The sequence below is a fragment of the Mytilus edulis genome, chromosome 4 (genome assembly GCF_963676685.1).
Source record: "Mytilus edulis chromosome 4, xbMytEdul2.2, whole genome shotgun sequence".
Classification (NCBI taxonomy): Eukaryota; Metazoa; Mollusca; class Bivalvia; order Mytilida; family Mytilidae; genus Mytilus; species Mytilus edulis.
The window spans coordinates 87264137-87536225 of record NC_092347.1 but is presented as its reverse complement, the minus strand read 5'-3'; the positions used below and the strand labels follow the sequence as shown (position 1 = coordinate 87536225).

The 272089-nt window shown below is 32.2% G+C and overlaps 3 protein-coding genes and 1 long non-coding RNA gene across 11 annotated transcripts; 3 read left to right on the top strand and 1 right to left on the bottom strand.

Moving 5' to 3' along the window:
* The first annotated feature begins 5405 nt into the window (after window positions 1-5405).
* LOC139520892 (uncharacterized) lies at window positions 5406-17914 on the top strand. 3 transcript variants are annotated; one of them, XR_011663972.1, is made up of 6 exons: window positions 5406-5739; window positions 7055-9483; window positions 10939-11915; window positions 13239-13315; window positions 14401-14475; window positions 16168-17914. It is a non-coding gene; the product is annotated as an uncharacterized lncRNA (long non-coding RNA). The 3 variants fall into 3 exon arrangements; XR_011663970.1 differs by lacking the exon at window positions 5406-5739 and having other exon boundaries at window positions 6104-9483; XR_011663971.1 differs by lacking the exons at window positions 5406-5739; window positions 14401-14475 and having other exon boundaries at window positions 6104-9483.
* Window positions 17915-90554: 72640 nt separating this feature from the next.
* Window positions 90555-131436, top strand: LOC139520891 (uncharacterized). Of its 6 annotated transcripts, none has more exons than XM_071313916.1 (10): window positions 90555-90686; window positions 117090-117339; window positions 119463-119554; window positions 120754-120897; window positions 121362-121524; window positions 123335-124276; window positions 125785-125952; window positions 126184-126272; window positions 128422-128562; window positions 129065-131436. In XM_071313916.1, exons 2-10 carry the CDS (start codon window positions 117196-117198, stop codon window positions 130758-130760), a joined length of 3579 nt encoding a protein of 1192 aa, XP_071170017.1. In that variant the 5' UTR covers window positions 90555-90686; window positions 117090-117195; the 3' UTR covers window positions 130761-131436. The 6 variants fall into 6 exon arrangements, with proteins under 6 accessions (XP_071170017.1, XP_071170016.1, XP_071170014.1 ...); XM_071313915.1 differs by lacking the exon at window positions 90555-90686 and adding an exon at window positions 101827-102248; XM_071313913.1 differs by lacking the exon at window positions 90555-90686 and adding an exon at window positions 103798-104297.
* A 7164-nt stretch (window positions 131437-138600) lies between these two features.
* On the bottom strand, window positions 138601-141768 carry LOC139520890 (uncharacterized). Its single transcript, XM_071313910.1, has 2 exons — window positions 141697-141768; window positions 138601-140744 (listed from the first exon to the last, which is right to left on the bottom strand). Exon 2 carries the CDS (start codon window positions 140742-140744, stop codon window positions 138657-138659), a length of 2088 nt encoding a protein of 695 aa, XP_071170011.1. The 5' UTR covers window positions 141697-141768; the 3' UTR covers window positions 138601-138656.
* A 5400-nt stretch (window positions 141769-147168) lies between these two features.
* Window positions 147169-220893, top strand: LOC139520889 (sodium-dependent proline transporter-like). Its single transcript, XM_071313909.1, has 14 exons — window positions 147169-147514; window positions 186879-187013; window positions 188539-188668; window positions 190531-190566; window positions 193010-193142; window positions 194293-194469; window positions 195551-195657; window positions 200306-200430; window positions 204681-204784; window positions 206261-206401; window positions 206772-206868; window positions 216392-216471; window positions 217743-217913; window positions 220226-220893. Exons 1-14 carry the CDS (start codon window positions 147382-147384, stop codon window positions 220445-220447), a joined length of 1791 nt encoding a protein of 596 aa, XP_071170010.1. The 5' UTR covers window positions 147169-147381; the 3' UTR covers window positions 220448-220893.
* Window positions 220894-272089: the final 51196 nt, after the last annotated feature.

Genomic DNA, 272089 nt, shown 5'->3' with positions numbered 1-272089 from the left:
ACTATTTCTCAAAAATAAGATAGAATTAGGATTGATTTAAGATTATATTTGTACTATATACTGATATTACATTTAATAACAATGAAAATTGCAATACTTATTAATATCAAACTGAGGAAGCAATTAAACAATTAACAAATTATATAACTATGTCCGGTTTATTTTGAATCAAACTGCAAACGTAAAACATCGTACAAATTACTTTGAACTAAATCAAATCTAATAAATGAAGACGGTGATAAATTTTCTTTACCGTAACACATGAATATAACAGAAAAAACGTCAAGACATTTGACAAAATCCGATGAAAATTACAAATATAACATCAAAACTAAATACATGAATTTGGGATAGAAAAGTACCGTAACACGTCTTATAGCAATGCGAATTCCCACTCAGCAAAACAGTCACAATCGGGAATAAGTCACGTTCGGTAATTAAAAGATTGGACGACGTAATGACAAACCACAATCTAACATGTGGTAAAAATGTCCTTAGCTAGTTTGGACAAAGACACATCGTATGGATCAACCAATTCGTGATGGTGTCAATTTTAATCTGTCCTCCTCATAACTTTGTTGGAGCAGTTTCTGCGTAAGGATCACACTCCTGTGTATGAAGTCCGTATAGTGTGAACAAGCACGAGAATATGTATCAATTGAGATATGTAAACACCAAACGAAGGGACAGAGGGTATGTTACTGCTGAGAAATGGGAAATTGATAATTGGGAAGTTGATATCGTCCGGTTTATCATAGATTTTCGTGTGAAGTCGTCCATCTGCGTCAATGTTGAGGAAAAGATCAAGGTATGAAGTAGTCCTTCTATTATCAGTAGTATCCTTAATTTCAAGTTCACTGGGATATATGAGATATAAGTATTGTCTGAAATATGGGTTATTCAATGATAGAACATCATCAATATATCGGAAAGTAAAATTAAAGAAATTCGCAAGGTGCTTTTTCTTTTTGTCTTTTAGAAGGTTCTGATCAATGAATTCTGCTTCATACGAGTACAAAAACAAATCGCCCAGTAGGGGTGCACAATTAGTACCGATTGCAATACCGACTGTCTGTTGAAATATAAATCCTCCAAACTCAACAAATATATTGTCATCAAAAAGCCCAGCATTTTGATAATATCATCTTCAGTATATTTTCTGGTAGATTCAGTGTGATTCTTCACAAAATATGAATTATTGTAACCCAAAACAAGAAATTTGTATCTACGATTCCCATTTTTATAGAAAAAGCTCTGTTTAATGAGATGGTGAAGTCGATCTTTCAACTGAGCATGGGTAATAGTAGTGTAAAGCGTAGAAAAATCAAAAGTCTTTATGTTACTGCAAAATTGAAAAGATTGTGGTCGAAGATTAAGCAGTAGATTTTTTCAAATTTTTGAGAATCCACATCTGGTTAACACCACTGGTAGAATATATCTCATCACAATATTTTTGAAGCCTATCTTTAACTGTAGAAATAATAGTAGTCAGTACTTTAGAAAGATGTTTAGTCGAACATTTTGAAGACCCAGCTATGTATCGTTCTTTATATGGAGTTTTGTGTAATTTAGGTATCCAGTATAATGATGGCAAATTTTCTTCGTTTTCTTTGATGTTGATACCGAAAATTGAATGGTTTCGGGTGAATAAAATGCAAGCAAATCGGGTGAATAAAATCCATCTATACATATTCAAAATTCGAACCTTACATGTGAAAAATCAGTAAAATTATTAGGCATTGAAATAAACTATCAGTTAAATTTTGATGTTCATATCAGCTCAATCTGTAGGAGGGCATCACAGCAATTAAATGTTTTAAAACGTTTCGGCTCATTTTTGGATAGACTTAGTAAACTTACTATTTTTCATACTTTTATTCTTAGTAATTTTAATTTTGCCCTTTGGCATAGCATTTTTGCACTTAGAGAAATTTAAAAAAAACTAGACAAGGTGCAGGAAAGAGCACTCCGTTTTGTATGAGGATTTTACAAGCTCCTACGACGACCTTTTACTTAAAGCTAAGGTGCCCTCCTTGCAGATCAGACGGATAAGAACAATTGCTCTAGAAACTTTTAAGAGTATTAACAATATAGCTCATGCGTGCTTACAAAATTGGTGAATGTAAAAAAATCTAAATATTCTTTCAGGTATGTAAATATTCTGGAAATTCCACAGGTAAAGTCAACCCGTTACAGTAAAACATCTTTCAAATTTGCTGCTGCTACTTTATGGAACAGCCTTCCAAACCAATTCAGGACTGAAAATAGTTTTTCACATTTTAAAAGTCTTGTTCAGTCCTGGAACGGTTTGGAATGTCGCTGTTCTGCTTGCAGATAATTCTTGAGCTGTTTATTATTTATGTTGCTCTTGGTTGCTCTGGACTAGCATCTTTTACTTCATTCTAAATTTATTGCTTATTTTTATTGTATGCTATGTATGTGAGATTCAACTTTATATTACAGGTTGTTTTAAATGTAAAATTAGAAGTTGTTTTTATGCTATTTATATGTTTTTATATTCGGTCAAAAGCTCCTTATAGTTTGTGTTGTATATTTGTACTAATGCCGAATCAAAATGAAGTTTTCTTATCTTTTATCTTAAGTCACAATTATAGAAAACTTACGAAAAGAGCTCTTCAAAATTCGCTCAAATGCTGCAGACCCAAATCTCAATTTCTATATCCAGCCTTTGTCAAAATGATACAATACCTATAAAACTTTCCATGTCTTCTATTAGTAAATAATTTATAAACTTATTACATTAAGAAACATTCAGTTACAGTTTGAAGATACTTTACCCAGTATTTGCAGAGGAGAAGATTCGTAAAATATATATGCAGTTTACGACGACGAAAGACACCAAGTGATGGCATAAGCTCACATGGGACCCTTTGGTCCCCGGTGAGATAAAAAAAAGTAGAAAATACGGAGCTCGTCGTTTTGCCTATAGTAAATTCAAATTTAATGACACGTATCATTCGGGGAAGTCACAAACGACGAAGGAGGCTATCGTTGAATTTGGTTTCGACAATGGGAACACATCCGTAGTCATTTGTGACACAGACGAGCAACCAAAATTCGTCCGGAAAACTTTCAAGAGGGATAACTTCAACCGACCAATTGGAACCCGTGAAGCTTCCTTTAAAGCAACATCCCTCAACCACGGAAATTTTGAAAGGAAACTGAAGCTCTGGAATATCATATCAACTTGGGATATATACACTCCATATGCAGACGATGTTGTTATATAATAAATCTGTCTCATATATAGGAGTAAAGCAACAAGTCGACTAGAAGAGCAGCACGATTAATTCCCATAGTAATGCCGATTGTTTGGTTATAAATCCTCGTCCTCTTAAGTCACAAAAAAGGTTGTCAATTAAAAAAAAAACCAACTCGAAGAAATCAGTTTCAGACACTTTTTTATTGAGTATTTTGTTTTAAATAAACAGTATGATTTATCCCTTCCGAAATAGATAATTGAACCTTAGTTGATAATTTCTTTTATTCAAACAAGTTGGACCAATTCTTTCAATCTATAAAGGTTCGATTAGAAGTAATAGTTCAATGGGTTGATAAGTCAAATGTTTAATGTTATTGCAAGAGGAAAGTTATTAGATGCACTCTATATATTTAGATATTTAGATTTTATTTTTATCTACAACTGATTCACGTCGCCACTAGGGTAGGCAGTTTCCAATGCAATCGTTGTTAAAAGAGGTTCGTGGATTACTTGAAAGACCTTATACAATATAGTGTTGTTTGCCAAGAAAACGAGTTTATATTGAACATATTTTTTAACATATTTTTCTCAAAAACCAAACCGTTTTGAAATATAAAAAAATGAAAAGTTAGAATTTCTTTGCAGCAGAATTTGAAAATTTACGTTATTAGAAAGAGTTAGTAGAAGACCAAGATCAACAGAAAAGTAAGCACATGTGTTGATAGATTGCAAGGAGCAACAAACAAAATTAATGTACAAAAGAAAAAACAATTAAAGGCATGATGGAGTAGATAACAGTTGAATCCAGTAGAAACAGTTATAAAGCATGGATTTTTTTTCGAGCAAAAAAAACCGTAACAGAACAAAACAAAAAAAACACATCTTTTTAAATATAAATAAGGCCGTTAGTTTTCTCGTTTGAATTGTTTTACATTGTCATATCGGAGCCTTTTATAGCTGACTATGCGGTATGGGCTTTGCTCATTGTTGAAGGCCGTATGCTGACCTATAGGTGTTAATGTCTGTCATTTTGGTCTCTTGTGGACAGTTGTCCTATTGGCAATCATACCACATCTTCTTTTTTTATATATATGTTGATAGTACATTCAATCTAAGATTCTTTCATCTTGAAATAGTACAATATTTGACTTTTCTACACTTAACATTAGTATTCCCAATTAAGTTCACTGTTGGCATTGTTTTGTTTCATAAAAGTAATGGACAACCTAGATACAAGTATCTGGTCTTAAGGAGGAATAAATCTATCTTTGTAAAAAATCTCTGAAACTGACATTATCATGCTTGATTTCTTGACTGACAACATATTTGTTACGTTTAGACGACATGTTTTTATACAAACAATCGGTATTCCCATGGGGAACCAACTATGCTCCTCTTCTTGTCGACTTGTTTATTTATTTCTATCTTAATTCAAAATTTTGTGACTTTGCTGAACGCATCTATCTCAACGAACTTCCGATAAAGGATACAACAGATAGAGTTAAATCTGCCGAACATCTTGAATTACATCTAGATATTGACAATGCGGGTCGCTTGAAAACAAAACTGTATGACATAAGAGATGATTTTAGCTCCTAATTGTTTACATTTCTATGTAGCATTATTCCAGAAGAGTCTGCATACGGAGTATATATACCTTTAATTGATACGATATTCCCGGGCTTGTATTTCCTATTATGATTTCCTTGATAGAGGTTACCTTCTCACAAGGAAGCTATTAAACTAAGAGTTTCAAATGGTGAAGTTTAAATCATCCCTTCGTAAATTTTACGGACGCCGATGATAGAAGATTTGATCTTAATGTCGTTAATACAATCACGCTCCTTTTCATGAATATAACCTACCGAATTAGACTTTTTACTGAGTTTGTACTATCATGACCAAAACGACGGATGCTACACGTGGAGGAGGATCTGCCTGCCTGTCAGGAACACCTAATATCACCCAAGTTTCTTGCTGAGGTTCGCGTTGCTTAGTCTCTAGCTTTATATCTTGTGTTTTTTGTACTAATGTTTTTCGGTTTGTCTTTATTGTTTATCCATGACGTTTTCAGTTTAGTTTTGACTAATGTGTTTAAATGTTTCTATGATATCTTTCGTCTCTCTTTTAAAATCTCAGATAGGAAAGTGACAGCAAAGCGCTTCGGACACTTACAATTCCACCCCATCCTTTACTTTTTATCTTTTAATATAAGAAATGTATTAGGTTTTTTAGCCTTCTTATATAACTAACAAAGTAAGACCGTGAGACCGTGCGGTCTAACAAATTTCTGATAATATCGTTAACAAAAACTGAACAGTGCGATCAACCAATCACTATAACGTTAACATATAATACCATAGTGCTTTGAATTCTAGCAAGTACGGTCTAACAAAATCTTTTAGTACTGATAACAATTTTTTTTTAAATAAACCAATCGCTGATATTGATCCTCCTGACATCATTGCTATCTTCGCCATTTTTGTTACAGAAGTTATTTTCAAAGATCTTATTTAGTAAGTTTATTTTTATAAGTCCATGAAACAAAACAGACATATCCAGATCATGATGACATTCAGATTGGTCATAGTAATCTACTGGTAATGATATTGAGGGTAATGAAATCCTTTTTATAAAATGTTAAACAACACAAGTTTTCCCGATGTACTCGGTTTTACATTAGTGTTGTTTGCAACGCCGTATCCTTCAATTTCATTAAAGACATCAAGTTGAACATAAATTTGAACGGTGTATGATGTGCTTGCAAACGTGATAAAACAACCGTACATTTACGCCAACGTGTATAGAGATTTTCACGGACTCCGGAAGGATTCCGATTTTGATTTGATTTTATATTTTTATTTGAGCTCTCCACGTTTGTATATATGAATACGAAAACAATCAAAAAGTTTCTTTTTTTCTCTCTTTTGAAATAGTGTTATTATATACGCTGTTAAAATAAACAGGCAGATATTTAGTACCTTTTGCAAGATTGTCATATTTTTAAGAATTCTTGCATAAAAGTGTAAGCAGATTCAGTTCTAGAATTAATAAATTAAAGTATGCTACCGGGACTGCGGTTTGTCAAACTAAAATCACCATGGACCTGCTAGAGCACTATATTTTTCATTACTGTACAGAAGACGTTTAAGAGCTGTATCTTTTCTCTATAGAGCTAAGTATTTAGTGGCAATCTATTTCCGTCTTTGATTATGTATCTGGTTCACAGGCACTTGTTTCTATCCATGGGAAGACCTGTCAACGTATATTTATTCCGCCTAACAGAAGTTCCTCTAGAAACTTTATTATAAACAATGTCATAATACCTATTCCTGTTGGAACAAATATTCTATACTATTTATTCCGTTAGGAACATATACTGTAATACTAATATATATTCCTGTGGAAATAATATTCCAGAATATTTATTCCTTTTGGAACTTATTTTATGATGAAGGAACTTACAATGTATATTCCGTGACATCTTCGCTAGCCAAGGGTTACGATCCACTCCCGCTCTCTTCTCTTCTAACCCTTGGCTATAGCGAAGATGATTCCTTTACAGACCCACTATCAACATAAATTTACGTAAATATACGTTGATTGTGCCATGGGTCTTCTCATGGATAGAAACAAGTGTCTGTGATCTGGTCTATAAAAAAATATTTTGCCACAGTTTTGTATTTAGTAACAATCTTTTCATGCATTAGATAATGTGTCTGTTTTTTTTAAATCACCAATCAAATAATATAAATAGATAGAGTTTGAAATAAATAACCAAAGAAAGAATGAATAGATAAATATAATTATAACTTTTTTTATGCACCACAGGAACATATGTATATTGGCGGGACTAGACACAACCTAATTGTAGCTGATTTTATTGTCGTGCTATACATGTAGGTAATAAAGATACAATACAGTACCAGACATACATGTGTTAAAAAAAGTACTAACTTTTATCCTAATAATTTCCGATAATATCAATCAAATGTCATTCAAACTATAGTGATGCCAGGGTATCAAACTTATATTCTGTCACTTTAAATTCGTTATAACCACATTCATTTTATCACAGAATGCAAACAGGGTAATTAAAAAACAGCGCCGATTGCAGTCCAAATTCAAAAACATTATAAAACACTTTTATAAATCACACTTATTTTTGACATCCCTTTTATATGACAAAATATATTTACTTTATGATAAAACTTTAGAATTATGTGGTCAATGCATAGCCTCAGCAGTTTCAACGTTTTTTTCTGTAAGACGCCACTAAAATCCATTAATCTCTCAAAGTCTCGCAGAGGTCAAAGATTTTGTTCAATTTTATACTGAAAAGCCTATCAGATTCATTTCCTGTTAACATGGTTAAAATATACTGTTTCAAGACCACTGCTTGTAGAAGTGGTCATTAACTTTTACTGTTGTCACATAACAAAATGCATAAACATGCAATTTTTTCACACAATTTTAAGTTTTTGAAGTTTTTTTACCATAAATTATTCTTCCATATATATTAAATGTACTTTAAATGTAAAGAAAAGTTACAAAAAGCATACCACATGAGTATAAAATGGTCTTAGGCCATGTAAGATTAAAGATTATTTAGAGTCGATTTAGGCCGTAGCACATATTTACATATAAAAATGCATACAGAAGCTATCTGAAATGGAAATTTGTTACTGTTTGTTTATTTCTATGCTAAGATGTTATGATACAAGAAGTCTAATTGCAAAAATACTCAGGATTGCATTCAACTTTTTTTGCAGACAGCATGATGCACAGTTTTTTCACTTTTCAAGGAAAACTTGCATGCAGTTTTAGTCTCAATTGGCATATATTTGAACCACTAACTATCCTAAAGAAGACATTGAAGGTGGCATATGAAATGAATAAGGTGTACTGATCATTGTAAAGTGCTTTTTTTTTTATAGATTTAGTAAAATATTTATGATTGACTACAGATGGACACATACATTTTGTACATGAAACAGGTTGTTTAACCAGGGCCATGAAATACAACATATTTTGCACATTTTTTCTGTGTTAAAATCTACTTTTTTTATAGATTCAAAGTTCACTAATGGGTTATATAATTTGAATTGTGTACAGAAACACAAATATCAAAGCATTAAAAGCTTTCAGATAGAAAGTCAGCATGCCTCTAATGCATAAACATGGAAACTGCTTTAAAATGCTTATTTAGCCGCAAAATGACAAAATTTCTATCAAACAAAGATTTAAATTCTTTACTTTTATTGAGTTTGACAAATTGAAACCAGCAACTATTCAGGGAAGTTGCCAAAGTACAGAATCTACATTTACTGATTTCATCTCTTAGGCCTGAGAACAGTTATTTCGTAGTGCATTTCTTTTAGACAATAGATTCAAATTAAAAAAATCTCACCAGTTCAATCTCAAAACGATTTTTACAGTGTAGTGTACTACTATTGGGACAAATAATAGCAAAATTTTAGAAACTTCTACCAGCTCTAACTCAAAATATTGACAATTCTGTGTTTAGGGGGTCTAAAATTCAGTTTGACAGCTTCAGACATACCAATTTTAGACCTTTTGTAACTGGACCAAATCACTACTTAACATAAAAACTCAACACCCAAATTTTTTTATCATGTAATTTCATCCCCTTTCTCGATATTACATGCATAAAAATTGATAAAATGTCAAAAAATGTCAAGAAATAAATTAGGAAAGGGTATGAAAAAAATTGGCAAGTAATACACTGTTCACACTAGGGAATATTTATGTGGACAACCAAAATGGAAGAACGATAACTGTGTCCTCAGACCAATTGCTAAACCTCTTTTCTAGTCTCTAACTTTAATTTGTCTCAACAAATGTTATAAAACTTATACACTGCTTATAACAACAAAACACAGATTATGTTCAAATTTGACTGTCACTGTTACTGTTCTTGAGTTACATGCATTTATGCGTCATTATTATAAAATGGAAAAATTTTCTAATCTACATGTATGGTGGATCGGACAAACTTTTTTATACGGATTATATTTATTTAGATATGATTTAAAAACTTCAGAAAAGGTTGAGAAGCATTTTAATTTTAGGAGATTCCAACCTGAAGCAAGTTGTACCAATGGAAATGTTGGAAGACCCAGTTAAAATACTGTGCATACCTGGGGCTACAATTAAAATCAAAGATGACCTATGCTGAAGTGGTGAGACTTCCTATGCATGTAACAGGAGACCAAACTTAGACCACCTTTGATATAAAGGTATGAAAATGATGTCTATTATTATAAGAATGAATGGAATATATTCCGGTTGAATGTCACTTTTTGTTTTTATATCCCCTAGTCCCTACAAACAAAGTTTTGGGATATACATAGAAATCCCTATATCATCCATCTGTATGTCCATAATTTTTGCAAGTGCAACCCCTCAGAACTGCTGAAATTGATGACATTACACAGCAAAAAACATTGGGTTTCTTATCAGCGAGGTGTATAGGCGAGTTAGCTATATATATATAGGATAGTCGAGTTATTAAGGGCAAGTTATGACAGACGAGTAGCAAGTAACAAAAATATTATGTTTCTCTAATTTCTTATTAGAATTATATATACAGCAAGTCTTAAAACAGTTGTGGCGTCTGATTTTTTAAACAGAATTTGTAGATTTACTTTACATTTAATAAACAAAGTATAGATCTACCCAAGCTTAGTTATACATTACACGAGGAAGGGTCCCGGTATTTTGATTGCAGGATTTGATTTGTGATAATTATTTATAAGAGGCTATATGTTAGAAAGTAATGCACCCATAAAATTCTTTAATGAGAGTGACATTGTTCATTTTCTAAAACAAAACGGTATAAACTGTAGATACAAGACAAAATGTATACTGTTCTGAACAAATCAAGCATAAGAAAATTAATCATGTAGACAAATAAAATATACTTGCAAATTGCCAGAACAAATATTGCCTCTACAGCTGCCCCAAAAAGCCCACTCTTAACGAAATTTGCAGCAGAAGAGATCTTTTACATATATATGTGCTATAGTTTTAGTTACTATCTCTCTTTACGTTTGAAATGACACTGACAGTGTTGTCTTATCCGGGCCTTTTATAGCTGACTATGCGGTATGGGCTTTGCTCATTGTTGAAGGCCGTACAGTGACCTATAGTTGTTAATGTCTGTGTCATTTTGGTCTTTTGTGGGTAGTTGTCTCATTGGCAATCATACCACATCGTCTTTTTTATATTGGCTCTGAATTTAATGATAATGATGATAATTAAACTACAAGCCATCCGCAGTATTTCAAAAGGCTATCTGTTTCTGCAGAAAATAAACATACTTTGTGTAGAGATTACATTTTTATTACACGAATCAACAATACTGTATACAATTCTATAAGCAATCATCATTCAAAAATGTTTAAGAGATACACAAAAAAAATATGAAAATAGTTTTCCCCATTTTCAAGCATTTTGACTTTCGTAACTTGAAATAAAGATTTTTAATAAATATAAAAATAATAGTGCTGGATGGGGGATTTGTGTGAGTTGACTTGCAGTTCTAGTTTATTCAGGTTACACACGTTTCTTATTTGTAAATGCAGTTTTTATGTGAAGTGTAGATATTACATGAATGAATACTAATATCGTAATATATATCATATTTTTGTTATTGATTAATAAAGTTCATTTTATTGGAATTTTGTTTCCAGTGTATAGAAATGAAGAAACCAATGGGAGCCCCTGCCAAAAAGAGGAGTGTGTCTTCAGTTGAGATTGGTAGAAAAAAAGAAAAAAAAAACAGTTTACCTACATAATTTTGCCATTAAACCTTAAAATGTGTATTTCTGAACCCCTTTATACTTTTTACTGGAAAATCCCTTACAACAATGCATGCTGTTATTGTTTTGTAAGTCTAGAAACATGGCCCTATTACAGAAGATGCATCTATTTTTCAAGAGGAATTATATGATATTGAAATTAGACAGATATGCAAGTTACATGTAAAAAGTAAAGTAACAAAAATATGGAACTCTGAGGAAAATTAAAAATGTAATAGCGAAATTAAAAGCTGAAATACATCAAGCAAAAAGAAAACAACTGTCATATTCCTGACTAAGTGCAGTCATTTCTTAGATTTAATCTGGTTTTATAGCTCGTTTTAGTAAACCAGTATTTAAAAATGATAAGATTGTAAGAAACAAAGCAATTGACCCAAATCATCATGCATGGTATCATTTTCAGATTTTTTACAAAGTTTATAATATTTATATGAGAAAAACAATAAACTGGTTAATTATATAGGATAAAATTGCATTATCTTTTGAAAGGAGATGTGTGTTAAATAACTGATAGCTTGTACAAAAACTCCTGTTCATAAATTACTTTTGGACACAACATATATATTTTACATCACATGATAATACATTGATATAATTTTGAAGTGGACTCACTTACACATGAGCCGGAAAAAAATAACTACCAACAAAATTACTTAATAATTGTACAACTACTGTAATCCCTTCCCTTTTAGTTCAAGACTGTTGAATGTTTTAGTACTTTCATCTCATATTTAATATATTGCATTTTTTTTTATAAATATAGGGTATAGACGAGTGATCTAGTGTTTGAGTTCACCGTGGATGTGACTGTCATCCTAACAAACAATGGTTTACATAGTATTTATCAGGTATTGTTGTATATATTTAATAACTTGTGCCGATGTATATAAATATATATATTGAACTGCATAAATATTAGATCTCTGCATTTCCATCCATTAATAGTGTTGCTTTCAAAATCATATAAAGAATATATTTAGACTCCATTACAATATATCTTGAATGCATTTATTTAAATATATATGCAGTGTAATGCAAGAAATATTTCTTAATGTGAGAAATAGACAACAGGCTACTAACATGAAAAAATAGATTTGATTTTCTAAGGCTTGTCACATTTATTGAATGACTGACTTACAATAAAGAATGGAAAGGGGTAATGTGTCAAAGAGACAACAACTCGACCAAAGAGAAGAAAACAGCCCAAGGCCACCAATGGCTCTTCAATGTGCACTATTTTTTATTCTTATAAGCAAAAAATAAATAAGAATTTATGTTCTTATGCCTTCATTTTTTTGTAAGCAACATTCAAACAGACAGAGATTCTACATTTGAGGTTAGTTATATACATTCAGAATTCATCGTGCACCATTTGAAAATATGGTAAATTACTTTAAGGATGTTTGCTACTCAGCTTTTCATAAAACTGGTAAATATTGATAGGTGATTAATAAAGGACAAAAGAGCAAAAAAAAAACAATTAAAGGACTGTCTTGTTTGTGTTTTTGTTTTGTTTGAGATATATCATGAGATATAGGCTATTGAAAATTTGTTGGAAAAACTCTCTCTTGAATTTCGATATCTTAATCTGATATTGACAAGTCTTACTTTGCAAACACTATTACAAAATGCTAGGAAGCTAAAATTTTTACAAATGACTTCTTTCCGAATGTAAGATTTTGAAAAGAAAAATGAATGTTACATTTTTGTCTTCAAATGGATAGAACTATAGAGGAATTAAGAAATCTGGCAAAATTTAAAAACTTGACTAGCAAACATCTTTCATTAATATGGATTTAATTCTGCTGTATGGTGTTATTTATATTTGAACTTAAGGAAAATTGATATACACTAGAATACAGAGGTTCAAATTAAGGTTGGTTCTAGGTCCATCATGACCTTCCATTTGTGGGTTAAAAAAAATCCCACCGGTAGTTTGTTATACCCAATGTACTTGCCTATATTTGCAGTTTAAGAAAAATACAAAAACGTTTTGAACAAAAGTACGAAAATTTGGACCTTTATTTGCCTGACGTGAATTTGAACCTGTGGAAAAAAGGACATACAGTTTTCAACAAGCATTTAATTCTTTTGTTTTCAATACATTATATAAAAGTATTATGTAGAGTGGGTGGTTAATTTCAATATGATTTGCTTTTTCATTTTATTAGATACCGATTTAAGAAAATCCTGTTGAGGAAGAGGGGAGTTTCTGTGATGAGAATGATACACATACATAGAGCATTTGGTAGTGTATAATAATAAGTTAAAAAAAAATTTAGTTGGATACAATAAATAACATGACTTCCAAAACGGTCATATATTCCTGACAAATGAAATTTGTCCAGACATTGTTCGTCTGGGATAAGTATGATACGGTCATCTACTTTTTAGCTTTCTTAAGAGACGGTCATTTTAAAATAATTCACCAAAAAATTTGGAAGTTCCTACATTTCAGCGGTTTATATCTAATTTCTTTTTTCAAAAAGATGAAAGTTATTCGAAATGTGTTAACAAATGTTTTATAAATATGATTTGAGGAAGATTTTTAAAAGGTCGTCAAAACCATGTTGTTTGATTTAGTGAGCATGTGCGCAGGTGGGAAATTTAATAATCTATCCATGCTCAGGCAGATATCAGTACACTGATGTTGCTCACTTCAAATGATGAACTGTCAGTTTAACACTTTACGTTAGAACATTGAATTTATTTCAAAGTAAAGTTTAATATCGGTTTTTTTTTTAAATTGTCAATCATTGGTTTTATGATGGCCAACTGATTACCATGGTTGTCTTTTGTTACTAAGTCTTAAAATCCGTATATATGGTTATAAGACTCAAAATTTCCTGCTGGCTCAAAGATTTTTTGGAAGCCCTGATAAATAACAATATTTTCTAATACAAAATGTCACCATTTTCAATCTGACAACAGACTTTTATTTTAAATTAAGTTTGATGCATTATTTACATTTGAACATAAAAATTATGTTGATAGTTTGTTTTCTTTCAAGAAAAATGCTATTTCTGCATATACTGCCTCTTTGAAAGTCTTAATTTTGAGTATAATTTATCTATAAATTTATAAAAAAAATCTCAAACATGGTGATTGATGTTTGTAAAAAGTTCTTGTTATTGCAGTTCATCATTCACTCTTTATGTACTTTTAACTTGTTAAAGCAAACTTTAGTTTTGAAAAAATGAATTTTACTGTTTTTTTCATTTATCTGAGTATGTCAATCAAGTTAAAGAGTGTGTATATATTGCAAATTAAAACTCTTTTTCTCTGTTCTGTATCTAATGATATAAAGATATATCTATGTGTATATTGTTTCAGAGTGTATTGAAGTTGTGAGTAGTATTTTACCAAAAGAACATCTACCCTAACAACAGTGAAGATTAAAGCGATCAGGTACTGCTGTATGGTGATGTTGAAAGAAATTTAGGATTATTTGATCTGAAAAAAACACCTTTTAATATGAGACATATACATATTACAACTTCATTAAAATCCATTTAATTAAGGCATAGTTTCAATTCATCTTTTTAACATTTTTTCATGGAGATTTTATGTTTTATTGGCCAATGGTAAATCTGCTTAGTACTCTAGTGAAGTAAGGCAGACTGGACATGCTGCTCCAAACAGTTGCCATGATATAATCGTATCCTTATCCAACTTATTGAGTTTTTGGGGTGAATATAGGACTCACCCTGTCAGTCTGTCTGTCCATTAGAACAAAACACAAATTGTCCTATCAAATCAATGTAATTATCTGCCCTTGATTATAAAAGTGTTTTATTTTCTAATTAAATTTAAATACGTTTGATTACACTTAATGTTTTGAAAGTTGGATCTAACTTGCAAGCTAGAGATTTTCCAGTCCAGAATGAATTATACTTGGTAGAATATTTTTAAGCCAAAAAAAGTTTTTTTTGGCGACATGTCCAAACCAGCGGCGTTTTGCATTTGCGCCGATCTGCATTTCATTTGCGCCGATTTTTTCTTTCATTTGCGCCGATTTTTTTTTTCATTTGCGCCGATTTCTTTACAGGTAAATAACAGGTAAATTACAGGTGAAATGATATAAGAAGATGTGGTATGAGTGCCAATGAGACAACTCTCCATCCCAGTAATGTTATTTTCATTTATCATTAAAGACCTCTTCCGTTAGCCAGTTGCACATATGTTTTGAAAATCATAACATTTATATAACTGTTGTCTCCTGCATAAAATCAAGAAGTAAAAACCTAAGATAAAAGCACTTTGTTTATACTAAAATGACGAATTAAAAATATATGTACAGCATTCAAATCCATAAAAACGGTATACATTCAAATCATAAATCTGTTCTTCCCGAGTATGTATAGGCAACACATCTAATATATTCCTTTCTTATGATTTCGTCTCTTCTATATTTGGCGTAATTGTCGATAACGAAGGCCATCTTTTCTTTGTCTGGCATACGTACTGGTGGGGGCATTTCTAGAGTTCGCATTTTCTCACAAGAAAGCTATTAAACCAAGAGTTCCAAATGGTGAAGTTGAAACCATCCCTTCGTTAATTTTATGGACGCCATCACGAATTGGTTGACCGTTATGGCATGTGTACTTGTACGTTGTCTAAGAATGTATGCCATTTGTCATCAGAAGGAGCGTCAGACAATGTCAAATGTGAAGCAGTCATCGATTTCATTTAGGGAAAGGAATGGTAACCCGAAACATTGGGATAGCCATTTACCAACTGCAATGTCACTTGAGTTGTCTTTATACTCTGCTGTCCTCAGTCAATGTAAAAGTATGAATTTACCTGTAACTTACCTGTAAATCCAATTAGCAAAAATATAAAATCGGCGCAAATGAAAAAATGAAATCGGCGCAAATGAAAGAATGAAAATTTTCAAAATCGGCGCAAATGTCATACGCCCCAAACCAGAAGATTAGGAAAAGACACCATACCAACTTGAGTTTAATATATCATTTGGAAAGCCAGTCATCTTGTGGAAATGTAATAATAATAGTTTAAACTTTTTTTTTCTTTCATAATGTTTATTTCAATAATTAAACCAGATTTTGTGAATTTTACATGAAGGTAATTTTATTTTAGGTTTATCAAGACTTCTTAGTGCTTGCCATACAAGTGTCAAAGAGTGAAGGGCAAGAACAATTTTAAAGAACAGAGAAGACTTGTTTTATTGCACTTAGTTTTGAGTTTTTGTTTTATATTTTTACCACTATGATAGAGTAATGTAAAATTCAGGAATTGTTTTTTTCTGATATATCTGTTTTGTAATTACTCCTTTTTAGATACATTTTAGACAGGTTTTTTTTTTATACCTTTTCCTACTGGAGTAGCATTGACAACTATTTGAAGTTTTTAGTAAGGTTACTTTCTTTGGGTTTTGTATTTCATAATATTTCATTATATTAAGGTGTCATACTTGAACCCCTTGTAGTTATGAACTTCTTGCTTCTTTGATATGTGTAGTATTATTCTCCCCCCCCCCCCCCAAAAAAAAAATATATTTAGTTTTGTAAAAAAAAAAAATCCATAAGGTCGGTCAACAATGAATGGCTCTCTAAATAAAGATTAAATACGAATTTCAAAAGAAAAAAATATGTATGAAAACTCCATTCAAAAATACTTTGGAAAGTATCACACCAGTGATTCTTCTGGTATAATTCAGGTAAACTCTAAATCTCAGTTTTCATTGGGGACTTTCTTCATTGCATAGAGGATGCTTTATCATCTGATGTATTATATTCACAATATAATTGTAAAGGGCATACGATACAGTTACAGGGGAGGTAATGACATTGCTAACGTTAAATGTTATTTTCGCGACGTCAAACTGTGACATATCGGGAAAAGATGCATTTTTTCGACTGATTTTTATCACTCAAACTGATTTAATTTGAAAACCAGTGCATGGACCCCTATTTTTTAAAACAACATACTGTTTCATTTTGCAGGGAGATTATGTGAACCAAATTTTATAAAACTGTAAATAGTGCAATTTTTTTAATGTTGATAAATATGCAGCAAAAAAATTACTTTTTTTCTCAATTCATGACCATTTGATAAATATGAGTTATTTCTGAATAAAAAATGCACAATTTTTTAGGATTCTTATAAAATACAGAAATTACAAATTATTTAACAAAAAACAATTTGTGTTTATCTTTTAAAACAAAAAAGTTATGGCTTTCTCTCGAAAGGGAAAATACGACCACAAATCCTAATTTTGGGCAAATATACAAAATTTCGACCTCATTTAACTCAAAAAATAGCACATGAAGGTATATTTTTTATTACATATTTGATTTAATTAGGCGAAAAATAGCCTACAGTATATTGAAATTTTCATCAAACTGTAAATACGGGATCAAAACTGTATTGTATGCCCTTAAATGTTGTGAATACAGAAAGCAAACATAATGATTATGATATGCTTAAACTTCATTATAACAAATAATTTAACTTTAAATATAATGAATATTTAAACTGGAATTGACTGTTCACATGTTATGCTCGTTGATTGTTGACATTATGTGTTGAAAAACAGTAATAAGTCAAAGGACTAAGAGTTACAAGACAGAAAGTCCAAAAGTCACAAGTAAATTTGATTGGTCTATAATAGAATAGAATGTTTATAAAAATGTCAATTGAATAAGTCTTTCTATTAAAAAAAATCTCTTGAAACCACATTGTGACCTCTTGTTATATATGTTTTAATTGGTTACATTTTTGTCTATTTTGTACCATAATGCTATGCATGAAAAATATATTAACAATATGCAAATTTGGAAAAATTAAAAGTTTTATGATAATAAAAAGAACAAAATTAGTTAAATTTGTTTTGATTGATTTGATTTTATCCAATATGTATATTAAAAGGAAAGCTAGTTTAAACATATTTTATTGTTCAAAAATTACAAATGGATTAGACACAAGTTTTTCAACTTAGTAATGTCTTCTCCAAAAAGGAAAGCTGTTCCAATAATAGATATGGCTTTTAAATATAACTTGCATCTTAACGAAAATAAAGGACGAAAATAAAGGAGGAAAAGAAAGAAAACAAGAGAGACAATTGCTTCAACAGGATTGTACTGTCATAATCAAAGTCACATTTCCTGTTTACACAAAGAATTGAGTGTAATATAACGCCTGAATTGGACTTGGTATTGTATCTTAGCATATGTGAAAGGATTTTTTTATTAAATGATAACTTTACTATTTTAACCAAGTAAAACTAGATCAGGATACTTTCTGTGTGAATTATATGGGTTTCTAAGAAATGGTCTACACGTATACATATATGTATTGTCTGTGATTCTTAGATATATTCAGTATGTTATGTCTGGTTCCAAGATCTAGTCTAAATGTTTTTTCCAATATTCAAACAAACGGTGTGTATGCTGTTTCTGTGGTTATTAGATACAGTCCATGCAATATGTAATGGTTTTAAATTATGATAAATGACCATAAGTTTATCATGTTGCAGGATATTTTTTTCTGAAATGTAAAGTTTATATTTCAAAGGTTAGACGACCTGGATGCTACGATTTTTTTCTTCTGTCAAATGTCCATGTCCTCAACCTCATTTTAATGGTTCAGCATCTGCTTAAAGAAAAAATAAATGTTTGTCATTTAAATTTATTATATACTATGAGTAATAGGATAACTATATTTGGTATATTGGTTCCTGGCAATGTATACATTTCAGTTAGACAGGGTTCTTCTGACCTTCACCTCATTTTATGTTAAAAGTTATGTGATTAGATCCACTTCTAAAATACTGGAAGTAGTAGGTCAACAATATGTTGTATATGTAATGATTGAAAGGGGTATATATCAGTCTGGCAGGTTTTATTCAACCTTGATCTGATTTCCATGATTCATGAGTGTCCGACAGAATTTATCTGAAATGTGAATTGTCTGTGATACTTGTAGTGAAACCTTAATCTATAAAACTCATAAAATCAATGGTCAGTAAAAGAGGGACGAAAGATACCAAAGGGACAGTCAAACTCATAAATCGAAAAATAATGCAGGTGAGACATTTCAGTGTGTTCACTCTTGTGTGTTTTTAGAAGTCAAATATGATTTTTCTGCCTATGAAATGTACTTTTACGTTATCTATACAAGCAGATAATAAAAGGTGTTAGTCTAATTTAGTTTAATATAGATTATGAAAGATGTAAGGCAAATGTACATGAGACCATTAGTAAAATATATATAATGAAATATATACGGCATGTATATGAGACAATGAGTTAACTATAGATGGTAAAATATATAAGGCAAATGAGGTTCCAAGAAACAGTCTATAAGTATTGTATATGGTTCCTAGATGCAGTCTGTAAGTATTGTCTGTGGTTCTTATATGTAGTCTGTGGTTCTTAGATATAGTCTTTAAGTATTGTCTGTGGTTCTTAGATGTAGTCTGTAAGTATTGTCTGGTTCTTAGATTTAGTCTCTAAGTATTGTCTGTGGTTCTTAGATACAGTCTGTAAGTATTGTCTGTGGTTCTTAGATATAGTCTGTAAGTATTATCTGGTTCTTAGATGTTGTCTGTAAGTATTGTCCGTGGTTTTTAGATACAGTTTGTAAGTATTGTCTGTGGTTCTTAGATATAGTCTGTAAATATTGTCTGTGGTTCTTATATGTAGTCTGTAAGTATTGTCTGTGGTTCTTAGATACAGAGGCTGTAAGTATTGTCTGTGGTTCTTAGATACAGTCTGTAAGTATTGTCTGGTTCTTAGATTTAGTCTCTAAGTATTGTCTGTGGTTCTTAGATACAGTCTGCCTTATATATTTTAACATCTATTGTCTGTGGTTCTTAGATACAGTCTGTAAGTATTGTCTGTGGTTCTTAGATGTAGTCTGTAAGTATTGTCTGTGGTTCTTAGATATAGTCTGTAAGTATTGTCTGTGATTCTTAGATACAGTCTGTAAGTATTGTCTGTGGTTCTTAGATGTAGTCTGTAAGTATTGTCTGTGGTTCTTATATGTAGTCTGTAGATATTGTCTGTGGTTCTTAGATACAGTCTGTAAGTATTGTCTGTGGTTCTTAGATACCGTCTGTATTTATTGTCTGTAGTTCTTAGATGTAGTTTGTAAGTATTGTCTGTGGTTCTTAGATACAGTATTTGGGTCTTAGATAGTCTATAAGTATTGTCTGTTGTTCTTAGATGTAATGTGTAAGTATTGTGTATGGTTCTTAGATACAGTCTGTAAGTATAGGCTGTGGGTCTGAAAGTATAGTCTGTTGTTCTTAGATAGTCTGTAAGTATTGTCTGTGGCTCTTATATACAGTCGAAATATTATCTGGTTCTTAGATGTTGTCTGTAAGTATTGTCCGTGGTTCTTAGATACAGTCTGTAAGTATTGTCTGTGGTTCTTAGATGTAGTCTGTAAATATTGTCTGTGGTTCTTATATGTAGTCTGTAAGTATTGTCTGTGGTTCTTAGATACAGAGGCTGTAAATATTGTCTGGTTCTTAGATACAGTCTGTAAGTATTGTCTGTGGTTCTTATATGAGGTCTGTAAGTGTTGTCTGTGGTTCTTTGGTTCTTAGATACAGTCTGTAAGTATTGCCTGTGGTTCTAAGATACAGAGGCTGTAAGTATTATCCGTGGTTCTTAGATACAGTCTGTATGTATTGTCTGTGGTTCTTAGATGTAGTCTGTAAGTATTGTCTGTGATTCTTAGATGTAGTCTGTAAGTATTGTCTGTGATTCTTAGAAATAGCCTGTATGTATTGTCTGTGGTTCTTAGATACAGAGGCTATAAGTATTGTCTGTGGTTCTAAGATACAGTCTGTAAGTATTGTCTGTGGTTCTTAGATGTAGTATGTAAGTTTTGTCTGTGGTTCTTAGATACAGTCTGTAAGTATTGTCTGTGGTTCTTAGATATAGTCTATAAATATTGTCTGTGGTTCTTAGATGTAGTCTGTAAGTATTGTCTGGTTCTTAGATTTAGTCTCTAAGTATTGTCTGTGGTTCTTAGATACAGTCTGTAAGTATTGTCTGTGGTTCTTAGATACAGTCTGTAAGTATTGTCTGTGGTTCTTAGATAGTCTATAAGTATTGTCTGTGGTTCTTAGATGTAGTCTGTAAGTATTGTGTATGGTTCTTAGATACAGTCTGTAAGTATAGGCTGTGGGTCTTAAAGTATAGTCTGTTGTTCTTAGATAGTCTGTAAATATTGTCTGTGGCTCTTATATACAGTCGAAGTATTATCTGGTTCTTAGATGTTGTCTGTAAGTATTGTCCGTGGTTCTTAGATACAGTCTGTAAGTATTGTCTGTGGTATTTAGATATAGTCTTGAAGTATAGCCTGTTGTTTTTACGTACAGTATGTAAGTATAGTTTGTTCTAACGTACAGTCTGTAAGTATTGTCTGGTTCTTATATATACAGCCTGTAAATTTTGTCTGCGGTTCATAGGTGTATACATAATGGTTGTTAAACACAATTTATATGCATGAATGAAATATTTGCCACTGGATTTAAATCGTTTATTGAACGGACAGAGACTAGAGGTAGAATAACCTGACTATTGTAATCATCGATAATATGATTCGTCCTGAACATGAATGAAATATTTGTCACTGGACGTAAAACAAACATCAATCAATCAATCTAGCCTTAACTAGAAGATGAATGCTCTATATAACGTTCATACACCTATGAGACAGAGTTATTAGATGGATATAGACCCTACAACGATAAGATACCAATGAGACACAGTTATACAAAATGCATAAACACTATAACAACGTACATACACGAATGCAACAGAGTTATTCGATGGATATAGACCCTATTCAACGAGACAGAGTTAATCGATGGACATGAACCCTATATAACATTTATACACTAATGAGACAGAGTTATTCGATGGGTATGGACCCTATATAACGTCCATAAACTAATGAGACAGCATTGTTCGATGGGTATGAACCCTATATAAAGTTCATACACTAATGAGACAAGTGTTTTTCGATGGGTATGGACCCTATATAACGTTCATACACTAATGAGACGGAGTTTTTCGATGAGTGTGGACCCTATATAACATGCATACACTAATGAGACAGAGTTGTTCGATGAGTGTAGACCCTAAATAACGTTCATACACTAATGAGACAGAGCTGTTCGATGGGTATGGACCCTATATAAAGTTCATACACTAATGAGACAGAGTTATTCGATGGGTATGAACCCTATATAAAGTTCATACACTAATGAGACAGAGTTATTCGATGGGTATGAACCCTATATAACGTTCATGCACTAATGAGATAGAGTTTTTCGATGGGTATGAACCCTATATAACGTTCATACACTGATGAGACAAAGTTATTCGATGGTATGAACCCTATATAACGTTCGTACACTAATGAGATAGAGTTTTTCGGTGGTATGGACCCTATATAACGTTCATACACTAACGAGACAGAGTTTTTCGATGGGTATGAACCCTATATAACGTTCATACACTAATGAGATAGAGTTTTTCGATGGGTATGGACCCTATATAACGTTCATACATTGATGAGACAAAGTTATTCGATGGGTGTGAACCCTATATAACGTTCATACACTAACGAGGCAGAGTTATTCGATGGGTATGAACCCTATATAACGTTCATACACTAACGAGGCAGAGCTATTCGATGGGTATGAACCCTATATAACGTTCATACACTAATGAGATAGAGTTTTTCGATGGGTATGGACCCTATATAACGTTCATACACTGATGAGACAAAGTTATTCGATGGTATGAACCCTATAAAACGTTCGTACACTAACGAGACAGAGTTATTCGGTGGGTATGAACCCTATATAACGTTCGTACACTAATGAGATAAAGTTTTTCGATGGGTATGGACCCTATATAACATTCATACACTAATGAGACAGAGTTATTCGATTGGTATGAACCCTATATAACGTTCATACACCATTGAGACAGAGTTTTTCGATGGGTATGGACCCTATATAACGTTCATACACTAATGAGATAGAGTTTTTCGATGGGTATGAACCCTATATAACGTTCATACATTGATGAGACAAAGTTATTCGATGGGTATGAACCCTATATAACGTTCATACACTAATGAGATAGAGTTTTTCGATGGGTATGGACCCTATATAACGTTCGTACACTAATGAGATAGAGTTTTTCGATGGGTATGGACCCTATATAACGTTCATACACTGATGAGACAAAGTTATTCGATGGTATGAACCCTATATAACGTTCGTACACTAACGAGACAGAGTTATTCGGTGGGTATGAACCCTATATAACGTTCGTATACTAATGAGATAGAGTTTTTCGATGGGTATGGACCCTATATAACGTTCATACACTAATGAGACAGAGTTATTCGATGGGTATGAACCCTATATAACGTTCATACACCATTGAGACAAAGTTATTCGATGGGTATGAACCCTATATAACGTTCATACACTAATAAGACAGAGTTTTTCGATGGGTGTGGATCCTATATAACGTGCATACACTAATGAGACAGAGTTGTTCGATGGGTGTGAACCCTATATAACGTTCATACACTAATGAAACAGAGTTGTTCGATGGGTATGAACCCTATATAACGTGCATGCACTAACAAGACAGAGTTTTTCGATGGGTATGGACCCTATATAACGTTCATACACTTATGAGACAGAGTTGTTCGATGGGTGTGGACCCTATATAACGTTCATACACTAATGAGATAGAGTTTTTCGATGGGTATGGACCCTAGCATTTTACAGCAACAGTTATGAAATATGGTCCACCTACAGGACAATTTTTTGTAGTAATTGTTATTTAATTGTGTCCTTCAAGGAAAATAATACTGAACAGCATCTGTCACTTTTTTATTTCAATTTAAATCATCACACATGTATATATATATTAAAAGTATAAATAGGAAGATAAGGAAGATATGAGTGTCAATGAGACAACTCTCTGTCACGGTAACACTGTATTAAAGTTAAAATATGTCCAGTAATAACAAGGCAATGGACATCATTTAATATTTTGATCATATCAAAAAAATGTCCTGATGGATATAATGTCCTGAAAAAAAGTGTCCACCTGTACAGAATTATAGTATTAAATAATGTTCATGTTCATAGACACTTTTTCATACCCAAGGACATATTTTCATAGGAAATTGTGTCCAGGACACATCTAAATAAGTAAATATTGTTCATGTATTTACTATGAAATAATGTCCTCTGGACATCATTTCATAGGGGACATTATTATATCCTACACAGTATGTGGTTTACCCTAAAACATCTTCTCATATGTGAACTGTTGGTGTCCTATTGTTATTCTTTGTCAAATTAATCATACAGTGTCATGAAGGTATCACTGCCGGATGGGATAGTATCTTGCTCTTTACTTCATCAAAAACTTTAAGGGCATCTGTACCTAAAAAATAAACATTCATTCATGTATGTGAATAGTTATCTAATTTTCAATAGATAAGAGGGATTTTTTTCCCAAACCATTACAATATTATCTTTGAAAAAAGCAGTACTAGTACACAATATACTACTGGAATTTATTCAAGAAATAAATAAGAAACATTCAGAAACAATCTGTCAACATCTTATTGTGTTTATACATATATCTCAACTTGTTCGATTTGCTCCTGTATGTATTGTAACAAAATATTTGATTTTAATGAAAAAAAAATTAATCTCTGAATTATTGAAAATTATTACAAAGTTCTTGATATCACAAACAAGTCAAAACATTTACAAAATGTTATCATAGTACAAGAACATCATTCGTAATTAAAGATCAACATGTAGACATCTTATACTTTCAGGTATTTCACATCCAATATTTTATGGCAATATTCTATACAAAGCACTGAACTTGAACAAGGAGGATCTGAATTTAGGTCATTTCCTGAAAATTTGGAAGCAAGCTAGAGTCCAGATGTAGGTTTTGTTTCCTGTTTGATTTTTTTTTATGACCTGAACACCTTTCTTTAATTTCCTTTTACCTCTTTCATATGTAACATGGGCATAAGGTCTGCCTCTTTTCCTAAACCAAGGCATTTTATCTAAAAAAAAAAAAAGGAAAGACATAAATTCATCATGCTTTATAGACAGTCCTCAGTAGGGAAAAAAGCTATTGAAAATGACATGTAGCAATATTTTTTTTGCAATTCTGGGTCTTGATAATTTATGCATAGCACACAGTGAATTAATTGGACCACAGTGACACAGTCACATCGAACGTTTATAAAGATAAAACATGGTCCATTGAATTGGAAATGTGCAAATTAAAAGCGGATGCTTATAAAACACTAATAAAATGACAGATTCTAATGAATATATAATACATACATTGTAATTAATGAACAAGAGGCTCTCAACTGTAATTTTTTGCTTAAATCTTCATCAATTATTATTTTTGCTTTTCAAATTAAAAATGCATTTTACCCCTTAGTTTCCTTTTAAATTTTAAATATTATTGTTATATATAATATACATATGCACATTCATGGATCTACAATCTGTTGATACCTTATCTTAGCATAGCACAAGGTCATCTTTTTCTCTGACTGTTTATGACGTCTTTACACTAAATCCATGTGATGTTGGATGTGTAATGATTGATAATTTAGTCTTAGATGCATGATTTTTTTTATTAATTGTTAATGGCTTTGAACTAGCTGTCAGTAACTGTGAGTACTCTCAGATCTGTACTTATGGTCTTTTTGTTGTTGGGATGTATAAGTGCCCAGCCACTTTCACTATGTTTTTGTTAGGTATATTTCTATTTGTATCCATCTGATGAGTTAAGCCTTTTTCAACTGATTTTTATTGTTCGTTTCAATGTTGTACTATTACACCACTGTCCTATGTTAGGGAGGGTTGGGATCTCGCTAACATGTTTAACCCTGTCACATCATGTATGTATGTGCCTGTCCCAAGTCAGGAGCCTGCAATTCAGTGGTTCTTGTTTGTTGCTGTGTTACATATTTGTTTTTCGTTCATTTACTTGTAAATTAATAAGGCCGTTAGTTTTCTCGTTTTAATTGTTTTACATTTGACATTTCTGGGCCTTTTAAAGCTGACTATGTAGTATGGGGTTTGCTCATTGTTGAAGGCTTTATGGTGACCTATAGTTGTTTATTTCTGTGTCATTTGATCTTTTGTGAAGAGTTGTCACATTGGAAATTACACCACATCTTTAATTTTATATGATGAACAAATTGTGCAAAATTGTCTTTAAAGGGCAATAACTCCTTAAGTGGTCAATTGACAATTTTGTTCTTTTAACTTTGCTAAACATTTTTGCTGTTTACAGTCTTTATCTATAATAATATTCAAGAAAATAACCAAAAACAGCAATTTTTCCAAAATTTACTATATACATGTAGTGGCAGCAACACAACAATTGGTTGTTCCATTCATCTGAAAATTTCAGGGTTGATAAATCTTGACCTAATGAACAATTGAATTTTGATAACATATTTGCTCCAAACGCTTCAGTTTTTGAAACATAAGACAAAAACTGCATTTTTATGCCCCACCTACGATAGTAGAGGGGCATTATGTTTTCTGGTCTGTGCGTCCGTTCGTTCGTCCGTCCGTCCGTTCGTTCGTCTGTCTGTCCCGCTTCAGGTTAAAGTTTTTGGTCGAGGTAGTTTTTGATGAAGTTGAAGTCCAATCGACTTCAAACTTGGTACACATGATCCTATGATATGATCTTTCTAATTTTAATGCCAAATTAGAGATTTTACCCCAATTTCACGGTCCACTGAACATAGAAAATGATAGTGCGAGTGGGGCATTCGTGTACTGAGGACACATTCTTGTTACCTATGTTCTACAGTGGTGGATCCAGCCATTTTAAAAAGGGGGGGTTCCAAACCCAGGATAAAAGGGGGGTTCCAGCTATATGTCCCCATTCAAATGCATTGATCAGACAAAAGAAAAGGGGGGTTTCAACCCCTGGAACCCCCCCCCCCCCCCCCTGGATCCGCTAATGTTCTATTTTATTTTTAGCCATGGTGGCCATGTTTTTTTTTACAAAACACAAAATTAAACACTTAGGATCATTTAGAATAAGTTTGCCTGCAACTTGTTCAGTAGTTTCAGAGAAGATTTTTGAAAGCTAACAAACATAATGAACAAACTGTGTAAAATGGCTTTTAGTTTTCTCGTTTGAATTGTTTTATATTGTCTTATCGGGGCCTTTTATAGCTGACTATGCGGTATGGGCTTTGCTCATTGTTGAAGGCCGTACGGTGACCTATAGTTGTTAATGTTTGTGTCATTTTGGTCTTTTGTGGATAGTTGTCTCATTGGCAATCATACCACATCTTCTTTTTTATATTTAAAGGCCAATAACTCCTTAAGGGATAAATTCACAATTTTGGTCATATTGACTTATTTGTAGATCTTACTTTGCTGAACATTTTTGCTGTGAACAGTTAATCGTTATCTATAATAATATTCAAGAAAATAACCCAAAACTGCAAATGTTCCCTAAAATTACTAATATAGTGGCAGCAACCCAACAATCAGTTGACAGGTTTGTCTGAAAATTTCAGGGCTGATTAGTGATAGATGTACAGCTAATAAACATTTTTACGCCATGTCAGATTTGCTCTAAATGCTTTAATTTTCAGATATAATCCCAAAACTACATTTTACCCCTATGTTCTATACATGTATTTAGCTTTGGCACCCATGTTTTTTTTAGGAAAGGTGAGCTTAAAACTGAGAGAGACTATTTAGTAACTGTCTGTTTTATGGTAATATTTTAAACCCATGATTCATAAGTAGCAAAACAAGATTTTGGAGGGCCACCTACATCATGTAAATTGTACAATGATTTCCACTGTGAATAGGCTGGGACAATGTGACCTAATTGCCTGCGGACTATATATAACACAGCTTGCAGACTCCTCTAGTAATGGAGTTCTGGTATTATATACTCAGTTGTGTAGCCTACATTTTGTAAATTACCCTTATTAACAATACAATTTTAAAAGATATCATGAATATACATATATAGACATTGAAGATGAACTTCACTTTCTTTTAAAATGTTCCTCCTATAAATATGTGAGAGATAACCTTATTAAAAAATTAAATAATGTTCTATTGAACAACAAATTTTCTTCCTTATCATATAACTTACTAATATCAATTCTAAATAGTAATTCCCAAACAATATTAAAAATTGTTGTCAACTATTTGAATGAATGCTTGTTGGTGAGAAACTCATTATTAAAAGGTACTTGATTTTTGTAATAATGTATATGCTTCTCATTTATTTTTTATATATTTCTCTCATAATTATCCACTGTCACTCCTTCATTGTATATATATGTTATTGTAGTTAGTCTTTAATTTGTTGCCATAACCATTTATTGTCAATGTGTTAGTGCTAATAAAGTTATCTTATCTTATCTTATCTTATATACCAGTGGCAGTGGTGGATCCAGAGGGAGGGTTCAGGAGGTTGGAACTCCCCCTTTTTTTGAAGATCAATGCATTTAAATTGGGGAAGTATATTTGTACAATGCTTAAAATTGGTTAATTAATAATCCTAAACTTCCTTCAACAACATGCATGACAGCTGACAGATCCAATGCCATACAATAAAACATAATCCAGTGGCGAATCCAGAACTTTTCCTAAGGGGGGGCCCGCTGACTGACCTAAGGGGGGCCCCGCTCCAGTCATGCTTCAATGATTCCCTATATAATCAACCAATTTTTCCCACGAAAGGGGGGGGGGGCCCGGGCCCCCCAGCCCCCCCCCCCCCCCTGGATCCGCCTATGTAATCATGTCTCTCTACAATCTTAAGTTTAAGAGTACACCATTTGTAAAGTCAGTAACGAGAATCATTACAAATTTCCGAAGGGCAGCGGGCTCTCTCTTATTAGACTATTGGTCCACAAAAAAATACACAGAACGGAATAAAAAAATTCTTGCACGTTGCTCTTTTTACCGATTTCACGAAACTATTTACCCACTATGCAGACTAAACAATCTCGATCATCAAGGTGTTATTTTCGACTGAATTCTAATTTATAGTATAATTTACAACTATATTCACTATTTATTTGTTTCTCCCTGTCAATATACTGCCATTTATATTATTGGTCTTCGTGATAATGGCGACAGCTTGCTCATATAAAACCATATAAAAGTTAAAACGGATGCGGTAACGTCTTACAGTTATGCTGGTGAAGTACGGATTATGATACTTATTACACAGGAGTTTGAAATCCTATCAATAACGGGGTAAAAATATACCAAAGTCGACTATCATAGTAGAGCTTAGAGAAGCTCTACTATGATAGTCGACTTTGGTATATTTTTACCCCGTTATTGATCAATAACGGGGTAAAAATATACCAAAGTCGACTATCATAGTAGAGCTTAGAGAAGCTCTACTATGATAGTCGACTTTGGTATATTTTTACCCCGTTATTGATAGGATTTCAAACTCCTGTGGATTGGGTGACAATTCATATAGTGTTAATTTATTTTCTTTTTAATGCAAAGTGTTGATACCGGCTCTGGCGTACTATTAATCCCCGAAAGTAGCACAGCTCAGTAGTCAGTGATTTATTACCGAAATGATATATACCCTACCCATCAAAAAATTCTATATTGTATAAAGAATATCACTATCCAACTGATATTTGAATGTTTCTTGCAAAAATGACGTAGTGAATATGGAAGAGACGTTACGCACGGTATTGGTGCCACTCAGCGTTACACGACGTTCCTAATAAAACGACGGTTTTGACGTTGTTCCACGGTAAGTTTCAAATGGTGACCTTATATTCTACTCATGTGAAAATGCCGCTTAAAGTAAAGAGATGTTCGAAGTTGCTTCTTTATATGGTTTTATTTTTTCAAGCCGGTGCAAATGCAAAATTCCATTGAATTAAAACAAAATTTTAGATACATGAACAATTTTAAATTTTTGCGAAGAATTGTTTGCAACAAATATTAATAGCACAAAATGACAATTTGATGTCTTGTAAAATGATTTAAATATATAAAAAGAAGATGTGGTATGATTGCCAATGAGACAACTCGCCACAAGAGATCAAAATGACACAGAAATTAACAACTATAGGTCACTGTACGGCCTTTAACAATCAGTTTCTTCTATTTCTTAAAATTAAGCAATGCTCTCTCTGCCAGAAGACGTCTCCTATCTTTGCTAGGGAAATTGTAAATATTTCGTTTCTTGTTTCTGTCTCTTTTCCCCAATTACACGTTTATATATGTTTGTTGTAATTTGGTAATTTCGCTCCCTCAATTAATATTCAAATGTTTCTTGATTTGTCTTTGATTATGTGAAAGATGTAGGTAGTATATCGCAAGCTATTTTTCTTTTCATAATCTTATTTTATCAACACTTTAATCTGGGACTATTATACTGTATACTAACGTTGATATAAAAGTCCAAGAATTTGGTTTTATTTAATTTTTCTTAAACAGTGACTTATAATTACATTATAATTCATATTATTTATTTTAACGTATAAGTAAGTCCACAATCTTAACATCAATCCCGATTTTATGGAAAATGTTAACTATATCATTATTTAAAAAATCTCTAACAAAAAACTTTATAAAGAGTGCATCATGTTTGAAAAAGAAATACGTGCTCTTATGCATGCTGCCGTTGCCAACTTTCAATAATTTAAAGTAGGTCGGGGTCTAAATTATTTTTTTTTTAAAAAGAAAATGTTTTCATTGATTAAATTTTTTTAAATCAGGATTGTTTTACCAGGCAAATAATTAAGAAAATTCATGTTATGTAGGAATTTACACATTTTGCACATAAATCAGGCCGTTAGTTTTCTCGTTTGAATTGTTTTACATTTGTCATTTCGGGGCTTTTCATAGCTGACTATAACGTAAGGGTTTTGCTCATTGTTGTTTGCATATAGAAATTATTAATTGGTCTTATACGGCCGCATCTTCTACTTTATTGTGAAAATGAGAACCGTGATTCTGTATTGTTTTGTTTTTGCTTTCGGAAACATATTTTGCAAGCTATCCTTTCATCTGATATTTTTTCACAAACTCAAGCTTCAAAAAAGGGTCGGCAATCAATACTTTTTTTTTTAAATATTTGAAATTATAGAATTTGGCAAAGTATGGAAAACTTTTACACAGACCAATACTTACATCACAGATTACCAGCAGGTCGAAATCCGATTTTGAATAATACAACTTTTTTTTTTACTAGATGTGATTTTTTTTAAGTAACTGCTATATGTTCATGTTTACATAGTTCAGTGTTTTCTCAAGCGAACAACTATGGACCGTCAGGAATGCATTTCATGCATTTTTTATACTATGCAATATTTTTGGTTCCGCGCTTCCATTTTCAACATATAACTGAGTATCGGTTTACACAAAATCTTCTTTGACATTCATCTGATTATTTTTATGTTTTCGGTTTCAATATTTTTGGTTTCGTTTTTACATTGTTTTAAAAGTATAATCAAAGTACTGAAGTACTGAACCTCGAATGACCGCATGTTCTTGTGGATGGTCACAAGCACTTGTCTCAGAAAAAAAATAAATCACATTTCTATACCGGAAAACTGAGGTTTATGTACAGAGATATATTTTTTCTGAGACAAGTTCGTGCGTGGATGATGAATAAATGACAAGAAATTCAACTTCACTGCTTTAATATCTATTATATTGTGGTGATACAAATACATACGTATACTCTGGTTTGTTGTTATATATTATATTTATAATTGTATATAGCAGTTACATGTATGTATAATTTTCATCCAATTGTATATCATTCTATTCTACGATTCTAATAACAGTGCAGTACAAGTGCATGGTGGACACTCTTCTATAACAATTCGATTTTTCCAATAGATTGGATTTGAGTAGACATTCATATTTTTCCAAAAAAAACTTTCTTGTGATATTCTTTCGCATGCGTTAACACAATTTTTCTGTACGTGTGCATTTTTTAATGCATATAAATATTTGTAACGACATAATATTTACGTATTATAAATTTCTGTTCTTATGAGTATTCATTGAAGAAGTGAATTTATAACAAGCGATAAGAAATGTTATTTTGCACTCGATGATATCCGCGTATTTAAACGATCGGTTACCAGTCAAAAACGAAAGTCAAATCTCTATGGCAACAATACATCGGAATGCCCTCACGGTCATCGCGATGTAAAAATTAAAATTCAAGCTATGTTTTGTGGCGTTCTGCGAAGATAAAAAAAAAGATCTACTTTACACCGCAGATTGATTGGTTGATTATTTTTCTAGAATGAGTTGGGAGTGTCTGTAAATTAATACCTTGGAGCTAGCTGCTATATGTTTTGTGTGCCATCCATCATATATGTCGGACAACTACTCTCTCACTCTCTCTCTTTCGTTCTTTCTCAAATTATGGTAAAAGAAAAGTTTCAATTTCAATATACTAGTTTCATCACATGCCTAGTATGTACCAGGCAATTTTGTTGGAGATTCGAGAAAATAATCTTCATTCTGCCACACTACTTCTAAATGTAATAATCTTATTTTTCAAACACATATTGCTAGGTAGATGACTAGGAATTGTTCTACTCATAGTAGATAAAAAATGATCGTTAGCTATACTGAAATGTTTATGACATACAAGTATTTCTCTGGTAAAACGTTTTGTTAAATGAGTCGATGCGACAAAAAAAATGATTGCACGTTTTACTGAAATGTTCACGAATAAGGTGTACTTTTTCTCATAAATTTTTTGTGAGAATTTTCATTCATGTGTATAGCTTCGAATCTTTTAATAGCAACGCTAGGAATTACAGATACTATCTGGCTTAGGAGGATAATTAAGAAGATCTCCATTTTGATCGCATTTTCTTTTTCAATGTATCTTGCTTTTATAAAGTGGGAGTGTGATTATTAGTAAGTTATCTCTTTGTTATACTTCCGGGGCCTTGTCTTTATGAAATATCCGAGTTCAATATTTCGACATCTTATATGCATGAATTAATGCAGATCTGTATTTTAATGCATATTAATGCAGATCTGTATTTTAATGCATATTAAACGAGAACTTTATTTCATATAGATCAGACCATATCATGAAATTATGTTATGCCAAATATGCAAGAAAATTCGTATACAGTTTAACGTTATTATAACGCGAACGTCAAATTACGGTTACGGGGACATTTCATTGGACATCTTAGATCGTTTCGGATTTTCTAACTGCAACTCAAACAAAAGTACATATCATATCATATTAAAGGAAATTAAATGTATTTTCCATTCATATCAGTTAACAGGTGTTAAAAAATTGAGATATAGTAGAATTTCGTTTGATAAAAAGCCTCTGAATTATTCTTTGTGTTATTTTGTCCATCGGGACATTTTATTGGACACGGGAAAAATGACGATGTTTTAAAAATAAGACCGCAGTTACTTAATGATGACTTCAGATAGCTTCTTCGGGACATGTATAATTTTTCTGATATTATTAAAATCCATTTTCGTCCGTTATATCTTATGAAAGTGAAGACAGAAAAAAAATGTACGGGTTGAGCAGCTAATTGGGACATTTTTTCTCTTTTTTATTTAAACTCTTTTGACGATCTTCCTTCTCTTAAAGTTAAAAACGTCTGTTACTTCATTTTAAGTTAAATGTATACAAAACAATTGCAAAATTTTTAACCATTCTACTTACTAATGAATCCGCACTGGGGTTTTAAAGACTTACATAAAACAAAATTGTAACAGCGGGACACCCTTGAAATGACGTTATAGGCATCGAAATGAGCAAAGTTTTTCATTAAAAATAAGACAAAGCACAAAATCATCTATTTTATTGATTTCTGTGGTTTATTTCCTTTCGAATGATATGCATAACATGGATATTTATTGTATAGGATAAGAGCTTGAATTTGAATAACCCGCCTTCTAACCCATATTTCCAAAGTGACACCAATATCGTGCGCAACGTCATTGTGTTTTGTTATATTGTTATTGTTGCACAGAACAAAAGGACCAAATGTATTTTGGTTCCAATCTAAAATATGCCAATCATGCAAGAAAACGTTGATTGGATCTATAAGAGTTTGTAATAAAAACTGGATAAAACTTGTATCATTATTTCAGTTATTTTAGCAATTCGCCGAAATACGATATAAGGATTCCTTAGAGATTGCAATCAATCCATGTTTGGAACCTAAATTGTCATTGAATCATATTAATCGGACCACATGAGAAAACATTTAATATTCTGTAATGATGCAATGGAACGAAAAAGCTTTTGATTATGTAGACGTGTCATTAGATCAGATATTTGTTGACCGGAACTTGTGCGTTAATGAATATTACGCTAATTTTGATTGGATTTGTTGACTTTGTAGTCTGGACGTTGACAGAGCATATAGAATTAATTGCATAACAGTGTGGTCGACAGTAAAACGTTTGTAGGTTGTAACTTGTTTGTCAACGGCTATGATTTTATGCTCACCCAGTCTGTCAGAGGCCTTCCAGTGGGGATCGAAATATTCACTTGTTACACATTCCGATACATAAAATGAAACTTTCTTTTTACAAAGCTTGAAAGGAATTTGTTTTAAATATTTATTATAATCATCACATACAACCGTGTCATTTATAAGAATTATAATGTTCAGAGATGATATTATTTAATAATAATAAAAAAAAATAGGTTTATCCATTGTAAAAAAAACTATTAAGTTGATGGGGTTAATTCACAAAATATCTCATTGATTAAGAGCACAATTACTTCTACGGTTTGATCATTTAAGAATGGCCTACTATTTATTCAATGCGTATACATGTGGGTTTTGTTTGTGAAGAGTTCTGGATAATTAAAAAATCATTTGATTTCTTTGTTTAATACCATAAAACGATTCATTCTTTCAGATATTTGTCACTTTGCCTTATCTTCAAGTCCAACACAATTTCTCACGTTTCTTACAAAACTTATATTCTTGTGATGTATTCTTTTGTTGAAAAAAAATAATGTATAGATATAGATAGATATAGGAAGATGTGGTATGAGTGCCAATGAGACAACTCTCCTCCCAAGTAATAATTCATAAAAGTAAACCATTATAGGTCAAGGTACGACCTGCAACACGGAGCCTTGGCTCACACCGAACAGCAAGTTATAGAGGGCCCCAAAACTACTAGTGTAAAACCATTCAAACGGGAAAACCAACGAGAAACGAAAAACACATATGAACTACATAAACAGACGACATCATGCATTGTAACTTTTAAAGCCAATTAAGTAAAAAAAATAATCTGAAAGAACGTGCGATATCATATTAGGAAAATTGATGGTCAAACCATAACAAAAAATCAAGTAAAGAATTTTAAGTATTAAACCTTTATAGCTTGCTGTTCGGTGTGAGCCAAGACTCTGTGTTAAAGGCCATTTTTATTTATTTTCAAATTACAAAGGTTATTCCTGATTAGTATTTTTAATTATTTTATTTAGGCGTTTAGAACCTTTGGTGACCTCACAGTTTAAATTTTTATGACAAGTACGTCGTGAGCAGTGGGCATTACAGACGAACGTTCACCTAATTTTCCCCAGTCAATGAATGGCCATAGCTACACTGTTATGAATTTCATTCTAAAACCATTTTGAACTTTCGCCTCTTTGCATAAGGGAATCGTTTTATCATGTTGTCTAATTTTCAGTACAAAATTTACTAGATTCATATATACTACCATTTTTCAGGTAGCTTGACTTATTGATAACATATTGTTATTAATTATAAACAGTTGTTTCAGAACTCATTAATAAGTCATTTGGTTACAATTATTTTGTTAAACATCTTCGAAAATGAAAGTTTATAAAACACAATGAAATGCTTACACTACTATAGTATACAATCAACAAACTGTGTGTTATGTACCGTAAGTGTTAACTCTATAAAAACTTGTCATTTTAGCGATATTTTTTAATATTGTCATATAAGCAGGAGGTTTGGCTAGTTTTAAAAACAAGTTCAACCCACCGGTTTTTTTTAATGTCCTTAACCAAGTCAGGAATATGACAGTTGTTATCAAATAGTCCGTTTCTATTTATGTTGGCGTTTGTTTTTGTTACACTTCAGTGTTTCTTTTGTTTTCCATTCATAGTAAGTGTGTTTCCCTCGGTTATAGTTTGTAACACTGAATTGTTTTCTCTCAATAGATTTATGACTTTTGATCATTGGTATTCTACTGTTAGTTTTATGCATGTTCAGTATTCACATGAAATTACGCTTTGTAGATTTTTTTATGTTTTTTCTCGTTTAACTATTTATATTAACGATTACCAAAATACTTACAGCTAAGGCTAAAAAGTAGCGGACTATACCATCATCTATAGAAACATCAAAACAAAGATGACATGTCCAAACTGCAATAGGCCTTTAAAGAAGCGACACAAAGTGCAAAATACTGGCTTATGTTGTTTCATTCAAACAAAAAATGAACTTTATATCGTTCATGGTAATATATTTTGAACAGAAACAGCTACAAAATATTTAGGCATAAGTATCCAATCAGACCTTAAATAGAATGAACATGTTGATAGTAAAACAGCAATTTTTGTTTCAATGCAAATCGACGATTTAAAAACAAATTCTAACACGCAACCTAAAAGTCTTTTTGCAGCAAATACAATATCTGTTATACATCTCATTATAGTAAGAACCAATCATGAGTACAGCTCTTGCACCTGTAACCCTTACAACAAAAGGGTTGTCAATCAAATTAATATAATTGAACATCTACAGTGGACTAACACTACAATTGATACTTAAAGGCGACAGTAGTATACCGCTGTTCGAAATACACAAATCGATAGAGAAAAATCAAATCAAATATAAGAGAACTACGACACAACAGAAACACAACATCAAAATGTAACACACACAAAAATGAACTTTAATATAACAATGGCCATTTTCCTGACTTGGTACAGGGCATTTTAAGAAAACATGGTTGGTTGAACCTGGTTTTGTGGCATGCCAGACCTCCTGCTTTAATGGCATTAATTATAACATTAAAATGACAACATTACATGACAAGACTACAATACAAATAAATGGGAGAAATTATAGGACAGAGAAACAAACGAATAATAGCCAACGAAAAGTACCAGGTTAACAATTTAATACGCCAGACGCGCGCCACGTCCACACAAGACTAACCAGCTACGCTCAGATGAAAAAAGTTTGAAAGCTAAAAACAAGTACAAAGTTGAAGATTACCGAGGACCAAAAGTTCCAAAAAGATGTGACCAATACGGCCAGGGTAATCCGCCTAGGACAAGAACATCTTTATTATTTGGAATAATTCATACTTTTGCAAACAGTTAACTTTATAAAATGGTTATTTAATAGATATAAATGATTAAAATGAAGGGGTGATTAGCTACAGAATAAAAACGGATACATTACAAATATACACAGCCGTGTTAGCCAAAGCCAGTGCAACGTACAAAGTACAAAGTGATGTCACATAAGAATTTCTAAACGAGTTCCCAAAATTAAGAAAGAATTCCTTACCAGACTAGTGTTATTTCTTAAAATCATATACCAGCATGTAGCGATCTACTCTAAAGATGTTCTTATTACATCAGACAACATAACAACACATAATCATACTGAACAAATTCAAACCAGTAAAGATTATATTTTCTCATTTCATCCGCACACAATAATACAATGAAACCTACAACCAACACCAGCAACCCTTTGTACAGCAGTTGTCAGCTGTAAAGAGTAGATTTCTATATCTGTTCTTTCTTAATTATTTTAAATAATACATACCATATGCATAGTTTTACCAAGAAATATACATAGAATAAAATTTCACGAATCTATAAATGACAACTTATTTGTAGAGTTTGTTGGATTGATAATTAAAGAGATCATTGTTATTCCAATTGGAACTAATGGTGCACTCCTCACACGTCGACTTATTTTCTTACTCATATGAGGTTAAATCTATACAACACTTTCTAAAACAAAAAACAAAAGTTACTTCCAGATATGAACTTGAAATTAATGATCCTACCAAAAAAACACAATGTTTGTCTCATATGTTGATCTTTTTCTCGATATCAGCACAGGTTAAAAGTGATGATTTTAAGTTTACAATCTCGGCAGTAACTGTAGGATACGCTTACCTTTGAACGCACTCGGACTCGCTTCTTTTTTGAGTTCATCAAATCCCCTTATATATAGGTTGTTTGGTCAGTTTGATTTGTCTTCTATACTGTTGCGTGTATATATTTAAATATTTTGATATGAGCGTCACTGATGAGTCTTTTGTAGACGAAACGCGCGTCTGGCGTACAAAATTATAATCCTGGTACCTTTGATAACTATTTCGACTACGACGAGCACAACCAATTTCGTGTATTAAGCAATGAAGGGTTTCAGATAACAAAACACTTAACATTACAATATAGAATACCAGGGCATGACATGTTTAGTTGTTCGTGTTGTTAATCCTATTCGATTGTTAAAATTATACAACGGAAATTTGTATTAACAACATATAGGTTTCTTCCTGAAAAGTTATATATTTCAAATTGGTAATAGGATGAGTTTAAGACAAGTAGTTATGATATTTGTCGCCGATTGGATGTGTTTTCCTTATTCAAATGTTCACCTTTTTTAAGGAATGTAATATTTTAAAGAAAAAAAATTGCTGCATTGATTTTTTTCCAATTTTAGAAGAGCTAAAATTGTATGCAAAACTTTACCAAATTATGTGATATAGCCCATTTGCTGTACCTTGACCTTGCATGGTACTACCTTCGTCTCTTGTTGATAATAATTTACCTTGGCCGCCAAAAGTTCATATGCGTAATTGATAAAAATGTGCAGTGAAATGAATCAGACGAAGGGCAATGATACATATGCTTGTTTATTGTGACTAACGAGTTCTAACCATCTAATTGATTTGGGATTTGGGAAATCTTATTATAAATCTAATTTGCACAATCAGGGAACGTAATGAATACTTTATCGATGTTTATATATGTTGTCTGTAAATTATAACGCTCTGAATTAGCATGATACAATTATAATATTTGCACGTTTAATGAATTACCAGTCAATGATAATATCAAATTATGTGACATAGACCGTTTTCTGTACCTTTACCTTAAACTGTAGTTAGTTTTATTAATTTACATTGGCCAACAATAGTTCATATGCATAATTGATAAAATCGTGCAGTGAAAGGAATCAGACAAAGGTCAATAATATATACATTTGGTCATTGTGCTTAACGAGTGCTTTAACCAACTAATTGGGTTGGGATTTGGGACATTTTGTTATAAATCTAATTTGCACAATCAGGGGATATAATGCATACTTCATTAACTTCTATCGATGTCATACATATTGTCGATAAACGACTTAGAAATAATAATAGGTCTCATGGTAAATGCAAAAACCGTAATCAGCGTATTAGACATAGTATAAATTATACACTTCCTCATTTGTTATCCATAATAAAAAATAATTGTAGATATCAAGTATTATGCAAACTCGGTTGTATACCAATAAGTAAAGTATATGTTACTTTTTAGCCCGTTATATGAATACATCTGTATTATTACAGTCTTTTGTCATCACAGGCTGTTTTGTAGTATCGATAAACCTGGATGGTTCAATTATTTTTGACTTGTTAAATTTCCTAGAGGATAAAATACATGCTTTTGATGGTTGACATTTATGATTTTTCTGCTCTCTACACTACACTTCAACAAAAACTTATGAAGAAAAATGTTTCATATTTAATTAATTTTTTTTATATACAATTTATGATGCTTTTTGGTTATTTAATGGGCACTTTATAGTCTCTCTCTATCTCTTTTTTTAATTATATACTAGCATTGAAAAGTGTTTGCATTTTTTATGACTATTTTTCACTTTTGTTCTCGTATTATGAACAACAAAGGAATAGGTCCGGTAAGGACCGATTTTGGCCTCAAATTTCAGGTTCATCTGACGAAATATTTTGACCACTTTTTAAAGACTTAAGTGTCTATTTCATTTGAATCAATTAGTTAAATGAACAATTTTAACTCATTTAATCTTTAAATAAAGGCAACAGTAGTATACCGCTGTTCAAACTCATAAATCCATGGACAAAAAACAAAATCGGGGTAACAAACTAAAACTGACGGAAACGCATAAATATAAGAGGAGAACAACGACACAACACTACAATGTAACTAACACACACAGAAACGGACCAAGCATCAGACAAAATCCCACGAAAATAACAAATATAACATTAAAACAAAATACATGAATTTGGGATAGACAAGTACCGTGACACGTCTTATCGCAATGTCAATTTACACTAAAAAATAAGAGAAAACAAACGACGCAACGTTAAACTGTAACACACACAGAAACGAACTATAATATAACAATGACCATATTCCTGACTTGGTACAGGACATTTTTAAAGGAAAAAATGGTGGGTTGAACCTGGTTTTGTAGCATGCCAAACCTCGCACTTTAATGGCAATTTAAAAACGATCCGATTCAAGCTCAAATATGAAAAATCTACCAAATATGCAGAAAAATGTAACTTTTCAGATGGTTTTTGTCAAAAATGAAAGTGGCCGCATCCGTGTTCATCCTCAACCTTTATATATGTTATGTATTATCATAAAATACAACTTACATTTCAATATTGAGGATGAACACGAATGCGGCCACTTTCGTTTTACACGAAAACCGTCTAAAATTTAGCTAAAATGCTAAAACTGTGAAGATTTCAGTAATTTAGCCTGACTTAATGGTGCTTGTACCCGATATATGTGCATTGTATTGTCAAAAACGGCCCATATTTATGTAGCAGAAGCATATTACTGTCCAATAAATAACCAAAAGTTTACATTTTAACGATTTTGTAAAACTGCTATATTTTTGGGCCAAAAAGGGGTCTTACTGGACCTTCTCCTTTCTGTATAATGTTAAAACATATTTCCGTTCTTCATTTATACTGAATACCTAACAACAAAATTATTTTTATTTACCTGTTTACAATATTCTATTTTCCGCCAGTTATGTGTTTAAAGTTTTAAAAATTTTAATAAACTTCCTAAATAATTCTTGATTTCTACCAAACATTTCAAATTTGTTTATGATCATAATATAGTACCCAGAATTAAATTTTGTAAAAAATCCTGTTAATCCGTATTTTACTCATAAATGAACTTACTTTTCCTGCCAGTCACATACCATTCAGTCTATGGTAAGGTTTAAAAGAATAAAGAACTTTCTTAAACTATCCTGGATGTGTACCAAACTTGGAAAAAAGTTTGTTTACGATCAAGTCTCTTCTATTAAACTCTAACAAACCTAATCTTGCAACGCCTCTCCGTAGACAAAAATAGGACTACTGGATTAGAAAATTTGGAACTGCGACACCATATAGTTGCAATGACACAATTGATGGTATAGGTATTCTATCTTGTCCTTTGTGTAGCTCGGTGAATGTGATGAATATTTTCAACTTTACTCCTCGACGTAAACGCAGTCATGGTTATCGTCATTATACATCACCTACTCTGCATGATGTCTCTATTAATGACCTGCTGCCCTTTATACAAGCCAGTCGGCATTGGAAAAGATGAATAAGAGAAACGATCTTTTCTTAATCTTTCCTTTGCTAACAAAGGTCCCGATGGCGTCAACAAAAATACCTCCTTGTTTTAAAGATCAGTCTGTACCAATCATTTCTTATACCTATACCAAGCCTAATGCAACTAAATTGTTTAATTACAAACAGGTTTTGCAGGATCTTCATATTGAGGACTTAAAGTCTAAACCTCCTGCTTGCACTTGTACTAGTTCCCAATTCACATATAATCCGGCTGGCCACGTTATCACCGGTAACCTCAACATTGTTAATAACACTTCTCTACGAAATGTGTTATCAAAAGGTCCGAAATATCGTGAGCCTGAATCCATCAATTGGAAATACCACTTTAGAATTTTGATGAATTCAGTCGAGGATTATGCCAGGCAATGGGCTAAGCACGAGAAGGTAGACGTAGACACTCTTTCTGAATGGATTAAGGCAGTGAGGTCGTTGATATAAATCAGAACTAAGAAACTGAATGGGTCTATCAATGCCCATGCTACGTCAATCATTAAAGCCTCAAATGTTGCAAAACACTTATCCTAACCTCCATGACTAATATGTTGTTGTCCCGCAGATAAATCTCAAAACAACATCGTTTTTTATTTGTAAAGCTCATTACATTAACTGCCTGATAAACGATTTAGGTATTGACAATTCACTTGGAAGCTTAACATAGACCCTCACGACACTTACCAAAGAGGAAATCCTGGATAATCATACGTCTGTTCTTTTAGAGTACATATAATCTAACTCTCTTTAATCTTGTAATAGTATTAAACATTTGACTTTTCTTCACTTTACACAAGTGTTCCACATTCCAAACTAAAAGACAAACTGGAAGAGTTGGTATTGCTTTGTTTCATAATCAAAGAGCTGAAAGCCCTGAGGAAAAATGACGCCACTGCCTCTAATATTGGGATATTTTTTATGCAAGTCTTGATTTTCACATACCGTAATAACGACTACTGGCTGGTTTTTTTTGTACAAATAAATAGGTCAAGACTACCTGAATGATCTACAGTATCCAATGACTACTGGCTGTTTTTTTGGTACAAATAAATAGGTGATCAAGAATACTGGAATGATCTACAATATCCAATGATTACTAGCTGTTCTTTTGTAGTAATAAAAAGTTCAAGACTATTTAAGTGATCTACAATATCCAATGGCTACTAGCTGTTCTTTTGTACATACTAAATAAAGACTACCTGAATGATCTAAAGTACTCTAAGTAATGTGTAATTTTTTTCTTGCAATTACGTTTTTTAAAATCAAGAATTCAGACTACTAAAAAAAAGAAGATGTGGTATGATTGCTAATGAAACAACTATCCACAAAAGACCAAAATGACACAGACATTAACAACTATAGGTCACCATACGGCCTCCAACAATGAGCAAAGCCCATACCGCATAGTCAGCTATAAAAGGCCCCGATAAGACAATGTAAAACAATTCAAACGAGAAAACTAACGGTCTCATTTATGTAAAAAAAATGAACGAAAAACAAATATGTAACATATAAACAAACGACAACCACTGAATTACAGGCTACTGATTTGGGACAGGGACATACATAAATAATGTGGCGGGGTTAAACATGTTAGCGGGATCCCAACCCTCCCCCTAACCTGGGACAGTGGTATAAAAGTACAACATAAGAATGAACTATAAACATCAGTTGAAAAAGTCTAACTCATCAGACGGACAAAAATACAAGTGGACTAGTATCCTTTTAAACCAAATGATTATGAAGAGCCTGTTGTAACAAGCTCTTATACCCTACTAGTCCTATAACATATGACTTCGCATTCTTATTCAATTTTTAACATTTTTATACTGATATTTTCATTATTTTTCTTAATTTTGAATGCGAAGTGTGACACATTGATAGTAATTTTTTTTTATCAGAACAGTAAATAGAAATAGTAAATAATGCTCCCGAGGTCATATGTTATAGGACTAATTACCCACATACTCATTAAATAAGTTACTAGTGACATAGTTATTTCTGTTACTTGAAGCAAATTCTATTTCTGTAGATTTATACAATAGCATAATATTGTTATACTTGTTTTATTCACCTTGAAGATTAGACAAATAGGAATACTCCTTTTATTTTTTATTTCATGTCAGTCAGGTCCCTTTATATGAAACTTGAAACCACTTCTCTGTCATATTGATATTTTATAACAACTCTGCTCAATTTGATATTCATTCGAACCATTTATCATAGTAAGCTAATTTTAATTTACACTAATCCACAATCTTTCATGTCAAATTTCTGTCTCCATCTAAGTTTATGCCTTTGAACCATGGTATTAAACACAATTCCAAGTAATTATGCTGTTATAGTGGGTCACCATATATTCAACTTGGGTGGCATTCCAGTTATTGAAATTTGTGTCAGATTGGATAATGAACTAGAACTTTAGGAATTGATCTCATTATTTAATATGGAACCATAGTATGGGACCCCTATCCGATAACAAAATAAAACATGTCAAGCGGCAAAATTTATCACCAGAGATTACAAGTCAAGAGAGGATGGATAAGTCTCCAAAATGCTTGCCAAACTGGAACTTCAACAAGATTTCCAGACAAAGACGAACAAGGAGTTGAAGCCAAAGTTCCAAAAATCTTTTAGAGTACATACAATCTAACTCTCTTTCATCTTGTAACAGTATTAAAACATTTGACTTTTCTACTCTTTATACAAGTATTCCACATTCCAAACTAAAAGACAAATTGAAAGAGTTGGTATTACTTTGCTTCATAAAAAAGAATGGCCAACGTAGATACAAGTATCTTGTCTTAGGGAGGGATAAATCATACTTTGTAAAGAATCACTCTGATTCAAACAAAAAATTCTCTGAAACCGATATTATCAAGATGCTTGATTTCTTGATTGACAACATATTTGTAACGTTCGGAGGACGTGTTTTTCAACAGACTGTCGGCATCCCAATGGGAACAAACTGTGCCCCTCTACTTGCCGACTTGTTTCTTTATTATTATGAGGCTGACTTCATGCAGGAACTTCTTAGGAAGAAAGATAAGAAGTTAGCAATATCCTTTAACTCTACTTTCCGCTATATAGATGACGTTCTTTCACTAAACAATTCAAAATTTGGTGACTATGTGGAACTTATCTATCCCATCGAATTGGAGATAAAGGATACTACAGATACAGTTAAGTCGGCTTCATATCTTGACTTACATCTAGAAATTGACAATGAGGGTCGGTTGAAAACAAAACTTTACGACAAAAGAGATGATTTCAGCTTTCCAATTGTGAACTTTCCATTTCTAAGTAGCAACATTCCAGCAGCACCTGCATACGGGGTATATATCTCCCAATTGATACGCTATTCCCGTGCTTGCGTTTCCTATCATGATTTTCTTGATAGAGGGTTACTGCTCACAAGGAAGCTATTAAACCAAGAGTTCCAAATGGTGAAGTTGAAATCATCCCTTCGTAAATTTTACGGACGCCATCACGAGTTGGTTGACCGTTATGGAATAACCGTTTCACAAATGATATCGGATATGTTCCTTACGTCGTAACTACAATCCCCTTCCCTTTCATGAATGTGACCTACCGAATTAAGACTATTTACCGACTTTGTAATCACATAAGCAACACGACGGGTGCCACATGTGGAGCAGGATCTGCTTACCCTTCCGGAGCACCTGAGATCACCCCTAGTTTTTGATGGGGTTCGTGTTGTTTATTCTTTAGTTTTCTATGTTGTGTCATGTGTACTATTGTTTTTCTGTTTGTCTTTTTCATTTTTAGCCATGGCGTTGTCAGTTTGTTTTAGATTTATGAGTTTGACTGTCCCTTTGGTATCTTTCGTCCCTCTTTTAGTATTTATGTAAAAAGTAGTTGAGGGGCTGATTTACGCTTTTGAACCAGACGAATTCCTCAAAAAAAGCATGTCCAAAGAGAACCATAACTGCAGAGAAATTCAAAGAATACCACGCAACAATTATTGTGGAAAACAATGGAAAAGCAAGTAAAGAATAACTCTTACTGTGAGTTTATTTACATTCCACTAAGTAAAACACCGTATATTATGCAAACTCATCCTTTGTAAGACAGTGATCGCGCCGAATCAGCTATGACGACACTGCTATGCACGCATCAAACGTAGGGAGCATCAAATCTGTTCTCCCGCCCGTCAATAAATCCGCGGCGCTCTCTCAAACCGTTGTATTAAAGCCAGTATCTATAATCTATATCGACAATTTATTCACATGTCATACAGATACAGTCTGTTACAGACTCTACAGGTGTAACTTTGTAAACAAAGATTGAGTCGGATTTCCGGTACTTTGATCTGTCTTATAACCAGTAGAAAGTGGACCAACACGGACATATTATATTTTTTTTTTATAAAAAAGGCAGTTGTTTGTAAAACGAAAAGACTATCAAGTATTCCCCGATTAATTATATATCTTTAATGTTTTAACAATGTTTTAGTTTTACTTCACATAATCAATAAAGTTATAAAAATAAATTTATGAGTATCTTAACTACATTGATTGGTACACTTCGATCTTGTTGGTAATGAGAAGGACCGGAGATATGTAAACTGGTTCCCGGTTGATTACTACACATGATAATACAAGCAGATTCCAGGTTGTATGTAAAATAGTAAATACGAAACCAAGCGCGGGAGGCGGAGAAATGTAATGGGGAAGAAAATATACGAAACCAAGCGCGGAAGGCAGAGAAATGTAATGGAAGTTCAGGTCAGCAGTATTGGAACAAGACGCTGAAAGCGTCATTTTCCAAAAACGAATGGCCAACGTAGATACAAGTATCTTGTCTTAGGGAGGGATAAATCCTACTTTGTAAAGGATCACTCTGATTCAAACAAAATATTCTCTGAAACTGACATTATCTAGATGCTTGATTTCTTGACTGACAATATATTTGTTACTTTCGGAGGACGTGTTTTTCAACAGACTGTCAGCATTCCAATGGGAACAAATTGTGCCCTCTTCTTCTCGACTTGTTTCTTTATTATTATAAGGCTGACTTCATACAGGAACTTCTTAGGAAGAAAGATAGGAAGTTAGCAATATCCTTTAACTCTATTTTCCGCTATACAGATGAAGTTCTTTCACTAAATAATTCAAACTTGGTGACTATGTTGAACGCCTCTATCCAATCGAACTAGAGATAAAGGATAATACAGATACAGTTAAGTCGGCCTCATATCTTGACTAACGTCTAGAAATTGACAACGAGGGTCGGTTGAAAACAAAACTTTACGACAAAAGAGATTTTATCAGCTTTCCAATTGTGAACTTTCCATTTCTAAGTAGCAACATTCCAGCAGCACCTGCATACGGGGTATATATCTCCTATATAACGCTCTGAATTAGCATGATACAAATATAATATTTGCGCGTTTAATGAATTACCAGTCAATGATAATAACAAATTATGTGACATAGACCGTTTTCTGTACCTTTACCTTAAACTGTAGATAGTTTTATTAATTTACATTGGCCAACAATAGTTCATATGCATAATTTATAAAATCGTGCAGTGAAAGGAATCAGACAAATGTCAATAATATATACATTTGGTCATTGTGCTTAACGAGTGCTTTAACCAACTAATTGGGTTGGGATTTGGGACATTTTGTTATAAATCTAATTTGAACAATCAGGGGATGTAATGCATACTTCATTAACTTCTATCGATGTCATACATATTGTCGATAAACGACCTAGAAATAATAATAGGTCTCATGGTAAATGCAAAAACCGTAATCAGCGTATTAAACATAGTATAAATTATACACTTCCTCATTTGTTATCCATAATAAAAAATAATTGTAGATATCAAGTATTATGCAAACTCGGTTGTATACCAATAAGTAAAGTATATGTTACTTTTTAGCCCGTTATATGAATACATCTGTATTATTACAGTCTTTTGTCATCACAGGCTGTTCTGTAGTATCGATAAACCTGGATGGTTCAATTATTTTTGACTTGTTAAATTTCCTAGAGGATAAAATACATGCTTTTGATTGTTGACATTTATGATTTTTCTGCTCTCTACACTACACTTCAACAAAAACTTATGAAGAAAAATGTTTCATATTTAATTATTTTTTTTATATACAATTTATGATGCTTTTTGGTTATTTAATGGGCACTTTTTAGTCTCTCTCTATCTCTTTTTTTAATTATATACTAGCATTGAAAAGTGTTTGCATTTGTTATGACTATTTTTCACTTTTGTTCTCGTATTATGAACAACAAAGGAATAGGTCCGGTAAGGACCGATTTTAGCCTCAAATTTCAGGTTCATCTGACGAAATATTTTGACCACTTTTTAAAGACTTAAGTGTCTATTTCATTTGAATCAATTAGTTAAATGAACAATTTTAACTCATTTAATCTTTAAAAACGATCCGATTCAAGCTCAAATATGAAAAATCTACCAAATATGCAGAAAAATGTAACTTTTCAGATGGTTTTTGTCAAAACTGAAAGTGGCCGCACCCGTGTTCATCCTCAACCTTTATGTTATGTATTATCATAAAATACAACTTACATTTCAATATTGAGGATGAACACGAATGCGGCCACTTTCGTTTTACACGAAAACCGTCTGAAAATTTAGCTAAAATGCTAAAATTGTGAAGATTTCAGTAATTTAGCATGACTTAATGGTGCTAGTACCCGAAATATGTGCATTGTATTGTCAAAAAACGGTCCATATTTATGTAGCAGAAGCATATTACTGTCCAATAAATAACTCAAAGTTTACATTTTAACGACTTTGTAAAACTGCTATATTTTAGAGCCAAAAAGGGGTCTTACTGGACCTTCTCCTTTCTTTATAATGTTAAAACATATTTCCGTTCTTCATTTATACTGAATACCTAACAACAAAATTATTTTTATTTACCTGTTTAAAATATTCTCTTTTCCGCCAGTTATGTGTTTAAAGTTTTAAATTTTTTAATAAACTTCCTAAAATATTCTGGATTTCTACCAAACATGGACAGAAATTTCAAATTTGTTTATGATCATAATATAGTACCCAGAATTAAATTTTGTAAAAAATCCTGTTAATCAGTATTTTACTTATAAATGAACTTATTTTTCCTGCCAGTCACATACCATTCAGTCTATGGTAAGGTTTAAAAGAATAAAGAACTTTCTTAAACTATCCTGGATTTGTACCAAACTTGGACAAAAGCTTGTTTACGATCAAGTCTCTTCTATTAAACTCTAACAATCCTAATCTTGCAACGCCTCTCCGTAGACAAAAATAGGACTACTGGATTAGACAATTTGGAACTGCGACACCATATAGTTGCAATGACACAATTGATGGTATAGGTATTCTATCTTGTCCTTTGTGTAGCTCAGTGAATGTGATGAATATTTTCAACTCTACTCCTCGACGTAAACGCAGTCATGGTTATCGTCATTATACATCACCTACTCTGCATGATGTCTCTATTAATGACCTGCTGCCCTTTATACAAAAGCCGTTAGGTATTCATCACATTCGCACGAAACTTTATTCATTACCCATTTCTAAACTTCATTCTCTGTTCAATTTATGTTTGGAAACCACTGTTACAAGCCCTCATTTAAGCCAATACAAACTTACAGTCATAATTTTGGTTATTGCAAGTCACAGACTTTTCAAGCCAGTCGGCATTGGAAAAGATGAATAAGAGAAACGATCTTTTCTTAGTCTTTCTTTTGCTAACAAAGGTCCCGATGGCGTCAACCTAGGCAATATCCTTCATCATAAATTAGTTCAATCAAAAATACCTCCTTGTTTTAAAGATCAGTCTGTACCAATCATTTCTTATACCTATACCAAGCCTATTGCAACTAAATTGTTAAATTACAAACAGGTTTTGCAGGATCTCCATATTGACGACTTAAAGTCTAAACCTCCTGCTTGCACTTGTACTAGTTCCCAATTCACATATAATCCGGCTGACCACGTTATCACCGGTAACCTCAACATTGTTAATAACACTTCTCTACGAAATGTGCTATCAAAAGGTCCGAAATATCGTGAGCCTGAATCCATCAATTGGAAATACAACTTTAGAATTTTGATGAATTCAGTCGAGGATTATGCCAGGCAATGGGCTAAGAGCGAGAAAGTAGACGTAGACACCCTTTCTGAATGGATTAAGGCAGTGAGGTCGTTGATATAAATCAGAACTAAGAAACTGAATGGGTCTATCAATGCCCATACTACGTCAATCATTAAAGCCCCAAATGTTGCAAAACACTTATCCTAACCTCCATGACAAATATGTTATTGTCCCGCAGATAAATCCCCAAACAACATCGGTTTTTTTGTAAAGCTCATTACATTAACTGCCTGATAAACGATTTAGGTATTGACAATTCACTTGGACACTTAACATATACCCTCACGACACTTACCAAAGAGGAAATCCTGGATAATCATAGGTCTGTTCTTTTAGAGTACATATAATCTAACTCTCTTTAATCTGGTAATAGTATTAAACATTTGACTTTTTTCCACTTTACACAAGTATTCCACATTCCAAACTAAAAGACAAACTGGAAGAGTTGGTATTGCTTTGTTTCATAAAAAAGAATGGCCAACGTAGATACAAGTATTTTGATTTAGGGAGGGATAAATCCTACTTTGTAAAGGATCTCTCTGATTAAAACAAAATATTCTCTGAAACTGACATTACCAAGATCCTTGATTTCTTGATTGACAACATATTTGTTACTTTCGGAGGACGTGTTTTTTAAAAGACTGTCAGCATTCCAATGGGAACAAATTGTGCCCCTCTTCTTTTCGACTTGTTTCTTTATTAGTATTAGGCTGACTTCATACATGAACTTCTTAGGAACAAAGATAGGAAGTTAGCAATATCCTTTAACTCTATTTTCCGCTATACAGATGATGTTCTTTCACTAAATAATTCAAACTTTGGTAACTATGTTGAACGCCTCTATCCAATCGAACTAGAGATAAAGGATACTACAGATACAGTTAAGTCGGCCTCATATCTTGACTAACGTCTAGAAATTGAAAACAAAACTTTACGACAAAAGAGATGATTTCAGCTTTCCAATTGTGAACTTTCCATTTCTAAGTAGCAACATTCAAGCAGCACCTGCATACGGGGTATATATCTCCCAATTGATACGATATTCCCGTGCTTGCATTTCTTATCATGATTTTCTGGATAGAGGGTTGCTACTCACAAGGAAGCTATCAAAGCAAGAGTTCCAAATGGTGAAGTTGAAATCATCCCTTCGTAAATTTTACGGACGCCATCACGAGTTGGTTGACCGTTGTGGAATAACCTTTTCACAAATAATATCGGATATATGTTCCTTACGTCGTAACTACAATCCCTTTCCCTTTCATGAATGTGACCTACCGAATTAGACTATTTACCGGATTTGTTATCACATATGTAATACGACAGGTACCACATGTGGAGAAGGATCTGCTTACCCTTCCGGAGCACCTGCGATCACCCCTAGTTTTGGGTGGGGTTCGTGTTGTTTATTCTTTAGTTTTCTATGTTGTGTCATTTACACTGTTGTTTGTCTGTTTGACGAAAGATAGCAAAGGGACAGTCAAACTCATCAATCTAAAATAATCCGACAACGCCATGGCTAAAAATGAAAAAGATGCTCAGGAAGGGTAAGCAAATCCTGCTCCACATGTGGTACCCGTCGTGTTGCTTATGTGATAACAAATCCGGTAAATAGTATAATTCGGTAGGTCACATTCATGAAAGGGAAGGGGATTGTAGTTGCGATGTAAGGTACATATCTGATTTCATTTTTGAAACGGTTATTCCATAATAATCAACCAACTCGTAATGGCGTCCGTAAAATTTACGAAGGGATGATTTCAACTTCACTATTTGGAACTCTTGGTTTAATAGCTTCCTTGTGAGCAGCAAACCTTTATCAAGAAAATCATGATAGGAAATGCAAGCACGTAAATATCGTATCTTATGAGTTTGAATGTCCCTTTGTTATCTTTCACCTCTCCTTTGTCTTGATAAATAAAAGCCTTAAATTCCATGTTTATTTGTAACTCTTTTATTCAGTTTATCGATACATAAATAAACACACATTATATTTGTGAATTGATTGACATTGAATTTGGTAACTATTACATTAAAGACAAATCAAGATATACTGGTTTAGACAAAGACAAGTAATGCTATCGAAAATATTGGCGAGGGAGTATTTTCGCTCATTTTCCGATAAAGACAAAATGCCCGAAAAATTTACCCCACCTGAATATTTTGAAAACAACAATATTAGCAAGAAGAGTGGTTTGCTGCGCGAAATCCTTTTGCATTGAAACTGTGAAATATGAACATTTATAGTAAGTTGTTTGTGTTTGTTCAGTTTTTAGTTTTCTATGTTGTGTTTTGTATACAGTTGATTGTCCTTTGGTCGTTTTTTTGTCATGACGTTGTCAGTTTATTTTCGATTGATGAATTTGAATATCCTTTTGGTATCTTTTGCCCCTTTTTTAAAAGTAAAGTGCGAAAAAATGACGAAAAAAACAACATAACCAACAGAAAACACTTGGTTCAGATAAAAGAAAAAATAGTTTAAATAGACGATATAATGACACTTCCAGTGATGATATATAATGATGACGTGTTCATTTTATCCCTTCATAATCATCATACGAAAACATAATTAATATTTCTGTATTAAGCTTGCTTTTCTATTTCATGAGAATTATCTCATTATTTAATGCATTTGTAGCATTTCTTTCTGTAATTGTTTTCTAAGGGTGACATGATAATTATGTCGACCCGATAAACATCTTTGATAATCGTTAATCTGTTGATTATTCAACCTCGGATTAATCGGTGGCATCACTTCTGATTACACGAGACAAGACATGTTAGACAAGATTGAGACTTTATTTAAGTCTCATAACTTGTTACACATAAAATATACAGCTTATTAATACAAACTTAACAACAATAGCCACTCTATAAAGAGTTATGAGAGACTATATAAAACAATTTTTCTTAAATTATAATACAAATACAATAAAATTGAGAATGGAAATGGGGGATGTGCCAAAGAGACAACAACCCGACCATAGAAAAAAAACAACAGCAGAAGGTCACCAACAGGTCTTCAATGTAGTGAGAAATTTCCGCAACCGGAGGCGTCCTTCAACTGGCCCCTAAACAAATATATACTAGTTCAGTGATAATGAACGCCATACTAATTTCCAAATTGTACACAAGAAACTAAAATTAAAATAGTACAAGACTAACAAAGGCCAGAGGCTCCTGACTTGGGACAGGCGCAAAAATGCGGCGGGGTTAAACATGTTTGTGAGATCCCAACCCTCCCCCTATACCTCTAGCCAATGTAGAAAAGTAAACGCATAACAATACGCACATTAAAATTCAGCTCAAGAGAAGTCTAAGTCTGATGTCAGAAGATGTAACCAAAGAAAATAAACAAAATGACAATAATACATAAATAACAACAGACTACTAGCAGTTAACTGACATGCCAGCTCCAGACTTCAATTAAACTGACTGAAAGATTATGATTTCATCATATGAACATCAGGCACAATCCTTCCCGTTAGGGGTTTAGTATCATACCATCATAACATATATGAGAGGAACATAACCCGTGTCATGCCAACAACTGGTTTTTGAATAAATGTGTTTAGTTCACTTCAAGGGATATAAAATATATTCCCTGGAAATATCTTTTATATTTGGACTCCGATAGGCTAGCATTCCCGTTATAGAACAAATTAATACAGAACAATCCCTAATCGAACACACCTCAATTAAAAAAAAAACAACATATATAGGTATTTCTTTATCAAAACATTTTTTTCATAACTGAAAAATACTATTGTTTATAAATTAAAAGGAAGCGATAGTTTTATCTTAATTTTTAACCTTTATTAAGAGACAGATTCTGATAAATTCTGCTTTCGATATTTCTGAAATTGTAAGAAACATAAATATTTTCCCCGCAACAAATATAATAAAAAGATAGATAAACTATAAAGAAAGACAGAAAAAAAAGTATAATCAAAGCCATGAAAGATAACTCGAATCGTACGTATGATAGGTATAGGATACGTGTGTTAATACGTAATCTTATGTCAGTTAAATAAAGGCGGGAATCTGGAAAAACCACGTGATTAATAAAAATGCATAATTTCTATTATTTTTCGTCGTAATAATTTTTTTTATAAGGTCGAACATTCAAGTGTGTGATTTTAAAAGTCTTGGAATACTTTGTTTAAACTTAAGCGACGTATTTAATCAAATTCGATGGTTGGCACTATACCGTCCCATTAGGTCCGTACGTCGAGTTACGTACGTATGTCATTGTATTGGAAATCTGTAGTAGAACATCACCATCGATGAACAGAAAACCTAATATCGATTCTTGTATTAGTATATTAATAGTCATGTACATATTACAGGTCTAGTACGTATAAACAAATCTTTGCCTGAGTAAACTTATTCGTTTTGTGTTCATCAATTATGTACATGTGTTTGTATACTTGTATTATAAAAGACATCGCTTTCTATATAGCAACCTCATTGAGATGCTAGAATTGTTATATCTATAAGAATTAACAACGTCGTTCTGACATTTATCGAAAACAACTACTGCTAATTTTATTTTCAAATGTGGGAAATTCATTTGAATAGTGAATGTTTTAGGAAATAGTTTTATATTTCAACATTTGTGGAATTTTGTTTAATAATATATATTTAAAGACCTATTGGTAAGTCTGAATTAGTTTTCAAAAAATGGATAATACTACAAATAAAACATTGAACGAATTATATAAGAATGCAACAGAATCTTACCTGCCATCTTTGCAGCCAGTAGTTGTTGTTGACTTCCGGCAATGGTTTCGATACGGATACGAAATAATTTTATTTGGATATTTTATGCCCCTGTGGACAGTGGTTAATTTATTGATATACTCATATATGATATATGTCTTCATTAAAACTGGAATGACATCAAAAACTCATATTTGTTTGATATCAATAGCAGTTTCTGACAGCTTAAGTCCTATATGTCCGAGTATAATGTGGCTTTATGTTTTTGCATTGAAGAAACACATGTATTACCTCCCTTTGCAATGGTGTAGATCATACCATTACATGACTGAAGTAATACCACAAATCATCACAACTATATCATATTCCTTAACTGTTATGATGGCAATTATAAGATATATTGTTGTAGCACATCCATTCAAGGCAAATGACTTATGTTCAAAGAGACGAATTATTGTGGGAATTATATCATGTGTTGTAATATCCATAATAGGCAGAGGTATTCCTTTTTTCCACTATAACTATTCTGGAATAACCGTACCGGCATTTAACAATCAAAACGAAACCATGCAAGCCTGTGTCGTACGAAACTCAAACTGGATAAAGATGGATTTTTTCGAATATTTAGCCATATATCAGGCCACGGATTTTGTTTGTTTGGTTATTATACCAAATTTGGTGATGTTGGTTACCGAAATTCTTTTAATTGTTTCCTTGGTTAAACATGAAAAAAAAAGAAAATATTTGACAAGTAATCTTACCCAAAGAAATCAAAGGGACACACGACTGACCCAGGTTACAGTAGTTATAGTCGGTTTACATCTTGTCTATGGAATGTATGGCATTTTTGTAAAAACTGTTGATATCTTATATTTATTTTTTGACATTATTGTTCTCCCAAATAACGATTTACGGTCGATTGTAGCCATATCCAATACAATATTTTGGGTATTTTTGTTACCTTCGAATTTTTTTATTACTGCCTGTTTAAGCAGTGATTTCAGAAAAGGATTTAAATCTGCTTTCTCAGCTCAATCAGTTTCACAGACTCAAAAGTAAAGAAGGAGGTATGAAAATGAGTATCTTGTCACTTAAATATTGTAAATAGTCAAACTTTTTAATCCTTTCAAAATCATGTTAATTTTACAGATTGATGAATGAGATAATACAATCTGGATACTTTTAAAGTTAATAAAAGTCAGTTGTATAAACATGTGGGAATTGTTGTACTGTGAAAGTACTTTTATTCGTTGTTTGTACAAAAATAACATGTTCGTGGGTTATTAGTTTTTCTTTAACTTCGAGTTTATAACTTGAAGCCATCAGAAACAAAGATTTTTTTAAAAATTATAATGATCTGTGGAACATTGCAAAATACGGTGTTAATTTTGACTAACTTGTTCGTCTTTCATTTCATTTCTGACAACATTCGTCTAAGTTTTAATAAACAATTGTTTCGAAAATAAGATGATTTATCTATGCTATCTCGATTAAAGGGAATTGCAAAGTTAGCATTTTAATTGTTGCGCATGATTAATTTGAATGGTAATAATTTTTCGAAGAAAAAATCTTAATATTTCTGAATTTTATGTGGATTTTTGTGATTTAAACCATTGACAGTTATACTAGTGAGTCATTGAAGGTCACATTAGAAATTGATGCTGTGAAATGCAAGGATTTGTTATAATAGAATTTGACCTGCTAAATTTAAAATCTGCAGGATCGTATGTCCAGTCAGTAATAGGCAACGTCAGTAGTAAACCAGTTAATAGCAACGGCGGATGTCCATGTCGATGTACTAAATGTGAAAACTGTGAATAATAACAATCGATAAAAAAGACCACAGGAATCTGATTATGATTCCGATATCTATTCGGAATATACCCAAAAAATGAAACCACAAACTGTACACAATAACCGTGTCAATTTGATTGACGGGTCACCTCATGACCAATGTACATAAAAATAAACACTGTTCAGACAAATTAGATAATATATTTGCGCTTAAGAATTTAGTGGTTTGACTAGCCAACAGTATGAATAAATTTTGTGACATCTTAACTAAACGGATGGGTGATATTGGAACTAAACTTCTAAAACAAGTGGAGAATATGATCAACCAAAAAGTGTTGGAAGAAATGAGAAAAGTTAAGGAAGAATTGAAAACAGAATTAAAAACAGTGTCTGAAAAAAAGTCATTTCCTTAGAACAATAATATACAGATGTGGTAAAACATCCAATCTCAAGTGATCAGTCAAGACATTTTTTCAATTGCGAAACAGAGAAGGAAAACATTTCTTGTAAAGTTGAAGGTTAAATCAATGATGGACTACACTTAAAAAGTATTCCAGTTGCCGCTGTAGAGCGGAAAAAAATAACCATCCAGGTAAACACGGAATTAGAGTGCTTAGAGTCTTTCAGTCGTTTATGTGTGGATTGAACATACATAAATGAAATTCAAAAAAAAGAAAGCAATGAATGAGGTTGTTAAGTTTGATATATGCCTTTCTGTGCTTTTTTAGATAAATATTTGTTTGTTTTTATCGTTATTAGGACACTTGTAGTACTTGTACGTCCTGTCATTATTGTTTGTTATATTCACATATTCTTGTCTTTCATTTTTACTAATATGCTTTGTCTATATGGCTTTTTGTGTTACTTCGAAAATGTGTTTGTTACTTGTCTTTCATTTTTGCTTTGTGCTTTGTCTATATGCCTTTTTTATGTTTCTTGTTACATAAATGAAGTGGTTCTGTACTTATACATTCCGTCATTGTGTTATTGTACTATTGTAAATTTGTGTATTATTGTCTTTAAATTTTGCAAATATGCTTGGTCTATATGCCATTCTGTGCTTCTATGATACATATTTGTATGTTGTTTTAGTAATTAAAATTATAACACAATGACAGCTGTATTTTTTAACATTATTACCTATTACAACTGTTTGTTTTGTTTATGCATCGTTGTCAATATAATGGAATTTGACGCGACTATCATACAAGTGAGAGGTTTATCTATCTTTAAAAAACTATGTTCACTCCACAAGAAAATGGTTTTACCAAATCAGGATTAAACAGTTGTTATTTCTTTTTACAAATGAAAATATGGTTTTTTATACTGACAAAATCTGCAAATCAATCTTAAGGAAAATGTATTTTATACTAAAGATTGATTAATTGATAGTCGGTTGCTTGACGTGCAGTGGCAAATATTTCATACACATTCAGGACGATGATACTAAAGATAGTTGACTTGTATGAAATCATAATCTTTCAGTCAGTTTAATTGAAGTCTGGAGCTGGCATGTCAGTTAACTGCTAGTAGTCTGTTGTTATTTATGTATTATTGTCATTTTGTTTACTTTCTTTGGTTACATCTTCTGACATCAGACTCGGACTTCTCTTGAACTGAATTTTAATGTGCGTATTGTTATGCGTTTACTTTTCTACATTGGCTAGAGGTATAGGGGGAGGGTTGAGATCTCACAAACATGTTTAACCCCGCCGCATTTTTGCGCCTGTCCCAAGTCAGGAGCCTCTGGCCTTTGTTAGTCTTATATTATTTTAATTTCAGTTTCTTGTGTACAATTTGGAAATTAGTATGGCGTTCATTATCACTAAACTAGTATATATTTGTTTAGGGGCCAGCTGAAGGACGCCTCCGGTTGCGGGAATTTCTAGCTACATTGCAGACCTGTTGGTGACCTTCTGCTGTTGTTTTTATCTATGGTCGGGTTGTTGTCTCTTTGGCACATTCCCCATTTCCATTCTCAATTTTATAACTTAGAGTAGTTTATCCATTTTATTGATAAACAACTAAAAGAGGGTCACCGAATTCAATTTAATGCGTAAATCATTAACGAAAATGTGTAAGGTATTAAGTAACACTGAACAACATAATATAATAAGATGCTGTTGCCAGATGCAGATCCAAGATGCAATTTAAAATGAACAAGATAGATACAAATATCTTTCTTAAGTAACAGACAAAGTATTACTCGCAAAAAACTGATCCAAACAAGAGGTCATACCCGTGAAACTGAAATGATGCTTGTTTTTTTTACAGCGAACTTGTTACTTTGGTGGGCAAAGTTTTCAACAGACACTTGGCATTCCTACATTTTATGTAGTACTCTTCTATCTTGTTTAATATAACTAAAACTTTATTCATTACCCCTTTCAAAACTTCATTCTCTGTTCAATTTATGTTTGGAATCCACTGTTACAAACCCTCATTCAAATCTATACAAAATTACAGCTATAATTTCGGATATTGCAAGTCACAGATTTTTCAAGCCAGTCGGCATTGGCAAAGATGAAAAAGAGAAAAGATCTTTCCTTAATCTTTCCTTTGCCAACAAAGGTATCGATGGCGTCAACTTAGGCAATATCCTTCATCATAAATTAGTTTAATCGAAAATACCTCCTTATTTCAAAGACCAGTCTGTACCAATCATTTCTTATACCTATACCAAACCTATTGCAACTAAAATTTTCAATTACAAACACGTTTTGCAGGATCTCGATATTGACGACTTCAAGTCTAAACCTCCCGATTGCACTTGTGCTAGTTCCCAATTCACATATAATCCCGCTGGCCACGTTATTACCGGTGACCTCAACATTGTTAATAACACTTCTCTACGAAATGTGTTATCGAAAGGTTCGAAATATCGTGAGCCTGAATCCATCAATTGGAAATTCAACTTTAAAATTTTGATGGATTCAGTTGAGGATTATGCCAGGCAATGGGCTAAACGCGAGAAGAAAGATGTAGACACTCCTTCCGAATGGATTAAGGCAGCGAGGTCGTTGATACAAATCAGAATTAATAAACTGAATGGGTCTATCAATGCCCATGCTACGTCAATCTTTAAAGGCCCAATTGATGCAAAACACCTATCCTACCTCCATGACAAATATGTTGTTGTCCCCGCAGATAAAGCCCCAAACAACATCGTTTTTGTATGTAAAACTCATTACATTAACTGCTTGATAAACGAATTAGGTATTGACAATTCACTTGGAAACTCAACATATACCCTCACGACACTTACCAAAGAGGAAATCCTGGATAATCATAGGTCTGTTCTGTGTTCCTTTGGAATTTCAACCAATTGAAGAACTGGATCTGCCATCACTGTATTGGATACCTAAACTACATAAGTGTCCTTACAAACAACGGTATATTGCTGGGACTTCCAAGTGCTCCACGAAACCTCTTTCTAAATTATTAACATCTATTTTATCAGCAATCAAAGACGGGCTTCAAAGTTATTGTGAAACTGCCTATTCTAGAGGGGGCGGGAATCAGATGTGGATACTTAAAAATTCCAAAGATCTTTTAGAGTACATACAATCTAACTCTCTTTCATCTTGTAACAGTATTAATACATTTGACTTTTCGACTCTGTACACTAGTATTCCACATTCCAAACTAAAAGACAAATTGAAAGAGTTGGTATTGCTTTGCTTCGTAAAAAAGAATGGCCAACGTAGAAACAAGTATCTTGTCTAAGGCAGGGATAAATCCTACTTTGTAAAGGATCACTCTGATTCCAACAAAAAATTCTCTGAAACTGATATTATCAAGATGCTTGATTTCTTGATTGACAACATATTTGTTACGTTCGGAGGAGGTGTTTTTCAACAGATTGTCGGCATTCCAATGGGAACAAACTGTGCCCCTCTACTTACCGACTTGTTTCTTTATTATTATGAGGCTGAATTCATGCAGGAACTTCTTAGGAAGAAAGATAAGAAGTTAGCAATATCCTTTAACTCTACTTTTCGCTATATAGATGATGTTCTTTCACTAAATAATTCAAAATTTGGTGACTATGTGGAACGCATCTATCCAATCGAGCTAGAGATAAAGGATACTACAGATACAGTTAAGTCGGCCTCATATCTTGACTGACATCTAGAAATTGACAATGAGGGTCGGTTGAAAACAATACTTTACGACAAAAGAGATGATTTCAGCTTTCCAATTGTGAACTTTCCATTTCTAAGTAGCAACATTCCAGCAGCACCTGCATACGGGGTATATATCTCTCAATTGATACGATATTCCCGTGCTTGCATTTCCTATCATGATTTTCTTGATAGAGGGTTGCTGCTCACAAGGAAGCTATTAAACCAAGAGTTCCAAATGGTGAAGTTGAAATCATCCCTTCGTAAATTTTACGGACGCCATCACGAGTTGGTTGACCGTTATGGAATAACCGTATCACAAATTATATCGGATATGTTCCTTACGTCGTAACTACAATCCCCTTCCCTTTCCTGAATGTGACCTACCGAATTAGACTATTTACCGGATTTGTTATCATATAAGCAACACGACGGGTGCCGCATGTGGAGCAGGATCTGCTTACCCGTCCGGAGCACCTGAGATCACCCCTAGTTTTTTGGTGGGGTTCATGTTGTTTATTCTTAAGTTTTCTATGTTGTGTCGTGTGTACTGTTGTTTGTTTTTTTCTTCATTTTTAGCCATGGCGTTGTCAGTTTGTTTTAGATTTATGAGTTTGACTGTCCCTTTGGTATCTTTCGTCCCTCTTTTTTAATAGTTCTCCCAGTTATTATCAACAATAATTATTGACAAAGCTAAACGTATAAGTTAAGAGACATAGTGGATTCGGTGATTCTAATACCTCACCGAATACTGAGAATTAAGCTTTTAACCAGAAGTTTCATTATAATATATTTGATTAAATGAGCACTAGAAATATTATTTCATGATAGAATTCCACAAATCTGGATTTTTCATAGACAGTATCTTTTTATCATTGTGTTATCTATCAAGAGTATAATCACCGACACCTATTTTGCGATTCACATATTTTCAATTAATCGTCCACTTCATACTGGCATTGACGTCTTTAACTGCCGAGATTCAAATCATTTGCCTCACCAGAAATAAAATTCAAGTTACGCTACTGTCGATTGATTGACAGTTGGTTGCTTAACGTCCAGTGGCAAATATTTCTTTATAATTAACATTTAGAGAGCGTGACATTGCATCTAAAAGAGGCACCCTGACGAACGGGACTGCGTACATGTACATCCCGCTCATCTAAACGGACTCTCCACTTTGGTAATGGTTTAACTGAACAAGACCGATAGTCACTATGTTTCTATTCCCTTGATGAACTTTGAGAGGTTACTGTCGAGACGCGCGCGCGACCAAAGAGACAGTTATGAGTCTGGAAGATATATATATACATGAACGTTTATTAATCAGAACATTTGCAACAACAATCTTTAATTCTACCAAACTTAACATATATAGCATCAAATACTGTAATACCAAAAGATTCGCTACAAAAATTTAAAACCCTCATATATAATTTTATATGGAATGGTAAAAGAGACAAAATTAAAAGATCAACTCTTTCAACAGAGTACAAAAAAGGGGGACTTAAAATGATAGACATCGATAATTTTATAAAATCCATACACATAGGCTGGATAACAAAATTATTTAATACTGAAACAGACAATTGGACAGTTATACCAAGATATTATTTAAATAAATTTGGTAATAACTTGATAATATTTCTAATGAATCTGAAAAATATAAATGATCTAGATAAATCAATTTTCAAGAGTGTTCCAGAATTTTACCAAGAATTAATTAAAACTTGGATTAGTGTTAAAGGAGGTGGGTCATCATACCCACATGACTTTCTACAAATAAGAAAACAATTTCTATGGGGAAATAACTTTCTCAGACTAAATGGAAAATGTTTATTCTTTGAAGAGTGGGTAAAAAGCAATTTGTATTTCATAAATGATATTATAGATGATAGAGGTCAAATTTCAGAAACATATATACTTTCTAAACTAAAAAACAAACAAGATTGGATCAGGCAGATATCTTGCATTAAAAAAGCTATACCAAATCAATGGCTTACAATATAAATCAAGATAATTCAATTAAAACTAAAGTTAATATTCATAATACTATAAATAGTCTAAAAATCATGCTTAATCAAGAAATCAATTCTAAAATGAGTACAAAACAAATTTATAACATTATTATAAATGAAAACAAACTGGACAAACCTATAGGAGTTATAATGTGGGAAAAAATGTTTGCCAAAAACCTGTACTTCAAACTAGAAAATTGTTTCAACTTCATTTTTTACTACTTACCTGACAATAAATTGAAAATGTTTAGATGGAAATTAATTCACTTTATACTTCCATGCAATGATTTATTAGTTAAATGGAAAATACTCACAAATAATAAATGTAATCATTGCAGTATAAAAGAAGATTATGAACATCTTTATTTTTCTTGCAGTTACAACAGCAATTTTTTATCAAAAATATCCAACCTTCTTAAATTTATAGGTTTCAATGAAAGTATTCTTAATATAGAAAATCTTGTAGTAGGATATAAAATAAATGATGAAGCTTACTATGAAATTAACTTTCTTTTGACTGTAATATTTTTTTCTATCTACAAATCATATTACATCTCTGACTCAAGAAGAACAAAAGTAGATATCTTTAAAATATTCAAGGCAGAAATAAAATCTATAGTTGAAATCAATAATATAATTAAAAGAAAAACCAGTAAATTGATTTTAAAAACCCTAAACTACATAAATGATCATAAATAATAACAAGGATTTGTACAAATATCCCTGAGATCACATGACCCAAGTATTAAGTCACATGACTTGAGCATGTCAGGTGACATTAATGTACTTTAATACCACGTGTTAAAAAAAAAGATAATAATGTATCATTCAATATTGTATAATACACACTTTTTTGTCTTCTTTTTTTACTTTATACCTTATGTGTTTATCTTTGACAACTATGTGTAGTGCACTCTGATGTCGTGTATAATCATGTTTACCCGAGTAGTTTAGATACATCAGTCTAAAATACAACAGGTTTCAAATAAGTTAACAGTTACACTTTTATTATGATTCAAAACATCACGAAAATTATGATCAACTTACCTTTTAAATTAGACAAACTATCTAAGTATTGTGAATTAAATTTATCCAAATCACAAAGATGATGATGGCAAAACGATGCACATTTATCTAATATTAAAAAACACTATCGGACGGAAGTGAAATATTCTCCGGTAAACATGAAATCATTTAAAATATTGTAACATTGTAATGTAACATCAATTTACTTTTATTAGATATTCTCCCTGGATACCTAATAACTAATATATCAGGGATACTTAGTGCAATGCTGTACACTAAGTAAATTGTTAACAGCAATAGAGTGCAATAAAGTATATTATCCACGTTAAAAAAAAAAAAAAAAAAAAGAATGTGTGGCCTGAAGACACCGTGTCCCTTCACATGATAGTATTTCCATGTTCTGTGATCCACTTAATCTTGGTCAAATTAATATTTGGTATATAATTAATTGTTTTATATTTTGAATAGAACGGAAGAACGGAAGGATGCACAGACCAGAAAATATAATATTCCCATGCTATCATAAGTTGGTCATAAAACTAAAAAAAGACCATTAACGAATATGCAATTAAATAGTCCGTATATGTCCGTTTTTCATACGTATTTTTATAATTAAACGCCAAATATTTTAGAAAAAAACCAGTATAAGAATCATTGACGTTAAATTACACCAACGTTTGTACGGGCCCTTCCTAGAATCCATGGATCACAATAATTAAAGACAAGATATAAACAAATTAACAGATTCAGTAAAGTGTAATCATATTTTTTCCTGCAGATGCGTCCTCGTAAATTCCATTTGATAAAATACTACGGAAAGGTGACCCAGTACTATCAGAAAGATGCATCAGTGATCTGAATTTTTACCTTCGACCAAAGTATCTTGAAATAAATTAGAGAAGTATGCTAAAAAAAAGAAGAAGAAGCAAGTCGTGTACACCTTTTACACTCCGGCGTGTTTGAAACTCTTGTTTTAATCTTATTACTTTAAAATGGGAATATGATCACGCTTCAGATTCCATCATTTTTATTTGTTCAAACTTAATTTTGATTTATGAGCTTTAAGAATTCATCGTTTGAGAGAAAAAAATATATGGGTCAAGTGAAATGACGAAGTAATGATCGATGTATTTGATTACCCGTAACTGAACTAATTATTCCCTTTAAGGTTGTTGTCAATGAAATCACCCCAAATTTAAAAACAAAATATGTAAAGAATTAATATAGTAGTTAGTGCTAATTTTAAAATAACATTTATTCCAACAAAGTATGTGTATTCAACGAGCCAACAATTCATGCTGTATATGCTCCCCTCCTTCGTCCTTCACTACAAAAGGCCGAGATACGGTGAGATAGGTCGGTTATGTCGAGTAATGTCATTTTATTGGAAATCTCTATTAGACCTTTCGTCGTTCTTATGATGTCAATCTTATTAAAATGTAGATCTCTGATTTCGTTTTCATCCTACAGTTACACCAAAACCATTGCACCTAAAATATTTAACTATAAACAAGCATTGCAGGACCTTGACTTAGAACAATACTTAAAAAACCCTCCGACATGTGACTGTTCCCACTCGCCTTATAATTACAGCCCCTCTGGTCATGTTATAACTGATGATCTAAACATAATTCAACATGAAAATCTCCGAAAGATGATTTCTCATGGTCCTAAGTTTAGAGAACCCTAACACATCAATTGGAACCATAACTTCAAAATAATTATGAATTCCATTGAGGACTACGCCAGAGCATGGGCTAAGCGAGAAGATGTTGAACTGGACACTTTGGCAGAATAGGTTAAAACTATCCGGTCTCTCATAAAACGTCGCATTCACAAGTTGAAAAACTGTGTGAACGATCGACAAAAGTCCGTTTTCAGAGACAAAGAGGTCATGAAATGTCTATCATCTCTTCATGATAAGTACGTTGTTGTTCCTGCGGACAAAGCTTCAAATAATATTGTCTTTGTATGTAAATCGTATTACTACGAATCACTTGTAAAAGAATTGGGTATAAAGAAGCACTCAGGTAATCCCACATACAAAGACATATCATTTGACAAGATGAGATTTTAGCAAATCATAAGTCCTTAAAGATTGCATATTATGGCGTTAATATTGAGTCACGGATAAGGTCTTTGCATCGGAACTAAACACATTATTTTTTTAAAAACAGTTGTTGGCATGACACGGGTTATGTTCTTCTCATATATGTTATGATGGTATGATACTAAACCCCTAACGGGAAGGATTGTGCCTGATGTTCATATTATGAAATCATAATCTTTCAGTCAGTTTAATTGAAGTCTAGAGCTGGCATGTCAGTTAACTGCTAGTAGTCTGTTGTTATTTATGTATTTTTGTCATTTTGTTTATTTTCTTTGGTTACATCTTCTGACATCAGACTTTGTTTTCTCTTGAACTAAATTCTAATGTGCGTATTGTTATGCGTTTACTTTACTACATTGGTTAGAGGTATAGGGGGAGGGTTGAGATCTCACAAACATGTTTAACCCCGCCGCATTTTTGCGCCTGTCCCAAGTCAGGAGCCTCTGGCCTTTGTTAGTCTTGTATTATTTTAATTTTAGTTTCTTGTGTACAATTTTGAAATTAGTATGGCGTTCATTATCACTGGACTAGTATATATTTGTTTAGGGGCCAGCTGAAGGACGCCTCCGGGTGCGGAAATTTCTCGCTACATTGAAGACCTGTTGGTGACCCTCTGCTGTTGTTTTTTATTTGGTCGGGTTGTTGTCTCTTTGACACATTCCCCATTTCCATTCTCAATTTTACTTCATGGCTTCAATAAACATTACATTGAACACCAAATCGGAGGACTTATCTTGTTTGTATTGGATACCAAAGCTTCATAAAATTCCGTACAAACAACGGTATATTGCTGGCTCATCTTCATGTTCCAATAAAGAATTGTCCATTAGATTGACTAAAATTCTATCCGCAGTGAAAGAAGTCTTCAGAAATACTGTGAAACTGTTTACTCGCGTAGTGGTATTAACCATATGTGGATTCGTAAAAACTCTAAAGAAGTTCTAGACAATTTTAAATCTCGTTCTTTTTCTGAAGTTAGTTCTATCAAAACTTTTGATTTTTCAACCCTGTATACCACCATTCCCCATGTGAAATTGAAAAATCGCCTAAAAGAAATAATCCACAATGCCTTTTAACATAAAAATGGTAGCATACGCTATAACTTTATTAATTTGGGATTTCATAAGGCATATTTCGTTAATAGTGACAAACAAAAAGGTAAAACATGCTACACAAAAGAACAAGTGGTCAGTATGCTGGAGTTTCTTATTGACAACATATTTGTTGAGTTTGGAGGTAGACTTTTTCAACAAATTGTCGGCATTCCTATGGGAACGAACTGCGCGCCTCTCCTTGCTGACCTCTTCTTATTTTCATATGAATCGGAGTTCCTTCAGACACTTGTCAAAAACAAGAAGATCAAAGAAGCCAGGTTATTTAATTTCACTTTCAGATATATTGATGATGTTCTTTCCATTAACAATCCGAACTTTTCTGATTGGGTTCCATTAATATATCCACCAGAACTAGAAATTAAAGAGACAACAGACACGGCTTCCTCCGCCTCATTTTTAGACTTATACTTTGAATTTGACATACACAGTCATCTTAGTACCAGAATCTATGACAAACGAGACGATTTTGATTTTGAAATTATCAATTTCCCCCACCTTAGTAGCAATATACCAACTTCACCTGCATATGGAGTATACATTTCCCAACTTATTCGGTATTCAAGAGCTTGCAGCATTCAGACTTTGTAAAACGTCACCAATGTCTGAGCAGAAAATTGATGAACCAGGGGTATGTAAAAGAACGTCTCGTCCTTTTTCGAAAAAAGTTCATCGGAAGGTACCCAGAACTTGTTGATAAATATTCCGTATCAACTTCACAAATAATACACGATGGTCTTGAAGTATAGATTTTGCGTACTGACGTTGTTTATCATCTTAATAACGTGTTATATTATTCTTTTATTTGTCTTTATTAACATTACTTTTTCTGTTAAGTCTGTTTTTTTTTGAGATATCCTTTTTGACGTAACTCTGTGCTTATGTATCCCATCATACTTTGAACCACACTACTATTTTATTTATTATTACTTTATAATGTTTAGTCAGTTTTTGTTATATCTATTTTGCGTGACTGTATTTATGCACCCCGTCATACTTTGAACGACAAAATTATTTCATGTCTACCTGTGCGAATTTCAAACGCGCAATTTTAAACCAGTACTTAAAACCCTCCTTCCTTGATGGGTGCATTTTACATAGACAGTTCTTGTCCATTCGTTTTTGATGCGTTTTCTTATTTGATTTTGCCATGTGATTATGGACTTTCCGAATTAATTTTCCTCTGAGTTCAGTATTTTTGTGATTTTAGTTTTTTCATATATATATATATATATATATATATATATATACGAGCACGCAGGTAAATATATGAAGTTTAATTAGATTGTTTTGGAGTGTACATATCTTATAAGGTTCGGTTTGTCTGCGGTGACATTCCAAATTTCATTAGACGTAATATTTTCAGTACTGATAAAAATCACATTTAAAAAAAGGGATGCAATGATCATTTCACTTAGCACTCATTAAATTTTGAAAGAAGAAAAAAGGAGTCGGAAGATACCAAAGGGAGGATGAAACTCATCAAAGAAACACCGACACAATCTTTTTTCTGTAACTCACATTAATAATTTTTCTGTAACTAAATAAATAAATAAATAAAGAAGAGATATATACCGGGGTACATGACCCTTACCCTAACTTTGATGATGCGGCGTTCAAAGCTCTTGATTTCTCCTCAGTTTAAAAGATGACACTTACACAATACTTCCAAAAAGTAAAAGCTCCATAACTCCTATAAAATGGACATATCAACATTCACTATGTAAAATTATAAAAAAAAATTTGTATAAGCATTGAACGACAAAATTTCTTCCTATGTGACGTTTACATTTTCTGACGTCAGACACGCGAAGCAATGAATGTGTTTTTTAATTTGATAGATGCTCTTGTGTTTTTTTGTAAATGATTGTTTGTTTTGAGATTGAAACACAGTAATGGCTGCTGTACCCATATTTTGAATATTTTATTTATTATGTCTGTTCAAGCATCGTTGTAAATATAACGGAATTTGATGCGACTGTTATACAAGTGAGAGGTTTAGCGCTATAAAACCAGGTTGAATCCACCATTTTCTACATTTGAAAATACCTGTACCAAGTCAGGAATATTCCATTCGTTTGATGTGTTTTGTCATTTGATTTTGCCTTTGATTAGGGACTTTCCGATTGAATTTTCTCGGAGTTCAGTATTTTTGTGATTTTACTTTTTTCTCATCATAGATACCAGGATAGAAATTTTGTATTTACGCCAGACGCGCGTTTCGTATACACAAAACTCACCAATGACGTTCGAATCAAAAAAAGTTAACAGTCCAAATAAAGCACGAAGTTGAAGAGCATTGAGGACCAAAATGTCCTAAAAGTTTTGCCAAATACAACTAAGGTAATCTATTCCTGGGGTAGAAAATCCTTAGTATTTCAAAAATTCAAAGTTTTGTAAACAGTTGATTTATAATAATGACCATATCAATGATAATTCATGTCAACACAGACGTGCTGACTACTGGGCTGGTGATACCCTCGGGGAATAAAAACTCCACCAGCAGTGGCATCGACCCAGTGGGTGTAAATAAACTCATCATAGATACCAGGATTGAAATTTTGTATTTATGAAAATTTTTCCTACAAAGCATGAAACTTTTATGTCAATCGATCTCTTGTTCCTGACGACCGGACGGATACCACTACCATTTCAACCGCGGTGGCGACGAGTGGGAGGTAACAACCTGATTTCAGTCAAGTTTACCGACAGGATGTAAGTATTTATTTACACAATAACTGTGGCCCTTTAATAGCAAACTTCTCTGTTGTGTTTTAAATTACCGTTTAAATGACAGAACTTAGTATATGTATGTCTAATTTCCCTTCGAAAAAAACTAACGATTGCCTTTGTAGGATATTTTGCTTTCGACAATCAAGATGTTCTCATTATACTGAATGAAATTCAACAAGTGAGCAGACGTTAAATGAAGAGAAAACAATCGAGATTTAAGGATATCCTAAAATATGTCAGGACTTCAATAATTCGATTTCAGGATATGACGAAACACTTTTTGAGTCCACAAATATTTCAGAACCTCTACAATTCGATTTCAGAATAACCTAAAATCGACTTAAGGATATCCAAAATCCCATTTGTATCTAAAGTCGACAAAGTTCTAGAAAAAAACATTTATGACCTTAAAAATGATGTTTGATATCGTAAAAGAGGGACGAAAGATACCAAAGGGACAGTCAAACTCATAAATCTAAAACAAACTGACAACGCCATGGCTAAAAATAAAAAAGACAAACAGAAAAACAATAGTAAACATGACACAACATAGAAAACTAAAGAATAAACAACACGAACCCCAACAAAAACTAGGGGTGATATCAGGTGCTCCGGAAGGGTAAGCAGATCCTGCTCCACATGTGGCACCCGTCGTGTTGCTTATGTGATTACAAAATTTTAATCCGGTAAATAGTCTGATTCGGTAGGTCACATTCATGAAAGGGAAGGGAATTGTAGTTACGACGTAACTTAGAAAGGTCAAGAATGCATGACTTAAAGGTGTAAATAACTGCGAGTACTCTCAGATCTGGTCTGTGTATATTTTTTGTTGTTACCCTGCCACGTCAGGTCTGTGTTTTTATGACCCATTTATGGGCATTGTTTTTTCTGGTCTGTGCGTCCGTTCGTTCGTTCGTTCGTCCGTCCGTCTGTCCCGCTTCAGATTAAAGTTTTTAGTTAAAGTTTTTTGTCAAGGTAGTTTTTGATGAAGTTGAAGTCTTATCAACTTGAAACTTAGTACACATGTTCCCTATGATATGATCTTTCTAATTGTAATGCCAAATTAGATTTTTTACCCCAATTTCACGGTCCCCTGAACATAGAATGTGATAGTGCGATTGGGACATCCGTGTACTATGAACACATTCTTGTTATCTGATGTTTTTCGCTTTGTATTGATCTGGTGAGTAAAGCCTGAAATATGATTTTTATAGTTTGTTCTTATGTTGTGCTGTTACATCAGTGTCCCAGGTTATTTGGAGGGTTTAGCGCTCACAAACATGATCAACCCCGCCATATTCTTTATGTGCCTATCTCAAGTCAGGAGCCTGTAGTTCAGTGGTTGTCGTTGGTTCATGTCTGTCATAATTATTTTTCGTAAATTGTTTTACATTAGGCCGTCAGTTTTCTCAATTGAATTGTTTCATATTTTTCATGTCGTTGCCTTTCATAGCCGACTATACGGTATGGGGTTATCTCATTGTTGAAGGCCGCAAAGTTGCCTATAATTTTTTTTTAAAATTTATTTTGAAGGAGTACAGCTACCTTATACTAGGACATAATTTAAAAGACAATCAAATACTGATATCAATCTAATGTGAGCTTTGGAAGTCATACCGGTTTTAACGAAAACAGATATCATCGTGGAGTATATGATTATAAAACCACTGTCCAAAATGACATGAAATATCCAAAGAAGATCACTTCATATCCATATAAAAACATTGTGCAATCGATGACAATTATATGTGGTATTTCATGAGATTGTAACATGATGCCATTTGTTGTATTGAGATATTTCAAAGTATTATTTGATGTACAATTTTTCATACTTATATAAATGTTCATATCAAAATTGTCAATGTGGTAAAATACGAAGACAGACAAACAAATAACGATATATTACCATAGTCAATATTATCATATTAACCTCAAAATATTACTATAGCACACAAGGTTGCTAGAAGTGTCGCAAGAGCATTATCTTCTTATATATACCTAAAACGATAAAGACATGTCTTTCGTTACCGCTAATTGCAAAATCAATGTCCAAGTAAATATTCATATGATTTATGACAGGTAAATGATTTTTTTCAGAAACAAGAACCCTTTATGACAACATATTTTCTCAATCGCAGTCTTGCGAGCTTCCAAGTTGATGATATCATGTAAAGGGAATGGCGCTTACATAGCAGCTATTAAATCCAAGGTTCTTATTGGTGTATTTGAAATCATCTTTTCAAAATTTTAACGGATGCGTTCACGATTTGGTTGACATTCTAAATTACAGATGAGTATGGATGCGTTCCACTTTTCGTAACCATAATCTCATTCTCTTTTTTTTCAATTGTATCATAGCAGAATGCTGAATTTTGTTTTGATATGAGCCATACGACGGATGCCACTAGTATAACAGGCTAACTCTTCAACCGGGGATCGTGTTGCTTCAGCTGAAGTTTTCCGTGGTAAAAAAATAACATAGAAAAAAATGCAGGTATCAATCTTAAAGTACTTTGAGTTACTGAAGGCTAGGTCAAAGTCAATTTGAACTAACAATTATACCATCAAGTAAACCATGAAATATTAATCAGTACAAATACAACGCGCACAGTCTGGGAAAAGTATCAACTTTGGTGATAAAGATGGCGCTTGTCCCGCCTTAGCCTAAGACAATGGTTTTACATCGAAGAAATGTTTGATACTGTTAATCATTCTTTTGTGTTAGTATTCGAGTATAAACAATAATATTTTTTATAATATTCTGTAAAAAATATTCATGTCTAAAGAATTGAGAAAAAAAATATAGAATAATTCTACCAAGCCAGTTTTTAAACTATGCACTGTGCAAAATTTTATATGATTCTCGTTATGATTATACAGGGGCAGCACTATATTATATCAGGTCATGTAACTGAATTTTGAAATAAAAAAAAACCCACAAAATTGCTCCTATCTAATACTTTTAAAAGAACAAGAAGAAAAATTTTATTTCTAATATGAACTTTTAACTTCTATATACATATTCTTCTACTTACTTGCCAAAATACGGATAGATAAGAAAATGTAATGAAATTTAGTGGCAAATCAGCAGTCGTTATAGAGATATCTGTAGGTAGGCTTTACAAATGAACATAATACACCGAAGATAATAACATTAAAATGCTGGATTTTTTTTATCGACAACTCATTTGTAAAGTTTGGGGGATTGATACTATAAAAGACAGTCTGTATTTCAATTGGCACTAATTTTGCACCCTACTGGTCGACTTGTTTTTGTACTCATATGAAGCAAACTATATGCATTACTTTTTTCAAAAACAAGGGAAAAAAACTCTTGTAAATTCTACTTTACGGACTTCATTTACAGCTCCAAATGAGGTATTAGAAAGAAAGAAACTACATACATTTAAAGGTCACTATCGCAAATTTGGTATTAGATACGATATTTCGGTATCTCAACTACTAACGAAATGTTTTCGCAGTCTTAGACACTTCGCCAAATGTCAAATTTTACCGATTGTATCGATAAAATGCCTGTACCAAGTCAGGAATATAGCAGTTGTTATCCATTCGTTTGTTGTGTTTGAGCTTTTTGATTTTGCCATTTTATTAGGGAATTTCCGTTTTGAATTTTCCTCTGATTCGATATTTTTGTGATTTTACTTTTGACCGAATGTGGATTCGAATTGCGGGTGAATCGTGCATAGCAGAAGACGCTTATTCTGTTGACGCGATCGATGTCGCTCTTTTTTGAGTTCATGGGTTTCCCTCAGCTTGTGTTTTTCAATTTGATTTGTCTTCTAAATCGATTAATGAGATTTGAACATCGGTAAACTACTGTTGCAGGAATATATTTCAACAACAAGTACAATCCATTTCGTGTAATAAGCCATGAAAGACTGCGGACAACAAAATATTAAACAATAGAATAGAAAAAATTAGGGGCCTGACATGTTTAGTTGTTGGTCCTGTTCGACTGTTACTATACATTAGTATTAAGTTATGGGCAACATACAGCTCTAATAACCTGAAGAGGAATTAATTATCATGCGAACCTATTCATGTTTACTGTTGTTGTTACACTACGTCTGTCGCTTCATGTGAAGTCGAGGATACCATGCCACCATCACTACATGTTACGTTACGAAACCATTCAATCCTTACATGTTTAGTTTACATGTGTATGGATACCTATTATATTTTTAGTTAAGCAAGGGTACACTACGATCCTCATTACAAGATTAGGTGTTGGTACCATGCAACCATTGGTCACCAAATAGTTAAGAACATTTTTCGACGATTTTATGTGCTTTCTATCCAAATGTTCACATATTTTCAAACAATTTAATCAATAATATTTCAGAAAATAAAAGAGATACTGTAAATTTAGAAGTTACTGCGTGCATTTATTTTTGCAATTTTTGAAGAGTTAACAAAAATGCGAGTCATTATTATTATTGTGATTTTAGGGAAAGCTACATACAGGTATATGTATTTGATATCAGAATGCGAGTTCTTAATATAGCGATACTGAAGTAGTCACATTATTTACATTAATAAAAACTTCAGTTTACATTTGAATTTACAGTAAATGCATTATCATTTTCATTTTCAGTAGAGCTGTAGTTGTATGCAAAAAATTAGCAAAAACTGTGACATACCCCTTTACTGTACCTTGACCTTAAACTATACTACTTCGATTTTTTTCTAGTTGATAATAATTTACTTCGGCCACCAAAAGTTCATATACATAATTGATATAATCGTGTAGTGTGAGGAATCAGACGAAGGGCAATAATACATACGTTTGTTTATTGTGGGTTTGGGACATCTTGGTATAAATCTAATTTGCATAATCTGGGGATGCAATGCATACTTCATGAATGTTTATACCTGCTGCCCGGAAATTATAACACCCTTAATTAGCCTGAGGCCAATATAATATATGTACGTTTAATTAATTACTTTATAGTAAATGATAATAACACTTTTTAAATTTTATACGTCTATAACGAGTTCTTGATTTACATTCATCAAGAAAACTTAAACCAACAAAATGTGAACGTAACTGTTTAATGTCGTTCTTATTTCCAATCTAAAAGAATGCAATCATATGTGGTTTGTGGTACTTTACTGACGATTCTGAATTTTGCGTTGGTCAACTTAAGTCTATAAGATTGATGACGTTTTCAAGTATTTTTATAAAGATATGAAGTACCAGTTGTTGTCATAAATAATGGTTCCACTTACATAACTTAGTTGGTAGGATTCCATAGTGAATTCTCCATGCGATAAATGTGCGAAAGGGGTTACATGTCTATGAGCCATAAACCAAACGACTCAAAAGACGTAAAGACACCTAGAAGTAACCTAACGTTTTTAAAAGTGTCTAAATAATATTACAACCTATAAATCACGCTAACACCACAGATTGTGATTTTTCCCCCGTCAATACAACTTTTCCCGACATTATTGGCTTGGCACAAAGACTTGCTAATATAGTAGGATTGGACTATTTTTATTCTATATCTCAAACTTCCCTCTGTATATTTAAATCAGACGAATAAGAGGTACATAGAAAAACACACAAAAGAGATTGGTACTGTTATATTACTACACGCACAACAGTAATAAACAATATCTTATCAAAGAATGCTGGTTGTTACTGAAAGCCTGTTCAAAGTACTCGCGCAGTCGATGCAAATTGATGTCGTCTCCAATTGTATTACCGGTAAAAAAGATAACAACATAAGTGCAAGCACAATGGTAATAATCAGTACCTTATTAACGATGCTCAAAGGATTCAAATAGTCGATACAAAAGCATGTCGCCTCCATAGTAGTTTCGATGACTACATCGGAAAAGACTTCATATTGAAAATCAACAGGATGACTTTACCATGATCTTGTGCGAAGTTAATGCTAAATATAATTAGAATTTCACATAGAGGCGCTTGCCACATGAACTTTGACTCTGGAGGCTAACAAATCAAATAGATTTGCTTTCATTATATTACATGTTTTTTTATTTGGTAGTATTTGCATGATGCTGCATGATTTGTTATGTGATAGTCGGTTAAAGAGCTGTTATTATGTATATATATGCCGACTCTAAATAAAATTTACTTACTTACTTACTTACTAGTAGAAAAAAGCATTATTTTGTTTCAAAATATATAAATCAGCGAATGAATGTTAACACCCTACAATTCTAGATATCATTTCCATTACGATAAAATCTGTATACAGAGGAACTTGAATAACCGACCGTCAAACAATTTTTGAGTCAAAGTAAATGAAACTAGACTTGCATATAAAAACCAATGGACCCAAAATAACTGCTAACATTGTTAAAAATAGGCTGCATATAAAACTAATGGACTCAAAAGAGCAGCCCAAAAATAGTTAAAAAATACCAAGACTAAGGGATTCGAAAATTTTCATTTAATACAATTTACTACCTGAAAATTACTTTCAAAATAGAATGTGCATTTAAATGAAGCAAATAGACATGTTTTGTTCAAAATAATGAATATTTCAAATATTTATTATCAAGATGAGCTATGATTTGAAAAAAACCCCGACCCCCCTCTAAAAAAACCATAATCATTCTTCTTGAACACAGACCTATTTTGACTTCATGCACATATACATAATCGATAAAAACGTAATAGTATAAAACGTTTGATGAAGTGTATTAAATACGTGTCTATCGACTAAATAAGTATTTTATGTAAGGTTGGTAAGGAATCTATTCAGTTCATACGCAGGTGTTACCCTTAAAGTTTATAAAATATAACATGCTACCTAAGCATGCAAAGATACAAAGCTACCTAAGCATGCAAATACACCAGGCTATCTAATCATGCAAATATTCAATCTGTAATCTAAAAGCTTATCCAAGATACCAGGCTACCTAAGCATGTACATGTTCAATCGAGAATCTAAAAGCATATCCAAAATATCAGGCTTCCCAAGAATGCGCATATTCAATCAGGAATATAAAAACTCATCAAAGATAACAGGTTACCTAAGCATGCACAGGAGCAATATAGAATCTTAAAAAATATCCAAGATATCAGGTTACCTAAGCCTGCATACATTCAATTAAGAATCTTAAAGCTTATCTATGATATCAGGTTACCTAAGCATGCACAGATTAAATCTAGAATCTAAAAGCTTATCCATAATACCAGGTTATCTAAGCATGCACAGATTCAACCTAGAATATAAAAGCTTGAAGCTTGATATCCAAGATATGAGGCGACCTAACCATGTACAAATTCAATCAAGAATATAAACGTTCATCCAAGATACCAAGCTTCCTAAACATACATAGATTCAACCTAGAATGAAAAAACTCAACAAAAATACCAGGTTAACTAAGCATACACATATACCATTCTTATCTAAGCATCTAAACATACCAGGATACCTCAGTATCTAAACATACCAGGATACCTAAGTATGTAAAAATACAAGGATACCTAAGCATGCAATGATTGTACACATATTTACCTTTGATGAGTTTATCTTTTTTTGTATTTTGTATTTGTGCCAGACTCGTGTTTCGTATACAAAAGACGCGTAACGCTCGAATTAAAAAAAGTTAAAAAGGCCGAATAAAGTACGAAGTTGAAAAGCATTGGTATTTCCTTTCTTTATGTTATCATTTTAGCATTAAAGAAAAAATAAATTTTGAATATTGTTTCAGTCGGTTCTAACATTGATTTTGATTTCAAGCTAAACATTGCATGTTATCCAGTAACGACTAGTAACACTTATTTCAAGTAAGTAACCTGTAATCCAGTGGTTGTAGTTTCGTTCTGATTGCCATATTTGTTTTATATTGTTATGGTTTTGTATTTTTGGAGTTTGTGTTGCCCAGATTGCCGTTTTCTGTGAAGTATTTTATAGACTGGTGCCTCTGTAGTTTATCGTTTTGTAACATAGCGCTCTCCGTTTCTCTTCGACTTATGAGTTTGTTGAAGCCATACGATGACCTGTAAAAGTTGACAGTTAATAGTTTTGTAAATAGTAAAATAACAAAAAACTCCAAGGAAAATATAAAACGGGAAGTCCTTTATCAAATGGCAAAATCAAAAGCTCAAACAAATCAAATGAATGGAAAACAACTGTCATATTTCTTACTTGGTACAGGCATTTCCTTATGTAGAAAATGGTGGATTAAACCTGGTTTTATAGCTAGCGAAACTTCTCACTTGTATGACAGTCGCGTAAAATTCAATAACATTGATAACAATGGGTGAGCAATTTTCGTGTTTAGGTCATGTCTATGTCTTGTAGACATTAGAAACTTAATTTACTTCATGTTCCTATATTATTCGTAAGGCATTCACATGAAAAAGATGATGCAATATTATTGATAAAAACCAATTAGTTGAACGTAGCATCGGTCACACCTTAACGGATAGCTCGAACGGATGCCTAACGGATAACTTTTTTTCAATCCGTTCATGTCCGTTAGACGTCCGTTCTTATCCGTTAAACGTCCGTCCATATCCGTTGCATGTCCGTTAAGCGTACGTTTTATCCGTCAACGTCCGTTCTGTCCGGTGGAAAATGTTGAGCATGTTCAAAACTTTGAACGGACGTCCAACGGATGAAATGTCCGTTGAACGTCCGGTAGGCGTCCGTTTTGTACGGTACTCGTCCGTTTCGTTTCCGTTTTGTATCCGTTACGTGTCCGTTATACATCCGTTGGAGGTCTGGCAGATAAATTCACCAACGGACTTCTAACGGACGTCTAACGGATAAAACGGATGTTGAACGAATGTGAAACTGACTTCTACCGGACGTATAACGGATAAAACGAATGATTAACGGATCTGAAACGGATATATATAAATGCCATTAGAAAATTTCGCGTCAGAAATACCAATAAGTTTATTTTTTTTTAAGGGTCCTGAATTCTTATTTTTCATTATCGATCTTAGAGAAAGTGCACGTCTTCACAATCAAGCAGCTCTTATTCAGGCCAGACACTGCCCTTTGGCGGCATTTTGAAGAACAAACCAAAACCAGTTACACAGAAACATTTTTAATATTTATGCGATTTACATGTATTATTATTGTCGCCTTTAATTTTTCCGTATATCTTGTTTATCCGTTTTATCAGGTACGCTTCCGTTAGGTGTCCGTTTTATGCGGTACTCGTCCGTTTGATGTACGTTTGACATCCGTTCTGTCCGGTACGTTTCCGTTTCTCGTTCGTTGCATATCCGGTGTGTGTCCGTTATGCATTCGTTACACGTCCGTTATATTCGGTCAGTACATCAACGGACTCCCAACGGATAACAATTTTGTCAACGGACAACTTTTATTTTCACCCGATAGGCGTCCGTTCGTCTTATCCGGTAAGGTGTGACCGAGGCTTTACAGTTTAAAGAGACATATCATAATAACAATTTTGTTACATAGTTTTGGCTCCCCCACTTTTTGCATCCCTGTTAATACATTTACGTAATACCTTATCTTTCTAGATCACCTGAGTACACCTCCGGTTTTGTGTTGCTTTTTACCTGCGTCGCCAACGGCAAATGTAGATCTAATAACCGCTGGACTCCGTCCGTCCGTCCGTCCGTCATCCTTCATTCCGTTCGTCCGTCCGTCCGCCCGAAAGACCTTGGTTAGAAAACTTTCGCCAAACTGGTCTTGGCTTCTATTAAAGGGAATAATTTTATATTTGATCGGCAGCTTGATAGTTGTAACATGTAAGCATTTTATAGATCTAATTTGCAGCTACTTACTGTATGTACTTGAATAGAGTTCTTTAATATCGGCATAAAGAACAGTAGTATACCGCTGTTCAAAAGTCATAAATCGATTGAGAGAAAACAAATCCGGGTTACAAATTAAAACCGAGGGAAACACATTCAAGAACTGTAGTCAAATACAATTGAGCATAATTTTGAAAATCGGCGGCCTGGAATAGTTCACATATTTGTCCTTTTGGCTATGCATTGTTGTCTCATAGGCAATTTTTATTAATTCTATACATCTTGCATTCTTTTTGTTTGTTCATTCTATACGTCTTTATTCTCTGTGTTTGTTCATTCTATACGTCTTTATTCTTGGTGTTTGTTCATTCTATACGTCTTTATTCATTTTGGTTGTTCATTCTATACGTCTTTATTCATTGGGGTTGTTCATTCTATACGTCTTGTATTCTCTGTGTTTGATTTTTCTAAACGTCTTGTATATTCTGTGTTTGATAATTCCATACGTCTATACTAAATCGTTTTTTATACACATATGCACTTTAACGGTACTACAACCTGTCGGTACCTTTATTTTGACATTGCACAAGGTCATGTTTTTCTCCGACTGTTAATGACGTGCTTATACTAAATCCATTGGATATTGGATGTGTACTGATTGATATTTTAGTCTTAGATACATTAATTTTTTTATTATATGTTATTGTCTTTGAACTAGCTGTCAGTAACTGCGAGTACTCTCAGATCCGTACTTAGTGTTTTTTGTTGTTGTTAGGGATGAGGGATGGATAAATATCCTGCCACGCCCGGTTTGTGTTTATGTTTAATTGCTTATATCAACTTTATTTGAATTTTGGTGGATAGTTGTCTCACTGGCAATCATACATCATCTCCTTATTTCTAAATTGATTCTTTGTTTTTTTTTCATTCTATACGTCTTTATTCTTTGGGTTTGTTAACCTAATACGTCTTACTAACTTAAAAGGTAATACCCTGATTGTAATAAGAAATTACAAGGAGAAAGACAATCATACATATCCTAAAAACCAAAGAAGACAAAAAATACTACCATATCAACAGCAACCAACAAAACATGATACAACATACACTTGTGATTGATGAACACGAATCCTATTAGTATTAAAACCAATCGGTCAAACACTATAAGTAACTGACAACAGACAGATTCAAAGAGAGTTTGTAAAATTCATAGGGTGAGGCCAACGGCCGACCCCTCTATGGATCTGTAGGGAGTCAGTAGTTAACCTTATTACCAATTTACCGCACACGGGACTTTATCTGTTAAGTTTTGTATAAAAATAAACAATGAAATACAATAACATGAATAGAAGAAGTCACCCATTATACTAGAAGTGACGTCATGAACCCCATAAAAATTTTTGCTGACCCCATACAGATCCACAAGGGGTCGTCACGCGACGGCATTAAACTAATCACAACATCACTATTTCCCCTAGGTGAGATAAAGTTACTTTGGGGTTTCCCATACAAAAAAAAGGAGCTTAATTATTTATGTCTTTACCAGTTTTTTTTTAAAAATCTACAACATACTGAAAATGGTGTGACTTAATTCTTCATTCCTTGCAACGATTTTTGTACAGACATAAAGCTGAGCACTTGATTCATTTTGTTTTTTAGTCTTTAGTCTGAGTGATTTGTGTTTGGTTTCTTGTACAGAAGAATGGTATTTGCTTAAGGGCATACGATACAGTATAATACCGTATTTACATTTTGATAAAAATTTCCATATAGACTTTGCATTACCTGATTAAATGAAATATGTATTAAAAAATATACATGCATGTGCTACTTTTTGAGTAAAATGAGGTTGAAATTTTGTATATTTGCTCAAAATTCGGATTTGTGGCCGTATTTTCCCCGTCGAAAGAAAGACACAACTTTTTTTGTTTTAAAAGACAAACACAAATTGTGTTTTGTTCAATGATCTGTTATGTCTATATTTCATAAGTATTCAAAAAATTTATACATTTTTTATTCAGAAATAACTCAAATTTATCAAATGCTCATTAATGTAGAAAAAAACATAATTTTTTGCTGTATATTTATCAAATTTAAAGAAATTGCACTATTTACGTTTTCATGAAAATTGGCACAATAATCTCCTCGCGTAATCAAACCAAATGGCATTTTAAAAAAGAGGTGTCCATGAACTCGTTTTCAAGTTAGATAATTTTGAATGATAAAGATCAGTCGAAAACTGAATCTTTCCCGATAAGTCATAGTTTGACGTCGCGAAAATAACAATTTACGTTAGCAACGTCATTACCTCCCCTGTAATTGTATCGTATGCCCTTTATCAGAAGGGCAACTAGTTGAAATAGGAAACCTCAATAGTTTGTGGTTAATTTTGGTTTAAGTATCGCCTTTATTGACGTTTTCCCAATATTTCTATTGGCTCATAACGGATATTACATTTCATTTATTATCGACATTATGAATAAATAGTTTATATATGTTATATGTCTAGATGATTTTGATTCTGATTTCTCATATATTCTTTGCATTTTTTTTTTTTTGAGTAGTTTACAATGAATTTCAATAACAAAAATCTCATTTAGTAAATCGGCACATCAATAAATAATACAATATCTCAAAGGAATGCAAAACAATCAAACATTGTGATTTGTGAATTTATTGACATGGAATTCAGGTACATTTAATTTACATTAAAGACAAATCAAGAGTTACTGGTTTACACAAACAGAATACATGCTAGCAGAATTAAAAAATATAACAAAGTTTTTATGTATCTAAGGGTTTTTAATTACTTGTAAAACGAGATTTTGCAGGGGTGATGTTCGCTCATCTTGCGACGGAGTAAAAATTCCCCCCACTTGAATATTTCGTTGAAAACAAAAATATTGGCATGAATAGAAACTTAATGGTTCGATGCAATGAAATCGCAAAATATCATCGATGACAATACTTCATAAGTTAATTGTAAGAAAAATAAACGAACAAAAAGACAAACAACAGAAAAAACAATTCTCCATGTAGCCTGTCAAGCTGTGGTGGTGCTGTATTGGTTTTGTTCATTGTTTAAGGTTGTACGGTGACCTATACAGTTGTCAAATTATATGTCATTTGGTCTCTGGTGAAGAGTTGTATCATTGGCAATCATATATACCACATCTCTTACTTTTATATTAAACAAGACTTATTTTCCTACAAACATTAATTTTGAATACTTTGACCATGCATATATCGTAAAAATGAAATAAAAAAACTAAAGTATGCAGTGTTCAGCTATGAACATAATTAGCTAACTTGAAAAAAAGAAATAAAAAGAAAACAAATAGTAAATCGCTCCTGTAAGGTTCTTTATCAAAATGAAAATAACACTTTTTAATTTAGTGTGTTCGAAGCGGTTTTTGCTGGATTTACCTTCACCGTGAACTCTCAACACACACAGAGTTTAAAGTCAATGGTGCTCATCTATACTATTAAAAAGATTACAAACAAGAAAACCAAACCATCCAATGCCAACGCCACATAACTTTAAAAGTTTATATAACCATCCTTTCTGTACTGAATAGTCCAGATTATGTTACCACTTCATTATCTGTAAACTTAGCATTATTTTGAAAGGAGTGAAGAGTTTACTTTTTACTATTTCAAGTACAAAACAATATCTAACATACTTCCTCATTTACTTGACATTCTGTGGAACTAGTTGAAACGAAAAGTGGATTTAAATCCTTTTCTGAAATCACTGCTTAAACAGGCAGTAACAAAGAAATTGGAAGGTAATAATAATACCCAAAATATTGTATTAGATATGGCTACAATTGACCTTAAATCGTTAAGTGGGAGGACACTAATGTCAAAAAATAAATATAAGAAGTCACATGTTTGTACAAAAGAGACATACAACCCATTGATCAGATGTAAACCAACTATTACTACTGTAGCCTGGGTCAGTCTTGTGTCCCTTTCTTTTCTTTGGGTAACATTACTTGTCAAATACTTTCGTTTTTTGGAATTTTTAACCATAGAAACCACTAAAAGAATTTCTGTAACCAACATCACCAAATTTGGTATAATAACCAAACAGAACAAACTCACAGCCTGAAATATGGCTAAATACTCGAAAAAGTCCATCCTTATCCAGTTTGGTTTTCGTATGACGCAGGCTTGCATGGTTTCGTTTGGTTTGTTAAATGCCGGTATGGTTATTCCAGAATAGTTATAGTGGAAAAAAGGAATACCTTTGCCTATTATGGATATTGCAACACATGATACAATTCCCACAGTCATTCGTCTCTTTGAACATAAGCGATTTGCTTTGAATGGATGTGCTACAACAATATATCGGATAATTGCCATCATAAGAGTTAAGGAATATGTTATAGTTGTGATGATTTGTGGTATAACTTCAGTCATGTAATGGTATGCCCTACACCATTCCAAAGGGAGGTAATACATGTGTTTCTTCAATGCAAAAACATAAAGCCACATTATACTTGGGCATATAGGACTTATGCTGTCAAAAACTGCTATCGATATCAAACAAATGTGAGTTTTTGATGTCATTCCAGTTTTAATGAAGACATATATCATATATGTGTATATCAATAAATTAACCACTGTCCACGGGGGCATAAAATATCCAAATAAAATTACTTCGTATCCGTATCGAAACCATTGCCCGAAGTCAACAACAATTACTGGCTGCAAAGATGGCAGGTTAGATTTGGTTGCATTCTGTAATAGTTTGTCCAATGTTATATTTGTTTTATTATCCATTTTTGTTTACTTCTTCAATCTTCCAATAGGTCAATATATATATACAATTAAGACTTGTCTATATGTATACATGTATATACATATACAAGTCTCCTAAACATCAGCCCAACAATGTTAGATCTGTAAATTCGCTTAAACAGAATTCCACAAATATTGAATAATAAAATATGTTGTGAAACTATTTCCTAAAACATGCATCATTTTAATGATCTCCTCCCATTTGTAAATAAAATTAGCACTAATTGTGCTTTTGTTCGATAAGTCTCTGAACAACGTTGTAAATTCTCATAAGTATAGCATCTCAATGAGTTTGTTATATAGAAGTCGATGTCTTTTAAAATACAAATATACAAACACATGTAAATAATTGATGAACACAAAACGAATAGATATACTCAGACAAAAGATTTGGTATACGTAATTACGTACGTGACTACTAATATACTAATACAAGAATCGATATTAGATTGACTGTTCATCGATGGTGATGTTTTATTAGGTCTTTCGTCGTTCTTATGGCGTGTACATATCTCAGAAGTTTCGGTATGTCAGTGGTGACATATTAGATTTCATTGAAAGTAACAATAATCATTACTGAACAAAAATCATTGTACAAAACTGAAAATAAATTTTATAATAATAAAAATGCGGAGGAAGATACCAAATGGAGAATGTAAACCCATAGGTCAAAGAGGCGGAAGATTCCAAAGGGAGAATGAAAACTTATAAGTGAAAGAGGAGGAATATACCAAACTGACAAACAAAACTCATAAGTCAAAGAGTCTGAAATACCAAAGGGAGAATGAAAAATCATAAGCCAAATAGGCGGAAGATACCAAAAATGAGAATAAAACTCGTAAGTCAAAGAATCGGAAGATACTAAAGGGAGGATGAAAACTCATAAGGGAATGAAGCAGACGATACCATTAAAGCCATGACTACAGATATTCCAACGATAAACAACACCAGCTTGGGCATAATGCTCACTGACAAAGCATACGTTATTAAAAAAATGGCAGTTCAGGAGATGGTTACAGTATTGATTTTGTTGTAATCAGACATTTTGAAGTATTATTTGATGTATAATTTTCAATATTCATAAAAATGTGTATATCTGAATTTCAAAAACTGCAAAATACGAAATAATAATAAGAAAATCTTTATCCATTAAATTTCTTTACATTTCGTAATCATTAAAAGTTGTTGTAGACTTTGGAAGACAGATAACGAAATATTACCTTATATAAAAATAAGAAGATGTGGTATAAGTGCCAATGAGACAACTCTCCATCTAAGTCACAATGTGTTATATTATTACCTTAACCTCAAATATTGGATTATTTATATCACATAAGGTTGCTAGAAGTGTCAAAAGAGTAGTAATATTTTATTGAAACCGAAATAGTTATCAAAGGTACCAGGCTTATAAATTGAAACGCCAGACGCGCGTTTCGTCTATATAAAACTCATCAGTGACGCTCAGGTCAAAATAGTTAAAAAGTTGAAGAGCATTGAGGGCCAAAAATTCCAAAAAGTTGTGCCAAATACGGCTAAGGTAATCTATGCCTTGGATAAGAAAATCATTAGTATTTGGTATATTTCATACTTTGGCAAACAGTTAATTTAAAAAAATGACCATACAATGATATTCATTTCAACACTGAAGTGCTGACTACCGGGCTGGTGGTACCATCGGAGACGAAACGTACACCAGCAGTGGCATCAACCCAGTAGTGTAAATAGTTATCAAATGTACAATGCTTATAACTTGATACGCTAGACGCTCGTTCCGTCTACACAAGACTCATCAGTGACGATCAGATAAAAAAAAGTCAAAAAGCCAAACTAGTTTAAAGTTGAAGAGCATTGCCAGGATAAATAATCATATGATTTATGACATGTAAATATTTTTGTTCTGAAAAAACCCCCCATTTATGACAACATTTTTCTCAATTGTAGTATTTCGAGCCTCCATTAACTGTTATACTTGATAGGGGTGAGTATTTAACAGTGGTTGAATCAATACGTCTGGTTCTTCATGCTAAAGTTGAAATCATTTTGTCATCACGATTCTGTTGACTGATTTCTTTATTACGGATGACAATGGATGCATTCCACTTTTTTTTTAACCACAATGTAAATATCTTTATTTCGATTTTTTTTAAAGCCAAATGCTGAATTTTGGCTATAATCCATATGGCGGATGCCACTTGTGGTCGACAACTGAACTAACCTTAAAGTGTAAATCTGAAGGGGTTTATGTTGCTTTAGCTGCAGATTTCAGTATTGAAAACACTCAACACCAAAACGAACAACACGAGCACACAAGTATCAATCTAAAAGTGGTTTGAGTTAGTGAAGGCCATGTCAAAGCCTCTTTGAACTAAAAAAAAATAAACCTTCAATCATCTATAAGTACACATCAAACGGAGTTATGTAAAAAAAAACTATATATGTAATCAAAATATAATCAACCAACATAAATTTTACTTAACTATACTGAAAAAAGGAAAGTGGATGAATAAAGAACTACACTTATTTGGATGATGATAATAATGGTAATGATGTGTGTTTTACCTATGTTTATATATTACCACGAGGAACTTCTTTTTTTTTTTATCTATCTATGAAAAGAAAAGGAAAATCACAAAAATACCAAACTCCGGGGAAAATTCATATTGGAAAGTTCCAAATCAAATGTTAAAATCGAAAACTCAAATTCATAAAAAAAATGCCTAGCAAATGTCATATTCGTGACTTCGTGCAGTCATTATCCTTTGGAGAAACATTAATACGTGTTGAGCAATTTGCATATTGTGGTTTCAGGAAAGAATATGTTTTCCAAAAGCCTGGATTTTAAGTCCAATTTGCAGACTTGAGGACTATTGTATGAGATCATGTAGCAGAATTCTGATATAAATAAAAAAATACAAAATTGCTCCTGCCTATTACTTTTAAAAGACAAAGAAAAAATAATTATGTTTTTACATGACCTTTTTAACTTTTATATACAAATTCTTGTAACTTGTCAATAGGCGGTTAGGTAGAAAGAGATGACGAAATGCAGTGACCAATCAATCAGAAGCTAACCCATCAGTAGCCAACCAATCAGAAGCTAACCAATCAGTAGCCAACCAATCATACGCTAACCCATCAGTAGCCAACCAATCAGAAGCTAACCAATCAGTAGCCAACCAATCATACGTTAACCCATCAGTAGCCAACCAATCATCAGCTGTTATACAGATATTTCTTTATAAATCAAGATAATCTTATTTCATCAGATAGCTCTGTGCTATTGGCAGTATATTGAGTGAGAGGAAATCAACAAATATGCTATTGATAGGTCTACATACACCAGTTTTGTTTCACAGAATAACTGAGAAGACCATGATATATATTGTAATAATAGGCGACAGTAGTTTACCGAGATCAAATCTCGTGAATCGATAAGGAAAAGACAAATCAAGGTATCAAACAGGAACTAAGGGATTCAAATGAACTCCAAAAAGAAGCTATAGCAATCGTGTGAAATACCAAACAACATTGATCAGGAAAAGTCTAAAACATGGTACTTGCATATATTTAATTAGTTTATGGTTTAATAGGTATAAGTTGTACTTAGATACTATGGTGTAACAATTCAAAGACACTAACATTTTCTTAAATACATAGATATAAAAGAAATTGTTCAAATGAATTTTAAAAATGTGCTTGCATTTGCAAAATTGCTGAAAAGTAAAAATTGAAGCATTTTGCTATTTCAAATTAATCGAAGAAAAATAACTGTTGCTTAAATATGGTGTAATGGCAGTCATACAAATTTACCAGAGTTTACCAATATTGTTCAATTAAGGGCCAACACCTGATAACATAAAAAGCTGTAATTTTTGCATAGACTTTAATAATGGTGTTGTGATTCAAATAAAGCAAAATTTGCTAAGATATAATATTATGGTTTAACGGAAGTATACAGTTCCAAAATATGGAATGATAGTTTAAAGAGTAATGTTTAATAATATTGATGGTTCAGTTTTGGTTTAAGGTAAAAATAAATCTGCTTAAAGATACAAATAAATAAATTATATGTTGCATTACAATAAAAGCAAGGCACACTCTTATTGTATATGAATAAAGGCAACAGTAGTATACCGCTATTCGAAATTCATAAATCGATATAGAAAAACAAATCTGGGTTACAAACTAAAATTGAGGGATAGAGAAAAAATTAAATTGCAAACTAAAACTGAGGGACATATTATATAAGCGTTTAACGATATAGTTTTTGCTTAGGTATGTTTTGATAATGTATTATATGTTATTTCTCTTTTGGGGACTGTAAAATGAAATTGTTGTGACAAAATTACAATATAGATGAACGACAACAAAAATTAAAATAATAAAATCCCAGTGACCACATGTCATAGGTCATCATGCAGAAAACCTAGTAAAAGTGATTTTTACAATAAAAAATATGTATTGTCTGATGCTAAACTGCATTAATCAGAAGGAATATATGACTTAGCGATAGTATAGAGTAGGTCATGCATCTATTGGAACAAGTTTCTGTCCATACATAAGTAGTATTATCCTTAACTGTCTAAGTCAGGCACATGTTTGGAAGACTTCAAGTCAGTCAGATCAGTCAGGTATAGTGAGGGTGTTTGGAAATCAGTCAGGTAAGGTGGGGATGTTTGGAAATCATTCAGGTACGTGTGTTTGGAAATCAGTCAGGTACGTGTGTTTGGAAATCAGTCAGGTACGTGTGTTTGGAAATCAATCCGGTAAATGTGTTTTGAAATCAGTCAGGTACGTGTGTTTTGGAAAACTGTCAGGTACGTGTGTTTGATTTTCAATCAGACTGATTTCAAAACACACATACCTGACTTATTCTCATAAACACATATACCTGACTGATTCTCAAGCAAAAATACCTAACTGAATCATAAATACATCTACCGGACTGGTTCCCAAACACAAATACCTGACTGATTCCCAAACACAAATACCTGACTGATTACAATCAGTCAAATATTTGTGTTTTGGAATCAGTCAGGTATTTTTGTTTAGGAATCAGCCAGGTAGATGTCATTGAAATCACAAAGGTATGTGTATTTGTAAGTCAGTCAGGGAAGATGAGATCACAAGAAGAGGTGTTATGATTACCAATGAGACAACTCTCCTTAAGAGACCAAATGACACAGAAATGATCTACTGTATGTGTGTTTAGAAGACAAGTAAGGTATGGGTGGTTGAATCAGTCATCTGTTTTCTTATAGGATAAATATTTGTCTCATTGGCACTCACACCACATCTTCATATTTATAATGAATATTTCTTGTTCAAACCAAATGTTATTGGACAGATAATCATCTTGTAATATGCAATAGTACTTGATCTTTTTGGCTGTCGTGTTTCTTGTTTCATTTAATTCTTTCCTGATAGGTTTTATCTGCTGAGTGTAAGGAAATATGTCAAACCGCCAACACTTTAAAAAACCCGATATTTATCAATTAAGACAGTACCAGTATAAAATTTGCTAACATTAACGAGGACAGCCTGTAATACAATGCGATGTACTTGCTGCTAAAAAAGTGAATGAATTTCTTCCTGCGAATGACAATATTCAAAAAAAATATAAGTTCTATATCTGGACAAAATTTTGTTATATTAACAGTAGTTTTTAAATAGAATATGTAAACCATGAAAAATGTAGACTATTAAGGGCAGATAACTCCGACGACTAGATTACTCACAATCGATTTAAATTTTATTTTCATATGAATCAAGAACCTAGATAAATGTGTTTTTCCTTTACTATTTGCTCGGTTTATCTTAAATCAGTGGTAAAAATTAAATTAACAAAACCCAAAAACTCTTTCAACTACAATTACAAAGGTCCGTTTATTCATCTATATATATGTAGTGGATAATTGAATATCATGCAAAAACAAAATAACCAAAAAAAAACTCACAGTAATATCAGGCTGCATTTTTAATTTACGTTCGTTGTCAAGTTCATTTTAGGACCAGATAAGTACCCCAAATTTTCACATTAAAGTATAAAAGCTGTAAACGCCATAAAAGCTTATTTATCGATCGCGGTTCGTACATGTAACTCGTTGTATTGTCTCGCTTGCTTTAAAAACTATTCCTTTTGATTGGGGTCATCCAAACTTTCATTATTGGAGATGCCCAGTGACGAGTATCCGAATGTATTGGTATATATTATACATTCAATTAAAGAGAGTGGTGGCGATAACTAGTTAATCAAACCTTCATTTAACTCAGTTCTATTGAGAGTACAGATAAAAACAACATTGTATAGGTCAAGTCAAAACCCCATTACCTATTTGTTTACTTACATATCAGCGATCAGTAGCTAAATTACATCAGTATAAAGATAAAGTTTCTTATCCCTATAACAATAAAGGTTAATACCAGCCTTCGTCATGAATGACTCGAACAAACTTATCACTAGCTTTCATCTGGACTGATTCAAGTAAGGATAGCTTTGTCAGGACGGATTCGATAGACATCAACAGGAATAACTTCTTTAGAATCGATTCCAGTAAGTAGAATTTTATAAAAGCATTTCATTTTATTTGTAGAAAATCATTTCTTTAAAGAGAAATGCATTAAACTGATAAAAAAAAATATAATATTTATGACACGTTTTGTGATGTTTTTTTTCAATTTTAGTACTGACAGGGCTGTTATTATAAATTAGGTAAATAAGACAACTGCCTCCTCTTACTTTTTAATTGCAAGGTTTTTCAATATGCTCCATTATTAAAGTTTTGGAATGCAGTCATTCTTATTTCAGTGCAGGAGTTTCCGAGAATATTTTCTAAGAGGCGAAAGGCTTTATCTTCAATTGATTTCTACCAAATATATTCATACGACCGAAAAACATATCAATAACAACCTTAAAATAATTAGTTGTTTGGTTCGTGATCTTATACACAGTTGTATAAACTTTTGACCTATCTGGTTCAATTTTCTCTTCTTTTGATTCAGAAACATTTTCTAGTAAGTATCTGAATAATAACTTTATCCTAAGTCGATCTGATACTACGCTAAAATGTAACAATCGTTCATTTGAAAACTTGAATAATCTGAAAAGTTAAAAGCTGTAGTAAACTGTGACAGAACATGATACATATGTAACTGACTTGAACTATATTGACTATGCAGGTTCGGTCTAATATGGTTAAACCTTGATTGGATATTTACGGGGCCTTACCTCTTGGGTTGATTTATAGTCAAGCATACATCAGTGGTCCTCAATCTTGCTTAGATAAGATATACAGGGCCACGCTTCCTGTATGCGGTACTCAAACTAGAGCAGCATCTATTCTAGAATCCTATATAAAGCCTTATTGAAAATTTACAGAGCCCAGCCTCTTGCATTGCCTTTAAATGAATCATAGATCGACGTTCCCCAAACACAAACCTCAACTACTTTATATTCCCATAAAAAGCCCTGATTTAATATTTTATACAAGGCCAATCCTCTCATATCAAATGGATGCTAGATCGGTGGTTCCTACATCGTAGTCCTGGGACATAGTCATTAATGATTATTTATAAGAGTTTTCAAATACCTTTTGTCTTGACATGTCTAAAAAATCTTATAGCATGTATCTTTATGTTTATCTTTGCATTGGAACCCTATGCGGTAGATGTTTCCTTCTTCGCTTACATGTATAACAAATAGGCGGACAAATAGTTTTGAATGTCAATTTACGTAGCACCTTCAAATATGCACTTAGATTATTTATTATTGGAACTACTTATATATGCATCACAGCTGTACTTATGATAGTCAAAGAAAATATTACTTCTTTGATACGATCGACATATGGCTGAGAGATGTGCACTTATTTCATCTACTCTTTAACAATTTAGATATTTAATAGATATACCATAATGTAAATGCAGTTTGATGATAACTTTCAATCTAAATTATTCATAGGGTGATGACAACATACAATATTGAGAGGGTACATATATTATGTAGATTGTATCAATGTCATCACTGGACGAGGAAGAATTTATTGTACAAATACATATAGTATATATGAAATAAGAAGATGTGGTATGATTGCCAATGAGACAACTCTTCACAAGAGACCAGACAGACAGACAGACAGACAATTTTATTCTTTAAAACCACTGTATACACATTGGTACAAAGAATGAAATAATAATACATAGTATACAAAATAAATTGTGCACATGACAAGATAGGAATGTTACAATTACTTTGCATATAATTAAATATATATATATATATACAAGAAGTTATCATAATAGAAAAACAAATAGACAAAGGCTAACCAGGAAGACCTGCTACTGAATTTATAACCTTAATAAATTTGCATATATTTTTTAACTTATTTCTATGTGTTGTTTGTAATAATTTACAAAATTTAATTATATTTACTCTGCTACAATAACAGTTATCTAAAAACAGTTTTCTTGAGTCGTCTAGGGATTTACAATTCAAAAGAAAGTGAAATTCATCACCTAATTCTTGACATTGACATAAATTACAATATCTCATTTCTCTATCTAAACCTATCCATCTTCCAGTTTCAATTGGTAATCTATGATTCCCAGTCCTAAATCTACAAAATGTAACTCTATCTCTATCTGGTAATATATCTAAATATTTTTCGAATTCAAACTTATCCTTATATAATCTATATGATAAACCTTTTGACGAATTACATATATTTGAACGCCAGTTCTGTTGAAATTGATCAAATAGCTTCTGTTTTAAACTATTACTCAGCCATTTTGTGCTAAAGCCAGTTTGTGCTAACCATATATTACTGTAACCACATGTATCAAGAATATTTTTGATAAACATAACCCATTCAGACTTACAATTATTCTGTGAATATTTTAAAAACATAAAGTTATACAAAATATGTGACAACTTATTTTCTTTGCCGTGGACAATTCTACACCAATAATTTACCATACGTAGTTTAACATAGACTACCATGGGATACACACCAAGTTCACCATATACCATAAAGTTTGGAGTTGACTTTTTCAAGTTCAGTAGTAGCTTGCAAAATTTCAAATGTACTCTCTCTATAATATCTATATTACTGAACCCCCAGATTTCACACCCATAAAGTAAAATCGGCTTCACTATCTTATCGAACAAATCATACTGACATCTCACCGAAAGGTTATGAACTCTCCCCTTCTTAAGTACATCGTACATGGCACGGTATGCCTTAGTAACTAATATCTTTTTAGTATTTGCAAAGCTACCTGTCCTTGAAAAAGTCAATCCCAAGTATGGTATTTCTTTGACAACATCTAACTCAATATTATCAAAATAAAAATGAGGATTGTGAGATAAACGTCCTCCAGAAAAAATAATAATTTTCGTTTTACTAGAATTTACACTTAGTTTCCAAAGTTTACAATATTCACTAAATGTATTAAGTTGAGATTGAAGAGATTCAGCTGATTCAGCAAATAGAACTGTATCATCTGCATATAATAAAGCAAACAGTTTAATATAAATATTCATCTCATTCTCAATTTCTTCAGATATACTACTAAGTCCCAAAACATCATGTATTTGTAAAAAAGATTCCAAATCATTCAAATATAAGGAGAATAAAAAAGGCGAAAGATTTTCTCCTTGTCTTACACCAATATCACAAGGGAAATAGTCTGATGATTGTCCATTATATACAATTCTTGATTTAATACTACTATACATATTGAATATAACATTATAAATTTTACCGTTAATTTCGTTTCCAAGCAATTTCTGAAACAATCCATTTCTCCATACACTATCAAATGCTTTAGCAAAGTCTATAAAGGCACAATACATTTTTTTCTTTTTACTTTTCATTAAACTAAATAACATGTAAATAACAAATAAATTATCTGTAGTACTGTATCCATTCCTAAACCCTGACTGATTTTCACAAATAATCTGATAATCATCAGAAAATTTGTTTAATCTTTTGTTCAAAACAGAGGTAAATAATTTGCCAAAGCAGCTAATAATAGTGATAGGCCGAAAGTTTTTGGGATCCAATTTGTCACCCTTGTTTTTATAAACTGGTATAATATTTCCCAATAACCAAATCTCGGGAATAATGCCACTGTCAAATATAATATTAAACAGCTTTACTAATATACTAGATAAAATATGGAACGAATGCTTTAAATACTCATTTATAATGATATCGTCACCAGAGGCTTTATTATTTTTCAGATTTTTAACTGCTTTTTCAATTTCATCTACACTTATGGGTACATTTAGTGACATGTTTAATCTATCCATATCATTTTTGTTGTTTACATTTTCACCATCTTCATTTGCGCTACCAGCATTTAATGTTTTAAAATAATCTAACAATATGTTCATAGGTATATCAGGGCTTTTCTGTTTTTTTCCACTATTCAAAATTTTCCAATATTCTTTTGGGTTAGTGGATTTCAAATTATTTATTTTATTTCTAATTTTTTTTCTATGTTTTCTCATACTTTTATCCATAGTCCTCTTACATTTTTTCTCTAACGATTTAGTTTCGGCCTCCTGAAGTTGAGATCGATTTCTTCTCAACTTTCTTTTTGATGATTTATATGTTTTCCTGGCTTCTTTACAATCATCGTCAAACCACGGTTTGGATGCCTTCTTATATTTTTGTAAATTTGGATTAAGTTTTTGCTGGGTATATGTGCCAAAGGTACTTTTAGCTGCATCGGTTAGTAAATTACTTATACTCTCAACTGCGGTATTTATGGTTGTTTCATTTATTGTTGCATTGTCAACCATATTTACTAGTTGAGTCAGTATTTCGTTTACTTTTTCTCCGTCTATATTATCAATAAAGTCTGCAGTTTTAGTACTCTCCCAGTCTTTAATCTTTTCATGCGATGGTTCATCTACAACCACTTTATTTTCAACTACTTCGGCATTAACAGTTAATGATAACGGATTATGTATATCCGAAAATAAAGTATTCGTTTCTAATACAGAGAAATTTTCTATAAGTTTGAGAAAACATGGGGAACATATATTATAATCAACAACACTAGCATTTTTACAAGTAAAGTGTCCACTGTTGTCACCAATTCTACCATTAACAATAAGCATATTGTTGTATTTACAAAAATCTAATAAATAGTTACCGAAATTGTTCTTTTTAACATCCATACTTTTTCTCTGGATTGGTAAACATAAATTATGTAATGTATTAATACAGGTATTTTCAATATCTAACATCCCCGAGAATTCATCGTATTCAAGGTCAATAAAATCTGGATCTCTGCTTGTTCTAGAATTGAAATCTCCCATAAGACAAATGTAATTATAATGCGAACAAAAGTTCAAAAACTCATTTTCCATTTCGTTATAGGGGTCCCCAATACAATACGATGAGTTTTCAGGAGGAATGTATACAATTCCAAATAAAACATTTTGATTTAGACGAAATATTTCTTTATCAACTGTGAACCACATGATATATTTACTATCTGTATCAACCATATTTATCTTATCTGCTAAATGTGTCCTAAAACATAATACTATTCCCCCCGATTTTACCCTTCGCAAAGTAAATCTATTTTTCATCTTAATTTCAAAATTTGGTATATCAATTTCGTCTAAATCATCCGTTTTTGACTCTACAAAACAAAGAATATCATAATTATTAATAAGATCTAAAAACTCAGGATATTGAACACGTCTACTTAAGCCACACACATTTAATGTAAGTATTTTTAAAATAGTTTTATTAATCACATGATTATTTGTATTGTTAAAAGTTGATTGAGCTGGAATGTTATTTTCTCTTCCAAGGTTGACCTAACTATGTCCGTCCCTGTCTGGAGTAGAACTCACTCTTGATCGTTTCTTCGGTCTGATAGGTGTCTGGTGGGGCTCTTCACGAGGCGCTTCGTCGTTGGAAACTGTCACTAACTCGTCATTAACATATAGTTTGGGCAGTGGCTATTCGTCCGGCTAGCCGGACAAATAGTCAAAAATGTCTATGCATCCGGCAAGCCGGACAAATAGCATTTTTTACGGTTTTTCGCTATTTGTCCGGCCAAAAATATAATGATGAAGATATAACATCGTGTTTTGAAGGTTTTTAATAAAGCACGAGTTGTTTTAATTTATATTGTCTAACATCTTTTTATAAAAAAAGAAGTCATTCTAAAAAAAAAAAAGAAAAAACTATACATTTGATTCAGACTTTTTTATTCTAATATTCTATGTGCGCATATATTTTCTGAGGAATAGGGCTTTAAAAATAGTGGTTTAATGTGTATGGTCTTTTGTATTCCAATATTTGTATTGATTCCAGTCATAGTTTTGTGTATCAATATGCAATGGCTTTATTTAATATACATCATACAATCAAATTTATGATAAAATTTGGACTCTTTTCACATTTTTTTAACGGTAATAATTCTTATTTGTCTGTCTTGAAAAAGATGGCCATCCATCCCTCCATTTTTTTGGGTACTGAGGGAGGGAGGGGGAATGATTCTCTCTTTTGTTGTTCTGCATATGAATTTCCTGTAAAGTAAATAGTCGGGCCAATCATTATTGGCTTCATCTATGATTCTAAAAGATCCTGAATTTATTGTTTCTGTGAAGTTTGGTTAAAGTAAGGTCCTCATATGATTATCAGTGCACAATTCTTCACTCAAATTGTTCGGCGATTTTTAATTCATAGGAAATTAAAGAAAATGGTAGGCACGTGTAACCTGTCCCCAAAAGTAGCATTGTGTTTTCAATAAGATTTGTTTTAGAAAACAAGAGGCTCTCAAGAGCCTGAATCGCTCACCTTAATTCTTTTGGTTAAATCTCTCATCAATGATTATTTTGGCTTTTCAATTTATTTAAATGTTTTTTTGGATCGTCCTATTTTCTTCAAAAGCCAAAAAAAATAATAATTTTCTCCTATGTTCTATTTTAGCCATAGGAGCTATGTTTCTTGACATACAAGGAAATAAAATATAAAATTTATACTAGATACTCTGAAACTCATTTAGCCTAAGTTTGGCTGAAATTGATACAGCAGTTTCAAAGGAGAAGATTTTTTAAAGTAAGTCAACATGATGAACAAATTGTGAAAAAGTCTTTAAAGGGCAATAACTCCTTAAGGGGTCAATTGACAATTTTGGTCAAATCGACTTAATTGAAGATCTTACTTTGCTGAACATTATTGCTGTTTACAGTTTATTTCTATCTATAATTATATTCAAGATAATAAACAAAAACAGCAAAATTTCCTTAAAATTATCAATTCAGGGGCAGCAACCCAACAACAGGTTGTCTGATTCATCTGAAAATTTTAGGGCAGATAGATCTTGACCTGATAAACAATATTACCCCATGTCAGATTGCTCTAAATGCTTTGGTTTTTGAGTTATAAGCCAAAAACTGCATTTGACCCCTATGTTCTATTTTTAGCAATGGCGACCATGTTTGTTGATAGATCACAACTTCGGATACAGTTTACAAACTAGATACCCTAAGGAACATTCAGTTAAAGTTTGGAAGTATTTGGCCCAGTAGTTTCAGAGGAGAAGATTTTTGTAAAAGATTACTAAGATTTATGAAAAATGGTTAAAAATTGACTATAAAGGGCAATAACTCCTAAAGGGGTCAACTGACCATTTCCGTCATGTTGACTTATTTGTAAATCTTACTTTGCTGAACATTATTCCTGTTTACAGTTTATCTCTATCTATAATAATATTCAAGATAATAACCAAAAACAGCAAAATTTCCTTAAAATTACCAATTCAGGGGCAGCAACCCAACAACAGGTTGTCTGATTCATCTGAAAATTTCAGGGCAGATAGATCTTGACCTGATAAACAATATTACTCATGTCAGATTTGCTCTAAATGCTTTGGTTTTTGAGTTATAAGTCAAAAACTGCATTTGACCCATATGTTCTATTTTTAGCAATGGCGACCATGTTTGTTGATAGATCACAACTTCGGATACAGTTTACAAACTAGATACCCTAAGGAACATTCAGTTAAAGTTTGGAAGTATTTGGCCCAGTAGTTTCAGAGGAGAAGATTTTTGTAAAAGATTACTAAGATTTATGAAAAATGGTTAAAAATTGACTATAAAGGGCAATAACTCCTAAAGGGGTCAACTGACCATTTCCGTCATGTTGACTTATTTGTAAATCTTACTTTGCTGAACATTATTCCTGTTTACAGTTTATCTCTATCTATAATAATATTCAAGATAATAACCAAAAACAGCAAAATTTCCTTAAAATTACCAATTCAGGGGCAGCAACCCAACAACGGGTTGTCTGATTCATCTGAAAATTTCAGGGCAGATAGATCTTGACCTGATAAACAATATTACCCCATGTCAGATTTGCTCTAAATGCTTTGGTTTTTGAGTTATAAGCCAAAAACTGCATTTGACCCCTATGTTCCATTTTTAGCAATGGCGACCATGTTTGTTGATAGATCAAAACTTCGGATACAATTTATAAATTAGATACCCTAAGGAACATTCAGTTAAAGTTTGAAAGTATTTGGCCCAGTAGTTTCAGAGGAGAAGATTCTTGAAATAGTTTACGACGACAGACGACGGACGACGACGGACGCCAAGTGATGGCATAAGCTCACTTGTCCCTTCGGGACAGGTGAGCTAAAAAATGTATATAATAAATATTTAGATACAACCGAAAAAAAGGGGGATCCCCAACCCTGGTGTCTTATTCCCAGTCTCGGCATATCAGTATGTTCATAGATCTCCGTTGTAGTATAACTTGAAAATAATGCATCCAAGCAAGTTTAATTGATATAATATTTTTTCCGAATGTGTTTTGCCTCCATAAGGTAAATTGGGTAAATCATCAATTTCACTTTAATTTCAGGCTTATTCCTCACAGTTAACATGCATACGCTATTGTTCTGGAATCACTCCTATAGACATTTGTTTAAAGCAATCACATTCTCTCTGGTTTTCTCTATGACATCTTTAAATATAAATCACGATCTCCAATTCTCAAAACGTCCATTGCATACGCGCGTGTGTTATCCGACACCGCGTGTGTTATCCGACACCTCATCCGGGACATTTTCCGCGTCACATGATACTTTATTGATATTGAAGATTTGCGCATCCGCAGACGGATGGCCGGACGAATAGAGATTTTTAACTATTCGTCCGGCTAGCCGGACGAATAGACACTCCGTATAGTTTGTCACGGATGAGAACAACTTTTGAGTTGTTTTTTCGTTCGGCCTTCATAATCGGATAAAGTTTCCGTCTTTTTTCTTCAATTTCAGCTGGAAATTGCTGGTTCACTCCATAGTGTGTACCTTTAAGGTTTTTACCGGCACGTTTTATCATATCTAAATCGGAAAAGTACAGAAACCGTGCTATAATTGGTCTCGGTTTGTTCCGGTAACTCTTCCCAAAACGATGAACATTGCCAAATTCTAGTCTATGTTCAATTCTCATGTTCTGATATATGAATCGGCGGAGTTTGTCTTCACAGTCTTCATCTCGATGTTCCTCAATTCCAGAGAATATAAGATTGTATTTCATCGAACGGCATTGTATATCAATCAATTTGTCGTTCAATATACACTTATCTTCCTCTAAATTGTCTATTTTCTCTTTCATATTCTCTTGTCTGTTTTCAAAATCAGTCCTCTCCCTCTGTAAATGTTCTATATCTGAAGCTAATTTGTCTGTCTTTGTCTTAATTTCATCAAACAGATTTCCTGTACCATGCGAAGTTGCTTCCAGTTGAGTTACTCTCGATTTGACATCTACTATATCCTTTTCTGCGTCGATTACTCTTGCGGAAAGGGAATTAAATTTATCGTTCATTTGACTTAAAGTTGTTGTGTTTTTTCCTGTATTTTTCTCGATCGAGGATAGTCGTGTATCCATTCTGTTTAATAGTGTCAATACGTTATTTAAAACAGCAGGTATTTCTGTTTCTTCTCCATACAAGACATTTCTACTTTCCTTTAGAATCTGCGTTGTCGATTTGTCACCCTTTTTATCTTTTTTGTCTCCCATTTTTTGTTTGTTTTCTCTTCTAGACCCTCAGTTGAGTTAACATGTATAGTTTTTGTAAATAGTACATCGGATCGGAACGGGATCACAGGTTATCTCAAATACACAATAATCTTTGCTAACGGGCGTTGAGAGGATAAGACCCTCATCCCAAAGTCTTTAAATATGATACATACGATTTATAGTGTGAAGTCAATCATTAGATCCATAGTTATAAGAATTTATAAGAATTTATCTTGAGACCTCGAAAATTCAAAACTTCCATCTTGTCATGCGCATTCAGATTAAAATAGAGACCAAAATGACACAGAAATTAACAACTATAGGTCTCTGTACTGCCTTCAACAATGAACAAAGCCCATACTTATCTACATCTTTAAAAGGCTCCGAAATAACCATGTAAAACAATTCAAACGAGAAAACTAACGGCCTTATTTAGTGTTCATTTTGAGCTAGACACCATCATCATGTATCTGTATATTTTGTTAGATTTGAAGTAACTTGTATGATTCTTTATTTGAAAGTAGAAGAGCAGTATTTGACCTATACGACCTTCTGTTAACTACCACCTGAGAGGCACTTTCCGTTTAATTAACTTTACAAATCAAACATTAATGTATTTGCCGTATACTTTGACTTAATCTGTTATTTTATCTACTGATATACATCGACTGTTGATAGACAAAGATATCAACGGATAACAACGAACTTTTAAGTGGTTTGCGTTAATTATATACAATTACAAAAATACCTATTCATGGAGAATAGGATGAACATTTCTATTGTTAGTGTAACATATGCGGATTAAAGGGGGTGGGACCGTGAGGGGCCCCTTGATCCCTTACTGGGGTACATGTATGGTTTTTCAGGTCCGGCCAAAGCAGATGGAAAATGGAAGCGTAAATACCGATCTCTTATCATCATGGGATGCCTCTATTTACCATTTCCCAATGCCATTCGAAAGTTCAACCCTATATCTCGGTCTACGCGGAAAGTCATTGTTAGAAAAAAGTTATAATTTGATTTTTCTTTGAAAAAGAAACATGATCAGCCACCTGATTCAAAAGAAGGCCGTACTAATAATAATATCAATTTAATATTACATTAAGTTTGAAAGACGAGTACCGGTGGTAGTTTCAAAATTGAAGATAACCAAATATTCCGTAAAAAGGGAGAGAGAGATAAATTGAAACACAAGTTATCTTTTCTAATTCTTTTCCTTAGCTCTTAACTATAACAAAACGTACGTTTATCCAACTATTGTTAACAAATTAACCTTAAGTTAGACAAGTTTAAAAAAAAAAGGCTATATTCAGCATACAAATCTATCACAACTTTACAGAAATATTTACCCCTTTTATTTACATGTATGATTAGTTAAGCATGGGAGGATTCTATGTGTACAAACTTCGTTATTCAAATCTTCTTACTGAAATGAAAAATCAATATAAACACTAATGTCTTGGTCAGTATCCTTCACCGTTCAAGGAACAGTCAGTCACATTAATTCAGACGAAAGGAAATACCGGGTTCGAATGTTTCTGTAGTATAAACACGCATTATATAGCCCGTAACTTGACATGTACATGTGTTTAACCCGTTTCTAACAGATCTACCTATCAATCATTCAGACACATTTGTTTGTCTGTTGACACTTGTGTAGGTAAGAGTTTTCATCAAATGTGCAATTACTGCATGTAAATGTATCGAGTCTGATTACCATTATGTTGTGGTATAATCATAACGAATTATTAATATGTTCCTCATAGATATATTATATCTGTGTTTCGTTCATGTTGCAGTGTATCATATGTCGGTTTTAATGGAATGTAAACATATGTAAATATAAAATGTCTTTTTATTTGATCAAAGTAATCATTTGATGGATAACTGTTAGTGATTTATGTTACAAATTGGATTTCCTTTTACCCGAGTTTCGTCCAAGTATATCCACTTTATGTATCCATTGAAGTAAATACAATTCTTCCATGATGTATCTAGCGATTTGATCCAGTTGTCGAAAAGTTTTTAAGACCAATCATGATCAAGTTTCTTATACTAGTAAGTACTAGTATTATTTTTATTTTTACTTATTGTTTATAAATTTACCTTACAATATAAATACAAAGTGTGATATAGTTATTGAGAATACTACGCTAGGATTTCATATAAAGACGATGTTTGCATCACTCTGCAGCTTTTATGAATATGAATTATTTCATTTTAAATTGTTCAAAGGTAGTTTATATGATTAGTTCAAAAATATTTGTAAGGTTTATGCAGGAACATTTAAATTGACATATAGATATACTGTTGTCAGGTTTATGATAGAACTTTTTTTTTTCAACAAGGTTCAACAATATTCTCCATTAATTACATTCACCATCAAACAGAAACATTTATCTTTTTCTCGCATTACATAATTTCCTCAGACTTTCTACATACATTCTTACGTGTCTACAGCAGACTAAAGCATGGTAGTAAATCAATATACTATAACCCGTAATTCCCAATTTTGACAAGTCTGACTTAAACAGCCAACACTTGTTTCTGCTTGGTAATGATTGCATTTGTCTGCGTTTAAGAATGTAAGGCACCAAAAGGGCGGGGGAGGCAGTGCATAAAGCCTTTAAAATAGAGGTAGGAGCACAAGACTGTTAACTGATGCCTACAAAAGTATAACATACACTACTGTTATCTCATAAGTCTCACTTCTGGAAGTCGGCTAGTATTTGAAACGTACCTCAAGAATTGATAGTGGGGTATAGAACAACGACTTTATTCGTGCATTTCTATGTATTCGTTTGTTCCATTCCTGTCTTGGAAGTAACAAGTTCTGCCAACTTTTTTACAAAGGAAAGGTATGCACATGACTGTTTGCTTTATTTGTACATGTACTAATATTTGTACATGTACTAATAAAGTCTCCTGTTTTCCTGCTTCTACCTTGAGCGAGCGGTAATGTTGACATTACTGTTTGCGTAACAGGTCATACTTTCGGTCATCTGAGTCTACGCGATCCAGGTTTACATTTATTCATGTCAATAACTACTGGAAGTATTAAAATAACGTAAAACAAGTTAATCCTAAATTTCTATAAAAAAAAATCATACAACAATTTTGATTTCAAACAGTAAAGGTAACAGCGCTAGGGTTACATTGCAAGACACTAACTTTTGATTTTGATTTTGTAAAATGTTAGGGAAATAGAAATATAAAAAAAATGTACTAGCTATGAAGCAAGAGATTAGCTCGGCGAGCCTTGATTTTGTACTGCATCTAAAATCACATACATTTTCCGACAATGTATATATATTGACGGAGACTAGTATGCATTGTACAGACTTTTCACTTCTATCGTTTATAGTGGCATACTCTTAATTCTGAATTTACAGTCCAATCAGTGTATGAATTATCATTTTCCGACCTTACATATGTTTATAAACAGTTATATTGAAGTCTTAATATAAAAATATATGAATTAATCTCACACTTCGTGTTAGTGAAACACTGAGCCTTTCATTCATGAAGTACAATTCAGACGAAAGAAAACAAAAGTAGATTTGTTAAATTTAAAGTTATTAAAGCATAAAGATCTTTTATATATGCTGCTGTACAATAAATCACCCTAGTTATGTGGATTGTTTATCTTTATAGCGGCATATCACATGATTTATATATCTCTAATATTGATACTTGCGACTGGTACATCCCTAATTTCAATGACATATTGAGATAACGGCAGTTAAAGACAGGTCACCATCTGTCGATACAAGTAGAGGAAATAACTTATGTAAATAGTTTTAACTGGACTACAAGTACTTTGTAAACAGTAAAATTTAATGTCGATATTCAGGTTCATAAATCTCTCATATAGTGTGTAAATATGTTTTCTGGTTCAGTGGAGACGTTAGTTGGTGCAGCTGCAACATACCTACTGATTTGTTACGCTCATATATCTCTTGTTTATTATAATTGGTGAGCTCTGATAAGTACTGTGTTTTCGTGAAATTAATTTGTTCCCGGGCGGATACCGATAAACACATGGATGTAAAGTCTTGACACATCACCTTGTTAAAACTGTCATGAGAAATAGCGACCGAAATTCAGGTAAAGTTTTATTAATGTATATTTTTTTTATTGGTTTGAAAGTTGTTTTCAATTTAAACTTGTTTATATTTCTTATGCATTGCATACTTAAGATATGTCTATAATAATTTATTTCTAGAATCACTATAAAACCAGCTGATATTCAAAATAGACAAAATTAAAAATAAATGATCACAAATGTTCAAAATTTCATCTGTTTAATCAAAGAACAGTTTATATTTATTATTAGTTTCATGTTCATGTATATGCATAACATAGATCTATCAGAATAATTAGACGATTTATTGCGGTCGTAAAACAGGAAGAAGAATTCTTATACACTGACATCTTTATAAATGCATTTAGGTTTTAATTTTCAAACTTATGAAATGTTTTCTTTATTTTCTTTGATCAGAATGATATTAATTGATTGATTGATGTTTGCTTAACGTCCAGTGAGAATTATTATGTTCATGGATATGTAAGTGTATATTCTAAATATTACAATGGAATTTAGTTTTACTTATGAAATATTAAATTTTATGATTGTTGAATTAACCTTGACGGCTACTCATATTACTATCAGATCAAAATATGAACTGAACATATTTTGTACCTATATAGATACACATGTGAGCGATATCACCTGCGATTATTTTGTATGTATGTACTGCCTAGGGTACACTAATTTAAATTCAATTAAAGGTCATCATTGATAAAACATTACTAACTGCATAGCTGATCAAACATATATGAAATAACTTTGAATATATTTATCAAAATTGTATAATAAGATAAAACAGACAAAGACTAATTAATCAACAACGTGTTTGTCTATTTTTGTATATAACAATAGATATGCAATGTAGAAAAATGTGCACATTATATATTATGCGATCTGTTGCACAAGTAAGTGTAAATTTAATCTTTTATGGTGTGTTAGAACATGATTGCAATCATTTGTTAGTCTTTTTTGTCTCTTTGTATGTTTCTTACTTTGTTTATGTTTAAGTCATCGTGGTAAATGAATAAAATGATTAAATGTTTATGAAATTTACATTTACATATCTATCTTTTATTCTAGGAATATTTTTTAATTTGCAACGTAATAGAATATTATATAAATTGTAATTTATAAAATGACCCGCCATTGTTTTACGTAGATTAGCCTTTTACATTAGAATGTAAGTAATACCAATCACCGGGAACACTGACCGCGAAGATATAGTTAAACGGTTTGTCCAAAACAAGCGTTACTTAAAATCAAACGGTTTGTCCAAAACAACTGTTATTTAAAATCTCTAAGTCATTGACTCCTTGTTGTTGAATTGACGTTTTTCACTTTGTTGACTTGCCGTTTTTCACTTTGTTTACTTGCCGTTTTTCACTTTGTTTACTTGCCGTTTTTCACTTTGTTGAATTGCCGTTTTTCACTTTGTTGAAATGCCGTTTATCACTTTGTTGACTTGCCTTTTTTCACTATGTTGACTTGACGGCTTTACAAGATCTCCCAACATATGTATCTTATATTATATCAGGATTCCATTACATTACTAGAAATGGAGGCCTCGGTGGCCGAGTGTTCTAAGTAGTTACTACTGTAATCAGTAGCCAGTCAACACTGAGGTTGTGAGTTGGAACCCCACTCGTGTTGGTGCACTCGACTCCAATCCTTTTTTTACTAGGAATGTCAGTTTGAAGGTCGATGGTTTTCTCGGGGCACTCTGGCTCCCTCCGCCAATAAAAACTGTCCGCCCCACGAAATAGCCCAAAAGCAGTGCATAAATGTAGCGCTAAAACACAAAGGAAAAATATAAAAAAAAAAGAAATTAAATAGTACTAGAAATGGACTTTTGATTATATTCATGTTATACTGTATACCATTGTTACTAAATAAAGACTTGAAAGTTTTATGTTGTAGCCTCAGTATAGACATTTGGGGTCAACTCTCACGGTCAGGATTACTATATATATTATGGTATTTGTTAAATAGTCAGTATACTATAATGTCATAAAGGATTCATTTCGCTAAGGATTTTAATCGACCCTTAGATTTTTAGGTATAGTTAATCAGGCAAAAAGACTACACCTTTCCCTATGCATGTGTATATAGTATTACTATATTTATACAATATAAGTTATTTTTGGCACTACGCATTATAAATTACGAAGTTATACATGTATATATGACTCCTTAAGTATGCATTGTTAAAGTCGTCAATTCTGGTCCGCTGATTTTCGAATAATTTAGTACAGTTTTTAAGCATACACAACTTTGACTGTCATCCCTGACCGAGAAGGTTTTTATTTCTCATGATTCAAAATTTGATTTTTTTTGGTGACAGATCAATTTTGGTCCTATTTTGCAGCGACCTAAGTTTATATACCAGTAAGCTTTAATGTTCCAAGTTTGCACAACATCGTCGTATTTTTATACTTGTATGGAGATTATTTTTCAATATGGAAAACTAAATTAAACCGTGACCTGTTTGATATTGTTTGATAAAGTTGAAACATTCAAGGCCATTATTTGCCAAAATTATAAGTATCGGTTACTTAATTAATGTCAAGTGGTAAATATTACATATCATAGACGATATAAACCAAAAATGTAGATCAATGAGAGCCATATGGAAATTAATGTATCGGGTGGTTAGTCCTATACATACTACAAATGGAACGAAGCAAGGCCAATGCCCATCTATTTAGTATACACAAGAAGATGTATCTAATATTTTACCTGAAATAACCCATACTCATATACACTTTTGACATTTAACGCTGATGTAAGTCCTATCAGTGGGTGTTTCCACTCGAAGTTTATAAACCGACCCAATACAATAGACACTCTGTAAAATCAGTGAAATTATAAATAAGAAGTCTTCGTCAGTACAGTCATGCGTCAAAGATTGAAACTAAATCTATTTATTGAGCCTTTCCTTTTAAAATTTGATTTAAATTGAAGACACGGTATAATAATATTTATTTACTGTGGAAAGCACGGTTATAAAGGAGCACACTGACGAGTGGCTACCCTGGTAAGGTTACCTTTAAATTATATCACTTGATCAACATTTAAAATTTTGTTGTTGTATATTATATATGTATTTCATTTTGGAAAATGATATACATTTATGTTTAAGCTATTAAAGTTTTAATTCTTATTTTTGAGGATAAAGTAACATTTTATTACGAGAAATTCAAATAACCTCTTTTTTAAAATCCAAATATATCCATTTATTACACACGTTTTACCCCAAGGATGGACTATTGTAAATAAATATGACCATCGAGATGACAATCTGAACTTTTGCCATCCGGAAGTAAAAACCTTGCTAAAAGGATCGCCCGTTTGGCATGCCGGATGTATAAATACGCAGTAACAACCGGTTGGAATGAGACGTTTAATCCACGTGTAGAGTATAACTCATCCTATACATGTGTTAATGCGTAGGAACCATTGTAACAACCCTTTTGGGAATCTATTATTATTGCTTGTTGCAGGGCAATATTTTGTGATGAGTCTTTAAAGATGACCTGTTGCAAGGCCATATTTTTTGAGGGAGTCTATAAGTATGGCATGTTACAGAGTCATATTTTGTTGGGGGTCTGTATAAATATGATAAATAGACATGGTTAGACTTATAAGGATCCCAGTTACTCATTGATACCAATGATAATGCTTATTACCTCGTTTTCATGACTTGTTGAACTATTTGACAAGCAAAACAGGCTGTCGTCTTATAATACGCCAAATTGTTGTCTTATTCTTATATATACACGTGTCTTCATTTCAAACGTGTTATATATAATTAATTCTCATATGTATCAATTAAGATGATTTTGAAAGACCTCCCTTTGAAAATAAGAAGGAGTTCAAATGGAAGTCTTACTTATCATTTTAAGTTTTGCGTCTATATGAAGTCATCTCGTGGATTTTATTTTGCGGTACAACGAGAATGACGTGAGTCACGTGACCATATATATATATACATTTGTAGATGAACACCTATACTGTATAAATCTGAACACAAGTCATGTTTAGCGGATTATACGGATATATATGTACAAATATAACAATTTTAAAACGAAAAAACTTCATAAAACCCCCGGAAATTTCAAACAGAAACATGTATTCAGTTTGGCTTGCTTTCAACACTGTATACGCATATTGAACCGCATTAAACCATTTTAGTTGACGTCAATGATAAATGGCGGTGTTTGAACACAGATTATGCACTAATTCCTCAGCAATCTGTGAGATAAAAGATCAGAAAAAAGTGTCAGTGTCGAATGTATATTACAGTTATATCATATCTGTCAGATCTGGCATTTCTTTACTTTGGTCAAAGGATCCAATTCATTTTTAAATATGGCTTTTAAAGAGAATAACAGTAAAAAAAGAAACGAACCAAACATTTTGAATAATAATATCACAAAAACCTCACTTTTCTTAAGAAGACCTTGGTATTGTATAACGATTTATAATGATTTATTGAATATGGCTGTTAAAGAGACTACAGAAAAAAAAACAATTGAACAAAATATTTGGTAAATTATACCTCACAAAAATCACTTAAGAAGATCTTGGTATTACATAATGATTTGTTACCTGTCATATTTTCATATTTTAATAACAGTTGTTGAGATTATTATTTTCTTTTCAACTCCTAATGTTGCGTAAAATTGCAGATTACATGGATAGGTAACTGTGAAAAGACGGTTTAATCTAAATTTCTGTATAAGCAGTCCTACAATGTTTCTTTGTTGCTAAAAAAAAATCTTCCTGATGATATAATGTCACGAGCAGACAATAGAGCCCCCCACACGCACACAGATATTTTTTGTTAATACAAACCTTTTAACAAATAGATATTTTTAACTATTGGTCCGGCTAACCGGACGAATAGACACTCCGTTTAATAATCTTCGTATCTTGATTAGCCTATATTTGATTTGTTGAACTAGTAACCAAATCAATGCTTGGCCATTTACATTTTGTCTCACCTTTCGATTAGAAATCACAGAAAGCTAGATAATTTAGATTATAAAAATAAACAAGCCTTTTATTGAACTTCGCATCTTGTAGGCAATATTTAATTTGCTGTATATCGTAACCAAACCAATACACTACCTTTGTTTTTTTACCCTCTCTTTTGTCTCGCCCTAGACCAGAAATCACAAAATGCGAGATATTGAGATTCTATTATAAACAATATAGGTTGTAAGGATGATTGTAAGGTGTACATGATCGTTTGACAGGAATTGACTGACCTTGTTTTAATTTTCATGGTTAATTGACCAATGTCCAATTTTAGTGGTTGTCGTACTAGCAAATATGTTCACAATATTTGGTGTATGTAAAAATTGTAAGGTGGTAGGGTTCATCGACCTTGTTTAATTTTCATGGATCAATGATAATTTAATGTTGATTTAATACTTGTAGTAAGACCTTGATCTTAAAGATTTTCAAGATACATTCAATCATGATCTGTAAAGTAGGGAAACATTTCAGCGTTTGCACTCTTGCTTCATTAGTTTACAATATTATAAACCTTGGGGTTTAGAGTGCGGTCAATATCCGAATCAAACAACGGTGGCATATTATTTGTAGTGTACCAACATTTCAGCTATTTACATGCAAGAACAAGTATAACTTGTACTGAAGTCCCTAATTTTCGTCGTAATTTAGCACAGGTGCCCCTCGTTATCAGGAAGAGTGTTGTCTAACTAACCAATAATGAGCTAATTATACTCTTCATGTGTTCTGTAGAAACGAAGATAATTGCTAGAAATAAAATGCAAATAAATATAAATTAACAACGCATAATATAATGTTGTCTTTTGCCCTTGTTTCACCTTGAAAATGTCTGGAAGAACCATTGATATTACAAGATCAATGGGATATCTGTTTGGCAGTGTGCTCATTGACATTTTTGATATACTTGCTTTTTGAAGTCATCAGTGCAAGTTTTAAGATAAGAAGCCAACTTACTTCACCTTAATAATTGGTACACGAAGCACACATTAAAGATTTTAGATTTGAGGAGTATTGAGAATATTCCTCTCAAACAACTAGTATTAGCTCATAATAAGCTTATGAACGAGCCATCTACATGATTCTTCCAAGTCCCGTTATCCCTCCGACAGGAATTACTTATTTGTTCATCCGCGTACTCTATTATATAACTACTAAATCGGTTGGGACTTAGAATGGAGAAGATTCATGTAGCATTGCAATTTGGGACTGATGTTTTTCCAACTCGCACTCGTTAGGCCTGCATGGTATAATATAATGATAACATGAGCATTACTGAGGAGACATTAGTTGTCAAGGTGCACATATGGTGCATTAACATTGGTAGCTTAAATGTTATTATTACCACTGGGTCGATTTCTTCCATTTAGATTGCGAATCCCTGAGGGTACTATCAGCCCAGTATAAGTATATCCATGCAGTATACTTCTCTCATGCAAACTTCTGAATTGCTTGTCCGAATTTGCCATAACTTGTGTCCTTTATGGCTTTTCCAATGTTTGGATAAGGTTTTGGATTTCAAATATTAGTTTTGCATCGAGTACACCGAAGAGACAATAATTGTCAATATGTGCCTCTGATGCAATAAAATCGGTACTGTTGATATATTTACTGCTGTAACTGTTATAGACGATACTGATCTCACCTATCAGGAAACACAATGCTAAAGCAGCATGCTGACAACTTTATTTATTTCGTTAATTTACTTTTTGATGTCAAGCCAACCTTAGTATATACTGATTACAGATTCGAACTGCAACCACAAATAAAAATCATAACAGATATGCATTAAATATGGAGTAAACGCCCATTAAAATTCAAAATCTAATCCAAACATTGAAAAAGCGATACAGGACACAAGTTATGCCAAATTCGGACAAGGATTGAGAACTTTGCATGAGAGAAATAAGTTAAACTGCTGAAAAAGTCAAGCTTACCAAAAAAGAAACAGTAAGGGTGGTTGGGGCATTCCGTCTTCAACGATATTTACACTAAATTCTCAAGAATAAGTTTCCAACATAAATTACCGAAATGACGACTATCAAGTTATCACGTGTACACAATTCCTGTATTTACTAGTCTTAACTGACTCGACCTACCATCATCTCGTCAAACAATAATTAATAAATGAAACTTCTCTCATTTGAGCTATGGTTTGAATTACACTAATACGAAATAATGATAAATAAACAACTAGTTTGAAGTCTACAGAACAATCCGTTTACCCTGAAAATACAAAGGTGCTATTAGCTCAGTCATCTCAAATGTGATAAACACAAATAATTTAGATATGAAAGGAAAAATATGTTTTTATTTACAATTATGAATGATATATATTCAACATACGCTGCATTAAATAACTGTGTTGCTTCGAATAATATTGTGAATTTGTGATGTTTTCATTCTAAATTATTGGAAATTTACCAGTATCAGTCAAGTGTGAGTTTTATTAACATTTTTTATTTACAAAGTCACATTTTCTCTCGTATCAAATATTTAAGAATCCCACATAGATTTACCAACTTTTCAGACATCTGTACTGTATCACATGTTCGTCACTAATATTGTAAGTTTCAATCACTCAGATACTTCGTTTTGAATGGAATTTACATTATCATTATTTACTTTCAATATCTTAGATAATTCTAAGATTAAGAAAGTAATATTATTCAAATTAGTTATCTTTCTTTTGAAAATGTATAGTACAATACCGATATTCTGTTTAAAGTAATGTAGGCATATGAGTCACATGAGACAAAAGTTAAATACTATGTTTTGGCATGAATACACGACACTAGACTTGCTACATATCCCTTCCTACTGTTTTGTCTTTTTCAATTTCACCCCTTTAACTTAACAAGTTTATTGCTCTTACTTAGAGATTTTCAGTATACTGACAACTTTTTCAAGGGGCAATCATTAAACAGTTACACACAATTTGGTAGAAAAAAAGATAGGGAATTGTAGCAAGCTATGTCTAACATGCCATATGTATTGAATTGAGAGTACTGCACATTTTGACATTATTAAAGCTATTTTACGTGAATTTGCTATGAAAAGGAACGGAAATTAAACTGGTGCATATCTCATAAATATTCTAATAAATCTGTCAGAGTTGATACTTGAATCCGAAAAGAAATGATTAAACATAGAAAATAATCTAGATTAAATTTATTTGTCTTTAATACATACTCTGCAAACTGACTTACACCCCCCTTTTAAATTTTTCTCGTCACTTTGATAACTAAAATTATGCTAATAATGCCACAGTTATTGCAGTCCGGAATCCACGTATCTGGGGATCATTTTACGATGATCAACGTTAAGTTTTCGTGGTTATGTCAATTTCACAGATACTATGTCAACTATAATATTTGGTGTATTGAATGATAGTTATTGGTTCTGCGTTTTTGATACTTGCATTAAAATCATTAAAGAATAATAAAGCTTGTGGAGCTGATGGTGTTACAAATGAGATGATAAAAATATCATGTTTAGTTAATACAGATATATATGTTAAGTTATTTAATCTTATATTTAAGTCTGGGATTTATCCAGCTGGTTGGAGAGAAAATTTTATTAAACCAATTTTTAAAGGAGGGTGCTTCAATGATCCATCAAATTATAGAGGAGTAGCCCTATCGAGCTGTTTAGGGATTTTTTTTAGCAGAATTTTACAGAATAGATTAGAAAAGTTTTTGGAGAAGAATAATATAGTTTGCAATGAACAAATTGGATTTAGAAGTGGTTGCAGAACAAGTGATCATATTTTAACACTTAAGACTATTATTGACAAAGCTTTCAAATCATCACAAGAAAATATTTGTCTGTTTTGTAGACTTTAAAAAGGCTTTTGACACAATAAATAGAAATGCACTTTTTCACAAACTGTGTTGTTATAATATAAATGGATCATTTTTTAAAATTTTACAAAACATGTATAGAGAGGTTCAATTTTCAGTAAAGTTCAGTGAAGGGTTAACACAATCCTTCAGCTCCACTGTTGGTGTAAAGCAAGGGTGCATTTTAAGCCCTACATTGTTCTCTCTTTATATAAATGACTTAGTTAACATATTTGACAGCTCTTGTGACCCTACTGTATTACATGATAAAAATGTATCTTGTTTGTTATATGCAGATGACCTAGTATTACTATCTGAACCAGAGTCTGGCTTACAACAATGTTTAGACAAACTCAACACTTACTGCGATAAGTGGAATTTAACTGTAAATCTAAACAAAACTAATGTTATGATATTTAATAAATCAGGTAAAGTCCTGAAAAATTATAACTTTAAATTTAATGAACACACAGTTGATTTGACTAATGAATATAAATATTTGGGTATTTTATTTAAGCCCTCAGGAATTTTCACTTATGCTGTCAATCATCTGTGCAAAAAAGCTTCCAAGGCAATGTTTTGCATTAGAAAGCTCTTATTCTCAGATAAACTTAATATTCATCCACATTTAAAACTGTTTGAAAGTTGTTTAAAACCTATACTACTTTATTGCAGTGAAATATGGGCACTTAATATGTTAGTTAAAGATAATAATTCAAGTCTTGAATGTAGATATTTGTCTTTTTTACCATAAAAATTTCAAATAAAATTTGCTAAATATCTAGTTGGTGTAAATAAAGCTGCAGTAAACACAGCAGTTTTAGCAGAAATAGGTATGTTACCTATTGCTATTGATGCTGTTAAGGCTTCTATTGGCTATTGGTGCCATTTAATAAATGCAAAAAAAGATAGTTATGCTTCAATTGCCTATAAATGTAGTTTAAATTTAAATAATGGTTTTGCAGTCAAATTAAAAAATGCTCTTTCAAAAATAGGGTTTAATCATGTATGGGGAAATCAAAGTACGTTCTCTAAAAAATACCTCTAAAATGTAGGCAAAATCTTTTTCAAGAAGTAGAGAATATAGTTCCAGATTTCACCAAAATGTCTGATGAGGAAAAATTTGTATTTTTGTTTACTTTTAATGAGTATGACGTAACTAAAATTATTGTCAAGGGAGTTAATGACTTATATGTATTAAGGAACAGCCTAGCTGATAAGAAAAACTAGTGGATGTAAACAAAATTGATGTGACTATTTAGGAGATAACTGTATTGTATTTTAAGCTCCGACGGCATCAATTGGGGATTTGATGATCGCAAATTAAGTTTACTGGCGACGCGTTAGCGGACTGAGACAGTAAACGGATATTTGCGACCATCAAATCCAAAATTGATGCCGTCGGAGCTTAAAATACAATATTGTTATCTCCATTCTAATGAAACTGACAGAAAACAACGTTAAAACATGTATTTAAAATCTGTCATATGCCGTCTGCGCTTGCGCGTACGTCCCATAGCATCAATTGACAATGTAAGAAAGTGACGTTATCCAATCAAAATGAACGTTACAAACGTTGTTGCATTAGAATTTATATTTTCTTATTATATAGTAATTGTAATGATATATTTTATAACAATTGCATTAATATGATTAATTGTACTTGTATTTTAAAATTTGCAAAGGTATCACCTCCTCCAAAATATTTGAATATATAGTCTTATAAGAATATGAATGTTGTTTAAATTTAGATAGTATAAATGTTTGTAATGATTGTCATGTTTGTCTTGGTAACAATCCAATATTTGGATTTTACACCAATAAAATGATTTGATTTGAAATGATTTGATTCGATTTGATTTGTAGTGTTCATATGTCTAGATCAATCATTGTTCATTGGTCAAAGTTAAATTTTCTTGGATAGGTTCATTTCTCAGAAAATGCAATCGGTCAACTATATGGCAATCTATGGAAAGATTGTGAAATGTACATTCCAAGAAGGTATCGTTCATTCAACTTTGACTAATATCAACGTTATGCTTGTTACTCAGTTATTATAAGAAATAGGTCAAGTGTGTTTGATTAATGCGTAATGATTGTAATGGCTAATCATGACCTTGACCTCAATTTATGGGTCCGTGATTAATGTAATTTCAGTGGTCCGTTTCTCATATTCTCTAAGCAATAGTTCACTATATTTGGCATAAGAAATGATTTTCAGATGTACATATGTCTGGAAGGATTCATATGATTTTTTTCCTTATTTTCAAGGATACATAAAGTTTTAAGGTTATGTGATACCTATTAATAGAATTGAGGTTGGAAACAGGAAATGCGTCAAAGAGACAACAACCCGACCAATGAGCAGAAAATAGCTCAAGACCACCAAAAAATACGCACGAAGAAAAACCCTGCACCCCGAGGCTCGTCCTTAAAACAATAATGTTTATACTGGTTCATACTGTAACCCTGATCTCAAAAATGCTTTCAACAAAGAAAAATCGAGATAATTAAAACAGACGATATATTAACGGCGTGTACTCTTATTTCTGTAATCTATTTGTCCTGAAGGCATTCCATGTGATTCAGATCCGTGCAATTTAGGACGTTAAACTGTTTCACCATCAATTCTCGATGTTCCTTTATTGTTTTTTTCTAATGAGCAATCATGATGTTTATACTATAAGCATCCTTTATTCTTCCATCAAACAGTAGTTTATTTATGTTTTTTTTTTATTGTGATATCGGTATAACTAATGGGGACAATGTGTCTTTGTTCTACAATTTGTTAAGTTATATATACGAACTTGCATATGTATATCTGCATCGAGACCTTCAATAAATATATGCTTCTTTGAAAATCCTATAAATAGTATTCCTAATTTTGATAACTAAAAGTATTCGAGTCTGTTAAAGGAATATATATAAAATATATGTCTCATCGAACCATTATATAATACATTTTTATTCCAGTAATCGAAACACTCATGAATAATCAACAGCGATGTAAAATGTTTATAAACACTTTATCAGTCGACCAATATCACAATCATTCAGTTTTCGTTCGTAGTTTAGTTATTTTTGTCATGGCCAGGTTTGTTCTTGTCGGTCGTTCTTTTGGGTTCATTGTTAAACTAATGTTCATAAAAGCACGAACCCAGGCACACATGTTTCAATCTGATGGAACATAATTTCTTTCTTGCATACTTTATTATACTACCGGTATTTTGATAAAATAATATGCGATTCTGTCCTTTTAAATGACATGAACCCCATAAAGATAAAATAGTCAATATATTTGCCTTGAATCTCTATTATATTCAGAAATTTTATTTACACAAAATTCTATTTTATATGTCAGACGAAAATGCAAATATATTAAATTACATAAAATGATGGGAAAAAAGTTATTAACTAAAACTGGATTAATTTCAGTTTTATATAGTTTGCGTTGGCTATTGTGATAAATTGAAATTAATTTTTCTGTCATATCTAAGCTCTGTTAATTATTTTTTTACACATAATGTTGACAATTGATTGGAATTCCCATGATAACCGGCATGAAAACTTTGAGCAAACTTGTGATGTACAGACTTTACCCTCGTAAAATAGATATGATTGTTTTGTTACAACACGTTCACATGTAGTTTTTTTTTCAACCAGTGCATTCACAACTTTTGATTCTTCTCGAAAGAAATATAAATGAATAGGAAATACTGTACATGTGTTTACATTGAGTGAGTAATAGAAAGCAAGTATCAGTATCTCGTCGTAAAGAAGTAACTAACTTTCTCACAAGGTTTGCTATGTACTTATCTCTATTTCAGTAAAAACTCATTTTAGACAGACTGTAGAAGTGTAAAACAGAATTTCCTGCCCATTATTTACTGTTGTATAATGACATATGCAAATTAAATCGGTGTATTATTACAGGGTTATATTGATGGGATATAATGGAAGCGGATAGCCTTCTATAGTTTGGATTTACGAGTGGCAATTTATACGGAGTTATTTGACGACACAGAAACAACACAAAATCATGAAGATTCCAACGGATTTTGACTTAGCGGATATAATTACTGACCAGAAGGTGGCACCACCTCCACGGAAACCAAGGTTACAAAAACATGACATTTTTATGGATATCAAAAAGTTCAAGGCTATTGATGACCATGCAATTAAGGTGAGTTGTAATGTGATAAAAAGTTGTTTCAAAGTAATAAATTTGAAATGAAATAGTAATTGCGTCTAGTTTTCTGTCATCAAATTGAAACATTATCGTTGCCTTTGTATTGTAATAATCATATACATTCACGCGACTATCTTGTCTTTCTCTGGTTTAATGACCAAAATTTGAACTTTTTAATGATACATTTAAATGATAACACTTCTTTGTAAGTATGATATGAGATACAATTACAATTGATTTTATACATTTAATTAAACATGTTAACGTGAAAAAATTATATCGTTTCTTTAAATGCAAAGTGTTCAATTCATCTTTAATTTTGGCTTCTAATGCCTTGTTTATGTATAATGTTTTTTTTTATTTGTTATTTCTTTTATTGTTACATACAAAAATATTAAATATACCCGGGGGAGGGGGCGCAAGATCGATAGGGTAAATCTAATTATGGTTAATGCAAAATGAAAACTGTCAATAAGGGAAAGGGAGGCCAGGATATTTTTAGAAAATTCATAAGATTTTATTATTTGTTTGTAAGATAATAAAAGCATAGTATAAATTCTATGTTTTCTGTAATTTTATCTAAATTTCTCGTCGGTATTATGTATATGTCACGAATTTTTAGAAGTATTTGGCAACTAATGCAATGTTAGAAATACTCTTACATGTACATTGTACTAGAATTGCATTAGCTACCAAACACTTTTAAAAGATGCTTAAATCAAGTTTATTTTCATGTGAAATGATGACGCACAACCGTGAATGCAACCTCGGCAAATGGTATTTTTTCCGTCTGATTAGCCCTGTTCCTTGGAGAATAAGAACAAAGATTGCACGTAAACAGTGATGCTTTTACAGATGCTAATAATTTTCTCTTTTATTTGTATAACATGTTCAATAATACCCCAAGTAAACTGTCTGATATTTACTAATTACAAAACCCATCATCAGACAACGTCATTTGTTTGTGATTAACAACAGCACTTTTGAAATAAACAACCTCATTGTCCTTGGTTTTCAATTAGGCATAGCATGTTCATCGATCAAACGAAAAAAAAATCATCAGCTTTACTACGATCAAACGACAAAATTATAAATGCATCAACATTGCTTTCTTTTATAAATAGCCAAAAATATTTTGCTCCTGTCGTTTCATAACGATTAAAAAGTACGAGCTAATGCTTTGTGGTTGTTACATCTCTAAACACCCAAAGCAGCTTTGCAAGAGCAACCGAAATAAGAAAACAACAAATATATTTACATCGTGTTAAAGTCATTTCTACGTAAGCGTATTAGGGACATAGAAAAATAAAATTGGCAGTGAACTTTTTTTTCAAAGTCAAACTTTTGACTTTTCAAATCTCGAAATTTTTACTTTAACTTGAAATTTGACTTTTCAATTCCCGAAATTTTGACTTTCTAAAATCTTGAAATTTCGACTTTTTGAAAAGTCGAAATTTTTACTTTTTTGACACTCGAAATTTTGACTTTTTTAAAACTCGAAATTTCGACTTATTTAAAACTCGAAATTTCAAATTATTTTAAACTTAAAATTTCGACTTTTTTAAAACTCGAAATAAACTCGAAATTTCAACTTATTTTTTTAATAACTGTTCATTTTATTTCTAATAGTAAAGATTATATTTTCGATAGGAGGTGGTGCATTGTGTTTGAAAACTTTTATTCAGTAAAACTTGATGCGATCGAATCTAAAGATCTAAGAATATTTGAGGTAGTAAAATTGTGTGGCGTTCGACAGCATTACAAAGGTTCTGACATATTGTTTTAAATTACAAATCTGATCAGCAACATTCTCTAACGCTTCGTTTTCTGGAGAAAATGACTCTTCCGTTTGTTTTATAACATCTGTCATCTGACAGGTCAATTCGGCATACTGTTTATCTAAACATGTAAAGAACTTCCTTCACTTACACAACTAAAACTTCAAAATATGTTTTCTTTTTTAACAGATATTTCAGCAGAACTACACGTCTTCTAGATATATAATATGTTTTCTTTGTTAACAGGTAGCACAACAGAGACAGCGATCTTTTAGAGGACAGATATTTCAGCAGAGCTACATGTCTTCTAGATATATTATATGTTTTCTTTGTTAACAGGTAGCACAACAGAGACACCGGTCTTTTAGAGGACTGATCTGGCATTTGGTTTACAGTTCCAAGCATGTAAAAACACACGTAGAAAAAGTCAGGTAAATAATCTCATCATAGATACCAGGATTGAAATTTCGTATTTGCACCAGACGCGCGTTTCGTCTACATATGACTCATCATTGACGAGTAAAGAGATGTATTTTAGTCGTTGTGAAATGAGAGGGAAAACACATTTAAGGCCACACAGCCGTAATGTGCAATTTTATGAAGAGCTGAGCAGGGTGATACAAACAGTGTGAACACCAATAACACGATTTAGGCGACATTCTTTTGATATTCATTGGTGATATAAGCAGGTGCAAAAATGAAATGCAATTTTTCTGATTCAAAGCGTTCAATTAATCTCCCCTCTTTATTATAAATTAACTTTGGAGAAGACATCGTAATAAACTCATTTTATAACACTCATGTCACCATTAACTTTCCATTAAATTAAAGATGCGTATAATAGCATTGTATAATTGAAGATAAGGTAAAACATTCAGACGTCTAACAATTGTAAATTAAACTACAATGTAACATCCACCCACCAAATCAGAACTCTAAATCTGTTAATGTAGAATGTGATCTAGATATTGTCAATGATGGCATGTATTTATAAAGATTGTACATATAGATAGTAATTCGATACTTTGAATACTTCTTTATAATTATATGGGATATCTTTGACACAGAATAATAACTACAAGTCAGTTTAATCGCAGATGTAATACCCATTTTACATCTATGGTTTAATATAGTGTATTACAATATTTAGAAAGCGAAACAACGCCCTTTTAACAGATTATTGTATTTTTTTTTATTATTATCATTTTAGAATTTAACATAAAGATAAAAAAAAAACCAAAACACCATGTATTGCAATTCAAGATAAATCTATGCTTTAAAAATGTCAAGTTAAAAAATTACTGTAAGGAATATTTAGCTCTTTATTTTGTTTGTTTGTTTAATTGTTGGTGTTCAATGCCACTTTCAACACTTTTTGTTGGAAAAATACAGAGTAGAAGGAGACACCTTCGGCTGGGAAACCGGTCACACTAGTCAATTAAAAGAGGAATCAAGCGCACCTGCAACAAGTGGGGTTTTAACTTACCATCTATATGCATGTATTTGTGTAGATTGACTACTGTGATCATTCTGGCCTTTGTTTTGAATTATTGAGTAAATTGTTAGGTATTATCTTTAATTCCTAAATTATTTTATGGAGATTACCATATTCAATTACTTATATTTTTAGGGTATTATTTAAATGGATAGTACACCGAGATCCCGGAACAAAGGTGTTTGATACTAACAGTGGAAACAATACAGTAGAAAATATCATTGAACAGTTTAAAAATGGAAAGTCTACTCATGCTCAGATCTTTCAAATTCTTTGCCTGTAAGTATATAATACATATATAGTTACTATAAATATATTTAAAAAAAAATTACAGACATACATGTGGTTTTTTTTCTCGGTTTTTCTTCATTTGTTCACGGTAAAGTCTTTCGTACATTGAACAATAATGTGCGGTATGATTGTCATTGAGACAACTCTCCACAAGAACACAGATGAGGTTGATGTAACTACGCCCTTAAATATACTGTCTGTATTATAACCACATAGCAGAGCGCTATTTCTTAATACTGACAAAAAAATTAGTGAAAACAAAACAAAACAAAATATTTGAAATAAACAATGGATGGCTAGATGTTTGGCCTTTTTCTATAAGATAACATACATGTACTAGTAAACACTTAGTGCATACATACTAAAAATAAAAAAAAACTATTTCGGGCAGAAAAAAAGAAATAAGTTAATTTATCGTCTCATTCGTCTTGAATTACACTTATTAATTAAAGGTATGCTGGACTTAACTGTAAGATTATCTGTGGTAAAGCAAAAGGGAAAGACTATAAACCAGCTGACTCCTGTAATGACGATAAGTACCAGCATTGCTGGAATGCAGTTTGTATTGACGGGAACTGGTTTCCGGTCGACACGAAATGGGCAGCTAAACGAAAGGTAAATATTTATAAATCCCGGTCAGGAGATTCTGTAATAAAACTTGAAGTGCTATTTTCATTGCCAGTATAGTCTTTCATGAGTAAAAATGTGTAGAATGGTAACTTATGCCCATCGATGTGAGCCGCATCTTGAAAATTATACGAGTTTTATGTTACAAACTCAAAATATCTTACTTTTTGTGGAGATGCAGGGAGTTTCAATTGGTGAGACGAACAAAAATCTTAATCCAATGCGATAAGTATTATCACTTGTCTTACACTAAAACAATTATTCTCATCACACTTTAAAATAATAGAGAGCCGAAATATGTATGTTATATTGCTGAAACTTAAAATGACCGGATTATACCGAGATGACAGTCAGAATTCATTCATCGAAAACCTTAGTTGTAGTATAATTCTGCGATTTTTTTTTCTGAAAAAGATAAGATAGAAAAGGGCGTTTTTGGGGCCGCTTGAGTTCGAAAAACCCAAATTGATATTTTGCTGCTAGATATGTTTTATATAAATACATATTTTACAAAGATGTTGTTGTGTGTAAAATACATGTATCTTATTGGACGAGGGCATGGTTCATATATATTTCATTTAAAAACTATTTCTAAAATGGCCATTCAGGTCAAATATGTCATTTTCGACACATTATCATTATTACAACGTAAGTGATCTTTCGACATCTACTTCATTATAATTTTTAAAGTCTTGCGTTATATATCTATATTTTAAATTTCAGGGGCAAAATAATCCCTTATAGCATACGTATTCTTTAATAAGTACTACTAGTATTTCAATCATGCAGGTACAGACACATTAGCTTTTAGTCAATGTTGATGGTAACCTTTGAGAAGTACATTCTACAAGCAGCAACATCGTCCCAATGGTTGTAATATAAACGTATAACTCTCCATTTAGTTACATGTACGCATGACCCAAGCCAGCAATATAACATAAGGAAATGTCTACTATTGGTTACATTCTCTCTCTGTTATAATTGCTTGCAGTCATAAAAGTGATTAAACCGAGAGTATTGAATCCGACTGCATGGAGAGAGACAATCAATTTCCATAAAAACAATTACATGGTTAATAATGGCGTCTTAGTTCTATAGTTTAAGACTGTTACATCGCCTTTCAAAAGTAATATGTCTAAGCATGTAATACCAAATGTGGCAAAGAAATTGTAAATCAATGCGTTGGATTCTTAAGAACAACAAATTATAATACGGGAATGTTACTTTTGTTAAGATTATTTATTTCCAAAGGTACTCCTGTTTATTCAATCCGACATTTACATTCTTAATTGACCTTTTACGTAGTAGTCAAAGTACTAATTTATCACATTTAAATTACCATAATTGTTGACAATTTTCTTCTATGATGAAGAATGACTTCCGTTTACTAGTTATTTTTCGTTATCAAAATGACATTTTCCTGACAGTCTTTCTCGCCATCATCGTGATTCATGGAAAACTTTATCACTGCGTACAAAGAAAATTGATTCAAATATTTATCTTCAGTGGTGGATCCAGAACTTTTATAATCCATGCTTCATTGATTTCCTATATGATCAACAAAATCTTTCCCACAAAAGGGAGCCGCCCCAACAGTCCCCCTGGGATCCGCCTATGATCTTCATTGTTCCAAATACTGGTCTGATGTTTGAGCAGCAGTGAAGGCAGAATATGTTCAAGGTTCTGTCATTGCTATGACCATTGTTACTTTTGTCTGGACGACCATTTTTACCCCATTTCTTTTAATGGTTATCATTAAATTTGCTTTTAGGTATTGAATGTTTTTCTATCGTTACAGACACATCCAGGTTCCGAGGAATTCTACTTTCTTACAGATCCAGAGAAATTATTGCTGAGTCACTGGTCTTCTGATCCAGTATGGCAGCTCGTGGATCGTGCAATCTCGTTGCAAGAATTCGAAAATTTACCATTCGTCAAGCCACATTTCTACGTTTGCGAGTTGAATTTTATGGCAAACGTTAAATCTACCATACAAACGAAACGCGGCCAAGTAAAATGGGACCTAGGAATCACACAGCCGACAAAATTCTATTTCAGAATGACCACATTTGATAGTGGTAGCGAATTGGTAGATGGACAGTCTTTGAAAAATTTTGTTTATCATGAAGTTCATAATGGACGAGCAAATTTCATCCTGAGATCACCCCCTCAAGGAATGTATTTATTAAAACTCTATGCAAAACAGCTTAAGACAGACCGTAAAGAGGAGATAACCAAATTTCAGGAGGTGGTTTCGTATAGGGTCCAAATAGACCGCACGTGTATAGAAGATGACCCATTGCCTTGTTGCTGGGATCGGACATGGGGACCAGGTACCAGGAGTGAAAGAATGTGTCTTTATCCGGTCCAAAAAAAGGGAACAATAACAACAACAGAAAAATCTATTTGTATCGAAATTAACAAAACTAGACCCGTTAATATTTTCTGTAGATGTATCCGAAATAGCTGGAACGAGAGAGAACTCCAGACGTGCATCAAAATAAAAGACAATGACACGAAGGCTTATGTTGCCTTAACGATGCCAATGTCAGGTGAATATGGACTGGAATTTTACGGTAGTTTTCCTAATCAACCAGAAACTGTGTATACGCATGTATGTCAATATCTTGTTGTCTGTACACGTAGAGACGATGATCAAAACGAGGAATTACTGCAGCAATACCTACTCTCTCCTGGAAGTAAAAATGTGGAATCTTTTGAAAAGATGACAGCTAAAAATGTAAGTTGGGTGAATGAAGAAATTGAAAAAAAAACTTTTAATGTGAAATACTTTTGTTAGTAACTTCGTTTTGGGACATGATATGTAGCTAGTATAAAAGTCCCAGCTTAGTAAAAAAAAGTATGTTTCCAAAACATAGTTGATAAATTATCAAAAACCGTGTTTTTCGATGAAAGCGATGTATTCTTCACCCTCTGCACTGTATGCAGTAGCAGCTGGATCAATTCTATTTAAGTCCATTGACAGAATTTTTCATGTAACGTTTTATTTTATTCTTTAAAATAATCCACTAATACCACTTTTTGAACTTTAAAAGATTTTCTTACTTATAACATTATTATTTAGTTCAAGCCGAAGGTAAAAGTTGGCAGATGACTTGCACGCACTGTTCATACACAACTAAAGGCAGATGAATTTATTTTCAATTTTGTTTTCTTTTTGACTTGAAGGTTTTCATTTACAGCAACTTCATTATTACTTAACAGTTTAATAGGTCATTTACAAGATAGTTTCTAAGATTGACTTATAATTATGTTTTGTACATTGTGAAAACGAGGAATATGTTAAATATTGTCGATGTATTTATAGAGTTTTCAATATTTATATGCAGACCCTTTCTCCATATGATTTGTGCATGGCGTACATATTAGAAATTATTTCTTTAAAAAATATATCAAAATATTCCGGTAAATCGGGATTAACCCCTTTCGTGACTCGGGAAATATTGATTTATTTTTCGGATCTTGGGCAAAATGATTAAGTTTTTCGGGAACTCGGCTGACATCCCCTCTTATTAACCCTCTTTTAAGATGTTGCTAGATGCTGTAATCACATTGTAAATCAAAATAGACAAACAGTGAAAATAAAAAGGTTCCAGTACACCATTGATCGATGTAAATCCGTTTTTAATAGACAACTTATATCTCTTTGTATGTCGTATTAAATTAGTTTGATGTTTAATTATTTCGAATCTTATTCCAATAATAGAGTATCTAAATTTTCGTAAAAACGGTATCAATTTATTTTGTCTATGTTAAATTTCAACAGTTTAGAAACATTTGTTATGACATTCATTTAAAGAATAAGCAAAACTAGGGAAAGAAGGTAAAAGGTACCTGCATATTTGCCCAAGATGAAATCAATCCCTATGTATTGTGTATTCTTTCATATATTCACTGATGACAAATTTTTGAAAAGCGACCAATTTCTGATATGATTATTTGTCCCAACTTTTAAATGTTGACGTTCCAGATGAAAAGCGTAATAAAAGATTTCACGTCCAACTCAACAAACACATGACGTTTATTAGATTAAATTTTTTAAAGGTTCTTTAAAGTTTTTTTCTTTGACCTTTACTTTTTGATTGTCTGTTTTTTAATCTTCCGTCTGTTTTTCTATATAGTTGAATATATCACATACAATGTACTAGCCAAATAATTGCTGAAATTCTTACCTCAAAGTTAACTGCTTCCTCTAAATAGAAAAATACATGTTTTTTTTCTAATCAGGTGCAACCAATAAATAGTATGCCAAATGGGATCGGATCACCACCATCATCATTCCAGTTGTCAGTTGTCAACATGAACGACGCAGATCTTCCAGATCCGGTTCCGATGAACCATCCGACCAATCATAAATTCGAAAACAACAATACCTGGGATAAGCACGTGAAGAAGGTAAATAAAAAGATCAGGATTTTTTTTTTCAGAAAATTATTATACTCGTAAAATATATTGTAACTCGCTCTAAATGTGAAATTTCAAGTTTAAACAATTTACTGGAATGTAATAGCTTAGAAATGTCAACAAAAAATGTTTCTATACATTAGAATACATTTCAAAGTATCCATCATTTATTATTAATTTTACATACAAGTAACAAACTAAAAAATACTTTTGATATTTTAGATATGTGAAGGAAAATACTCAACATTCCGAGAACTAATGTGGGACCTTATCTATTCCAAGAAATTAGAAGACGAAACAACAAAAGCTAGGTATATTATTCCATATCTCAAGAATGTGTTACAGTGTACTTTTAAATTAAAAATTGGCGGCCATTACATCATCCATAAAATAATATTTATGTTTGGTATGGTTTCATGTTTCAATATTTTAACGTTTTAAAAAAGGGTATGTCGAAATGTAATAAAGAAATAGCTGCGTTTGTTTCTGTTATAATGTTACAAAGTAAACTCTACTGGTTCAAAGCTTGATTACAGGGGGGGGGGGGGGGGGGGGGGGGTCATCAAGTTTTACGCATTCGAAATTCCGCTCTGTTTGGCTTAGCGTACAAACTGCACTCTATTTTTCTAAACACTAGATATAATGTGAATAGTTCAGTTTAAGTTGTAAAGTATGAATACATCATACAACACTATCATGCAATACTTACTCTCAATTTATACTAAACAAAAACCCATCAAATACTGCTGATTACTTTCCAGCATCAAATATATTAGGCAATATAAACCGTTCAAAGGAACAGTGATTTTATTGTATTTTTTTATATCATGCTCGTGTGTGATACTTTGATAGTACGCATTTAATTTAATAAACATCATATCAAAAAAGTTATTGCATATATTTTTATTCTGCTTTTCTGCTGTCATATTCATGCTTACATTCCTTCATCTCTAAATCTCTGTCGCTCTATGTCGGTACTTTGATAACTTAAGATAGTTCCAACCTTCACCAGATGTTTCTACCCTTTAACATTTCATCCTCCGGTTGGCGGGTCAGTAGAGATGGTCAAACCTCTACTTATCAGCACTCGGCTTCCAGTTCATATCATCATGACGATGCCATAACCAGCAAGATAAACGTTCTTCTGCTTTCCCGAGCTTTGATACTGCTGTCTTCTTTGCCTTTTCAACTTTTCACATTGCTTCAGCATCCTCCATCCTGACTATGTAGGAAATCCTCTGCAGGCTTCTTCTACTGGGAACAGCCACACTTTTCAACTTCTCTCTCTCTACATGTTTTCATCAGCTCTGTATATACTTTTCCTTCTTCCGCTTATATGCCTCTTCTCATTTCTCTTGAGCTTCTTGTCAATGTCAGCCCTCATGTTCCATTCACTGCCCCTGTCGAAGATGAAGTGCTATTGTGATTTTGCTGCATGGTCAATATCTCCCTCTGTAACGAATCTGATCTGGGTTCCATCGTTTGTTGTTGGTTTTTTCTTCCTTATCTCTACATCAATGATGTCTGCTAGATATTTTTTCGTGTCGCCATCGTTATCCTACCTGCGTCAATGCAACCTTACAACCTGAAAGTATGTGTGCCATCGTACTTCTTTCACCACTTGACTAGCAGTACGGTTTTTCTATCAGTTCTCATTGATGTAACTTTGAAGGGGAAGGCAGTGTATCGTAGACTGACCTAAGCCTTAATGAAATTCCAAAGGGTTTCATTCTCCTTAACTGTGCGTAATGTGCTCCTCACTATTCAAGCTTTGGCTGCTGTCGTCGGATACTACTGATGCTGACACATTACTTGCACTATGATTATGTGTTGCGTCTCACCAGATATAACTGTGCGCTGCTCTGTAACAATTCCTCGACTGCAATGGGACCTTGACTGGCAAATATTTAAGCCTCTTTTGTTCTTGCAGATCTTTCCACAGTGTCATTTAATTTCTGCTTTCTCTTGTGACCATCTGTGTCATTGTCCGTTTTCGTTTCCAAGTCGTTGCTGTTTGATCTGTGTGGTTGAGTTTCTCACACTCCCCCTTCTCAGGAGACTTTGTGGGTATACTTCACATTCTGTGTGGAAGCTGTAATAGGTGTTCCTTCACAGAAACCACACTTAGGGTAGATGATTATATGACTTACATTAAACTTCAAAATGTGTTGTATATGAAAAAGATCCGATTTAAGTGTTTTTTGACATGTGTTTCATCAAATAATCATCATTAGGTACACCAAAAACCAAACATTTTGGGCGCGCTGTTGTATTAACGTTTTGTTCACGCTAGTCAAACCAGTACTAACAATGCAATGTTTGTAGAGAAAGTAGAGAAAAACTATAGCTATTATATCGACGGCATGCATTCTAATATTTGAACACAGTCATGTCTCATTTCATTTTTGTAATTGTTTAGCAATTCGAAAATAGTTTTGTAAAACGATCATTCCTTTTCAGAATCTTATTTTCTTGGTTGGCGTCAGTTAATCGTCAGGAACTTAGTTTTGAAGACGTGGAACCTGGAAGTCCAGAAGAAGTTCTTAGTGGAATGAGTAATGGAAGAACTACTTATGCTATGGCTTTTCATACACTGTGTTTGTAAGTTAATTTTTCTGTAAAATGAGTTTATCCATTTTGTGTATTTTGTTCAAAAGAAACTTCGATTTTGAAAGTACATTCAAAATGATCAATAAGTATTGTACCAAATTTAACATATCTTTGATGCTTGGAGATAATAAAAATCGGAAACAGCAGATATAATTTTCGCTGTGTTTTTTACTCGAGAAATTCTTTATAAGGAATAGGAGGAGCGTGAACAATTATATTCGAAAGCCACGTTAGGTCAGCTGAAGAAATACGTTTTTTTAAATTATTAAATTGATGGTATTTGGTTATGTTTAAATTCAAGTGACAAAAAAGTCTTATCTTAATACGTTCTCTATTATATTTTTGTTTCATTTTCTTCCTATAAAATGGAAACTCTGACGTCATTCAACAACAAAGGTATGTCACGGCTAAGAAATAAAATAATGCATTTACTATTATATTGTTTTGATTAAAAGTCTTTTAGATAGTAAAGTACTTATATATATTTCTTCAGACATAGTGGACTACACTGCAAAGTCATAACTGGAGTAGCCAAAGGTTCCGATTACAAACCAGGTCAACCATTGGGACCAGGATCCAATCATCACACATGGAATGTGGTACTAATAGACGGAATATGGCGTCTTGTAGATGTTAGGTTTGCAAGAAGACCAACGCAAACATCGAGTGGAGAATTGAGTTACGAAGTGGACACCCATTTTTTTCTGACGCACCCGGTGCTGTTTATTTACACCCATTATCCTGACGATGTCCGATGGCAGCTCTTAGAACAACAGGTCTCAGAGGAAGAGTTCTGTAATATGCCAATCATGACGCCACATTTCTTTCTTTTGGGAATAGATTTATTAAGTCATAAGTTGGCAAATATTTATTCAGCAGATCAGGTATATATTGCTTTGAAATATCCTAACAAAAGAACGTATAGCTTTACCTTTAGTATACAAAACGTGGACGGAAGTGAAGAATATGAAGGAGTGAAATTCAATCGTTACGCCATGTTGGAAGCAGCAGACGGTATGGTGACCTTTAGAGTAAGACTACCAAAATCAGGGACTTACAATTTGATAGTATATGCTAAAGAAGACATATCCGATAAAAAAGAAAACATGTTTGCTGAAATATGTGAATACAAAGTTATACAAGAAACTGTGTCGTCCACTGTTCACAAACCATACCCGCCTTGCGCATATCAGTCATGGGGAGTCGGTGCTGCTTTCCACAAATTTGGTCTTACTACCAATCAAAATTCTGGTATTGTAGAAACGTTAAATGGGGAAGTAAAAATTGAAATAACTTCTCCCAAAGCTATGCAGTTTAGAAGTAGATTGCTTCACCATGAACAGAACGGCGAATTTGAAGGTTATGTAACATACAAAACCGTGGACGGTGAGAATGTCTTTAATGTTACGGCGCCTTTCAAAGGCGAATTTGGATTAGAAATCTATGCAAAAGATCCAGATACAGATACAAAAAAGATGCGTCATGTTGCTCAATATTTAATCTGTTGTAATGAAGACGTCAAAACCCTTCAACTACCCAAACTACCGTCCGGGTTCTTAGGACCACAACCAATGCTTGTGAAGTATGAGATAGTTGCAGCTAGCCATCCTGATCCAGTAATTCACACGGACGGCAACAGAATCGAAATTGTCTTTAAAACATCCGAAGCCATGCGTTTTACTGCTAGTATGTCAGAAGCTGAGACTTCTAATGACTGTTCCGATTATGTATTCATCCAATCAGGGGATAGCGAAGTGAAACTTCTGGTAGATCCACCAAGAAAGGGATTTTTTGTCCTGTGCGTACATGGAAATCCATTCACTGATAGTAGTCATCAAATTCCAGGTCTCTATAATTACCTCTTATATTGTAAGGCTGTTACTAAAGAAGTTGTTCCCTTTCCCAAACAATTTGGATATTGGAAGGAAGGCTGCTACATGTGGAAACCAATGTCCATTAAGTCTGGTCTTAGTGGCGAATTTGTGCCTTTTGCAGTTCGTGTCCCAAATGCTAAAACTGTTGCAGTAGTAGTCAATAAAGATTGGACTCCACTAGTTTTAAATGAGTCCGGTATTTGGGAAGGTTCAATTCAAATAAATTGTACTGAACCGTCAAACAAGGTTGTGTTGGTAGCTAGCTACGGCGATGACCAACTGCGATTTGCTACATTATTAGAATACGTTCTGTGATGTTGCCTATTCTTGATTTTGGCGACATTAAAAGATGTTTTAAATACATTTGACTTGAAAGAAAATTTCTATTATTAAAATGGTTTCATAAATAGCCTTTTGGAATAGTGTAGTTATGAACTTTTACAAGTAATATATAGTAGCCCCATACATTATTGTCAAATTATAAATTGATTTTGTTTTTAAATCTCAAGTTCATGATTATAATTTTTGTTTTCGTGTTTTAAACTCTTTTAAATATATTAAATCTGGTAATAGTTTTTTTTATTGATAACATTGCTTGATAAATAGTTGTGTAACAGTAAAGTTTCGAAAGTTTACAAGTGAAAATATGTCGATATTTTAAAGCCCTGTACAATAAAGTATAATTTGATTTTATTGTTAATACGCAAGTTCATAATAATAATTTATGATTTATTGTTATTTTGTCCTCAAAATTTAATATAATATGTTTTCATCATGATGTTTGGTGGTGAATCTAGGAAAACATTTTTAGTCTTAAAATTTAGCAAGAGTTATTCCTCTTTGCATTCCTTCTCATTTTCATTATATTTTAAAGTATTATTATATCCAAGCTCAGTTTATATATGATTAGATGAAAAGTCCCTATTGTATTGTTACTGTTTTTCTATTAATGTATGAAAATCAAATAAAAATGATGAATTCAAATGACAAACAGAATCTTAGTAAATTATGATTACAATGCAATACTTTTTGACCTCTGACGAGACTCAAACACAGGGTCCCAGAAATACTATCAATGTTTTATAAAGTGAACAACATTATTGATATGTTGATTATTTTTTAGACCGTTATCGTGATATACATGTATATGATAACAATTGTTTTATACGCAAACTTATTTTTAAAAGCCAAAACTGACCCAATTCTAAGTTAATATTTTGCAATTCTGACAAGAACAAGGGATCAAGCTGTACTTCATGATAAGTTACAGTTTTTAAAAAATCTGCAAAGTTAATATAAAAAGAATATATGTAGATGATTGCCATTGAGACAACGATCCACTAGTAACCACAGAACTAAACTGTAACTACTTAAGAGCACTGTATGACCTTCATCAATGGGCAAAACACACACTCAACAGTAAGCTAAAAGTGTTTTATTGCCACCCGTTATTCATAGGAGCGACACAAACGCGAAGAACCTTATTAATAACACCATGAATTGATAAGTAATTTCCAATTGAACCCTAATATAAACGCGTAAAAATAATGGCATTTACAAATATATCAGTTTATCTGTAGCACAAATTATCGGTTTAACCCTACAACGATTTTCAAGCAAATATTATATGGTACTATACTTATCTACTTCAGTTCATCCGTCTGTCCGTCCCTCAGTCCGACTGATGTATGTACATAGCGCATTTTCTCAGGAACTGCGAATCGGGCCGTCATAAAATTATATAATAAGATGAATGTAAGCATGCTCTTCGGTGTGCTGCGTTTTTTAAACATCCATCGCTCATTGTTTCCTATTCATGTTATACTTGTTTTTTTCACAACTAGCCATATATATTTTTTTCCTGATTACCGAAAACTCTGAGAAATCATAAGCCAGTAATAGCTCACAGCCCATCTTGGTTTGTTTTCAAGGATACGTTCATTGACATTACTGTATTATACAAATGATGAAATAACAACCATCAAATCTAACTGATCATATGGCCACGACGAAATCTCTCTACATTGATCATTAAGAAATTACAAAAAAAAAATTACAACAGTAATTAATTGATGGTCGTTTTAAAAATATCTCATTTCGCTCCAAATAGTAGAAAAATATGGCAGCGGGCAATTTAAATTGGTTGATTTTAAAGTTTCAAATGAAGGCAGGATCTTGATAGGTCAATTTTCAAATATTTATTTTATTTGAATGACAATTCTGATATTTTTTACAAAGTTTCTTCATTTCGTGCATAACTGATTATAAGATTGCTTTGTCGGTCTTCAGTGCATCCTCAGGGAAATAACATCTTTATCTTCTCTGAAATTACTCAACGCATTTTAACCTACAATACAAATTGTATGAATGAGATTTGTCAAATAAGCCAAAAATAGATCTAGAGGTCAACGTAGACTAAGACTAATGTACAGTACATGTCACCAAAATTTATCAATCATTTAGACAAAAAGTTCCTAACTGACAAACTTTAGGCAACATACATATCGCGTCATACCGATATGGATAGATCAAGAGATGTATCGAAAACTAAAAATAACCAATTTGTGCCTGGCATAACCACTTTTTCCTGCAATGTATCAGTTAAAATAAATCATAGAAAAAAATCATTTCTATCCACTTCATTTATTCACCCCATAAAAACTTAGAAAGGAATAAGAAAGGAAAAGAAAAATAAAATAAAAAAAAAACAATTTAATTTCGTGCAATTTCCCATAGTAAATATCTATAAAATTTCAAAATTTTCAGTCAACCTTAAAACTGTTAATAGGCGAATATAGAATGAATGAGATTATTTGCAAAAAGCATATACATGCTATTGCAATCAATACATAGTACATATATGACAGTGATAAACACCAGAAAACAACACACATGATACAATGCTAAGTTAGAATTTGATATCTCATTTTCATTGCTGCATTTAGATTTAGATAATCTTAGTCAGAGTTATATTGACAGTTTTGAACAATTGATCTAAATATTTGGCCAAAAACAAAAGCATTTTGGTTAATAATGTGACCTCACAGGTCTGTATACAGGACAAACTAAAACAAAATGCTATTCGTCTCAACAACGATCATATTACAGCAAAGACATAATTGAAATTAACTTGGAGTATTGGTATATCTACCAACTTTGATATTTAATTGAAGTGTCCCACTACGTCGCTTATTAAGTTATCGAACATCACAATAGAAATCAAAGAAATTGAAATTCATACATGCGATGATTGATAACAATAATATAGTTATAAACATTATCAATAAGTCTGTTTAACTAAAAAACCAAGGAACACAAAAAGGCCACCAACAGCCAAACCGATTACATTATACAGTATAACTATTTATAATATATACACACTTTACAAACAAGCATATGAAGATATCAGACCAAATCCATGTCTAGATCTGTTGTTAGTAAATAGGGAGCAGTTTGGAATTACAGTTAGATTTTTGGGAAACACGGTTGCGGTATAACGAAACACTACAGATGGACTGGTTGTGTTACTTTTAATATTAATGTACGGCGTAAGGAGCACTCTTCTCATGACGGGACATGAATATTTAGTATGCCATTAAAAAGATGGGCAAAAAGTAAGTATAAATGCCTTATAGATTGGCTAGACTTGGCCTTCAAAAAATAAAAAATAAAATGAGGCGAGGTTGTATATCTATTAATTGAACTCATACTTTGAACAAGCCTTCAGTAACCTCAAATTCTCTTAGATCGCGGTACTTTCTGACTGTTGTATTTTTGTAACTTGTTTTACTGCTTTGTATCTGTCGTATGACATTTTTCTACTAGTTTACATAGTTTGTTCTTTTGTTTTTATTTTACACAACTATCCCGGGTTAGGGGAGGTTTATGCACCCCAAACATTCCTACCCCGTCTCATTCTGTAAGTGCCCGTCCCAATTCAGCAACCTGTAATTTGTTGGTATTGTTCATTGTTGTATGTAGCTTTTGTTTCATTTCTCTTGTATCGCAAATCAGATTGTTTCATCCTGGGCTTGTCAGGGCCTTCTATTCCTTATTATATCGTATAGTTTTTTGCCATTGTTGAAGGCTGTACGATGATCTGTCGTGTTAATATCCTTGTCCTTTGGTCTTTTCTTGATTTTTTTCTTACCGGCAATCATACTACATTTCCTTATTCTATATGAATATACTCTGTTTTATTCTCTTACTTTGAAATTTTAAATTATTTAGAAATTTAAGGGTCACAGTGACAGTAATTTCCGGCGAATTTGATACCTTCTAGAATTTAGAAACAGAGCTAAGCCAATTTGGGGGGGAAATACATTTTATTTGGTTTCACACACAAAATGTAACAATCTGTACGTATTGTATTTTAACGACTGGAATCATTGTGCATAAATATTATTAAAACATTTTGTTTTCTAACATTTTAGGTTTTCCAATTGAACGATTTTCTTTGATTTTTTGTCATTTAGATCTGAGGGCTGTCTTCGAAACTTCAACAAGACATGACATAGAAATAAATGGATTTTGAATTTAGAACATTTAATTACTTTCGATATTAGTATTTTTGGCATCTTTGTACTTGAAATTGAACAATCCCAGTAGAATCTCACTCAAACGGCATTAGAAGATTGCTTCGTCAATTGGAATACTTAAATAACTTAGTTTGAGGCTTGTCACCGAGATTCGCAATGAGAAATGGATAACATATCTGTTCATTACGTTAAGAAATTAAATTTAGGGAAGGTTAAATGAGAGGTTTAAGTAGCCATAAAACCAGGTTTCATCCGCCACTTAACTTTCTACATAAGAAAATGCATGTTCTAAGTCAGGAATATGACAGTTGTTATCCAATCGTTTGATGTTTTTGAGCTTTTGATTTTGCCATTATTTTATTAGGGACTTTCTGTTAAGAATTTTCCGCGGAGTTCGTTTTTTTTCTCTATTTTACTTTTTATTGATGTCAGATTGTCGAGTCTCTGTTCACAAAAATGTGCCAAACACTTGAGCGGGGCGACTTTATTTAATCTGACTAAGTGTGAATTTGGTCGAAATTGGCTACTACGTTATACCTATAAATCACGTACTATAAAAGTCGGATGGTTAATGTGTCGTTGGACATCTGCATCATTAACATAAACTCGTTTTCTTTAAAATTGGTGAATCAACAGTGAAACATATTGCAAAATAAAAAAAATATCCAGTATTTTACTTGTAATAAGAAACATCCATTAAATCTTAAATATTAACTAATGGAAAGTGTTCTAGTATAGCAATCAAGTTAAAGTCGTTTTAACATTGGATGTCACCTTAAATGTCTCAAAAGTATTAGAGTGTATCATTATGAGAAACATTAATGGAGATTGTTCAACTTTTACAGATACTGCATTAAGGATAAGCCAGTCCTCGTTGCTAGTTTGAAATATTTTACATGAATAAACTTTTACAGAATCCATTATATTTCCCATTTACTAATTGTGTGGTGTGAAATGTCGTTTGGCGTTTAGACCGATTTTAAAGAAAGTGCGTATTTGACTAGAAAATTGAATTTGCATTAATATGTCACGGAATAAGGCGACAATGTACAACGAATAAAAGGGCGACAAATAAAAGAAATACTTGCTTCTTCCTGTTTACTTTAAAAGTATGTATATTTGAATTGCACTTTTAACATGGTAATTCGTACGAGGTTTTGAAGCGTCGAAAGTGTGACGGAGTACCATGATGATTAAGACTCTCATTCAGAATGATCATTTAAATGTTTCATTATTCACACCAGGTATCACAAACTACAACCGCGGAGGGACCCAGGGGCGGATCCAGCCATTTTAAAAAGGGGTGGTTCCCAACCCAGGACAAAAAAAAAGGGGGGGGGTTCCAACTATATATCCCCATTCAAATGCATTGATCGTCCAAAAAAAGGGGGGTCCAACCCCCGGAACCCTCCCCCTGGATCCGCCACTGGTACCTGAACCCTATGGAGTTGTACATGAAAAGTTTGTAATGGTGTTTAAGTAAAATATGGATCTGATTCAAAGGGAGGAATATTGCATTGTAGTCTACTCATCAGAAATAACAAATTTTGTTTAGCTCACCTGTTCCGATTTGCCCTTTGGTGACGATTTTCCTATTTTTTTGCGTTTTTGCCTTAGGCCAACTAAAATTAATTAGTAGATTTTCATCCAAATTTTTGAAAAAAATGGGGCGGGTGGAAGGATTTTATTTTTTAAATTTTATTTCATATGATACCCTCGTCACGAGTTCTTCATACCGCGGGGTATATGCTAGTGGAAAACAAGCTTGTATAATGTATATACATGCTGTATAAGGAATTCTACACTATTTTTAAACTCTTAAATAAAAATCCCTGATTGGCAACCACTGTTATACATGTAATTGCCGCTTTAGAAACCTATTTATAGTATACATCAAAAAGAAGAGAAATGCTCTCTTCAGTTGGACTATACCTACACCAAATTTATTTTGCTTTCTAAGCAATGGTTTGTAGTCCCCATAAAATCAATAAAATGTATTGGTACAATCAGAGACATATATACATATATATATGTGTATATATGTCTCTGGTACAATTGTATGCAACACAAGTACAAACTGTATTGTGAGTACAGAATAAAATGTAAACTCAGTGTTGAAAGTAATTATGATGTAAAACAAGAACTTAACCAAAAATTAGTTGTTGTTTAATGACTAAATTGAAGGTATTGGGACAGTTACAGAGGGTGTTTGCTGTTGGTCAACAAAATAACAACAGCCAAGGGCTTGTTATAATTAAAATGCGTGTTTGTCGACTTTTTTTTCAATATACGGTCATAAATCAAATAAGTTCGTGCTTGTGTCAATTTGTTTAATCCAGTCATGTTTTTTTACCAATTTGTTCTACGATTCTTGCGCTTTGGATATCATTCACAGTCCACATTTCCTGACACAAAGTCATTGTATATTAAATGAAGAAAAAAACACGGTTTTCGATTCACTTGTGACTACCGCAATTTGCGTTTCAGCGTAACACGAATATTTCATGCTCTTCTCGTTATCAATCACTATTCTCGGAAGATGATGTTGTCATCATAGAGCAGCAGAATATGTCGACTTAATCATTTTCGTTTGATTACTCGAAGAAATACAAAAACGAAATTTGAAACAGGAAGTTTTGAATGAAACGAAATTATCGATGGTTCCCGGTAACGGACATGAACAAAATCCGGAAATCGTATTTTTGTTAAATAAAAAAAATCGGGGCGGGACGATTTCAGAGTGGCGGGCGGGGATGAAAATCTAGCAATTAATTTTAATTGGCCTTATATCTTAAAATTATAATAGATAGATAGAAACTTATATTAGCACAAATGTTCAACACGACAAGATCTACAATTAAAACAATATGGATGAGTTCATTACAGGTATGCCCTTAAATGTCCGATTGACAATAAGTTTAAGAACATGCATGAAATATTTGCTACTGGACGTTGAAAAACCAACAATTTATTACTAGAATCATGATTATATTGGTATAATTTGAATCGCGTATTCTTATTGTTGATTTTTTAAAAAATTTTCCGAATGACATCAACTATGAAGCATCAATTAAACGTCATGCAAAATATGGAATATGATGATGTATGTTATGACACTGACTTACAACGCGCATGTGACAAGATCAAAGGCAAATAACACACTGCTACTCGTAACCCTCGCTATCAAAGTGTATCGTATAGTCAACTCTGTTTAAATATAACTTGTTTTGATGCTCTAAACGCAAAAAGATGATTTGTCTCAAAAGATGTTTTTACCATACCTATTGGGAAATGTATCCCGACTAAGACAAGCGTCATGCGCAGAGAAATCAATTTCATATGTTAAAGTATAATATAATTGACAAGTACCATGCCATAAAATAAGTGGAGTGGCAGGATAATTTGGTATAAAATCATTTTAGTATTTCTAATTGTTCATTTTTTTGTCATCGAATGCTTTGTCTTAGTCAATACCCCGTTGTGATGAAATTTTGTCTGCAATGTTCTGAGAAAAATATAAGTACGAAGTATTCCATTCTAATTTGTAATTTGTATACTAGTAGGTCTTTTAGGGGTTTTAATCAGTTGGAAGAAACAATGATCTTTTTGTAAACGAATCAGTCTATCAGTTTGTTTATTTATTTTTTCATATCACACGTATAGATAAACATAATCATCTATGAGCGTTCCTTTTATATATTGCAATAGATTCCCCATTATCGCTGCTAACAACCAGTACATCAAATGCTTTATCATAGTCAATACCCCATGGGGATGCCACTTTATCTGCAGACTCTAAAACAACTCTATGAGACTTTCCTTTGTCACTGAGTTGTATTAAACAGTTGTTGGACCACGTTGCCACGTATATGTTTCCAAATTGATCCCACGTGACCCCACTGGGTCGCTTTAACGTTTCATGCTTTAATCGAAAATGTTCTCGTCCATCGAATGACATTTCAAGCAAAACACCCGATACTCCCATGGAACACACTAGTCTGTGATCCATGCTCATGCAAAGATACATAGCACCTGTTAGCTTCGGAAATTTTGAAAGTACTTTCCCAGTTTTACTCAAAACGAATATGCCTTCGTGGATGCAATTGACAACAAGTCGATTTTCGGTAAAAGTTATTCCTTCACACTCAAAAGGGGCATTCACGTGACGGATAGTTTGCAAAGATGTAGTATCAACAATCATAATACTCTTTGAACCGGATATGGTAATTGCTATTTCACTTCCAGACATCACGGCAATACATTGTGGATGTTCATTCAAAATGGCTTCTTTAGATAGAGTTCCATGTAAGTCATATATCATTAAACATTTATTGTTATAATCTGCTGCAACAAATCGACCTCTCGAAAGGCACGCTAAATCCGTCACAAAAGCAGCCTTGTTTCGTTTTGGTAGAGGGAATTTAGTTTGAAGTGAAAAAGATTCATTTCTGATATTTGTTTTGATTCCAGAGTCTTCCTCTTCTGTGTATTTCTCGGATTCTTTTATTTGACCAAGTCGTCCAGACCTAACTTTATCAAGATAATGTTCATATTCGCGCGGAGATCTTTGATTCTTAATCGACACACCACTTAACCTACCATAATCACCCGTTGATCTGTAGGTGGGTACAGAGGCCCTTGATGTGCTTCTGAACGACATCTGACTGACACTTGTATGGTCATTTCGGGAAGCTGTAACATCATTCATAGCCGTGGATGTTACCCTTGAAGCACTTCTAAAAGAATGTCGACCAGTACTTGCATTATCTCTATGCGAATACTGAGTAACCGTACTAGGTGTGTCTCTACCCAGGCCAAGGGGTAAAGATAAATCTTCATTACTACTGGTTTTTAACATATGTTTCTCTTTCTCAGCTTTTCGCTCTTCTAATTTAACATTTGAAATATTATCACCCTTCACGTGCAGCTTGGTTAGCTGTTTAAGGATCTGCTTTAAATCACGCAAACCGAATTCTATATCGTGTCTGAATTTTATATCAATTTTAGTTTTTCTCAATTCATGGATTGCCTTTTCGGTTACGACCTGGTGTTTTTCTGCAGCCTTAACGAAAAAGAATAATTCAATATCAGGAAGGTTGTTTGCTACTATTTCTGTATCAATTTTTAACTGATTTACTTCTTCTTTAATTTCTTCCATGTATGATACAATATTATCTAACATTCCTTGTAATTGATCATAGGATTTTTCTAATTGCTCGAGGACCTCCGAATGAATACGTTCTAACTGGATGTCAATATCTTCCCGGATTTTTAATAAGTCGTTAACCACTTTATCTTTCATGACATCTAATTTTCTGCGGTTTTCGAAATTTTCGTTAATTAGAGATTCAAAGGATAAAATAGAATCTTTCAATCGTTCAGCTAAATCTGGGAAATCAACACTTGTTCGGATATTCATTGCAACCTTGTCAGTTCTAATGACTTCATCGCAAGATAAATGTACCAGCCGCTTACAACGTTCACAAGCTGTCGTCTGATGTTTTAAGCAATAGTAATTAGAGTCTACGTCGCTATGCACGTAACAATTTTCAAATCTCCCAAAGTAACTGTTTATTAAAAATTCTCTGTATTTCATTGTACTTAAAAATGAATGTTTTTTTCGCTTAATTTTATTTTCTAGAAGACATTCTGAACAAAAATGTTTTCTGCAATCGACGCACCATGCCATAGAATCTTGGGAAAATCCTTCTTCTTTGCACCTATCACAAAAAAGGCTGAGTCTGTCTGCATGGTCGTCCATCTGTAGGGTATAATACAAGTCATAAATTAATATGAATAATTTTCGTCAAAACATTAAAAAAAAAGTGGCATGCAGTGATAGTGGTCGACAATTTCATTTTGATTATCAAGCATTGATTGTGAGAAGCCAAATAAAGCGTGAAAAACATTTTATTAGTCTCTTAAATTATTCAATCTTTGAGGTGTGTTATCAGAAATCATTAGTACTTTGGTCTCTCAATGTATACATATATATAAAAAAAGAAGATGTGGTATGATTGCCAATGAGACACCTCTTCACAAGAGACCAAAATGACACAAAAATTAACAACTATAGGTCACCGTATGGCCTTCAACCATGAGCAAAGCCCATACCGCATAGTTGGCTATAAATGACAATGTAAATAAAACAATTCAAACGAGAAAACTAACTATATTTATTTTTGTATGTGTGTGTACAAGTGTGCGATATTTCAATCATGTTTTTTACAAGACTGCCATAACCTATCGTTTAGAAATCTGAAAACCTGGTATTCAAACTTCTATAGCGCTTAATAGACCGTCTTTTCGTCAGTTTTCTAAATGTTATGGGCCATATGGCGTTGTCTGTCTTTCATCAAATTTTAGTTTTTTCTTTGCTTTTTTTACATCGTTTTCCCCATAGCATTTTATTTACATAAACATTGATGTTTTTGTTTACACTGATGTTTACACGATTCGTAATGTGGTGAAAGTTTATTTGTACACGAACCTATTACAAAAATAAATTGTAAATGTGAAGTTAAATTTAGTTGAAAAAAAACATGACTTAAATGGCCTTGATTGAAACGTCACTGCATTCCAATGTTACAATTAAAAACAGAAGTTAATAGAATAATAATATAAATTCGACAAATGTATTAAAGGCATATTAAAAAAAAATATTTGTTTAATCAATTAATAAACAAACTAATATTCCATATAAGCACTTTTACCTTGACTTAAGTTGTTTTCCTTGCTAAATTAATCAACTATTTGTATACTTAAACCGTATCGAAAACAAAAATAGTGATATGCTTCTCGGTTTGCACAAATACAATACGTTGTAATAGTATATACACGTATGTCAAGTACGCTTGTTGTAATTCAATGCTTTTTAAAACCCTGTATGTCATATTTATTTTGTTTATTGTTTTGTGTTACATTCTAAGCCATTAGTTTTCTGATTTTGTTCTGTTCCACATTTTGTCATAGTGGGTCATTTATAGCAAAATATACAAGGTGCTAGTTTTGATAATTTTTGAAAGCTATTATAAGTGACATATAGTTGCTCAAAACGCCATTCGGACTTTGGTGAAAGTTGTCCAATAAGCAATCATACGACATAGCCTTATTTTTTTTTTTATCATTAAGGACTAAAATAAGTTTCTTTTCGTTTGTACATTTACTTTTTCTTAAATCCTGCATTTCAGTGTTGTCAGCGAACTGTTTGTTGTGATTTTCTATTTCACACATACTGAATGAGTAGACAAACAACCAATAGAAGTGTTTAACGACCTTGACTGACTGAACAGCCATTGCACGGTCGGCGAGTAGACAAATCAATATTTGCAAACGTTTTATACTTTCTTGTAGTCACGTGCATACCCCATGACGTTTTTCAAGAATCATATTGACAGCACGGAACCATTACTGTATATAAGGTAGCAATACACAGTTAGGAGTTTAGTTTCGCATTTTGGCCCCGGTGGATTTTTCAAATAGGAAAGTTATTGTGTAATAAAATTCATTTTTAGATAGATGAGTGCTAATTTAGCCTTCAAAGATGGTTTATAAGTGCATCAAGATTATTTTTTACATGTTTTATGGGCTGTTTTCTGTTTGACAATCCGTATTTTCATAGCTAGACCGGCCATTGGTCCAGAAATTAATGTACTGTTTACAAACACTCTTTTTCTACACGAAGTTTTTGACGCAATTTTACAAAAAAATGAGACGAAAGACATATGATTTTCGTTGGATTTGCTGAATGATACATGTACACAGTTTCAGAAAAGGTATTACTTCAAGCGATTGAAATTCTACTTTTAGCCAAATTTTGGGGAAATATGTGACATCTTTCCCCCCCTTTTTGCAATATTTTATAACAAATAAATGCAGATTGTTGCCATGGATACACCAAAAAGAAATTATATTTTACCATTTTATATACTGGATATAAAATCTATGGAAGATTCTGATTACATACATATGCCCATATATGACACAAACAGTAAGCTTGATATTGCAAGAAAGCAATGAAAAGGGGATGGTAAAATTCATAAGGGCAAACTTTAGTATTTTTTCCTAACTGTTTATTGCTACCTTATTGTCTTGTCATACACCTACGTGTAGATCACATATTCACGGATTTGACGCCGGATTAGCTACGGATACGATAAGGCATATTTCGTGGCGATCTGTATTGGTCTGTAGATTTCCGATTTTTAGCTGTATTCATACGTTGTAGTACTTGTATATCCGGCACAATTTTTGAACATTTGACCAGGGACAAAACAATTGTAGTATATCATAAATAAACCGTACTAGAACGTACTGATCCGTTCTATTTCATATGCAAACTGTATTAATTTGTACTTATTCGTAGGTCCAAAGGATATCTACGATTCGTTCCAGGGAACTACGTACGGCTACACCACGTATTTCTAAGCCTCGGTCACACCTTACCGGATAACACGAACGGACGCCTAACGGATGAAAATAAAAGTTGTCCGTTGACAAAATTGCTATCCGTTGATGTACTGATCGAATAAAATGGACGTATAACGGATGCATAACGGACACACACCGGATATGTAACGTACGAGAAACGGACACGTACCGGACAGAACGGATGTCGAACGTACATCCAACGGACGAGTACCGCATAAAACGGACACATAACGGAAGCGTACCGGATAAAACGGATGAACAAGATATACGGAAAAATCAAAAGCGACAATAATAATACATGTAAATCGCATAAATATTCAAAATGTTTCTGTGTAACTGGTTTTGGTTTGTTCTTCAAAATTCCGCCAAAGGGCAGTGTCTGGCCTGAATAAGAACTGCTTGATTGTGTTGACGTGCCTACATGTATACTCTAAGATCGATTATGAATAATAAGAATTCATGAACCTTAGAAATCTGACATACCAATAATTTGCATTTCTGACGCGAAATTTTCAATTGGCACTTATCCGTTTCAGATCCGTTCATCATCCGTTTTATCCGTTATACGCCCGGTAAAAGTCCGTTACACATCCGTTCAACATCCGTTTTATCCGTTAAACGTCCGGTAGAAGTCCGTTGGTGAATTTATAGCCTCGGTCACACCTTACCGGATAGCTCGAACGGACGCCTAACGGATATTTTTTTTTCAATTCGTTCATGTCCGTTAGACGTCCGTTCTTATCCGTTAGACGTCCGTCCATATCCGTTGCATGTCCGTTAGTCGAACGTTTTATCCGTCGGAGTCCGTTCTGTCCGTTGGAAAATTTTGAGCATGTTCAAAACTTTGAACGGACGTCCAACGGATAAAATGTCCGTTGAACGTCCGTTAGTCGTCCGTTTTGTACGGTACTCGTCCGTTTCGTGTCCGTTTTGTATCCGTTACGTGTCCGTTATACATCCGTTGGAGGTCTGGAAGATAAATTCACCAACGTACTTCTACCGGACGTTAAACGGATAAAACGGACGAGAAACGGACTTCTACCGGACGTATAACGGATAAAACTGATGATGAACGGATGTGAAACGGACAAATGCAAATTAAAAATTTCGCGTCAGAAATGCCATTATTAATTATTGGTATGTCAGATTTCTTAAGGTTCATAAATTCTTATTATTCATAATCCATCTTATAGTATAGGCACGTCTTCACAATCAAACAGTTCCTATTCAGGCCAGACACTGCCCTTTGGCGGAATTATGAAGAATAAAACAAAACCAGTTACACAGAAACATTTTGAATATATATGCGATTTAGGCCAACTAAAATTAATTAGTAGATTTTCATCCAAATTTTTGAAAAAAATGGGGCGGGTGGAAGGATTTTATTTTTTAAATTTTATTTCATATGATACCCTCGTCACGAGTTCTTCATACCGCGGGGTATATGCTAGTGGAAAACAAGCTTGTATAATGTATATACATGCTGTATAAGGAATTCTACACTATTTTTAAACTCTTAAATAAAAATCCCTGATTGGCAACCACTGTTATACATGTAATTGCCGCTTTAGAAACCTATTTATAGTATACATCAAAAAGAAGAGAAATGCTCTCTTCAGTTGGACTATACCTACACCAAATTTATTTTGCTTTCTAAGCAATGGTTTGTAGTCCCCATAAAATCAATAAAATGTATTGGTACAATCAGAGACATATATACATATATATATGTGTATATATGTCTCTGGTACAATTGTATGCAACACAAGTACAAACTGTATTGTGAGTACAGAATAAAATGTAAACTCAGTGTTGAAAGTAATTATGATGTAAAACAAGAACTTAACCAAAAATTAGTTGTTGTTTAATGACTAAATTGAAGGTATTGGGACAGTTACAGAGGGTGTTTGCTGTTGGTCAACAAAATAACAACAGCCAAGGGCTTGTTATAATTAAAATGCGTGTTTGTCGACTTTTTTTTCAATATACGGTCATAAATCAAATAAGTTCGTGCTTGTGTCAATTTGTTTAATCCAGTCATGTTTTTTTACCAATTTGTTCTACGATTCTTGCGCTTTGGATATCATTCACAGTCCACATTTCCTGACACAAAGTCATTGTATATTAAATGAAGAAAAAAACACGGTTTTCGATTCACTTGTGACTACCGCAATTTGCGTTTCAGCGTAACACGAATATTTCATGCTCTTCTCGTTATCAATCACTATTCTCGGAAGATGATGTTGTCATCATAGAGCAGCAGAATATGTCGACTTAATCATTTTCGTTTGATTACTCGAAGAAATACAAAAACGAAATTTGAAACAGGAAGTTTTGAATGAAACGAAATTATCGATGGTTCCCGGTAACGGACATGAACAAAATCCGGAAATCGTATTTTTGTTAAATAAAAAAAATCGGGGCGGGACGATTTCAGAGTGGCGGGCGGGGATGAAAATCTAGCAATTAATTTTAATTGGCCTTACATGTATTATTATTGTCGCCTTTGATTTTTCCGTATATCTTGTTCACCCGTTTTATCCGGTACGCTTCCGTTAGGTGTCCGTTTTATGCGGTACTCGTCCGTTGGATGTACGTTCGAAATCCGTTCTGTCCGGTACGTGTCCGTTTCTCGTACGTTGCATATCCGGTGTGTGTCCGTTATGCATCCGTTACACGTCCGTTTTATTCGGTCAGTACATCAACGGACTCCCAACGGATAACAATTTTGTCAACGGCCAACTTTTATTTTCATCCGTTAGGCGTCCGTTCATGCTATCCGGTAAGGTGTGACCGAGGCTTATCTTCCAGACCTCCAACGGATGTATAACGGACACGTAACGGATGCAAAACGGAAACGAAACGGACGAGTACCGTACAAAACGGACGCCTAACGGACGTTCAACGGAAATTTTATCCGTTGGACGTCCGTTCAAAGTTTTGAACATGCTCAAAATTTTCCACCGGACAGAACGGACGTCGACGAATAAAACGTAAGCTTAAAACGGACATGCATCGGTTATGGACGGACGTCTAACGGATAAGAACGGACGTCTTACGGACATGAACGGATAGAAAAAAAGTTATCCGTTAGGCGTCCGTTCGAGCTATCCGGTAAGGTGTGACCGAAGGATACAATTTGTTATGAATTTGTCACGGAACGATTTCATAACGTTGCTATACGGATAGCTTGGGATCAGCTATGGTTCATTTACGGTTTACTACGTTATAATACGATATAACACGAAATATTACTGCCCACAAATAGACACTAAGTACAGATCTAGCACTAGTTACTGACAGCTAGTCCAAAGCCAATAACAAAAATCATGCATCTAAGACTAAAATTCCTTCGTTGGCTTACATTGTAACTACTTTTTTTTCTGTCAGGACGAAATTTATCAGTAGAAACTGCAATAGAATATTTTTACTCAGGTTTCCTATAAATCATTAAGAAATCAAAGAATGATTTTACGTTTATTACTTCCCTCAATGAAGCTATTAACAATTAGAACTTTTCTGTCCTGATTTTCCAGCCGATAAAATCAGCTGATTGCTTCGAAATTTCTATTTGTTCTGACCGGAAAAAAGTTTAAACATATAAATTTATCCTTAAACAGTTCAATATTCTAGCAAGCACTGCTAATCTTCAAAAATCTAGACAAAATAGAAGTTTTGTACTTATCAGTGTGAAATCGATGGATTTTTGTTTTATATTCATGCAGAGAAAATCGTTATATATCTAATTAGAAAGCAGTCAAATAAAAAAAATAATCAAAGCATCATTCGTTGACATTCACAGCTTAACTATTTATTCATCTACAGATCCTATAAGTGAAAGAATGGAATTAGCTGAGTTTTAACTCAAGCCTTCCAGTCGTATATCTGATACTGGAGCATGCGTATTGTTCCTTCCATTATATTCTTACATTACCACAATTTTATAGTCCAGCAGTTATTGTGTAAATATGAACGATCTAGGATTAGAACAACAGGAGTATAGTGCCAAGTGGGATTTAGTCCAGTTCTTCTTTTTGGCAACGTACACAGTTGGTCTTCATGGGACTACATCTCTCCCGTTCTTCATTCAGAAATACACAGGTAAAACATTTATCATTCATAAATCTTAATTAATTTTATTCAATTGAAAAAGAATACCTGATGTTTTACCACATATTATATTAGCAACAGTCTCCATAATTAATGAAATTCCTATATTGAATTTATCAGCTCCTACTTTTCTAGTTACAATATAGGTATCTGGTAAGTTTTACTGTCGGATGAATCACCTTCAGAACTTACCTGTTTAGTTCAATTCAAAAATATTATTCTTATGAAGTAATCTGGTAAAATCTTTTATTAGTGTATAGTATTTTTTTTATAAGGAAGTGAACCTAATTGTTTATATATATTGATTGAAAATTAGCAGAGATATGAATCGCGCGTGCATTGGAATCTTGGTATGAGTCACGCATCGATCGAGACGTATGAAGTGTCATGTCGCTTCATCAATATTTCAGCAATTTATAGCATTTATTCACTGCTGCACAAGAACACTATTTGTGTTCCTAAGGGAGGAAGTTAAACATCTTCAAATAATCTGTAACAATTATTTTGAAAGATAAGATTTCCTAGAATTATTAATTATATTTTTGCTTCATATTTCTGTTTTCAATAACAAGTATTCTCTTGACCCTCAATTAGTTTCCAATGTAAAAATAGTAAAACAATTAAATTTACCTATTTACAAATAAAATGAAACGAAATAGTTTTTGCTTGGTCGGATTACAAATAAACCTTCTTGGCACTAAACTTGAAAATATGAGTAATGCATTTTTGCACAAATTTACATTTTGAATACATTTCAAGTGCAAACAATTCTAAATAGTTCTTTGGGTGATATTTTTATATTAAACAAATCGTGTTGTTTTTATGAATTTCAGAACACATTCATTTTTTTCATTTAAAAAAAGATGGATATTTCAAAATGAACAACTATTATTTAAAGGAAATGCAGTATTATAAAGGTACAATCAATATATCTATAAAAAAGACATATTGGATATTAAAAACAGCTACCCAACATCTAGAGGTACATTGTATAATACTAGATTGTTTTAATCCCTCTGTGTCTAGACAAGGAATAACTAAAACAGTAAAGATATTACTAACTACCTTCCATCAACATCAATTTCCCGAAAGGACAGAAAATACTAATAAATAAACTCACTCATTTGTTGTCTTATTTGGTAATCATACCACATTTTCGAAAAAAATGGAAGACAATCAAATTTTAAGCTAGGCAGATTATAATTGTTTTTTACACCCTCGAGTCGTTTATGGGTCTATTAAACTTTCCAAAAAACAAAGTTTGTATTGAAAATCGTTGTACTATGATGAAATCTGTATCAAAACTGCAAATCAATTACAACAAATAAATTACTTTTGGAATACATTTTGTGATGTACTAGCCAATAGAGCAACTTAATTATACGATGTTTTCGTTATTTGATGCATTTGCTATACCAAGGCACAGATATAACAATTTGTAGTACGTTCATACCTTCTAATTCTACGAAAGGGAAGATCGCAGATGAACAAATGAACTGCTTTAACTGAACTGAAAGCTGCTGGTGAACTTTACACGATTTCCACTTTGAATTGAATTCCGGTATATTACACAAGAAATCTTATAATTTTGTTTTATATTTGCATCCAGTAATTTTATACCAGTCCTATAGACACACTGTATTTCCCCTTTTTTTACAGCTGACTAGTGCTCTTAATCCTTTCCTTAAACGATGGTAACTTATATGATTATTGTTTGAACTTAAACAAAATTATGGCACTTACTGCAAAAGGGCCGAAAAACAGACAACGATTTTCGGTCAATTTTCTGAATGAAAAACAAGATTTTCAAAGAATGTTTTCTTCGTAATTTTTTGACTGATTGGCCTAAATTTATGTTTTTTACACCTTTGAAATGTCTGCTGTTCATCTATAATGAAATTTATTTGATAAATATTATATAAAGCTGAAGTTATTTGGTTTTAAATAAATGTGTAAAAACGGCGAATATGTGTCCCCCATTGACAAAACATCCGGAAATTTCAAACACCCTTTAATCTAATTTTACAGATGATTATTTTCAAACAAACATGTTTTCAAGCTTAGGAATGTTTTGCATTTGAAGTTATCTTCATATAGAAATATCAGTATACTCCAAAAACATATAGACCTGAACATAAACTGTAGAAAACATGGAAAGATATGGCGAAAATGAGCACCCCACTCTAGTGTTAAAATATTTTAAGTGTGCTAGATTTTGAAATCCTATGTTATAGTTTTTTTCCGTTGACAGTTATGATTTGTCTACTCCGTATACAGCACTACGTAATAGAGAAATATTTAAAAAACAGAAACATTTATTTTTTAATCAAATGACATGATATGGTTGTAACGTTTTGGATTGCAATGGTTTAAAAACTACGTTTGGAAATGAAACAAAATTATTTAGATATACACAGGATCGATTTAACTTATTTTCTTCCATTTCTTGATTATATTTATGTTCGTGTTAGGATATAAAGAATACTGTCAAGTAATTGCATTTCAATAAGAACTAGCGTTTCCCTTCTCATTGCAGTTTTTCATGTGTCTTTACTCATCAATTTATGGTATATAATTGCAAAAACTAATATAAAATAAAATGTTTTCCTTTTCAACAATAACTGTGGATATTGAGGCGAAATTTATTATTACTTAGCTAAGCTATAATAACTTAATGTTATAATTTGGTATTGATAGCAAATCTTTGATAGCCTCTGTTCGATTTATTATCAATTTGTTTAGATCCACCCAGAGCTAGACACTTGTTTATGGGAAAAGACGATATTAGAATTTCATAAAACTGTAGAAAATCAGGACATAATGTCTATGTCAATTTACAAATCGGTCGGAAATTATGATTCATTTCCTAGTTGTCAGAAGTTATTGGATGAGATTTTATTTTGTCCAGTGACAAATATGGAGGAATGTGGTCTGTGTATTTACTAAGGTTCTTTATTCGTATATGATATCTTTTCGGATTTTTTGTATTTTATGCTCTTCAGCTGCGTATTTGAGTTTGCCTTCCAACGTGAGCCTTGGTCTTACGGATGGATTGAAGAAGTATGAAATTATACATTTTTTTTTATAATTGGGCAACAAAATGATGTAGGAAAATACAATTTTACCAAAGGTTTTAGTCTAAACTGTACTTTTAGGTACTTGATAAGATGTTCATGTGACGTCATAGATTGGACACTTATGTTATTAATTGAGCACATGCACCTATTTGAAAACGAACAGAATGATATAGGCATACTTGGATGTACCCGTCCAAAACACTTGAGCTGCGTCGGATAGAAATGGAATGTATTCAAATTAACATCTATACATCTGTTAACCTATTTAGGTTTTGATAAAAACGGAAAATATGGGACTGTTTGCAAGTTGAATTGTTCATCGAATGCTACAAAACGGACCACATTTCATCTTTTATTTCCTTGTATTTCGTATATGACAGTTCAATCATAGTCTTATAGATCCTTATACATGTACATATTTACGTCCACTTGCATAAGGTTGATTTCTATCATTTTGACATGTACTCAGTGAAAAAGACAGTAATACAATGTACTCATCTGTAATTGAATCAAGATTCACCGATTTGGGAATTGCATATTCTATTGGTAATGGTTTTGTCTAGTATTGTTTTTGTATAACGTTATTGTTTTTGATTGCCACGTTTAAATCTTTTCTTTCCCTTCCTTACTCGTTTGTCTTGGCAATTCACACTTGAGACAGATAGTTCTGTACTTTAAACTGATTTCTCAAATGGTCGTTATTTCCAATTATGTTTAAAACAACTATTTGCTTACTAAATTTCCGGTGAACACTTTGTCTGGTGATTGATTTCTTATTTACAACAGCTATCAATTACCTAGTCGATGGAGTCAATTGTAAAATTATATAACTGCCTTCCCTTTAATACCCCAGAAACCTGAAAAAAGACTTAAACAGCTATCAGCTATTTTCTCCTGACATTTAAGGCAATTGTGAGGTAATTTATAATCAGCGGAATCAATCACCTGTATGGCAATGTATCATTTAAGTATGACACTTGACATTTAGAGAAAACTTCAAAATATTGAAAACGTAATTGCATTTTTAGCAAAACGTGTTTTCCTCGCCAATTATATAGATATATATAGAAGTTAATATGTAATGATGTTATATCATACAGGCGATGTAATGTTTCAGAAACCTATAGAATGATCTCATCAAGAGGAGTTGTACTTTTTCGATTTACCTCCCGTAAATTTTCATATTGAGAAGGTGAGATGTCAGCGATCAAAAAGCTATTTTTTAAGAATCAAGTTGTAAAAGACACATTGAATTAAATACTATTAATTTGCTTTTATTGATTCAATGCCAATTCCTGCATGCTCAAACGCCTGAACTATTATGTTTTATACAACATTTTTATGACCATAATGACCCATTAATTGTACCTACATTTTACTTCGTTTTATACACAATTAATAAAGTTAGATTGAACAGTGCAATTTGATTTTATTGTTTTCGTATTGCCTGATTTCTCATCACGCTTATTCCGTCAATATTTTTGAATAAGTTTCTTATAATTGTCATTTTGATGATTCGAAAATATCATTAGAGATCAACAATAAATGTCCAAGAAAAAGAATGTATTTTGATTGAATAATTTATAAATAGAACTACATTGTTTTGATGTGAGATGCGGGTTATAGACAAATATGAGAACATAACCACAAGAGTAAATCCTACCCTTTTCGCCGCGTTGATCAATAAATAAATGAAGAGGTATAAACCTTCCTAACAGGAATTGTAGAGTCAGTATTAGTAAAAAGAATATACAATTTTGTAGGTTTGGTTTTGTTTATTTTAAATTGAACAGAATAAAACTATCAACACACTCACAAAAAGAGAGACGACATATACCATAGGGATATTCAAACCCATTAGTCAAATATAAACTGGCAAAACAGAAACAAAACTGACATTTAAATCATCGAACTATTTCTTTATAACAAAACTGACATTTAAATCGTCGAACTATTTCTTTATAACAAAACTGACATTTTAATCATCGAACTATTTCTTTATAACAAAACTGACATTTAAATCATCGAACTATTTCTTTATAACAAAACTGACATTTAAATCATCGAACTATTTCTTTATAACAAAACTGACATTTAAATCATCGAACTATTTCTTTATAACAAAACTGACATTTAAATCATCGAACTATCTATAATACTAAAATTACGAGGTACAATTTGTCAGCCGTCATCGGGTAAAAACGACAAATCAAAGAATTCAACTCTATATATAGCTAATATAGGACAGTGGTGTAGATTAAAAATTACACCACTCCAGACCCTTTTGTTTTCCACATAATTAATATTGCCAATAATTAACAAGTTCCGGGTCAAATCCGATACCGATACCAATAATATATTCACCTGTTAGCTATTACCTTATCTGTACGTTCCGCATTTGACAGACGCACCATCAAACGGTGTATTTAGGATTTTGCTATATACACGGGTCATAATCAAAGGGTACGTTCCGCATTTGACAGGCGCACCACCAAACGGTGTATTTAGAATTTTGCTATATACACGGGTCATAGTTCCGCATTTGACAGGCGCACCACCAAACGGTGTATTTAGGATTTTGCTATATACACGGGTCATAATCGAAGGGCCGACACTACCCTATTGTAGTTTTATTCAGCAATCAGCAAGACCTCCTAAGATAACTAATATGGGACAATGATGTTGATTAAAAAATACTCCATTCCTGGATAGCCAGGACCTTTTGTTTTCCAAATAATTAATATTACCAATAATTGACAAGTTCCAGGTCGACGGGTTCAGACAGAAAGATTTGAAAGCAGAGAAAACTGTGTATCTTATAATCGACATGACTCAGTTTATCAGATGACAATACCAATTACTAAAATAAGGCTTAGGCATAGTTGTATACTTTAATTCAGTTACGGACCAGCGATATCACGGGTGTGTACTTGTTTCTTTATAACAAAACTGACATTTAAATCATCGAACTATTTCTTTATAACAAAACTGACATTTAAATCATCGAACTATTTCTTTATAACAAAACTGACATTTAAATCATCGAACTATTTCTTTATAACAAAACTGACATTTAAATCATCGAACTATTTCTTTATAACAAAAACTGACATTTAAATCATCGAACTATTTCTTTATAACAAAAACTGACATTTAAATCATCGAACTATTTCTTTATAACAAAACTGACATTTAAATCATCGAACTATTTCTTTATAACAAAACTGACATTTAAATCATCGAACTATTTCTTTATAACAAAAATGACATTTAAATCATCGAACTATTTCTTTATAACAAAACTGACATTTAAATCATCGAACTATTTCTTTATAACAAAACTGACATTTAAATCATCGAACTAACTATTTCTTTATAACAAAAATGACATTTAAATCATCGAACTATTTCTTTATAACAAAACTGACATTTAAATCATCGAACTATTTCTTTATAACAAAACTGACATTTAAATCATCGAACTATTTCTTTATAACAAAAACTGACATTTAAATCATCGAACTATTTCTTTATAACAAAACTGACTTTTAAATCCTCGAACTATTTCTTTATAACAAAAATGACATTTAAATCATCGAACTATTTCTTTATAACAAAACTGACATTTAAATCATCGAACTATTTCTTTATAACAAAACTGACACTCAAATTTATTTAAGAAATAATCCATTAATTGATACAAATGAAAACCTGTTGTTATGTATAAGAAGAAAATGTTGATTCTAATTTTAATGTGGGTTTCAAAATCCCCCTGGTGTGTTATTTTCTCATTTGAAACAACAACTACGTCAGAACATGACGTGTAATCCTTGTTTATATCAAACATTTTATACTTTTGTTGAATTCAACTAAAATATAACTAGAACATTAATGATTATAACACACATTTTGCATCAATCTTGCATCCCTGTTGTTTTCCGTATACAATTATATCGACCTTTTGATACTGAAAGTTCCCTAAGACAAGGGTACCTTCATTCATGCTTATGTTAAAGAAGGCGACCTTAACGAACATTTGAAAATGACATTAGACCTCTGGCAAATGACATTCTTTTCTTAATTTTAAAGTAGTAGACGCTGATCATGCTTTAAAAACGTCTTCTTTGACTTATACCTTAGATATTATCCCAAACAATTTCAAAATAGACTAGACAAATTTTATTGAACTCATCAGTTTGATCGATTATTTATGCAAAAATGAGTGGTTTTCGCTAGCTATAAAACCAGATTTTATCAACATTTGTCTACACAAGGAAATGCTTTAACAAGTCAGGAATATGACAGTTTCCATCCGTTTGAGGTAATGGAGCTTTTTTATCTGTACGTGGACAAGGTAAATGTTTATTAGACAGGAAATAACTTGTACGTATTTAATATGCTCTAATAAACCAATAATTAAAGTAAGGTTGTGTGTTTTGGGACAACTGCTCACAAAATGAGTCCGAACTCCTTGGAAATCTTCAAATATAATCTATTATTAGAATTCGGCGTGATTCATAGAGAAACAAACTGTATATTGACGTAGGATTAAAGACTCTTGAAAATAGACGAAATAAACATAAGTTTTTACTGTTTTTATATTAAATGGGATGGCACATGCATACTTATACGAGTTAGTCCAGCCATATTTTTCCCAGACAAAGCCTTATACTGTATGGAATGAAAAATAATTCATTTCTATCCCATTTGCTTAAACTAGTTCTTACTTTAATAGTTTCGTTCCTTTATCTAAAAGGCTATGGATGAATCTTCCTCTAAGTTTAATAAAATCCCCAAACTTATGTTATTTAAAAGTAGACTAGACAAATTTTACATGAAATAACTTAACCTTTAGATTATGGGATAGAAGATATAATAACAATCATTGATAGCTTAGACATAATGCGTCCAAACTGAAATCTCATTTGTTTAATAATTTATTATCAGAGATCACTTTTTGTCCAAATTGCAATTATTCTGTTGAGGATAACCAGCATTTCTTTTTTATTTGCTCTAAGTATAATAATATCGGACAGATCGTACTTGATTCCATTCACTCAATTGTTGATTATAATGTTAACGCAAATATTGTGTCACTTTTTCGAAATATATTACTTTTGTATAATATAAATATTGCTTTTTAAAATCTGTTCGGAAATATATTAAAAACTCATCGTTTTGTTTGAAAAATATCTTTTCACTCAGTTCTTTTTCTTTCTTTTTTTCAACATTTTTTCAATTATGTAAGCTTAGTAACTCTTCCAAACCTTATAGTTTATTTTGGCCACGAGCATCACTGAAGAGACATGTATTGTCGAAATGCGCATCTGGTGCAGGAAAATTGATACCATTAAGGTTATTCTATATATTTCTAATGATTTATAAAAAGTATTCATAAATACATGTCTTAAGAATTTGAATAACTGATAAATAATGTGACCATATGATCTTCTCAGTGTTGAATTGACAATATGGCATATATACTTTCTTTGCTACTAGAAAACTGATTTTGATCTATAACGGTCATTTGAGCCGAACTGAACAGAAATAAAACTCTTTCGGCCAATTTCCATACTGTAAATTCAGAAATTATTGTGAGGTTTTTATTATTGCGAAAATTGCGACAGAATTGTAAACGCAATAATTTAAACTCGCATTTCAAAATATTTATATGAACTAATAAGGATTTTTCCCAAAATCCTAAAAATAAAAATTGCATTTAGGTCTAAAATGACAAAATCGCAATAATAAAAATAATGTAAACCATATCGTTCTGATATTTGTCAGGTAAAAAAACTATACAATACAACAGATCAAATAATGAAACGAAAGATAGCGTAGGCGTTCTGGTGTTAGTCCTATCATTCAATGATACAATAGAAAACGTAGGCGTTTTGATGTTAGTTAGGTCAAATATTGAAACAATAGGAATCATAACTTTTCATATGTTAGTCAGGTAAAATAATGAAACAATTACATTAACGTAGTCGTTCTGGTGTTAGTCGAGTCATTAAATGATACAATAGAAAACATATGCGGCGTTAAGATGTTACTCAGATCAAACAATAACAGACTAGAAAACTTAGGCCTTTTGGCGTTTGTTAAGTCAAACAATGATGCGTTACACAAGGCAATGCACATTACGTAAATAATACAACAAGAACGACATCATGATAATAACCTGCTGTTAATTTTGTCTTGTTTATCTCATTATGATTGTAGCTTGTAAATTTTGACTCCCTATTATTGCGAATCCTATCATAGTTTTCCACAGATTCACCTTCAAGTTCCATTTAAACTTTTGTAAGTCCTATTGTCCCATCTAACAAATACAACAGGTATTGTTCTCTGTATAGTTTATTCACCAGGACCTTTAAATTTCTTGCAAGAGAAATCTATCACTCATTGATTAATTTACCTGAACAAAAAATTGAACTGTCAATGATGGATATACATGTACAAATAAGTAATTATGAAACTGCATGTGATGTTGTATTTATTCAATCAATAACACATTTTCAATTTGTTAATTTGATATAAACACTGTTTTAAAAATTAAAAGTTGATTTCTGATCAAATTTCAACATTTTACCTATTAAAATTTTTTTTTAAAGTCTGTTCATACATTGTAAGTGAAAACTTGAAATGATAATGTTTAAATAAAGGTCTTCATAAATGTATTCTTTATAACTGAACAACCACAAAAAACATGCAAATTCTTTAAAACATAAATGCATGCAGTAGCTAAAAAAAATCAGAAATAAACTTTTTATAATTAAATAAGTGCTTTTATCATATGTTTAGTAGTAAATACAGTAGTTTTGCATATGTGATAAATAGCCTGCTGTTTAATCCATATCGCGCAACTTTGATGCGCACCCTTTATCGCATACCCTTTATCACACCCCTACTTTTTTTTTTTTTTTTTTTTTTCATAAAAGTCAGTTTTGGTTTTTTTTTTTTGCTTAAGAAAAATTTTCCTCAAAATAGGTAAATTTTTTGAATGACGTCATTGTTTGCTATGTGACGTCACGAACGTCGAGTTTTCATATTGTATGTGACGTCACGAACGTCAAGTTTTCATATTTTTTGGCACACTAAATGCAACTATGAAAAATACAAAACACACAAATTAATACAATAATAAACAAAATATTTTTAAAACAACAGCACGCAAATTGTAAGGTAACCCAGGTGCTTCGGATAAGTAATTGAGCAGTTCTTTTAAGGCCTTTGAAACAAGACAAAAGTATAACTGAAGGTAACCCAGTGCTATGGATCAGAAAACAGTTCATATTATATAATACTCTTCTGTAGAAATATATGATAAAATGTATAATACATGGCAAAATCCGTATCACATGCCGTATCACCCTCGACCAATATCATCCCTCGGGCCTAAAGGCCCTTGGGTTGATATTGATGTCTCGGGATGATACGACATATGATACGGATTTTGCCATGTATTATTCTCTATATATTGAACAGATTGAAAGTATATTATTGATATTGAACAAATACTGTATCCCATGCAGTTTATGTGAGTTTATGCATGTATTTCAGTGAACAAAGAAGATATTTTTTTGGTCAGGCAAATTAATCAATGAGTGATAGATTTCTCTTGGAAGAAATTTAAAGGTCCCATCAAATAAACTATACAGAGAACAATACCTGTTGTACTTGTTAATGGGACAATAGAACTTACAAAAGTTTAAATGGACAGGTAACTTGCAAGTGAATCTATGGAAAACTATGATAGGGTTCGCAATAATTCTTCAATCATTTTGAGCAGTTGCAAAGAAGTCTAAACAATTTTTAAGGGCCAGCTGAAGGACGCCTCCGGATGCGGGAGTTTCTCGCTACATTGAAGACCCATTGGTGGCCTTCGGCTGTTGTCTACTCAATGGTCGGGTTGTTGTCGCTTTGACACATTCCCCATTTTCTTTCTCAATTTTATAACTAGTAATGTTGCGATTCGGGTTTTAAGTTAACCTCATCATTGAAAATTAATTTATTCATATATGAATACATGTAGAAATCAACTTAAAAGTAAGTGTCAATTAAACAGCAATCCAACGACACACATAATAAATGACATCTACATTGGGAAATAATACTAAGGAACTTCCTATAGGAAATGACTTAGCTAGTCACAGGCACTTGTTTTACATTGATTTTGTATAAAGTGTACCATATGGCTAGTATCATATTTCTCTCTATTTATGTTGTCCTGAACTCTGGATGTATAAATCATGATCTCAGATGTCTATTATGGTTGAACATCGGTTCTATTATAAATCTTCCTACTATTGTTATCTTTCGAATAAAACGTATAAATCTAGTTCTTGACAGAAAATGCTGTTAATAGAAATGGAAAATTGAATTAGTCATCCGTAGGGAAAAGAACAGTGCAACAGGAGTAAGCCTTAAACGCGTTTGTAGAGTTTTCGTATCTTACAATGAGTCAGGTTCATACCACGGGCTCTGATTCACTATTTTTTAAGAAATGATAAAGTGATTTATTTCACCAGTAAACAACGTATCGAATTCGTTCATGAAAAGTATGCATAGATTGCCTGTTTTTATATATAGGCTTTGTAAGATTTGCTGTTTCTAGGAAGGCAACTTCACCAATAGACGCCTCTTCAATAAAAGTTTTTTTTATTCGACAATATCATTTCTGATTGATGATTTGTATTTTTTCTAAAACATATTTCAAATAACCATTCTATGCAATCTTCTTGTCCTTTTGCGAAACATAATACACATGTAAGAAATAAGTTTTGAACTAGTACATTTCCAAAAGTACGTACTAATTTAATTTCCACCTAGACAAAGTGCATGGGTTAATATTCCTAATTAAATTGAAATTTCGGCGTAATATTGTTTCAATTATCAAACAATTAAACCTTACCAAGATCAACAAATTTATATATATAAAAAGATATTTGTGCAAACAAGTTGAATCCAAAATATTCGTAATATTTATGTCCCAAGTAAAAAAATGTTATTTGTATGATGCTGTTCATCATATTTATTTTCGTTTACTGTGTTATGTCTAAATTAGGCCGTTGGTTACTCGGTTGAATTGTTCTACACATTATCGGGTCGATGACTTTTATCGCTTGTTATGTGGTATGAGCTTTGATCGTTTTTGAACACCGTGCGATGACCTAAAAATGGCCACAATATTATACCTTTACTATTTAATTTGTATATTAATTTCAACCTTAGCATGTTGACTACTCTTAAGAACCCTACATTATACTTATCAAAATCTCCAACAAATCATGTTCGGATATCAGGCCCCAGTATTATCAAAACTAATAAAAAAATATGTGTTGGTTTATTGCTATATTGTTTATTATGTGCACTAACAATACGTTATCTTTTTTAATCGATGTTTGTCGTCAGTGTCATGATGAGTTTTATCTTTGTCGGCTTTCTAATATAAGTATTTTAATTCTAAAATTCAGAGAAAGAAAAAATCCTGAAATTGATTTCGTGTGAGTAAAGCAAATACCAGCTAATGAAATAGCAGTCTGTCATTTAAGTAAAGGAGAATTGATTTAAACTAGATTAAACGATGAAATATTCCAAGCATTCCTGTTATCTTCAATTAAATTTAAATTGCCTGAAATTGAATGAAATTGATAACAAAATCCGACAGTAATCATTTGTTTTGACAGTTCAGCTTTAAATAATCAAACAGCCGATTCAAAGAATCATTTATTAATTTCACATTTTGTTTGTGTAATAATAACCTGATATTACCAAAGGACGATATTGATTTCAAATTGATTTTTGGTGAAGAAATAAGCATCAACGCAGAAAGTGCAAAATGTTGTGAAATTTGTGCTATAACTACACCTCCTGGAAACAACAACACAAAACATCTATGTTTTATTGATTTCGGCATAAATTTCATTTGTTTAGCAAGAATATCATAGAGCAAAGCAGTCAGAATTACTAAATAGTTTTATTACATATAAGTATATCTCCTAAGAGTCTAATTACTGTATAAATTACCTTGAGGAAGAGGTTGCTACCTTTGTTGTTTTCAGTGTTTTCTTTTATTGTGTGAGTCGATGATCAAGATATATTTCATAATTTTACCAGTAATATGTATTTCTTGTTATTTGATGGTTATGTTCTGCGTAAAATGTTAATTTGAACTCAAATGACTGACTAGAATAACTGGATGCATTCACACAAATGTATTGCACATAGTACAATTTTTTTTGAAAAATTAGTCTTTACATTTCATGAGTAAAAAAAAGCATGAGATACTACATACAAATAAAGGCGTAAGTAGGAATTTTATTTACTGAATGCAATTTAAAAGTCAAACGCAAACAATCGGTTAAATGCAGTATTCGAGATAGTCAGTGAGCTCGAGGACCATTAATGTTTTATATTTGACGCCTGGGGTGGCATTAAATTTGGAGATTTGGATTCATGAGGGTTATACATCTTTATAATCATTAATATTTTCACAAATAACTTTTATCAGAAAATTAATTACCATTTTTTTCCTCCTTCACATTCTGTACGTTTTAAAACGTTTTGGGTTTGAACGTTTATTATGAATTTCATTATTACACAATGTTTAACTTTGATCATATTCATCCATTTCATCAGAAGACTATAATTCGTAGCTTCCATCGCCCAAATTTGAATTGAGTTTAAAAGAGTCAATGACATCATTTAGTTTCACGAAATTTCGTTCATTTCTACGTTCAAAGTGTTTTCACAATAATTGTTCACAAAGTGTTTCCCTCTCACTACATTGATTCTTGTATGTATAATTTGGATGACGATAACTAGATCTTACCTGTGTGTTTTTGTTGTATAATATAAAATTCATCGAGCTCGTTTTTTTTATACCTCCAGTACATTCTGAAATTACATATGTTCAAATAGGTTTTTTACTGCACGATACCATACAATTTCGTTACAATGTTTATATTCAATTTCTATCAAGTATCTTCAGCTTGATAAGTAGCTGAAACTAGGCTTAACAATGATGATAACAATCTGTTGAATTATAATTGTACAATGTCAAATTATGTCCTTATCATTAAAGTTTCTATCTTAGTTAAGAGTTAGAACGTTTTAATCTGAAAATTAAACACAAATATATTTATATCTACTCATAAAGTTTGTATTTCCTGATTTTTTGGGGTCAAAATTCACTTTTTATCGTCCTATTTTTATTACAATAAACAGAAATGGCCACCGGGTTCGTTGAAAAGCTACATGAGGCCAATTCGTAACTTTTTGTGGGGCTTGTTCATGTTTTATTTCAAGAAAAGAACTATTATTTGAATAGGAAAAAAACAATAAAAGGATAGAATTTTGAAAAAAAATGAAATGGCTCATCTGCTTAATTGATGATGCATAAAGGCAACAGTAGTATACAAGAGTTCAAAAGTCGAAAACCGATTGAGAAAAATCCGGGTTACATACTTAAATCGACGGTAACGCACCAACTTTTAGAGGGGAATAAAGGAACAACAGGAAAACTGAAGTGCTACAACTACGCCTGCATACATAAACAAAACTATTCAATAACAGTTGTAATATTTCTGGCTTGGTACAGGGGAATATAAGAAAAATAGTGGGTTGAATCTGGCTTAAAGGATAGACGTATTTAAAAATTAAGATCAGATTTTATTAAGAATATGAAATAAACGTAACATTACCGATTATTCATTTACAGAAGGCCAATGCCAGATACCAGGCGAAAATGTACTCCTTACCGTTCCATCATTCGATAATTTGAAAAGACCTAAACTATGTATTATGGTATATGAGGAACGAACAGTTGACACTGACCAATGAAGTATAAAAATGGGGTAAAGGTCGGATAAACCCTGGAGGCTGACAGACATGTACATTTTACAAAAAATCAATATTATATCTGATTAAGTTGACCTATAATCTATTATAGTATACGAGATCACGAATCCATAAAATGACGTCAAAGTGAGATTAACCCTCTCTCCCTGGCGGACCTTTAATCCATAAAAGTCATCTTATTAATTATATTACGACATAAATTCCCGCAAAATATGTTTTTAACAGTCGCCGAACCATTAAAACAAAGTGAGGGACATTTAAATATGGTAAAAACAATCTCTGACATAAGACATCTGTATACAAGATATAAAAAATACGAAGGGCTTCTTCCTTAAAAAATGAAGCTTATCAAGGCTGCAACCGCTGTCGGATATGCATCTCTAGGTTCACAATACGTGACTTCTGTCGCTGGCGAAAATAAAAACTACGAATAAACATGTATATCTTGAATTCCCCCCACAAAAAAAGATCATTTCACCTAAATATCAAAATAGACGAATTTAAGAAATTGACCACTGTTTTTTTTTATAAATCTTTATAACATTTAAAATTAGTTTTTGTGTATTTCTAAAACAAGTTGATACATCAGAATCATTTACAGCGTGCATATATGGTAAAAAAAGATCTCAAAAATAATTTGCAATTCTGCACTGCTAATTTCCTTTAAAATGTGGACCAATTGCTGTCATTTGCAATCGAAAATGATGAAAGACTTCCGGTCTTCCTATGACGTTTCCTTTATATGATATTTTGCAGAGTTCTAGCAAAGGTTAATGATAATTTTCGAAAGTGTTGTCTTTATAATCGAATAAATGGTTACAATATAGTTAAAACACGGTTCGTGCGCATGCCATATCATCGATCTATTGGTATATTATCTTGGATTAATGAATTAACTCGATCTATGACAATTTGTTTCCGATCGACTTAAAAAGAGAACCACGAAAAAAATATTGCCAATTAGGCTGAGATTAATAATAAAAAAGAAGACGTGGTGTGATTGCATGCCATACATCTTTAAGCAGAGACCAAATGACACAGAAGTAAGCTACTACAGGTAACTGTATGGAATTCAACAGTAAAAAATCAAAAGTGCATAGTAAGCTAAAAACGACTCCCTAATTAAATGTTTAATTCAATTCAAACAAGAAATAACTTTCGGCATGATTCATCTTTATAGAAAATAAATGAACGATAACATTCCACAAAGAACACTAAATTATAGACTTCTTTATCCACGAAAATTAAATATTTTGTAAATTCCTTTATAATATTTGTTAAGCTTAAACACTTAATGCAATACCAAATGTATTTTCTGTTGTTTAACATTCAACCTATGGAACTGACTAATGTGGAACAGTTCGATGATCCTCACGAGTTACGCTCGAGACCAAAATTTTGAGATATTGATAGTTATGCATAACTTATTCTACCTTTTGAAAATAATATTCATATATCAATGAAGGTTTAAAATTACTGCTGATTACGTGAATTTGATTTTAAAACTTGTAATTTGTATCTAAAATGTATAGCGATTGCGGTAATTTGTATAGAATTAATCATTTGCGATGTCGCCTTTCAGTCGCCTCAAATATCGGATAATATTTATCTTAACTTGGAAATACAAACTTTCTGGTAAAATTGTTCATGGAATAATTTGTTATAATTTACATTGCATAGTAGTTGATGACGACCAAATAATGACATAGAATGCGACATTACTATTTGTCAATCATTCCTACTTTTCTCTGTTTTCTTCAATCATCTCACAATTTGTCAAACATTACTTGTATCGGAAATGCAAACACATTACCGTTTTGCAAATGAATTATAGTTTTATAGATTACACAATCTATAAAATAATATATGCAAAATGTTTGTAAAGCTTTATATAGAGTGAAATCACTGCATTTCTGTGACGTTTAATCACGCTAAAGTTTAAAATTGAGAATGGAAATGGGGAATGTGTCAAAAAGACAACAACCATACCATTGAACAGACAACAGCAGAAGGTCACCAACAGGTCTTCAATGCAGCGAGGAGTAATTCCCGCAACTTTGTCTGTTTTCTTTTGGCCTTGATGTTCTTTACTTTTTTACAACTGTAGATGTTTAATTAGTCTATGACATGTCCTTATTTTTTTTTCTAAATACAAAAAGTCATTTAAAAAAAATCTAAGGGACAACAGCAAATGAATGAAACGCTGAATTATACAATAACACTTGGTGCATTCAGTAAAATTACTTTATCTTCGAATCAATTTTTCTAATTTTATATAGTATATTATTATGTTTGGGTATAACCATGATGAATACATAATTTGTTTAAGGCTATAGATTTAATAAATCCAAAACATACGTGAAGGAATTTGCATAACAGATTACTTAACATTCTTACAGCACGGAATCTCATCATTTTCTGTATTATTATTGTCTGTAATGAAAGACTTCACGCAATGTTCCACTCAAACACTAAAAGGATTTTCATAATTTCTTTTGGACTAAATAGTTTAGACAGAGTTATTCTGCAATTTCTTCTAACGTTTTAAAGTTCATAACTTCAAAAAGACTTGTATGAAGCATGAGAAATACAAAATGTGATTTGGTCAATGCTTTTATTCCCTGATATAGCTATATTTAGAAGCATCTAATTGTTGAATAGAGTATCTTAAAAATGTAAATATCATATCAGTCTATGACGACAATAAATAAGCAGACTTTTTTCACAGCAATGATACAATATAATATGTTTTCTTTGAACAGTTATCTCCGAATTTATTTGGTCACTTATAGTGTGTCTTTTAAAGACTTGATTAAATAGTTATATATTTTTTTGTGATAAAGTTCAATATTTTGCTCCTGGCTGAGAAGATCAACCTCAAAATATGTAATCAGGATTTAAAAAAGAATAATGTTGTTTAGAAAACGTCTTTAGGATACTATTTATACTACTTAAAGTTAATGTCCTCTACAAAGTAACTTAAAATTGGAAAAACATAGATAATCTTTTTAATTAAAAAAATATTTGATAAAGACTTGTCAATATTCAAAGAATAAGTGTAAAATTAGAGGGCATTCCATAGATTTAAGCGATTGGTCCATCATGCAGAACATCGGTGATGGTGATGGTTCTAAGAAGATAATTTACGCGGACTATAACCTCTTAACTTCTAATTAAAATTTTTTCGATATATCAAACTGTTGATTGTCTGCCGTTTAGTTTTGTTGATTATATTCACGACTGATTATTAATTTGACAAATAACTTTAAGCTTATGCAATAGAAGTACAAATATGTAACAAGCTATGAGTTTAATCATAAGTAAAGTGTCTGTAAGGAACGAGATCGTTATTATGTGAATAAATTTAATGACACCCTGGTTATTTGAGGTTTGGTGTGGAGTTGACAAATTGGTTATAAAATCACATCTCTTATTATTGGCGTATCTGATTTGAACAAAACTTCATTGGTTTAATTGAAAACTAATAAAATACAGACATCTTTTCATAAATAAAAAAACACACCTTTTCATTTTTTATTATTATCTAATTTAATATAAGATAAATATTCAATATCAAGTATACTTTAATTTTGGGGCCCTTTATAGCTTGTTGTTCGGTGTGAGCCAAGGCTCCGTGTTGAAGACCGTACATTGGCCTATAATGGTTTACTTTTATAGATTGTGACTTGGATGGAGAGTTGTCTCATTGGCACTCACACCACATCTTCCTATATCTATTGAAGTTAATTTATACAATCAGACAATGTTGTATTAATTTGCTTCTTTATATGTATATAGCGTTGTAATCTGTAAAAATAAAACAAATTCTCGGAACGTTTGTTAACGTGTATGATTTATTTTATGTTGAAATAACTACTAGATAAACAGCAATGTGTAGTAAATGTATAGCTATTGTATTTGATACCCCGATAAAATGGTCTACTAGAATAACTAGAAGCACTCCCATAACTGTTTTTTTTAAATCAATGAAGGGCAGTACGCGGGGTTGTCTTCCCAAATTCCCGAGATGAAATAAAGTAACCTTTGTCTGATCACTACAAATAATAAATTCCCGAATTAAGATTCGTGTATATTCCGAATGCCGCAGAAAATTAAAAAGTAAGACCCAATCCCGACGTAATGTAAAAGGTCATTCCGCTCCTCGCGTATCTATTTGAAAAATTGATCTTTTCATTTCAAGAGAAATATAAAACTGCACTCATAGAATTGTTTAAAAAATATCCAGACAAACTACATAAAAAAGAAGGCGTAAGTAGCAATCTATTGACTAAATGCAATTTAAAATAAGAAGTTTTTGTTTAAAACAAAATCGGTTAATTGAGATATTTGACTTAGTCAGTGCACACGAGGCTCATTTGGCGTTTAATGCTTGGACCCATGAGGTGAATTATATATTTTTGAAATTTTGATTCATTAATGCTGATACTATTTAATGAGTATAAATGTTCACAAATACCTTTATCAGAAAAGCCATAAGCAAATAGGAATTTTAGGATTCAACAAAATTCATAATGAATTAGTTTGGTCATATGCATTTTTTGTAAATCACATTGGAAGAAAAATTAAAATGACAACATAGATTTTGAAAAAAACCGGGTCATCTTACTGATGTTTTTACTTTATATCAAAATATACAAATATGCTGAAATTGATCAATATTCCTATAAATGTACATTATCTGAATTTATCAGATTGAGAATAGAAACAAGGTATTTGTAAAAGATACAGCAACCCGACTAAAGAGCAAAAAGAAGGCCACCACTGACTCTTCAACACATTGAGAAAAACTCTGCACCCGGAGGCGGGCTTAAGTTGGCTTTGTAAATGAACTTAGAGAAAACACTATTGCACAGGTCTCTAGTAAAAGAGGAGCGAAAGATACAAGCGCAGCGGGACATTCAAGCTAAAAAAATACAAAAATAAACGGACAACGACATTGGTTAAAAAATAAAAAAACACAAACATAAGTTCACAAAACACAACGTAGAAAAATGAAGAATAAGCAACACGAACGCAATAAAAACTTGGGATGAACAAATGGGATCCGGATTGGAAAGCAACTCCTGCTCTACTTATGGCATCCGTCGTGTTGCACATGTTAGTACACACCCAGTAACAAGTATAATTCAGTAGGTCACTTTCGTGGAAATGGAACGGAATTGTAGTTACGACATTAGGAATATATTTGATAGGCGTCAGTGATAAATTTCGAAAGCATTGTTTTAACTATTCATAATCGAAGAAACGGTTTTTACATATTTAAACATGGTTCCTACCATATGATACCATATTATTTTGAATTATTGAATAAACCCGATTTCTGACAAGACAATGCATAGCTGAATGTGACATACAATTAATTTAACATCGAATAGTCAGCAAGATATGCTGTAATGTCAAAAATTTCTTCAACATTTCCTTCTTAATAAACTAGTCACTCCACACGTTTCTTTAATAATCTTCTAACCATATATAAAGTGTCCTTCGACTGTTTTCTGCTCTTTGCTCGGGTTGTTGTGTCTTTGACACATTCTCTTTTTTCATTGTTAATATCATTGAAAACCAAAGTTCACCATATAATACTATGCTACGCTATAGGATCTATGGGAACTTATGATCAAATTTGAGCGTCTTGTATTGTTCTTGATAGATTGTAACATATTTACTTATTATCACAAAGTCAGCATTGAAATATTAGAATGTTTGCCTTTGGGATTCCGAAACAAAAGAACATGAAATACTTATACTTGCCATTCATTCACAAAAACGTATTGTAGAAAAGACAAACAATGAACAGTATTTTATTGTATTTCAACTCTGATAGAAAAAAGTTCATTTCAAAGAACGCTTTGTCTTTATAAAGAATCATCCATGCTTTTATGTACATAAGAGAATATTGTTCTATTTATCTTATTCTAATTAATTCTAGACGAAAGCATGGACGATAATTTATAAAGACAAAACTGTACTTTCAAATGAACTTTTTCTATCACAGTTCAAATATAAAAGAATTTTGTATACTTTATTAGTTCAAATATACCGAGCTTATAATTGTGTACGTCAGAAGCTCGCCTTTTAAAGCTGACTATGCGGTATGGGCTTTGCTCATTGTTGAAGACCGTACGGTGACCTATAGTTGTTAATGTTTGTGTCATTTTGGTATCTTGTGGACAGTTGTCTCATTGGCAATCATATAACATCTTTTTTTATATCGTCTACAAAAGACTCGCAGTAACGCTTGAAAACCATTGTCCAGGCCAAATTAGGAACGAAGTTTGAGGGCATTGAGGATCCGATATTTAGAAAGGTTTTGGTTAATACAGTTAATGCAATCTATTCCTGGAGTAAAAGTTCCTTATCAGTTTATTTTCGACTTTTGAGTTTGAACGTCCCACCGGTATCTTACACTTCGCTTTTAGTATTTTGACCAGTTCAAAAAATTATTAGAATAATAAATTTCGATGAAATTAAAAGTAGCTATTTAATTAAGCTATGGTCACACCTAACCGGAAAGCACGAACGGACGCCTAACGGATGAAAATAAAAGTTGTCCGTTGACAAGATTGTTATCCGTTGTGAGTCCGTGGATGTACTGACCGAATAAAACGGGCGAGTAACGAATGCATAACGGACACACACGATATGCAACGTACGGGAAACGGAAACGTACCGGAACGGATGTCGAACGTACATCCAACGGACAGGTACCGCATAAAACGGACAAGTAATTGAAGCGTACCGGATAAAAGAGATGAACAAGATATACAAAAAATTTAAAGGCGACAATAATAATACATGTAAATCGCATAAATATTCAAAAAGTGTAACTGGCTTGGGTTTGTTCTTTATAATGCAACCAAAGGGTAGAGTTTGGCCTGAATAAGAGCTGCTTGAAAGTAAAGACATTCACTTACTTTAAGATCGAATTCATGACACGCAAGAAACCTGACATACCAATATAATTTTGTAATTTCTGACGCAAATTTGTAATGGGCATTTATACGTTTCAGATATTCATCCTCCGTTTTATCCGTTATACGTCCGGTAGAAGTCCGTTTCACATTCGTTCGACATCCGTTCATCCGTTAAACGTCCGGTAGAAGTCCGTCGGTGAATTTGTCTACCAGGATGTTTAACGGACAAGTAACAGATACGAAACGCAAACGAAACGGACGAGTACCGTACAAAACGGACACCTAACAGACTTATAACGGACGCCTAACGAACGTTCAACGGACATTTTATCCATGCTCAAAATTTTACAACGGACAGAACGGACGTCGACGGATAAAACATACGCTAAAAGGTCATGAACAGGCGTCTAACGGATAAGAACGGATGTCTAACGGATACGAACGGATTGAAAACAAGTTATTCGTTAGGCGTCCTTTCGAGATATCCGGTAAGGTGCGACCGAGGCTTAATGAATACAAATGACACCGAGTGCTATACAAACAAATTATTTATGAAAAAAATCATGCAGAACAGGAAAACGACATTAAATCATTTATAAAATTACTAAAAGCTTTGAGGTAGTGACATCCTGTATACGCTATTCACTTTAAAAGAATAGTAACAGGAACATACATTTTTCGCCATGAGACTTAGATTAATATGAAAATTAATTTTGTCTGTTTTCTTCAATCATCACAAATTTAAATTACTTTTAACGGAAATGCAAATATATATTCACGTTTTTAAATGAATTATAGTTAGATATATCATACAATCTATGTTATAATACAGAGTTCCAGATAAGAATGTGGGCTTTTACCCACCATTTTGTTTTGTAATTGGGTGATAAAGTTTTTTAATTGCATTATCAATTCCAATTCACCCCTTAAATTAATATCAAATTGGGTTTTTCACCACCAAACTCCTTAATGTATTGGGTTTTTCACCACCAAGCTCCTTAATGTATTGTTTTTTTTTTCATCAATACAATATTGAATATTTAGGCAATATCAATCCCAGATGTTTTTCCATCTTAAATATGTTTCTTTCTTTGTATATATGCTATAGCTGTTGTATTTGGTTCATTCACTGACTAGCATTTGTAGGTTTAATTTATTTGTGTCCCATTTTAAACCTTCTTCCAGTTTTGTATTTTCTCACAACTTATATAAACTGTTAAAAACGGATATATGTATTCACAGGCACTCGTCTCAGAATTTATTTTACATATATACCTTTATATTCAATTATTAACCGTAAAATGAAAAAAAATAATAGTTAATAAACTCTAATTTATACTTCAATGTTTTTGTTTTATTCAATTTACATCTTGATTAAGTTGTCCTTTATTAGAATTTTTGGTTTCCGATGCTTTCCAACTACATAACATGTCATAATTGATTTGGCCTTTCACCTTTTCCAACTGATTTCGTTTTTGACGAAACCCCGTGTTTATTAACAATTTTCTCGTTAAGGTACACACACACGCCCTTGTGTTCGATTGACGCTTCCTAAAACACTGGCTGAGTCTTGTTATCGTCATAACTTTCCCTCAGCTATTCAAAAGAAGCTGAAAACATGATTCTATTCCATATTGAGGCTTGTTTAGGGGGGGGTATCAATATCCCATATCCCATTAAGTTTTTATCCCAATATCCCGTATCCCTATAATGTTTACCCCTAATATCCCAATAAATATTTTTTACAAATATCCCATATCCCTAAAACTATTTTGAAATATCCCAAAAAAAATCATTATAAATTCATTCCCAAGCCCATTTTTTTCCTCATCATCACAACGTCAACAATTTTTTGGGAAAACAAACTGTGTTAAAGTAAATTTAGTGCATACTTCTAGTGTTAAATAAGAATATCCAATGTATATGTCCAAAAGAAGAAGTGTTCCATCTTAGAGCCTTGTATAACAATCTCTTTTATGTGATGTTAAACGATACATTTAGTGTAAGGGGTCTAATTTCAGCCTTTTTTTTTAATTGTTCAAACCGTGATGCATATGACTGTAAAATATAATTTTGACAGCATTCTTCTTTCATTGATAAGAAACTTCATCCTACACGTTAACCTATGTGGGAAAGAACAGAAAGACGCAACCCTGTCTCTTGTCCAAGATTGCTCTGACATCCAACAGCTGTTTTGCCAGAGAAGCTGAGACTGTGGGACGTCAGAGCACGTCCATATCAAAAAGTGGATATTTAGCATGCAAGTTCAATAACTCAAAATTTAACACAAGAAAGCTTTCTGCTAATGTACCTACATTACACTTAACTGTTGCAATATTTTTACAGCAGGCAAAATTTGCACAGCCCTTGTTTTGCAAAGAAATAAGACAACATCCCATCAACAAAAAGACACTAAGTACAGATCTGAGAGTACTTGCAGTTACTGACAGCTAGTTCAAAGCCAATTACAACTAATAAAAAGTAATGCATCTGCATGAGACTAAATTGTCAATCATTACACATCCAACATCCAATGGCACGGTAAACAACATCTCCGTAAAAATGAGGATGTGCTATCCCGTTTGAAATATTTTTTTTACAGGTAGAACCAAACTTCAAAACCAAATCTAGAATTTAGTAAAGATTTTAAGTGATTTGTGGTAACTAAATCCCTGACTTAATATTATTTCCCAGTAATACATAGATTTCGTTCATTAAAATCCAAATCGTTACAACAGACACGGGCATAGTGGAGGTGTTGTGATATACAAACACTGTAAGATAGTGCCAAAGGAACATCACCATCCAAAAAAGGAAAATTAACAATAAGGAACGAAGTATGGAAAGCAAAATAAATACTTTTAAAATTATCAGTACATATGAGCATATAAATATCGAAAATAGATCAATACTTTTCGCTTGGGTTTGGATGACTTTTAAATAAAACGACCATTAACTCAATTAAAATCAACAAAGCACTAAAATGACCTTTAATATTAAACTTTTTGGGGCAATTTTATCAAGTGAGATGTAAATATTTCTGAACTTAACTTTTAAATTCCACTTATTTTTTTTCATGTTAAAAATTCAATATCCTTATAAATGCATCAATATCCCATATCCCATTTACTTTTAGGACAAATATCCCGTATCCCTAAAATTAAAATGGCAAATATCCCGTATCCCAATATACCCTATACAAGCCTCAATATTTTTACCTAACTTTCACTTTCGTTTTGATTCAATATATATGTTATGATGAACCCTGAGCAATTTGAGAAAAATTTGACAACATGACACACGATAATTGGATAAACGCAGAGAAGATCGAAATGTTTTCAAAAACACGTGTACCTTTTGAGTAACGAAATATTCCAACAGGGACCCATTTCAGCTACTTGATCCAATGATCTATTTTTAGAACGAAAGGACATCTCCAATTATAAATATTAAAGTAATAGATTTACGCGACGACTGTAAACAGATGGGGGTATATAACGCAAACGGTAGCCAATAAAAGGGTTGAGAACTCATGGTCTTGGCATATAACTTGGTTTTCCTGTGAATGAATTGGGTTATTAAACCCTGCAATAGGCAATTGCATTGGATTTTTTCTTATTTGTACTGCGTGATAACCCAAATACGCAGCTTATCTGGAGCTTTGTTTATATGCAGAATGTTTGGAAATTTTTTTATAAATATTTTCATATGAGCGTCACTGATGAGTCTTATGTAGACGAAACGCGCGTCTGTCGTACTAAATTATAATCCTGGTACCTTTGATAACTATTTATGGTGTACAATCATTAACTTTCTTTAAAGTTTAATTACGCTAAAGTTTGTCTTTTTTTTTTCTTTTGGCCTTGATGTTCTTTTTTACAACTTAAGATGATTTATTAACCATTGACATATCCTTATTTTTCTTCTTAATTCAAAAAGTAATTAAAGAAAATCTAAGGGACATAAACAAATGAATGAAATGTTGAGTTATACAATAACACTCGGTGCATTCAGGAAAATTACTTTAATAATTTTTTTACTTTATGATTGGGTAAAACCATGATGAACACATAATTTGTTTAAGGCTGTAGATTTAATAAGTCCAATACATACGTGAAGGAATTTGCATAACAAATTACTTGAAATTCTTACAGCACGGAAACCAACATATTCTGTATTGTATTAACTGTCTGTAATGATACACTTCACGCAATATTCAAGGTCAAACATTAAAGGGATTGCTAGAATTTCATTAGAACTTTAAAGTTTAGAAAGATAATTATTTTGCAATTTCCTCTTCCATATTAAGGTTCATAACTTCAAAAAGGCTTGGATATTTCCATGTACGTGCCTTTTATAGCCTACAATACGTTATTGGTTTTCTTATGATTGAGGGCTATACCTTGCCTGATAATTGTTTAAATCCACTTCATTTGAACTCATTTGGTGGAGGGTTTTCTCATACTAGTACCATATCTTCCTACTTTTACAATGAAAATAACTCAAGGTCTTATACAAAATTAACCAAATCTTTAAACACTGGGACAATGAACAAACGGTTATTTTAACATTTTACCATTGGACTAGCGTCTGATATATAAACAGTTTAAATCTGATATTATTCAATTTTCATCTATTATATCCGATTTCATATAAAAACAGCATAACTCAATGAATTTCAGACAATTTGATGAGCGACGAAGTTTATATTCAAATAATAACATGCATGTCTTTGTATATTTCATAAGAATTTGTACCTTTGAGTGACTACAATCGAGAGGCATTACAGAATTAGGTTCTATTTCCCAATAAAATGCAATAGTTAAAACAACACGTGATGACAAATTCTCATCAATGCACAGGAAAGCAAAACTACACATTTGATATCAAATAAACTTTCATGGTTGTATCATGATAAAGTTCATTTATAAGAATTCGATGCTTCTGGTTACTTTATAGGATTTGTTTTGTGCCCTAATTTTTAGTATGAAGCGTGGAAGAGTACAAATTGTGATTTGGTCAACGCTTTCATTTTTGAAATAGCTTTATTAAGAAGCATTCAATTGTTGAATAATGTACCTAAACAATGTAAATAACCCAGATCTCTATGACCACACTTAATTAGTAGACATTTTTTTCGAAGCAATGATACAATATAAATAAATGTCGACAAACGTTAATATGTGTTTGCTTTTTCGTTTAAAGGTATTCAATTTTGATTGGAGGAGATAATCTTTATTGGATTTTCAACATCGTATGTTTTATGCGCTAATTTTTAGCATGAAGCGGCGAAGAATACAAAATGGTATTTGGTCAACGCTTTAATTCCATTATTTAGTTATATTAATAAGCATTCAATTGTTGGACAAAGTACCTTAAGAATGTTAATACCCAGAGCTCCATGACACCACGTTATAAGTAGACATTTTTTTTTCTCTCACATGAATGATAAAATATCAATAAATGTTTTCTTAGAACCGTTATCTCTACTAAGCTTAATAAGTTGAATAGTATAATTCGGTGACAACATTTGGTCCCTCTGCAGCATTTTTTTTCAAAGACTGGATTGAATAAAGGCAACAGTAGTATACCGCTGTTCAAACTCATAAATCCATGGACAAAAAACAAAATAGGGGTAACAAACTAAAACTGAGGAAAACATATTAAATATAAGAGGAGAACAACGACACAACACTACAATGTAACACACACAGAAACGGACCAAGCATCAGAAAAAATCCCACGGGAATAACAAATAAACTGTTAAACTGTTGCAAACTGTTTGTGATATAGCTGATTGCTTTCTACTGGTAGAAAAAGATCGGCCGAAACATACATATTCTTTGTATGTAATCAGGTTGAAAAAATCAATACGAAAAAGTAAATGCATTGAAAAAAATAATGTTGTTCAGAAACTCCTCTAGGACAATATTAATACTGCTTAAATTTAATGTCTTATAAAAAGTTACTTCAAACAGTAAAATATAGATTATCGTTAAAATTTTGATTGATTTAATAAAGACTTACCAATATGCAAAGTCTTAAGTGTAAAACATAGAGAATTCCATAGATGAAAGCGATTGGTCCATCATGCGGAACATCGTTGATGGTGATGTTTCTAAGAAGAAAATTTGCTGGAAATCTAACCTCTTAACTTCTAATTAAAAGATTTTCGATATATCAAACTGTTGATTGTCTGTCGCTTAGTTTTAATAATTGTATTCGCAACTGATTATTTTTTTGAAAAAATGAGTACAACCACTTATGCAATGGAAGTACAATTTTTTCACAAGCTGTGAGTTATATCATTAGCTAAGTGTCAAGAACGTTATCATGTGAATAAGTTAAAGCCATCCTGGTTATTAGGTGTTGGATGTGCATATGACAAATTAATAATCAAATCACATCTCTTATGTTTGGTGCATATGATTTAAACAAAACATCCTTACTTTAATTGAAAACTACTAAAATACAGACATCTTTTCATAAATAACAAAACACCTTTTTTAAAAATTATTAACTAAGTTAATATAAATGAAATATTCAATAGGAAGTATACTTAAAGTTAATTCATACAAGAAGACACTGTTATATTAATTTGCTACTTAATATAAAAATATCGTTGTACCCTGTAAAAATAGAAAAAAAAAAAAAAAAATATTCTCGGAATGTTTGTTAACGTGTATGATTTATTTTTTATATTGAAATAACTACTATATATATAAACAGCAATGGGTAGTAAATGTATAGCTATTTTATTTGGTACCCCGATAAAAAGATCGACTAGAAAATAACTAGAAGCACTCCTATAATTGTTTTTAAACCAACGAAGGGCAGTACGCAGATGTATCGCGAAATAAAATAAAGTATTCTTTCTCTTAACACTAAAAATAATAATTTCTCGAACCCAGATTGGTGTATTTTCCGAATTCCGCCAAAAATAAATGATCTAACCGGTATTCTCGCAAACAAAAATAGAGACCCAATCGCGACGTAACGTAAAAGGTCATTCCGCTCATCACTAATCCATTTGTCAAATTGATATTTTCATTTCAAGCGTAAAATAAAGCATTTAAAGAATTGTTTAAAAAATTTCCAGAAAAACTACATAAAATTGAAGGCGAAAGTAGCAATATACTGACTAAATGCAATTTAAAATAAGAAGGTTTTTTTTAAAAATCGGTTAATTGAGGCATTTGACCGAGTCAGTGCACACGATGCTCATTGCATTGACATTTAATGCTTGGACCTATGACGGGAATTATATTTTTGAAATTTGGATTCACTAGTGCTGATACTATTTTATGACAATAAATGTTCACAAGTACCGTTATCAGAAATAGTCATTAGTAAATGTTTCATGCTACACATTCTGTACTTTTAAACAAATCTTTTTGGTTTTGAACGTTTAATAGGGATTTAAAGATTAAACAAAGTTCATAATGAATCAGATTGGCTTGGCCATATGTTTTTTTGTTAATCCCAAGAGGAGAAAAATTAAAATGACAATATAGATTTTGAAACAATACGGTCATCTTTCCGATGTTTTTGCTTCATATCAAAATATACCAATGTCTTGAAATTGACCAATAATCTTACAAAACTACATTACCTGAATTTATAAGATTGAGAATAAATAGAAACAGAGAATTTGTCAAAGATTTGGTAACCCGAGGAAAGAGCAGAAAATAGATTAAGGACACCGCTGATTTTCAACATATCGAGAGGCGGGTTTCAGTTGGCTTCATACAAAAAATTAAAAGAAAAATATATTACAGTTCTCTAGTAAAAGAGGAACGAAAGATACCAGAAGGAGATTTAAACTCATAAAGAAAAAATAAACTGATAACGACATGGCTTAAAAAAAACCAACGTAGAAAAATGAAGACCAAGCAACATGAATCGCAACCATGACTGTGGTGATCTCATATGCTCCGGATTAGTAAGCAAATCCTGCTCTACATATGGCATCCGTCGTGTTGCTCATGTTAGTACACACCCAGTAACAAGTATAATTCAGTAGGTCGTCACAAAAAAAGGGAACGGAATTCTAGTTACGACATCAGGAACATAATTTTTAGACGTCAGTGATAAATTTAAAAATTGGTGTTGAAACCGTTTATTATCGAAGAAATGATAATGATATATTTAAAACATTGTTCCTACCATATGATTGATTTGGTACATATTGTTTTGAATTATTGAATAAACCCGATTTCTGACAAGACAATGCATAGCTAAATGCAACATACAATTATTTTAACATTAAATCGTCAGCAAGTGATGCTGTATTGTCAAACATTTCTTAAAAATTATCCTTCATAATAAACTAGTCACTCTACACATTTTTTTGATAATCATCTAATCATGTATTAAGTGTCCTTCGACTGTTTTCTGCTCTTTGATCGGGTTGTTGTCTTTTTGACACATTCCCTTTCTCCATTTTCAATTTCATTGTAAATCAAGGTTCACCATATTATTTATGCTACTCTCTAGGATATACTGGTAACTTATGATCAAATTTGAGCTTCTTTATTGGTTTGGTAGATAGTTACATATTCCCTTATTATCACAAAATTAGTATCGAATTATAAGAATGTTTGCTTTTGGGATTCCGAAACAAAGAACATGAAAAACTTATAAATGCCATTCATTCATTCAGAAAAAAACGTATTGTAGAAAAGACACAGAACAATATTCTATTGCATTTCAACTCTGATAGAAAAAAGTTCACTTGAAAGAACGCTTTTGAAAAGTATCATCCATGCCTTTATGTACATAAAAGAATATTGTTCTATTTATCTTATTCTAATTTAATTCTAGACAAAAGCACGAACGATACTTTATAAAGACAAAAGTGTTTTTTCAAATGAACATTTTTTATCAGAGTTCATATTTAAATGAATAAAGCATATTTTATTAGATCAAATATACCGAACTCATAATTATGTACGCCAGAAGCTCGTTTTGTCTACATAGGACTCACAGTAACACTCGAATAGAAATATCAAGGCAAAATAAGGTACGAAGTTTGAGGGCATTCAGGATCCTAATTTCAGAAAGGTTTTGGTAAATACAGTAGATGTTTATTATCGGTTATTTTCGACTTCTGAGTTTGAACTGCCCTCCGGCATCTTACACTTCGCTGTTAGTATTTTGACCAGTTCAACAAATTATTAGATTTATTAATTTCGATGAAAATAAATTGTTGCTACTTTACTTATAAATAAATATGACACCAAGTGCTATACAAATCAATTATAAATGACACAATTAATGCAGAACAGGAAAACGACATGAGATCATTTATAACATTACTAAAAGCTCTGAAGTAGTGATAATTTCTTTCCAGTCCTGCATACGCTATTGACTTTAAGAGAATAGAAACACGAACATATATCTCGTCCATGAGGTTTAGATTAATACAATTAATTTTGTCTGTTGTCTTCAATCATCTCAAAATTTAATTACTTTTAACGGAAATGCAAGTATTAACGTTTTCAAATGAATTATAGTGTGATAGATCAAACCATCTATAATATCTACAGAATTTTTGGAAAGTTTTATAGTGTACAATCATTAATTGTCTGTGAAGTTTAATTACGTTAGTTTGTCGTTTGACCTTGATGTTCTTTACATTTTTACAACTTTAGATGTTTTATTAGTAATTGGCATGTTCTTATCTTTTTTCTAAATCACGAACAAAAAGTCATTCAAAAAATCTAAGGGACATAAGCAATGGAATGAAACGCTGAATTAAATAATAACACTTGGTACATTTAGGAACATCACTTTATCTCAAGGTCTTTTACAAAATTAACCACATATTTAAACACTTGGGCAATGAACAAATGGTTTTGTTATAATTATACCATTGGACTGACGTCTGATATATTTACAGTTTAAATCTGACAGTATTCATTATTTTTTTTTATTATATCCAATTCATATAAAAGCATTATAACTCAATGAATTTCGGACAATTTGAAGAGCGAAGTAGTTTATATTCAAATGAAAACATAACATGTCTATGTTTAATTAAAATTTTAATTTTAGTTTCTTGTGTACAACTTGTAGTTTAGTATTGTTTTCATTTTCACTAAACTAGTATATAATATATGTTCAGGGCAGCTGAAGGACGCATCCGGGTGCGAGAATTTCTCGCTGCATTGAAGACCTGTTTGTGACCTTATGCTTTTGTCTGTTCTATGGTCGGGTTATTGTCCCTTTGACACATTCCCCATTTTCATTCTCAATTGTATATTTCATAAGAATCCGTACTTATGAGTGACGACAATCGAGAGGCATTCCAGAATTAGATTGTATTTTCCAATAAAATAGTCCAGACAGCACGATCTGACAATGCCACATCAACACACAGGAAAGCAGAACTACAAATTTGATATCAAATAAACTTTCATGGTTGTTTCATGATAAAGTTCGTTTATAAGAATTATTTCGTTTATAAGAATTCTTGTAACGTTCAAAACGTTGATTTTGTGCTATAATTTTTAGTTTGAGGCATGGAAGCATACAAAATGTGATTTTTTCAACGCTTTTATTCCCTAATGCAGCTATATCTAGAAGCTTTCATTTCTTGATTAAAGTACATTAAAATGTAAATAACGCAGCTCTCTATGACGACACTAATTAAGTAGACATTTTGTTACAGCAATGATGCAATAATAATAAATGTTTTTTTAAAACAATTGTTTTTTTATAGCTAAACTAGTTCAAATGGTATATCTTTATAATCTGGTGCAGGGAAATTGGTACCGTTAATGTTATTATAAAGTGTAATTCAGTAACAATGTATTTGATCTCTTAGAGTATGCATTTTAAGACTGGATTATACAGTGTTTAATACTGTGTCATATAATGTATTACTAGCTCAAAGCAAAAAAAGGATCAGCCTGAAAACATACATATTCTTTGTATATAATTATCAGGTTGAAATAAATCAATATGCCAAAGTAAATGCATTGTACAAAAAAATAATCTTGTTGAAGAAAACATCTTTAGAACAATATAAGTACTACTTAAGGTCAATGTCTTCTACAACTATAAAAGGAAAAACGTAGATTATCTATAAAATTCAAAATGATTTGTTAAAGACGTCACGATATGCAAACTCTAATTGTTATAATAGAGAGCATTTCATAGATGTAAGCGATTGGTCCATCATGCGGAACATCGTTGATGGTGATGGTTGTAAGAAAAAAATATGCGCGGACTATCATTTCTGAACTGCTTATTAAAGATCTGCGATATGTCTCTAGCTCTTGATTGCTTGTTTCTTAGTTTTTATACTTGTACTCACGACAAATTATTACTTTAAGGAAATTTAAGAAATAATTACTTGTGCAATGGAAGTATGAATATTTAACATGATCATGATTTATCATTAGAGAAGTTTCTGTAAGAATGAAGAACGTTATCATATGAATAAATTATATGACATCCTTGTCATTAGGTCTTTGGTGGATAGTTGACAAATTAGTTATCAAATCACAATCTTCATCTTTCTTTTCTTTAAATTTACAGACATTTTTACACAAATAACAATACACACATTTTCGTTGTTTTATTAAGTTTATGTTAGTATTCATTAAAATATTTAGTAAACTTAGAGTTACTTTATAAAATAAAACACTGTACATATTATATTTATTTGCTTCTTTATATGTATATTTTGTTTTTACATGACGTTATACCCTGTAAAATATAGAACAATTTCAAAAAATTCGTGGAATGTTTGTTAACGTGTATTATTTTTGTTATGTTGAAAACAACCACTATGTAATGTAGTATATGTAGTAAACATACTATAGCAATGTTAAGTAAATATATATCTACTTAATTTGGTACCCAGATGTAAAAGTCGATTAACAAATTTGACACATCCCATAATTGTATTGCTCACAAATGAGGGGCGGTATGATAGGGTGTCATCTCAAATAACGGAAAATCCCCAAGGGTGACTGGGGTATAGACATATAGTAATTTGGTCTTCTCCCGACCGGCAGTAAAACGCTTGCCGAAATGGGGCGTCCGTGATGTATCAAAATCATAAATTCCCGAATTACAATTGGTGTGTATTCCGAATTCCTGCGAAAATAAGGATCTAAAAATGAAAACCTCATCCGGACGTTATGTTTAAACTCTTTCCGCCTCTCACAAACTTTTTTTGAAAAAAAAAATCTTTTCGTTTCAAGAGTTAAATAAAACTGCATTTAAAGAAGTGTTTTAAAAAATCCAGACAAACTACATAAACATAAAGTCGCAAGTTGCATTTATATTGACTAAATGATTTAAAAAAGTTATTCTTAAACAAAATCGGTTAATTGAGACATTTGACTTAGTCAGTGCACACGAGGCTCCTTTGGCGTTTAATGCTTGGACCCATGAGGTGAATTAATTTTTTGAAATTTGGATTCATTAGTGCTGTTACATCTTTACGATCATAAATGTTCACAAATACTTTTATTAAAAATAGTCATTAGTAAATGGTTTGTCCTACACATTCTGTGCGTTTAAAAAGTTCTTTATGGTTTTGTACGTTTTATAGGAATTTAATGATAACATAAAAAATCGTTTGGCTATATGCAATTTTTGTTAAGAGGAGAAAAATTGAAATGAGAATATAGATTTTGATGAGTTACTTCTGCTAAAAAGGGCCATCTTTCCGAGTTGTTTTTGCTTTATATAAAAATATAAAAATGGACTGAAATGGACCAAAATTCTTTTACAAATTGTCATCTTTTGAATTTATTAAATTGAGAATAAAAACAGGGATTGTGTCATAGAGACAGCAACCCGACCAAGGAGCAGAAAATAGTCTAAGGCCGCCACTTGTTCTTCAACACATTGAAAAACATTCTGCACCCAGAGGCGGGCTTGAGTTGGCTTAAACATTTAAACTAATAAATCGAAAATAAACTGACAACGTCATGACTTAAAAAAAACCCAAACAACAGTTCACAAAATACAACCTAAAAAAATAAAACTTTAGTATTACAAACCTTTCTAAAAAAATGGGGGTGATCACAGGTGCTACGTATACAGAAGGGTAAGATGTCTTCAAACCGTCGTGTTGCTCATGTTAGTACACATCCGGTAAAAAGTCTTATTCGATATTTCACATACGTGAAATTTATTTATTTATACGGGATTTATGTAACGAAATCAGGAACATAACGAATGAAGGTCAGTGATAAATTACAAAGGCGTTGTTTAAACCATTCGTAATCAAAAGAGTAGTAAGGACATTATTGAACCATTGTTTTTTCTTCTTCCAGATTTTGACTTATTTTTTTGAAGTATAGAATTTTGAATTAACCCCATTTCTTACAGAAAATGCACAGCTGAATGTGACATACAATTAATTTAAAATCGAGTCGTCAGCTAGTTATGCTGTAATGTCAATCATTTCTGCAAAATTATCATTCTTAATGAAATACTACAGTTACTTTACATATTTCTGTACTAATCCTATTGGCATATAGAATGGTGTAAATCAAGGCAAACTATATTATTTATGCTACGCTCTGGGATCTATCTGTAACTTATGATCTTATTTGAGCTTCTTTATCGTTCTTGGTAGATTCATATATAATTCTTACGATCACAAAATCATCATCGAATTGATAAAATGTTGTCTATGGGATTCCGAAACAAAGAACATGAAATACTTATTTTTTTACGTTCATTGCTTCACGAAGACTTCTGTAGAAAAGACGAACAAAGAACATTATTCCATTATATTTAAATTCTGATGGAAAAAGTACTTAAAGGAAGGCGTTTGCCTTTATTAAGTATCGTCCATGCTTTCATCTAAAATTATCTTAGAATAATATATATTATATAAAGATACCGAGCTCATAATTGTGCACACCAGACGATTGTTTCGTCTACGAAAGACTCTCAGTGCCGTTCGGATATAAATGTTAAGGTTATATAAGGTACCAAGTATAAGGGCATTGAGGATCCGCATTTATGAAAGGTTTTGGCAAATACATTTAAAGTATTATATTACTAGGGTAGAAGTTCCTTGTCAATTTATTTTCCAATTTTGTGTTTGAATGTCCCTCTGGTATCGTTCATCTCTGTTTTAGTATTTTGACCAGTTCAACGAATCATATATCTAGCCAGTGGGGCTTAGATTGATATGAAAAGAAGAAGTCGTGGTATGAATGCCAATGAGACTTCTTTTCACCAGAGATCAAATGACGCAGAAGTTATATAGGTCACCGTACGGTATCCAACAATAAGAAAATCCCATGACAAAAAGTGAGCTATAAAAGGTTCTAACATGACAATTTACTACACTTCAAAAAGGAAAAACAGAACAATAATTGAAAAAAAATATGATATAAAGTGACAAGCGAGAAACACTGAAAAATTGGCTTCTGCAATAACGAACGATAAACATTCTTTAATTATCTTTAATTTTAAAATTACACACTCAAAGCAATACTAAATGTTTTCTCTGTGATGTATCAATGTGATATGAACCCAGATGATGTCATTGTCATATCAAATTCCCACGCGCAAGACCAAAATGATGGAATTGATAAGTACACATATACTAGTATTAATCTACCCTAAAAATAATCGGTATATGTCAACAAAAGTTTCAGTTTTGAATGTTAAATAGTTTACTGTTTAATACGTTAAGTTAATTTTGACTTGATGACTTTTCCTCGGTTTTAGTTTGTTATCTGCTTTTGATCTCTCCCAATCGATTTATGAATTTTAAACAGTGGTATACTACTGCTGTCTTCATTTAAGACTTGTATAGAATTTAACATTTTAAGTGTGGTCTTTCAGCCGCCTCAAATAGCAGATACTATTTTCTTAGCTTGGAGAGACAAACTTTCTGGTTAAACTGTTCACAAATGATTGGTTATTATTTTACATCAGACAGAAGCAAAAGATTGTCGTATAGTTGATGACGACTCAGACGATTCAATCATGACATAGAATGCGACAATACCATTTGTCAATCATTCCTACTTTTGTCTGTTTTCTTCAATATTCTCAAAATTGAATTACTTTTAACGGAAATGCAAACACATATTAATGTTTTGAAATTGAAGTATTGTTTGATATATCATACAATCTATGAATAAATATGTTCAGAATGTTTTGAAAGCATTTCGTACTGTTCAATCTTTACTTTTCTGTGTACGGTAGTATAGATTGCACTGTTGTTTGTCTTTTTTGTTTCTTTTGGCCATACTGATCTTTGTCAATTTATGACTGAAGATTGTTGATTGGTATTTTGGTATCTTTTTACTTTTAACCATATATAATAGCATCTTCAGAAAACGGAACCAAAAGGACATCAACATATGAGGGTGAATTACTGAATGATACAATAAAGGCTATGTGTATGCAAGAAAAGTACTTTATCTCCTAGTCAATTTTTCGAATTACTTATGTGATTTGTTACTAATATGATGAACACATAATTAACTTAAGGCTATAGATTCAATAAATCCAATACGCAAGGAGATTTATATTTGCATAACAAATTACTTAACATTCTTATAGCACGGAATCACACCAATGGCTGTATTGTATTTACTGTCCGTAATAAGACATTTCACGCAATATTAAATGTCAAAATTAAAAGGATTTCATTTGGACTAAATAGTTCCGTTAGATAATTATTTGTCAATTTCATCAAACGTATTATGGTTCAAATAGTTATCAAAGGTACCAGGATTATAGTTTAATACGCTAGACGCGCGTTTCATCTATATAAGACTCATCAGTGACGCTCAGATAAAAAAAGTTATAAAGCAAAACAAATAAATTCAAAACTTCACGATAGGGTTGCATATATTTTATTTGGGGGCCTTTCGTAGCCGACGATACGGTATATTTTATCTCTCATGGTTGAAGGGCTTACTGTGACTATTAATTGGTTTCATTCACTTCTTTTAGACTATGTTAGATAGTTGTCTCATTGGCAATCCTACCACATCTCCTACTCTTACACTAAAAACGACTCAAGGTATTCTACAAATTTAACTGAAACAATTGCCACTAGAACATTGAACTAACGGTGATGTGAAGCTGATTCGTTCATTTTACCATTGGGCTGACGTCATATATATTTACAGTTTAAACATGACAGTATTCATTAATTTATTTATCATATCCTATTTTGAAATGAAAACAACATCACGTATGTCAAATTTTGATGGTTATGAAGTTTATAGCCATATAATAGCTTAATATATCCCCATGTCCGTGTATATTTCATAAGAGTCCGTACTTTTGGGTGACGACAATGAAGATGCATTCAATAGTTATATTTTCACAGTTCAGACAGTACGTGCTTCACATAACAATGGCATGGCAATACATTGGAAAAGAAAATTGAAATTTCATGGTTGCAGTATAAAACAATGTATTTATTTGTATTGCATGCATAGTTTCATAGTTGTATGGGATATACAAGCGTTGACTGTGTGCTTATTTTAGAAAAAAGAGCGGAAACATACAAAATGTGGTTTTGTTAACGATTCAATTACCAAAATAAAGATATATCTAGAACCATTCAGTTCTTGAATAAATGTAAATAAAACATCTGTCCATGACGACCCTAAATAAATAAAAAGACATTTGTGATACAATATACATTTTTTGAATAAATTGTTTTCTTCAACGGTTATTTCTTATAGGCTAAATTAATTTGAATCTTCTTTCTTTTATAAAAGTATAATTCAGTATATTATTGTATTTGGGCGCTTACAGTTTTCGAAAAATTTTAAGACATAGTTCATTTCTTGCACAAGGCAGAAAATATCAGGAACAGGTCAACTATAAAATATTCTTTGCATGTAATCAGGTTAAGAAATATCAATACGAAAAAATAGTTAATGCAATGTATAAATGTGAAATACCAAACAAACTTACAAAATGTACTCAAAAAGTATACACATATACAATGCCTGTCGGAAACAGTGTTATCCTATATATACTAATATAAATTTGTTTACATCTTTGTAATTTGGTCTTTGAAGGGAAATTGAGAAATTAGTTAACAAATCACATCTCCTATTTTATGTTTGTTTATTTGATTAAAACAAATTTATCTTCCTTGATTTGATAAAACTACTGGGAAATAGACGTTTTTCATAAATATACTCTGAAAACCTTCTTCTTTTATTTTTTTTTATCGAATATCATTTTAAAATAAACATAAATAAGTATACTTCCGGCATACAAGAACGTAATGTAATTGAACTACCTTAAATGAAATAAAACATTACATGTATTCTATAGAGCGTGGTAAAACTGAATCCTTCATTTCCCGCACTTCATCACCGCCAACACACTAACAGAGCCTACTTGTCTGATTTATTTTGAAAATGTCTTCACGTCCTGGATATGCATAAACTGCATACACAACAATCAACTTATTTACACATGTTATGACATACTATACTAATGTGTTTTTTCTTTCAGTTCTTTTCTTAGTGGCGTATTATGTATTGCTGATCCTGATATGCATTCCGATATGTTACCTTCAAATAAAGCTAGGAGCTATCTACAGACACGGAATAGTTGGTATCTTCAGCAATTTGATCCCATTTTTAAAAGGTAATTTTTTTGCTTATATAGTCTACGACAGCAGAAGTTCGGCTTTATATTTTTTAGTCAGTCTCGTCAATTTTGACTTCATGCAGGAACTTCTTAGGAAGAAAGACAAGAAGTTAGCAATATCCTTTAACTCTACCTTCCGCTATATAGATGATGATCTTTCACTAAATAATTCAAAAATTTGGTGACTATGTGGAACGCATCTATCCCATCGAATTAGATATAAGGGATACTACAGATTAGTTGGCCTCATATCTTGACTTGCATCTAGAAATTAACAATGAGGGTCGGTTGAAAACAAAACTTTATGACAAAAGAGATGATTACAGCTTTCCGATTGTGAACTTTCCATTTCTAAGTAGCAACATGCCAGCAGCACCTGCATACTGGGTATATATCTCCCAATTGATACGATATTTCCTTGCTTGCATTTCCTATTATGATTTTCTTGATAGAGGGTTGCTGCTCACAAGGAAGCTATTAAACCAAGAGTTCCAAATGGTGAAGTTAAAATAATCCTTTCTTAAATTTTACGGACGCCATCACGGGTTGGTTGACCGTTATGGAATAACCGTTTCACAAATGATATCGGATATGTTCCTTACGTCGTAACTGCAATCCCCTTCCCTTTCTTGAATGTGGCCTACCGAATTAGACTATTTACCGGATTTGTTATCACATAAGCAACACGACGCGTGCCACATGAGGAGCAGGATCTGCGTACCCTTCCGGAGCACCCGCGATCACACCTAGTTTTTGGTGGGGTTCGTGTTGTTTATTCTTTAGTTTTCTATGTTGTGTCATGTGTGCTATTGTTTTTCTGTTTGTCTTTTTCATTTTTAGCCATGGCGTTGTCAGTTTATTTTAGATTTATGAGTTTGACTGTCCCTCTGGTACCTTTGATAACTATTTACACCACTAGGTCGATGCCACTGCTGGTGGACGTTTCGTCCCCGATGGTATCACCAGCCCAGTAGTTTACACTTCTGTGTTTACATGAATATCAATAATGTGGTCATTTTTATAAATTGTTATAAATGTTTATAAATATGAATTTTCGAAAAACTAAGGATGTTCTTATCCCAGGTATAGATTACCTTAGCCGTATTTGGCACAACTTTTTGGAATTTTGCATCCTAAATGCTCTTCAACTTTGTACTTGTTTGGCTTTATAAATATTTTGATTTGAACGTCACTGATGAGTCTTATGTAGACGAAACGCGCGTCTGGCGTACTAAATTATAATCCTGATACCTTTGATAACTATCGTCCTTCTTTTGAAACTGATTAAATAACACGTATAGAAATAAGAAGATGTGGTATGATTAGGAACGAAACATTTCTCCACCAGAGACTAAATGATAAAGAAAGTACATGTAATTGTTAATACCTGAAGGTTGTTGTAGAAAATAAAATAACAAAACTAGTATATGCTTTAATTTATAACAAGCTAAAAATAATAAAATGTTTTTACCAATCAAAATTATACTTATGAAGTCAAAAAATAAACTAATTTATTTTACAGGAGGCGCTGTAGCTCTTCTGGTAATGACATTTATACGATGTTTAACATCAGGATTGGAACTGAGTTACAGCCTTTACTTTTCCTTTGTATCCTTCGACAGTTTTAGAAGCGGCAACACAAGTGTTGTTAGGTAAGGATATGCATTATTCGGCAAAATATTGAACATGTGACAAGTTATCGCCTCTGCTATGTAATCCGAAGAAAACCGTACCTGACATTGCCAAAAAAAACTTCAAAATACAAAAACGTAATAGAAAACTTAACTAGGAGCAATCAAATGTGTTCAGCAAAAACAGTACTTGTATTTATACTTATATCCTTATTGATGCGTGCTTACTCAACTAACGATTCCCCCGTTCTGTATCTTCATTTGAAATATTTCTATAAAGTCAAGGCTTCACTATAAAGAATTAAAGCCGACTTTTGATACTTTTTTACACGTTTTTACTTCTACGACCAGGAATCTTTAGCATAGGTTCAATAGGAACAGTTTTATCTTTCACATGTTTTGCTTTGAAACGACAATGATAAGTACATCAGTATTTTCATGTAAATATCCGTGCAAGTATAGATAAGCCAATAAATTACTAACTTACACCGCTAATGGTCACTTACTAATTAGTTCACTCATTTTCATATGACAAAAATAACCATCCCGTCTAACTTAATGTTATCATAAAAAGACAAGGTTATTTCAGACCAAAGATTATATTTGTCTAGCCTTTATAGTGCTATATTTGGTGTAATTTCGTGTAAACTGTTAATGGTCTTATGAATAAGTTAAAATTCCCCGTTCTAAAATAGATCCTACTTTACTTTTTACTTGTATTTGATGCATTTTGTGTTGTTGTTACATCTAAAACAGTTGCATCAAACCCTCAAGCATTTATTTTACGTATTTACAATTTATACACGTCATGTTCAGCCTTCTTGGATCTGACGTCTTCGCTTTACGGTACATCAATTCATAAGTGAAGTTATATAATTTCATTTTAAAATGTTCTTATTTTGTATTAGTGATTTAATATTAAAGATAATCGAGTAACATCGAAAATCAACATGAAATTTTATAAAAAGTCACATTATAGATAACTATAAAAGGAGCTGTTGGATGAATGTCAAGGAGATAGCAACCAACCAACATAAATAACACCTATAATATAGAAATGGAAATGTTATGGTAGTCCGGCCACACAATTCTTTCCCAATTGAAGAACTTTCTCTAACCTAATGTTTTGTGATATTATCAATTCTAGTTTGATGATTTTGTTTTCGCTCCTTTTTTTCAAATAGAATTAAAATAACGGTATTTTTGTTTTTTATACCGTTGTTTGGTTTATAGCGACTTGTAGATATTTCCATTATCATCTTCTTGGTCCTTGGTTGGAACATTGACATATCGGTAATCATTCAAGGTTTCCTTTATGTCATATTCTGTAAAACAATTTTTCTTTTTGCTATTTCGAGTTTCATGAACTTTGAATATGTCTCTTTATTTTCCGAAGAGCTGATTGGGTTATTCGATTAAGGTTAAAGCTTAAGAATATTGTCCCGAGTAGACACTTTGAACAAGCTTGTTATCCGGATAGGGGAGGATGGAAATAAAAATAAATCAAACTCCGTCATAAATCTATATGCATCAAGTCAAAAACCTTGCCATGCAGTGGTTATCCTATTTCTTTATATCTTGATGTTTTTTTTTCATCTTATTTAAGGGAAGTTTCTGTTTAATTCATTTGTGACTTTTTTTGGACAAGTTTGACAAATTGTATATACACATTCTTATTGAAAACTATTTAACGCCACATGATATCAATTCATGGGATATTCCACGGGTGAAATACCAAGATATTGCACGCTCATGTTTGAAACGTTATAAGCTTATTGAACGAGTAGAATAGTAACAGCAAGTCACCAAAGTGTTGACTGTCGTGATTTTATTTTCTCCTCTTAACAATGTCACAATTCATACATCTATATTTTATTTTACAGACCAACAGAATATGGAGATGTTAACAGATATTTCCAGTAAGTAAAGGCAGTTTATATCATAGATCTCATAACTGTTTATCCAGCACATAATACAGACGTTATATCTACCTGCATTTGTAGGGTGCTTGTTTTTTTATGAATTATAAAATGATATCTGCATTTTTTTCGTAAATTGACAAACCGCATAATATCTTCAACTATACCGTCCACAATTTTTGATGGAAATCGTACAAAAGCCAAAGCTGCGGAATGTTTTGATATAATTCCATTGCTATCTGCAGATGAGGTAGATATGTGGTTTTATGGACTTTTGCTCATTGTTGAAGGGGGCTCAGAAACATTATTTCTGGTTAAGGGTTTCGTATTTTATATACTTTGTTGAACAAAACATATTTATGTGGTAAATGTATATATGTACATAACAGAGTTCAAGTAATTATGAAAACTTCAACATTCGACTTTACTTTATAGATACAATAGAACATCCCGATTATAAAATTATTATTTTTGAATCTGATTCTTTCAAATTCATTCCACAATCCGCATACCGGATATAAATGGTCTCATCGGCAATCATAACACTTCTCCTTTTTATATCTCAAACCATTCATTGTATAAGGGTCATATGAAATTGTCACTTCAACGACAATGACAACTTTTTATACTACATAAATGCAAATGAATAAAGATATACAAAAAAATCTATAGATTCTGCAGCTTGAAGAATAGCTAACGTGTTAAAACAAGCTGTATATGGGACTTTTATTATTCAGATCATATCTGTGTAACAGTCATTACCAGACACTCTCCACCGTTTTACTGTAGGAGACAATAACATCAATACTAATGCAATTACTGGAATACTCGTATTAGACTTACGTAACACTACCACTTGAATACTTAAATATACATGAACTTATATGTATCATTTGGATCATCAGAATTATTCGTGACACTTACTGTAAAAAAAAATCACAGAAGAATATCGAAGATGAGAATAATACAATTATCACTTAACGGAACAACACACGCTGATTTTAAATGATTTAAGATTATGCAAGAAGAGAAACAGTGTTTTTTTCTTATATAAAGGTTATCAACCGAACATAAAAATCGGGTCTCGGTACTTATACATCCCGTCAATGTGTTTTTTTTTAATTTGATAGAATGATGCTTTTGTAAATGTTTGTTTGTTTGAGATTGTAACACAATTTTGACTGCTGTAACCATATTTTACTATCGTTTAATGTGTTTTATCATTTGATTTTGTCATTTAATTAGGAACTTTCTGTTTTGAATTTTCCTCTGAGTTTAGTATTTTTGTGATTTTACTTTTCACTTGTACACCAATTCATAACAGTTGTGTTAAGCTTTATTTAAAAGCAAACATTATATCGACTAGGTGATTTTTGTAGTTTTGTTAAACTTTTTATTAAATAAATAAAGATGTGCCAACGAGATAGCAACAACACAAAGAAAATACCAAATGCAACATATAAAGGGCAAACTGTTATTGTTGACCACAATCTACAGGGCCTATACAGTATGTCCAGTTCTAATTAATTTCATAAACATTGACAATAGATTTAGCAAAACCCATCAGATATCTTATAACAGAACATTCGGATATCACATATGACATCCATTCACAAAGTTCCTGCCTTGGAAGAAGTTTATGACTTTTCTATATTACAGGGTTAATCTAGATTTTGAATAGTTAAACCCATTCTTTTGAAAAAATCTCGATCAGCTAACTATCATATTTAAAAGAGCAAACAGTTCCCTGAAAGTTGTGTCCCCTCATCGTTGTTTGGTTTGTACTTTATAGTTGGTAATCCTACTACATCTTCTTATTTAGCATGAACAAAATCAATATAGGAAAGCACTTGATTTTTCATGATTGGCGTGTTAGATTAAAATGCAAACTGATAAACAATGTTAAACTGTATTAGACAAATTGAACGCTTGCAGTTAGATGCAAGCCAAAAGTACCTAGTTTGCTGAAAATGACCTTTCGCTATACATGCAAGAATCAAACTTACAGATTATTTTTTTATTGTAGGCGAGACATTGTGCATTTAAAGGACGGCTTACGGACTATTGAGTTTTTATTCACCAAACTGCATCTAACATAGTTTAAAAGAATATATAACTTAAGATGTGAAAAATCGAAACAAAAAGTATTGTGAAATTGTAATGGGAGTTCATCAGCGATGCCAAACTTAAATTGCACACGAGAACAGTTTAATCAGCTATTATTCGGTAAAATCAATCTTAGCTCAAAATCTCCCAAAATGTTAACGAGTGTGTTATGACGTAAAACTGAGAAACTATCTCTTATATCTCACAAAATACGTATAATAATGTTTATATGACGTAAAACTCGGAAACATATTGATTTGTCGTAGGACAACCTATAACTTTTTAGTGACTGCGATTCAGCATTTAATATTTTAATCAAATAAATAATTTGTTTCAGCGAGAAGTTTTTGCAGAGATCAGATGGTATTGCTGAGCCTGGTCACGTGATATGGTATCTTCTGCTCTGTCTGTTAGCCACGTGGATAGTGATCTATTTGCTGACATTTAAAGGAACAGCTATATTTGCAAAGGTTATGAATTTAAAGTTAGATTTTATTGTACTGAAACAAGAAAGGAAAAGTTACCCAATCTTTCAAACACAAAAGTTTAGTACCTGTTAATATATAATCGAGATTAATGATGTTTTCAGAAAAATCAACAGTTTACATGTTACTTAATGTTTCCTTAAATATGAAGACTTTAAAAGCATTCTACCTCTAAACAGAAAAGAAGTACGAAATATTTACCATCAGTAATTAAAGGGCCTTTTTCAGTATTATAAATTGTTGTCCCCGAACATTTTTAAATAAAATCTGTACTATTATTTATTAACTTAAATTATTTGACTTATATGCCCTAATAAATTTTTTTACACATTTTTTTTGTTAAAATAAGAAAGTAAAAAAAAAAACATACATTTTAGAGAAAGTTCCTATATATCATATAATAAAATTATTTGCGATAATAAGACATGTATATTTGCGTTTTTTTCTTTTCTAGATTTGAAATGACTTTTTTTTTTTTTTTTTTTTTTTTATATATAAACGGTTCCCTTACAAGATGCGGTCGTTTGATTTCTGTTGTCAGAAAGTTAAATCAATGCGAGCACCTAATATCGAGTATGTATATCTTGATGTATGATTTCTCACATCAATCAATTAAGGTCAAAAGAAATAAGTTCAAGCTTCGAATGGACGGAGTGACGACGAGTTAAGTCACATAAACTTTTGGCTGTATATTAAAACATAATATGTTGTCCCTAAGGGTATCACCAGCCTAGTAGTCAGCACTTCGGTGTTGACATGAATACTAATTATGTAGTCATTTTTATAAATTTCCTGTTTACAAAACTTTGAATTAAAAAAAAAACGAAGAATTTTCTTATCCCAGGCATAGATTGTCTTAGCCGTGTTTGGCACAAGTTTTTGAAATTTTGGATCTTCAATACTCTTCAACTTTGTACTTGTTTGGCTTAATCACGTTTTTGATATGAGCGTTACTGATGAGTCTTATGTGGACGAAACTCGCGTCGGGCGTACTAAATCATAATCTTGGCACCTTTAATAACTATATACGAATCCTAAAGTCAAATTTAAAATGTTTTACTTCGGATTTATGGTGTCAAACAAATTTTGAAACTACAACATTGTCAAGAATTGATTTATAATAATACTTTTTCAGTCTGTATACGGTCTGACAACAACAGCCTTTATTTTGTTGCTGGTAGTTCTGGTATATGGAAGATTGAAAGACAACTTGATCAGTTATTCCCGCCATTATGTTGTGACTGGAGAAAATGAAATAACTGAAATCCAAGACGTCAGGACAGTATCAGTTGTTCATCTGGGATCACCGGAAGTAAGAAACACACATAAACACAAAACAAATACCCACACACCACAATGCTGTCACTTCAGTAAGTCTCACAAATCCTTGTTACATATATGATTTGTAGCTCACGACTTTAAGAGACATAATTTCCAAGCTAATTTTTAATCATAATTTTGCAAGAAAAGATTACTCTTTTTTGCTATATATGAATGCATGGAGTACTTACATATTGTTCAATATTATTTTACAAGATTTCATAATTTATGTTTGACATTCTTCTGATGTTCTAAAAGTAATTATCTGCCGTGATATAACACTTTTATTTTATCTTTGCTGTGCCATACAGGTTCTCTTAGTATATATCATCAACTATTCCTAAGGATATCTGCAATCATTCAAGAAAATATCTGATGTGTAAACATGAATAGATAGAAGACAATTTGAAAACAGCCTTCATTTGACAGAATCCTTTTTTTTCATATTGTATATTATATCAATCATTACAAAATAATGAGATGTGATATTACTGCAAATGAGACAATGATTCTCAAAAGACCAAGGTAAATGTCAATATCCAAACAAACAGCGTTCTTAGTTACGCAGTTTACTACTAACCTAATGCAATATATACGGGGTCAGTACATTCCATATGGGCCGAGAGAGAGCGAAGCTGTATAGAGGACAAGATAAAGTTTTACATTAAACCATATAATATCAATAAAGGCAACAGTATTATACTGGTGTTCAAAAGTCATTATTCGATAGAAAGAAACAAAACAGATACAAATTACTTTTATTCGTGTAATATGAATATACTCACAATGACATTCATTATATAAAAAAGAAGATGTGGTATTATTGCAAATGAGACTACTATCCATAAAAGACCAAAATGACACAGACATTAACAACTATAGGTCACCGTACGGCCTTCAACAATAAGCAAAGCTCATACCGCATAGTCAGCTACAAAAGGCCCCGATAAGACAATGTAAAACAATTCAAACGAGAAAACTAACGGCCTTATTTATATAAAAAAATGAACGAAAAACAAACATGTAACACATAAACAAACGACAACCACTGAATTACATTACTCTTGTTTTAGTTATGGGTTGATGCACTTCTGCTGCACATGAATAGTATTGGCTTGTGGTCCGGTGTCCTACCACTTTTAGGAACCAGAATTTATAACAAGAAAGTGGTTGTCAATTCGTAAGTATATGAAAATTACAAGTGGTATAGTATACCTTCATGTTAGTTTGTATAGATATAAACATGTGTATAAGAACGTGAAATGCTTAGTCTCCATCAGTTCATGTGCTCCCGAGTAAAGCTCATGTTGCTTAATCGTCAGAGGTGTATACAGTGTTTGGTTTTCCCGAGTAAAGCTCATGTTGCTTAATCGTCAGAGGTGTATACAATGTTTGGTTTTCCCGAGTAAAGCTCATGTTGCTTAATCGTCAGAGGTGTATACAATGTTTGGTTTTCCCGAGTAAGGCTCATGTTACTTAATCGTCAGAGGTGTATACAGTGTTTGGTTTTCCCCAGTAAGGCTCATGTTACTTAATCGTCAGAGGTGTATACAGTGTTTGGTTTTCTCCAGTAAGGCTCATGTTACTTAATCGTCAGAGGTGTAAACAGTGTTTGGTTTTCCCGAGTAAGGCTCATGTTACTTAATCGTCAGAGGTGTATACAGTGTTTGGTTTTCCAGAGTAAGGCTCATGTTGTTTAATCGTCAGAGGTGTATACAGTGTTTGGTTTTCCCGAGTAAGGCTCATGTTGTTTAATCGTCAGAGGTGTATACAGTGTTTGGTTTTCCCGAGTAAGGCTCATGTTGTTTAATCGTCAGAGGTGTATACAGTGTTTGGTTATCTTCGATGTTTTCTATTGTCAATGAAGTTGTTAACCTTATGGTTTGTGATAACTCCTTTATTAAATTTTGCCTCGCCATGCTCGTCTGAATTTAAAACATTCTTTACTAAAGTCCTTGGTATAATAAGTAAAACAAAACTTTAGGAATAGGTTCAGTTGCTCGCAGTAACTTTTTTCTTTTTCTAGCAAGCAGCATATTATAACAACAATATTCAAAGTAAAAATTTAAATTTAAACTGATGGTTCTGTATTAGACAAAACGCGCGTCTGGCCTCGATCCTGGCATCTATGCTGATTTTTACTATAATTGGTTGAATTACATACTATATTATCATAATGTTCATGCAATGTCCTGTGTTTAACAAGTACTTCTTTTAAAGAAACTTTCGTCAATTACATTGCATATCAATAGTTTGGATTGCCTTAACATATACAAAAACCTGGTGACCAGTCGGTATTCTCTGACATATCCGGTAGTGACCAGGATGATGTTTTTTTTTGTTACAGTATGGGTTTCTTGTAACTTGTTATAATAATATATGCCTCTAGAGAAACTTCTTCTCTGTAGACAATTATTTCAAGCAGCTTCTTGAGAATATTTCGTCAGTTACACATGCATCTATTTAAAAAATAAAACAGTACAAAAATGAACTACAAGGAAAATTGATAACGGAAAGTCCTGTATAAATAAATTCATCATAGATACCAGGATTGAAATTTTGTATTTGTGTCAGACGGGCGTTTTGTCTGCAAAATGCTCATCAGTGAAGCTCGAAACAAAAACGATTAAAAGGCTTTAAAATGGTTTGGAGAAACAAACTTTCTAAACATATTGGTCATGGAATGATTGTTTATAATTTTATAAGAGGCGGAAACAAAAGATTGCATAATAGTTGATGACGACCCCATAGAATGCGACAATATCATTTATCAGTTAATCCCATTTTTGTCTGTTTTCTTCAATAATCTCAAAATTTAAATATTCTAAACGAAAATGCAAACACATAGTTACTTTTTTTGACCGAATTATAGTTTGATAGAGCATACAATCTATGTATATGCAGAATGTGCGGAATTTTGTTTAGCCTTCTGTATAGTTGGTCACGGTGATCTCTGCCTTTTTATTTCTTAGGATTTTTGATTAAATACAAAGTAATATGTATTTTTTTAAAGAAATACCAAAAGGGAAAATCTATAATCAAATGCTTCAACACATCAAACGAATGTTTTTGACTTGGTACAGCCATTTTATTTTTGACCTTGTTTTATAGATAACAAATCCTATTACTTGTGTGATGGTTTCATAGTATTCCATAATATTGACAACAATGTGTGACTAAAACAATCAGACATAATAGGTAAACTAGTCTAATGATGGGGTACAACTATCAACAGTGACATGTACATGTGTTACACTATGAACACAAATAACTATTTCAAAAAAGAAATACCGAAAATAAATGTGACATTGGCGTGATGTTGTTTAATATGACAATACATGAAAGATCCAAACTAATTGATATTCATTAGAATTCAGTATAAGATTGACCTGTCAACATTGATTTCCGTTGATATACTGACCATTTAATGTTCATCTATTATTGCCAAAGGCCGTTACATTGTACAGCGTTAAAAGAAAAGGATTGCAACATTGACTGCTTAGTTATATTTATCGCGATAGAGCGTTAAATGTTTGTCCTAATTGATGATTTTTTTATATCGATCATTGGTAATTTTTCTATTTTGTTTATACACCGCCCTACTGTATGTTCTTGCTTTTTAAGTGTTATTATATAACGAACAGACTTTGCTGTTTCGTACATTTTATTGGCTATTGTTTAATACATAATAACATCCTTTAATGTTATTTTGAAAGATGGCCAAGTTATACTAGTTTTGAAAGACACTACCTGGCACACGGTCCATTGTTCCCGATCCCTCTTGAAAAGACTACTATAAATCTAGCATTATTGAAATTAGGTTCCCTCTTTAACATGTTTAACAGAGCTACTCGAAATCTGGCTTCTACTGCATTTTCTTCTGTTGCACACTACTGTAAAACTGACCTCGTTGTAACTTGCAATCTCGTAACTAGACTACTAGATCAGTGAGTGCGTTGTACATAGCCCTCGATTCAAAGACACATAAGCAATTGGCCACAGTGTACTCTTGTTCTCACTATTTGAAATCTGGCTTCGTTGAACTCAGTCTAAAATATGTCTCATTGAAACAAGTCCTCTCGTACGAAGGACTGGAAAAGTGACTTCGTTGTTTCATATCTTCTCTTAAAACACTTCTAGATAATTGGTCTCGTTGTACTTAATCTTCATCTCAGGAGAATACTAGAAAACTGGCGCCATATTGCCTTGCGTACTCCTGTATACATTACATAAAATCTGGTCTTTTTCAGAAAAGAACTCATAAAAAAATGGCCTTTTTGTAGCTTGTCATATTTTCAAGTTCTACATGATTACTTGTCTCTTTCCTTCATGAGACTGGAAAATAAAACCCTTTTTTTCTGAGGTACTCTCTCTTCTACTGAACACACCAAGCTACCTTGAGTGGAAAAGAAATATTCTATACCACATTATAATATAAGTGTCGTCCTTACAATGAACGTTTTATCTATTGGTATTAAATTACAAAGCCTATTGTATAGTACATAGCCTTATTCATAGTTCTAGACAGATAGAAAATAAGGCATCGTAATTTGATCAAAGGTTCATTACAATGATTCAGCATGAGGTTATAATAATAATAGATAATTATTTAACTGTCAAAACTAGGACTGACATTTGTGGAGTGGAAATTAACAAGGAACATTAATCATTAATCTCTTGTCCTGTAGTGACCAGACTATTCAAGATTATAACCCATTATGATTTATTGATGGTCGAACAACCATGCTTATGGGTAGGTTGGTAATGAACGTAAAACTGTCATTCTACATATTTAAAACTCTTTATCTAGAACGATTACCTTTGTGTTAACAAGATAAACAGATTTAGATGTAGGTACCAGTTACATCGTCAAATCTGAAATTCAACCGCTTGTTTCATAGTAATTTTGATTGTAATAATTTGTCATATAAAGTTCATATAGCAGGTGAGGCACGCATATCTTACCATATGAAGGCTACCGATCTCGCTTCTTTTAAGAGATTATGCAATTCCATGAAGTTGTTTTTGTTTCTTTGATTTTATCCTTTTAACCTTTAACACAGGATGAATTTCTGTTAATAGTTATCAAAGGTACCAGAATTATAATTTAACACGCCAGACGCCCGTTTCGTCTACATAAGACTCATCAGTGACGCTCAGATCAAAATAGTTATAAAGCCACACAAATATTAAGTTGAAAAGCATTGAGGACCAAAAATTTCAAAAAAGTTGTGCCAAATACTGTACGTATAAGGTAATCTTTTCCTAGGATAAGAAAATCCTTGGTTTTTCGAAAAATTCAGAATTTTGTAACCGGAAATTTATAAAATGACCATATAATTGATATTCATGTAATCAAAGTGCCGACTACTGGGCTGGTGATACCCTCGGGGACGAAACGTACGACAGCGGTGGCATCAACCCAGTGATGTAAATAGTTATTAAAGGTACCAGGATTATAATTCAATACGCCAGACGCGCGTTTTATCTACATCAGTGACGATCAAATCAAAATAGTTATAAAGTCAAACAAGTACCAAACTGAGGAGCATTGATGACCACAAATTCCTAAAAGTTGTGTCAAATAAATCTAAGGTAACCTATTCCTGTAACCTACTATAGCTTTTATTTAATCGTAGAAGGGGATGTTATTTGTTTTGCCGAAGGTGATGTGACATTTTTCTGCTTTCCTTCCATTTAATTAATTTTTGCATACGTTTTTTATTATTGAAACTTTATTCAGCCTTAAAACTCATGCCTTTTTAGATTGTTTTTGTATACTGTCGTGTTCTATGTTGAAGGGAAAGTTTTTTTAATTCTTTTTATAGGGCCGTTGCTTTACTTATCATTGCCTACAGTATATTCCCAGTGGTAACATATATTGCACTGGAACCATATTACGATATGAGTTGGGATGAAGGATTTATAGCTTTACAGAGAGGTATCAAACCAGGTAAGTAATAAAAAATGATACTAATCTTCTCTCGTTATTTCACACTCGGGTCGATATGAAGCCTGTACCAGTCGCTTTTTCACCCAATGTTGAAGATGGGCAACTATGTTGTAGGGTTCTTCCTTAATCAATAGTTTTAGCCCTAACTGTCCTTTAATTAACAGCATTTCTCTGTAATCTCCAACCAAATTGTGGCACTTAATTTTAGCATTTCTTTAAACAAATTTGTTCGAAAGACATCCAACAAAAAAGGGGAGAAGGAGGTTACATTTTTTGAGTTTCATTGTATTTATGAAGGCGGATTATATGCATTTTGAATACACGAAAAGACGAATACACATAAGGTCACATTTGTTTAAAAAAGGCAACAGTAGTATACCGCTGTTCGAAACTCGATTAAGAATAAAAAAAAAACAAATCCGCGTTACAAACCAAAACTGAGGGAAACACATCAAACATAAGAGGAGACCACGACACAACAGAAACACACCATTTAAATAAATTTAAATGTTAATGTAAATGTAAACACACAGAAATACACTATAATATAACAATGGCCATTTTCCTGATGTAGTACAGGACATTTTTAGACAGAAATGGTTGGTTGAACCTTGTTGTGTAGCATGCCAAACCTCCCGCTGTTATGTTAATGTTTAATATAACATTAAAATGACAACATTGCATGACATGAGTACAGGAAGTTTTAAAAAAATACTTGATTAATTTAGTGCGTCCAAACCGCCATTAATGATTGACCGTACCTATGTAATAATTATAATGACACATAAAATATCTCATTCAGTGAAGTTAAGTTGGTCTAGAGAGATGCATCTGAGTTTCTTAATAATTTTTACACAAACCATAATGAAATGAATGGAAATAACGCTTCCTAATTTTCGTGCGTCTGAAGCGCTCGATAGACCTTTATCGGGAAAATTCAGACCTAAACATGAAAACTAAAAACCAGTGATGACTGAACTATAAGTAACGTTATAGCAACTATATGATCTACAAGACATGAATAGAATATCCAAATTATTTAACGTTCAATTTTTCATAAGGGAGTTTACACCTTACTTAATTACTTCTTTATTATTAAACGGTGAGTTTATATAAGGAATGTGTAATTGCTTACTGACGAACTGTTGAGCTGATGTTATCCGCTGGCACTAACAGTTAAATATCAGAAGTGTCAACTCAATGCTAGATAATCAACATTTTATACAGTCTGATGCATGTTTCTAGATTTAGGTTTATTATATCATAAACGCTTAATAGTCCTGAATTTCAAACTGAAATCCTGGTAAAATGTTTAAATGCTATGGAATGGTAAAAAGGATAAGTATCTTAAATGATTTTGTCACTGGTAAGACCGCATTATCCCAAATTGGACTCCCATGGTTGATATAGAAAATACATTTATATTACCGGATTTATCTTTTAAGAAAAAGTTCCACAGTAACCAACTTTTAGAGAGAAAAATAATTTGTAAAACATTTTTTTGAGATTGAGAACCATATATTGTATCAATCTAGCTGCATTGTACAATGTACATGTAGTACTGGTAAAGGAATGAATAAAGACAGGAAATTCACAACTCTTTGGGAGCTATATTGTGACTTTAACAGTGCTTAATCAAAACCTGTCACAAAAATCTTTAGGGTAGGGATAAAAATAAAGGTAGGTAAGGGTAGTGCGGTTACCACACATACTTTTTAGTTGGCATAAATGTACAGTAGTTTTCGTATGTTTATGTAATTTATACGTGTTTCTCCTTTCTCCTGTTTTTAATATAAATTAGACCATTGATTTTCCTGTTCGAAGGTTTTTACACTAGTAATTTAGGGGTCCTTTATCATGTTTATAGCTTGTTGTTCCGTGTGAGCAAAGGCTCTGTGTTGAAGGCCGTACATTGACCTATAATGGTTTACTTAATAAATTGTTATTTGGATGGATAGTTGTCTCATTGGCACTCATACCACATCTTCCTATATCTATCTACTGAATGTTTTCTATTTCAATGGGTTGTATTTAAAAAAAAAAGGGATTTGAAGCAACCATTATTTTTAAATTAGGAGAAAAAAAATCAGAGTCAATGGACTCTATTGACAATTTGTCAAACAAACTCAGGGCGAACAGACCTGATACTGGAGGGTTTTGTAATAGAATATATATTTTATCATGATTCTTGAGAGACTGATAGAGAAAAAAGTTTTTCTATTAAACTTTACAAGGCAAACACATAAATCTTTTAGTTTCAGAAGAATTTTAAATCATTATAAATGTATGTCAATGAAAATTAAATCAGTGTTTGCTTCAAGAAAATTATGTAAATACCCCCCCCCTTTTTTTTCCCCAAAGAGAAATGGTCTATGCTCTTCTTCCGATATTTATGTTTTGAATCAGATGTGATGTTTCTACAGTAGGTCTTTTAATGGTGTCAAATTGCTTTTTCTAACCACAAAAAAAAAAAAAATAACAAACTTACCAGAACCAACTGAAACTGAAAGTTTTCCTTTGAAATTTCCGTTGCTAGATTTGGAAGGGTCATGAAAGGATGGCAGCAACTCATTTTGTCTTCTTGTCTACTGCAATCCAACTCCTGTCCATGTTTGCAGCATATGCATTTTAAAATGTGAGTCTGAAACCTAGACATGATAGTGATGGTCTAGCCTCATGAGTCATGTCTAGACTATCTGATCAGGATCAGACTTATCCCAGTGGCAGTGGGAATGTCTTTGCCACGTGGTTTGCTATGTCTTTGTTACACTCTTTCAATAAAAATAAGTTTTTGGCTACACCGTTCTCATCAAAAATATCATTATTTCCTATCCTTCTGCACATTTGTTGATTTCCCTCCTTCTGTTATTGGCACTAAATCTACCTTTTATTGTGAAGAGTTTAACAAAGGGAGATAATTTTAGATATATTTTTCAGTTTTTCATCTTTTATTCAAATAAGCTTATATCAATTTGCAACCAAAATCCCGTTAAGGAATACTAGTTTGTAGTGAACCATAACGTTTAACAAAATATTTTTTTCAATTTGAGTGACTTTTGAGGTTTTATGGACATTTTCAGTACAGGCTGATTTCAAATTTAAGAAAAACACAATTATGTCAATAAAAATAAAAACAAAAATAAAGGTTGAAATAAGATCCAAATTACAGTTTATTTTAGTAGAAAGTCTGAATTTTAAGGCCAAACACAATTTTTTGTCATATAATACTTTGAACTATTCAATAAAAAAAAAACCAAAAATGTCCATTTTCAACAACATTTTTCAGCAAATTTGGTACTAAACAAGAATTGCCCTGTATTCACATAATTTGAGATAAATTGTCATTTTTTAACCATAGAACTATTAGATGTACTTAATACTTTACTAGGAACCCAAAATCAGCTGAAAATTCCACAACCCCTTTCATAATTTGTTTTTGATTTTGCATGGTTTTCTCGTAGACATCCATTTAATAACATTATTTTACACAATTATGTTTTATTTTGAGAGACAGGATATGTTTTGTTTTGTTTTAACATATTCTCTATGATCTACAATACCGCAATAGTACATTTATAGACTAGATGGATTGATATGCGGTTTAAATATAATACAAACACCTGCGTGACAATTATTTTACTGTATGTAGGGTCAAATTTTATTGGACATGACTCCATCATTAGCATCAATTACGAAAAGCTTTATTAGTAAATATATTTTAATAATATATATATGTTTGTATGACGTAACTTCAACACTTGCACAAAAGTATTGTGACTACAAATAAGCTCAAACCATACATTACAATTTACCGGTCTACTTTCAATTTCATGTCATCCAGATAAAAGGTATCGCATTGAATTGTGAAAATGTGAAATATGTAAGAATATACATCAAAATGCCTTTCGTGTGTAGGAGGTAAAGGTAATATCTTTGCTTAGCATACTTACTAGCTGAACTGCGAAGTCATTATTAAGTTAGGTTTACTATCCATCGTTAAGAGAAGATTAGTCCAACATATCACCAATCTATATGTCTGTAGGAATAACGTACTTGGAAAGTAGGGTAGTGTACCTTACTAAATAATGACTTCTCGGTTCTGCTAGCAAGCAAGTTAACCAAAGATACTGCCTTTACTTAAACACTCAAGGCATTTTGCTGTAATCATACGAAAACATCTTTTTTTAAAAACATTTATACTAGTAATTACAAACATTTCAACCATAACACAATACATTTTTCTTTTGAAGGGTTATCCTACCTGTTTCTTGGAGTATTTTCTACTGTTCGACATCATCCAATTATAGCATTATGTTTGTTTATGTTTTGTTTTCTGTTCGGGATAATTCACCAGGTAATTAATCAAGTAAGAAAAGGATTGAATTGTATTCTTCGTATTGAATTATGATAACGGGGACGCCATTCGGTTTATCGATGACCCAGTTCGTCGATCTACATGTTGTATTGTGTTATACTCGAAAAGAATCCATTCATCTAAGTACTAAGTAATGGTTGCGTTTATATTTATTATTGAAGAAACGGTCTGTTTTGCATATTTTATATACGGTGGACAAGAATCGCTCTTTTCAGCTGTGCAGAATACATAATACGTAGCCACGTCCGATTGAATCGATTAAAAAAGGGACGCCAAATCTGCATCCTCGTGAAGGGAAGGGTTTCATGCTCTCTGTACGATAGAAAACCCTTATAAAAATCAATTGAGGGGTGTGGCCTGTTGCATGGCAAAGTTCTTGCATCTATATATTTACAACATACTCCCGTTTTACATTTGGCGGTAGTAATTTCTGGCTCAAGTAAGTCGAGCAATTTTGCAGAACTACCATTGTTTTTTGTTTTCTTTGTCTATGCTATCGGACGTAAAGAGATAAACACTTGTTCCTGCAATCCTATATGAATTACACAAGAGGGACAGTCAAACTCATAAATCGAAAATAAACTGACAACGCCAAGGATAAAAATGAAAAAGACAAACAGACAAATAATAGTACACATGACACAACAAAGAACACTAAACAATAAGCAACACGAACCCCACCAAAAACTAGGGGTGATCTCAGGTGCTCCGGAATGATAAGCAGATCCTGCTCCACATGTGGCATCCGTCGTGTTGCTCATGTGATAACAAATCCGGTAAACAGTCTAATTCGGTAGGTCACATTTATGAAAGGAAAATTCAGATAAGATGAGCAACTACTTAAGATTATTTTGCTACATTATATTTAATGGAAAGATTTGTATCTGGGTCAAGACCTCTTTGGTTAAATATGTTGCTTATTTTTGATTTTGCCAAAATAGCATATAGATAAATTATGTCAAATCCTACATTTTGACGACATTATATTTACACCACAGCTTACTTGACTTCACTAAAAGAAGACACCGAAGGGAAAATTAAAATCATCAAGCGATAAAAAATGAAAATAATCATAGAAAAAAAACCCAAAACAATGAAGAGACAATCAGTTCAAAAACGAAAATAAATAATAATTTAGCTAAAGATTTTTTTTGTTATTACTTTTAAAGGATTAATGAATATTTTCATTTTTGTTCATAGTTAAAGACAATATTTTAAACGTAAAAATGGGTTACTTGCTATGTGATGCATGCTTCTACTCCTAACATGTGCAGATGTTTCAATGTTACTGCAAGAATGATATAAATATTTGAAATTTTAAAATAAATAAAGTTCTTTCATAGATCCTGAAATATTCCAGAGGTTATTATTTTTTACACTATTTGTGATCTGGACTAAAAAAATTATAGAAGATTTTAATCTTTACAGTTATACAATGATTAATGTATCTTATAGGTTATTCATCTGTGTGTTATTTGGGAGTCATTACTTCCATCTCTACCCAAGATGATCATGAAGAGGATCAGAAGACGAGAGTACCTTATTGGCATTGCGTGTTTTTCATCGTTTCTGCTTAGTATTCCCTTTATAACGCAAGTAAGTTATTTTCTTTGAACTGTCATCTGTGATATACCATTAAACAAGAAGTGCAGGTTAACCCCATAAATAATAACACTCTTAAAACCACCACCAAACATAGTCTTCATTTAGTACCAATGGGTCGGTACAAATACTGTTGAAATATCAATTCGCGGGTATCACAGTACAATAAATGTCATGAAATGGTGAAAAATTCAAATCAAAGAATGTCATGCAATTCTTGACTTGGCGTCAAAATAGAGTAGTGCAAGACTCATTATTAAGACCGTAGCAACAATATTAATATTAATATGATAAAATTGAGAATTTGGGATATGCAATACAATAAATTAAACATATTAAGATAAATATTTACTTACACTTGCAGGGTGGACTGTTTGTTTACATGCTTGTCAACAGTTACGTAGATAGACTGGTATTTACCCTGATTATTGTCAGTACAGTGCCAATTATAACAGGATATTGTGAGTACAAATACTACTACAAATGCGTTTTCATTTCTTATATTAGAAATAGGACTTATGTGGCCCCAAAAAGTCAGCATGTTCTTCTTCACGTGTGCGCGAATAGCTGTTCAAAAGAACTTTGATAAGGCACCACAATAACAAATCTATAGAACTTGATACATCACACTTTTCATTATATGTAAATTCTTGTTAGAAATACGATATAGCAAATTTCCCCTTCTTTAAATATTAGAATATACCAAAAATAAATAAAGATTAAACAAAGACTAGAAACGTTATAACATCAAACAAATAAAAAGAACAGCCAGTTTTATTAAAAAAAAAATATCCTCTTGGAAATGGTCATTCACGCGACAAATATGGGTTACTGTTATCAACCTCCTCGTCTTGTGTGGTAAGAAAGACAACCATTAAAAAACGAAATAAAACCAAAGAAAATAGTGATAAACCTTGTGTTGTACCAAAAATTGGATGACACAGCAGGCCAATTGGCTCATAAAATAATCAGAGATACCAGAACTAAATTTTTATATTTACGCCAGACGCGCGTTTCGTCTACAAAAGAATCATTAGTGACGCTCGAATCAAAAAATGCTTAAAAGACCAAATAAAGTACGAAGTTGAAGAGCATTGAGGACCAATAGTTCCTAAAAGTATTGTCAAATGCATCTAAGGTAATCTATATACCTATCGGTCAGCTAATATCGATTGTACCAATTATCAGACATAAAGCTTTTCAAAAAGCTGTTGCATGGAGAGAAAAAAATTCATACATTTCGTGTGTCTGAAGTGACTTTCTCACATTTTTATGTTTTTCATGGAAAGTTGAAATCTTTTGCTGTAAACAACATTTAGGAAATGGATTTGTTCAATTTATGTTAAAGTACAGAGCAAAATTGCATATAAAAAAAAGTATATGATGTTTGAGCATATTTAGCGGAATAAAATGTTGAAGTTCTATGTTAGTATATATTTAGTTATAATTAGTTTTGTACTGCAACTAGTTGTATTTATTTCCAAATATATTAACACAGCTATTTTTTGTGCAATGTCAATTTCATCATAGAACTCTTTTTCTACAGTCGGGGGTCATAAAAGGTTGAAAATAAGTTTGAAATGTGTGTTCCAATTTAAATAGCTATCAATGTATCGATTTAAGTTGCAGTACGAAAACAATATTAGGTAAATGTTATAAAAATATCAACTTTTTTGTACTCTGCACAAAACTGGAGAAGTGCTCCGTACAACCTTGCCCTTTCTCAGTTTCTTAGCCTCATACAATATTTTTATATTTTTCTCACATTGACCTACTACTGAATATATATATATATATATTTGATGTGTTTCCCTCAGTTTTAGTTTATAACCCGGATTTGTTTTCTTCTGAATCTATTGATGAATTTTGAACAGCGGTATACTACTGTTGTCTTTATTTAGTATTCCTGACTTACCAATACATGTCAATAAACGTGCGCTATCTTTATCTATATACAGGCTACGAACAGGGTGACGAGGAAGATTAATTTCTATAACTATCAGTACAAGTTATAATACGTATAAAAAAATGTTCATATTCTTATATTTTTGTTATACATTTACCTATATGCACGCAGATAAAATTGTATTACAACAAATCGGCTTATTTGATGTTTATACGATCTACACTGTAAATTGCAAAATTATTGTTTATTTAATGGTCCTTGAAATGACTACTGAACATGTATAATTTTTTTTTACCGTTAAAGAACTTTTTAACTGCAGTATGCAACTAGTTTAGCTGAAACATATTTTGTTGTTTAAAAAGGACAAATGGATTAGTCTCTTTTTTTCAACTTAGTAACGTGTTCTCCAAATACACCATTGCTGTCTTTATGTTATTATATATATATATATTCATATATTACCATAGGGCCATGATTTTATCTATATCGATTAGAAATGAAATAGAAAAACATTTAAAAAGAACAATCGAATATTATATGTACATATTGTATCAACAATTACAATATGAAATTTGTTCAATAATTGCCTATCAGACAATTATCCACCAGAGAAAATATGTCGTAGGTTGAAGCTATTTTAGATCACCGTACAAGCTTCATTAATGAACAAAATTTATACCGTACAGTGAAATATAAAAGGTCCCGACATAAACAAATGTAAGGAAATCAAACAACAAACACAAAAAACGGAAAAGAAATATATAATTGAAAGAAGCTTCTATGTACTTTAATCTCTAGGGCAGAGTTGTCTCATTTGTATTTATCCAACATTTCTTATTTTCATATTTTACAGCCCAACATAACAACATTTCTAAAATATTTATATAAATGGGCTACTTTAGTGGAACATCTTTGAGGAAATCATGATCAGTATTCGTACAAATGATTATGGATCCTCATATAACTCGCAGGTATTGCACTATAAAAAAAAACTTGGTGTCGAAAATAACTTAAATGAAAAAATATTAAGGTTACATTTTTACAGGCAAAGACGATATGATAATAACTTTTCGGAAGTTTCGTTCGCCACCAATATGAATGTAACGCATGTTTGGCGTACACAAATATGATACATATCTTTGTTATTATAAGTACTAATTCGACACCACTGCTGGTTTACGATTCGTTCCGAACTCCAACGTCGTTACCGAGTAAAGCGCTAATAACAAGAACAGGTGACACCTCCATCACAGAGAAATAGAAAACATTTACCAGTTGTGTCTTCAAATAGAATGTAAGTAACATAGAAAAGTAAATAAACTAAAATTTCATTTTATTTGATCACTTTATATGGTATTAATCATGCTCTATTATGAGAGATACATGAGGGGTTGTTGCAATGTCTCAATATAGAAACGTCTTCAAAACGTTGTCATATTGTACTTTTTAAACATTTCTCTTAAAGTCCGTTTATTATTCATCCTCATTTCAGGGAGTAGTTTTAAATGACTATGGATAAACAATGTATTCACATGATCTTAACTCGACGATGCATGTTCACGTGAGATTGATTAAAGAAAATATGGCCATCGATAAAATTATAAAATTATTCAGGTGAATAGGGATCTAACACAAGAAAACATATCATTCCTGAGTTGAGAGACAAACACTATATCGGTCAACTAATTCGTGATAGTCAGTATTATCAGTTTTAAATCATGAGAGTGTGTGTTTGTTTAAAATTTTCTGCAAAAATATTTCGTTTATATTTTTGGGGGGTATTTTTCCTTTATGTGATCTCGCTCTTATAATCTTACAATAGCAGTATACTATATGTAATGCCCTTCTGCTCATATCTTTTACAAAACAGGAACAAGTCAGCATTTTAAATATAACATAACTGTTCGCCCTAAGCAATATTTTGTGGTGATCCATTTTTCTATTCAATCAATCACACTAGGTTTTTAACTATAACATATATTCCATTTAAGCGTCTGTTTGAAGTTCATTTGTAAAATAATTCAACAATCCAGTATTTTTAATTTTCACCTTAACTTGGCCTTTATTTTCATCAAGTTCGATTCTGATGGTAATAGAAATAAAGCGCAAGTTCGATTTCACTCACTGAAGATGTCGAAGAATGAAATGTTTATGTCCGATAGTTTGAACCGTTAACACAATTACAGAGTTTATAATTTATGCTTGCAGTCTAGATCTACGATGCGTTCTACGAACTGGCTTTTGGCATCTACTAGTACTTTGAAAAAAAAATATTCGAAAAAAATCATCTATCGAGAATATACATTCTGGATAACCGAGTAATTGTTTATACAAACTGGAAAGGTATATCATCGACAAAGAAGAAAAAAATCATACATTCATTCAGAACTAGGATAAAAACATAAACATGACATGTAAGCAATTATAGCCAACTACACGGCCGTCAACATTGCTTACAATTCATTAACATCTTAAACAGCCACATGGCTTTTAAATGAGTTTCATATTGAGTTACTATTCTATTGATTACAATATTGTAAGTCTTTTTAGAGAACAATTTTCATCTTAAGTTTTCTTTTCCATGGTGACATATTTCAGCAATTATGTAAGACTCTTATTTGACAAATTATCAACTGTTATAGTTTACAGACCTTTAAATTGTATTTGGCAAAACTTTTAGGAATTTTTGTTCTCAATGCTCTTCAACTTCATACTTTATTTGGCCTTTTTAACTTTTTTGGATTCGAGCGTCACTGATGAGTCTTTTGTAGACGAAACGCGCGTCTGGCGTATATACTAAATTTAGTCCTAGTATCTATGGTGAGTTTATTTACAAGGTTTCTTTTCGTCCTAATTTTATTTTAAATTTGTGAATACCGTGCTATAGATCATTCAAGAAACGAAACGTGTTATATACCTGTCATGTGCACTAAAATCCGAATAATACGTTTTAAAAGAGAATTAAATCAATATTATCGACTTTCCTTACGATCCATCCCAATTTAGCAATATCTAATCATCACAATAACCAAACCCTTAAAAGACTACAGAAAGATACAAACAGTGTATTTATATATACATTACTATTATCCATATAGTCCATTGTTATAATATTCATATGTGTAATTTGTCATAAAATGTTTCCGTTGGGGAGTAATTTGGCGTGTAAAGATTGGTAATATATTACAAAAGCTTTTGGTTGAAATCATTGTGGTCATCAAGATACCTTTACTTTAATTTTCTACATAAGAGAATCATTCATTGAAAAATGCGTAGAATGTCACTTGGTGAAATAGTTTCCCCCCCCCCTGTTGTTCCCATTATCAAGTTTTTTATGTGTTTTATTCGCTGTTCAAATAATAGTGTACATACATATGACATTATATGGGATTTGTCAATTGACAAAGTAGCTACAAAATCAATTGTGAAATTGTTCATTTACTACGCAATGACATGAACGCGTCACAACATTTATGTCGTAGTAAATGCATTTATCAACTTCTCGATCAACTTAAATACAGCTGGAAAATACTATATTGCGTTTCTTTAACTCAAGTGACAAAAGGATAAAATCGAATTAATGTACTTTTACATAAGTGTTGGGAGGTATAGACATGTCTTTGATTTATGATCGTGACAGCTGTTCAGGTAATATTTGCCTTTGATGGTTGAATAAAAACCGGAAATGTGTACTATATGACCTTCACGAGGTGATCATAGGTGTAGAATAGTATATATATAGCACCGGTTCTTTACATGTCTGTATTACTTTATACTGACGCTGCAGAAATGGTTAGTTTATCCACGACTTATAGCATTTACTTATTAAACCTTTAAATAATATCATTTCATGTTATTGAAGTTTCCATATATTTTTATAATATCTTAAATATAAATTTCCTACCAAAATTTAAATCTTTATATAAAAAAATCTACTTTTTCTAATAATCCTCATATTTCTTTTAATTTCTTTTCAGAGACTCTTTGGGTTAAAAATGTGCATTATAATTCTTTGCATGAGGTATGGTTGTGTGCTGTCAAACCATGCATGTACGCCATGTGATCTAATGGAAGTACCGATGATCAAAATTTTTGAATACGCAAGAATATGTTCTACTTGTGGCGATTTTTATGGCGATGATATTGAAAATTGTTGTTTTTGTCATAAACGAATCCGAGATTTATGTAGAAGTGCTTGTGGTGGTTGAAAGTAGAAAAACATCCCATTTTAATGGATTGATCATTAGCTTAATGAAGCTTCATTTCTAGATTGGATATGGTAGCAAGGAAGACAAAATATAGGGCAGAAGATATGAAATAGACAGTGTGCGACACACATGTATGGCAGACTAAATGAACATATGGACTAGTTTGATCTAGGACGGAACAGAGATAACATTCAATAAAGCGAAGGAAAAGCATACGACACTTAGACAATAAGTACTGCATATCATTAGTTAATTGTATTTATACATTCGTAGAAGTAAACCTTGAATACCTTCTTCTTTGTTGTTTTCTTTTTCTTTGTTTGATATTCATTTACCAATTGTTTATAACAGCAATAAGTGATTTGTTTTCATTAAATTACAAAAAAAAGTACAAACCTATGACAGTGATTATAATGTTGTATACTAAACCATATGAGACCTAGAAAACTTCGCATTGAAAAAATATATTTTGCCATATCATGCAAATACAAATTAACTATATCATAAACCTGACGAATATCACGTATTACTTTGCCAAATTCAATCGTACCGCTCACAACATACATCATTAATTTGATATTGAATGGCATTTGTGAATTGTTAGATATAATTATATCCAACATCGTAATGGGTTTGAGTACCACTCCTATGCAGACAACACTCTTTTCGTGCGTTCCAAGTTATAATCCTTTTAAATGAATCGTAGGAAGACCCCCTTAAAACCAAACAAAAACCATAAAAGACAACCCTTTACACGGTGAAATAGATTTTAACATTATCAAAATGAATATGATATTTAGAAAAAACGAAAAGAGATGAATTAATTGACATTATAATCACAAAAAGTACACTACCGTGTATTTTTTTAAATTTTTATTTATGACAGAAAATGAATTATAATAAGTACAATTTACAACAGGTGAACGATAAAAATACCGAAAAGAATAAATGCACATGTCTGTCAACCTTTTTCTTAACAGTATTGCACTCGAACCTTTGACATCGGAATTATCCAAGCCCATCTATATTGCACGTACATTTTAATTAAACTAATTTATCATCAGTATACTGTAATATATTACTATTCACAGTTAGAAAGCAGACTATATTTGTGATAACATGAGAAAGTGACACGTAGTAAATTAGTTTCATTTTATATCTTATTTTATTATCATTATCATAACCTTTGATTATATTTCATCTGTTACCGGAATGCTGTTAGAAAAAAATGTTTCAACACTAAACTAATTAGTTTAGTCAGTTTTTAGCCTTATTATTAAGTTTTTTTTAAAAATAAAGTAGTGAAAACAGTTAGAATCTTAAAACTCCTTCTATCAATATACCCTCATTAGTCGTTAGCTCTTTGATTATAGTTCATCTGTTACCGGAATGCTGTTTTTTTTAAAGTCTTATTGCATAGATAAATTGACTTCTTACGTAACCAGTATGTAATCCATAAGATTATTTTAATAATAAAATGTTGTTTTTCCTTATCTTAATATATATGACGTAGCCACTGAAATCGGTAACATAGCTTTACATTTATGCCTTTTTAAATATGATTTTCTATATATTTTTAGTTTTTTTTGTACCTTACAAAAAAAACCTATGAATTCTGTAATTCTGTATAAAATGTATTTATATCGTGAATATTAGATTCTTCAAGTTGGTTCACAAATATATTCTACAAAATTAAATGCAACTTTTTCCACGAAAAAAGAGACATTTCAGTATCATATCGCCCTATGATCCTTTAAACTAACGAAACAATATGAATGATATAAATCTTTTGTATCTCATTATTGTCGGGATGACAATGCGTATTATAAGCTTTATCTTTGTCAATTGAAAAGTTGACATGATATCTGATAACAAATGGCTAATTCTAAAGTTTGACAGCGGATGAGGGTTTAGGGGACCCAGAGTTTGGTAGCATTAATTTCTGTTTAACCACACTTCAAGGAATTATTATATTATACTATTCTAGTAAAAGTTTGATAGCGTAGGAATAGATATGTTTTTATGCGAATTTGAAATATGGTATGGAAACAAGATTATTATAACAGCACAGCTCTCATATAAGTAAAAGGTTCAGCAAGCTATAAAACCAGTTTTAATCCACCATTTTCCTCATAAGAAAATGCCTGTATTACCAATGTTATTTCAACTGATCGGGCGGAGCTTACGTTTTAATTTGCATAAGGCCAGTCTAATTTGAAGATGTGTGTGATAAGGATGATTGCCGTTATTATTATTACTGATTTCTAATCACCTATCAGTGTCATCAAATGAATTTACAAAACAATGGCTGGACACTATATTTATAAGTTTATCATTAAACACCTATCTATAGATGGACTGGTTTATTGTGAGCGAATCGGTTAAACTCCGTCCAGTCAAGTGAAATAAATAGAGTAATACCAAGTCCGGAATATGAAAGTCGTTATCCATTCCTTTAATATGTTTAATTTGTTTGAGCTTTTGATTTTGTCATTTGCACAGGGACTTTCCGTTTGGAATTTTCCCCGGAGTTTAGTATGTTTATGATTTTACTACTCTATCGAAAAAATCATTAATGTATATTAGGAGTAGTTACTGAATAATGGGTTATCAAAATATGTGGATTCTGTTCAATTTCAAAGTGATGAATCAGAAAATATATCTTAAATAATGTGTGTTTGTGTTTTTTGCACCACAAACCTTATATAACACTATACAAAGAGAGACAATTCCGACTAAAAATTAGTGCTATAGAGAATTGTGGGGTTTTAATTACTTTTTTAAAATTATTAATATTACTCTTAGTTTTTGTTACACAAATTTAGTATATGTACATAATATGGCGGCTTTTGACATACTGTCGGTGGCCGACCATCGTCTAACCTTAGATAGTGGTTTCACAACCCAACATAAAATCAAACTATAAAATATATGTTAAAAAGGGATTGTTTCTACATAAGAAAAAGCATGTTCCAAGTCAGGAATGTGACAGTTGTTTTCCTTTTGTTTGATGCGTTTGAGATTTTCATTTTTGCCATTTGTTGAGACACTTTTCGTTTTTTAATTTTCATTTGAGTTCGTTTACAGATCTGAGAGTAATCCTAGCTAGTTCCACACCAATAACATCTAACAAAAACAGACTGTATCTAAGATTAAAATATCACGTTGTATTAAATTACATGGTACAAATAGTGGCATTAAGTTAATGTAACAGACCGGTCGAATATATATCTATCTTATGTTTAAAATTGAACATAGTGTGTAGTTACGTATTGTTGCCTTTACTCCCTGTTAAGTTTGACAATAAAGAATATGCTGAAAAATGTTCTGTTAATTCTGCAATGGAAAATTGTTATGAGGCAATAACAAAAACAATAAATGTAATGGAATATAATTTAATTTTAGTTGTAACGCGTCTTCTGATTGGCTGACGTTGTTATGTTTATCAGCTAATAAATTATCAGCTAATAATTTATGACATAATTGTGTCATGCGACAGTAACGTCATCAAAGTTTTTCATGGTTTAATCCGGTTTAACATGAAATTTAGAATTGAATTATCAGAAATAACTGTACCATTTTTTCCCGTGTATTCAAAATAACCTAGAACAAATGAGGTGCACACTTTAGAATAACCCGCTACGCGCGTTATTTAGTGTGCACCACATATTTGATGTTATTTCTTCATAGACAGAGAAAATATTACAGTTATTCCTTAAGTTATACTGATATATAAAGGCAACAGTAGTATACCGCAGTTCAAAACTCATAAATCAATGGACAAAAAACAAAATCGGGATAACTAAAACTATGGTTTGACCGGCGGGGAAACAAATTGTTATATTATGAAAATTCAATTGTATGTTTCAGTGAAACAAGAATCCCTCTATTTACCGGTTGAACGTGTTTTTATGAGTGCCTGGTATGGGCTTGCGTCTTTGATTCCTGCTGTAAGTAAAAGTTTTGTCTTGTATAAATATAATTATTATCAAAATGTATATCCCTTAAATTGTTGGTATCAAATCTTTCATCTTTGCCTCAAGTAAATTGTTCATCAATTATACGGATTTAAGGCTTTCATAGCAAACCGTCAAACTGGTTCTGACACATTTTATATCAAGATATTGTCAAACGTTTTGCTTCATAGAGTTGATATTCGAATAGTTAAATGTACATACAAATATATAAGAATGTCATTCAATATTTTCAGTAATAACCCTTTGAAATACAGATTTACAATACGGAGTAGACTAAACCTACATTATTTTGCAAGTCATAACTAATGCACGTTGACAAAAAATCCTACATGACATCTGTCGTTACAAGTATTAAAACGCACCTTAAAATAGCTGATGTAATAAGCTTTCATGCCATTGTATTCAAAACATACGGATAGACCTTTGAATCATTGTGTGAATTGTAAGTAGCAGAAGGCTAGTGTAGACACATGGCATGGGGCTTAAAGACAAGCCCAGTTGTGGTTAACTTCTTTTTATACAGATGTAAATGATGAAGAACTTTGATATTTGAAATAGAAGTTCAACGACTTCTTGCTATACTGAGATAGGTTAAATCAAACGATCTTCTTCACATTCATCGATACCGCAGTCAATGTATTCATTATTTGTTAAGATAGTGACATTTTTCAAATTAAACATACCCTGTGTTCAAAAGCGATGGTACATTGAGTGATTAAATTTTTCCGTTAATTTCTGATCTGTATATTTAACATTTTTATATTTTACATCACCTTTGTAAATGAAAAAGTTTCAATTTATCGTTTTGTTTTTTAAATAATAAAAAAAATATATATGATGCTTTATTTTTAAATCTAACCATATTTGATCATAGATATAGCAAAAGCAATATTAACGAGAATAGTTGGTCTTTTTTTCATTTTATTTGAAATGAGAAATAAAATTGTAAACAGATTTGGAATCCAAATATTAATTAAAATTATTTTAAATGGTGCAATGTGATCTAACGGAGAAGAAGAAAATAAAAAGACCGTAAACTAGTATGGTATATTCTATTTAATCATTTACTTAAAAGAATGTCAAAAAGGTAAATTGAAAGAGTGGAATTAAAAAAACCCAAACGTTATCAACCAGCGGAACGATCAGACAAACCAAGACTGTTCCCAAAATGTCCTTAAAATATTTCAAATTTGCATCGCAATTAGTCATACTTTATCCGATTTGCATGTTTAATTTTTACACAGGGAATGCTTATCTACTACTTTGCTCTAAATGTGTACCCGTACTCTATATTTGGATATGATGAGCAATGGGCAGAGAAGATTGGATGGATCATTTCAATCTCTCCAATTTCCTGTTGTATGATCCTTGGAGCAGTCCATGCCATTTATAAAGGGAAAGGAAATTTCAAGCAGGTAGTTATCAATACTAATGTATCAACGCTAGCAAATAATCAGAGACAAAACTTTTAGTAAAAGCTCAATACTACAACAAATATATATACAATTTAAAGAGAATCTAAATAGATCTTTGAACAATAATAAAACAAAAAGTCTATTAATCATCTAAGGTAAACGGTTCCCATCCAGAGGACCAACTTTGAATTTAACTAGTAGACAAAATTCTTCTTTTTTATTAACATATGTTCCCGTGTCAATATCAACGTATTATCATGTCTGTCCGATTTGTACAACATCATTTACTAATTACATCAGAAAATGCATCATAATACCATACTTATCTAAAATAATGATTAAAGGCATGTGTATACGTTAATCTGGATTATATATCTTTATTAGCAAAGTCTATATAAACCATAGGTATACAATTATATCAACATTGTTAATACATAGAATACATACATAAACACAGACTATGTGACAGCAGAAGGTGTTGTAAATAAACAAACATTAATTTAACATTTCGGATCTAAGCTTAAAAGATCTAAATATAAATTTACCTAAATTACACAATTCTTTTACATTATTAGTCTCATCTGTACATCGACGGTTTTTTCCAATAAAATGGCTTAATGTAAATTGTTTTAAATCTAAAACCACACTGACTATCAAATTAAGAAGGTGTTGTTGTTTGGTTTTGTGTTTTATTCTTTCTATCATTATTTTTCCAAAAATTATGACATATCAACATAATTGCAGTATTTCGATGTTAATCAGAATCTCACTAAACAACACTCGGAACTCTATCAATGTGTTTACAATGAAACTTCGATAAAGTCAGAGTTGTAGATCCTTGTACGATAAAATCACAAAGAATCTCTAATTAACCAATGGACGGAATACAAGTAAAGGCATTAGTAGTATATCGTTCATTAACAGCACAAAATATGTACAAACTGTAAAAATGAGTTAAAATGACTTTGCTCACTTGATCAAACCAAAGCACACAAAAATCAAAGAAGCTAATTAGACAAATAGAAAGAGAACCAAAGTAACGATCTAAGTGTTTCGAAATATATTTTACTGTTTGATACTGTCGTCTAAACATCAATCCAACAATGTTAGATCTGTAAATTTGCTTTCGCAATTTTTTTGTTCTTCCCTCGCCGGGATCCGAACCCCTGCTACTGAGGTATAGTGACACCAAATCGCCTCCACTGTATCCGCCCCGCTAGACCACACGACCACCTGGGCTTCCTAAAATAAAGCTTTCGGTGGCCGAGTGTTACCTTCCCACGTCAGTTTTAATCTAGCGTCGTACTACAGTACATAATAAATAAGGCATGGAGATCTTATTTTTACAGATCAGCTAAATTATCTATAGTAAAGGATCCTGTAAATAAATGTAAGATACAGTCACAGAAAATAATTATATTTATAAGTACGAAGAAATCATCACACTCAAATATCTGGCCTCCATTGTCGAGTTCCAGATCTCTGTCCCTAAGATCTGTCTTGAAACGGCACATAGCTAAAATTATTGTTCTATGATTATTCTAATCCGTGTCCTTTTCACAAAGTAGATAACAGTACTGTGTCGTGACTTAAGACATGTTTATTTAGAATGCGGTGGTGTTAAAGAGCTGAAGTCTCCCTCCATAACCTAGGACCGTTCATTAACAGCACAAAATATGTACAAACTGTAAAAATAAGTTGAAATGTCTTTGCTTACTAGATCAAACCAAACAAACAAAATTCAAAGAAGCTAATTAGACAAACAGAAAGAGAACCAAAGTAACGATCTGAGTGTTTCGAAATATATTTTACTGTTTGATACCGTTCACGAACACAAAAAGAGCTAACGACTAATGTGGGTATATTGAGAGAAGAAGTTTTAAGAATCTAACTGTTTTCACTACTGTATTTAAAAAAAAACCACATTAATAATACGGTTGAAAACTGACTAAACTAATTAGTTTAATTTTGAAACATTGTTTTTTTTTCTATTGCGATAAATTGTTAGCCTCGATGTACAATGTTAAACGAATGTCAAGTGTTCAAAATCCTTAACTGATATCGATTTGATATTAGAATATAAAAGTAGCATTGCAGTTTTGAGACACAAATATTTTCGTAATGACGTTTTGATAAATGCTGAGGGAAACACATATAATTTGTTAAAGAACACAGATTTTTCAACAAAAGATACACGTATTTGTGACGTTTAAGACGCTATTAAATATATATATATACATGCATCACAACCTTAAATTTAGCATATGTTTTATTTTAACTTAAAATATTGTACCATATCCTATTATTTACAGAAATGTATTCAAGCGTTGAAGGCAGATAGTTTAAATGCCACCGACAGTTATACAGAAGAAAACTCAGAAACGAACAATACCGGCTTTGCGTCTTCTAAATCGCCGAGCAATTCAGTCATGGGAAACAAAAATGAACCTGAAACAAATGTTTCACAAGCAGAGAAAGCGGAGACTGAAATTGTTATGCGACCACCTGAATTCACAGAAGTTGTCAAAGTCTGACAAAGTATATTTGAGTCTTTGGATGTCTTCATTTCAAAGTTTAGTGTATGGAGTTGGAGCTTTCGTCTTATCCTTGGGCACAGCTTTGACAATCGAAACCGGTTGTGAATTTAACTGTCTATCGACACGATGTTATTATTTGTGAAATTGTTATTTTTATCATAAAATGACTTTTCATTTAAAAAAAGATACAACTTTTATTGGTTATAATTACAGTTCAGAGGTGTATTATCTATTTACATTTGTGAAATATCACATGCTATGGCCGAATATTAATGGAGCAGCACCTGTATTTTAAAATTTCATTCAATGTGAAAACAATCTCCATGATTTCTTTATAATTATTTCGGGTATACATAACATTATACATGAGAACTAACTGTATTATTGTAAAAGTATTGTATCAAATCATGAATTTATAAACCAGTAAATTATCATGTTATTTTGTTGATGTGGTTTCATAGCTAGCTTAACCTTATGCTTATATGACAGTTGCAAAACAATCCATTATTTTGACAACAATGTGTGAAGAAAACAAACAGGCATAATTGATGAAAATATCACAAATAGATAGATATATTAAAACCTTGTACCTTTTGATAGATATTATGCGTGTGTTTCTCAGTCCTATATGTTCTCCCATTTATTTGTATTGTAATCCTGTCATGTAATGTTGTCATTTTAATGTTATATGAAACATAGCCATAAAAGCGGGCGGTTTGGCTAGCCATCAATCCAGGTTCAACCCACCATTTGTTTCTTAAAATGTCCTGTACCAAGTCAGTTTTAGTTTTTTATAGTTTGTTGGCGTTTGTCAGTGTTCCTGTTGTTCCTATGGTTTGTTTTTAATAGTTGATGTGTTTCCCTCGGTTTTAACTTTTAACCGGATTTGTTTTCTCTCAATCGATTTATGACTTTTGGAAAGCGGTAAATTTCTGTTGTCTTAAATTAGCAAAATTGAAAGACAAGAATACAAATAATTACCATAGGACAATAACACAAAAACGGGATGTATAAGTGCCGAGCAACGTCAAATAGATTATACCAAAACTAGACTAACCAGTTAAAGTAACAATTAGCAAAGACAAATAAAAGAACTCCATGGTACGTAATTATAATGACTTACAGTACATATAATCTATACTTCAAGAACTTTAAGTGTATAATTTGTGAAGTTGATACGTAATATTTATCAACAAGTATCTGGATTCTTTCGATGAATTCTTTTAGATGAGAGCCCTCAGGACGAGACGTTTTTTGACATAACTCTGGTTCATAAACTTACTGCTCAGATACTTGTGACGTTTAACAAATTTTAAGAAACAGCAGCAAGCTGTTGAATATCAAAATGTATATCTCATATATAGGTGAAAGTTGTATATTGCTAATCAGGTGGGGGAAATCGACTCGTGTGAAAATAAGAAGAGGTCGTCAAGGAGAGAGCCGTACAGTACTTTCCAATAGGAATGCAGACAATTTGTAGTTTTACCGCCAAATTCAACAAATAAGTTGTCAATAAGAAACTCCAGTATACTGACCACTTGTTTCTATGTGAAGCATGTTTTACCCTTATAATAGTTATCAAAGGTATCAGGCTTATGATTGAATACTCCAGACGCACGTTTCGTCTACACAAGACTCATCAGTGACGCTCAGATCAAAATAGTTATCAAGCCAAACAAGTACAAATGTGGAGAGCATTTGGGACCCAAAATTCCCAAAAGTTGTACCAAATACGCCGGCTAAGGTAATCTATGCCTGGGATAAGAAAATCCATAGAATTTCGAAAAATTCATACTTTTGTAAACAGAAAATCTATATCAAGGATCATATAATTGATATTCATGTCAACACCGAAGTGCTGACCACTGGGCTGGTGATACCCTCGGAGACTAAACGTCCACCAGCAGTGTCGTCGACCCAGTGGTGTTAATAGTTATCAAAGCTACCAGGCTTATGATTTAATACGCCAGACACGCGTTTCGTCTACACAAGACTCATCAGTGACTCTCAGATCAAAATAGTTATAAAGCCAAACAAGTACAAAGGTAAAGAGCATTTAGGACCCAAAACCCAAAAGTTGGGCCAAGTACGGCTAAGGTAATCTATGCACTATAAACAAAATATACCGTATGGTATCCGAAGGTAATATATTTATAGCGTATGGTATTATTATTATGTTGAAAACCATTTGTGGTTTACTTCTTTTAGACGATTTTTCAATTTCACGTAAGGAATGATGGTATACAGTGTTGAGAACTCAAATGGTTTGATAAAAACTTATTCAGAAAAAATTATCGAAATTTAAACCAATATAAAATGTTTTATAGTTTTTTAGAATACATATGGTTAAACAAACATACTATCTGAGCAATATTGGGAAAAGATTACTGTATTCCGATTATTTTCTCGTATATTGAAAACATCAAACAATGAATTTCGCCCAAATATATATATTGTACCAGTTGAAAGCTTGGTTTTCCTTTTTCACGTTGCATTTGCTTTCCTCTAAATTTGTGACGTCAGGAAAAAAACCCACCATACCTGATGAAAAAAGAAACCCATTTCAAGTATACATCTTTTGCAGATCAGTGAAAACCTATCGTCTAAAAATGATCAGAGACCGAATCTTGTGCAATGTAATATATGTATTTCTCCACTTTCGAAAGGTAAAATTTCAATATTTCAAAGCTTTGCGAGCATTGCGTTTAAAATGAAAATTTAAATGTCTCAAGTTGAGATATATCGTAACCCACTTGATACAGAGGTAAAATCTATATTTAACAAATCTGCAACGTTTAAAAAGACCTTATATGTGCCAAAACAACATTTAATTTACTGATTTTGAATCAACCTAAGTCTAAATTGTTTTAAATTGACACACGACTGAATAAAAGATATGGTAATACCTCTTCTTGAAAAGATCAGTAAGATCAAAACTTCCTTTCAGTCTCAAACTTATCTACATTAAAAAGATTTGATTTGATTATTATATTACGTTATTAAATTAAAGTATAACAATCAAATGAAAAGATGGGTATTCCTGATGACTTAGATAAGTATTCAAACTAGTCATTTTTAAACTCGTTAATGAACACAATAAGATCATTTAATATAAATGCTAAGAATGGTACACAAACTAGTTGTTCTGCATATCACTATCTTGTTTGCTTAGCTCTGCAGTAGTCATAAAAAAGAAAGAAGGCAAATACCAAATGATATTCAAAATCATACGTCGAAAAGAAGCCATCAAAGACATGGTAAATACGAAAATTGACGAATGAAAAACAAATGTCTTCAAAAGGCAAAATATATAACTAAAGAATAAGCAACACAAACTTCATCAAAGAACATGGAGTGATCTAAGGTACTCGAAAATAGTCATGAGGACGAACGGAACAAATACTCATAGACACCCAGACGTTTTACGGTCGCCTTCGCGAATTGGTTGACTGATACAATATCATGTCTGTCTCAGATCTTAAGATAGTAGAATTGTCGTCGTGTCATCTTCAATAAGTTTTGATTTATATGACGAGGACCCTTGCATATCAGTTATTCTGTTACGTCGTTCCTCAATTATATAGTTCTTTTGATCTGTTTATATGCTCAAGTCTAAGAGGATTATTCATCTTTAAGCCTTATAAGAATTTGTAAGAACGTTAAAATATCGTATCATTATTACCTTTCCTTTTCTTACACGTATCTCGAATTGCAAGGTCATTCCATAACTGGATAAGTACAAACATCATCTAGGACACGATTCGTGGCTTACCACAGAGTGAGTTAACTTTATAACATCGTATTTGAAGCCTTCAAACTGCATTACACTTATTTAAACATTTTCTCTGCGAAACACTGGAAATTTAACTGCTCTTGAGAGTACAACATTTTCTCGGATTGAACAGACTGTGCAATCAATTATTTTCGACATAGTTACAACCACTGGGTCGATGCCACTGCTGGTGGAATTTTAATTTCCCGAGGGTATCACCAGCCCAGTAGTCAGTACTTCTGTGCTGATTATCATTGATATGGTCATATTTATAAATTAACTGTTTACGAATCTTTTGAATTTTTGGCTTTAAGGCTTTTCTACCCCAGAAATAGATCACCTTCGCTGTATTTGGCAAAACTTTTAGGAATTTTAGTCCTCAATGCTCTTCAACTTCGTACTTTATTTGACTTTTTAAACTTTTTTGGAACCGAGCGTCACTGATGAGTCTTTTGTAGACGAAACGCGCCTCTAGTGTAATTACAAAATTTAATCCTGATATCTATGATGAGTTTATTTATTCATACATTATAACATTAATTCAACACATTGTAAAATTGTATTTATTTGTATTTAAGCTTTTTACCATATGTCAGATTTTTTCTTAATTAAAGTATCAGCACCTGATAGTCTTTTCTCCTTGAGTTCAATCGTCGGTTAACCTTAATGGTCAGGCCATAACAGCAGGGGACGTTAAAGTTTATGTGGTTCCCTTAGGTTTTGTTCGGTACATTGAACGTGAAGAAGTAAAACCAAGCTTTCAATTGGTACAATATATATATTTAGGCGAAATTCATTGTTTGATGTTTTCAATATACGAGAAAATAATCGGAATACATTTGTCTTCTTAATCAATTTATTAGATTTAAACAACGGTAAACGTCTGTTTTCATTGTGTTTAATTCTTTTAATATCTTTTCATAGAAGAGGATATTAAAATGTCTTATCTGATTACATAGAATATTCATAAAGGAAAACATGACTGAGTAGAAAACTATTAAAGTTTCAAACATGGGACATCGTATACAACATTTTAACCTATATAAACATGGGATATGGTATACAACATTTTAACCTACATAAAGCTGTTTAAAGATGTTAGATTCATAAAAGAAATAATACAAAGAAGTTTTGATAGAATCATGTAGAAAATGGGAGAGGAATTTATATATAGATTAAGACATTGAAAACCTAATTCGAATCAACGATTTACGGTGACTGTAATGAATTGAAATATAAACTGTTACAGTATATTTTAAAAGTGTGAGTAAAACCAAATCAAAGAACCTGTCAAAATTTCTTAGATTCAATATGGCCAAACCATACACCTTAAGATTGTATTTGGATTAGTAATAAATACAAGTATGTGTTACCGATTTGTATTTGTCATGAATAAAACGCTCGTTTGCACCTGTGACATAGGAATCGGTTACCGCACATAAGTTCATGTTCTTTTAACTGTAGTATATGATGTTATTGTGTCAGTTTTTCTGTGTTGTATTTTGTGATATTGATTTCTATATGCTGTATTTTTGTACAGTCATTTCAGTATCTGAAACATAAGATATGCATGTGCGATTGCTTATTGTGTATACTATTAATATACAAATATCGCAACCAGTTACAAAGACAACGAGGACATAAGACGTGTAGTAGTGTTACCCATTGCTCCACCAGAGCTTGTTGAAGATGTATTGTTTATAGCACTAGAAGATGCCGAAAAGATTACCATCGACACAACCGCTTTTGCCGAGTATGTCACAGAGTACTGGGTAGAAAGAAACAACCGTCAACATTGGAACATTTCAGCAACCAAGGACCACGCGCCAACAACCACTAAGAGGGATGGCACAGCAATTTCAAGAAGCACGCCAACCATACATGCAGAAATGTGGGATACGACTAAGAAGTCTTAGACATCATTCCATGAAAAAAAATCAGAAACAATTTGGTGAAATCAACACAAAGAACATAAGCTATTTTATTCTTGTCCGCTATTACAGCAAACACATATTTCCTGTGTTCACATGTTTATGGGTGTGCTTTTATACCCCACTAACTTCTTTAAATGCAAAAAAAGGCGTCCGGATATTGATTCCGTCATCAGACCAACTTATAAGTCATACAAGACTTCCGGTTTTAAACTTGCACATATATTTAATTCATGGAAACATCTATACTATTAAACGAGAAGACCTCATTTTGTGTTGCTTCTCTTCCTTCCACAATAAATTAATCATCATGCCTCTGTGTTCTATAGGTACCATGCATAGTCGCATTTGGAAACATCTATAGGTTACAAGATGGTACTCAGAATAGAATCCTATACGACTTCTGATTGGACGATACAGGATTGGAATAACATTTAATCGAAAGCTGATCTAATTAGGTTTAAAAGTTGTCGAAAATCATATTCACATTTTCCGAAGTATAGAAAATATCTTCCATTTCTGCACGTCGGAGCTATTAAAAATATGCCTTTTTAAATCGAAAGAAATACCAATAAACATATAAAACATTGCGTATAACATGAAATATTGGATAACATTTATAAAACATATTGTATATTAAAACTAACAGTAAAATATCATTAGCTTAAATACTAAAACATATACAAGTGCCATTCTATTAAGAATTATGAGAGACTAATATTAAAGGATTAATTATATACAAAATTTATACAATTTTAAAACTACACATATCTAAGATTTAAAATATATCATCAGCTATATACAAATAAAAAATTTGTTCTTCTACATAAAATGTTATAGCAGGTTTTAGCAACTATCTGACATAGTTCTTCGTTTCTGAATAAAAATATAAACTTTTCGTCAATAGACAAGTTATAAAATTGATCGTTATGTTTTACAGCTTCACTATACAATATATTTCGAAGGTCTGCATATAAAGGACATAAAGTAAATACATGTTTTTCGTCTTCAATTTCATTTTTACACATAAAACAACATCTTTCATTTATTGGTTTATTCTCATCACGTCCTGTTTCTATTTTAAGTGGCGCAACACTACATCTAAATTTTGCATAAGCACTTCTAAATTTAATGGACATATTTTGTTTTAAATATAACTCTGTACAATATTGAGATTTATATAGCTTATAAGTACGAAGCTTGTTACCATTACTCTGTGACAAAATTTTTGTTTGCCATTCTACAATATATTTATTAAATAAAACATTTTCAATTTCTCGAACAATATTCTTATGCAGCACACAATCAATACTAGTATACAAATCAAAATTACAATCTTTAAGTTTTTTCATGGCTCTATTACACCAGTTTTTCTTATTGTTTACAGCATTTTTATGTGACCATTCTCCAGCCCATGTCCCCGTTAATTGCATCATTTGGCGTATACTTGCCAACACCCATAAAAAACCTGATAGCTCTGTTCTGGACAGCGTTGATACAAAAAAAAAAGAACGAGTACCCCAAATGGATGCACCATAGCTTATGACTGACCAGACCAGAGTATCAAATAATGTTGTAAAGGTACTGTGCTGGAAACCACCATGTACTTTACATTTTACAATTAATAAACTTAGAGCTCGACTTGAGACCTTGCTACAGCTTTAGCCATTTCAGTATAATCGAGATATTCTGTCAGCAATAGACCAAGATATTGGTAACAAGATACTATTTGTACTGTATTATTATTTAACAAAAAAGATGTAGATGTTTGTAGAACCGAAGGGTTCCTAAAATGGACAACTTTAGTTTTATCTAAGTTCACATTCATACAATTGGTAACACACCAATTACTTAATACATCTAATAGAGTTTGTAAATTATTTTCATTTTCAGCAATAAATACAATGTCATCAGCATATACTAGTATACCAATTTTTTCACCATCAATGTCTACACCAATGTCTAGTGCTTTTATTACATCAATTAAACTATTAATAAAAATATTGAACATAACAGGCGATAATACACATCCTTGTTTTAAACCTGAATTAACTCAACTAAAATATGCATTTTGCCGTGCACACAGACTGGAGCCATCATTTAATCAAATTTTTAATTCAGTACAATACAATAATCTCATATATACATATGCATACATCATATATAACACAGTAATAGTATCTATACTAAGTTATTTAACACACAAGTTTGTGTACCAAAATATATACTTCCGGCAACAATAGTAACTAATATCTATTAACTTCCAAGAACATTCCAAATGATAAATATCATATTATGAATACCCGTCATAAACAGACACTCGCCGCCCAGGAAAAACCAACTTATAAAGTTTTGAAACCTGCGCACGGAGCAATGCAAGAACCGTTTCTGGGTAATGATGCCGTACTCTATCATGATCATGATCATATAAAAAAAAACCCAACATTTTTATTTATGCAAAAAAGGAAGTTTTAACTGTACGATGTCTACGGCTAGAATGACCACCTAGACAATTTTTTCACGAACCCGCGGAAAACAAATTAACATAACAAAACAGTAGGTCACCTGACCTATCGAATCATACATCATTGACCCATACAAAATATTATAGAAACTTTAAGACAATATTTTTCCGCTATACTGCGAAACGCTAAAAAAATATTTCACTTGGTATAAAAACGAAACGAATTTTAATGACCCAAGCTGAGATTAAAATTAACCATTAGAATAAGAACAATAATTAAAAGGATTAAAATATTTTATTAATTATTATGAGTCGGTCTTTTTAATCTATGAACATGCACTTTTCACATTCTTTAAAGATTAATTATGAACATATTTTCTCGAGTCATTCCATAATTAATAGGGACCGACCTTTGTAAATATTTGTGTATTGATTTTATTTGTGAATGTTTTGTGTTGAATCTTAAAAATAAGGAACATAAATACACAATCATATATTATCATATCGAAAAAAGCACAATGATCAATAAACATGCATCTAGTTTACAGAAATCACATATTGGTATTTCATACATTTCAAATATATGACGTCACACTCTACCTTGGATTAGTCGAACCTCAGATGAGTCGAAAACTTTCGTCTGGTCCCTTAGACTTTGACACAACGAGGTTCGACTGACAATTCTCAAGAAGAAAAAAATGAACATGGACTAAAAAAAAACAAAACACTCATATAATACCGTTAAATCATTTTTCCACAAACAAGTGCCAGTGAAATTGAGATTAAAAAATATCACGCCATGAAAATATATAACATAAAACACTTAAAACTAGTTTAGAAAGGTCAATGACACCATTATTTAACATTTTGAGACTTATTAAACCCCTCCGTATAACGGACGGCCGTCGAAGGGATCTAAACTTCAAGTGAATTTTACTGAACCTTATGAAAACAAATCAAAATTGAACTGTTTAGGTGACATTAATACTGTGAAATATTTAATGTTTTATGTAATACATAGTACATGTAGTACGTATATAAAAACTTCACATTTCTATTGGATCATATGTAATGTATTGTGTTTATTTATATGGCTACCAACGGCTCTTCAATACAGCAAGAGAATCCCGTACCCAGGCGCGCTGCCCAGCCTGCCCCTAAACAATAATTTTATTATTGAGTGAAAATGGATTAAAAACTCCAAAACATATAAATGAACTCAAAGTGAAAAGAAAACACAGGAACTATTCTATTCCATGTTGCTTCATTGCAGTAAATAATAAAATACATGATGATGCGATTGTCGTATACTCGGATAGCCATTTTTACATGTTTTGTTCATCCCATTTATTTCAGAGCTAGAATATAAGTTGCTCTGTTATGTTATTACCTTTTTCAGTATAAAATGACTATCTTTTCCTCTGAATTTGACAAACAAGTTGCAAACAAAGAACGTTAACAAGATATACGTGCCAGGTTTATTAAGAAGTTTTATTAAAATCTAGCATTTATAATTATAACGTTTTGTCAAAATAAACTGCAAAATTCAATTTTAAAGTACTATTTTGTACTATAAATGCACTTTCCTTTATTTGACAGTTGAAACAAGTATGGCATTGCAAAGTAATTAATTTCAACTAAAACTAGTATGCTTTCCAAAATTTTGATTAAAATTTTATGTTTGTTTAAATTTTTATTCGGTTAAACATTAATAAAAGAGACTTTTTAGTACATTTAAGTGCGGAAATGTATTTCCTGTTTATCCTTGCATTGATGATGTAATCTTATGTTTAGCCTTGAATTTCATAACATTAACTGCCTCGTCTTCACGGCCGACACTCGGCTAACCGAGAGATTGGTCGGTTAATCTATATTGAGTATGCGGCTATATCGGCGGTTGGTCTGTTAATAGGGTTGGCTAAAGTCTGTTAATCAGGTGTTATCGATAAAATCATTGAAAGTTTGGCATGTTTCATTGTATAACTTTTTAAATATATTTTTATTATAAACATTATTCATGTCTAACAAAACAATTCAATATACTGAATCCAGTGGTGTAATTAATATTTTTCTAGCTTCGAAGTACGATCTATAAAATGAAAAGGCGGGTTACTCATCAATAAATTTATGCACATTTTACACACACAAAATGTACACAAAATGACACGTTGGTTGATTTTACTTGCATGCAATATTTTGAACATCGAAAAAAGACAGGCATTATGTTTGTTAACCATATTGATATCTTTGTGTGAAAAATCTACACGAAAATCTGTATTTTGATGACATAAATCAATCTTTATTTAAAACCTGGTCTGTTAATGGGTCGGATGTATAAAACCCGGTCTGTTAATTGGTCTGTTAAGAGTTATGAATGGCAATAAAAATACAATTTTATTGCTATATATGGGGTGTTATCGGATCAAATGGGTAGGCTCAAGACGAGCAGCTAAAATATACGGAAACAACACATGAGCAATGAAACATAAAATATACGATAGCAACACATGAACAATTAACAATTTAGACAATGGAAATTGAAAATTGATAAAGATGGTTTCAAAAAGTGTTATACAAAATGTATATATTAAAGTAATATTAATTTCATCCAAGAATGGTTGCATATATCATGTGGATTCTGTTTAATTGTTAACCAGTATATAAATCAGAGATAAAAGAGGGACGAAAGATACCAAAGGGACAGTCAAACTCATAAATCTAAAACAAACTGACAACGCCATGGCTAAAAATGAAAAAGACAAGCAGAAAAACAATAGTACACATGACACAACATAGAAAACTAAAGAATAAACAACACGAACCCCACCAAAAACTAGGGGTGATCTCAGGTGCTCTGGAAGGGTAAGCAGATCCTGCTCCACATGTGGCACCCGTCGTGTTGCTTATGTGATTACAAATCCGGTAAATAGTCTAATTCGGTAGGTCACATTTATGAAAGGGAAGGGGATTGTAGTTACGACGTAAGGAACATATCCGATATCATTTGTGAAACGGTTATTCCATAACGGTCAACCAACTCGTGATGGCGTCCGTAAAATTTACGAAGGGATGATTTCAACTTCACCATTTGGAACTCTTGGTTTAATAGCTTCCTTGTGAGCTCAAGAAAATCATGATAGGAAATGCAAGCACGGGATAAACGTCGTAATGTAACTAAACATCAGTAAGTAAAATATAGAATCTATTGGGATGCTAAAATATAAAGAATAGTGAAAGAATAATATACATTTATTTCCCGTGCCTCAGGGAGATATGAAGATTTGTTCAATGACACGTGGGATAGTCTCAACCAATCAGATATTGATTAAACTATCAATGTGTATAAACAGTTGAATAATATACAATTATAGCCTTTGTATGAGGGCAATACTATAGTATTAATGAATGGGTGTTTTTATAATGACCCTGTTATATGTCCAATGTCTGTAATAATGGTCGAGGAAGTCTGTAATTGCCCGAGTTCGCCGAGGGCAATTACAGACATCCGAGGCCATTATTACTGACCGAGGACATATAGCAGGGCCATTATAAAAACACCCATTTCTTAATACATTTATTAACCAACTAAACAAAAGTGTATGTGTTGCTGCTAACTTGATGTACCAGTTGTCTTACTGCCAGTTTGAACAAAATAATTTGTACTTCACCATTATAAAGCTTTAAATATACCAAATATCCAAGATATTAAGTTGAAAGAGATATGTGTTAAAAACAGGATGAACAGTGATCCCTTTATATGGTTCTTTAATGTTGGTTGCTGGTTACTACATTAAATAAAATACAAAAAAGTATTATACTCTTAACAACTTAGTTTTATCTGTAATGGCCTAACAGGGTTTAATACAGACAAACTGGGCATTAATACGGGGCCATTACTGAAAAACAGGGCCATTACAGAAAAAACAGGACCATTACAGAAAAACAGGGCCATTACAGAAAAAACAGGGCCATTACAGAAAAAACAGGGCCATTACAGAAAAAACAGGGCCATTACAGAAAAACAGGGCCATTACAGAAATATGTAATTTTTAATAAACAGTCACTTTTGGCAATAATGCACTTAGTTGGTTAATAAAAGAATATATTGACCTAAAAGAAGTATATTGACTGAGGACGAAGTCCTAGGTCGAAATACTTCTTTGGGTCGATATATCCTGTATTGACCTCATACATAGGCTATAATTGTTATATTATCAAATGTCCAACCATATTTGTATCAAAATCGTCATTTGATTTTGTTTGAATTATATAGATATCATATTGTCTCCTATACATGAACGACATATAAATAAACCGTGCAATATGCTTTTTGCTGTGCAATATGCATTTTGCTATCCGCCGTTTTTTATCACCTTCGAAAATACATGTGACTATCCCTGAACGAATCAAATAAGTTAAAATATACGAATTAATAATACTGAGTAAGATAAATAAAATGTAGATAAAGTGACCTAACAATTTAAAGAATACAGAAATACCCCCCCCCCCCCCCCACCCCCTATCCGGACCCTCGTGGTATACACGAGAATCTGGATGGAGACGCAGAATATAAAATAGTAGATAAGGATAGTAGAGATTGATGCATTGCTAAAAAAGAGAAAAAAAATAATAAGAATACAGACATGAAACACCCCTGGGTGTTGAAATAGTAACGGATTGCGATGTACTCATATTTGTGACGAATGCTAGAAGTTTACATGCGGACAACTGCAGTTATCCTCTGCACTTATGTAGAAAGGAACTAAACGGAATAAAATGAATTAAAACTTAAGTTAACAAAATGTAGCTGCATTCGCTCCTTTCCATTTACTTCTTAAGAATGATTTGAAAACAACATATGATTAAGTAATAGAAGAAAAGAACCAAATGAATGATGCTGACGAATTAGGGGTTAACGTCCAGTGACAAATATCATGTGCATATGAGAACGACAACACGTTATATGTACCCCTGTGTTGTATTAGAAAGACACTTTCAGTCGGGTTTGAGAACGTGATACTTTGAACAGATTCAACAATTAAGGCTGATTGAAAACGTTGATATTAAATAAAATTGAGAAAGGAAATGGAGAATATTAAATGCATGCATATTCCAGCGGCTGCTCTTACTAGAACGATACTGTTGTACCGTATTGTCATTTTTTTTTCTTACTCAAGAACATCTCATTACTTACTTTTTTAATGGGAAAATATAAATGTAGCAAAACTATTGCCGTGGCTAAATAACTCTTAACTGACACAATTTCAATTGTCCAACCCATTAACAGACTTTATTCCCATAATTTTTACTAAAACGTGGTATTATTCACGTTATATTACAATTATGAAATATTTACTAATGTCAATTTATTTTTTGGAACCAAAGTACTATTTTGTGTCCTTTAAATGATATCTAAGATTGTTTGTTTTGCCTTCTATTAAAAAATTGCTATGCGTAAAAGCATAAATTATACATACTTGCGCGACGCCTTTTAGTTTTACTGAAAACTGCGCAGGCTATGAAATGTTTTTACAGGTGTAAAATATTCTATGATAGATATCATTTTGTCAGACACTTTTCTTTTTTTGATTTGGTTCTTATAATATGCCAAAAATATGTATATTTGATAGAGTTTAACATAAAATTGTGCGTTTTACTCTTAACAGACGTATAGCCAACCCGATTAACAGACCAATCGCCCATATAGCCGCATACTCAATATAGATTAACCGACCAATCTCTCGGTTAGCCGAGTGTCGGCCGTGGTCTTAAAAGACACGAAAACTACAATATTCTTACCAGTAAATATTAATCAGATTATAACCGACTCTGTACTTTACTTTTATTTGGGTACTATTTCTTAGGTCTTTCTAAACATCACGTGATAAGTTACAGTTTCCGGCTAAAAGTTGTATCAACTTTAATTGAAAAAAATCAGTTCAGAATTTAATATGGAAATGTTAATAAAATTAATTATGATTTTCCTTTCTTCTTTTCCTCCATCTTGCTAAGTATTTAATTTTGAGTGGTGCTCATTAAAACAATTAATTAGTTTGATGTTTTACATCTTCTTAATTTAAATAAATTTTTAAGTAGTTTTAGTATAACCTTTTAATGAATTATTTACTTTTAAGTGTATACAAGTATCTTGTTTGATTTCTGTAATCAATAATATCGTCCATAGCGGTGCTTTCTAGATAATGTTTGAATAGACGGATTTACAAATTTAGGCATTTAGCTGAATTTGCTCTGATTGATCCTAGATCTACTACTAGCTCCGAATAACCTTCCGAAATGTCATGCAATCGATCTTTTTTTTTTTGAATTTATTTACATACTTATTTAGTTGTGGGTTTAGCTGGGGTTCTGCTACCCCACCCTTTTCATATATTGCGTAGGTAAAAATGCACTTTTTTCCTGTAGTTTGTTGAAAAGTGAAATATTGGAGGCTAGGATTCCTAATGCAATGTTTACTTAAGGCAAGACTTTCGGATGGTAAAAATAATGACAGTGGTCACATTATTGACCTTATAATATATTTCTGATAGTTTCCCTACCTATTTGCATATTTTCAAGCTCGAAAATGTGATTAATTCCAGCGGCAGGTCCTATCACCTTGTATATATAGGAATCCCCCCCCCCCCCCCCACCACCCCGAGATTTAAGGTTATTTTCAAATATCCATTCATCCATCCATCCCAGTTTAATAAATCAAACATAACTTTTAAGCACGAGACATACATCAAACAAACAATCCATGAATTACACTGGAGGTCAAAATTGTATTAATAAAATCATGTCCACATATGGCAATAAAAATACCTGGGGACACTCTTTTGAGTTTACTTATTTCTGAGAAAATTTTCATTACATAACACTTATAAAATCAGACCTGATATTGTTATAATAGCACTTATTACTAATAATTCCTGTCTGCAAAGAGCCCTTAAGTAAAAACACACCTACTGATGTTAATGAAATAGTGTAAGAAAAACAAATGCATTTACAGTATGAATATAACTTTTGTTGGGGAGAGCAGGAGTGGCAGACAATCAATTTACTGACATCTCATATTTTTAGAATGAAATTTGTTAAGATACAACACTAATGTCTAATCAATAACGATTGCATGCATTACAGTAGTTTTAATCCATGTTTCAAAAACAGCACTGTCATAAATAACTCGAATAATTACAGCGCCCTCTTACGGTCATTGTCCTCCAGAATGGAGTGATCGTAATATAACGACTGGATTATTCGGGTTATGTCATAAAAACAGATTCCTGATTATCTATCATTTTGAAATCCAGACTGAGTTATGGAATTGTATATATAAATAAGACGTTGTGGTTTGCGCGCCAACTCTCCATCCAAGTCACAATATGTAAAGAAAATATCATTATAGGTCAAAAAGTATGGCCTTCAACACGGAGCCTTGGCTCACACGGAAAAGCGTACTATAAAGGGCCACACAATGCAGTTCGTAATACTACAAGAATATCCCTTCTTGGATTAACACTAAAACATTTTATTTCAACACAAAACATAAACATAATGCATACCATCGGGTTGCTGATGTAAGAAGGTCTGGAAATGGGGACGGGATTGTAGTTACGACAGTGAGAACATATCCGCTATTGTCTGTGACACGGATATTCCACTACTGTCAACCAACTGGTGATGGCGTCCGTAAAGGGAAAACGGTACTATTTATTCTGCCATAGGCGACAATGTTAACATTTTCTAAATTTACCACTTTTTAAGATAAAAACCTGGATAAAACAGTTATATTTTGTGTTAGTACTTTATTACTCTGTTTTAAAAATTAAAGCCAAATAGTATCATGACCAACTTCCAACGGAGCTTGTTTATGTTATCCATGCCCACCGTCATTTTGCACCAAATTTATGAAATTTTGCAAGTCTTTTCGAATAATTCTCTAGAAAATATTTCAATAGGTTTTTAAATTTATATTGTAAATATACACACTGCAGTTATTCATAGATAAATAAAAAATATATTGTACCTTTACATCCAATCACAGCGCTCTTAAGTTGACTTCCTACATCCTGTCTTGGGTACACAAAAGGCCAACCTAATGCTGGGAAAATTAAATACTACCGTTTTCCCTATACGTACAACGGGATGATTTTAATTCAACCAACAGGAAATACAAGTCATGTAATATCGTATCAACTGATAGGCATCATTTCAATATGCAGTGGATGCTGAAATGTTGCTACAGAGAAATTGAAAGTTAAATATCGCAACATTAATTCATTGCTATTTGTTTTTTATTCTTGTTCTCAATCTACCCTTTTAAGTAATGTTTAAATGTAAATCAAGACATTAATCAAACTTGACTGTGTCTCTGTTAACCTTTATTTCAAGTTAAATGTATTAGATGCGGTCAACTTTGTCTACTAGTTATTATGTATTTTTCAATGGATCGATGACTTCATCACAATTGCAGAGCATTCATTCTTTATAGGCTCCTGTGTGTTTGGTTGTGTTTAATATGCTTTTTATAGTTCTTTCTTTTATTTGAACCTTGAAAATTATATGAAATAAATATTTTGTGTACTATTTAGATGAACCAATGTTGTTCAACACGAACGTTCTTGGTTGTTGCACATATTAATTTCATAACCCAGTTTTACACGAAATTAGAATGTAATACTGAGACAATAAGGATGACATACTGAGAAAATTCATTTAAAATTCAATTTTAAATATCTTTAAGAAATGAGCGTGCTTTAAATATTTAGTTATCATATTACTTTTTCTTTCCAGAAGTGTAAATCAAACTTAAAAGATCCGGATAATTAGATTTTTCTGTCTTCATTTATACTTTCCGGTTGGTTGACACTGATGAACTTGGTGCAATTAAAACAAATAATATTACAGTGCCATTATAATATAACTGACATATCTGGTATTTCAAAATTTATTGAATTATATTTCCAACGTCATGTTGTTTTTCTCCATATCGAATGCCTCGCAGATAGTGAAAAGTGTAAAATATTATATAGGTCATTTAAAATTACATGTCAAATTTAAAATTGCAAAATTTAATAAAGTTCTAATTCACACTCAAATCACAGCAAACAGTTAAAAATTCAGAATTCGAAAAATATGTCATTTTTAGTAACAACACACACAAGCCTGCTTTGTTGCTTTGAAGCGAAAACTGGACTTGAATTTTTTACTGGATAACATTTTTGTTCGCTATGGAGAATTTGTATATCGTCAAGCTATCAGAATTTCAATGGGACTAGATGTGCATCACTTTTTGCGGACTTCATTCGTAAATATAAATCGACGAGCAGACATTTTATACGTTCAATCCAATATATTATGGTAATAATCTATACAAGGCACACAAAGGTTGTTGTTTACCTCAAAACATTGTACAAAGTTATTGAGCTACTAATAGACAGTTACGATACTGTTGTCAGGTCATGATCATTAAAATGGTTTTTTTTTTTTTTTTCTTCAATTTGTTGGGAATCAATATTGATTAACTCATAAATAGGGTCTTTGTATCGGAACATCAATAAATGCGCAAGCCAGATATGTTTCCGATATTGTTATACTCGGATTACATCAATATAACAGAAATTTCCTTAAAATATTAAATTAAGTATATGACATACCAGAGTTGAAACGTAAACTATTTTTGTAATTATAAGTATTAACCAACACGATTAACGACAAAACAAGTTTTATCTTCTATATTATTGCTAAAAAAATATAAATAGTAAATAAAATATTCCTGGTCTTTGAATATACTGTAGAACTATAATTGTCATTTCAAAAGCATTTTTTTGAGCGAATATTTTAATATGGTCTGCCATGTTCTTTCTAAAGCAGTATATGCACAGCTTGTTATGCGTACAGTTAAAGGTGAAGATCATGCGTTTCATGTACATGGTAAGCTTATTTAAAGTTATAGGAGTATAACAGTTTCATGCAACCACCACCAACAACTGGATCAGAGGCTAATGGCTTTGAGCACAAATGTATACATGTAGAATGCGGCAGATTTAACTAGTTTCTTATGCTACCTCTCATTTGACAAGTGATGTGACAGCACAGTAACCATTTTTTTTAAACTACTCGTCTTCTAATTAATATGTTCAATTACATACATTATACTTTTAAAATGCCTACGTTACAAATATATTTCAATGCAAAAGTAAACAAAAGTCTTCGAGAACGACCATTTAACTTCTAGGTTTTATTTTTCTAGAAAAATGTTCTAATCCTGAATGATGAAAACAATATTCTGGTCAAGCAGATGACAAAATTCCCTCATACCTTAGTGTTAAATATTGAAAAAAATGATCTGATTGATCACGTGGAAATAAATAAATAAATTCTTCTCGCTTTGAGCGAAACAAAATCTGATAAGAAAAACCCCATAAGGATAACCCCTCCTCCATTTTGAAGTTAAATGGTTACGCCCTTTCATGTACGTTCCCTTTTTTTTATACTTCAGTAAAATCACAAAAACTCTCGCCGCCCAACTCTCCCTCGGATAATTTCATTAGGTTTTGCTTACAGGCGTTCTATTTAAAAGTGAACTGCTTTGATATTTTTTTTTTATATTTTTTTTAAAGGAAGTCTTTGATTACTAGTATCTCTCTTGAATTGGTTCGCACCATTCTTAGACGGGGATATATAGCCTGATATATTGTCATTGTCTTTTGATTTAAGTTTTCATTCGATGACTAACTCATTGAAATCTGCCCCAGATTTCATTTTATTTGTGTTATCTGGACTTTCGTTTAATTGTGTGTAGCGTGTTCGTGATCAGTATATATCTGTCTTCTAGTTTAGTTAAATGAAAAAGTAACCTAAACACACTAGACTTTGTTTCGTAATTACTAAAAGCGATAATAAAAAGCGGATGCCAGAAAAAACGAATCTTATTTGTTAATGGGGAACTTTGGATTTTCAAGAAAATGAAGTATTTTAGTAGCGTACGAAAGCCGAGAAGGATCATTCAAAATTCAAAATTCAGAATTCAAAATTCAGAATTCAAAATTCAAATTTCAAAATTCAAAATTCAAAATTCAAAACTCAAAAATAAATATTGCGAAATCATAACACGTGTTTCCGGTATGAAGAACTGTCATCCTGACACCTTTTAGACAGTTTTACCCTAGAACAGTTTTAGACAGTTCTACCTAGAACTGACCAAAGTTTTAGACAGTTCTACGACTAGAACATGTACAGTTCTACGACTAAAACAGTTTAGAACTGATTTGGTCAGTGCTACTGCTAGAATTGATTTAGTCAGTTCTATCATAGAAAAGTTTTAAGAACTCTTTGTCTTAACTATAGATAAGTCAAAAGAATATAATATATTTTGCGTGTGGCTTTATCAACGATAGTTATAACATTGAATGGTGACCAGTGAGATGTCCTAACTGCAGTGACGTCATTTAGAACTGTTCTACAATCCTGACAGGTTTGGTCAGTTCTACGGCTAGAACAGTTTTTGACATGCAGTTCTACGTAGAACAGTTTTAGATAGTTCTACCCTAGAACTGATCCTGGCAGTTCTACTTAGAACAGTTCTAGGGTAGAACTGTTATAGGTAGATATGTTTTAGGACAGTCTAGAACAGATCTATGACAGATTATTCTGAGAGTTCTAATGAGAGGTTAGAAGTAATCTCCACTGTACAAGGGCAATAACTTTAATAAACAAAAACACTTTTAATTTGTTCTTTAACAGTTTTTATTAACATCTTGAAAGCTTCAGAGCAAAAGCTGATGACCAAATATTTAAACAAAATATGTATGTGCCTGTCCCAAGTCAGGAGCCTGTAATTCATATTTGTTTTTCGTTCATTTTTTTTTTATATAAATAAGGCCGTTAGTTTTCTCGTTTGAATTGTTTTACATTGTCATATCGGGGCCTTTTATAGCTGACTATGCGGTATGGGCTTTGATCATTGTTGAAGGCCGTACGGTGACCTATTATAGTTCTTAAATTCTGTGTTATTTTGGTCTCTTGTGGACAGTTGTCTAATTGGCAATCATACCACATCGTCTTTTTTATAAATCAACAATACTCGATCTCAACACGATCTTGACTAGACCAGATCGACATGATCGTATAATAGTATTGGTGGCAGAAATAATCGGTATTGGTCGGTTGAGAACATATTCAGTATAAAACGTACAATGAATAAAATGTCTTATTTTCGAGCCCCCGCCACTATAGAGGAGAAAATTAAGTGTTACCCTTGTCCGTCTCATCGCCCGACAGTCCGTACGCTGTATAACTCTAGTTTCCCCCAACCAATAGTATATAAAACTTATATGCAATACTTTGCACCACAAAACACAGAAAAAAATAATCTGGGTTGTGTCAATTTTTCCGTTCTATCGTTATGCCCCTTTAGAAATGAAAAAAATAGCCGATTTTTTTGTTTCCATTTTCTAAGTTATGTTTGCCTCAACAAAATAATTTGAAAATTACAAATACTTATAACCCCAAGACTCAGATCAAGTTGAAATAGCGGGTCATCATACATTTATGTGTTCCGTGGACTAAACTTGAATTGTGGCGAAGAAAATGAACATGAAGCAACGACGCCGAGAAATATGTGTGAGGCTTCAGTTAGCTGACACGTCGATTCTTGTTCGAGAGGCCTGTGAGACAGTTGCGGGATGTTTTTTTTTGTTTCTTGTAGAAAAAAATGCCTTAATTTAGCAAAAGGGTCTAAGAGAACTGAAAATTGTAATGCAGGAAAATAAATTCTTCACAAAGCACAATATGAATGACACAAGAGATTCTGAAGAGCTTGTGTCGCTCACCTTGTTTTTTGTTTTGGAAATCATGTAAAATAAGGTGAAAATCACAACAAATAGTACAAGATACCCATATAACGATTAAGACCAAGTGTGGTTTAATTTGGCCTAATAGTTAAATTAATAGTAGGTCATTCCTGCAGTGTAGTCTTACATTAATTACTGAAGACCACTTATCATTTTTTAAATAAGTGTTCAAGATGTGACCATTTGAAATTGTTTTTTTAACATTTTCCCATGGACTTCTTTACAGGAAACCCCTATGTTTATTTTCGTCCTGAACATGCATGAAATATTTGCCACTGGACGTTAATAATCAAATAATCAATCGATTTTTAACCATGGCGGCAATGTTGGTTGGATGGCAGGATCATCGGATACATTTTTTAATCAAGATACCCTACTGAAAATGGTGGCTAAGTTTAATTCTATGTGGCCCAGTTGATTGAGTGAAGAAGATTTTTTGCAAAAGTTTACAAAATTTACAAAAAATTGTAAACAATTAAGTATAAAGGGCAATAACTCCTTAGGGGTCAATTGACCATTTTGGCTATGGTTACCTATTTGTTGATCTTACTTTGCTGAGCATTATTGCTGTTTACAGTTTACATGTATCTCTATCTATAATCTTATTCAAGATAAACCAATAACTGCAACTTGTCCTTACAATTACCAATTCAGGGACAGCAACCCAACTACGGGTTGTCCGATTTGTCTGGAAATTTCAGGGCAGATATATCATAACCACATGAAATTTTGAAATACTAAGGCTTTTCTACCTCAGGCATAGTTTACCTTAGCTGTGTTTGGCAAAACTTTTAGGAATTTTGGTCCTCAATGCTCTTCAACCTCGTACTTTATTTGGCCCTTTTAACTTTTTTAGATTCGGCGTCACTGATGTATACTCGTGTATGGCCGAGTAGCGATCTAAGAGTGATCGAATGTGGTCGCGGAGAGATCGGGTTTTGGTCGAGTTGGTCTGGGATGAAAAAAATATAGAAGTCGCAGTGATCATGAAGCGATCGGCATTGGTCGAGTTAATCTTGACCACATATCTTACAGATTGAAGTTGATCGAGAAATGATCGGATATTAGTCGAGCAAAGATCGAAATGATCGAGTACTGATCGGTAAACTATTTGTATTCCGACCTAACTCGATCTCTACACGATCCTTTCCCGATCAATTCGATCACTACTCGACGAATTATTGATCTCTCCTCGAGTGACTGGCTTCTCGATCCTTACTCGAATGTTTTTGACATGTCAAAAACTCTCGGGTAGAAAGTCAGATCGATGACGACCCGAACATTCTTGTTGATTGAGACGGACCAGACTCCCGATCGCTTAATTTGTCTTGATCGAGATTGATCGAGTTGGTCTGATCGGCAGTGTGAACCTAGCTTTAAAATGCGCGATTCTAGTCGGAGAGATTGCGATACGATCTCAAAACGACGTTACTACGACCTCACAACGACCATCTCGTTCTCTCTGCGACCCAACAACGCTTCTTCTACGACTATACCACGATTATACTACGCTTTTCAAGACCTTAGTACGATTCTAGCACGCTCATGCAGTCCTCATTCTACGACCTGATTACGTTCATACTACAACCATTTCGAGTTCTAGTAATGCTCATTGTCATTGTCTTTAAAATACATAAAAGCTCCTCAGGTTTTGATTTTGTATCAGTACCACTATTACTTTATGAAATATCGTCATTTGATCTAGATGGATTAGCAATACGTTGATTCAGGTTGGATTGTTGATTCGACATCTCTACTGGATAAGGATTCGTACCAGAGACCCATCTGACTCAACTACTACCCCTACCACCACGCACACAAGTTCTGGTGGATGTTGGTGGCATGCCAGTGTTGTTTTCTGGAACTCTACTTATTAATGACAGTTGGAAGTAATGGAACAGTATTAATATGGAATATGATGTGGATATTATTGATGAGAGCGTAATTGGATCGCGGTATGCACTTGCTAAGATCGTATAATGATCTTGATAAGAGAGTGCTATAATTTCAGAAGATGCGTGGTAAGATCGTTTTGCAGTCGGATTAATCGTGGTATGTCGTAGTGAGAACTTATTGAGCGTAGTAAGATCGCGATAATCGTATTAAAGTCGCAGAATAAGAGTGGTAAGAACGTGGTATAATCGTAGCGGGATCGTTGTAGAAGCGTAATGAGAACATAGTAGCATCGTGGAAACAACAAAAAATCCCATTTTCATGCCGCTCATACCGCGACCTCACCACGATCTGAATTTATTTTAGATCGTGGTGAGCGTAGTGCGATCGTGGTCTAGTGTGACTGGGGCATTAGGGGTTTATTGACAATGGTCATTTGACTTATTTGTAGATCGTAGTTTTCTTAACATTATTGCTGCTTTCAGTTTATCTTTATCTATAATAATATTCAAGATGATAACCAAAAACATCATAATTTCCTTAAAATTGCTAATTCAGGGGCAGCTACCCAGCAACGGGTTCTCTGATTCGTCTGAAAATTTCTGGGCAGATATATCTAAACCTGATGAACATTTTTATCTTGTCAAATTTACTCTAAATGCTTTAGTTTCAAAGATATACTGAAATTTCATTTGTTTTCGATGGTATCAATTTTCGTGGATTAAGGAAAACTTGCATATTCGTGGATACTTACTTTCGAGGTTTTGTGGAAGTCTGCGTACACGCCTAACGCCTATATAAAAATTGACATTCGTTGATCATTTAATTTCATGGTTCACTTGTACCAACGAAATCCACAAATATATGTATCCAACGAATAATAATGAATCTACAGTAAGCCTAAGCTGCATTTACCCCTACGTTGTATTTTTAGCAATGGCGGCCATGTTGGTTGGCAGGCGGGGTCGTCGGACACATTTTTTAAACTAGATATCCCAATGATGATTGTGTCCAAGTTTGTTTTAAATTGGCCCAGACGACGACGACAGATCCAAATGATGAGGAAAGCTCACTTGATCTTGACCTTTTAGGTCAAGTGAGATAAAATTGAATATCTTGATTAGATTGTTCTTAAACTAAATGCAATCAATATTGAACTCTACGCCAGGTCGACTGTTGACCTCAATTTACCTGAGAATGCAGCCGCACATATCTTATTGCGCCGACAACAAATTTGCTTGAAAGGTGAATCAATTTGAAATACGATCTAATAAGAAATAGTTGCGGCATGACAAGCTAGGGGATCTAGGATTTTGGAAAGGGGACGAGGTATAATAAGATCTTTTTTAAACTTTTTTTTTTGCTAAAACAACATAAAATAAGTGTAAAATGCACTTTTGCAACAGTTCCTGTATATCTTATATTTAAAGTGTAAGGGTTGGACATGTTTGATGCCGTATTCTCCCAATTACTTGTCTATAATAAAATTATTGAAACCTTTTTTCTTGGCTAAAAAAACATAAAATTTGTCAGTAAAAATGTACATGGAAGATTTTCATTTGTTGTATGTTTAGGTAGCATAACCTCACAGACTTCTTGTTGTAAACTAGATATAAGCCGGGCTATTCAATGAAATTACTATAATAAAATTAATAATGGAAATGGGGAATGTGTCAAAGAGACAACAATCCGACCATAGTGGAGACAACAGCTGTAGGCCACCAAAGGTTCTTCATTGTAGTGAGAAACTCCCGCACATGAGACAAGATAGACAAACAAGCAATGTTTATCCGACACGAGTTAAGAAAGACAAACAAGCAATATTTATCCAAAAATGTTTGACACCCAACAAGGGAAGTGAGGGGTTCCAAAACAACCAAGGCTACGAATGAGTCTGAAATGACAACGAATTTATGAATGGCGGTCAACAAATGGAGACATAAAGGCCACACCCAGCAGGCAGGTTGCAGTCGTGCCTTAAAAAAAGAATTCAATATATCAGTCCGGCGAAACAGACACTCTGGTCAGATATGGGATTTGCATTCGAACCGTGAAACAAGCCTCCCCCCTCCCCCCCCCAACAAAATACGCCGTTGTTTATTCATCATGTTCATTTATTGCTAGAAATGTTTTTTTCTAATAGCCAAAAAAAAAACAAAAAAAAAACGGACAAGATTATTGTTTTCAATGCATATATATACAGCCAGAATCTTTGTTTAAGGCAAAACTCAGACTGCCTCCGTAAATCAAATGGTTCTTACCTTAGAATCAAAATCTATCTAGAGCTTACTGACTGGGAATCATTATTCAGCTATGTTATTAATAGACTGGGGCGTGTGGGGTTAAACATTGCTTTCGTAGGTAAATAATATTAACGTGAAACTTTTTTCACAAGAATGTAATAAAGTATTACATGTACTTTCTGTTTAGTGAAATTGTGAAATAGAAGTCTATTATGTTCTTGCTAAATCCTTTGTCGGTTTGAAGGTGTCATGCTTTTTATCCTCAGCCTAAGCAATGTGTTACTGTAATTTGAATTTCAAAATGACTTGAGTAACACTTTTTTCGACGCACGAGTCAACTCCACCGTAGCAAATCACATGACTTTGACATAATCCATAATATATTACAGTAAATACGAGCGAAAAATATCTTTACAAGTAAAGAATTGTCGCATGAAAATTAGATACACGCACGGGAAATCGCGTTCACGAAGTCTAGTCTGATTAATCATTGTACAAAAAACAAAAGTGCAAACAAAAAGGGGGGCTACGCCCTCTACGACCCCTCTGGATCCGTCACTGCAACCACAAATTTATAGGAAAGAAATGCTGTAACAGAAAGGAGATGTCATGAGAAATGACCTTGAAATAACTTATTGAAAGAAATACATTCAATATTGTAACGTGACCGAGGGGAGGAACGACACCGACGCAGACGGACAGACATAATCATACTATGGCACAACAATACGACAATGTATCCTATGGTATTCCCATGAACTAAATAATACGTTATCTGTTCATTCACAAATTTACATTACTTCAGATGCATTGACAAACTACGTTACAAAGTTTTAACATATTAACTTTAAAAACCAAGTCCTTCAGTATCTATACTGATTAAAACAATCAAGGAAAATTCTTACAGTCGTGACAGTACTACAGCTTCTAGTATCTTGACCAACTGACCTTTATCATAGAGTTTTATTACTTTCTCTTTAGACAAAACAAATAGGCATAACTAATTTTATTACCCTACATCCCAAAACATCGTTACTTGTCTTAATTAATCTGACAGTTCAACTTTAACTGCAGATAATAAAACTAGCCATTTGTCAAATAAGCCTTGCGTCATTAATTTTCTATGTACACAAATAAACAGTTTATAAAGCAAATGAGTAAGAGGTTAATATTTACAAAACATAAATATTTCAATACCGTTTTTCAAAGAGTCCTATTCATCCTATATTTGTTTTGGTGTAATTGCAACAAAATTGTTAGCTAATTTTCTTTAGCCTTTTTCTAATTATTATTCATTACTTCAATTAATAAATTAGTATACCTTTCTAAACATTATAATAAACACTATAACATCTTAACCAGCAGCCATCCTTCACCGAGGTAAGTCGAGGCACAGAGACCACGTGACAAAGAAACGGCGGGAATCGGAATCGGAATTCTTTGTGTTTTGAATTATGAATTATGAATTTTGAATTTTGAATTTTGAATTTTGAATGATCCTTCTCGGCTTTCGTAGTAGCGTTAAATCAAATTCATTACAAAACATCATCTATAAAAGCGAAGCTAGTCGTGTATTGAAGGCTGCACACTAAACGTAGAGTGTTATGCTATTGCAGAGACTAATGAGTCTTGTTACAATATCCCATTTACGAGGGACTGGATTGGGGGTCTGTTATTCTGTAAACATTTAATTTTCACCCCTTTTTTCTCTAATCTTTAAAAAATTAACCCCTTTTTTCTCTAATCTTCACTTTTTTTGCCCGATACTCTCTAATCTTCATGTTAAGGGCATCATTCTATAATCATTTAAGCCCATCCAAACCCTCATTTACGTCTCAAGATGTACATGTATATTCGTTACACACTAATGACACATATAACGTTTGTTTTAAACAGCGAGTTGGAGGTATATTTTTGGGGGCTGAAGAGTTTCAGCAAAGAAAATGCAAGATTAAATTTGTACAACATATAGAAAATGTATACATCTCGTGAATTAATAAATATGAATACCAATAGATCACTGGTGGTACGCAGATGGTCGTAACTAAAAGTAACGACCATCTGAATACGGGATACAACTCTAGGGATAAATATAAGTGTTTCTTTTCCAATTTTTGTGCAGTAAAAGGTTCATTTGCGTCAAACCGCTTGTCTCATATACACTTATTGTGAGTGCGTTGTTATTGAAACTAAATTTGACAGATAGAATCATTCCAATTTTCTCAAAATAGTCATTAAAAAATTCGAGCATGATGGTCGTAATTTTAAATTATGATGGTCGTAACTTCAACTATAGTATTTTTGATTATGGTCGTAGCCATGCTTGTAGACAGGATAATATTACAAGATAGAACTAAATGTATTGCGGCAACTATCACACACATATGCAGTTTAAAAATAATGTTTATGTTATATGTTTATATTGTATGAATGTATTCAGATTTAAAAGATCAGCACGCTGAGTTGAATCATAAATTGCTAACCCATTTAATAGAAGTTTAAGGATCCATATCATGAATGAATTTTTGACTCGTGTAGTGATTTTGACTCTAAATATGTCTCCTCTAGTAGTTGAAAGATAATCCAAAATTTTCAAGCCTGTGCCAGTATCTTATAATAGACTTTGCAATGTCAAAATGCAGAGGGAATCTACCGAGTTCAGAAAGAGTAGCAAAATGTGTTGCTCTTTTCGTAACACCAAGTAAATATTTACAAAATTTTATGCGTAGTCTTTCTGAAAGAATCTTAGGATAAGCCTGATCTACAATTTTAGTCATAGATTTCAATTTTTTTTGAAAGGGTTGAAATATCCCCAAATTTTAGTACTACATAAAAAAATAGGATTAATTGTATGCTGAAATACACGAAGGCTGTTCTTTAAACTTGGATTCAGTGAAAGAAAGTCTTTGCGTAGCTTATGGTATATCAATAAGTATGTTATTACAAAAATAAAATCATGTTTGATATGTCTGCCTGCCTTGTTTAATACAAGAACCTTGGTTTTGATAGGATTAATTTTCAAACGCCAATCTTTGCAAGGACTTAATCCACCAAGTTTACTCTGCAGTCCTTTTGCTGAAGTTGAAAAAAATAATAATATCATCAGCATACATAGTAAGTAATGGACTGGTCTTGATTTAACAACAACTGGATCAGGGGAACTTTTGAGTCAATCAGGAAGTTCATTTATAAATATTTTGATCAAATTTGGACTCAAATTGTCTCCCTGTTTTACTCCAACTCTAGTTCTAAAGAGATCCGTTACCCTATTCTTTAACTATATCCAATAGCTTAAGTTTTATCCCTGGTTGAATGACAGTATCAAAAGCGTCTGGAAATCAACAAAGCAGTCAAACATATTACCTTCTTTTTTATTACAATACTTATCAATAATAGTTTTTTAGAATGCACATATGGTCAGATGGTCGTGTTTTTCTTTGGTAAACCCAATTTGGTTATCACCAATGATATGATAGCTATTAAATTAAACCGCTTATAACTATTTGCCTCTTGGTTAATTTTATACATTATATTTTAAGTAACAGTGACTGGTCATTTCATTTTGTATTGCTTTTTTTCCCGATTCTTTCCAATTTTCTTCCGTTTTGCACTTTACAGGTACCCCTCTCTTCATCCCTTTTTAGTTTTTATTATTTAGTGAAATCAACTACACAAATATACTATATAATTTTATATAATAATATTATTACAGACAGGTTTAAAACTCTTGACTTGTCTTATTCGGTCATATTTAATGAAAAGTTACGACCATCACAATTTTACGTTACGACAATCCTGAAAACTGTCATTGTTTTAGTTACGACCATCATGCTCGAATTATTGAATAACTATTTTACGGTAATTGGAATGTTTTTACGTATCAAATTTTGTTTCAATATCAATGCACTGACGATTAGTATGTTTGAGACAAGCAATTTGGCTCAAATAAATCTTTAACTACACGAAAATCGGAAATGAAAAATTTATCCCTAGAGTTGTCTCCCATTTTCGGATGGTCGTAACTTAACATCCGCTCACCACCAGTGATAGATACATATAGAATGTATTTGACAGTACATGTTGAAAAAATTGAATATTTTGGAGTATAACATTTACATGTACTAGAATGGAGTATTGAAAAAAAACTTATTTGAGAGCAATTTTGATCCATTTTGTCATAGGGATAAAACTCAAAAACTTTGCTTATACATTGTTATCTTGCAAAATTGTCACGCGCATACATGTAGATCTATATATTTTTTGAAAATATATATTAATATGTTTGTTTGTATCATATCGTCGTGTACTTCTGTTGCCAATTCAATGTTTTATTTAAAAAAAAAAAAAAAAAAAAATAAGAGCTACATATAAATATCGTGGTTAAAGCCCCATTAAGGGATCAAATCCATAATTGAATTGCGGCCAGAACGAAATACATCAAATTTGGTAGCGTTTGCTCAATCAACACTAAACAAATCGAAGCTAAAATAAGACATTGAATGTCTTCCATCGTTGACAAGGTAGACTTAAAACATTTTAAAGAAAAAAAATGAGGAGAAAACAAAACGAAATGAAAATAAATTTTGTAGAAATTAAGATTTATGAACCCTTCTGTAGCCATTTTTGTACGAACTTTTCAAACTTCAATTGTATCAAAACTACAAATGTAATGAATAATAAGGATAGGCAATTTTGTACATATACCAAGGGGAAACTTGATGTAAATCATAATTATTTATTGTTTCATTGCATTTAATTGAAAAAGAGTACTTTGAGGCAAATAAATTAAGATTTTTATAGAAAATCCACAGCTTTTAATACAAAGATTTTTGTTATAAAATTTGAAACATATATTACTCCCTTGCTTTTCTATGATGTAATAGTGTTTATTTTTTACAAAAAGTTATAAACAGCCTGTAAATTCCAAAATACCTCGTGCTGAGTCACTAAGGTCGAGCGCACCCTAAAAGGTGTACTTGATTTGGTCCATATTTTAATTTGTTTTAACCAATAGCTACATTAATAAACTCGTTTTAAGGAAATCAATGCTAGCACTGCATGCAATAATCTTATATCTATCAGTCATGAAATTGCCAAATATGAGGTTACAAGGATAAATGCTGTGGATTTTCTATAGAATTTCCATATGTTTAGCATTGAATTTACACAAGGGTACATAATTCTTAATTGAGGAAACACACATGTAGCACATTGTCTTCCAAATGTTTGCCTTTATCTAACATGTCTTTACCCGTGACAGTTTAAATACTAGTACTCCTGGATTTATGTCAGTTTACTTGTTTTTGAGGTCTAAACACATTGGATTTCTAATAATCTGAATATGCTAGAAACATTTTCCACGGGATAGCATTAGATGTCAATAAAAGCATCATTCAACAAATTAATAAAAAGTTCGGTAATGTATGATAACTTTCCAACAAATGAGTTTCTAGAAATTTAAGTTTGGCCTTGTCTATGGAAATTGTACAAGTAATGTACTATCCAAATATCTTGATAACTTTAGCAACCAAATGCAAACCATCTTAATTGTTAAATCCTATCCATTTCTATGTACATGTAAAGTATCACTAGCAGAGTAAAAGACACAAATCAGATCAGGATGTGTAGGAGGACTGTCGTAAATGAGATTAACATAAGCATCATTGTAATCATCCATATAATGGCATATAAGACACATTTCAAGATTTATGCACTATCAAATGATTGTAAGAAGAGGGAAAGATGCAATAATTGTCATGAAAATCAAATGAGCATTTAGGATATTAATGTAATGTAGGATTGACACAGGATGCAGCAAAACCAACAACTATTACATGTAAAAGCAAATCGTTGTAGAAATCTACTTAAGACTAACTTTATTGAATTACTAGGTAGGGAGGAATTAATTTTCTGAGAAATTTGATATTTGTAAAATTGTAATCAATATTTGTCATGAATTGAATCGAGATTTCAAAATTCGTCCGATATTTCATGAATTCTACCGACATTTAACCAAAACATTATGGTCCACTCGATATCCTCTTTATAACCACATATGTGATAAAATCAAAGAAACTTGTTAGTTGTTTTTAAGTTGTCGCCAAACCTATATTTAGAAATAAATGTTTGCTTCGACCTATCTCTATATAAACTCAGGCTCCATGATTTGAAATATAACCGCGCTATTGTTGAATCAGCAATAAAATGAACTGGGAATTATTCATAATGGAGATGCATACCCATGATATTATATTAGCTCTTTATTCAAAAACTTAGAAAACAGCCCAAGCGACAAACCGCGCACTATAAGATATTAGGGGCAAAATCAAATCACCAGTCATCTTTGACACCTGTTTCACTGTTCCCTGAAAAGTACAATTTATAGTAAGAAACGAAGCAAGAAGACAAGACGGATTCGGAAAAAATCTATGGCAGAAAAGTGTTCATCTTAGGCACTGCGTGACCAGCCCAGTAGTCAGCACTCTGGTGTTGACTTGAATATCAATAACATGGACTTTTATAAATTTCCTGTTTACAAAACTTTGAATTTTTCGAAAAACTAAGGATTTTCTTTCCCCAGGAGAAGATTACCTTAGCTGTATTTGGCACAACATTTTTTTGGAATTTGCTCTTCAACTTTGTACTTGTTTGGCTTTTCAATTGTTTTAATATGAGCGTCACTGATGAGTCTTATGTAGACGAAACGCGCGTCTGGCGTATTAAATTATAATCCTGGTACCTTTGATAACTATTCAACATAAAGCAATTTGAATAATAAAAGTTCTGGATAGAAATAGACGCCCTTATTCAATTCAGTCACGGATCCTCAATATCAGCAGTGTGTTCTAGTATAATTTAAGAAAATTCTATTGATTGGCTTTTGAAATATTATTATTTTGAATACATTTAGACTCCTGTATGTCATACATTTTAAATGAACTCAGTTTTTATACACAGTTAAACATGTCAGATAATAACTCAATAGTATTCTTCTTAGTTTCTTCAAACTTCTTTAACTGATTTAAAAAAATATCTTTATCAAGATTATGCAACCTGTTTTGGCATTACACAAGGTCATATTTTTTACTAGCTGTTAATGACGTCTAAAACTAAACTCATAAATGCTGGATATGTGTACTGATTGATATTTTAATCTGCGATACATTTAAAACTCTTATTAGTTGTGTTATTGGCTTTGAACTAGCGTTCAGTAACAACAAGTACTCTAAGATCTGTCTTTTGTGTTTTTGCTTTGTTTTTTTGGAATATATAAATACCCTGCTACGTCCCATCTATGTTTTCATATGTTTTCCTGCTTTGTATCGCTCTGATAAAAAAAGCCTTTTCAGCAGATTTTTATAGTTTGTTCTTATGTTGCACCGGTACACAACTGTCCCAGGTTAAGGGAGGGTGAGAGTCTTTAAAAATGTTTAACCATGTTTTCATAAATTGTTTTGTTTTTATTTGCGCTGTACCTTTTGAATTGTTTCATATTTGTCATGTTGGGGCCTTTTATATACGAATATACGGTATAGGTTTTTTCAATGTTTTAAACCATACGGTTTTGTTCACACGTCGTTTTTCAATATAATTAAATTTTATGCGACTGTCATACAAATGAGAGGTTTAGCGTTTTAAAATTAGGTTTAATCAACCCTTTTTTTCATAGGAAAATGCCTGTACCAAGTTAGGAATATGACAGTTGTTTTCCATTAGTTTGATGTGTTTGAGCTTTTGATTTTGCCATTTGATAAGGGACTTTCTATTCGAATTTTCCTGACGGTTCAGTTGTTTTAGTGATTTTACTTTTTTTAATGATTTACATGTACCATTATGGGAGAGTCAAAAAAGATTATTTTGTAAGTAACCTCAACTATTTTCATTTTACTCTGGTCTTCAGAAAAAGTCGTAGATATTCTCCTATTTACGTTAACTCTTTTCGGCGCCATATGAGGCCTACTCGATCAAGTCTTACCGCAAAATATTGAGTATCATGTCATCTCGATCGAGACTGAATCATACAGGATTGAATATGAAGTGATCTCGGTCAAGTCAATACGAGGAAATAGGAGTTTACCGATTTTCAGTTTCGTACCTCTATTTTAAATTTAAGATAAAGTGAAAAAATCCGATGTAATCGGACGATGTACAAATATGACGAGAAAGGACGCAGATCAATGTTTAACAGTTCACAACTGAATATGTAGAGATTTAGAACGAGTCTGAATACAACCGAATTTGAAGTTAACTCGACAAGTGCCTAAATCTAATCCAAGCGAGAAGAAAGTGAACTCGATTACTGTAGATATGTTGCGTGAACACGATCGATTATAAAATGACCTCGACCCATACGATGAAATAAGAAGTAATAATTAGTTAATTATTAATCATACAACTACAACTGCTATTCATTATTTTCAGGCATGTGATATATAGGTTTAGAGAGATCATTATTAAAATTACTAAGTCCGGTTAAAGAAGCATCGATCAATACAAAAACATCTGTTCTATCAAGAAAATATCAAGCTAGTAAGACATTGAAGAGTAGTGTACACGTTGGAAACCATGTCCAGATCGCACAAATCATTACAGTACATGTGATTTTTTTCTCTCTGTTTCTAATTATTTTTGTTTTGTATGAAAACAATATACAGTCATTCAAACTGTTGTTTTGTAGTCCATGGAGATTACCATATAGTGTCCATTTTAATTCTTAGTATAGGAAAGAGGGGCGAAAGATACGAGAGGGACATTCAAACTCATAGATTGAAAATAAACTGACAACGCCATTGTAAAAGTAAAAAGACAAACAGACAAGTAATTGTACAGAAGACTCAACATAGAAAACTTAAGACTAAGCAACACGAACCAAACCAAAAACTGGGGGTGAACTCAGGTAATATACTTTATTATTTTATTCCTTCTAAAAGAAAACCAGTTGAAGTTGCAGGAATTTGTATAAGTGTATCAGAAGGCAGGATTCGTTGTCAACAGTTTGTTTTTACAGTAAAATCGCTTTCATTATATGTACATTCATTTCGGAAGATACCCAATGAAAAAGTAAAAAGGTTTACAAAATATGAAGAAAATTGAAAACTGTAGCAGTAAACTTTCTTTAACGTTTTCAATCTGTTATATGATAACACGGCAGTTGCGACATTTTCAGGATCTGCTTACCCTTCCGAATCACTTGTAATCACCGCCAGTTTTAGGTGGGGTTCGTATTGCTCAGTCTTTTGTTTTGCAATCTAATTAGAATCAAATCCTTGAATTGCTCTTGTTTTGATCAAGCCATGATGTGCGACATATCAGAACACGAGCAATTCAAGGATTTAATTTTAACTAGATTGTATGTTTTGTATCTTGCTTACTCTTTTTTGTCTATTGGTCTTTTTCATTTTAAGCAATGGCGTTGGCAGTTTATTTTCGAATTATGAGTTTGAATGTACCTCTTGTTTCTTTCACTTCTCTTTTATAGAACTTACTTTTTTTCTGATTTCTAGTTATTTTCTGTAGTACCGATACATGCGAATTACGAGTTTTTTGTAATCAACATTTTTTTTCTTTCACTGAATATACTGAGAAGAAAGAATTGACAGAAACAATATTACAGCTTTCCTATTCTAAATTACATTTCAAACCTGAGAAAATCATGAAAAAAATATGTCTATAAGCTGATAAAACAAAACAACGTCAGCAAATTAGATACGCATTACATCCAAAATTTAATTATTGGTTAAGAACAATGAAATTGACAATATTCTTTTAGATTCTGAAATGGCGAAATGGCGAAATTGTATTTTAACCTCCTGGACCAGATATCTTTTTTGCAAGTCAAACTAGTCTCATGACTTACCATCAACTCGTTCATTAATTAGTTACTAATTTCTATGATAAAACATTAACTATATATTATCAAATAAAGAATATTCGGGGCCACTGTATGAAAAATACATTGATAATTTGTTATATTTCGAACAAGAATCATAATTGATAAATACTTGTGAATTAGTCATATATATAGCTGACCTCTGACATTAAACTGAACAATTTCATCATTATTGTAAGAGATCTGATCTTTGATGAAGAAAAGCACAGTTAATTCCCATCATAATACAAATCGACGACATACAATTTCTCACAAAACAAAGGAACATAAATATTCGAATGGCTTTAGTCAATTCTTTGCTAGTATAAATCAGCAAGAAAATGTAAAGATGATAACAAAGATGATAACACAAAGATTATAGAAATTCTAAAATCAATTGAACATTTTCAGTATTAAAAGAGAGGTTATGTCGTAAAAATAATTAATGTTATTTAAGAACTTAAAAGCTGATGACATCCAAAAGGTTTAATCCTATCTAAGTCTGTTCAACAATGTTTTAAATTCTGAAATTAATGAGTTTGTAGAAAAAATATCGTGATTTTAATCACCATAACAAGAAGTGAAAGAAATAATATAAATAAAGGAAAAAATATTTATATATGTCATGTACTTATTATTATTTTGTACAGATTATTACTTGTACAAATATCTCTATACAAGTAATTACTTGTACAATTTTTGTGGAGAAAAAGATAATAACTTGTAAAACCCACTATCTTTGAGTTGTATTTGTAACTTCTTCTGTTTCAAATGTTTTTTTTTCAAACATCCCTTTCTTTGGCTTTCTTAGTTTGAAATGTTTTTGTCATTTGTCAGGTTTTTTTTACATTTACTATTTTCTCTTATTTATTTATTTGTTTATTTTCTTAGTAGATATCACTCAGTGTATGCATTTTGAAATTTGTATTGTGTTTGTTTTTCTTTTTTTTTTCAAGTCTTTATTTGTGCTGATGTTGAAATTTAAGAAGATTTCAGACGAATGCAGTGTATTATAATAAGTTAACATAAGCTAACATGACACCATGGGCAAATTTAGCTAAGCAGATATACATTTGCCTGTTTTACAGCCACCCGACAGCTACGTTGAACATGACCTTGGGAACCATTTGCAACTGCAATTGTACTGCTTTCCTGATATAACTTCAATTATTCAGTGAGAGAACATCATATATATATATAGCGGAAAATGAAGTTACAGAATACTGCTAACTTCTTTTCTTTCTTCTTAAGAAGTTCACTTATGAAGTCAGCCTTATAAGAATACAGTACTAGTAACAATTAGGCAAGAAGATGGCCACAGTTTGTTCTCATTGAAATACCTATAGTTTGTTACACGTCCACCAAACGTAACCAATAAGTTGTCAATCAAGAAATCAATCATCTTGGTAATTATAAACTAGAGGCTCCAATGAGCATGTGTCGCTCACATGATATTTTTATTTACAAGTGATGTATAAAATAGTGCAATCTTTAGACTTTTGATCTAGTTTCAGAAATACAAATTTTCAAAAACTGAATAATTCCCCCGAGGTTCTATTTGTGGAAAGACCTATTGTTTTTCTTCTGATTATTTTTTTTCTTCTGCCTAATTTTGTTCTTGCGATAAATATTTGTTTCGCAATATGTCGCTTAGATATTTAGTATATGATATCGATCAGTTTATGCGCATTTGAAATTTACCCTGTGTAACCGAATACTTTTCTTTGTAGGAGTTATCTCCCCAAACACTGTTTTCCTTGTGTCCACTACTCCTTCGCAACCGTATGAGATTATGACAAATTTATTTTATAAAATTGCTCGTTATATCCTTTGCATGATTTGTCCTATTTTGACCGAAGTGATATGAGCGCTCACTATGAGAGTTATTTCCTCTTATGCATTTGATATAAGTGATATGCAATTCTATCTTGTAAACCGTAAGTGATAGAGACCTAGGATCTTTTGATTTGAGGTCATTGGTCCAAAAATTGAAATTTAGTTCAAGGTCAAAGGTCAAGGTCATGTTCTAATTTTTGAATTTGGCTTAATCCACTTATTCCAAAAAATTATATAAGATTATTTTTACTAAATTGTTAGTTGCGACATGTCGTACCATGTAAATTTTGATTGCAAGGTTACGTTGAACATAAAAGGGAGTTTTCTCCCATCTTGTATTTAAAAATATGCGTGTGGTGATAACTTATTAACCAAATATAATTAAGACCAATGGTCGTTTGATTTGAGGTCGTTGGTTTATGACCTTGAAATTGATCTCAAGGTCATAGCTTAGTTTGACATTCTAGATTTTGACCTTTGCCTTTACCTCACATGTATACATGATAAAGCCATGAGACTTTAGGCAAAAGGTATCAAACCATTTAACCTTGAAAAAACAACAGAAAGTAACCTTGTGTGAAGCGGTAGTAGCTATTTTTTTGTACTTTATTAATATAAAAGTATATAGAACCAGATATTTTTGGAATCAGTGTCAAGTAAATATTTAAATATTATCGGAAGTAACATTTTTCAAACCGGAAGTAACAAACCATCTCCCTTATTTAGAAAAAAAGTAGAGAAACCATATATTTTTGAAATCAGCGTACAATAAGCTATCATTTTATGATTGAAATGACATTTTTAACTTAATTTTACAACTTTCATATTAAAACACATTGTTTTTGTTGGAAAGACCTGCAATTGTTCTCTAACAATTGTTTTTTAATTTTAATAGTAATTGTTGTTGGGTGTAAGTGGTAGTAATAATTTTTCGTTGGTAGTTTGCATTGGTTGTTGAACTGCTTTCTGGTAATTTGTATTACCGTTCATGAATTCGGTGGATAGTCCATTACATCATCGACGCTCCTTTTATAAATGTTGAGGTGGTCATGTGATTTTTCTTATTAAAAGGTAAATATTTGAATGTTAAACATAGGAAGTTTAACTTTCAAAGTATTTAGCTGTTAAAATCTATAATTCTAACTCCGAAAATATCCATATTTGGCTGTTGATATTTGTAACATTCATTGTGAACATTCAATGCCTGGCTGTTGACCCATGAGAGATTCACTGTTGAAACTGCAATATGTGTCTGTTGATTCAACATAATACAATCGACTTTTATCGTGAAAAATTCATCAGCAGGCTATTGAAACATACAACATTCATTTACTATGGATGGATGGGCGCTCACAAACATGTTTTAACTGCGCCACATTCCTTATCTGCACGTCCGGAGTCAAGAACTGTAACCCAGTGTTAGTTGTTGGTTGTTGTCTGCTATCGTTATTTAGTGTTAATCATTTATAGCAAAAATCAGACCGCTGATTGTCTTGATTCAATTAGTTCAATTTGTCCAAATAGGTCATTTTTTATAGCTTTAACTATATATGGGACGTTTTTTTTTTCCCGAAACCTATAGTTTTTAACATACCCGTCCTTTGTCATTAGTAAAATTATTGCTTTTGTCTCATTAGCAATTTACCACGTACATCTCTTTATGTTTTAAATATGTACGTCAGGTCAGTCGTTAATGATGTAAATCAGTATATGTTAAATCCTTTGTCTGGATTTCCGGAAATGAGACGACGAATCATGGAATAGAAAATGTAATTTGACAAAGAGATAACAACCAGACCAAAGAGCCACCAAAAGGTCTTCAATTAAAAAGGACAAAAGGCATATAAGTCAGACACTCAATGTTATATTAGAAAGTATTTGTCATTGGGTTGAACAACATAAAATGTTGGTTAATGTGTCAAAAAATAAGACAATGTGTCTAGGTTTAATTGTTATGTGCAATGACACAATATATCAATTAATGGCCAACAAATTAATGAAAGTCACTTTGAAAAAGACCTGGTTTTTTTTACGCCACTTTTTCAAAGTATGATCAAATTTATCATATAATCAAAAAAGTTAATACTAAACTTTATTGAAATGAATCAAGAAATACTTGAATCATAATGCACGAATTCTATTTCACAATGCTTATATTCTTTCTCATTTGGACTTTTAGTTGACAGTTTACTAAAATTGCAAAAAAGGGCATATAGAATCTTTTAAACGAACGCAAACTATCAATTGAATAATAAACTTAAGGATCAAATATTTATCCAATCGTATTATGCCTATAATTAGTAAACATTCGTACATTACTCCACTTTTATCATCAGATAATTTTATTGTCCCTAAATTTAAATACAAAATTATACAAATCAAGTTTTTCATTTAATGGTCCAAAAGTGTGAAATTCACTATCCGGTGAAATTAAAAAAAAAATTAAAAATTAATCTGTTACAGTATTCAAATAATCATCCAAGTCATTATATTTTTATATATACTTAGTTGATATATATAGGAAGATGTGGTATGAGTGCCAATGAGACAACTCTCCATCCAAAAAACAATTTATAAAAGTAAACCATTATAGGTCAATGTACGGCCTTTAACAAGGAGCCTTGGCCAACACCGAACAACAAACTATAAAGGGCCAACAATTACTAGTGTAAACCATTCATTCGTTGTTTATATATATGTGTTTATATACGCCTATTTTTTATAAGTTTGTAATAGTAGATTGATTATGTTTTATTCATAGTTGAGCCTTATTGAAAATTGGTTTAATCCAAATAAGTTATAAAATATTATAATTATTATTATTATTACTAATGCAGCAAGCAAATCTTGCTCACGGAGGCAAGTTTCATCTGGCCCCTAAACGATAAAGGCTACTAGTTCAACAAAATTGACACCAAACTAAACTCCGAAGAATACAAATGAACCAATATTATGAAAACATTCATGAAATTCCTGATTTGATATCTTGAATGTCTATGAATAAAAGTAAATTTTTCAATAGTAATATCAAAAGAAAGCAAACACACGACAAAAATTACATATAAAAACCCCAATCGTCAACAGTGCACAAATGTATAAGAAAATGAAAAGCTCAAAATTGTCTATTAAGGTGCGAAGAAATAAAATATATACTATAGTAAAGGTTTATATTGCTATCTACAAACCTAGAATAACAAAATATATATAATACATAGTACAAAAGAGTAATTGTATGACGTCATTGAGCGTTTTTTCTTAATGAAATTCTGTTTCTTTTATTGAAGTTTTAACAAAACTATATCTAATAGCTGTTCTTCCACCATTGCTTGTCAACGAAAGCTGCCGTTTTTGGCGTTTGTTTGAAAATAAAAGTTTAGCAAAGGCTTTCCTAAACTTGATAGAAAAAACGTTGTATATTATAGGATTCACTGCACTGTTAGTGTACTGCAACACCCGGGCGATCCAAATAATGTTATAATAACCTTCGAAACCGAGAGATCCAATAGTACGAGGATCCCCGAATACTAGCCATAATATAACTATGCGCATGGGCAGAACCAACAAAAAGAAAAGAATGACTATCATCAACAGCATAACAACTAGCTGTTGTCTTGATTTCATTGAGTTTTGTTTCGATACATTTGTCACATTTTCGATTTTCTTCGATTCTGTAATAACTGTGTATATTGTTCTTGAATAGACGAAAGCTAGAATAAAGCACGGAATCACAAAGAAAACAACAAAACTAACAACGATAAATATTCGTTGCCAAACTTGAGAAATATGTGTCCGACAGACAGTTACCTCAGTGTTATCATTTGTGAATTTTGCCGTTTCAGTGTGTGACATGAATATGAATGGCATAGCTGAAATTCCAGCCAAAATCCATGCAGACGCCATCATCATAAAGGCGCGGCTTCGACTGCATGTAGAATAACTTTCTAAAGGATAACACACTGCAAAATATCGACCATAGCTTATACCAAGCATGATAAGAATAGACGCATGTGTCACAAGAATCTCAAGGAATGGTATCATTTGACCTGAAAGAACAAACAAAATACATTTTGTAATTACATGTTATTATAACAGAGAACAAAATAATACACAAAAACTACCAATGTATTACCATTTAGAATAATGTATGAATCATTTTTGTTTGTTTGTGTTTTAAATTAAGATCAACATTTATTTTAGTGGGCCAACTGAACAACTTAACTGGTAGTGTCTGCTCTTTAATCAGGCTGTTGTCTCTTTGACACATTCCCCATTTCTATTCTCACTTTTATGGTAGTACATTATAAATTAATGTTTGGAATGACACGACCAATATACAATTTGATTAACTTTAAGGTAAAAAATGTAAAAAAACATAAAATATTTGTTGACCAAAAGATTTCAATTACTCTTCAAACAAAGCAAATTTGTTCGTTGTCTTAATGAAATATGCAGGAACTTTTGTATGCTTTATCCACTACTCGATCAGCAATTTAACGTTATATCTGAAAAAAAATCTTAAGATAGAAAACTAGTTCTAACAGCATGACAGCGGAATTAAATCAATTACTTTTAATATATTTAACATTTGAGCCTAATTTTCGAATCAGAAAATTCCGACGACTAAATATCAAATATCAGTTTAAAGCGGATTTAATTTTACTTTCAATTAAACTTCTTCCATCATGCAAGATGTATGTTCATACCCTCAGTTTATCGGTCTATAACGCATTATATGATAGTTAAACTCATCTTAAATAACACTATGCATCTTTATTTATTGCGTTCAGAGCACCTGTTCTCGATTCATGTCATGAATCAAATATTTTAAATAGAGTGATAAAAAACAAAACAAATATAGAATAGCAGAATCGGCGGGAATTTGTAAATGACTGCAACGGAATAAAACGAAGGAAAACTTGCTTGGTGCTACAGTATTCTAAATATACTTTATATGCTATGAAAAAATTATTTCATATTACAAATTTTATGTAACAATGAATGGTGTTATACGAATAATTATCAATTCTTTGCTTGTTAAGTTGAAAGAACGATTACATTCCAAAATTGCTAAGAGTAGAAAAACTCTAATTCCGTTTTTACGAAAAATAAACGAAAATACCAGAAACGACTTTGTAATGTATTTATCTGTACTTTCCAAATAATATATGACCAAACCATCAAACAATAATATATGACCAAACCATCAAACAATAATATATGACCAAACCATCAAACAATAATATATGACCAAACCATCAAACAATAATATATGACCAAACCATCAAACAATAATATATGACCAAACCATCAAACAATAATATATGACCAAACCATCAAACAATAATATATGACCAAACCATCAAACAATCATATATGACCAAACCATCAAACAATCATATATGACCAAACCATCAAACAATAATATATGACCAAACCACAAAACAATAATATATGACCAAACCATCAAACAATAATATATGACCAAACCATCAAACAATAATATATGACCAAACCACAAAACAATAATATATGACCAAACCATCAAACAATAATATATGACCAAACCATCAAACAATAATATAAGACCAAACCATCAAACAATAATATATGACCAAACCACAAAACAATAATATATGACCAAACCATCAAACAATAATATATGACCAAACCATCAAACAATCATATATGACCAAACCATCAAACAATAATATAAGACCAAACCATCAAACAATAATATATGACCAAACCACAAAACAATAATATATGACCAAACCATCAAACAATAATATATGACCAAACCATCAAACAATAATATATGACCAAACCACAAAACAATAATATATGACCAAACCATCAAACAATAATATATGACCAAACCATCAAACAATCATATATGACCAAACCATCAAACAATAATATAAGACCAAACCATCAAACAATAATATATGACCAAACCACAAAACAATAATATATGACCAAACCATCAAACAATAATATATGACCAAACCATCAAACAATCATATATGACCAAACCATCAAACAATAATATAAGACCAAACCATCAAACAATAATATATGACCAAACCACAAAACAATAATATATGACCAAACCATCAAACAATAATATATGACCAAACCACAAAACAATAATATATGACCAAACCATCAAACAATAATATATGACCAAACCATCAAACAATAATATATGACCAAACCATCAAACAATAATATAAGACCAAACCATCAAACAATAATATATGACCAAACCATCAAACAATAATATATGACCAAAACCATCAAACAATAATATATGACCAAACCATCAAACAATAATATATGACCAAACCATCAAACAATAATATATGACCAAACCATCAAACAATAATATAAGACCAAACCATCAAACAATAATATATGACCAAACCATCAAACAATAATATATGACCAAACCATCAAACAATAATATATGACCAAACCATCAAACAATCATATATGACCAAACCATCAAACAATCATATATGACCAAACCATCAAACAATACAACAATGTATGACCAAACCATCAAACAATAATATATGACCAAACCATCAAACAATAATATATGACCAAACCATCAAACAATAATATATGACCAAACCATCAAACAATAATATATGACCAAACGATCAAACAATAATATAAGACCAAACCATCAAACAATAATATATGACCAAACCATCAAAAAATAATATATGACCAAACCATCAAACAATAATTTATGACCAAACCATCAAACAATACAACAATGTATGACCAAACCATCAAACAATCATATATGACCAAACCATCAAACAATAATATATGACCAAACCATCAAACAATAATATATGACCAAACCATCAAACAATAATATATGACCAAACCATCAAACAATAATATATGACCAAACCATCAAAAAATAATATATGACCAAACCATCAAACAATAATTTATGACCAAACCATCAAACAATACAACAATGTATGACCAAACCATCAAACAATCATATATGACCAAACCATCAAACAATAATATATGACCAAACCATCAAACAATAATATAAGACCAAACGATCAAACAATAATATAAGACCAAACCATCAAACAATAATATATGACCAAACCATCAAAAAATAATATATGACCAAACCATCAAACAATAATTTATGACCAAACCATCAAACAATACAACAATGTATGACCAAACCATCAAACAATCATATATGACCAAACCATCAAACAATAATATATGACCAAACCATCAAACAATAATATATGACCAAACCATCAAACAATCATATATGACCAAACCATCAAACAATAATATATGACCAAACCATCAAACAATAATATATGACCAAACCATCAAACAATAATATATGACCAAACGATCAAACAATAATATAAGACCAAACCATCAAACAATAATATATGACCAAACGATCAAACAATAATATAAGACCAAACCATCAAACAATAATATATGACCAAACCATCAAACAATACAACAATGTATGACCAAACCATCAAACAATCATATATGACCAAACCATCAAACAATAATATATGACCAAACCATCAAACAATAATATAAGACCAAACCATCAAACAATAATATAAGACCAAACCATCAAACAATAATATATGACCAAACCATCAAACAATAATATATGACCAAACCATCAAACAATAATATATGACCAAACCATCAAACAATAATATATGACCAAACGATCAAACAATAATATAAGACCAAACCATCAAACAATAATATATGACCAAACCATCAAAAAATAATATATGACCAAACCATCAAACAATAATTTATGACCAAACCATGAAACAATAATTGATTAAAACATCAACCAAACTTTGTAATGCAAGAAAGAAAATATTTGAAGAATACTTCTAAAAATCGTTTCTCTATTCGTGCAAGATTCTTTTTTTTAATTGAAATCGTACAAAAAACTCATCACAAATATCAGGATTTTTTTTTTTTAGCGCGTTTAGTCTTTAAAAGACTCGTCAGTGACGATCGAATAAGAAAAAGGGTAATACGAAAAATAAAAAACGAAGTTGTAGGGCATTGAGGACCAAAAATTTCTAAAAGTTTTGCCATTTATTCCTGAGGTAGATAAAAAGAAAATTAGTAAATGTTTTGATCAGTTTATAAAAACACAAATACTGTTCTAAGGTTCCAGTACGTTATTAGGACTGCGAGATGTTTTTGTCTTTATACACGAAGGAATAGACGAACTTTTGAAATAGAGGATAAGTAGATTAGTTAGATATTTGCATTTATTGAACAGATAAATAATCTTCGGACGGGATATCTCTCGCAATTAACCTCTCCTTTGAATGATTTATTTGTTTTAAACTATCGAGTATCAAAACACATGGTTACGATAATCATATGAACGTGTAATTATTTTTAATTAACTTTTTATTTCAAGTTGGTGGAGAAAAACAGTCATTGTATTAGAACGATCATAAACGTTTTGGAAAGCCACGACAGATCCTGTAGTAAACAAAATGTCATTTTTATGTCTACACTTCTGTGATGGTAGAAAAAAACTCATCATAGATACCAGGACTAAATTTTATATATACGCTAGACGCGCGTTTCGACTACAAAAGACTCATCAGTGACGCTCGAATCCCAAAAAATTGACAATAGCCAAAATAAAGTACGAAGTTGAAGAGCATTGATATCCAAAATGTCTAAAAGTGTTGCCAAATACAGCTAAGGTAATCAATGCCTGAGGTAAAAAAGCCTCAGTATTTAAAAACATCAAAATTTTGTAAACAGTTAATTTATAAATATAACAATATCAATGATAATTTATTTCAGCACAAAAAGGGCTGTCACTGGGCTTGTGATACCCTAGGGGAAATAAATCTCCACCAGCAGTGGCATCGACCCAGTGGTTGTAAATAAACTCATCATAGATACTAGGACTAAATGTTATATATACGCCAGACGCGCGTTTCGTCTACAAAAGACTCATCAGTGACGCTCGAATCCAAAAAAGTTGAAAAAGCCGAATAAAGTACGAAGTTGAAGAGCATTGAGATCCAAAATTCCTAAAAGTGTTGTCAAATACAGCTAAGGTAATCTATGCCTGAGGTAAAAAAGCCTTAGTATTTAAAAAAATCAAAATTTTGTAATCAGTTAATTTATAAATATAACAATATCAATGATAATTCATTTCATCACAGAAAGGGCTGATTTCTGGGCTTGTGGTACACTCGGGGAAATAAATCTCCACCAGCAGTGGCATCGACCCAGTGGTTGTAAATAAACTCATCATAGATACCAGGACTAAATTTTATATATACGCCAGACGCGCGTTTCGTCTACAAAAGACTCACCAGTGACGCTCGAATCCTAAAAAGTTGAAAAAGCCGAATAAAGTACGAAGTTGAAGAGCATTGAGATCCAAAATTCCTAAAAGTGTTGCCAAATACAGCTAAGGTAATCCTGAGGTAGAAAAGCCTTAATATTCCAAAAAATTCAAAATTTTGTAAACAGTTAATTTATAAATATAACAATATCAATCATAACTCGTTTCAGCACAGAAAGGACTGACTACTGGGCTTGTGATACCCTCAGGGAAGTCATTCATGTCAAGTGAACGATGATTAATTAATATTGTAGACATTGCAATATCTACAATGTAAACACTATAATGTGTCAACATCGTATACATTGTTTCAACTCTTATATTTTGTTTACATTGTTGACATCGTTAACATCGCGATGTATACAATGTTAACAGGATGTTGTGTCAACATCGTTTATATTGTTTGAACCCTTATATATATTGTTTACATCGTTGACATTGTTAACATTGCGATGTATACAATGTTAACACGATGTTGTATCAACATCGTTTACATTGTTTTAACTCTTATATATAGAGAGGTTTACGATGTGAACGATGTAAATACAAAGATAAAGACTTGGTTCACATCATCTATACGATGTTGACGATGTTTAAACGATATTGTCAACATCACGATGCAAACGATGTGAACGATGTGAACAGAAAGGGATGGACTTAATATTCAACATAAACACGATGTTGACACGATACTGTTAACATCACGATGTATACGAAATGAACGATGTAAACACAAAGATTAAATATAAACGTAAAGACTTGGTTCACAACATATATACAATGTTGACAATGTAAAAACGATATTATCAACATCACGATGTATACGATGTCAACGATGTAAACAGAAAGTTATAGAGTCGATATACAACCTAATTACGATGTTGACACGACATTGTTAACATCACGAATATACGATGTGGACAATGTAAACGCAAAGGTACAGAACATAAAGATAGGATACAATGTTAACACAATAACGACACTATAAAGTTGACATTGAGATGTTGATACTGTATAAACATTAATTTTCGTGGGGTTAAAATTTCGTGGTTTTGTATCCAAAAGTAAGTTCGTGGGGATTAATTTTCGTGGTTTTTAAGTTTAGAAAAAATTTATACAAATGTCACTTTCTAATTGACAATACTCAATAAAACTGATGGGAACTTATGCCGTTGGGAAAGATCAATAATTGCATTTCATAGTAACAGTGAGCACTAGTCAAGTGTTGTAACCTGCACACGCTAATTGGCTGTTACACACCTTTGATGTTTTATCCAAGGACAATGATTGTGTAATAAATGTATTACGACTTGAGGGCATTGCAGACGCATTAGACTGTTAAATGACATTGATTGACAGTTCTTGATGATTATTAATTACTGTACAAACAAAGAATTAGGATTATCATCTGACTTAAAGAAAACCTTTGTCTAATCAATTAACCTATTTATTTCATTGTCTGCATTTATGTTCATCAATTATATAATGTCAATAAGATTTAGACAGATCATAAAATAATGTAAATCTACAGTTCAATTTTCGTTGGGGTTTTAATTTCGTGGATAATTCTTATCCACGAAATAAACGAAATTAAATCCCCCACGAAAATTTGTGCTTTTACAGTAATATCGACAAAACATCGTGCACTGGACATACTTCAGAAAAGTACACAATTCATCATATGAAATAAAGTATACTTAACATACTCTAATCGACAGCCAATCAAACACACGGATATTGATTTAAGTAGTAATTATTTTGAAAACATCTATAACGTGTTATGTTTTGTTATTATATCGTTTGGCTTAAGGTTTTTAAATAGGACATTTGCAAACACAAAAAAAAACCCCAAAACGGAACTTGAGATAAGTTTTATGTATCAATCACTAGACAGCGAACTGCAATAAATCCAGAACCAAGCATGTAATGGCCACCACAAAATTTATGAGTATTATTTATGTAAAAGTTTTGACTTGTGAAGTTCTAATTTTATTGACCTCTAACTTAGATAATAACATTAACGGTAATAATTTTCCTGCACCAGATGCGCATTTCGACAATACATGTCTCTTCAGTGATGCTTGTGGCCAAAATATTTGAAATCCAAAGCTTATATAAAAGATGAAGAGCTATAATCCAAAAGGTCCAAAAAGTATAGCCAAATCCGTGAAAGGAATCAGAGTTTTGCATGAGGGAGATACATTCCTTAACATATAATAATTTCTAACATTTTGTAACAGCAAATTTTGATAACACAAAAAATCCGTATTTTCATGCCGGTACCGAAGTCCTGGCTACTGGGGTGGTGATACCCTAGGGGACTAAAAGTCCACCAACAGAGGCATCGATCCAGTGGTAGTAATAACATTAACGGTACCAATTTTCCTGCACCAAATGCGCATTTCGACAATACATGTCTCTTCAGTGATGCTCATGGCCAAAATATTTGAAATCCAAAGCATATATAAAAGACGAAGAGCTATAATCAAAAGGTCCAAAAAGTATAGCCAAATCCGTGAAAGAAATCAGATCTTTGCATGAGGGTATACTTGATTATTTTTAAAATAATTTTAAAGCAGTAATTGATATTGTCAAGGTATTCATAAATAAACTTCACCCGCTTGTCCCTCCCACCCACCCTAAGAAAAGAGATGCCGTTATGTTTATTTTTTTTGTTCTGAAAGACCGTCAGCATAATTTAATTAATTGAAAACTGTTTAATTTATGAATCCTTTAAAACTGAATAATTATAAATTAAAATAACATAATGTTAACATACGATATATATAGAAACGCTATAGCGACACCAGTTTAAATAGGGAAGAACATTAAATCTAATGAAATCAATATGAAATGGAAAAAAGTTGTACGGTCGACAAATCAAACAGCATGTATTTTCATCCATCCCCAGCCATAATCCACAACAAAGATGAGAGAAATGTTTCAAATAACCTTTTTTGTATGTATTGTGTGATATGTCTTGATATTTTGATGCTTTTTTGTTCTTTATCACTGATTCTAATGACAATGAAAAAAGTTAAAACTCATTCTTTAACAATGCACAAGTGTTATGTAATATTTCAAGCTCTTAAAATAAATTACCAGAGTCGAACAATTATATGAATCATTGACCAATTTAACTATTTCACTAGTAAATAACAAAATAGAGTTCGGTATTTATAAACCATAAGAAAGTTTTACAATGGCAATGATAAAATAATAAAGAAAAAAAAAAAAAAAAAAATAGACAAACAGCGTTCAATCAGAGCAAGTGTATTCGTTTGTAAAATAAAATTTGCATGAACGTATGACGTTTATCAACTACTTTAAAAACATTAAGGTTTATTTACTGTAAACCGCCATTTTTGATTGTACAATATCAGTACATAATCGAGATAGTTCTATGTATACATCTTCAAATACTGAATCAAATTTGCAATCTATGTGTCAGACTGTTTATGTGTACAGAAAAAACTAAGTTATTTATGCATTTTAAAAACTGTTTTTTGGGGGATTTGTTAGAATCAATCCTGATGTTTCAACTTAACCATTTTAGGGGAGAAACCACTTGTACGAGATATTTCATACTGGAATGATTGAGAAAATTTCATTTGATTACTAATAGAAAGAAAACAAAAGAGGGACGGAAGATACCAAAGGGACAGTAAACTCATAAATCTAAAACAAACTGACAACGCCATGGCTAAAAATATTAAATACAAAAACAATAGTACACATGACACAACATAGAAAACTAAAGAATAAACAACACGAACCCCACCAAAAACTAGGGGTGATCTCAGGTGCTCCGGAAGGGTAAGCAGATCCTGCTCCACATGTGGCACCCGTCGTGTTGCTTATGTGATTACAAATCCGGTAAATAGTCTAATTCGGTAGGTCACATTCATGAAAGGAAAGGGGATGGTAGTTACCACGTAAGGAACATATCCGATATCATTTGTGAAACGGTTATTCCATAACGGTCAACCAACTCGTGATGGCGTCCGTAAAATTTACGAAGGGATGATTTCAACTTCACCATTTGGAACTCTTGGTTTAATAGCTTCCTTGTGAGCAGTGACCCTCTATCAAGAAAATCATGATAGGAAATGCAAGCACTGGGATATCGTATCAATTGGGAGATATATACCCCGTATGCAGGTGCTGCTGGAATGTTGCTACTTAGAAATGGTTCGATCTCGTCTCTTGTTTCAAAATTCTATCTCATAGACTTTTTTTTTTATTTACAAAAGTGTTTTTCATGAACAGTCTATGCCAATTTTGGCAATTTTAAACGACTTGTAGTTTAAAAATAGAACAGTGACTTATACTTTCTATTCTAGTTATGAAATACAGAAACAGCTTCATTATCGAAAAGTATAGGATAATTCTGAAAAAGTATATACCGACAATCAACATTTAAATGTAACATCCGAAAAAAACCCCAACTGTGAATAAGCTAAAAACACCATCACAGCGGAATTAAATCAAATTAAAATCTCTTTGTAATGTCTATTAATACATGTATTTAACATGTGTGCCTATTTTTTGAATCAAACAGTTTTGATTACAAAATATCAAATGTTATTTTAAGCCGGAATCAATTTTAATTCCAATTAAATTTCTTCCCTGACTGATGTATGCTTTTACCCTCAGTATATCTGTCTATGAAGCATTATATATTGTTTTCAAATCATCGTTTATAACAATATGCATCTAATTTATTGCTTTCAGAGCATCTTTTCCCTATTCATCGCACGAATCAAAAGTTTTAAAAAGTTGATAGTTGCAGTAAACCGCTGTTGAATAGTCATAAATCGATTTAACTGGTACAGATCTGGGTCACAAACCAAAACCTTGGGAAACACATCAACTATAAGAGGAAAACACGGGAACAATAGAAACACTAAACTCCTACAAACAAACGTCAACAAACGAAGAAACGTGCTATTTGATCACAACTGCCATATTCTGAACTGGTACAGGACATTAAAAAGAAACTGGTGGAATACTAAAAAAAACCCAAAAATTAACAAATATAAGGGAGTAACATTAGCGGGTTTGGAAACAAAATGAGGGGGGGGAAATTTAAACTCAGAAAATCATGTTTGATGCTGCAGTATCCCGAATATTCTTTAAATGTTCAAAAAAATATGTTCACTTGTTTCAAATAATGTGTAAAATATTAGTCGTGTTATACGAACAATACTTATTTCATTTGATATGAGTAATATTAGTAATATAGTTTGCTGGTTAATTTATACTTTATAAATTGGGTCCGTGAATTCCATATCGGCAAGGAGAGAATCTTGAATCTCCACAGAAAATTTCTAACCCCATATATATTGGAGTAGGTC

Coding starts and splice junctions, on each gene's coding strand:
- LOC139520891 (XM_071313916.1), top strand. CDS start 117,196: ATGAAGATTCCAACGGATTTTGACTTAGCGGATATAATTACTGACCAG. Junction 125,953..126,183: donor GGGATAAGCACGTGAAGAAG/GTAAATAAAAAG, acceptor TTGATATTTTAG/ATATGTGAAGGAAAATACTC. Junction 126,273..128,421: donor GACGAAACAACAAAAGCTAG/GTATATTATTCC, acceptor ATTCCTTTTCAG/AATCTTATTTTCTTGGTTGG.
- LOC139520890 (XM_071313910.1), bottom strand. CDS start 140,744: ATGGACGACCATGCAGACAGACTCAGCCTTTTTTGTGATAGGTGCAAA.
- LOC139520889 (XM_071313909.1), top strand. CDS start 147,382: ATGAACGATCTAGGATTAGAACAACAGGAGTATAGTGCCAAGTGGGAT. Junction 190,567..193,009: donor GATGTTAACAGATATTTCCA/GTAAGTAAAGGC, acceptor AATTTGTTTCAG/CGAGAAGTTTTTGCAGAGAT. Junction 195,658..200,305: donor AAGAAAGTGGTTGTCAATTC/GTAAGTATATGA, acceptor TTCTTTTTATAG/GGCCGTTGCTTTACTTATCA.